We start from the raw sequence: 207,320 nt of genomic DNA, 5'->3' as shown, positions 1-207,320 counted from the left end.
GATCCCCTGTGTGTGGCACAATATCTGATACAGAGAAAATGCTCAATTTGTATTTGTGGAAGGAGGGAAGGAAGGACAGCATGCAGAAAGGAAAGAAAGGAGTAACTAATATATGACATGTTTATATTTCCAGTTATCCCAAACAATTTCATCAATGCATAACAAAAGGCGGGATTCCTGGATGGCTCAGCTGTTGAGCAGTTGAGTGTCTGCTTTCAGCTCAGGGCATGATCCTGGGGTCTAGGAATGTAGTCCTACATCAGGCTCCCTGAGAGGAGCCGACTTCTTCCTCTGCCTGTCTCTGCCTCTCTCTCTGTGTGTGTCTCTCATGAATAAATACTTTAAAAAAAATCGTTTTAAAAAATGCATAACAAAAGGCAATACAACCAATTATACAATACTGTAAATCTAAAAATACATGATTTCAGGAAATCCCCTATGAAAGGTATAGGCATGACAGACAAGTAACACTGATGGAGCAAGTAAGGTTTAATGATTTAAAGGGGTCAAAAAAAAATTTTTTTAATTAAAGGGGTCAAACTTCTATGTCGTGTGTGATTCCACTCGTATGAAATGCCCGGAATAGGCAAAGCCATGCAGACAAAAAGTAGATTGGTGGTTGCCTAGGGCTTAAAGGAGGGGGATAATGGAGGGCGTATGCTAACCAGTTTATTATTGTAGCGATGAAAATGTTCTTTTCTTTTCTTGTTTTTTAAGCAGGCTCCATGTATAATTTGGGGCTTGAACTCATGATCCTGAGATAAAGAGTCACATGCTCTACTGACTGAAACAATCAGGTGCCCCTCGATGAAAATGTTTTAACATTGATTGTAGTAATGGTGGCACAATTCTGAAGATACTAAAAACCATTGAATTGTATATTTTAAACGGTCAGTTGTAATAGTATGTGAATTTTATCTTAGTAAAGCTGTTATGAAAGTAGGGGCAGCCCGATGTCTGGCAGCTCAGGTTCAGAAGGGGCCACAAGGCCCCGGCCCCAGCCAAGAATCAATTATAAATAACTCCAACCTATGTAAATAGCCAAACTTAAGTAACCTACAACCCTGGCCAATATGGAGTGGTATTGTTTTAATTTGGGGTCTACTAATAAAATTACTATAACCCTAGAAAAATATCAAAATAAACACAGAGTAATGAAAAGATTAAATCTAAAAAAAAAAGAAAAGATTAAATCTATGGTTTTAATATATTTTTAAAGATTTTATTTATTTATTTATTTATTTATTTATTTATTTATTTATTTATTTAAGAGACAGAAAGTATGAGTAGGGTGAGGGGCAGAGGGAGAAGTAGACTCCCCACTGAGCAGGGAGCCCAATGCCAAGCTCAATCCTGGGACTCCAGGATCATAACCTGAGCCAAAGGCAGACGCTTAACCGACTGAGCCAGCTAGGTGTCCCTATGGTTTCAATATTTTAAAATTAGGGACAGCTGGGTGACTCAGCGGTTGAGCATCTGCCTTTGGCTCAGGGTGGGATCCCAGGGTCCAGGATTGAGTCCTACATCAGGCTCCCTGCATGGAGCCTGTTTCTCCCTCTGCCTGTGTCTCTGCCTCTCTCTCTCTCTGTCTCTCATGAATAAATAAATAAAATTAAAATATGTATATTTTAAAATTAGATTTAAACGTAGTTCTAGCCTTTGTGATTATTTTACTTTGTGTTTTCTTTTTTTTTTTTCAAGATTTTATTTAAAGGTAGACGCTCAATCACTAAGCCACCCAGGCATCCCTACTTTTGTGTTTCTGTCTGCCATTTGGTGTGTTAGGATGTTTGAAACGTTCAAAGAATTGATCTTACTAGGTTATGAATATAATTTGGGTTGTTTAAGGGAGTTTAATTAAGTTTATGTAGTGATCATTAAGATGGACTCCCGAACCCTCATTCACTCTGGGATAATTAGTAAAAGCCAAATGGCAGTCCCATTCTCCTTGCCAGTGATTGGTCTAGGAATAGGCAGGTGGCACAACTCTGACCAAGATGTAAGTAAAAGTCCACCGTGGGACTTCTGGGAGAGGTTTCCATGGTCTTGTCTCCCCACCTCCCCAAAAAGGAAATAAAAGTCCCACTTCCTTCTCTGAAATGTTGTGTCTGGATATGATAATGTCATTGCAGTAGCCACGTTGTGACAAGCCTAGGAGTGCTGCCAATACATGGACAAGGGCGGAACCAAGGGAATCCCAACAAAGCGGAGCTCGAGCCCAGATGTACTGCATCCACAGCCCACTTCAGGCTTCATCTTTTGTGAGATAATACATTTCCTTGTTATTTAAGCCACTCCAAGTTAGGGTTTTCTGTTATTGTCACCCCGAAGAAATAAAAGTTGTAATCAGGATTTTTTTTTAAGATTTTATTCATTTATTCATGAGAGACATAGAGAGAGACAGAGACAGGCAGAGGGAGAAGCAGGCTCCATGCAGGGAGCCGGACGTGGGACTCGATCCCAGGTCTCCAGGATCACGCCCTGGGCTGAAGGCAGTGCTAAACCCCTGAGCCACCCGGGCTGCCCTATAATCAGGATTTAAATGTAAAAATGTAGTTGAAGAAAGTTTTGTCTTCTAAATTTTATTAGGCATGTAAATTTGATAAATCGAGCATCAGTTGTCTTGATACTGGAAGTTGCAGAGAGTATTACTCTGCACACACAGGAGCCCCTTGGACTTTAAAGTGCCAACAGACAAATTTCAAAGACGGATTCATTCCTTTGATCCTCCTACGGAAACTTACTGTAGCATGACACATGTCTTCAACTGTGGCATTAAATAGAGACTCAGAGGAGTGGGTGGGTGGCTTGGTGGTTGAACATCTGCCTTTAGCTCAGGTCATGATCCTGGGGTCTTGGAATGGAGTCCCATACCAGGCTTCCCGTGGGGAGCCTGCTTCTCCCTCTGCTTAGGTTTCTGCCTCTCTGTGTGTCTCATGAATAAATATATAAAATATTTTTAAAAATATATATATATATTTTTTTAATAGATACTTAAAGAAGACATATCTGCAGGGATCACAAATACTGACTTCTGGTATCATTTCTGGTGGAGAAAGAGAAGTTAGAGAACCCAAAGGAACAGAATACAAGTAGTCATGCTCTCCATCAATGACCAAAGGAGACTACACAGACCAAGAGTCACAACCCAAATGCTTTCAGGGTTCAGGTGATTTCTGTGACTGACGTTGAGTGGAAGTGAGGCAGGAGGAAATGGTGGTCCCACCTAGAGGGAGCACCTCCACCCAGACGCAGATAATGTTACAACAAGGAAAAGCTACAGATTCGATGTTGCCAGATCTTCCAGTTTTCAGGAAAAGCCGGAAACCCGGATCATGTGAATTTTTAGATAAAGGCAACCAATTCAACTTCATTTTTTTGAAGGTTTTATTTATTTATTCATGAGAGACACACACATAGAGAGAGGCAGAGACACAGGCAGAGGGAGGAGCAGGCTCCATGCAGGGAGCCTGATGCAGGACTCGATCCTGAGTCTCCAGGATCACACCCTGGGCTGAAGGCGGCGCTAAACGGCTGAGCCACCTGGGCTGCCCAACCAATTCAACTTCAAAAACAAAAACAAGGGGATCCCTGGGTGGCTCAGTCATTTAGCGCCCGCCTTTGGCCCAGGGCGCAGTCCTGGAGTCCTGGGATTGAGTCCCGCATCAGGCTCCCGGCATGGAGCCTGCTTCTCCCTCCTCCTGTGTCTCTGCCTCTCTCTCTCTCTATGTCTATCATGAATAAATGAATAAATAAATCTTAAAAAAAAAAAAACAATAAATTGTGTGGCCAAACAAAACACATCTATAGCCTGTCCACAGGCTGCCAGTTTGTAATGTTGCCGCAGAGGTTTACAGCATGCCCATAGAGTAGAATGTGAAAATTGAGACATCTGCCCTGTGCTGCAAACCAGGGCCAACATTTTATTTATTTATTTATTTATTTATTTATTTATTTATTTATTTATTTATTTATGATAGTCACAGAGAGAGAGAGAGAGAGAGAGAGAAGAGAGGCAGAGACATAGGCAGAGGGAGAAGCAGGCTCCATGCACCGGGATGCCCAATGTGGGATTCGATCCCAGGTCTCCAGGATCGCGCCCTGGGCCAAAGGCAGGCGCTAAACCGCTGCGCCACCCAGGGATCCAGGGCCAACATTTCTATCCCACAGGTGCTTCTTCGACACTTAGATTCAGGGCTACCTAGCTGGAAAGATATGATTCATATCAATAGTCCAGCCAGAAGGATTAGCTGCAAAATGCACCTGCAAAGCCGAGTGAATGATCTGTCACATGGGGCTGTTTAAATGTTTTCCTCTGCTTCTATGCTGAAGACTGACACACAGGTTGCATTTCAATCCTTGCCAGACCCCAGTTGCATAACAGTGATTAGCCACCAATGTGATCAGTCCTGCTGAACTCGTTTGCTGTGTTCCTAGGCTTTCTAAATTAGGATCAACCATTCACTCACAGATGAAAAAAATTAGAAAGAGAGAGAGAGAGAGAGAGAGACTGCTCATCACTGGAGTCTCATCACACATCCCTGGAGCTTCCCAGCATAGCCCAGCACAGTCCGCAGTCTGCAGGGGTCACATGACAAATATTCCCTGGTTTCTCGAAGATAAGAGTAGACCCAAGGCCTGTGAATGCCTCTGACTCATAGAAAAATTTGCTCATTTTCATGGTCTAGTGTGTTATTTTAAAATATGTGTGATATGACACATTGTAACAGGAGGAACTTAGGTTAGATATTGAGGACAATTTCCTGACTAAAAGATTGTGAAACATTAGAGCAGGTTATGAATGAGGAAGTAGAGGCTTCATCTATGCAGGACTTTTCCGCTAGGGTAAACGCCTGATTCTGTTGGTCAGATGCTATCACTGAAGTCCGTGGTGTTTGTATGAGACATCTCCTCCAGCCTGCTCTTCACTCTTAATAAGAGCTGCCATTTATAAAGGGTCAACATGGGCAGCCCAGGTGGCTCAGCGGGTTTAGCGCCACCTCCAGCCCAGGGCGTGATCCCGGAGACCCGGGATCGAGTCCCACATCGGGCTCCCTGCATGGAGCCTGTTTCTCCCTCTGCCTGTGTCTCTGCCTCTCTCTCTGTGTGTGTCTCAATAAATAAATAAAACGTTTAAAAAAAAATAAAGGGTCAACATGCTCACTTTTGTAGGTCCTTATCAAGTCCTCATAGAAACCCAGTCAGACAAATTATCCCCATTTTTGCGGACAAGGAAGCTGAACCTCAGGGAGATTAAATAAATTGCCGAAGGTCACCCCAGCAGGCTAAGATTAGAACCCATCTCTGTGTGGTTTCCAAGTCCAGGCCCTTTCTATAAGGCCTTGTGGCTGCAATTCCCTTGGCAGAGTACCCGTGACTACCTGGGGGAATAGAGACCAAAGGGCAGTTCAGACAAGGAAAATATTATCCAAAACAGTTGGGAGAGCCCTGCTGAGACCCAAAAAGGAAATTAGTGTCAGGAAGAGAGATAAGATGCCAACCAGGGAGGATACAGAGACACAAAGGAGAGGCAAGGTCAGAACCTGGAAGCCAAGGGATATCCTTCTAGAAAGAGTTTGCGCTGACTTAGACGGTCCAGGAAGTTGAAGATAGTGAACAAGGAGTTCCTTTTAAGCAACACTCAGCTTGTGCTGCTGAGCCTGCCAAGCACCAGGCTGGATGTTGCTGACCCGCCCAACTCAGATTTTCCTTTGGTGACTCCTGACTTGCTAACGGTGCCCTTGGACAATTCCCGTTCCCCAGTCCCACCCACCAGCCATTGTCTTTGATGTACAGGAGCTGAAACTCTTTCCAACAATAACTCTGCAATGTGGTCCAGTGTTGATGCTTATGTTCAGAATACCTGTAACAGTGTAACTTTCCTTCTCTGCAATATGGTTCCTTTTGTTTCTGCCCTGCTAGGGTTCCTGGAATAGCATCATTGCTACAACATAAGAGAGGGCAGGTTGCAAACTAGTTAGTCCCTACAGCCCCAATATATTATACGTTAAGCTACACCGACTTTCCTATTTAACACTTGCTGCTGAGAAGAGTTAGAGCCTATAATGTAAACTCAGCAAAGGAGCAGCTCCAAGACAACTCTGGAGAGGGTGGCCACCCATACCTTATTTCAAGAGGTCATCTGGGTCACACTTTTGTTTTATTGAAGTATAATTAACATACAGTGTTATAGTAGTTTCAGGTATACAACATAATGATCTGACAACCCCCAAAAAAAAAAAAAAGATCTGACAACCCTATACATTACTTAGTGCTCCCCACAAGTGTAGTCACCATCAGTTAGCAAGCAATGCTATTACAGTCTTAAGTGGCTATATTTCCCTATGCTGTACTTTTAATTTTCCATGACTTATTTATTTTAGAACTGGGAGTTTGTAGCTTCTAAGAGCTTGTTTTCCCAGACTCCAGTTGGCCTTAGAAGCTCCAGACTCTGCTCAAATAGGAAATCTAAGGGGGATCCCTGGGTGGCGCAGCGGTTTGGCGCCTGCCTTTGGCCCTGGGCGCGATCCTGGAGACCCAGGATCGAGTCCCACGTGGGGCTCCCGGTGCATGGAGCCTGCTTCTCCCTCTGCCTGTGTCTCTGCCTCTCTCTCTGTGACTATCATAAATAAATTTAAAAAAAAATTTAAAAAAAAAAAGGAAATCTAAGGAAATGAGCACAACCAAGGAGACACAGGAGAACAGACTCATTGGGCTGAGTTTCTGGCTGTTTGGCTGGAACTGATATCCAGTTCCTTTCCTTAAACTCCAAATTTCCTGGAAGCTCAAGCCTCGAGGATCAGAAGGCAGGCCCAAATCTGTCCTGCTAGTCTGTGCCTTTGGCAAATTTTTTCATTCTATCTGTATTTTCCTGAAGCACATTCCTCTATAATAAGGGTGGAGAGAGAAAAATAAAGCAGAAATTAAATACATAAATCAGGACCTTTTTTTTTTTTCCCCCTGACTAGTCTTAGCTTGGCCAGGTCAATAAATCAATGCAAGGACACATTTGCCTGAAATTACTTATCTCACCCCATTCTCCACTCACTATGAAAAAAAAGCCAGAGCTGACTTATCCGTGACTCCAATGGAAGTTAAAGCTCTCCAAAGCCTGCTGAGAATTTGGCCTAGGGATTAACAGAATTCTGGGGAATTCTTTGGATTTTAGGTTCATTCAGTTATCCCACAATCATTTATTGGGTACCACCTATTTTCTAGGTGCTGAGTTCGGAGTGGTGGAGTGCTCCAGAGATGACAAAAGCATAGATTCTGCTCTCTAGCTGCTCAGGGTGTAGAAGAGAGACAAAGCGTGAATTAGATGACTATAGATAGAAAATACTAAGTGCCATGAGAGAGAGAACCACATAATAATCATCACTTATATTTGAATGGGACTTTCTGAAGTCAGTTTCCTTGCATTATCTCATTTGCTCCTCAGCACACCTGTGGTAGACCTCAGCAGTGATTCTTGTCCAGCATCCTCTCACCATTCTGATAAGTACCCTAACTTCTCACTGGAGAATTTCCATCTACCCATTCATGTCCCATGTGCTGTTGCCAGAGTAACTACACCCCAGCATCTGAGGTAGGACAAGTCTCCTCCTGGCTCCAGGCGATCCAAGCACCCAATTCTCCTAGCCATCATGACCATCTCAAGGACGGGAACATGACCTATTAAGAGCAATGAGAATTAGTTGGGATTTCTGCAGAAGTCCTCAAGCTTGTCTGCTGGAGTCAAAGCAGAAAGACTCGGTTCTGGGACGGCTGACAGACATCTTGTCACTCTTTAAACCTGAGCCTGAAGGCGGCAGTAAAATGCAGAGCTGAAAGGAGTATAAGAGTCCAGATGAGGGATCCCTGGGTGGTGCAGTGGTTTAGCGCCTGCCTTTGGCCCAGGACGCGATCCTGGAGACCCGGGATCGAGTCCCACATCGGGCTCCCGGTGCATGGAGCCTGCTTCTCCCTCTGCCTATGTCTCCGCCTCTCTCTCTCTCTCTCTCTCTCTCTCTCTGTGTGACTATCATAAATAAATAAAAATTAAAAAAAAAAGATTAAAAAAAAAAAAGAGTCCAGATGATATCATTTGAGCTCTGAATTCACCAATGCCTGAAACCGTCTCTGCCCCTAGACTTTTCACCTATGCAAACCAATAAGGGCCCTTTTGTCAGAAGCCGATATAGGTTGGGTTTTCTGTCAGTTGAAACAAAAAGAGTCGTGAAAAAGCTCTAACTCTATGAGATAAGTATTTCCATCTCTATGTTATGAAAGAAAAATAGAAGGTCACATAAGTGAAAAAGGAACAGCTAAGAAGTAGTAGAACCCCATCTCAAACACACAAATCCTGATATAAATTTCTAGGTTCAGTCCTTCATACCACAGCTGCTTCCCTCAGTCACAGAAATCCTGTGGAAGAACAGATAAGTAGGTGGGAAAGATTAGTTCGGCTTCATAGGAGCACCAATTTAGCTGGACTTTGAAAGACAGGTCAAATTCCACCCGAGCTGATGGCAAAAGTACTATGGGTAAAGGGAGCGTCATTTGCAAGGTCTTGGAGATGAGAAACTCAGGGGTAGCTGGACAATAGCAAATACTTCAGTTTGTCAAATGCATTGGGTGTATAAGAGAAGATAACAGAAAGCTGATTTATGATCAGAATGTTTGGGGAACTTGAAATTTATCCTGAAGGTCAGAAATTTCCAAACCACACTTTATTTTTTTTTTTTTTTAATTTTTTTTTTTTAATTTTATTATTTTATGATAGGCACACATGAGAGAGAGAGAGGCAGAGACACAGCAAGGGAAAGCAGGCTCCATCCCGGGAGCCCGACGTGGGAAGTCGATCCCGGGTCCTCCAGATCGCGCCCGGGGCCAAAGGCAGGCGCCAAACCGCTGCGCCACACAGGGACCCCGAAACCACACTTTATTAAAGCTTGGCTTCAAGTGACCAGAACTCAATTTTGGCTAGCTTAGTTGTACAAGATCTTGGGGAGGAGGTCCAGGAAAGAAGATTCAAAAGAAACCCGTGAGGAGAAAGAGTCAACTGCTTGGCTTTGAGTTCCAAAATGGGATCTTGAAACCAGGACAATATGAATGAGATCAAGCAGGACGTGCCTCCTTGAAAGGCCTCCCTTTTTCTGTCAAACAAATAAATAAAATCTGTTAAAAATCAATAAATAAAAACAAAAAAAAATCACAGGTGTTTAGTTACATCAAAAGCTGCCAAAGAGTCAAGAACAATTAGGACAGAGAAATGTCCATTGGATTTAGCAAGCTAGAAATTATGAGTGAATTTGACTTCATAATTTCAGTAGAGGAGTGGAGAACAGAAACCAGGTGTGAGGAGGTTGAAAGCAACACAAGGAAGTAAATTTATATCTCCAAAAACCCCTTTGCTTCAAACACATGGCCTTGACATTTAAAATGGAAAAAATGGAAAAAAAATTAAAAAGAAAAATAATTTTTAAAAAAGACATAGCCGAACTCTCACATATCCCTATGAACCAAAAATGGAATAGAAACACAATGCAATGAGTAAGGTGAAGCGTCAGGCTTAGGAGCTCTGAGTCTAGAAGCTGGACAGTGGAAGCTGGACAAAAGGTCAGCTCCTATGGGGACAAAGTTCTCCCTCAGTGTGGGAGACTGATGCTTGCAGCTCCATATCAGAGGCTGATGGGGCTCCATGACTTATTTAAAAAACAAAACAAAACAAAAACTGAGGGTGCCTGGGTGGCTCGGTTGGTAGAGCATCTGCCTTTGGCTCAGGTCCAGATCCCAGGGTCCTGGGATTGAGCCCTACATCCGGCCTCCTACTCTGCAGGTAGCCTGCTTCTCCCTCTCCCTCTCCCTCTGCCTGCAGCTCCCCCCTACTTGTGCTCTCACTCTCTCAGATAAATAAATAAAATCTTAAAAAAAAAAAAAACCCTGAAGAAAATAGCTGTTAGTCTGTGGGGTTGTATCTTTATTAGAGCCCAGGGTGGTGAGAAATGAAGAGAAATTATCAAGTCACCTGCTGGCCCCATGACTAGACCCATCATATCCCTAATATCCAGGGATGCAGAAGCATGAGCAGAGGCCCTGGCTTTATGCTGACACCCAGAGAGCCAGATGGAAGCATCCTGGCATCCTGGGCAGGGATGAGGGAAAGTAAGAGAGAGAGAGAGAGAGAGAGAGAGAGAAATCAAACAAAAAAACAAAAACAAATACTTTCTCACTCAAAAGCTTATGAACCATAATTCCAAAATATATGAAAGGACCTACTGGTGGGAAAGCTAGGCTTTGATATGAACAATCAGATCAGAAAATTTCTCAAATTTCCTCTGGAAATTTGTAAAACAGTATAAAAAGACCTTAAAAGAGTACATTGAACATGTTCAGAGATGAATGTACACCTTTCATTTCAAAAGGAAAGTGTGAAGCAAAAATAAGCTGAAATGAAACAACATGAACGAGAACCAATTAGAAATCCTTGAAATGAAAAATACCCTAGGGACACCTGGCAGGCTCAGTCAGTAGAGCGTGCAACTCTTGATCTCAGGGTCTTAAGTTCAAGCCTCACGTTGAGGGTAGAGGTTATTTAAAAAAAGAAAAGAAAAATACCCTAACTGAAATCGAAGGGGCTATAAATAGGAGGAATTCTAGAGTAAGCTACTCTCAAATAGTATATTAGAAAACTGGAAGAGGGACAGAGGAATTCACTCAGAACATAGCATGAATAAAAACGAAAAACACAGAGAAAGCAAGAAAGCAAGAAAGAAGGAAGGAAGGAAGGAAGGAAGGAAGGAAGGAAGGAAGGAAGGAAGGAAGGAAGGAAGAAAAGAAAGAAAGAAAGAAAGAAAGAAAGAAAGAAAGAAAGAAAGAAAGAAAGAAAGAAAGAAAGAAAGAAAGAAAGAAGAGAGCAATTAAAAATAGGCAGAACAGGGATCCCTGGGTGGCTCAGCGGTGTGACCCTGGAGACCCGGATCGAATCCCACATCAGGCTCCCTGAATGGAGCCTGCTTCTCCCTCTGCCTGTGTCTCTGCCTCTCTCTCTCTCTGTCTCTCATGAATAAATAAAGTCTTAAAACACACACACACACACACACACACACACACACACAAAACCCCCAAAACTCTTTAAAAAATATGCAGAATAGGGGCGCCTGGGTGGCTCAGCCCACTAAGTGTCTGACTTCTGCTCAAGTCATGATCCCAGGGTGGTGTGGATCCAGCCCTGCATCTCATTGGGCTCCCTGCTCAGTGGGGAGTCTGCTTCTCCCTCTGTCCTCTCCCCACCAGCTTGTGCCCTCTCTCCTCTCAAATAAGTAAATAAATATTTAAAACTTTAAAACATATGCAGAATAGAAGGTAAATATGTATATAGTAAGAGTTCCAGAGAAAGAGAATTGAGAGGAATGACAGAAAAGGCAATATATGAAGAGAAAATTACTGAATTTTTTTCCAGAATTGAAGAAAAAGCCCTAGGAATGAAAGAAATTTATAATCAGCCAAATTATTATTCATGAGTGTTGGGGGAGAGAGGATCTCAGTGTATAAAAACTAAGAAATGTTTGCTACTCACAGGCTCTTAGTAAATGTACTACTGGATTTTGATTCTAACACATGCATCTGTTCATATGTTAGCATCTCCAAAATCATAATGTGTATTACAATCAATCAGCAACTTTTATTCTTAGTTTTATTTTCTCTTAAAAAAATTCTAGGGACTTCTGGGTGGCTCAGTGGTTAAGTGTCTGCCTTTGGCTCGGGGCGTGATCCTGGAGCCCCGGGATTGAGTCCTACGTCGGGCTCCCTGTGTGGAGCCTGCTTCTCCCTCTGCCTGTGTCTCTGCCTCTCTACCCCTCCATGTCTCTTATGAATAAATAAAATCTTTTAAAAATCTTTTATTTGCTTAGTTTTCTTTGTACTTAACCTAATGTGCCATCAAACGTTCCATCAGCTGCGCAAATCTGCTTCCATTAAGCACTCTGTGCCATCTACTTAAGGAGGTGTCCCTGGAGCCCTCTGACTTGCTCCAGAAAGAGCTGTTCTCAAAGCCTGTGGCATCATTGTTACCTTAGCTTTTCTTTTTTAAAGATTTTATTTATTTATTCATGAGAGACATAGAGAGAGAGGCAGAGACACAGGCAGAGGGAGAAGCAGGTTCCCCGCAGGGAGCCTGATGTAAGACTTGATCCCAGGACCCCAAGATCACGCCCTGAGTCAAAGGCAGATGCTCAACCACTGAGCCACCCAGGATTCCCTACTACCTTAGATTTTCTATTCAGCATCATGTTGGTGATTTCCTTCACCTCTGTCTTGTGATGAGGACCTGGTCTCCTGGTTTCTCTTATTCCTCCCCCTTGGTTTGTCCCCTTGTTTTAGTGGAGCAAATTCTCCTATTATGTCCCAACAGTGCACTGGAAGGAACATTTCAGACTTTGCATGTCTGAAAGTATTTTTTTCCTACCCTCAGTCAATAGCTTGGTAGGGTTAAAATTCTAAGTTGGAAATTATTTTTTTCCTCAGTATTTTGTGTTTTTTTTTAAAGATTATTTATTTATTTATCCATGACACACACACACACACATACACACACACAGAGGCAGAGACACAGGCAGAGCGAGAAGCAGGCCCCATGCAGGAAGCTCGATATGGGATTCAATCCTGCTACTCCAGGATCACATTCTGAGACAAAGGCAGACACTTAACCCCTGAGCCACCCAGATGTCCCATGACCCCTTATCTTTTAAAAGAATTGATCCAAAAAAAAAAAAAAAGAATTGATCCAGCTGTTGTATGGAGAATAGACTGCAAGTAGGCAGGTGAGGGAAGAAGCAGGGACACTAGAGTTTATGTTATATTTTGTGGCAAAAGAAACTCCCCCATAACTTAGAGGCTTAAAAAACAAACTCTTAATATTACTCATGGTTCTATGAGTTAGGAATTTGGACCAAGCACAGCCTGGCTAGCAATTTCCGCTGTGCCTGGGATATCCACTATGGCTTCTTTATTCACGTTTGTTCACAAATAGCTGAGGGCCAGCTGCAACAGGAGTGTGGGATAAATGTCTGGCTGTTGCTGTTGATTAGACTTCAATGGTTCACCTCTAGGTTGTCTCATAGCATCCCCCTCTTCATGTGGCATCTCTAGCACAGTAGCCAGACTTTTTACATGGCAGCTCCAAGCTGTGGGGTCTTCTTGGGTTTTTGTTTTATTTTTTAAAGATTTTATTTATTTGAGAGAGAGCATGAGTAAGGGGAAGGGGCAGAAGAAGAGGAAGAGAGAATCTGAAGCAGACTCTGCTGAGTGTGGAGCCTGACGTGGAGCATGAGGTCACGACCCCAAGATCATGATCCAAGTTGAAACCAAGAGTTGGGTGCTTCACTGACTGAGTCACCCAGGAGCCCCAGGGCTATGGGGCCTTCTTAAGGCTTTGGCTCATCACCAGCAAGCATCAATTCTCCACATTCTCTTATTTAAAGCAGAACACAGGCCAGCCTGGATTTGAGGAAATGGGCCCCTCAAGAACATGAATACAGGGATACCTGGGTGGCTCAGTGGTTGAGCATCTGCCTTTGGCTCAGGGCGTGATCCCAGAGTCTGGGATCGAGTCCCACATCAGGCTCCCTGCGGGGAGCCTGCTTCTCCCTCTGCCTGTGTCTCTGCCTCTCTCTGTTTCTCATGAATAAATAAATAAAATCTTAAAAAAAAAACAAAAAACATGAATACAGGAACAACTTTAAAAAAAGAAAAAGAAAAAAGGGGCCCTGGCTGGCTCAGTCAGTAAAGCATGCAACTCTTGATCTCAGGATCATGAGTTCAATTCCCACATTGGGGTAGAACCTAGTTTAAAAAAGAAGAAGAAGAAAAAGAAAAAAGAACATAAATACAGGAGCTTTAGTTTATCGGGTGGGCAACCAATGACATGGCACAACAGCAATAGTTCAACCCCACTACGTTGAAAGCTAATAATTAAGGCAAAACTTGATTCTAGTGTGGACCAAGGTGGTAGCAATGGAGATGGTGAGAACTCACTAGTTTCTGGGTATGTTTTGAAGGCAGGGTTGAGGGGATTTCCTGACAGCATTGACACAAGGAAGGGTCAAGGGTACTCTGAGGTTTTCAGATTGAGCACATGGAAGAATGCCGTTTACTGAGAAGCAGAAGACTGAGTGAGAGGCAGGTTTGGGGGAATATCAGGAGTTTGGATTTGAAACTTTAAGTGTGAAGTTTCTATTGGACATATACATGGAGGTATCAAGGAACAGCTGACTACGCAGGTTCAGAGAGGTCAGGTGTGGATATATAATCTACCAGTTGTCATTGTAGATAGTATTTAAAGCCATCGACAGGACAATATCACCAAAGCAGCTTGGGAGCGAAAAAAGGAAGCCCCGGGATCGAGTCCCACATTGGGCTCCCTGCATGGAGCCTGCTTCCCCCTCTGCCTGTGTCTCTGCCTCTCTCTCTCTCTATCATGAAAAAATAAATAAAAGCTTAAAAAAAAAAAGATAAGGGGTCATATCTTATCACGTCCCTGCTCAGAGTACTCCAATGCTTCTCATCTCAGAGTAAAACCAAAATCTTTACAACAACCTACAAGATCCCAAGGACTGGCCAACTATGGCCAGTTTGCCGAATCTTTGTACTACTGGGATTTTGTTTTGTTTGTTTGTTTGTTTGTTTTAATTTTTATTTATTTATGCTAGTCACACACACACAGAGAGAGAGAGAGGCAGAGACACAGGCAGAGGGAGAAGCAGGCTCCATGCACCGGGAGCCTGACGTGGGATTCGATCCCGGGTCTCCAGGATCGCGCCCTGGGCCAAAGGCAGGCGTGAAACCGCTGCGCCACCCAGGGATCCCTTGTTTTGTTTTGTTTTTAAGGGGCTGTTAAAAAATTAAAAATGAGAAAAAGAATACGTGACAGAGATCATATGTGGCCTGTACAGCTTAAAATATTTACTATCTGGCATTTTACAAAAAACTTTTGCCAATCTCTCCCTTGCACAGCTGGACCCTTGGTGACTCTGCGTGCATCTTCTCCTCTTGCTCACCAAGCCCTCTGCTCATCCAGCCCCAAGCAAACTGGCCGCCTGGTCATTCCTTGCATTTTCTTACAGTTGCTCCAACTAGCCAGGTATGCCCAAGCCCTGAGGTCTTGACTCCTGCTATCTTCTCTTCATGGAACATTCTTCCCCAGTTTGTTATCCAAAGTCCTTTTCTCTCAGGTCTTTACCCAGATGCACTTTCTCAATGAGGCCTTATCTGTCCACCTTATTGAAAATTACGTGTCCCTGCATCTCTAACTCTCTCTGCCTTATTTTTCTCCATATCACATGTCACTAACACATATTTTTTGCCTTTTGTTGTCATTGCTTATCTTCTATATTCTCCTACTAGAATGTAAATGTGTGGACAGGAATCTTTGTCTGCTTTCTTCACTGATGCAGTCTCAGTGTCTAGGGCTCCTGCTGCATGGTGGGCACTCCGTGTGCATTTCCTGGATGTTTTTATGGGTCATGAGAACCATTACATCTCTCTGTTTGCTGCATAGCACTTGTCAGCAGCTGCAAATGCCATATTTAGTGGTCTGTCCACAAACTCCACTAAAGCGGGAACTGCAGAGCTGTGCTCGACAAATATCAAGTATCCAATGTAATATTTATTCCATAAATAAATACACATCCCACACGTCTTTTAAAAGAATGAATGGGAAGTGAGGCAGTAGAAACACAGTAAGTCGACACTTTTTCAAGAATTTTGCCGTGGACAGGAGCAGATAAATGGAATGGTGGCCGGAAAAGGATACATGGTCAAGGGAGGGTTACAAATGGTGATACAAGGAATAATCCAGATTGACACGTATGTTAATAGCATAGGAAAAAGGAGAAATTAGAGAAGCAGAGTTATTGGAGAGGGGAAAACAATAGGGTGCAGAGCCCAGGAGGAAAGGTTGACTGTGATGGACACAGTTCTAGTCTTTCCTTGAAGAGGAGGAAAGAACAACCTCCAGCAGTTAAAGCCTCATTAATGGCAAGATGAGGAAGTTCCCTTCTGGCTTCTAGTCCCTCACTAAAGTGTGGAAGGTGAGATTACCTGCTGAAATTAGGGGGTGGGTGGGAGATTGGAGATTTGAGAAGAGGGGACAAAAGAGTGTGGAGATAGAGACTGTCCTAGGGAAATGTGAAGGGACAGCCAGGTGGTTACCAAGGGCTCATTTGGGGTCAATGGTCACGAATTTCAACGAAAGCAATCACCCCATTTAGTAATTTCTCTTGAGCAGCATCCAGCTCCTGGGTTCCAGGTACAGAGAACACAGAGTTGAGTTTAGTCAGGGTGGTTGTAGCAAAACTGGGATTCTCAGTGCATGGTCTCCAGACCAGCAACATCAGACTCATTGAAAGCTGGTAAAAAATGCTAATTTTCAGGCCTCATTCCAGATTCTTGAATCAGAAACTCTGTAAGAGGGCCTAGCAATCTGTGCTGTAACAAGCTTTTCAGATGATTCAGGTTCAGCATGGCTCAATTGGGTCCTCTGTTCAGAGTCTCAGAAAGGCTATGAAATAAAATGTGGGGTTGCACTCTTCTCTGGAGATTCTGAGGATAAAACTTCTTCCAAGTTCATTCAGGTTGTTGACGGGATTCAGTTCCTTATAGTTGTAGGGCTCAGGTGCCCATTTCCTGGTTGGCTGTGAGCTAGAAGCCTTTGTCAGCTTCTTAAAACTGCCTGCATTCTCTGTCACATTGCCCCTTCTATTTTCCAGCCAGCAAGTTGGTGATCAGAACAGCACTTTAAGACAGTGGTCTTTAAACTGGGGTTTTAAGGGGTATGCAGGCATGGAATATTTGAGAGCACCTGTTCAGGGGGATCTTTGACTTCTGTATGTACATTGGCTGAAAAATGACCTTCACGGTATACCATTATGCTTCTTGTCCTTTCCCACCACGCTGTTTGCATCACTCTTCTATTTATGAAAGATTTGTCTCTCACCCATCCTAAATCTTATATTGTAAATTGACCCAGGATATAGAAAATTCATCTCTTTAAACAGGAAACCTATAACAGGCTTTGTGTCTTCCCTGGTCCTATACATATTTCTGTGAAGTTTGAAGCACCACATTGGAAACGGGGTAACTTAAAAAAAAAAAAGGAAACGGGGTAACTTGGCACATGTTGAAAGTGTTTCAATTTAGATATATGGTCGAATGGGTCCAAGGAATAATAAAATAATATATAATAATACTACTACTACTAATAATAATATTACTTCTTTCCTCCCCAGACAGCTGTGAAAGAAGGTATTGCTTCAGAGACAGAATCCTGTGAGGGCAAAGCACAGGGAAGTTCGATAGGAAAAACTGAGAATGGCAGCATCTTATATCATCTGGGCACAAACTCTGGGCAAGACTCTCTTGCTGTCTCTAGCCAGGAAATTTAGAACTGGAATCCAGGTGAAATGTGTTTGACAGAAACACAAAATCTTTATTGAAATAAAAAAATAAAGCCTGATTGGCTGATTGAATTGATAATACACTGGTTTTGCCAATTTTTCTTAATGGCAGACATTTTTCTAAAATTGAATGAGTCACATATGCAGCTCCAAGGTTTTGATAAATTATATGTAAAGCCTATAATAAGATAGAAGCATTTTATTTTTAAAAATTATATTGGCAAAGCATATTAAAATTAATATTTGTATGTTCCCAATTCCTTCAGAGTATATTGGGTTAAATAAAGTGCCTCTATATGAAACAATAAAAGATACAAGTAATATTAACTTGTTAAGTCTTGGTGAAACCTTTCTTGGTATGTTTCCCAGAAACTGAAAAGTGAAGGAGTCTAATTGAGTCACAGATTCTTTTTTTTTTTTTTAAAGATTTTATTTATTTATTCATGATAGTCACACAGAGAGAGAGAGAGAGAGGCAGAGACACAGGCAGAGAGAGAAGCAGGCTCCATGCACCAGGAGCCCGACATGGGACTCGATCCCGGGTCTACCAGGATCACACAAAGGCAGGCGCCAAACCGCTGCGCCACCCAGGGATCCCAGAGTCACAGATTCTTTTGAAAGTCAGGTGGTGGGGCTGCCTGGGTGGCTCAGTGGTTCAGTGTCTGCCTTTGGCTCAGGGCGTGATCCCAGGTCCCAGGATCGAGTCCCACATTGGGCTCCCTGCGGGGAGCCTGCTTCTCCCTCTGCCTTGTGTCTCTGCCTCTCTCTGTGTCTCTCATGAATAAATAAATAAAATCTTAAAAAAAAAAAAAAAAAAAGAAAGTCAGGTGGTTTCCAATTCCTTTGCTTTCAACAAAACTGAATATTGAGTTACCAGCCTATTGATTATTAAGAGTAATCCTCGATAATGATTGCTATGTGATTTTTGGCACATAACTCAGAAGGGACTCAAATAATTGAAAAAGATTGCAATAACAAAACTTCCATTATCATTTACTTATTTATGTAAACAAGGTAATATTTAACCATGAATACATGGACTAATAAAAACACAGGCCCAAAAGAGACATTTTCACTAAAATTTTGTTTTGATTTTTAAAAATTATTTATAGTTTATAATATATCTGTATTGTTTTGACCAATTGCATACTAATTATCATTGTAATGCTATTCAGTCCAGAAGAAATTGAGCACCTATAAACCTAATGATCATAGGGAATTTTTTTTTTAAGATTTTATTTATTTATTCATGAGAAACACACAGAGAAAGAGAGGCAGAGACATAGGTGGAGGGAGAAGCAGGCCCCATGCTGGGAACCCGATGTGGGACTTGATCCCAGGACTCTGGGATCACGCCCTGAGCCAAAGGCAGATGCTCAACTGCTGAGCCACCCAGGCATCCCCATCATAGGAAATTTTTAAAATTTCAATCCTTATATATTTTGTTATTACAGAAAAGAATAATCACGTAATCAATAAAAGACTTTCAAGGATAAGAATATGTTATATCAGCATAAAATATTGTGGAGAAAAGGACAATGGATTTTACAAGTTCGAGAAGAAATGGCACATGATAAAATTCCAACTTTAAGGAAGATTTTTTCTATTTAAAAAAAAATGGATAATGGTGAGCATTGAGCTGCCAAGATATTTAGATCCTTTTTTTTTTTTTTTCTTCTCTCTCTTTCTCTCTCTCTCTAAGTAGGCTCCACATCCAACGTGGGGTCCAATTCATGACCCTGAGATCAAGAGTCACATGTTCTACCAACTAAGCCAGCGAGGCATCTCTACTCTGGCATCTAGAATCTCTTAGACACATTTTTCTAAAAGGTGTTCTAACGGTTTTGTTTTGTTTTGTTTTTAAAGATTTATTATTTTATTTATTTATGATAGAGAGAGAGAGAGAGAGAGAGGCAGAGACACAGGAGGAGGGAGAAGCAGGCTCCATGCCGGGAGCCTGACGTGGGATCCTGGGACTCCAGGATCATGCCTTGAGCCAAAGGCAGGCACTAAACCACTAAGCCACCCAGGGATCCCCGTTCTAATGGTTTTAAATGCCAATATAGGGAGCCTGGGTGACTCAGCAGTGGAGCGTCTGCCTTCTGCTCAGGTTGTGATCCGTGATCCTGGGCCATCCCACATTAGGCTCCCTGTGAGGAGCCTGCTTCTCCCTATGTCTCTGCCTCTCTCTCTCTGTGTCTCTCATGAATAAATAAAATCTTTTAATAATAAATAAATAAATAAGTAAATAAATAAATAAATAAATGCCAATGTATATAATGAGCCAGAAATATTATGTCCTTTGAAATTATGAAGCTTATAATACAAACTCTGAAACGTTTCAGAGAACACAGAAACTGGAAAGTTCAAAGACTGCTGGCTAAGGACAATAGCTGGGAACAGGTGGTCTGTGTCTCTGCTGTGTGTCTCTGCTGAATTCAATTAGCAGCTAACATTAAGACAGGAGGCAGGGAAGTCAGTAGAGATTGTTGCCATAGTCCATTCACTCTTAATATTTATTGATGGACTGGCCACCATCTGCTGGGAGCTACTGTGCTCTGGAGATCCCATAAGAACCACGGCCTTGCCCTCATGGAGTTCACAGGCCTGGAGAAAAAGAATAAGGGCTAAATCAAGGCAGGACCAGCAAGGGTAGAGGTGAGGGGACAGAGGTCAGCAATACTGACACTCCCAGGCTTATCTGCACATCTGTGTTTTTATCCTTATTTTCCTTTTTAGAAAAGAAAACTAATTTGCAGAAAGTGTAGTTTTACTACTGAGGACTCCAGGGCAGGGCCTCCTTGAAATCAAGTGATCTTGTTACACAGGCCTCATCTACCATCAATTTTTGGGTTTTTTAAAAAAAGATGTTATTTATTTACTCATGAGAGATACACAGAGAGAGGCAGAGACATAGGCACAGGGAGAAGCAGGCTCCCTTCCGGGAACCTGAAGTGGGACTTGATCCCAGGACCCCAGGATCACAACCTGAGCCAAAGGCAGCCGCTTAACTACTGAGCCATTCAGATGCCCCTATCATCAGTTTTTTAAATAACAAAAATAACTCCTAAAAATAAATAAATAAATAAATAACTCCTGCTCATCTCAAGAATTCAAATAGCACCAAAGTATAAGAAGTGAAGGGCTTGCTGTGTCCCATACCATCTTATTTCTGCAACCACAGGTACAAAATGGGATGATTTTTATACCATACCCCCGAGTGGGAAAGGATGTGGATTAAATTATGCACACATTCACACACTCAGGGTAGGTAAGGATAAAATGGCCACACCCTTTGTGTGTCCAGGGAACTTTGTGCATAACCCCTGCAGCAGGTTCTTTTCCTGGGGTACTGCTAACCTTGTTCCAATTAATCTGTCTCCTTTCAGAAACCTGCACGTTCAAGAACCCTGCTGGTTAACCCAGATGAATCTCTAATTGGTCTAATTGGTAGGTCTTCCCAGCAGCTTGTCCACGGGCCAACATGTCCTGTGCCAGGACTTGACTGGCTTCAGACAGTTCACAGGAGGTGAGGGAGGGAAAGGAAGGCTCTCAGCCTACACTGCTGCCCTACATAGCTGTTTGGGAAGCTTTGAAGCTCTCTGATCCCATATTTGCTGCCCTCCTAGGCAGCAAAGAGCAAGCCGTTTTGGCCAGAGGAGCACCAGTCAATTCACTTCACTCTTCTCTTACCTTCCTTACTTCTGAGATGTTTGGCAGCTCATGCAACAAAAGGAGATGATGAAGTGTACCCGTAGAGTGGAAACGTGTGCAGGCAGTATAAACACTAATTATGAAGACAGTAAATTGTTTATGGCATGCTAAGGAAAAGTAGTAAACTATAAGAATAGTGGTTTTTTTTTTTTATTTTATTTACTTAACTTGACAGAGAAGGAGCATGAGATGGGGGAGCAGCAGAGGGAGAGGGAGAAGCAGGCTCCGAGCTGAGCAGGGAGCTCGATGTAGGGCTCGATCCCAGGACTCTGGCATCATGACCTGAACCCAAGGCAGATGCTTTACTGACTGAGCCACCCAGGTGCCCCTAAAGTTTCTCTTTTTAAGTAACCTCTATATCCAACAGGGTACTCGAACTCAGAACCCTGAAAGCAAGATGTGGGGCATCTGCTGGCCACACCCTTCCGCCACTGAGCCAGCCAGATGCCCCAAGAACAGTTCTTAATATATAATTACAGTACTGCTATAATCACATAATCCTATGTGTACACATGGGAGAGCTGATATAAAAAAAACAAAATTACTTATTGTTGTTAGGCCTATTAGTAGAATTATGGATGGTTTTGTCTTTTTTTTTTTCCTCACACACACACACACAAATCTTGCATTCTTTTTTCCTTAAAAGGAACATGTTTTAACTCCGTGGTCACATTGGCTGAGGAAAATCCCAGCCCAGTGAAGTCAGCACCTAAGTTCCCCCAGAGACTCCCTTGCATGCAGGGAGGGGTCCTGGCCAGGCTTGTGCCGAGGGCTGTCCCTGAGGCTGAGACCAAGTGTAAATGAGGCATCGGGCATTTGCATGACTAACCCAGGGAAAAAACCCACCAGAGAGTTATTTCTATTTAAGCTCAGAGAAATGCAGAAGTAAATCTGCTTGAACCTAACTTGACTTTAAAAGGAAACCAAACTTGCCACTCAAGTTTTTGTGAGGTGGGGGGTGGGAGAACCTTCTGCCAGGAGGGAGAGTAAGTTCCAGGCTCCACAGACCCTCACCAGAGAACCAAACTCTTCCACCTTCCACCGGAGTCCAGATTCGTGGCCCTCAGGCCCCTGGGGTTAGTGCAAAGGGTTCTGAGTCCCTAAACCCACTGAACCTTGACTTTAGACCAGCCCTGCTTACCCACAGGAAGATTGTGAACTCTGGTAATCATGAAAGCCAAAGAACGTCTTCCAGAAAAATGCACATCAGCCCCCAAATCTGAAACAATTTCAGGGTCTTCATGGACCCCCCTCCCAAATCCTGGACAATCCTACTTGTCCCCCAGATTAAGAACCCCTGTTGGGCCAGCATACATACAATATTTTGCAGACAAGTATGCAACATGAAGGCTATTTTCCAAGCTTGTTGATAGGACTGTGATTGATGAATAAATACAAAGAAATGTTAGAATAAATAAAATGAATGAATAAATAAAAAGAAATACTAGACTCGGAGACTTCTTGTTGTGTATGTTTTCCAGGGAGACAGTTAAATCCCTGAGCAGGTCCAGGAGCATGAGGACGTCGGCCTCCTGTCCCAGGCGTCCCTCATCCCAGCAGCCAGGCCGCCTCGGGCTGGTCGGTCCCGCGTCCCAGGACCCAGGCGCTGGGGGGCGCAGGGCTCCCGATCGCGACCTTGGAGAATCCGCTGAAGCGGACCCCGGCTTTTCGGGGGCTTTTTTCACGGAAATATTGCAGCCGCTGGTTGGTTCACATGTATTTAAGTTGTATTCTCCAATGATGGCCGGGTTTTCCGGACGCGGACCGTCGGCCGCGTCCAAAGAGTCGCCGGCGCGGGCCCGAGCGCGAGGGGAGGCGGCTGGGGTCGCCGCGGGGGAGCGCCCCGGGGAGCCGCCGGGGGCCCGGGCGTGGGCGGCGTGTCGGGCCCGCGAGCTCCCTCCCCCGGCGCGCAGGGCGCCGGGCCCCGACCCGCGGAGCGCTCCGCCTTCCCGCCCGAGGCGCGCCCGGGACTCCGGCCCCCGACCCCCGACCCGCCGCGACCTTGCGCTGGACGGCGGCGCCCGGCCGAGCCCTGCGCCCCTGGGTCTCCCGCATCTCCGCGGCGGGCGGATTAATGGGAAGAGGGCGAGGAGGACGGTGCGGAGCGCAGTCCCTTCCCCATGGCTGCCAGCTCCGGGACATCGCCCCTCCCGGCTCTGCTCTCATTTCCGGAGATGCCCAAAGTCCGGATTTCAGCTTTGGCCCCAAACCCGGTTGGTTCCAGGCTCCCGGGGCGGGCTCGGGCGGGACTCCGCTGACAACAGTACCTGGCACACGCTAGGCATGTGTGCATTGGTGAATAAATCGAGTATTTTATTTTTCACGTTTGGGTTCAAACGTGTCTGCTTGAACACTTCCAACAGCGAAGCCCCTGTTAAAGAGTGGGTACAGGGCAGCCCGGGTGACTCAGCGGTTTAGCGCCTCCTTCGGCCCAGGGCGTGATCCTGGAGACCCGGGATCGAGTCCCACGTCGGGCTCCCGGTGCATGGAGCCTGCTTCTCCCTCTGCCTGTGTCTCTGCCTCTGTGTGTGTGTGTGTGTGTGTCTCTCATGAATAAATAAAATCTTAAAAAAAAAAAAGAGTGGGTACAATCAGTAATATGAGAAAAATGGGGTCCACTGGGGAAGTGGAAGGAAACGAGCGGGCCCAGAGAGCAGCTTCTCTGTGCGCAGGGAAGTCAGTGTCCAGGACGTGTCGGAGCGCTGCGCCCCGCGGCCAGATGGGGGGAAAGAAGAGAGCCCCGAGGCGACAGTCCTCACTCGACGGCAGGGTACAGATCCGGCTCTACTGGGCACTAGGGTCGGGGAAGCTCAAGGCCTCAGGAGTCGTGGACAGAGGGGGCCCCAAGTCCTCCTGCAGGGGGCAGAGCGACACCTCTCCCGGGCTCGGAGGGCAGATACCAGATTTGCTGAGCGCCCTTGCGGCCTTGTCTCAGCCTTCCCTGGTCTTGGGGAACAACCGCCGCCTGCAGGGGGCGAAAATGCTCTTCTGATTCTTCTCCTGGGCTGAGATCTGAGCTAAATATAGAAGCTGAGATCAACGGAAAGGAATGAGACTGAATAAACATAATGTGTATATGCATAATCCTGAGGGGACACGGAGTAAAGTACCATTCCCAAACACGGCAGTAAGGAAGGGTTACTTAGGAATGAAAATTTGGAGGGGAAAAAAAAATCTAAGTTCCACATTATACATCAAAATAAACTCTGAGAGGATCAAAATGCTATATATTTAGAGACATTATACTAAGTAGGATGAAACAGTTCTGTTTGTGGCTGAATGTCAGCATTCTAGTGGCTTTGAAACAATAGAAGAAAGTGGAAAAGAAGGCTAAAATTTAAAAATTTAGGGGTACTTGGGTGACTCAGTTAAGCGTGGAACTCTTAATTTCCCCTCAGGTCATAATCTCAGGATCCTGAGATGGAGCAGGGGCTCTGAGCTGGGCTTGGAGCCTGCTTAAAATTTTCTCTCCCTTTGCTCCTTCCCTGCTTCCCTCTCTCTCTCTCTCTCAAAAAAAAAAAAAAAAAAAAAAAAAAAAAAAAAAACAAACCTGGATTTAAAAAGAACACATTTTAAAAATTTACTTATTTGAGTGAGAGAGAGAGCACTAGCGGGGGAGAGCCCGACTAGGGGAAGAGTATGTATGAGTCAGGAGAGAGGCAGATTCCCCGCTGAGCAGGAAGCCTGACCTGAGGCTTGATCCCATGACCTCAAGATCATGGCCTGAGCCACCCAGGCGCCCTTAAACTGGATCTTAAAAAGACAAAAGCTTGAGAAAAAAATGTTTGCACCAAATAAGAATCAGAAAATGCCAAAAATGTATAAAAGCTTATTTAAATATGTAAAAACAATCAAGATAAACAACCAAATTGACAAAGAAGGTAGTAAACAATGTAATTCACGAAGAAAAATAAAATTAGTATACAAATGCATGGGGAATTGTTTGTTGTTCGCCTTTGGCTCAGGGTGTGATCCCAGAGTCCCAGGATCAAGTCCCGCAATGGGCTTCCTGCACGGAGACTGCCTCTCCCTCTTCCTCTATTTCTGCCTCTCTCTGTGTCTGTCATGAATAAATAAATAAAATCTTTAAAAAAATTTTTTTAACTTAACCTTGATGTAGTACCTTACATCTACTAAAGTAGCAAAAACGTTGTAAGATTGTAATGCATAATGTTAGCAAAGTGGTAAAATAATGAAGTCAGGGACACCTGGGTGACTCAGCAGTTAAGTGTCTACCTTTGGCTCAGTGCATGATCCTGGGGTCTTGGGATTGAATCCCACATCAGGCTCCCTGCATGGAGCCTGCTTCTCCCTCTACCCCGTTTCTGCCTCTCTCATGAATAAATAAATAAAATATTTAAAAAAAAAATAAATAATGAAGTCACCATAGCTTCATAGAGTTCTTTTGACCAGCAATACGATAATCTACATTCATTCAACAAATAGCTGTTGAGGAGTTCATTGTAATGGAAGAGAACAGACAAGAAATAGATGTGCACCTCAGGAGCTAGTGATCACTTTAAGGAGAGAAATAGAACAGCTAATGATGGAATGTGCTATTTGAATCTGGCTAGGGTAGGCTTCTCTGATAACATCTGAACAGAGAGACATGAACAAAGCAAGGGAACAAATATTGTTCATATTTATGGGAAGAATGCTCCAGGTTAGAGTGAACAGAAAGTACAATGACCCTGAGGCAAGAGCATGTGACTAATAGAGCACCATTTGATTCTTTTTTAATCATGTAGTAATCCTTGGAATATTTTAGGAGGGGGGATGGGTATTGGGGGATGAGCATTAAGAAGGGCACTTGATGTATTGAGTGCTGGATATTATATACAACTGATGAATCACTAAACTCTAAACTCTACCTCTGAAACTAAACAACAACAAATTGGAATATTTTACAAATTGGTTTACTTTATATACCTATTATGACAATGATGAATTAATTGAGCTGAAATAATATAGTGTTGTCAGATATTTGTTATTTTATCTTCACTAAACTAGCAAAACCTTAGTCTCCAGGGAAGGTGACATTACAAAAAGATTGCTTCACTCCCATCCTCTTCCATAAAATGCTACTTAATCATTTCCAGTACACTCGGCCTTTCTCTAAATGAAGTATCAAAAGATAAGAGTTAAAGTATGGCCACAGTTCAGAGAAAGGGCCTTCTTTTTTTTTTTATTTTTATTTATTTAAGATAGTCACACAGGGAGAGAGAGAGAGAGGCAGAGACACAGGCAGAGGGAGAAGCAGGCTCCATGCACTGGGAGCCCGACGTGGGATTTGATCCCGGGTCTCCAGGATCGCGCCCTGGGCCAAAGGCAGGTGCCAAACCGCTGCGCCACCCAGGGATCCCCCCCCCCCTTTTTTTTTTTAATTTTTGAGAAAGGGTCTTAAAAACAAAACGAGTGGTAAGTTTATCCAGTTTTGTGGATAAAACTATCCTAATGATTCTCAAACAGATCCCTAACCTGATCCTCAGTCCTGGACTCCATCTACATTCAAACATCCATCTATCCACTTGACCTCTCCAAATGGATGTCAGACTTAAATGTCCAAAAGTGACCACCTGTTCTCCATCCCCCATCACACATACCCTCCTAACGCATGCCACAAAGACTCTAACAGTCTTCATCTCAGAGTGTACATATATATATATATATACTTTAAAGATTTTCTTTATTTATTATTATAGACACACAGAGAGAAGCAGAGACATAGTCAAGGGAGAAGCAGGCTCCTCGTGATGTGGGACTCGATCCCCAGACCTGGGATCACACCCTGAGCCGAAGGCAGACACTCAACCGCTGAGCCACCCAGGCGTCCCAGTCTTCATCTCAATCAATAGCAAGTCAGCTCCTTCATTTGCTCAAACCAAAAGCATGCAGTTATCCTTGACTCTCTTTCCTTTAAAATTAAGTCAGGCCAAAAAAAAAAAAAAAAAATTAAGTCAGGCCATGTCAGTCTTCTATTGAAACCTGTTGTTGAAAAAAAAAAAAAAAAAAAAAAAAAAAAGAAACCTGTTGTTGTCTCCCCACCCATCAGATGTAAAAGCTGAAGTGCTCACTATGGCCTAGAGGCCCAGCCTTTTTGACCTTTTCACTTACTACTCTGGCCTTTCCACCACTCCTGTCAGACCAGCCCCCTCGATATTCCTCAAACACACCAAACACATGCCTCCTTCAAGGCCCTTGGACTTGTTCCTTCTACCAGGAATGCTTTTTCTTTCCAGAATCTCATGTGATCAATGCCTCACTTCCTTCAGATCTTTATTCAAAAGCCAAAGCCACTTTTTCAGTGAGGCAAGCATACAAAAAACTCCCTGCTTTGGGGCACTTGCGGGGCTTAATCGCTTCAGTGTTGGATTGGTTTCAGCTCACGTCATGATCTCAGGGTTGTGAGATTGAGCCTCAAGTTGAACTCAGTGCTCAGTGTATGGAGTCTGCTTGAGGTTCTTTCCTTCTCCCTTTCTCCCTCCCCTCTGTTTCTCCCCCGACTTGCTCTCTCTCAAACAAACAAACAAACAAACAAACAAACAAATAAATACAATCTTTAAAAGAAAAAGCCCCTGCTCTGGGTTTTCCACTTTATCTGAACCTAAATATCTATCTATCTATCTATCTATCTATCTATCTATCTATCTATCTATCTATATCTATTTTGTTCACTGAAGTACCCCCCAGTGCCCAGAACAGTGCCTGCCACATGGTAGGCACTCATAAGTATTCACTGAATGAATGAGAGAGGGAAGGAAAAGCAGATAATATGGTAAAGATAAGAGACGAGGAGAAACATTAACAGAAGAGTGACTTTGGGAGGTTGCTAAGAATACAGGTTAATAGTGCAGAAGATTCTGCAAAATGTAAATAAGTGTCAGGTCACCAAGATAGAGGCTGGAGGCCAGATACTCTCTGACAAAGACTGGCTCCCTCCCTGGCTCATAGTTTATTTACATCCAGCTCCATCTTCAGAATCACATCCTCTGAGGGGTAAGAACACCAGAATCCACAACCATGCCCTGCCCCACAGACACATGTTGGCCTTAAAATGTGAAGCGGCAGGATGATGGGACAAACCGATGCCTAAGATATGTAAGAGAAAACTCAACTCAAAGCAGTTTAAATACTAAAAGGCCTTTATTGTCTCAAAAGCAATGAGAGCTTGACTAATGGTTTGGTTCAGAAGTTCCCAACATCATCAGCGTCTTGGACTCTTTCAAGACTCCTTCAACTCTGCCCTCCTCTGTGTGTTAGCCTTGTCCTTACTTTGTTTCTCCTTATGGGTGCAGAAATGGCTGCAGTTTTTTCAGATTGTGTATCCTTACACCGCATCATCCATACAGATTATTGGGCTTTGATCGGTTTGGGCCAATGTCTGTCATGTGACCACCCCTAAGCAAACCCTACGGGCAGAGAAAAGGCGACATGCAGAGGAGGGCAGACCTGGCTTAGGTCCCTCTCTGAACCAGTCACTGGGCCAGGAGGATAGGGTTGAGGACACCCCACTGGGGCTGGAGGTAAAGTCACTCCTACCATGGCCCTTCTGTAGAGAGGAAAGGGTGGCATGGATGAGGGATCTGCCCTGTGGATCCTGGATCCACAACAAAGGCATATCCACTCAGGGTCAAAGACGCTGAAGACCACTGTCTATTCCTTATTCAGGTCTAATGACCCATCCCTTCATCAGTCCCAGGCCCTGCAGAGGTTCCCAAATAATGTCACCAAATTCCTGTTTGGAACCTGGTACAGATCCCTAAACAGCACAGGATAGAGGCCATTTCAATCATGGTCTCCTTTGGCTCCTGGTCAATCAGTCCCATGGTGCTCCTTTCCTCCCTGTCATCCCAGGCTAACTGTCCAAATGCAAGTGAGTCCAGGAACCTGACGACTTCTCCTGCACTCTTGGGCTGATGCTGCTCTCTGCCCTGCCTGCCACTATACCCAGACTCCTGAGCTTATCACCCAGAAACTTTGTTCACCATAAAGAGAAGCTCTCTCCATTTTCTGTTTAACTAAAATTTTGCTGAGGACACGGCTTCCCTTGCTGCCCCTGCTCTGGGTTTTCCACTTTATCTGAACCTAGATATCTATCTATCTATCTATCTATCTATCTATCTATCTATCTATCTATCATTTATCTATCTCTATCTATCTTGAGTGATGCTAACTCATTCTCATAGCCCAGTTAATAGGGGACAAGGAGGAGAGTGGTCGACATCCTTTCATCCCTCACTTCCTCTCTTGGACCATCACCTTTCCTTTGAGAATTCCTTCCTTGGCACTGTATCTACCTACCTTTCAACATTCACCAGGACTTGGACCCCTGGTTCTCAGGGTACTCAGGGGAAAGATCGCCATCATCTTAGATGATTTACTGTTTCTGTGGATGACACATTCTACATCTTTTTTTTTTTTTAAAGATTTTTATTTATTTATTTATTCATGAGAGACACAGAGAGAGAGAGAGAGAAGCAGAGACACAGGCAGAGGGAGAAGCAGGCTCCATGCAGGGAGCCTGACATGGGACTCGATCCCAGGTCTCCAGGATCACACCCTGGGCTGAAGGCGATGCTAAACCGCTGAGTCACCAGGGCTGCCCCACATTCTACATCTTAATTTTATTTTTTAAACTGATTTTTAGAAAAGATTTTATTTACTTATTCATGAGAGACACACAGAGAGAGAGAGGCAGAGACACAGGCAGAGGGAGAAGCAGTCTCCACGCAGGGAGCCTGACGTGGGACTCAATCCCAGGTCTCCAGGATCAGACCCTGGGCTGAAGGCAGCACTAAACCGCTGAGCCACCCGGGCTGCCCTACATCTTAATTTTAAAGTCTCTGACTCCCTCATCTTCAATCACCCTTCTTTCCACTTGGGCCACCTATCCCCTTGGCCACACTCTGAGCCTTGTCATCATTTAGAAATGCTACCCTCTGACAAAATCCCATCCTCCAAATGTAGCAGTTGACTCAAGTCATGGAGTATGCAACAAAGTCTAGGTAAGCAGGTGCAGTGCATTGGTCTGCATGTCCAAAAATGAGTTTTGCTTTATTTTTTTTTTAAAGATTTTATTTATTTATTCATGAGAGGGACACACAGAGAGAGAGAGAGAGAGGCAGAGACACAGGCAGAGGGAGAAGCAGGCTCCATGCAGGGAGCCTGATGTGGGACTCGATCCCGGGTCTCCAGGATCACACCCAGGGCTGAAGGTGGCGCTAAACCTCTGAGCCACTGGGGCTGCCCTGAGTTTTGCTTTATAGCAGATACTAAGCTTTCTTTTTTTTAAATATTTATTTATTTATTTATTTATTTATTTATTTATTTATTATGGACAAAGAGAGAGAGAGAGAGAGAGGCAGAGACACAGGAGGAGGGAGAAGCAGGCTTCATGCCAGGAGCCTGACACGGGACTCGATCCCGGGACTCCTGGGCCAAAGGCGGGGCTCTACCACTGAGCCACCCAGGGATCCCCGATACTAAGCTTTCTATAAGAGACCTGGGCCAAAGGCGGGGCTCTACCACTGAGCCACCCAGGGATCCCCGATACTAAGCTTTCTATAAGAGACTGGGTCATATATAAAGTAAAAAAATATGGTTACTCCAGGAAAGTGCCTAGGTTTTTGGGTTTTATAACCTCTCCTGAACTGTGGGGCTGTCAGTGTCAGGGACCAGCTCTTACAATAAGTTACCTAGAAAGGCAAATGCCCACTCTGGTAATGGAGCATTCCGAAAATGGTTGGGGGCAAAACAATCTCTGTTGGTACAGTTTCTCTGATGGTAATCTAGTAATCTAAGGTCTAAGGATGAGCAAAATTTTATCTTTTTTTAAGATTTTTATTTATTTATTCAAGAGGAGAGAGAGTGTGTGCACTAGCTGGGGCAGGGGGCAGTAGGGGGAGAGGGAGAAGCAGACTCTTCACTGAGCACAGAACCCAACATACATGGGGCTCAATCCCAGGACCCTGAGATCATGAGAGCCAAAGGCAGAGAGACACTTAACTGACTGAGCCACACAGGCAAAGTTTTAGATAACATTAATTTAATCTATTTAGTTTGTCATCTGTCTGAGAATTCTAGGTGCGTGATGCAAGAAACTAAGAGGGAACCAATTGCTTTAAGAAGAAAAATAGGGAATGGGGCTTATTGGAAGGAAAATTGAGTATTTCAAGTATCAACAAAACTAGAGGATGGGGAGGAAAACCTGAGTTTGACCTTAGTCAGATATAGCTAGACTTGAAGATTCAACGTCTGGTTCTCTTCACATGCTGGCATCAACTTTCTTTGCTACAGACTGGACTTCTTGGTGTGCTGAGGGCCTATAGCACCCTGGCTTCTCTTACATCCCACCTGTCCCCACCGGAGAGGGATGAGCCTTTTCCCTCTTGGCTCTGAGGAGGGTTTCTGGCCTGGCCTGGGTTGGAGGCTGACTCCCATACCATCAATGGTTGGGCTGTGAAGAGATCTTCCTAGCCCTCAGGATGCCAGTGTCTGCCACTGGGCCAATCAGCTGCACCATGGGGATAGAGTCACGTGATACAGACCTGGCTGTTAGGCACCTACCTGAGGTAACAAGGACACTTTCCAGAGTAGAAGTAAGTATGAGAATATTAGAAATAAAATATTGGAAATGGAATGCAGGCAGCCACCCCTAGGAGGGATTACTACATCGTTGCTAAATAAGTGTTTCTTAATCCTTCCACAAACAGTCAAATAGCCCTAAGGGTGTTGCCCATTCTAAGTTCAGGCGCCAAAGCACAGGGGGACAGGGCTGAGCCCTCTCCTTGCTCTGACCTCCCTCTTAGGCGCCTGGGCCACCCTCCCTCCACTGTGCCTCTAAGGCATCAGCCCATGGTCTGTCTCCCAAACTGTCCAATCATCGACTGCCCTTGCTGCCTTGTCTTTCCCTCTCTGCTCACCAGCGGCCTCTGAGTTGCTCTCTTTATTATGCCCAAAGGGAGAACCTTGAAATCTTCCTGAGAAGGAAAAATGCATACAGATATAAATCTGCGCGTGCTCCTGTTTCACGTAAGTGGCCTGGTGGTTGAGGAAGGATTTCCTTCCAAGACCAGGCGCAGAAGAGAAAAGAATAGAGTACCAATGTTGCAGATCCCCCCAGATGGGTCTGGGTCTCACCCTGCGTGAAACCACGGTATTGCCGGCCCCCTTTCCCCCCCATGTGAACCAATGTGTGTGAGCAAGTGTGTGAACCAGTATGATATATTAACTGTACATGGCTGACAACCTAAGAAAGAGCAGATGGGGACTGTGCCAACCTCCTCTCACTTACTCTGGATCCGTGCCAGGATCTGAGCCTTCTGCCTGCGGCTAGCAATTGAATTTGGTTTTTTGCATGGGCTCTCGTTGCCCCCGGAGATTTTAGCTCTTATTCACCTCCAGGCCACTTTGGTTTGGATCTGTCTCTCTCATTTCAGCCTTTACACAGAAACCCTCAGCCCAGCCGCCTTGGCAAGCACTCCAGCGAAGCTCACAAAAGCACCAGCAGATACACTGTCCTGAGATGGGGGAGGCAGCTGGATTTTGGGTTCTTTCTGGGCACTGAGGGATAAGAAAGGAGAGGCAGCTGCCCCAACCAAAGGGGAAGGGAAGAGACTCAGCTCCAAAGTCCAGCCCTGCCCTCCACCACCAGCCAGTCCTACCTCTGCTGGGGCTGCTGGGCAATCAGAGGTCAGGAATGGGAAGGGGCATGGCAGTGGCAACAGCCAAGGCTCAATCAAGCACAAGGGGCCCGAGAAACCGGGAAGACAGCACCAGGATACTGGGGGTAGGGGCGACAGGGCCCAGAGTTGGCCTGCTGAAGGAGCAGACAGTGGGGCTGAGGTTGCGAAGGAACCAGAGTCTCTGGGCCCAGCCCAGGGTTTGGAAGAGGCCAAAGTTGCCATGGTGATAGAAGCTCTTCTCTCCTCTTCTTCTTAGAACTGTAATGACTCATATTCCTTGAATGCAAAGCCTAGGGCCTTTTACATACATTTCTTTCATTTGCTCCATGCATCATTATTTTCGACTCTTCTCTGGACAAGAGACAGAAATCCATATTTCTTAGCAGTTTATCACAGAACTGACACCTAGAATTGGAAAGTATGAACCTGGCAAAATGAAATTGGGTTCCCAGTATCACTATGCAAAACTAGCTTACTTCTCCAACATACCCGACGTGCCCTCACCATCCTCATAACCCATTTCACTCTTTGTGCCTTGTTCATGCTAATTCCTCTACCAAGGGAATCCTTCTACTTTTTCCACTTTACAAATTCTTACTTGTCTTTTAAGACCTAGAGGAACGGTTACCTCTCCTGGGAACAGCAGTACCCACCCCTTTGTCCACTGGATTAATTGCTTTTCATTTGGTCCCCAAAGTGACCTAGGTGAACCCTAAAAGAGCACCTATTTTACTGTATATAATTGGTTGTGTCTGCCTAATACCTCCATGTAATGGAGAGGGTGGGGATTATCTTGTGGCATTTGTATCTTAGTGCCTGGCAGGAGCTGCTAATCCCTAATATAGTACGAGTTTTTAAAATATTTTTATTGGATTGAAGAATGAGCCAAAGAATGCAATCAACAAAGCAAATATGGGTGCAGCTCCACTCTACATTTCAATCCATTCAATACTGGAGCCAAGAATCTGCTTGGGAAGCTCATGGTAGAACTAAGTCCTCCACCTTTCCACTACTCCCTCCGCTCCTCAGAATGAAGAGGCTTAGAATACTATATTTTTCAAATTCAAGACTCAAGATTCTACCGGCTTTTATCTCCAGCTTCCTTCTTTAAGAATAGCATCTTTGATAGAGCAGTAGTACGTGGCAGACAGGCAGACAAACTGCACATTATAATTATTGTCCAAACCACCTGGCTGAATAAGTGCCTTTAGCTGTTGATGAATCATGTGATGTCTCATCCTGTTCAGCAGAGGTCAAGTTCTACCGCAGAATTCTTTCTGGAACTGTGGTAATGGTGTTTTGTACAAAGTAGTCATTAGAAAATGTATATTCTCACCGTATGTAGCCAGGAAGATGAGGCAAGGCAGGAGGAGATGCTGGGGAGTCCATCACCACCACATGCCAGTCTTGACACAGCAGGAGCCTCAACAAAGGGATTTAATCCAGGAACCCTAGGATTGTTGGCAGACATTTCTCAGTCATGCAACATCTAGAATATTTATGGCTGCCAGTTTAGAGAAATATGTTGCACCAAACTGTTAATTGCAAGCAACACCTCAAACTCGCCTCAAAATAGCTTACTATTTTACAAAATTGCAAACTCACCTCAAAATAGCTTAGGCCAAAAAGAGGAATATAGAATGTTATGGAACCACACCAAGGTTAGCTTCAGATACTGATATACTCTCAGATCTTGCTTTCCTCTTTTCTCAATTGTGCTTCTGTGTTGGCTCACTCTCTTCTCCTACAGATAAGCCTCTTCCAAGTAGTGGAAAGTTGGGCCAACATAGCAATTGGAGCATCTACAAGGTTCTGGGAAAAACTACATTGGCCCAGGCCAGATCACATATGTGCCCCTGTAAGTAAGGAAGCCGTCTCCATTACCAGAAATTTGGGGGAGTACAGGCATGATCACTGGACAAATCTTTGCTAGCTAGGTGACTTGAAAATCTGTATTGACTGCATGTTAATAATGTCATATATATATATATATATATATATATATATATATATATATATATAGTTTGTTTTGTTTTGTTTTAAGATTTTATTTACTTTATTTGAGAGAGAGAGAGAGAGAGAAAGCAGGCATGGGCATATGGGTATGCTGGTGGGGGAAGGGGGAAAGAGAGGAATGGAGAGGGAAGCAACTCTGTCCCTAGCCCAGAGCCCACGTGGGGCTCCATCCTAGGACCCTGAAATCATGACCTGAGCTGAAACCAAGAGTCAGATGCTTAACAGACTGAGCCACTCAGGTGCCCCTCGTTGTTTAAAATATAGAAAGTTCAGGGAATACCTGGCTGGCTCAGTAAGAAGAGCACATGACTCTTGATCTCAGGATTGTGAGTTCAATCAAGCCTCATGTTGGGTGTAGAGATTAAAAATAAATCAAATCTTAAAAAATAATAAAAAATGAAATAAAATACAGAAAGTTTGGAAAGGAAAAAGGAGTGGGAAATATCCCATAATTCCATCACTCAAATGGCAGCCATTGTTAGCCTTCTGTTGTTTTGTTTAATGCTTTAAAAAAGAATCCTTATATAAGTAATTTTGCTTCCTGATTTTTAACATAACACATGCATTTCCCCATGTCATAAAAACTCCTTAAAACATTGCTTTAAGTAGCTATATAGTATGCTCTGAAAATTTAATCACCTCCTTCAGAAGGAAAGGCAGTGGGATGAGTCAGCATTCCTCCCATACATGTGCTCTGTCCTCAGGCATTTTAGTTCATGGGACTCAATTCCAGCCTCAAAAAGGGGGCCATCCTACTGGCATTCCCCTCCCCCACTTCCTGCATTCTTTTAAACACTTTCAAACTTGTCTAATCCACACTCTTCCTTCCTCTGCTCCAGGCTTAGAGGATTTGCTATGAATCTGGCTAGTGGTGTTAACACTTTAGGTTTAAATCCTGATACTTTGTAGTGATATAATCAGGTAAATTCCTTTTAACCTCTGGAGAGATCATATGCATAATGGGGATTTTGTCAGAGAGCTCTTACAAGGGTTAAATTATATTATGTATTTAAAACACTTAGCACATAATAGGTGATCAATAAGGGGTAGTGAAAACAGCAAAACCCAGATACCCCTCTAGCTATAGCCCTCTTCTCCCTTGCCCTTCTCTTTCAGCCACCACGTTTCTTGAAAATGATTTATACATGCTCTTTTCACTCATCTCCCATTTATACCCCAACTCACTGTAATCTGGCTTTTTTTTTTTTTTTTTTTGTATTCTGGCTTTTGTTCCCCGCACCCCCACTCTTCCCACCAGAACTGCTCACCAAAGATCTCCACTCCAGATGTCTTCACAGAGCTTTGAGTAACTTAATCTTTTCTGTATAGTCATTCTTAATTTCTCCTTCAAACTTCTCAGTTTCCATGACAGTAGTCTTCCCAATCTTCCTAATATTCAGACTGTCCCTTCTTACTCTACTTTATTGCTTGCACTCTTTCCCTTAATTACTATTTGTCCACAACTCTCACATGTCTGCAAAAAGGATTCTTTCCCATAACATCTGAATTGGAATTTTGGCTTTCCTACTTACCAAAGTGAGTTCCTAAGGTATATAACTTACCTCAACCTCTATAGTCTCATCTGCGAAAAGGTGACCCCTCTCTCGATAATCATTCTAAATGGAGTCGTTGTACACTGAACCTGCACTTCCCATTGGCATAATGGATCGGTAGGCATAAATTGGAATTCCAGGCTTGGTACCCATTTCAAATCATAAGAATGTCAAAACTCAAAACAAGTAAGATGTTCTTTAAAATATTTATTAACCATATAAAACTATACAATATGAACTATCATATAAATGTTCCTTGAGGTATTTTTCTTCATGGGCTGGACTGGCCGAGGTTTCTTAGACTCTTAGTTTAATGAAGTTTGGACAGAACATACCATCTTTTCCTGGTAAATCTTCCTAGAGCATACATAGATATTTTTCCTTATTCCAGAGACCTTTGAACTGCATTGAAAATTAGGGTCATCTGCCACAAAGAAAAAAAAAGTTCAATGATGTTCAGATGAATGCTTCTCAAAGGTTTTAAAAGCTAAGTGTTGGGAAAGGGGCAGTTTCAATGATGTCTTACTCCTCTTTTCTTACAAAAATCTACCTGGCTGAGCTGCTGAGAAATTTCTAACAAAACAACCAAGTTTGTAGGAAAAACTTCAAGATCCACTCACTCTGCAATGTCAAATCAGTTGCAGTAATGCTTTTTACAGTTATACAAATGCCTCAAAATACTGAATGAGTAAGTTTCTTCCAAATTCCCAGTTCCTAGGATGCCTGGGTGGCTCGGCGGTTGAGCGCCTGCCTTCAGCTCATGGGATCGAGTCTCGCATTGGGCTCCCAGCGTGAAGTCTGCTTCTCCTCCCTCTGTCTATGTCTCTGCCTCTCTGTGTCTCTCATGAATAAATAAAAATCTTAAAAAAAAATTCCTAGTTTCAGGCTTAAGATTTTTCAATATCCAAAACACATCCAAAATTCCTTTTTGATCCATCCTCCTTGTTGATTTTTTTTTTTTAAGATTTTATGTATTTATTCATGAGAGACACACAGAGAGGCAGAGGGAGAAGAGAGAGAAGCAGGCTCCATGCAGGGAGTCTGATGTGGGACTTGATCCCAGGTCTCCAGGATAACACCCTGGGCCTGAAGGCAGTGGCGCTAAACTGCTGAGCCACTCGGGCTGCCCGATTGCTTTTAATTTTTGCCTTTAAAATTTTTACTTTTTATAAAAAAGTTTAAAAATACTTTAGGGATGCAACCATTTATTTGATCTGTTGGCTAAAGTCAGGGAGATGCTTTGTGATGAATTTGGGTGGAAGAAAACTAATCAGGATGCTTGCTACTTTAAGAATTGGGAGACAGCTGAAAGCATTACCCAAATCCAGCTGTTAGCAATATTTTAAATGCCATTATTTCTTGACCTCTGGAACAGAGTGAAAACGAAAGCTTCAGAAGTGGCTCTTCAAAAGACATTAGCTCCTAGCTAAAGGAGGCTGTTTTGGATTCCTGCCAAGTTAAAGATAAGGCAGCAATTTCATTTGCGGTCACATGCAATGCGATTCCTCCTACCTGCCTGCGTAGTCCGTATTTAAAATTTTTCTCCCTTACTAAAGTCTGCTTTCCAAAACTTTATAGTTGTATCAGTGTTAGATGTCTCAAACAAGAATAGGCCCCTGGATCTTAGTTAACTTTCCTGGAAAATTCTTCAATGCTTCCGTATTAGCATTTGTAGCTTCCTCCTGATGTTATGCTAACAAGTTTTCATTCTATCATATAAAAACAATAACTGTTCAGTGTGCAGTGCTCCTATCTAATGAAATCCCTATTCTATAGTGTCCATGCACAGGGGTCCTGGCTCAGGCCTTCTTTCCTCTTACCCTGTCAGTACAATGGCTTTGAAACCAGTCTAAATGTAATTCCCTGGATCTACTTACTGCTCTACCACCAGCATCTCCCCAAGCTATGTAACTGTCCTTTGAGCTATCACTCTTCTTGTAGAATCCCTTCAACATAGCACTTATCACATTTTATTGTCATTTTTAGGTTTACATGGGTCTCATCTATTTTATCCTGAAACTAAGGGGCAAAGACTGTTTATTACAGATCTTGGTTCTACCAGTTAGCACATAGAAGTCACTCAACCTAAGTATCCTGTGAATATGAGCCCAACCCTCCTATCAGCTTTTAGATGGCTTAAAAATTCCTTCTTAGAAGACCAGATTTTTTTCCTAATCTAATATTTAAAAAAAATTTTTTTTTAAATCTAATATTCTTAAATATGTGAAAAATCTACTGCCAAGTATCAACTTGAAAAACACTCGTTTTTCTTTGAAGCTAGAGCACTAGAAAAATGCACCTTAATGACTTTGAATGACCTTAACGTACACCAATTATACTTTTTATAATTTTGTCTAGTGACTACTGAAATGTGTTACCTACTCCAGCCTCTGCAGCTTTTTTTCTCTCACCCATACCTATCACCTTTTTCTTTTTCTATCACCTTTTTTATCTAATTTACCTGTCTGCACTAATTCCTCTCACACCTCTAAAATGTGCTTTTTAACATGCCATAGGCTTAAAAGCTAAAGTAATTAAGCTTATTAGGAATGTTTATAGTTGGAAGAAATAGACCCTAATCAACAGAAATTAAGTACCCATGATCAAAAAGCACAAGAATCTTGCGAAATCCTTTTTCTTTTCGTGGGGAAGGAGGGGAACATCCATTTTTAAAGTTCTACGGCCTTTGCATCTTATTCTGGATCTAATCTACATCAGGAAAAGATGTCACATAGAATTAGCACTGTTTATCACTTAAATTTGGACTCTCAATTCTTAAAAAAATCAAGCCTAGTTGAGTTACAACTTTAAAGCTTTTGTGTGACTCAGCTCAAATTAGAAAGTTGAGTCATTATACCACCTCATAATCTAAAGCTATTTTATTTATTTATTTATTTTTAATTTATTTATGATAGTCACAGAGAGAGAGAGGCAGAGACACAGGCAGAGGGAGAAGCAGGCTCCATGTACCGGGAGCCTGACGTGGGATTCGATCCCGGGTCTCCAGGATCGTGCCCTGGGCCAAAGGCAGGCGCTAAACCGCTGCGCCACCCAGGGATCCCTAAAGCTATTTTAAATTGCATTACACTACTTTTCTAGCAGGTCAAATGCATAATATGCAATGTAATGTACAAATATTAAATACTTATAGTCAAAAAACATTTGATGGACAAATTTTTCTCCAATAACAAAATATAACTGATGTAGACTAAAACTTATCATTAAATAATGTTTCATATTCTGTGGAAAAATGTGCCCTTTTTCAGTACTTTATATATATTATACTCTAAGTGTTAAAGTGTAGTGATACTAGAGATAAAATAGTAGAATACAGGCATTACAAAGATTTAGACAATTAAGGTAAGCTCAGAGTGACTTTTAATATGCCAATCAATGTTAATAAAACACAAGTCAAACAGACAAGTGCAAACGTGTTTTAAACCAAAATTAATAGGAAAACAAACAATAGACAAATTCTACTGTTGTTTTTTGCAATGTCTGGTTAGCCAGTATTATTAATCAAATGGCTTATCACTGAATAAACATATTTTGTGAAAAGCTTGGAATAGTCAGAAGTCATTCTGGCATTTCAAACAGCTATGTACACTATCACCAAGATTAGTTTATATACACAAATATCGAAGAGAATCCGGGCAAAACATTTAAAAACAGACTAACAATACAATCAAGTACAAAACTTGGGTAGGAGGAGAGAACATTTTTAAAAAAAGAGTCAGGGAAGGGCATTATCAGGAGAAATTACAAAACCAGTAATAATTATACTACATTAATACAGCAATCCAAAAGGGAAAAAAAGGTGCATTACTCCAATGCACTAGCTTCAAAGTTCAAAGGAAAAAAAAAGGCAAATAGCTGCTTGTCATCAAGAGCAGCTATATATTTCACATAATTGTTTTCCAAAAAGCCTATTAACAACAATGATTGTTTAATGCTACAATTTTACAGCAAAGACAAAACTAAAATAGCAGCAAATTCACAAGGCAATACTTCCACAGAATTATTATTCCATGGTTCATGCAATGCCTACAAAGTGCTCCCAGTTGGATATACAAGTATAATTCACAATTAAAAAAAAAAAGAAATATAAGATTGACACACAGGTACATTGAAGGCTGAGTAGTAGAGTCTCTTAGCATTTCCCTTTTCAAAGGGAGAATATGTTTGTAATAAAGCCCTTGAGTCCCTTTACAGGTCACTACAGGGAAAGACACCCTTTATTACAATGCAACAGCAAACTATAAGCAGCACACCACCACAGTGGTTAACCCTGGAAAGGCTGGTGTAACATCCAAACAGTGACTGACATCCTACAAACGACAGACTGTTAAGACTAGATGAAAGCCTGATATAGCACTGGTCAAAATACAGCTTTCAACTGTAATTCACAAATAAAGTCCTAAAAGGTATTCAGTTAAACTACTGACACCGATTGAGAAAGTAATTGCAAACTGGATTCTAGCAGTGATTTCAACCTAGCTTCCTCTTGTCACAGTTTTTTGGGGGAGGTGGGAAATGAGTAGTTCAGTATATGGTAAGGCTGACAGAACGGTTCATTTTCTTTCCAATAAGTCGAGATGTTCTATTACTCTGGGTGGTGGACCTAGTGGTCATCCGATCAGTGAAGAGTGCTCTTTCCTCAGCTGCAGCTTTTGCCATCTGGGCTTTCTTGAGTTCTCTAAGAACATAAAAATAGGAAACAAGACTTTTCACCTATTGTATTAATCCTAGGAAGGGATCCTAAGAGGCCAAACACAAACTGTATTGTCAACTTGGGAGATCTTAGCAGGCCATCGTTATTCAAAGACACAATCGAGGAAAAAAATTACAGTATGAAACTTTAGCTTGTGCTCAAACAACTTAAATTTATAAAATGATTTTATTTTGTGCTCTCAGAATTAAAATATCATATATACTTGGATATAAGTAATAAGGATGCTAGTAATGACTTTGAATTATAATAAATAATTTCAAACAGAACTCTAATTTGTACTGTGAAAATATTTACATGACAGAGATGAAAGGAAAGTTCTACTTTCTATTTCTATGAACACTGGTGGCTAGCAAACTCATGGCAAATAAATCTTATATTGCAAGTCAGTTCTGATTAGGTTACAATCAGCAATAAAGCAAATGAATTAGAATTATTCCAAACATTTTTCTGAAAATATCAAAGGTCATTCAGATAAAATAGGAGACTCATCTACTAAGTTAATTGATGTTAATTTTCATCCTTCCAGGCAGTCCTGGTGGCTCAGCGGTTTAGTGCTGCCTTTGGCCCAGGGCGTGATCCTGGGGCCCCGGGATTGAGTCCCACATCAGGCTCCCTTGCAATGGAGCCTGCTTCTCCCTCTGCCTGTCTCTGCCTCTCTCTCTCTGTGTCTTTCATGATTAAATAAATAAAAATATTTTAAAAAGTTTTTTTCATCCATAAAAATAAATAGAAAGAATGAAGGAAAATGTAAAATTTTTTTTTTTTTTTTTTTTTTTTGGAAAATGTAAAATTTATGGTGAGAGTTTAGGGGGGAAAAACCTTATACAGGCTCACTCTGCTTTTGCTACAATTTAGGGATTGAGGATTAATAACACTTGCAAATACATGCTAATCTTTTTTTTTTCTTCTTAAAGATTTCATTTATTTATTCATAGAGACAGAGACACAGGCAGAGACACAGGCAGAGGGAGAAGCAGGCATCATACAGAGAGCCTAATGTGGGACTCAATCCAGGGTCTCCAGGATCACTCCACTCCCTGGGCTGCAGGCGGCGCCAAACCGCTACGCCACCGAGGCTGCCCAAATACATGCTAGTCTTAAAAAATTTTAAGTCCATAATTTCGAAGTTTAGGAACAACACAAATTAATAGGTCACACATACTAACTTAAGGCAGAAATCCCCAAATTTTAACTGTACAATATAGCAAACCACTACTGCCTTCACTGACAGAAAACCTAAATCTCTAAAATTTGAGAATGAAAATGAGAAAGTTAAAAAACATTCCAAAAAACCCTCACTTACTTCTGCAAAAGTGAATTTTTGAATTTTTCAGCGTTCAATTCTATTCGTAATTGTTCTGCACTTTTTCTAGAAGCAGACAGCAATACCGAATGCTTTACCAGTGCCATTGCTGATGGTCTTCTCTCTGGATCTGGATGAATCATAACCTTAGAAAGAGAAGTAAAATTAAGGTAAAGACATATAATTTAATAACATATAAAACCATGTGAATAAAAAGTGCTTCATATACAAACAATGCTCACTTTTAGCAACTCTGTAAATTCTTGGGAAAGCACTTGGGGAATTCGAGGTAATCTACCCTGTCTGATTTCATGCCATTGGTCTCCATTTCTCGGAAGAGGTTCAGCACCAGCAGCACACACCACTGTGAGGGCAAGGGCAAAAATATCCGCTTTTGGCAGATGAGTATAGTTCTGTAAAAATTAAAAAAAAAAATTTTAAGGTAATATAAAAATGGCCAAAATAAAATAAAATTACACTTTAGTGATGACTGGTGAGAAATAAGACTAAATTAAAACATCCAATGCCACATTTAACTCTTAAGACCTATTCAGATAGTAAATTAAATTTGAGGAGCTTTTTAAAACCACAAATACATACATACTCTGGGAGTGGTAAATACATTTCTAAAAATAAATACCTTCTCCTTTTCACTAGTCCAATTCAACTCTTAGAAAAAACTCCTATTCTTTTGGGAGTATTCCTATGAATACAGGAAACATACGTTGACAAATTACAAATACATGTACACATATAAAAAGAACAATGGGATCATGCAATTTATTTGTTCTACTTATTCTACTTCCATTCAAAACTTTTATCAAGGGATCCCTGGGTGGCGCAGCGGTTTAGCGCCTGCCTTTGGCCCAGGGCGCGATCCTGGGAGACCCGGGATCAAATCCCACGTCGGGCTCCCTGCATGGAGCCTGCTTCTCCCTCTGCCTATGTCTCTGCCTCTCTCTCTCTCTGTGTGACTATCATAAATAAATAAAATTAAAAATAAAACAAAACAAAACTTTTATCAAGAGATATTATTCTGTCACATTTTTTTGGTCACACTTTTTCAAACAGTACTATTAACTATACGCTGTAATTTATTTAATCGTTCCTTTATTGCTGGACACTTATGTACATCGTTCTCTATATTTGTATATGAACATTCTGTGGGAGAAACTCCTACATAAATGGAAATTCTGGGTCAAAGGTTTAGCATTTTAAAATGCTGATACAAATACTTTGATCTCCTAAGAGGCTATGCCAATTTACAGTTCCACCAGTAGTGTATAAGAACTTCTTTTATAACTCCACTATTGTTGAATACTGTAAATCCTTGCCTTGACTGAATTTTGCTAGATTAAATATCCCCAGCTCATGGGTTAGGCTTTCTTTACCAGTTTACTAGTTATTAGCTTAAAATTTTAATATGTCTGCATTGTTACCTTATTAACAAAATAAATAAAGCAAACAGCATTATTATTAAAGGAAAAAACTACCTCCTGTAAAACTTCATTTGCAAGAAAACGGCTATCACCCTCTTCAACTTGTGGACTAGAGATTCTTGTTACATGTCCAAGATCACCTACAAATATTGGAAAAAAAAAATAGAGTCAAGAGTTAAACAGCCTCTTATACTTTAGTTTAAGGCAATAATCTGGTTATCTTTCTTTCTTACCTATTTTAAACATAACTTTGTTGGATGCCCAGTCATCTTCATCTCCTTCTTCAGAGGCAGCATTTGGGATTGAGGTTCGAGATATGAAAATATTACCTGTCAAACAGTTATTTATGTAAGCTGCACTAACAATTAATAGTGTAACCAAAATTCATAAACAAGGTCATACATCAGAATCATCCCAAAAGCTGTCAAACATAGATTCTCATATATTCTACTTCAAAACCCAATGAGAATAAGAATCTCAGGGGATAGGAAATGGTATTGTATTTTCTAAGGAACATATGTTCTGGCCTAGTGCTGATCTTTGAACACTTGGAAACTACTTCATTAGACCCTTGTCATCCACACATTGATCTTTGGTTTTAACTACATAGAAATAATACAAAAGGTAGTAACATAGTAATTAGTCTGTGATGCTTCCAAAACATGAATTTTAACCTAATGCTACAGGATGGTATGAAAAATACAAGTAATTGAACTTTTGAGTTTGGCTGACCATACAGAATTTACATCCCAATGTGGCTTTGTGGTTCACATCTCTGCTGTACACACACTTTTCTTCTTCAAATTCAGGTAAGTTCATGATTAATGTGAGTCTCAGCAACTGATTTCATTTTAATAGTTTTACCAATGTAATACTGAGTTTATAAATGTTACATTCATCTTTCCAGTAACACTTTATTGGGGATCCCTGGGTGGCTCAGTGGTTTGGCACCTGCCTTCGGCCCAGGGCGTGATCCTGGAGTCCTGAGATCGAGTCCCACATCAGTTTCCCTGCATGGAGCCTGCTTCTCCCTCTGCCTATGTCTCTGCCTCTCTCTTTTTCTCTCTCTCTGTGTATCTCATGAATAAATAAATCTTTAAAAAAAATTTATTAATAAGGACACTTTATTTTAGGATGGTATTTGTAAATTTGAAATTTTAAAACTTCACATGCCTTAATATTTCAACTTTTGTACTTCTAAGGGTCTACTATTATGTTTGTCTTATACTTAATACAAGATATGAGGGAGTATAGGCAAACTTTACTAATTCCTATTTATTGCCATCAGTCCAAATATTATTTTTCCCCTTTGACTATAAAAATTTCAGTGAGTTATTGACATACAGAGAAGAAATTCTTCATATAACTTAGAGGATTAAAATAAGTTGTATGAAATGAATATGAATTAAAATTCTCATGAATCACATTTTCATAGACCAAAAAAAAAAAAACCAAAACACACACACACAAAAAAAACACAAAAACCCTTCATTAAATTCAACTTAAAACCCCTAGCCTAAAATTCATACTTGAATTCATCAATCTATTAGTCTTAACTTCCAGTCTTTGGGAAACTAGGGGGAGGAAAAGGAATAAGATAAATGATGCAAGGGAGCAATCAGTCAAATCCAGAAGAAAGGACATCTTATAAAACAAAGTTTAGGGAAAAAAAAAACAAAAACAAAGTTTAGGGCAGTCCGGGGGCGGGGGGGCTCAGCGGTTTAGCACCGCCTTCAGCCCAGGATATGATCCTGGAGACCCCGGGATCAAGTCCCATGCCGGACTCCCTGCATGGAGCCTGCTTCCCCCTCTGCCTGTGTCTCTGCCTCTCTGTCTCTCATGAATAAATGAATGAAATCTTTAAACAACAACAAAAACAACAAAGTCTATACTAGTATATTTTTTTAGGGATCCCTGGGTGGCGCAGCGGTTTAGCGCCTGCCTTTGACCCAGGGCGCCATCCTGGAGACCCGGGATTGAATTCCACGTCGGGCTCCCGGTGCATGGAGCCTGCTTCTCCCTCTGCCTGTGTCTCTGCCTCTCTGTGTGTGTGTGACTATCATAAATAAATAAAAATTAAAAAAAAAAAGATTAAAAAAAATAAAAAAATAAAGTAGGGGAAGGGTAGAATCTTAAAAAAGAAAAAAAAAGGATAGAGGGAGATGGGATGCACGGTTCTGAAATGGAACTAGTTTGGACAAGTCAACCATTAAGGACTTGGGTCACCTGGGAAAAATTTTAATATGATCTGGGTATTAGAAGAGATGAAAATTTACTAAAATAAAAAGGTAAAGTTGATTTATAACAAGTTTTTTTTTTAATTTTTAAAAGATTTTATTTATTTATTCATGAGAGACACAGAGAGAGAGGCAGAGACACAGGCACAGAAAGAAGCAGGCTCCATGCAGGGAGCCCGATGTAGGACATGATCCCGGGTCTCCAGGATCACGCCCTGGGCTGAAGGCAGACGCTCAACCACTGAGCCACCCAGGCATCCCACAAGTTTTAAAATAGTGTACTTAGGGGCACCTGGGTGGCTCAGTAGTTGAGTCACTGCCTTTGGCTCAGGTTGTGATCCTGGGGTCCTGGGATCGAGTCCCACATCAGGTTCCCTGCAGGGAGCCTGCCTCTCCTCCTGTCTAGGTCTCTGCCTCTCATGAATAAATAAATAAAATCTTTATGAATGAATGAATGAATGTGTATATGATGAGGTTATTTTTTTTTAATTTTGTTTATTTATTCATAGAGACACAGAGAGAGCGAGAGAGGCAGAGACACAGGCAGAGGGAGAAGCAGGCTCCCTACAGGAAGCCCGACGTGGGACTTGATCCTGGGGCTCCAGGATCACACCCCAGGCTGCAGGCGGCGCCAAACCGCTGTGCCACCGGGGCTGCCCTGATGAGGTTATTTTAATAAAATGAGAGGAATTTACATGAAGATGTTACTGCAGCATTTACTTGCACCCGTTTTTTAAATGCAAGATAATACACTGCATGTGCTGTTTTCTGAATAATACGGTAACACTTTCATGGTATATAAGCTAGAAATTCCATGTCTGCATAGCACTTAAACTTCCAAAAATGTTTTCACATATCTCATTTTATTCTAACAACCCTGTTAGCAGCACGAGCAATATTTTGTTGTTATGGTTCTATAGCCTAGCAAAAGAGAAGGGCTTTAAACAACAGGTTCTTAGTCTCTCCATCAGAGTCTCGCTTTGTGACTATGTGGTTCCCATAAAATGCAGCAGATTTTTCCAACTTTTAATAAAAATGAGTTGGTTGTCTCAACTATTTTGGAGAGAAGAAATAAACAGAAATAATAAACCAATATCAATATCTGGCTCAAAGGTCTTTTAAAACTAACAATGATAAAAGTAGGATGTATGTTTTCCTATTGTTTTAATAAAATCATTTTATTCTCTATTAACACTAAAGAACACAGATCAGAGAATTTTTAATACTTACTAGGCTTTATATCCATATGAACCAAAGACATTGAATGGATATACCTCAAGCCCCGGCCAACTTGCAAAAGGAGATCCTTCAACTCTGCTTCTGTAAAGTAACTCATGCTTCTATAGTTTTCACTTATGGCATCCGCTAAACTTCCACCTAACAAACATGGGAAAAATTAGCAATTTCTTCTTCCTAAGATCTTATTTCTCTTCCATCTTTACTCAATGGCCACAAACTCAACAAAGAAAGTAACATTTTATACGACCTACTCTGTTCTTCATGCTTATGAAATCAAAATTTTATTTATTCTTTCAATAGGTAATATACTCATATGGATACAAAATATAGTGTAAAGTCTCTGCTTCATCCACACACCCCAGCACACTACCTGGTTCTTTTTCCCAGAATAATCCAACCTTATTGGTTTCTTATATATTCTTTTCAACTCCTTTTTATACAAATGATAGCATATTTTCATTATCTCGAAGATCATTCTTTACTAATATACATAGACTGCCTTGTTCTCTTGTGTCTCTACAGAATTCCATTTATAATTGAATGGTGATACATTAACCAATCTCTTAATTGATGAGCATTTTAAAATAATTTCTTTTTTTTTTTGAGTTAAAATAATTTCTAAGCCTTTGCTACAACATACTATAATACAAGGAATAACTGTACACTGGTCATTTCACACATATTTAACATGTATCTCATAAAAACAATTGCTGGTTTAAAGGGCATATACAGGTGTGCCTGGGTGGTACTTGGTTGAGTGTCTGACTCTTGGTTTCACTCAGGTCATGATCTTGGGGTCGTGGGATCTAGCCCTTCTTCCTCAGGCCATGCTCAGTGCACAGTCTGCTTGTCCCTCTCCCTCTGGTTCCTCTCCACAACCCCTCCTCTCTCATGTTCATGCACGCAAATAAATAAAATCTTATTTTTTTAAAAAATAAAGGATATGTACAGTTATAAAACAATACTAATATGTGGCTCAAATATATGTGTGAAATACTATCTCATATATAGAATATATTTTTATAGCTGAGAGGGGGATTTCTCTATTCTACAAAATAGCTTAGGATTGGTATTCACACCATCAGTGCTAAAACTTCATTGCCTGTGAAAATTCACATAAAAGAAGTAACAGTGTATCCAGTTTCTGATTTCAAAATGGCTGGTACTTAAACTCTACTAGCACTCGCCTTATGTGAATATGAAGCTTTGGAAGACAAATCTGGGGCAATTTTACTTACATTTACACACACACACCCTGAGATAAGGCTGTACCAATTTATACTCCCATCATTAATGTATGAGAGTAACTGTTTTCTCACATCTTGGCAACAGTGTATGAATTTTACAGATAAAAGCCAGTATCTTAGTATAGTTTTAACTTACACTACTTTTAGTAAGAGAATAAAACCTGCTTTTATAGGATCAAACCAACAAACTCTTTTGTTTATACTTTAAAAAATGAGTTTATACTTTATAAGTTTTATTAAAAACATTATAAATTTATAACTTATCTCAGAGGAAAAGAGGAGTTATGTAAAACAAAACAAAACAAAAATCAAAAACTAAAATAAACCACTTCTGTTTAAAGCTTAGTTAGGGATAATGAAATCAGAGCCAGAGTAATAAAATCAGGAAGGTATACTGATACATACATATCAGGAAAGGAGGTACTACAATTTGAACAAGACTAAGGTAGCAAAATGTCCAACGTGTTTTAAAAATAAAAATAAATCACACACCTTGATATTTTAGGCTTAAATATGTTCTCCACACTTAACTTGTACAAATCTTGAACTGCAGGAAAAGAGAGGGCTCTAGAAGGGAGGTCAATAAACGGGCTTCAAGTCCTAGACCAAGTTTAATAAGATAGAATTCGGCTGCATTTTAGCGGGTCTACCAACTATAGCTAGGCCAGTTCCTTCTATTTCACTGCTGAAAGGAAAAGAGAGGTGAGAAGAGCAAGATCTGATATTTCAGGTTCTCTTCCATTATCCATCAAGATTTTCACACACTTGTTTACCAGGGGTAAAAATTTCAAGTCTATCACCAAACCAAGACAAAAGGCTTAAAATGCAAATGACTGTTTAAGATAATAAGGAAACTCAGTCACAATAAAGGATATCAGTTAATCACCATGTACAAATGAAATGTTAATAGAATCATTTCCCTGTGAAACTGTGGAAAAGAATCTGAAGATCAGGCCTATTGCTAGGACATTAAAAAATTTATGTGGAGAGAAGAATGGCAGCAAAAAGAAATAGAAGAGTTCACAAATCTATCTAGATAGACTCATTTCCTTTCATCCAAACAAAATAGACAACTAAGAGGTTCACACAGATTTTTTTTAAAGATCTGTAGATTCTTTAAATGTTCTATACCGTTCCAAAATAATAAACTGTTTAAAAATATAATTTTATAATCTAGCTTTATGACAAGACAAAGTTTTGTTTTGTTAGGACAAGGTCTTTATTAATCTGAGAGGGCAGCAAGTCAACTCACTCTTCCTTATCCCTCCAGGCCCAAGAATTTTCTCAAAATCATCTAAATTACACAACCACATATTTATTTGGTGGATTTTTAGAAATGTGTGATCCCTGGAGTGCTACTGAAATACTTAAGACCAGCTACATCAACCTCTCCCTAGGTGAGAGGGAGAAAGAAACTGAAATATGGCATCTAGCACATATGGAGTGGAAAAGACATGGTCAAATTGTCCTATATTAAGAGTAGTAAATGAAAAATGAAGGTTAAGAAACAGATTAGTCCACAGGGTCATGAGAGACAACTACATAAATATTCTGATGATATGAATAGAAACATTTCGAGAGACGTGTGAAACAAATTAGTAGCAACGCTATATGCTGAGCATCTTTCAAATACAGAGAATACAATAACTCAACAAAAAGGTGAGAACTGGATCTTTTACTTGTTTTGTTCAATGTTTTTAAATGCTGAAAACCTGAATCCACTACCTACACTACTTATTAATTCACAAGCTATGAGAAGGCTAGTCTTGTTGAAGGAAAAAATAATGAGAATCAAAAAACAAACAAACAAAACAAAACAAAACAAAAAAAGTAACACAAATCTTTGCTATCACTTCTCAACTGCCCACTAAATTCCAAATTCTCTAATATTCGTAGAAGATATACAGAAATGGAAATCCAGCATATATAAAGATTTACCTATTTAAGAACAGGTATTTACAAGAATCAGAATTGAGACTAGGGTTTTGATAAAGGTTTAATGAAAAAGAGGGGGAACCAAGCTCGTCCTTGAAGGACTTGTTGAAAGGTAAAGCTCTACAGAGGTCCAAAGTTGAACCTCCATGGATGCTTGTTTTGTTGGTTTTGGGGGGGAAGTGCGGGAGAGAGGCACAGCTAGAAAACTAAAAGCATAACTTAGTAGACAAGTCAGAGTAGATTCTGGTGGTAAACAAGGTTGGAAAAATGGGAATGAAAGCAGATTATAGAATACTTTGTAAACAAAAGGCTGAAGTTAGAACAATGGAGAGCCACTGTCACTATGAGTAACCAGTATCAGTTTTAACAGCACATAAAATGAAATGGAAAGGAAGGCTAGATGCACTGAACCTACCTTATTAACTGCTATACCCCAATACAGTGTGCTACATGCTAGAGATATCAAAATATACAAGGCAAGGCCATGATCCTTTCAAGATCAGTTTGACTAACAGGTACACAACTACTGTGCACAAGGGAGTAGGTTTTCAATCTTTACTTAGTATCCAAGTAGGGGATGCCTGCCTGAGTGGCTCAGTGGTTCAGCATCTGCCTTTGGCTCAGGTTGTGTTCCCAGGTCCTGGGATTGAGTCCAACATCAGGCTCCCTGTGGGGAGCCTGCTTCTCCCTCTGCCTCCGTCTCTGCCTCAATGTCTCTTATGAATAAATAAATATAATCTGGGCAGCCCTGGTGGCCCAGCGGTTTAGCGCCGCCTTCAGCCCGGGGTGTGATCCCAGAGACCCGGGATCAAGTCCCATGTTGGGCTCCCTGCACGGAGCCTGCTTCTCCCTCTGCCTGTCTCTCTCTCTCTCTCTCTGTCATAAATAAGTAAATAAAATCTTAAAAAACCAAATAAACAAACATCCAGGTAGGCAATGAACTTGAAACTCATGTTAGGCTTCTTGATCTTTGAATTTTTAAGAGATAAAAGAAAAAAAAAAAAAGAGATAAGAGACATAGAATTACAGCAGGATTTCAGATAAAAACTATTTCCTCAGTGTTCATTTTTTTAATTTCACAAGTTTATAAGAGAACCAACATATTACTCACCATTACAATATTCATTCTGTATAAGCATATGATCATCTTCTGCCCATGCAGAGAAATATCGAACTACGTGAGAATGCTGTCCAAGCACTGCATGGGCATATACTTCCCTCAAAGCGTTCTGCCTAGGAGAAATTTGACATTGATAGAATGGTAAACCATTTTTATTCAATCCTAAACTGAACTAATTTATCTGAAACTTCATAAGAGAAACTTGTCTTCTGTTATTTATTATTATGCTGAAGGATAACTTGCTTAAGAGAGAGGGGATTAAGACTCTACTAGATTTTTCTAAAAGTTTCCATTAAAGAACAATGTTAATTACAAAGAAGGAACTTTGCTAGTCCTAGGACTCAGGAAACTCCATTTTACTATGAATTCTTGGATGCTACCAGAAAAAAAGAAATTTAAGTCAGGCTCCAAAATCAGACTATTCATATAATTTTACCAAGTTCAGTAAGAATTAATGGCCCAAAATGAAAAGGATCTGATTAAATTATTATAGTTTCTCAAAAATGAGAAATTTCAGTGCTTGATTATGTGAAACATTGTTTGCAACACCATATGGAATAAAAGAGCAAAAGATAAAATTTTTAATACATACTCATCGACAGAGCCGGCCAATGGCTTTTTTGATCGCTTAATGGCATAAATGCATCCATCCAGCCTCTTCACACACTTAAACACAGAACCAAACTCTCCAGAGCCAATTTTCTCTAGCTCATGAAATTCTGTTGTATACCGTGACTTCATATTGCTTTCAGTAATTGTAATTCTCTGCAATAAAGTGTATCCATATACATAATACAAAGACATGAAGATGATTTTTTTGCCGATGATAGCACTATGTGTGAAATTTAAAAATCTTATATCTTAATGCATATTTAACATGTATATATGGTAACTTGTTAAGAAATAGAAAATGAAATTCAGAAACAATAAAGAGAAAATAATAAGCTAGTTACTTTAGCAGGTCTTGTTTCATCTTCTAACTCATAATCACTGGCTTCCATGTCTTCACCACAAGAACTGAAAAATATTATGTATGTTTCTATTAACAGATCTGATAGACACATCAACTAGCGATCCAAAACTTTATCTGATATACAGTGAAATTGTATTTTAATAAATAAAAACAGAAAAAATAAATAAGTAAAACGAATAAAAACAGACAAGCAAGCACATAATTTTATAATCATAAGATATAGCTCAGCTGATGGAAATGCTGTCCCTGCTGAAATAGGCTCATTAACAAGCCAACACAATCACACGTATCAAAATTAAAGTTTTTCTAAATCAACTCTGCCTGCCTTGTTTTTGACACCAGCAGATTTTCTACAAACTACTTAGGCTTTTTATTCCTTCCTTTTTCATACCGTTACTTTTCCATAGCTGATTACTTTCCACCCACCTTTCCTGGGAAGAGGGTGCTAGTTAACAAAAAAAAAAAAAAAAAAAAAAAAAATTCAAAGCATAAACTTCCAAGTCATTCAGATAAAATTAAAGTTTGATAAGTACCACAAACCAATCTTGGGTGACTGGGGACCAAACTGTGGAATACTAAATAACTTACTCATTCCAGTGTGTTCGTTTTCTTCTACGACACTGTCCTGAGGAATGAAGTAACACAGAATCTGGGGTAAAAGGATTAATATTCACTTGAGGCGTCTGTCGCATGTCAAATTCCCTTTTTCCTGATTTTTCTGTATCCATGAATAAAGAACCACCTCGGAGTTTAACAGAGCTGGAATCGATTCCTCGAGCTTTGGAGAGTAAACTCTAGGTCAGGAAAAATAAAATTTTTAGTCTCTAAATCCTGTAGACAGCCTTCTCAACCCAACCTTCAACAAGCCTTTCACATGTCTGATAGTGTGGATTAAAGCAACACACAAGCTTCTGTCACATCTGAAGCAAAATAAACCCTGGTTAACTTCAGCAGTCTGAAAGGTGGATACTAACAACTTTTCCTGAAAAAGACTGCCACATAAAATAAGTCTCCGACCCTAAAAAAGAGTAGGAATGCAGACTAAAATTAAGTTTATTCTGCAGTCTAAAAGTTAACAAAACCTCTCATTCCATCTAAAAATAGAAAGCAGTCAAGGATCCCAATAAAAGCTCCCTTCCCCCCTTCCAAATAGGGCTTTGAAAACCACCTCCGCCGGACTCCTCCCCTCACATTCAGAGGGATCATGCCTTGGGCAAGTCCCTGATAAACAGTAACGCTCAAAAACTACTTCTTCCTGAGGTTTACGACCAAAGGCACTGCAAGGGACTCAGAAAAGTACATTTTCCATATTAGTCTTATAAACGCGATACTGGTCTCAATGTCGTTGAAGGGTCCGTTTTAAAATCTGCTGTTACTTCCAATGTTCCAGAGGCAGTAATCTGCATATTCACTCGCTACTCAACAAACAAGTGCTGAACACCTTCATCATCACGATAGGTTATCAGCGATATGAAACCACAAGGGTCCAAGCAACCCCACCAATGCTGGCTTTTAACGGATGTCCCTAATCGCTACACTTAGGCTGGCCACACATAGGCACTGCAAACCGGTGTAAACAAACGCTTACCCAATAATAAATAGCATGTGCGGATAGAAGCTTAAACGCTACCCTGAATTAAGGAGTCTTTAGGACTGGAAATGCTTGGAAAGCCAGCCTTTTCTCCCAAGTCGAAGCGCACTCTCCCTCCATACCTCAAACTTAACCCCTTAAGGCCACATGACACGAAGCGATAAGCGCATGAAATTTCTTTTAACCCAACTCCTGCTTGCGCCGCCCAAATTACAGGGCCCATCACGGCGTTTAAAAGGCACCATATGGCTGCGGCGCTCGGGAGTGTCAGGTGGCCGGGCCAGCACCACTCCGACATCCTTCCAAACCACGTTATCAGGGCCACACTCCGGGCTGACACGGTCGGGAAGGCCCCGACTCGAGGGGCGTGAAATCATCAGCCACCTGGACGGCGCCGATCAGCCCCTTTGAAAGATGAAGAAGTTCCAGAAGAGGCCCATTGTTCAGTTACATAATCTTAACGGACAACTTCTGGGCAGGGCCAAAAAGAGGGGCTGCCAACTTTTTGTTGCGGCTCAGGGGAGCGAGTAGGGGTGCGGCAGGGCGGTTATGTAACCGAACCCGAGCAGCGGCGCGCTCGGCTCCCGGCGCCGCGGCCTTTTTAAATGGCTGGGCGGGCGCGGGCTCGCGGTGCCCCGGCCCCGCGTCCTCTCACCTTGGGCGTGTGCGGCGTGTCGAAGAGCCGCAGCTTGCGGAAGGTCTTGTGCGGCGGGGTGCCGGGGTGGTCCGGCAGCGGCGAGCAGGGGCCCTCGCTGGCCCTGCGCGCCCCGCAGCCGCGCGGGGACGCGTCCCCCGCGCCGCCGCAGCGCACCGGCGAGAACGAGCTGCCCAGAAAGTAGGCGGCTGCCGGCGACTTGACCGGCGACGAGGAGCCGAAGCCCTCCTCCTCCCACGAGTCGCCCTCGGCCCCGCCGCCCGGCGCGTCGGCGCCGGGACAGGCGCCCCGCAGCAACATGTCCTCCTCCAGCTCCCCGGGGCTGCCGGGGGCCGGGCCCGGCGAGCGGCGGCGCTCGGGCCCGGGCTCTGTGGGGCTACGCGCGGGCGGCAGCGGCGAGTCGGGCTCTTGGAAGGCCGAGTCCTCCCCCGTGCTGTGGCCGCTGCCCTCCTCCTCTTCCTCCTCCTCCTCCTCCTCACAGTCGCTGCAGGGCGAGAAGATCAGCTTCTGCCTCAAAGTGCAGGAAGCCCCGGGACGGCGGCGGGGCGGCGGCGGCTGTTGCCGGCTCAGGAAGCTCATCGCGCCCCTGGGGCCGGGGCCGAGGACCGGAGAGCCGGAGCCCGCGGAGTCCAGGACGCGGACGGCCCAGGGGGCGGGTCCGCCACGTGCGACTGGGCGCGCCGGGTCGCCGCGGCGGCGGACCTGCGCGGTGACGGGGTGCGGCTCCGGAGCGCTCGGGGCTGCGGGCGGCGGCGGCGGCGGCGGCGGCGGTGGCGGCAGCGGCGCGGCCTGTCCAGCAGAGGCGGGGCGGCCTGGGCACCGAGGCTGGGGTCTCCGCAGGTCCAGCCGCAGGTCCGGGCTCCGCAGGTTCGGGCTCCGCGGCTTCCCGCGACCGTTAACCACGTGAGGGCCTGACCCACCAATCCACGCCCAGCCTCGGGTTTGAAAAAAAAGGAGGGCGCGACGTAGGCCGCGGGGGAGGGATCAACTACGCGATTTTGGCGCGAACCCGCTGGCTCCGCCCCCCCCCCCCCCCTCGGCCGTTCGGGCGGGCGCGGCGCGGCGCCGCGGGCCTATGAGGGAGCCGGACTTCTGGGAGCCTAGCCCGGCGCCGCCCGGTCGGGGCCGGGCGGGGGAGCCGAGGCGGCCCTCTGGGAGGGGCGAAAGGTCCCGGGCTCGGCTAGGCCCAGCCGCACCCCGCCTGGAGGTGGCCCGCTCGCGGTCCCTCAGCGCTCCGGGGCCTGAGGTGGGACCTGGGAACTCCCGCGGCTCTCGCGCTCGGCCCCGGGAGTGCGGCCTGCGGCCGCCGCGTCCCCGTGGTGCGGGCGGCCGGGGCGTTGTGGGCGTGGCTGTGGGCAGTCTCGTTCCCCCGTAGAGGTTGGAGCCGGAAGTGGTGACTCGGGCCTCAGGAACTTTGCGAGCTGAGCCCGGGGCTTAGAGGCGACGCCGAGGTCAGCAAGGAGGCCGGCCCGGGAGGGCTCGAGGCGGGGACGGCGGCCGTGGGGAAGGCCTCCGGAGCCTCGGTTTCCCCCCAGGGTAGCTGCAGGGTCGGGTAGGCCCCCAGCGAGGCGAGCTTGCTTCCCCCAGGCCGTGGCCCCCTCGGCAGCCCACCCGAGACTCGTCCACCCGAGTAAACAGCAGCGGCCCCAGCGCGAAGCCCGAAGCCCGGGCCCTCCACGCCGCCGCGGTGTTTATATTTGTTTGCCAGCACGTGGGCAAGTGTTGGCAAAGGAGATTGGCCCACCTCACTGCAAACTTAAACGCAAGTTGAGAAAAAATACCTCCAGTACTTCGTCAAATTGTGATTTCGTCTGCCCTTTATCGTCGCACACACAAGTTTCTTGGAATTTTTCAGTTGTAAATAACCCCATCGCAAAAATTCTAACTTCTCGTGTGGTTGGTTTTTTTTTTTTTTTTTGGGGGGGGGGGTCTCTGTTGTTTGAGGACTGGGGGGGATTGATTTTTTTTTTTTTTTTAAGATAGACTCATAGAAGTGAGAATGATTGGGTCAAAGGATAGGAACTGCCAAACCGACCTCCAGAGAAAAACAATTTAAACTCTCATTAGCAGTGGTTTGGAGTACACTGCTCATGAATTCGGGACATAAGTGAATATTTAATGTTGGTTAATGTAATTTTGTTGTTTTGATATATGCAGTTTTCATGTGCCAGTGGCCACTTATTTTTCTAATTGTTTTTCTTATTGTAGCACTTTATGAGTATTAACACTTTGCCGTGTATCGTTGTCCAAACACTTTTCAAAGGCAAACCTCAAGCTGGATTTTTAATAATGGAAACACATTTTAATACTTATCGCATGGGAAATTCCCTGAGATCACGGAACTAAAGATGCAGTGAAGGGTAAACAACTGTATTTTTCAGACATTTGCTAACTGATCTATGTGTCTTTTCTGCGTGTTAATCCAAATTCAATGTTAAGCTCTTGCAAGAAGGAACTCTACCTTTTTGTGTTTTCAAGGAGAGGCGTTCACTGTTCCCCGGGTGGTCAAAGCCAAGGAATGGTTTTTAGCACTCTCCCTCCAACACCTACCTCCTCACCTTCACTCCTGATGGCGAATATAATTCTTTGATATGAATAGTTGACCATATTGAGTTGATTTTCTCAATTTCATGTGTGTGTAAGTATAGATAACTTTAGAAAACTACTACTCTCTATTGATCTTCAACATGAGTCGTATGTAAAAATAGTGTTTCCTAAGTAAACTTTAAAGCCCTGTAGATAACCTCTCCCCAACTAGACTGTTGTCGTAAGCCTCTCCTTATAAAGGAATTCTGTATCCCTCTTGCTGTCCTTGCAAGCTCACATCCCCTCCCCCTTCACTCTTTCACAACACCCTGCTTTATTTCCCTAACAGGCTTATATCTATCTCAAAGTGGGTTGATTGTTTACTACGATCCCCTTCTAGAAAATGAGTTCCCTGAGTGTAGGGACCTTTTCTATTTACTTCAGTGTTCTAACGTGGCTTAGGCCCTCAGTATCTTCTGTGTGATAATAGAGCCCTTATTTAAATATTTGACTGGTTTATTTTTCTCTCTCAATATAAATTCAAATGGTACAGAGATCTTCTGGTTACCCCTTGTATATCCTCTTCTTGGATGTAAACCCTCTTTTGACTTTTTTTTTTTTCCCAACTATGCCACCTGTCTGCTTCCCTAAACTGGGAGGTCCTTGAAGTAGGCTGGAGCAAAAGGGCCTGGCTTCTGAACGGGAATGGAAGAGTTCTTGGTACCCAGCCCCAGTACTTTGAATTCTTTGGCACCCATGTCTGCCCACAGAATGAGAGAGGTAAATTACTGTTGAATGTATAGTATGACTGGAGGAAAGAAGCAATTTCTTTAAGAGTTGGAAACAAGACTCAGTGGGAGAACCATTTCTTCTATAAAGCCTTTCCTTAACTTTCTCCACTTCTAGGTAAAAGAGACACTCTGTGCACCAGGTTTTCCACCACACCTGTAATGGACTATATAAACAGTCTTTGTTTACTTGTCTGGCTTCCCTTTCACCCAGGGCTGAGATCAAGTTTTATTTGTCTTTAGAGCTCCAGCAACCAGCAATGTGCCTTGGCCCCTGAGAAGGTACTTAATGTTTCTGGAATAAAAATCTAGTTTATTTAAAGCAAAAGTATAAAAATGAGTAAGAAAAAAAAAATTAAAAAAAAAAAAATAAATAAAAAAAAAAAAAAAAAAAAAAAAAAATAAAAATGAGTAAGAAACCCGGGCCCTCCCTCCTCCAGTGAGAACATGGCGCGGTGTTATGGTTTAACTACAGCAGTGTCCTAACTGAAATTCTAAATGATTGTTCTGATTTTTTAAATTTCATGCTCCTCCAAATACAGGACTCACTGTACTGGAGGGATGGGTCTACGCCCACCTGCCGCAGGGCATATCTAATTCAAATTTCCTGTTCGTTCTCCACCCAGTGTTGTTCTTAACTGTAATGTTGCTAGGCAACTTTTGCAGAATCCACAAGTTTGTGGTAATGTTGTAATAACTGAGTAAAAATCTTGCCTCTGGGTGTTGGGAGAACAAACTTACCCAGTTTATTCCCTTTAGACAGATGACTTAGCAAGTATAAGGCTTTAATACAACTATTGTTGGTGCATTCACCTTCCTTAGCAGCAAAATAAGCAAGATTCCTGCCCTGAAGATTTATAGTTAAGATTCTTAAATCACGTTCTCAAATACTTTTAATACATACAAGCACACAAATACATATACATATTCTTATTAACATATGCCTTGTACTTTTGAAAGATCCTTTAGAATGAGTAATTTTTCAGTCTGTAGGAGTGTTTCATAAGAATAGCTAGGGTTTACCCAAAGCTGAATCTTTTCTAGTTTATGCTTTTGATTCTGGAGAAATAATAACTCTCTCTAAACAAGAGGCTTCTTTGATAGATTTCTAATTTTTTAAAAGATTTTATTTATTTATTTTAGAGAGAGTGAAAGCATGCAGGAGTTGGAGGAGAGAGAAAATCTCAAGCAGACTCCAAGTACTGGGGGTGAGGAGGTAAGGACGAACCTGGGACTCAATCTCACAAATATGAGATCATGACCTGAACCAAAACTGAGAGATGCTTAACTAACTGAACCACTCAGGTGCCCCTAGATTTCTAATTTTTTTTAAAAAAATGAAGTCAGGGACGCCTGAGTGGCTCAGTTGGTTAAGCATATGCCTTCTGCTCAGATCATGATCTCGGGGGTCCTGGTACTGAGCCCTGTGTCAGATTCCCTGCTCAGCAGGGAGTCTGTTTCTGCTTCTCCCTCCTCCTCTGCCCCTACCACCCACCCAACCCCCAAGCTTGTGCAGGCACTCTCTCTGTCTCAAATAAATTTAAAAAAAATTTTAAGCTTTAAATATGAGACTAATGTCCTTTTTTTTTTTTTTTAAAGATTTTATTTATTCATTCATGAGACACACACACACACACACACACACACAGAGGCAGAGACACAGGCAGAGGGAGAAGCAGGCTCCATGCAGGGAGCCTGACGTGGGGCTTGATCCCAGGTCTCCAGGATCAGGCCCTGGGCCAAAGGCAGATGCTAAACCGCTGAGCCACCCAGGGATCCCCGAGACTAATGTCCTTTACAAATAGTATTCAATAAATGTTATGTGTTGCTATTAATTATAGCAATGTTGTTTGAGAATAAGCCATACTTGTCAATGTATGTTAGTACATGTAACTCCTGATCTCTCCAAAATAAGCAAATAAGTTTGCTTAATATGGATAGACAGTTGAGATTGTGTATAACCAGTGAGGATAATCAAATCAGGACAGAAATAGTACAGTTGACCCTTGAACAACATGGGAGTTAGGGGTGCTGACCCCTCACAGTTGAAAATCATCATATAACTTTTGACTCCCCAAAGCTTAATATAATAGTCTACTGTTTACTAGAAGCCTTACTGATAACATAAACAGTCGATTAACATATTTTGCATGCTATCTGTATTATATATCATATTCTTACAATAAAGTAAGCTAGAATAAAGAAAGTGTTAAGAAAATTGTAAGGGAGGGGCGTCTGGATGTCTCAGTAGGTTGAGTGTCCAACTCCTGATTTCAGCTCAGGTCATGATTTCAGGGTCCTGGGATCAAGCCCAGCTTTGGGCTCTGTGCTGGGCATGGAGTCTACTTGTCCCTCTACATCTGCTCCTCCCCCAACTAATGCTCACTATTAATCTCCAAAATAAATAAATATTTTTAATTGAAAGGGAAAATACATTTCCAGTACTGTACTGTATTAATAAAAAAAAAAACAAATATTAGTGGATCTGCACAATTCAATGTGGTTCAAGGGTCAACTGTATTGATATAACAAGAACTTGAGAAGTATAGTTCAGGAAAAGTGGCCAATTGAAAGCTTGTCTTTTAATGAAATAAACATTATTTGTTATGCCCACTTAGTCTTTAAAGACTACTAACATACTATTTCTATTTATCCGTTTAACGTTTATATCTGATAGATCAAGAGCACATTTATTATTTTTTTTAATGTTATTTATTTACTTGAGAGAGAGAGCACAGAGGTAGAGGGAGAAGCAGACGCCCCGCTGAGGAGGAAGCCCTATGCAGGACTCGATCCCAGGACCTTGGGATCATGACCTGAGCTGAAAGCAAATGCTTAATCGACTGAGCCACCCAGGGCACATTTCATTACATCCTTTAGATATGGATTATATCAATAATGTGGACTGCATACAAAAAGTTTGAGGACCTAAGATTCTCACTGAGTTTTTGCTTTAGGGCTTCAGGTATGAGAGACCATTCTGAGGGTACTCAAAAGTTGTATCTGCACTTACACAAAACCTTGGCTATAACCAGCCTTATTTGTGAAAGAAGCCTTCAGGCCTGCTCCCAGTTATCTTAGCCCTTACACAGGCCTCTGAATCTTGAAAGACTTGATAGTCCATGGCAATCAGTCAGGCCTGTGGCAATGATACTAACTTCAAGACTTTTCCCAAGAGAAAATACTGACCACTGACCCTATCATTCCTAGATAAGAAAGGAGTTCTCAGTTAACATATTTAAAACTATAGCTCTGTAAAGCAGTTAGCCAAAACATCACACTTCCTCTTTGATATTTTAAAAATCCTTTCTACTAGGATGGAACTGAGTAGCCCCATTTTCTCCAATAACACTTTTTTTTTCTTTGCAGAGACACAAAGAGTGGCTTTTCTCTATATTCTCAGTGCGTTTCAATAACTGAAAAGGTCACTTCACAAAAATGTTATAAACAGGAGGAATCATGAGTGCACAACAGAATGCTGGTGCTCAATACACATTTGAGTAATTGATTAATTGCCTCTCCTCTCGGGTTAGTGACATACTCAGGAAGTGACCTGGATGATCACAAGGACTGCTGTTGTTTGCTGACCACACTGTGATTATTTAAGCCAGCTTTGTTCTTATTACTGCAGCACAAAAGATGTGATGACTATTCTTCAGTGAGTCAAGGGGTTCAGTCCCATTGGGAGAGAGAAAGGAGATAAGATAGACATCCCCATGCTGCTCTTTTGTGTAGCAACAGGAGTGTGTTTGGGTATTGCTGTTTTGATGACTCAGTAGTGAGTCAGTTTTAAAGTTCTGTAAAAGGCCTTGTTCAGCTCAGACAGGATTAAAATGAGCTCATTTGGTAGCTCATTGGGTAGAGAGGACTGGGTGGTGTGTGATTCGATCAGCTGATTGGTGGTGTAAATATGTACATGGAAAAAACATATCGGCAAGGATGAAACTGGTTCCTGATTGCAGAAATCAACTGTCCTTGGCAGTCATCGACTGAGTGCCTACTCTGTTCAAGCACCATCCATGTCCTACCCATGTCTCATTACCTTTAAAGAGGTCAGAATATGAGAAATGTGTTAAGTGCTACAAAGATCTGGGGTCTTGAAGGAGCTGGGAAAGGGCGGTGTACTGCCAGCTATATGGTAGGCACTGAGCCAGATGCTTACATGTTTATCTTATTTAATCTTTATTTTTATTTATTTAAAAATTTTTTTATGAATGAGGCAATTTATTAACCCAGCATTTGTTCTAATGCTTCTTGTTGGCAGCTGCCACCTGTCCTGTGATTCAGTCCAGATCTCTCCCTGAGGTGTCAGTTTGTGGCCCCCATCTCAGTCCTTCACCACCATTTTCAGCACCTCTAGGGCTTGGAAGATCCTGCAAGCCATGCTCTTGAAGCTTCTACTGAAGGGCTGGGCATGACCTGGTTTCTCTGACATCCCTCGTAGATTTTGGTCATGAAGCCCACCCCAGTGCTGCCTGGGGGGGTACAGATGCCATACTGTGGAAGCAGCTCGGGTATAGAACCAGTTCTTATCATAGGGAGCAAGCTCTTTAAGCTTGGCTAACTTGACAGTGTCTACCCATTCAGGGACTTTCAGCCCTCCAGGCTCTTTGAGGAAGGCTGCCAGAGCTATGACTAACTCCTGCTGGTTCACATCTTTTATAGTAACTCTAGGCATCATGTGGCCTCCGTGCTGCCAGCCAGGGGGAAAAAAAAAGACTTGGTTAATCTTTGAAGGAACCCTCTGAGAGAGGTATTTTATTCACATTTTACAGAAAAAAATGAAACACAGGTTCAATGCCTATACAGTCATAGGGCTAATACTATTGAGACTATTACTCCTGGCTTAAGGACTAGCTCTTTCTATACCAGCAAGAGTGGGGTAAGGTGAGGGTGAGAACTAATTGGAAGACTTGGTGAAATCAGGGTCGCTGGACCCAGCCAGTGTGTCGGTTATTCAATGTGATGCTAGAGTCTGAACAGGAGAGCACACATCTTGTCTGGTGTGAATGAGGGAAGTGGGATTCAGAGAAAGTTAGACTTGCACCTTTACTTTTTTGTTTTGTTTTGTTTTACCGTAAAACCCACATGTATTTCAAATTCTAAAATCAGGAGGAAATATTACAAAGATTGATATTATCTTATGTTGTGGAGGGTATAGGGAAATGCATTCTTGTCTACTGTGGGAGGTGGGTGTAAATTGGCACCATTTTTAAAACACTGTTTTGGGGGTACCTGGGTAGCTCAGTTAGTTAAGCACACCTACTCTTGATTTCAGCTCAGGTCATGGCCTCAGGGTCATGAGATGGAGCCCCGCCTTGGGTTCCACACTGCAGAGAGACTGAGATTTTCTCTCTCTCTCTCCCTCTTCATCTGCCCCTCCCCACACTTTTTCCTCAAATAATCAATCTTTTTAAAAAGATTTTTTTGATGATTTCTGTTATAATTTAAGTATTTATACTCTTTGATGTAGCAGCTCTACTGAAATGTTTATATAGATTTGCAAAAAATATGTCAAAGAATGTTTATTACTATGTTAGTTCATTCAGTGGAATCTCATAGGATTCTCCTATGAGTTTAGTATACCCCTGGTCACTGGGAGCCGTGAAACAAAACAAAATCCTCACTTTCATGAAACTTTTGAGGCCTTTTCTGAAAATAAACAAGGCATAAGTAAACAAATGTATAAAAAATATCAAGTAGTGACAAGTGCTATCAAAAAGAGGAGTAGGGATCCCTGGGTGGCGCAGCGGTTTGGCGCCTGCCTTTGGCCCAGGGCGCGATCCTGGAGACCCGGGATCGAATCCCACGTCGGGCTCCCGGTGCATGGAGCCTGCTTCTCCCTCTGCCTGTGTCTCTGCCTCTCTCTCTCTCTCTCTCTGTGACTATCATAAATAAATAAAAACTTAAAAAAAAAAAAAAAGAGGAGTAATGGATTAAGAAGTGGGAGGGGGGCAGCCCCCGTGGCCCAGCGGTTTAGTGCCTGCTTTTGGCCCAGGGTGTGATCCGGAGGCCCCAGGATCAAGTCCCACATCGGACTCCCTGCATGGAGCCTGCTTCTCCCTCTGCCTGTGTCTCTGCCTCTCTCTCTCTGTGTCTTTCATGAATAAATAAATAAAATCTTAAAAAAAAAAAAAGTGGTAGGGGGTTGGAGGGAAATGCTATTTTAGATAGTGCGATCTAGGAAGGCCCTTCTGAGGAGGCAGCATTTGAGTAGGAACCTGAATGAAGTGAGGGAGTCAGCTAAATGGCATCTGGAGGAAGTATTTTCTATCTTTTTTTTTAAATAAGATTTATTTATTTATTTATTCATGATAGACATAGAGAGAGAGGCAGAGACATAGGAAGAGGGAGAAGCAGGCTCCATGCTGGGAGCCCAACGCGGGACTCGATCCCAGGACTCTAGGATCGTGCCCTGGGCCAAAGGCAGGCACCAAACTGCTGAGCTACCCAGGGATCCCATTTTCTATCTTTTTAAAAAGATTTTTATTATTTATTCATGAGAGACACAGGGAGAGACAGAGACATAGGCAGAGGGAGAAGCAGGTTCCTCTCGGGGAGCCCGATGTAGTACTCAGTCCTGGGACTTGGGGATCACACCCTGAGCCAAAGACAACCGCTCAACCACTGAGCCCCCCAGGTGTCCCTGGAGGAAGTATTTTCTAGTCTTTGTTTATAATACCAAAAATTGGAGGCCACCCAAAAGTCTGTTAAATACTAAGTAACCACAGTCTGCAAAATAATGAGAGCTATCTGTACAGAATGAATAGATATCTAAGATAAAATGAAGATAGTATTGCAAAACCTGTATAATGATTCCATTTTCTAAAAAGTATCCTAAGCAAATATATTTATCACAGGGAAGATATCTAGAAATACACAAAAGTGTCAAAAAAAAAAAAAAAAAAACACCTTGTTAAGAGCAGCCCGGGTGGCTCAGTGGTTTAGGGCTGCTTTCAGCCCAGGGCGTGATCCTAGAGACCCAGGATTGAGTCCCACATCAGGCTCCCTGCATGGAGCCTGCTTCTCTCTCTGCCTGTGTCTCTGCCTCTCTTCTCTCTCACTTTCTCTCTCTCTCTCTCTCTCTCTCGATGTGTGTCTCATGAATAAATAAATTAAAAAAAAAAAAACCTGTTAAGAGTTGTTATGGACTGAATGAGAGAACAAATCAAAGTGCCTGGATGCCAACTAAGGAGAGAGCCTAACTAAAGAGTAAGGAAAGCCTTACTGTGTCTCTAAAACAGGATGAGGCAGACAGAATTTTGACACAAGTCCTAAAGGCTTATACCTTTGTCTTTTAAATATTTATTTATTTATTTATTTATTTATTTATTTATTTATTTTTAAGATTATTTATTCATGAGAGAGAGAGAGGCAGAGACAGAGGCAGAGGCAGAGGCAGAAGCAGGCTCCATGCAGGGAGCCGGATGTGGGACCATCCCTGGGACTCCAGGATCACCCACCAGGCTGAAGGCGGTGCTAAACTGCTGAGCCACCTGGGCTCCCCTCTTTTTTTCTTTAAATCAGGGGAGACCGTGAATGCAGTCCCCCACTATCACAAATTCTGCAGTCCAGTTTCCCACATTTGGGGAAATCACAGGGGTCTGCACAAACAGAGTGTAATAGATAACCCTCTATTACCCTGGGAATACCACCTTCATGATTATGGTATTTCCCCTGTCAGGTAAGTATATCCTTACCTTTTCTGATATATTGGAGCTTTCCTCTCAGGTCACTGATGTCTGAGCGCTCCTTTCCTTTCCTCACTTCCCCTCATCCCTATCCCCCTCTTCTACTCTTGAAAAAGGAGCCTGTGCTTCTGTTTTCTTAGCCTACTTACTCCATCTGGACTAGCCTTCCTTCCCCTCTTATACAGGCAACTCTGTGCTCTGGCCGCAATGTGTGGTGAGGTGCTGATAAGGAAGAGGGCTTCCAGGACCCCCCTGATTTATTACAGGCTCACTTCTAAGTGCAGAATAAAAAGGCTTCATCCATGGTTACCAGCTTCAGAAAACTAACTGAGCCAGGAGCTTGGTTTGGGGGATGGGGTTGCTCACACACATTCCTGCCAGCATTGACCAAACCACCTGCATTGCCATCAAGATTTTTGAAGTGGTTAAGCCTTAAGCATTTGATGTCCACCCCACTCCCATCTACTACTACCAAACTCCGCTGACTTCCTGGGCCCTGAGTATCCGTATGTTTGTCAACTAATTGTTAGAAACAACACAAGAAAAAAAAAAGAAAAGGAAAGAAAGAAAGAAAGAAAGAAAGAAAGAAAGAAAGAAAGAAAGAACACAAGAGCACAGAAAAATGGCCAGTATACAATAAATATTCAAATGGTCTTTATACAGTTTCTAACAATTTTTTTTCAGTTGGTTATTTTGGATTTCTAGATAGACAATCATATAATTGATAATAATTCTCTTCTAGTATTTATGACTTACTTTGTTTTATTGTCTGATTGTATTAACTAGCACTTCCAGAACAACATTAAATAATAGGAGAAGTGTTCAATAGCCAGTTAGCTCAGTTGGTTAGAGCATGGTGCTAATAATAGGAGAGGTGGCGAGGAACCCTGTCTTGCTCTTGACTTTATTTTTTTTTTCTCTTTTAAATATTTTATTTGTTTATTCATGAGAGACACACAGAGAGAGGCAGATACATAGGCAGAGGGAGAAGCAGGCTCCCTTGGGGAGCCTGATGCGGAACTCGATCCCAGAACCCCGGGATCATGACCTGAGCCAAAGGCAGACGCTCAACCACTGAGCTACCCAGACATCCCTTGCTCTTGACTTTAATGGGACTATTAAGAATAATACTGTTGGGGGTGCTTGGCTAACTCAGTTGGTAGAGCATGCAACCCTTAATCACAGAGCTGTGAGTTCAAGTCCCATGGTAGGCATAGAGCTTACTTAAAGTAAATACCAAAAAAAGTAATACTGGTTGATTAATGTATACACCTGTGTGGGTACATATGCACAGGGTTTCTACCTGTATTATGTTTAAAAAGTATTATTTTCCTTTTATCAGGATATTTGTGAGGAGTGAATATTAAATGATACCAAATTTTTAGCATTTCTCTTAATCTGCTTTTTCCTCTTTTGATTTATCTAAATGGTGAATTGGATTAATGTATTTCCTTATACCAATCTATGCTTCCTGAAATAAATATGTTTACAAAATTATGTTCATAATATATTTCATTTAGGCATTTTGCCTCTGTATTTATAAATACAACTGGTCCCTAGTTTTTCTGTTATACAATCTTTCTAAGATTTTGGCTTCATGAAATACTGGGCTGTCTACTTCTTTCTCTATGTTTTGGAACAGCTTTAATAGAATGATTGATTTCTTGAAAGTTTTGAAAGAAGTTGCTTGCAAACATATTCAGATTTTTTTTTTTTTTGCGGTGTATGGCTTTTGACAGATCATGATTATTTATGTTTTGATTTTCTCCTATCTTTGAGTCCCTATTGGTAGATAATTTATATTTCCTGAGTATTACCCATTTCATTCAGATTTTAAATTTCATTAGCATAGGACTGGGCAAATGCTGACTGAATCCTCTCCCTTGTATTTTTCATTGTTTCTTCCGTACCCATCTGTAAACCTTTTCTCATTCCTAATTTATACATTTATGCTTTGTCTTTCATTTTTATTATGTTAGCTGGTGGCTTATCAGTTTTGTTTTTTTGCTTCTTCCCAACCCAAAGAACTAGATTTTCAATTTATTCATCAGTTATATTGTTTTTCTGGTTTTGAAATCATTCACTCATGTCTTTGCTAACTCCTTTCACTTTCTTTGTATTTTGCTTTGTGCTGTGGCTTTTTTTCCCCCTTCTAATTTCCTGTGTTGTCTGCTCTCTTACTGAACTTTTCTTTTTTCTTATTCAGCAATAAAAGTGTTTAAGGCCATACATTTTCTTGTGAATACAACTTTGGCTGCATTCCATAAATAGTGTTTCATTGAGTTATATTTAAAATAGTCTCAGGGGATCCCTGGGTGGTTCAGCAGTTAAGTGCCTGCCTTCAGCCCAGGGCGTGATCCTGGAGTTCCGGAATCGAGTCTCATGCCTGCTTCTCTCTGTGCCTGTGTCTCTGCCTCTCTCTCTCTCTCTCTCTCTCTCCCCTCCCCCTCCCCTTGTCTCTCATGAATAAATAAAATCTTTAAAAAATAAATAAATAAAATAGTCTGTAACTCAGTTTTTTAAGTTTTGTATTGAAGTATAATACACATACAGAAAGGCAAACATACCAAAATATGTACAGTTAATTCAACACCCAGATTAAGAAACATAATATTACCAATACCCAGGACTGCTCCATAATTTATAGGGCCTGGTGAGAAATGGAAATGTAATGTTCAAATTTATTAAGAACTGTAAGATGTGTGACAGCAGAACATTAAACCCATTGTGGGACCTTTCTAAGTGTACACCATCATGAAGCTGGCCTGCCAGCTTGCCTTTGGGCTCTCTTCCTGTCCTTAACCTACCTCCCCACCAAGGGTGCCCACTGTCCTGACTTCAAAGAGCAAGAATAGTTTTGCCCGTACTCTTGTGTCTAGCTCCTATTACTCAGCATTATATTTGTGAGGATCATCCATACTTTTACATATAATTGAAGTTCATACATTTTCATTGCCATATGGTTAAAACTAGTCTGTAATTCAGTTTTGGTTTGTCACTGATTTAAGACTTTTTTAAGAGAACTTGAAAACTTTTCCTAGTTTGAGTACATTAGGCTAAGGACCAACTGCTCAGTTTTAGGCTCTTTCCTCTGAATGAGTAGGTCCTTACTCATAGAACACACTGTATGAGTAAGAGGGAGTGGGCACCTGGGTGGCTCAGTTGGTTGAGCATCTGACTCTTGATTTCGTGATCAAGAGTTGTGAGATCAAGCCCCACATTAGGCTCAGCTTGGAGTCTACTGGACATTCTCTCCCTCTCCCTATGTCCCTGTCCCCACATGCATGTACTCTCTCCCTCTCTCTCTAAAAATAAATACACTAATTAAAAAATATATAGTATGAGTAAGAAACAGTAAGTTTTATACCTTCCTCATGTTCTTCTGATACACAATGGAAGAAAGAAGAAGTTAGCCAAAGTTAAAGGCAACCGCTTTTTAACCTCTCTAGGAGGTTTTTTTGGTGTTTTTTTTTTTTTTTCTTAATTTCTCCATAGTAGTAGTGCATACAGTTTGTAGACAAAGGGGCTGAGGTTGTGTTGTCAGCCTGTGAGTTGCCAAGGAAACTGGAAAGAAACTGGGTCTTTCTCTGTCAGGTCAGGGAAAGCACAGCCCTTCTATCATGGATCCGAACAGAGCAAAGTCCTCTGTATGTCCATTGACTCAGGTTGTCCTAGAAAAGTGATCAGTGAGGTTATGGGGGCAACTGGCTCCAGTCTTGACCTGACATTGAGACTGGCTGAGACTAGATAAGTAGCCCACTGGTCCTTAAAAGATGTATCATTAGGGACATCTGGGTGGCACAGTTGAGCATCTGACTCTTAGTTTCAGCTCAGGTCATGATCTCAAGGTTGTGAGGTGGCGCCCTGAGTTGGGCTGTGTGCTGAGTGGGGAGTCTGCTAGAGCCCCTCCCCGCCCCCGAGTGCTCTCTCTGAAATAAGTAAATAAATCTTAAAAAAAAAAAAAAAAAAAGGTGTATTGCTAAAAGCCAGTCACACTTTTACATTTCAAACCTAATGTTGAAGCCTAAATTCAAACTGTTTTACTATAATCAATTTGCACCAGACAACCTTATTCTTACTGAAGGCCTATAGCTCAAATTTGGTGACCAAACATAGACAAATCTTTTCAATAAAGTGCTACAGGTAGCACTATCATTGAGATTTTTTTTCTAAAATAATTTTATTTATTTTTAGATAATAAAAAGGTCAAAATACATAATTCAAAAGGCACAAAAAGGGGGCAGCCCGGGTGGCTCAGCGGTTTAGCGCCGCCTTCAGCCTTCAGCCCAGGGCGTGATCCTGGAGACCCGGGATCGAGACCCACATGGGGCTCCCCGCGTGGAGCCTGCTTCTCCCTCTGCCTGTGTCTCTGCCTCTCTCTCTCTCTGTGCCTCTCATGAATAAATAAATAAAATTAAAAAAAAACAAAAAAACAAAACAAAACAAAAAAAACAAAAGGCACAAAAAGGTATTTTATGGTCAAAGGTGAGCCTATGTTTCACCCCAAGTTTCTACCCTGTTCTTCAGAGCCAACCATCATTATTGTTTTCTTGTACATCCTTTCAGAAATGGTCTATGCAAATATATGTAATCTTTTAAATATTTGTATAAGTGCTTGTAGTATGTTATTCATACTGTTCTGTACCTTGCTTTTTCACTTACTGTTTCTTGAATGTTGCTTCATGTTAATGCATATAGGACTAGTCCACTCATTCTTTTTATTTTTTTAAAAGTTTATTATTATTATTTTTAGTAACCTCTACACCCCACATGGGGCTCGAACTCATGACTCTGAGATCAAGAGTCACATGTTCCACCAACTGAGCCAGCCGGGTGCTCCCTTTTCATTCTTTTTTTTTTTTTTAATATTTTATTTATTTATCTATTCATAGAGACCCAGAGAGAGAGAGAGAGAGAGAGAAGCAGAGACACATGCAGAGGGAGAAGCAGGCTCCATGCAGGGAGCCGGATGTGGGACTCGACCCTGGGTCTCCAGGATCACACCCTGGACTGCAGGCAGCGCTAAACCGCTGCGCCACCGGGGCTGCCCCTTTTCATTCTTTTTAATGGCTGCATAGTATTCCATCATCTAGATGAACCATAATTTTTTTGAAAAGTTTTTTTTTTTTTTAAGATCTATTTATTTACTTATGATAGACACACAGAGAGAGAGAGAGAGAGAGGCAGAGCCGGGAGCCCAACGTGGGACTCGATCCCGGGACTCCAGGATCGTACCCTGGGTCAAAGGCAGGCGTCAAACCGCTGTGCCACCCAGGGATCCCATTGAGAAGGCTTTTTTAAACAGCTTTATTGAAGTAAATTTACATACCATAACATTCACCTATTGAAAGTATAAAATTCAATGATTTTTTAGTGAATTATTACAGAGTTATGTAACCCTCAGGACAATCCAGTTTTAGAACATTTCTGTTATTCCCAGAAAGTTTTTTTTTTTTTAATTTTTATGATAGTCATACAGAGAGAGGCAGAGACATAGGCAGAGTGAGAAGTAGACTCCATGCACTGGGAGCCCGACGTGGGATTCGATCCCGGGTCTATCAGGATCGCGCCCTGGGCCAAAGGCAGGCGCTAAACCACTGCGCCACACAGGGATCCCCCCAGAAAGTTTCCTTATGCCTATAATTTATCTTTTAGTCATTTAATTAAACTGTGTTTTTCCTTTCCAGTAATTCTTTTTAACATTTACTGAGGTCATGATCTTTTGTTTTACAACACTGAGGAGGATTTGGAATGGTGAAGATGTGTTAGGAGAGCATTTCAAACCTTATATAGTATTACTCCTCTCTTTAAAAGAGTAGCTTAAAAAAAATAAAAAGAGTAGCTATTCTCCTTTTCTTTCAAGTCTACTGTGAATTTATTTATTTATTTAAATTTTTTTATTTATGATAGTCACACACAGAGAGAGAGAGACAGGCAGAGGGAGAAGCAGGCTCCATGCACCGGGATCCTGGGTCTCCAGGATCGCGCCCTGAGCCAAAGGCAGGTGCTAAACCGCTGTGCCACCCAGGGATCCCCGGCTACTATGAATTTAGAGAGTGAGACATAGGAGATCCTGAAAATTTTGCCAGTGAGCTGCTTGCTTTCCCTCTTTCTTTCTCTCTTCACCAAAATGAGTAGTTTCTAAATTAATTGACTTTTAAAAATATATTTTATTTATTTATTCGCAAGAGACACCGAGAGAGGCAGAGACATAGGCAAAGAGAGAAGCAGGCTCCATGCAGGGAGCCCGATGTGGGACTCAATCCGGGGACCCTAGGATCACGCCCTGAGCTAAAGGCAGATGCTCAACCACTGAGCCACCCAGGCACCCCTTAATTTGCTTTTAAGTCACCTCTACACCTAACATGGGGCTCGAATTCATAACCTTGAGATCAAGAGTTGTAAGCTCTTCCAACTGAGCCAGCCAGGTGCCCCAAAATGACTAGTCACAAGAACAATAGATGAGTCGGAGACAACAGGCACTCCCTCCAGAAGGTGGCTGGTCATGAATACCAGTAGCTAAGTTAGTGCTGCAGACCGCCCTGAGAGGAGTGCACGTTACAAGGGAGGTGGCCTCCCCATATTTACTAACACACGATCTTGGACAGGTACCCTTCATTTAGCTGCTTGCCAGCTGGGCTGATCAGAGAGTGTGTGTGTCTTGTTCTACTCATAGGCCATGGTGAGCATACATACCTGTAATGGACAGCAGGAGGATACATCCCTGTAAGAGAAGAGACGGTGAAAAAAAAAAAAGAGAAGAGACGGTAGCACCGTCATCACGTGGTCCAGGGTATGGAAATATCAGACAGTCCATGGCTGTGGTTTTGCCTCTTTCCTCCATTCTGCTCAGTACCCTCTTGCCTTGGATGTAAGGCTACTTGTAAGGCTCACACTCTACAATGGGAACTATCACACTGAAATATGCAGTGCAAATAAAACTTTTATTTTCTAATCCGGCTCTTCCAAAATTAGAGCATTTTTGTTTTTCTCTGTCCATTTTTTCCTCCTTGGTTTTAAAATTAGAGTTATGTACCTTTCTGTTCCTATTAATATACAGCCTCATTTATATTTTTATTTTCAAAATCAATAATTCTCCAGTCAGAAACTAAGTAGGTGGATCCCATTCTCTTAATCTCTAACAGGGGAAGAGAGCACAGCAGATATGCAACATGATCAAAATAGAGCCCTAGTGGAGGACTGAGGAAGGCTTTGTGCTTTTCCCACTGTGCTGGCTCCTACCAGGGAATCAGCACTTCTGGACTGTCAAGGGGAAAAGTGCATCTGCAGGAGGAAGTCAGCAGCTGGCCGTCCTCAGAGTCCCCCTGAGAGGGTGCCCTCCCTCCTGCCAGAAAGGACTCTTGTGACTCAACTTGCAAGTAGAGGAAGACCACCAAGCCAGAGCATCTGTGTGCTTCAGAAATCCAAACTCAGGGGCCAGAAAGAATAGGAGTCTTAGGAAATCTTTGTAGAAGGTGCAAATGCCAATGGGCCACTTGATACAGTTGCTCTTGTGAGAGCTGCCAGTGTGGGTGGAGGCCTTTCCATGCTTTTTCATGAACTAATCCCTGAGTAGAAGGTCCTTGTTGCTGTTTCCTCACGGCCTGGACACCTGTGGTTTGACTTCTCTCTTAACTCCCTTGGTCCTGAAGGAGCTCCAACTCCAATGCCAATGAATGGATGGAGGCACAGAGAACCAGCCCAGGGATGGGGTTTCACCTTCAGTGGGCACTTCCCTTAGAAGCTTTCCTGATCCCTTGGGTAGATGGGCTAGACCAGCAGCTCTGAGCTATCAAAGCGAAAATACCGTATGTATTAGTATCTTGTTGCTTTGTTGCTGTTGTAACAAATAACCACAAACTTCTGATTTAAAATGACACATAAAAAAAAAGACACAAATTAATTCTATTACATTTCTGGAGGTCAGAAGTAAAAAAATTAGTTTCCTGGGTTAAAGTCAAGGTCCAGGGGAATCCCTGGGTGGCTCAGCGGTTTGGCGCCTGCCTTTGGCCCAGGGCGCAATCCTGGAGTCCCAGGATCGAGTCCCACTGTCGGGCTCCTGGCATGGGGCCTGTTTCTCCCTCCTCCTGTGTCTCTGCCTCTCATAAATAAATAAATCTTTAAAAAAATAAAATAAATAAAGTCAAGGTCCATTAATACTGGTTTCTTTTGGAAGGATAGAAAAATCCATTTCCTTTCCCTTCTGAGCTCCTAGTAGCCAGCTGTATTCCTTGGCTTATGGCCCCTTTATCCATCTTTGAGGCTTGTCACTCCAGTCTCTGCTTCTGTCACCGCAGGACCTTCTCCTTTGACTATCACTTTCTACGTCCCTCTTATAAGGACCACATCAGGTTCATCCAGATAATCCAGGATTGCCTCTCCATCTAAATATTCTTTTTTTTTAATTTTTTTATTTTTTTATTTATTCATGATAGTCACACAGAGAGAGAGAGAGAGAGAGAGAGAGAGAGGCAGAGACATAGGCAGAGGGAGAAGCAGGCTCCATGCACTGGGAGCCCGACGTGGGATTCGATCCCGGGTCTCCAGGATCGTGCCCTGGGCCAAAGGCAGGCGCCAAACCGCTGCGCCACCCAGGGACCCTCCATCTAAATATTCTTAATTTAATCACATCTGCAAATTCCCTTTAGTCATAAAAAATAACACAGATTCTGAGAATAAAGACATGGATATATTTGGGGGCTGTTATTTAGCCTACTGATACCTGTGACCAGTCCACCCCAGAACCTTTTGCTCAGAAGCATCCCACTCAATGCTGAGGCTTGGAGGACCTGATAGAGCAAGACTCTCCCATGACTTATTTAAGTGGTCCTCCAGTAAGATGTTTTCAAACTTCTCCTATTATGAACAATGTTGCTTTGAGTATTCTTGACATCACTTCTCCAAGTGTGAGTGTATCCTTAGGATACATTATTAGGAGTAGAGTTGTTGGTCAAAGGATATGGGCACTTTATTTTATTTTAAATATTTTATGTATATATTCATGAGAGACACACAGAGAGAGGCAGAGACATAGGCAGAGGGAGAAGCAGGCTTCTTGAGGGGAGCTCGATGTGGGACTCAATCCTGGGACTCCAGGACCATGCCCTGAACAGAAGGCAGACGTTCAACCGCTGAGCCACTCAGGCATCCCAAGGATATGGGCACTTAAAATGTATTTCCCTATATCCTGGCTGACAACAGATCAACTTTTTAATATATATATTTACCAATTTGATAGGTGAAAAGTGGGGTCTCAGTTTAGCTTTTTCTTTTTAACTTTTGAAATAATTTGGGCATAGTTTTACATTGGGTTTCATTCAATAGCAGGAAGGGTCCCTTGGAGTTCTGCTAGGATAACCATAGCCACAGTTTAGCAATTCAGGGGACCAGGAGAAGTGACTAAAGCAGAGTCAATCCTCAGGAACAAGGTCAGAGCCCACTTACTAGACTCAGACCTAAGTGCAGGGCAGCAAAGGACATTTATCCTCATAGTTGCTGCCTAAGAACATGGACTAGGAGCTACCGGCATCCTGTTGCCTCCAGTCATGGTAGACTCTGGGGCGTTGGGCTGCGGCCTGTCTTTGGTGAGCAAGTGACTCCCTGTGGAGATGGGCGGACAGCCCTATCGGCCTTCCCCTGAGACTGTAATGTGATGCTAAATGCCAAATACTGCCAGCAACCTGCCCATCCATTAGGACAGGGCTTAGTACTGCTGCATGTTGCTAGGAATAAGTGACTAGGGCTTGGGACTCCTCAGACCTGGCAGATATTTGCCCTGTCAGTGCATGTGTGAGTGAGATATTCAGTCCTCGGCACGTCCAAATCACAAAAATTGCCACTGGCATCTCAGGACTAAGTCTGAGATGCCCTCAGAAATATCTCTTTGGGGCAGCCCGGTGGCGCAGAGGTTTAGCGCCGCCTGCAGCCCAGAGCGTGATCCTGGAGACCCTGGATCGTGTCCCACGTCAGGCTCTCTGTATGATGCCTGCTTCTCCCTCTGCCTGTGTCTCTGCCTCTCTCCCTCTCTGTCTCTATGAATAAATAAATAAAATATTATTTTAAAAAAGAAATATCTCTTTGGTCAATATGATTATAAAGCCAAAAGTGGCTGACAGATTGGGCAGGGAGACAAAACTAGTCTTCCAGGTCTGATGTGGGCATGTCCTCCTTGGTATCATCCCAGCAACCAGAAAAGGCAAGGTCCTTCTCTTCCCATCACTCAACCAGCATGAAGTAACTTCCTTTCAGGTAGAGAAAAGACTACCTCCTCTCACCCTCCTCTGGCCCAGGCACGGCTGTTTGATTTGTTCTAGAAGGAGGTGGTGCAGCAAAATGCATATGGTTGTGGATTGATTCCTGAACCTACATAGCACCTCCTGCTGGTGACTGATCCCAAGGCTTACTGTAGTGCCTTCCATTCATTAACTAGTTCCTTTTTTTTTCATTTTTTATTTTATTTAAATCAATTAATTAACATGTAACGTATTATTGGTTTCAGAGGCAGAGGTCAGTGATGCATCAGTCTTAAATTACACCCAGTGCTCATTACATCACATGCCCTCCTTAATGTCTACCTCCCCCAACCACCCACTAGTTCTTTTCTTTTTGACTTTGAAGTTTCAGAAACTTCTCTATAGTTAAGGTCACTTTTGCAGAAAAAATGGTCCAGTTTTCTACTGTTCCTAATTTTCTGTTGAAAAGAACATCAAGCAATTTCAGGATATTAGGAATTCCCCAAGACTGTGGAGAAGCTGCTTGCCTGATGGATTTTATCTGGGTAAAAGATCTGGTGAGTGTTAAGAGCTGCTCCCAGGGTCCTCTTCGGCTCAAAAGCCCTGTCATTGGCTTGGAGAAAAACGTTCCCATTTTAAAAGATAAGACAACCCCCTTGAGGCAGATTTTACCTCTTTGCTTTTTCCATAGAAATTGCAGAATTTGTCTGGAGGCCACTGGGACTGAGTCTGTAACCCAGATTAGAACTGTTTTCCACAACCTTTTCTTGGGAGCGGGGCAGATTAGTGAGGGTGGCCAGCCTTGTGGAGAGCTCTTGGATGTCTCCAGTGGGCCCAGGAAACCCTGTGGAGTTGAGACAAACCAGGGAGACGTTTGGGATTGACGTTAGAGCAGGAATCCCATTTTCCTTCACCTGAATGCAGAAAAGTAAAAAGAAAAAGCTTTTGCTGGATAGTTTTCATTTTAACTGTTTATGTAATTTTTGCTCTCAGTGTGACCTTCTGCCCTTCAGTTTTAGACGTGCTTGGGAAGCAAAATGAAACCCCTGCATCAGGACTGGAGGATTCTCTGTACCTCTCAAGTTAGGTGAGTTTAGAGCTGGACAGAGCAGCTCGAGGTGACCCGTTGCTCTGCAAGGCCTCCAGGAGTTATGGGGAAGCTGAAGTTACCAATTATATTAAGGGAGCCCATACTCTACAGGGAGAGGCAGATGATATATTTCCAAGACACAAGTGATACCTCTTGTAGGACACTGAATCTTTTCACTGAAGGGCTGACGGAAGAGCTTTCTTCAGCCGGGCAGGCTACATGATATTTGGGACTCAGTGCAAAAAGAAAATGTGAGCCTTTTGGTCAAAAAGCAGGAAAAAGTTTTGTTAACGGTACATATAAAGCCAGACACAAAAGGACAAATAGTGATTTCACTTATATGACGTCCATCCTGAGAGGAGTCAAATTTATAGAAAGTGAAAGTAGAAGAGTGGTTGCCAGGGGCTGGGAGGATGGGGGATGGGAACCAGCGTATCATGGATAGAGTTTCAGTTTGAGGAGTTGGAAAGTTCTGGAGGTGGATGGTTGGGAATGTTTGCACATTGCTGTGAGTGTGCTTAATGACACTGAACTATACACTAAAAAATTATTAAAGTGGTAAATTTTATGTTATATATATTTTACACTCCCCCATACACACACAGGAATACATGAGTTTTTCCTTCTTTTGAAGCCTCTCTCTTGACTTGTCGTGGTGTTTTTTTATTTGCTATCTAATATCATTCTAAGAAAAATCTCAAATTTTTAGCATGAATTTTACCCTTCATTTTTATATTATTCAATGCTTGTTTTATTTTATTTTAAATATTTTATTTATTTATTCCTTAGAGACACAGAGAGGCAGAGACATAGGCAGAGGGAGAAGCAGGCTCCCTGCAAGGAGCCTGATGTGGGACTCGATCCCAGAATCCCAGGATCATGACCTGAGCCAAAGGCAGAGGCTTAACCACTGAGCCACCCAGGTGCCCCAACAATGCTAGTTTTAAATATCATAGTATTTAACTCGTGTTTGAAATCACTGGAGGGCCCCTGCGTGGCTGAATGGGTTAAGCATCTGCCTTCAGCTCAGGTCATGATCTCAGGGTCCTGGGATTGAGCCCCGATATGGGGCTCTCTGCTCAGTGGAGAGTTGGCTTCTTCCTCTGTCCCTCACCCCCCTCATGCTCTCTTTCTCTCAACTAAATAAAATCTTTAAAAAAATGAAATCACTGGAATCATGCAATTCGAATTCCATGACTCATCCCAGAGGGTCCTTGGAGCTGGCTAGAAGAACAAACAGAAGCCGGGCTCAGGAAAGGGGGAAGGAGAAAGCCAGGATCGCCCAGGCACAGAGCCTGTAGACAGCGTCCACCCGGACACAGGACTTCACAGGTTCCTGAGGCGGGTACGTCTTGGTCTCACAGCTGCCAGGCCCCCCTTCCCACGGGCCTGCCCTCCAGCCCACAACAAACAGGCTACTTCCAGGTATCTTCACAGTTCAAAACTGGGAAGCGCTCAGTACAGGGGTGAGCAAGAGGCTCGCCCCTCTCAAGACTTGGCTAATGTTAGCTGTTCACCTGGAGCCCTGGAATGCCGCCATGTGGGGGGGGGGAGGCTGGCCCCCTCTGTGCAGACTCCACAGGGTGCCTGTGCCCCACACCCTCCTGCCAAAAGCAGAGGGCATGGCAGCAGTAGCAGGATGAGGGAGAGAACAGGAAGTTAGGTAGGGGGGTGACAGAGAATCCCCTCCAGGGAGGCTGGCATGGGGTGGGGGGGTGGCACTGGGTCCCACTGCTCCAGGAGACCTCACTTAGAGAACACAAACTCAAAGATAAAACTATTAAGAATTCCAAGACTGTAACCACAAGGCATTAAATCCCAAGTGCAGGGTCTTGTTCGACTGCACTGGTCACACGTCTGTGACTCAGCCGTGTTCCTCAGGTGAAAAAGAAGAGGGATTTGGCTGGAGTATTCTTTGGAAGATCTCATCCTTGAGGAAACCTAAGCATAGAGTACTTCCAGCAGAGGGGGCTGAGCCAGCCTTTCTCCACTTCCCTATGCTCCCTTCCCCAGCTTGGCAACAGACTTCAGCTCTGTCCCTGTCCTTTCTGTCCCCTCACTCTCTGCTCACTATTGGGATCTGCCAACTGTTGACTGGTTTACAGTCTCATCCAAGCTAGGAAATACTGGACTGTGAAGTCCTGGAATCCAGTCCATTTCATGGCTGAGTGCATGGTTTCCCGTTACTTATGAAGTCCCAGGGTTGCTGTGCGTGAAAAGGCAGCACGAGCCCCTCCAAAGCTGCTTTGCCCCTGCAGGCTTGGGGGTGTCGGGAGGGAGGAGACGGAGCCATCTGGCCCTCGGGGCAGCTGCCACCTTTGGAGGATTGAGGAAGCCAAGTCCTTCTCTTACTCTATTTCCTAAATTCTTATGACTACAGACTGTAGGCAATATCCTTTTTCTTTGTAGTGGCCTCAAGCTGTGTCTGGGAGAGTGGGGGTTTTTCTTGGACTAGGTTTTGCCTTGAGCACAGTCTGGATCACATTGCAGAGTTGTGCTCCAACCGGCTCTATTTGTCAGGCGTACTCTTGTTACAGCAAATGTCTTTGGGGAATCTTCAACTTTGGAGGGTTCCTTTCTGCATCTTACACTGAGGAAAAACTGCACCAGCTTTACTATCAACCCTTTGCTCATCAGCTGGAGTCTTCCCTTGGGGGAATGTGCCACCTCCTTAGGCCTCCGAGGTCCATTCCCAGGAAGGCAGGCAGGGGACAAACCAGAGCATTCCTCTGCCCTTTTCCCTGGTGCCAGTAGGAAAGCATTTTCTTTTGAGCTGAAAGAGAATCAGGCGAGCAGAGTCCAGCTCAGCCCTGTCCAGTCTAGCTGGCAAAGGACCTGGAGAGAGGGAGAAAGCCTGGAAGCTGAGCAAAGGCAGCTGTAAGGGGTGCAGGGAGCCTGATAGCTTGGGTTTGGTTCTGGGAAGCACAGCAGGCCTGGGTGAGCCCAGCAGAGGAGCTCCCTGTCAGTGGCCGGACCAGGACTGGAAGGCCAGAGCACCACCCTGTGATTTTGCAGGTCCTCATCTTTATCTCCCAGCCCCTTTGTGAGCCTTAGCAGGCCTCAGCTGGGAGTTCTGTGTGTGCTGAAACGTCTCCATCAAGAGTGAAGACTGGACCTGTGTGTATGACTAAGGCCTTTTCTAATGTTGAATATCTATGAGAGGCTTTGAAGGGAAAGCAACTCGTCCCCTGCCCAACCCTGAAGGGTTTCCCATTTCAGATGACTAAGTCATGACCCTTTTTAGCCAAGACTTCAAAGAACCTCATCAAAGATAACATCTATATTAAATAAAACAGTGCAACATTTCCCCCCTTTTTACTGTAAAGCTTGAAATGAAACACAAGGCGCATTTCAATTTCAGCTCTCTGGCAAACAAAGCACAGTGAACCACGGAAAGGAGTGATTACTGCAGGACGAACCTTCCCTCCCCCGCCCCCCTTTTTTGGGACCTTGGTGGACTAAGCTGAATTTCTGACATTAGACATGGTTTTTCAAGTGCTCAGGTCATGAGGCAATCGGAAAACCCCAGAGTGCCTCCTGATAATCTCTGCGGTGTGGGGAGGTGTGGGGAAGGCACACGGGCATGCAGTTGGAAAGTCTGGGTCTTGCCTCTTTGTCCTGCCTCTTTGTCCTGCCTCTTCACAGCCGGAGGCCCTGGGTGAGACTTTTAACTTCTCTGGAAACTGTTTCCCCTTGTACAAATGGGGATAATAAATCCCATATATCTCACAAAATTGTTTTAAGTACGTAAAAATGTATGAAAAGATAACTTATTCTGTGCTTGATAAATGCGATGTACTCTCAATCTGTGTGTGCAGGGTTATAATCGATGCCATTTGGGGTATTTTCTGCCACAATCTCCCCCACCCCACCCCAATTTAATAAAACAAAGGTAAAGGTAACATTTAAAAAATTGCTGTATTCAAAATTAATAATAAACTTTAGGGTAAATAAGCTTTAAAACAAAAGTACATAAGCAAAAATAAATAATTTACACCAACCCACTAACCTAATTTTCAGAGTAAAGCCATTTTCAATTACAGCACTGTTATCCCGGGCTCCAGCCTGTGGTCAAACTTTGATAGTTCATTATTTTTTAAAAACATTAACAAAAAACTGAACGCTAAGTAAAATCTTTAACAAAACCAAAGCACTGGATTTAACTTTTTAATTTTAAATAACCAAACTTTGTCATTTTATACATAATCCAATGTGATGGATCCAATTCAATTTAATTAGCATTTCCACTTGAAGAGTTGATATTTTAACAGGGATGGAAAACTGTAATGAATGGTCTTCAAACCGTGAGGTACAAATAAAAACATACAAGAATACAGTAGAACAAAAACTGCAGACACCCTCTTAACTTGGGGAAATATTCAAAGGCTTTATATCCGTTATTATCTATGATGGCTTTTGGAATTGATTGTTTAAAGTATAGAACCTTTAACGTTTTAGATACAGCCTTTATTTTTTTCACAGTAAGTTAAAAATCCATTGTAAGGCTCCATTAGACTCCACCAATCTTGCATGTAGACTCTAGGAGTTTGCCAACTGATAAAAGAGTAATATGAAAATTTACTGTATTGCCCTAATTTCATACATCCTTGTACACAATGAATCAGTTTGGGAATCTATTCCAAGAATTATATACACAAAAGTGTCAAGAATAAAATGTTCTCACTCTTGCATAAAATTGTGTACAGTATTTCAGGAATGGAAAAGTTCTAATTTTCCTGGACCCGGGTTCATGGATGTCTGCTGCCTGAAGATGAAAGGCTCCTCCTGCTGTAGTAATGTTCCACTGTTCTGAGGATTAATCATCCAACCCTGGCGTTTCTCCTTGTTGGATCCTAGATGCTATTCTAATGGCTTCTTCCAGAGATGGCTGTTCTCCAAGCTGAAACAGGAACAACCACAAAGCCATAGTCAAGATAATACCAAAGAAACAGTATATGAAGGAAGAGTTCTCTCTGTAGTTCTGACACCTGGACCTATTTAAGATACTATGGCTGATCCCATCATTAAGAGCACGCGCACGCGCGCGCACACACACACACACACACACACACAAAGAAACAAACAAACAAAAAACCCGAAACAAAACAAAACAAAAAAAGAGCACACACACACAGAATTCTTGCAGGAGAATAATGTAGTAGATTTCTTAGGATTTTGATAAACCTTCACTCCTGCAACAGACAAAAGATGCTCATCTCTTCCAATGGAGGCATTTAGAGAGCTTCCGGAGCCTTTAGCTTCTATGCCCATAAACTAACTTAAAACCAATGGTTGGCATTTTCCTGAGCATGTGCTAACTCTTCTCCAACTAAATAAATGAAAAACAACTCTTTCCAAGGAACGATAATCTGCACCTAGCATTCTAGACTCTCTGCTTCAGTCCAGGGACCTGACAATAGTTTTTTCTGCCTTCTGATGTCCCCCCAACATAAACTACAGCTGAGCAGTGACTGATTCTCACCAGGGGACTAACTTAGGGTCTGTGTTTACACTCAGTTTGTCTCCAAGAAGTAGCTCTTCAAGTGCTTTATAGAAGCCTGCCTAATTAGACTTATTTTGAAAGTAAAGATGGCTGGCTAGGGGCACGCCGGAATACCAGAAGCTTTATTTTTCCTCCTGTAAATTACTCTAAAATATACAAAGATAATAGAGAACAAAGTGCTGGTATCTTTGAGTCCTCCTCAAACACAGCAGTTTTCTTCAAGTAGCTCAGTGCCATAGATTATTCTGTGCCTGCTTCCTGAAAAGGTTATGAATAAAGCACAGCGCACAAGGCTGAGAGATATGAAGTAGTCCTGCTGTCGCCGAGGATGGCGGTCACTGCACTCACCTGAACTGCAATCTGGGTGCCGTTGGATGTTGCCACTAAGGTCAGGGGTCTGGTTTCCGTGGTTACTAGGTGATGGCTGTGCTGTTGGTGCCCCATTTCCGATGAGGCAGTGTGGAATGCTGCCAAGTCCTGAGCCACAATCGCAACCTTAAACAAAAAGTACATGGAAGTAAAGCTATGATTAATTAAACTTCATTTATTTGTTTTTTTTTAAAGATTTTATTTATTTATTCATGAGACACACACACACACACACACACAAACACACACACACACAGAGAGAGAGAGAGAGAGGCAGAGACACAGGTAGAGGGAGAAGCAGGCTCCATGCAGGGAGCCCGACGTGGGACTCGATCCTGGGACTCCAGGATCAGGTCTTGGGCCGAAGGCGGTGCTAAACCGCTGAGCCACCCAGGCTGCCCTAATTAAACTTCATTTAATGCGTGGGACTGTCTTTGGATTTGAAAGGAAAAATTCCCTTCTGACCACTGGCTTGTAGAAGCCTAGAGCTGGAAGAGAATTTATATATTGTCTATTCTCGACAGTGCTTCTTCTTTTTTTTTAAATATTTATTTATTAAAAAAAATAAAGATTTATTTATTTTATAGAGAGTAGGGGGAGGGGCAGAGGGAAAGAATCTCCAGCAGATTACCTGCTGAGCGGAGAGCCCCACACAGGGCTCAATCCCATGACCCCAAGGATTGTGACCTGAGCTGAAATCAAGAGTCAGACACTTGAGCCGACTGAGCCACCCACGTGCTCCTGGACTCTTTGTTACTTGAAGTTGAGGCTCAGGGATCCCTGGGTGGCACAGCGGTTTGGCGCCTGCCTTTGGCCCAGGGCGCGATCCTGGAGACCCGGGATTGAATCCCACGTCGGGCTCCCGGTGCATGGAGCCTGCTTCTCCCTCTGCCTGTGTCTCTGCCTCATTCTCTCTCTCTCTCTCTGTGACTATCACAAATAAATAAAAATTAAAAAAAAAAAAAAAAAGAAGTTGAGGCTCAGAAAGACCTTATCTAAGCTTAGTGAACCAGTGACACAACGGGGTAGAGGACACTGGGCAGTGGATCTGCTACACCAGGCTCATTAACCAGGGCAGATGAGACTATGCCTAGGCTCTACTATCTTAAGTGGCTGCTTGGGAAGTTATACATGTGGACGAATTCAGATCTCAAAGGTCTATTTATTCTTGAGTTGGGGTAAGTGGTAGGTAATATACTATTTTCTCCTGTTTACTTGTTTCATTTAAAATTAGATTTCCATTTAAGAAGGAAAACTGAAAGGGGTGGAGATTGAAAGGAAGGGGTCACAAGGGAACTTTCTGGGGTGATGGAAATGTTCTCTATCTTGTTTGGGATGGTGGTTATATGAGAGCACATGTTTAACAACTCATTGAAATGTAAGTTTAAGATCTGTAAGTTTTATGATGTGTAAATTTTACCTCAATTAAGAAAAAACAGATTGTGGGCTGATATGAAAAACCTCATTAGTGCTCAAATGACAATAAAAACAGAATTCAACTTTTGCTTGTGAATTATGCAAGTATAAAAAAAAATCCTCCATACTAGCAGAAAGAGTACAGGGAAACAAGGAAGCTTTTAGGCCCATGGCATAATTGTTAAACTTTTTGGAAAACAATTTCGCAGTATGTAGCAAACAGCTTAAAATATACCATTAATTCAATAATTCCATGTCTAGAATCTGTTCCTATGAATATAAGCAATTTCTGTATGTGGAATGAATAAATCCCATTTGATGAGATTATCTTACAAATGATAAAAATCCTTTTATAAAAACGTTTAAGGGCAGCCCGGGTGGCTCAGTGGTTTAGCTGCCTTCAGCCCAGGGCATGATCCTGGAGACCTGGGATCGAGTCTCACATCTGGCTCCCTGCTTCTCCCTCTGCCTGTGTCTCTGCCTCTCTCTCTCTCTCTCTCTCTCTCTCTCTCTCTGACTCTCTCATGAATAAATAAATAAAATCTTCAAAAAAACAAAACAAAACATTTAATTGGTATGAGAAAGTACTCAGAATGCAGTGTTAGGTGGATGACAAGCACAAAATTATAATCCTAACTCTGTATACACACAAAGCTAAGTAGTCCTAAATGCTGAGACTAGTTATTTTAACATCAAAAGGGTATAGGTTTTTTTTAGATGTTATTTTTAAGTAATCTCTACACCCAATGTGGGGCTTGAACTCACAACCCTGAGATCAAGAGTCACATGCTCCATTGACTGAACCTGCCACAAGTGCCCCACTGATAGCAGATTTTGAGTTTGTCTCTATTTTTAATTCTTTTGGATATATATCTATAAGTGGAATTATAAGATCATATGTAATTCTATGTTTAACGTTTTTAAAGTAAGCTCTGCCCAACGTGGGTCTTGAACTCATGACCCCAAGATCAAGAGTCGCACATTCTATGAACTGAGCCAGCCAGGTGCCCAACTATGTTCAGTATTTTTTTTTTATGTTCAGTATTTTTGTAAAATATTTTACTTATTTATTTTAGAGAGAAGATAGAAAGTGTGAGCAGAGGGGAGGGGCAGAGGGAGAGGAAGAGAGAGACAGAATCCTAAGCAGGTTCCACGCTCAGTGCAGAGCCCCACATAGAGCTCAATCTCACAACCCTGAGATTATGACCTGACCTAAAACCAAGAGTCAGACACTTTACCAACTGAGCCACTTAGATGCCCCTATGTTCAACTTTTCCACAGTACTTGCACCATTTAATATTCCTATGACCAATGCACCGGAGTTCCAATTTTTCTGTATCCTCGGCAACACTTGTTACTGTCTTTTGGATGACAGCCTAACCTAATGGGGGGGAGTGGTATATCAGTGTGGTTTTGATTTTTATTTCCCTGATAACTAATGATGTTGAGCATCTTTTCATGTGGTAATTGGCCATTTCTAAATCTTCTTAGAGAAATGTCTATTCCCCAATGATAGCAGATTTTGAGTTTGCTCTTGTTTAAATTGGGTTTGCTTGCAGGTTTTGTTATTGTTGAGTTATAGGAAGTCTTTATCTATTCCAAATATTCATCCCTATCAGATATATAATTTGCAAATATGTCCTCTCATTATATAGGTTGTCTTTTCACTCTCCTGTTCCTGGCCTCTCATGCATGATGTTTTTAATTTTTTTTTCCATTTTCAAATTTTTATTTAAATTCTAGTTAGTTAAAGTTTTAAATTTTGAACGTGGTAAATTTATCTATTTCTTTCATTGCCTCTGCTTTTGGTATCATACGTAAGAAATGATTCCCTAATCTGACGTCATGAAGATTTTCATCTATGTTTTCTTCTAAGCATTATACAGTTTTAGCTCTTAAATTAGGTCTTTAATACATTTTGAGTTAATTTTTACATGTGGTATAAGGTAATGGTCCAACTTCATTCTCATGTGGATATAGTTTTTCTATCACCATTTGTTTTAATTAATTAATTTATTTATTTATTTATTCATGGAGACATAGACAAAGAAAGGCAGAGACATAGGTAGAGGAAGGAGAAGCAGGCTCCATGCAAGAAGCCCGATGTGGGACTCGATCCTGAGACTCCGGGATCACGCCCTGAGCCAAAGGCATAGACGCTCAATCACTGAGCCACCCAAGAGCCCCATCTATCACCATTTGTTTAAAAGACTATCCTTTCCATTGAATGGTCAAATTTTAATTGTTGAAATTTAATTGACTATATATGTGAGGGTTTATTTCTAGGCTTTCTATTCTTTTTTTTTTTTTAAACCAGCGTTTTACTTTTTTTTTTTTTTTTAAGATTTTATTTTTATTTATTCATGAGAGTACAGAGAGAGAGAGAGAGAGAGAGGCGGAGACACAGGCAGAGGGAGAAACAGGCTCCATGCAGGGAGCCTGGTGTGGGACCCGATCCCGGGACTCCAGGATCGCGCCCTGGTCCGAAGGCAGGCGCCAAACCACTGAGCCACCCAGGGATCCCCTAGGCTTTCTATTCTAATACACTGGGAATATGTATTACTTTTATCATCTCAAATTAAAATAGATGGAGAGCATAGACTCTTCTGTCTATATTTGCTAGGTAGGCTTCTAGAGGCACTGGAATACTGAGTCTAAGAAATGCAATTACCTTAATTAAAAAAAAAAAAAAGGCCAGTGAAGGACCAATTGCTTTCTTCTCATGCATGTACAGAAGTTAGGCAATTTAAGCATTACAGATAATTCACAGGTGGTGTCTGGAACACACCAAGTGGATAATCAACATTTGCCCAATGGCCTATAGTTGCAACAGAAGGAGCAGTGGCAGCATCTGGTCCTCAAATAAAACCCCCACTCTTATTGTGATATCCCTGGTTGCTGGAAGCTGCCTGGCTTCATTCCAGCCCTCAAAGCTGCCTCTCCTGAAAATCTTCTTAGTCTCCAGGCCACAGATAAACTACAAAAGAATGTTTGCTTTAGGGTTACTATCCTTCTAGACCTGCAACTGTAACTGGTACAACTGTATTTACCCAAGCTGTGCTATACATCTAAATAGGAATCCTACATCCATGGAAAGGACTGGGACCATTCCGAAAGACAGCCTGAAAGCTAGTGGTTGGGTTTCACTTTTTTAAAAGATTTTATCCATTTATTCATGAGAGACACAGAGAGAGAGAGATGCAGAGACACAGGCAGAGGGAGAAGCAGGATCCTGCAGGGAGCCTGATGTGGGACTCGATCCCGGGTCTCCAGGATCACACCCTGGGCTGAAGGCGGCACTAAACCGCTGAGCCACCCAGGCTGCCCTGGATTTCACTTTTGTTTCTGTTTTTGCATAGGGCATAATTAGCAAACAATAAAAATGCATAAATCGTTAGGTGTTCTGTTGAGTTTTGACAGTTAGATACATCTGTGGAACCACCAGCCTAAAACAAAATAGAGAAGAGTTCCTTTCATATTCTATCCCATCAATTTCTTTCCCCCAGTCAAGCAGCATTTTCTGATTTCTATCACCATAGATTTGTTTTGTCTGTTCTTGGATTCCATATAAGTGACATCATACAATATGTATTCTAGTGGAATTGCTGGGTCATGGGTCTAAGAAACCACCAAACAGTTCTTCAAACCAGTTGTATTTTACACTCCCCCGAGCATGTACGAATGTCCTAGTTGCTTCACATCTTTACCAAATGTTAGTCTTTTCTGTTTAGTCATTTTCCTGTGTCTGAAATGGTGATATATTATTGTGATTTTATTTTTATTTATTTATTTTTTAAAGGTTTTATTTATTTATTCATGAGAGACAGAGAGAGAGGTGCAGAGACACAGGCAGAGGGAGAAGCAGGCCCCATGCAGGGAGCCCAACATGGGACTGGATCCCGGGTCTCCAGGATCAGGCCCTGGGCTGAAGGCGGCGTTAAACCGCTGAGCCACGGGGGCCCTGCCCCTCTTATTGTGATTTTAATTTGCATTTCTTTGATAACTAAAGACTTGAGCATTTTTTTTATGTTATTGGCCATTCTTGTACCTTCTTTTGTAAGAGGTCTGTTCAAATGAGCAAATGATTTGCTCATTTAAAAAAAAATTTTATTGGGATGCCTAGGTGGCTCAGCAGTTGAGCGTCTGCCTTCAGCTCCTGGCGTGATCCCAGAATCTGGGACCGAGGAGCCTGCTTCTCGCTCCACTTCTCTCTCTGTGTGTCTCTCATGAATAAATAAATAAAATCTTTTAAAAAATTTTTATCTATTTTGCTCATTTTTATTGAGTTGTAGAAATTTGTTATATATTTTCCATACAAATCCAGTGTCAGATATATATATATATATAGTGTGAAGATATTTTTCCCAGTCTGAGGCTCATCTAATCTTTTTCTTAATGTTGTCTTTTGGTGAGCAGAATTAATTTTGATGAAGTCCAATATATTGGCTTTTTAAAATTGATATGCATTTTTTCATCCTATGAAATCTTTACCCTAAGGTTACAAAAATATTCACTTTTCTTCCAGAAGCTTTAAAATTCTGAGTTTTGTATTTCAAGGTATAGAAGACTTTCAACTTTGTTCGTTTTTTCAAGAGTGTTTTATCATAGATCATTTCCATTTCATGTAAATTTTAAAATGAAATTATTTAATATCTTCAAAAAAGTCTGCTGGAATTTTGATTGTGATGGTATTGAACTTATAAATTAATTTATGAAGAATGAGAGCTACTAATTTTGACACTTTTTCATTGAACATGGTAAAGGCAGCTGCAGTGAATCTCAACATTGCTTTCAGCATAGTACAAGAACCATTGTAAAATGTATTAATATCATGTCTTTATGGGAACTGAAAAATTAAAACTACAAAGAAATATATTAGATTGGCAAAAATTCAAAAGTTTGATACCATTGTGTTGATTATACAGAAAAGAAAGAGGCAGTCTCGAATGCTGATGGTGGTAATGTGGATTAGTACAACCTCTTCACAAGAAGGGAAGTTTGGCACCACTTATCACAATTACAAATGCACATTATCGGGATGCCTGGGTGGCTCAGCGGTTGGGCATCTGCCTTAGGCTCGGGGTGTGATCCTGCAGTCCCAGAATCAAGTCCCACATCGGGCTCCCTGCATGGAGCCTGCTTCTCCCTCTGCCTATGTCTCTGCCTATTTATTTCTGTGTCTCTCATAAATAAATAAACCTTAAAAAACAAAACAAAAAACAAAAAACAAATGCACATTATCTTTTCACCCAGCAATTGCACTCTAGGATTTACCTAGCAGACATACTCACACACATGTAAAATCACATGAGCACAAAGTTACATGTTGTTTGAAACAGCACAAGACTTTAATTATGGTGTTCATAATAGTGAAATACGATATAGTTTTAAAAAATAAGGAAGCTCTCTGTATAATGAAATAGAAATATTTTCTAGATGTTTGGTTAAGTTTAAAAAAAAAAAAATAAGGTGAAGAACAGTATAGTTTACTACCATAAGAAAAAAAGGAAGGTGGGGGGATGACTTTCTATTTGTATGTGCTTCATGAATTGTTGGAAGACTACACAAAAAACTAGTAACAGTGGATTATCTCCGCAAGGGCAAGGACTGGGTTGATGGAGGTAGGGATGGAAGGAAGATTTTTATATACTTTTTGATTTCTGAACTATGTGAATATATTACATATTCAAAATATTAAATAAAATAAATTTTGCAAATGAATTTTTCCTAAATATCTGAGGATGATGATAGGAGGAGCTAGCTACCACTAATGAACACTTAAGATACACCTGGGCTTTATATAAAGCATTTTATTTATTTATTTATTTATTTATTTATTTATTTATTTAATTATTTAATGAAGTATTTTATACGCATTATCTCATTCAATCCTTATGGCAACTTTCTGGTGTGGATGCAACAATCACTCCTATTTTACACAGGAGGAAAAACTGAGACTCAGAGGCTTATATGGCTAATAAGCTGTAAAGCTGGGATTCAATCCAAAGTTTGTGTGCTTAACCACCATATCGCACTGCATATCTATGTAACAGTTATGATATTGATCTATGTACTATATTGATTCATATAAAAGAAAATAGCGATTACCTGCTGCCCTTCTGTGCCCTCCGCAGTAACCATAGCAACAGAGTGTGTTCCTGCTGAAGAGATGACTGCATCATGAGCCGGGACTGTGATGGGTGTGCCATCCTGCGTTACCATTGTGATAGTATTGCCAATGGCTTGCATGTCAGCTTGAGATATGTTGACCTGCAATAAAAATGTGTTTTACAAGTCAGTTTCTTGTCATATTTGCCAAAAAAAACCCCAAAAAAGACAAAAAACCCCACAACTTTTAAGTAAGTTCTACACCCAATGAGGGGCTCGAACTCATGACCCTGAGGATCAAGAGTTGCATGTTCTACTGACTGAGTCACCCAGGCACACCCAATATTTGGTAATCTTTATTAAGGACTAGGTCTAATCCTTGCCTAAGTCTACTCTAGGGGAGCAAATAAGAATTCTATAATGGAATAAACTCTTTTAGAAAAAAATCAGAAAAACTATTTATTTTCTTTTTTGAGGATTTTATTTTCAAGAAATCTCCACACTAAACGTATAGTTTGAAGTCAACCCCGAGCTCAAGGGTCATGTGTTCCACATACTGAGCCAGCTACGCATTCTAAAACCGACTCTTTCCTTCTTTCTTTCTTTTCTTTTTTTTTTTTTTAAAGATTTTATTTATTTATTCATGAGAGATACAGAGAGAGTCAGAGACACAGGCAGAGGGAGAAGCAGGCTCCATGCAGGGAGCCCGATGTGGGACTAGATCCTGGGTCTCCAGGATCAGGCCCTGGGCTGAAGGCAGTGCTAAACTGCTGAGCCACTGGGGCTGCCCCCCAAAACTGACTATTTCTTAGATACATTTTCTCCTCTCCATCTCTACGGCCAATTTAGGTCCTTATTTTCCTCTCATCTGACTTCTGGTAACCATACAACTTCTTTCTAGGTATCCAGTCTAACCCTTACCTAAACCATCCTCTACTTAGGCACCTTTCTAAGAAAACAAATTTTATTATGCTCCCTGCTTAAATCACCAGTGACCCCCCCGCCCCCCATCATTAGAGTTCAGACTTCTTACATGGCATTCATGACCTTTCACAATGTGGCTTCTCCAGACTCATCTTCCACTACATCCAAACCAGCATCTGGTACTCCTAGCCACAACTAATTGTTCACTGTCCCAGAGTATCGTATTGTTATATCTTTGTGACTTCTCCCTTTCCTTCACTCTGCCTGCCAGACTCATGAAAATTCTTCAAGATCCAACTAAATGGCCACTCTCCATAATGGCTTCCAAGATTCCTTCAGGAAGAATCATTTACTACTTCCTCCAGACTGCTGCTGTACTTTACACATCCCTCAATTATATACCCATCATTATAAGAAGTTATTGTTTGCTTAGGAATATCTCTCTCCTACTAGACTATGATACCCACCCCCACTTTCTGTACTCCCCACACTCAGCCTACCAAAATATCTGGCATTGGGTAGAATTCAATAGCTGCTATTTAATTTTATAAAGGAATGGAAGAGAAATTTAATCCTTGAAGGAAATGGGAAGGTTACATCTGGAGAAAATACATCAGGATAAGGAAAACAGCTCTTTTGGAACACATGAAGGGGGATAAAGCTCATTTTATCTGGTCAGAGAGGAGCCAGGAGTGGCTGACATAGCAGTAGGTTCCAGTCTGATAAACAATAGAATTATCCAGCAACGGAACAGGCGGCCTCTTATGAAAGAAACTGCCTTATCTGTTTGGGGCGTGGGGGGGGGCGGGGCGGGGCAGGCTGTAGTGAGAAATTATCCTGTGTCAGGAGGGAGGGAGGTGACTTCAAGAGGGCCTCTGTTGTGTTGATCTAATTCAAGAAAGTCTTAGGCTTGATGCTAAACTAAAACTGGGTTAGTAAATATGTTTAATCTTGCATGGCAATCAGTGGACAAAGACTACTGTGAGCATAATTAGTGCTGTCAAAAGTGAGGAGGACGGGCATGAATGAGATGGCATAAGTACTTTCCAAACCTAAATATGTTCTGCCTCCTAGTTAACATCAGCATAGTAATAGTTATCAACGCAGAGGGCAGGTTCATCATGGGAGGTGAGCTCTGAGAGAGGCAGGGAAGGAGAGAGCTCCCTGTGGAAGAGGCAGTTACAAGAGGATAAAGAGCTCCATATGCCTATTTCTACCAGATACTAAGACAATCTCAGTTGGAGCTTAAAAATGAAATCAAGTCTGAATTATTTTAAGCTAGTGGCATCTAGAAAACAATGGTTCAGAGAAAAGCCATTATACTGCTTTCCCTGGGGAAATCAAGATACTTGGTCTATTGATTCTGGGAGGGAAGTTGTGTGAACTTCCATAACTCCAGGTAGGGACGGAACCATACCCTGGAAATTTTACAGTTGTGCCCATTGCTGACTTCCCAGGATCTTTTTTTTTTTTTTATGTCATCTCTATATTCAATGTGGGGCCTGAACTCACAACCACAAGATCAAGAGTTGTATGCTCCACTGACTGAGCCAGCCAGGCACCCCCCCCTCCCAGGATCTTTTTTTTTTTTTTTAAGATTTTATTTATTTATTCATGAGAGATACAGAGAGAGAGGCATAGACACAGGATGAGAGAGAAGCAGGCTCCATGCAGGCAGCCTGATGTGGGACTTGATCCTGGGTCTCTAGGATCACACCCTGGGCCGAAGGCAGGCACCAAACTGCAGAGCCACCCAGGCATCCCCCTCCCAGGATCTTTTAATGATGCCATCACATCCTCATTCCTTCAGCCAAGGCTCTGCCGGTTTCTCAATCTCACCTCCTGGATCTAATCAGCTACTAAATCCTAGCCCTTCTCTGAATTATGTTTTCTCATGGATCCTTTACTTTTCAATCTCTCAATTTCTCTGTGGCTCTGAACTTTTATTACATCACCTCTGAACTCTACCAATAACACCATGTGAACACTGGAGTCACTAGGATCCTCTCTCCCCTAATGTACCTGTATGTAGTCTCTTACAGCAGACTACTGGAAAACCTTCAGCTTTAGCACTGTCTATAAGCTGATATTCAAGGCTTTCCTCAGTTGGGGCCCAACCTGCCTTCCATGCCCAATGTTCAGAGAAATATTATTTATTTGGCTTTTGGTGGATACTCACATGCTGAGTCCCGTCCTGGGATATGAGTGTAACTTGTTGACTCAATCCCGACTGGGTTACTGTGGCTACTTGTGTAGACACAACATCATCCCCTTCCACACCTGTAACATATGTGATCTGGGACCCTTTAAGGACATCTTCACTTTGACCTATTTAAAACAAATGAATCATTTATTTCACCAACCAACCAAGTTGTTTAGAAAACAGGATATTTTTCCCTTTTTAAAAAAATCACTTTGAATATTTTTCCCCAATTTTTAATTGTAATTCCAGTTAGTTAACATACAGTGTCATACTAGTTACAAGTGTACGATATAGTGATTCAATGCTTTCATACAGCACCCAGTGCTCATCACAAATGCCTTCCTTAATCCTCATCACCTATTTAACACATCCACCACCACCTTGCCCCACACCAGTAACCATCAGTTTGCTCAGCATAGTTAAGAATGTTTCTTGGTTTATCCCTCTTTTTTTCCCTTTGCTCATTTTTTTTGTTTCTTAAATTTCACATATGAGTGAAATCACATGGTATTTGTCTTTCACTCACTTATTTCACTTAGCATAATACTCTCTACCTCCATCCATGTCATTGTAAATGGCAGGATTTCATTCCTTTTTATAGCTGACTAATACTCACGGACACAGGCTGCTTCCCTATCTTGGCTATTGTAAATAATGCTGCTGTAAACATAAGAGTGCATGTATCCTTTTGAATTATTCTTTTTTTAAAGATTTTATTTGAGAGAGAGAAAGGAAGCTGGAGTGGGAGGAGGGGCAGAGGGAGAGAATCTCAAGTAGACTCTGTGATGAACATGGAGCTTGGCATGGGGCTCAATCTCACAACCCTGAGATCATGACCTGAGCCAAAATCAAGAGTTGGATTCTCAATGAACTGAGTCACCCAGGCGCCCCTCTTGTTTTTGTATTCTTTAGGTAAATACCCTGTAATATGATAACTGGATCATAGGATAATTCTATTTTTAACTTTCTGAGGAACCTCCATACTGTTTTCCACAGTAGCTATACCAGTTTGCATTCCCAACAACAGTGGATGAGGGTTGTTTTTTTCCATGTCCTGGCCAACACCTATTGTTCCTTATGTTGTTGATTTTAGCCATTCTGCCAGGTGTGAGGTGATACCACAGTGTAGTTTTGATTTGCATTTCGAAAACAGAGCATATTTTAAATATGTCAGAAATACTTGTACAAATTAAAGTGTATACATATTATATTCCAAATCATAAAAATGGCTTCTAGCACCTCCTTCCAGTTCTTCTACCTCCACTGTAGTAAAAAGCCAGACCAAATCAAAGCTGACCAAACTATATCTTTCCACATCAAATTTAAATGTACTAATTTTGAGGCACCTGGATGGCTCAGTTGTTTAAGTGTCTGACTTCTACGTGAGTCATGATCAGTCCTGGGATGGGCCTGAGGTTGGGCTCCATGCTCAGTGGGGAGCCTGTTTCTCCCTCTCTCTCTGCTCCTCCCTCTGCTTGTGCTTGCTCTCTTTCTCAAATAAATAAATAAAATCTTTAAAAAGAAGTTCTAATTTGTGGAGACCTCTTTTATTCTTAATTGGAGTAATTATGTGATACTGTGCATGTATGCTGGGGTAGTGTGGGGGCGGGGGGATATGGGAGGCAGGGGTGGGTACTGTACAGAAAGGCTGCCTGGCAAGTAACCCTTTCAACATGGCAAGAATTCACTAAGTACTTGTGGTCACTTAAGAAGCTGTTAAAAATGATAAGACAATCTTCATAAACATTAACCACAAAACCGGAATGGTGTGTAAACAGAACCTACTAATACTAAATTACTTACTCTTTAACACAAGTGATTGATTGCAAGTCATCAGTACACAATGTGCACATTGTGTAAAGACAATGTAATAGCATATTATTTGCAGTAAGGTTAATCATTTAATAAGGGACAGAACAGGAACCCCCATCCACTTCTTTATTTCATAAAGAACCAGCAAGTAAACAGCAATTTCAACAGTCCATTATTGCTATACTTGGCAACCAGGAGGCCTGCTGATCCCTCTCTTCTATTGCTTTCCACCTCCCATGAAGCCAGAAAGAGGGTAAATATGGTGGTTTTTTTTTCCCCCTTCAAGGAAGGACTTATGCTAATTTAAGAGTACTTCTCAAAGTTAGTGGCTGCCACTGCACTCATATGGCTCTGGTCATGGTGGTGTAATCTCCATGGCAGTCATTACTTCATGTCTGTCTGTTCTGTGTCACAGCTATTTATATACTATTATCCCAATGGGCTACAAAATCTCGAGAATCATAGGAGAGGAAAGGAACACAAACCCATCCCTATTCTTGGAAAAACAATCTTAATTTATTATTTCTTTAACAAAATGTGTATTGTTATTATATTACACTATTTTCTAGAATACAAGAAATTCAGACCATCTGAAAGAGTAACTTTTCAGGAAGAGACTGAAGCTGCTTAAAAAAGAATTTTAAAACCTGAGCTTGTCATCATTAAAACTGGTTTAAAAAAAAAAAAAAAACTGGTTTAAAAAAACAAAGCCTGCCTCCTAACTGCAAGGATCCAGCAGTTGCAGGAATATCTAATCATGCACACTTACAGTGCTAGAAATACAGCATCCAGGGCTGAAAGAGTTGTTACCTTCTATCATGTGGCAAATGTCTAAAAAGACAAATTAGGACTACAGGGAATGACTGCAGCAGGTAGTGAGTGATCTGTTCTTTCCCTTATTCTCCAGCCAACTTCTTTCACTAAAGTGTTTTTCAACATTTTAATATAAGAGTGGGAAAATATGATTTAATTTTCAAATCTACTTCATTTAGAAGGTAATCAGCGAAACAGTAGGATAGCCTATGTTTTGTTTTTTAGAAAACCTTTACCTACTTACCTATGCTATCTAACTGAAATCACAGAATGTAACCCTCTAACATATTTTTTCCCAAGACTTCTTTTTTTTTTTTTAAAGATTTTACTTATTTATTCATGAGAGACACAGAGAAAGAGAGAGGCAGAGACAAAGGCAGAGGGAGAAGCAGGCTCCATGCAGGGAGCCCGACGCGGGACTCGATCCCGGGTATCCAGGATCAGGCCCTGGGCTGAAGGCGGTGCTAAACTGCTGAGCTACCCAGGCTACCCCCAAGATTTTATTCTTTCAAAATGAATGTTTTTGTCTCCTGCCACACTACTGAATAGCACACAAATCACTAAAAATTATCTGGGAGTGCTTTACCACTCTTATGCTTAAGATCAAATCCTCAGTGCACCCAAATAGCCTAGCTGCCCCTACCTTGCTCTCCAGGTTCATTTCACACTGCTTCCCAGGCAGATGTGCCACACTGGCCAGGCTTCTCTTATTCTATCCAATTTATTTGGTTCTCTCCAACCTTAGGGCTTTCTGTATGTGCCATTTGAATGTTCACTTGCCTTTGCTCCTTATTTCCCCTCCCTACCAAATCCCCGCCTCTCCACCTAATCAACCCCTATCCACTCTCTACTTCTCTCGCAGTAGCTATTCCTTTAACCTATTTAAGAAGTGGGTCTAGCTAACTTGTAATACTTTTAAAAAGCCAGAAAGCTCACATTGCTTGTACAAGAGATTTATTGCAACTATTTGCCTTCACATTCTATTATACCTAGAGGTGACATTATTAAGCAGCAAAATAATTCACATCAATCACAGCTCAAATGAAGGCATAGACTGCTGTAGACAACAAACAGGGAGGAGTGGGTAACACAAATGCTTTCAAATCTGTCCTCCTCTGCTCCTACAATTCAGGCCACTGTCACTTGCTTGATCTAAAAGTGGGCAGGTTCCAGGGCTTCTTTAGTGACAATTCCAGCTTTCCTTGCCAAACAGAAGCCACATTCAAGAGGTAAGACCCTCCACCACATATGTAAGTAAAACCAGGTCTGGTACCATAGCCTGGCCATTTCTCAGAAGGAAAACTGCAATTTGAGCTGAGTGTCTTAACTCTACTTTATTCCCATCCTCTGTTTTTTTTTTTTTTTTTTAAGATTTTATTATTTATTTATTCATGAGAGACAGACAGAGAGAGGCAGAGACACAGGCAGAGGGAGAAGCAGGCTCTCTACTGGGAGCCTGATGTAGGACTCTCGATCCCAGGACCCCAGATCACGACCTGAGCCAAAGGCAGATGCTCTACCACTAAGCCACCCAGGCACTCCCCCCAATCCTTCTGTTCAATTAGAGAACTAAACAGGGAAAAAAACAAAATAAAAAAACCAAAACCACAACAAAAACACCTCCCAGACTAGACCAACTTCCCTTCTTAAACATCCCAGAGCACAAAGTCCCTTTCTTTGATAGCACTTTTTTACAGTTATAAATTATAGATCTGTGTGATTTTGTGAATGAAACTGTCATCTGAGAAAATGCTATGAATCATAAATTATGATGGATGTTGAGTCCCCAACACAGAGACAGATCTACTGGAAAGAATGCTCACCTGGAGGAGGCTCAAAGAAGGCCTCCTGCTCTTCCTCAATGGGCTCAGTGTCATTGTGGGCCGTCCGCTTGTGCATGGCCAGCGTGGAGATCTGCTTGTAGGTCTTCCCACAGTGGTTACAGTTGTATGGTTTGGAATGAGTGTGAACAACATGATGTTTGTACAAACTGGAATATTCTGTAAACCTTTTGTCACACCCAGGGACTGTACAAACATATGGCTTTTCACCTAAGGAAAGAACACAGACATACACAAAAAACAACTTTTACATATGAAGGCATATCACTGCATTCCTCCCATGGGGGAAAATAGCCTCTAATGGCAAAAGTGGTAGTTGTCAGATCTCATCCTATACTGCCATGAGGCAGAACACAAGAAAAGACTCCCTAACTATGGTTTCATCTTAGCTCAAAAGGTAGTCCGCATTCTGAGTCTTATCTCATGCCTGAATACCACTTTTCCCTTAATTTTAAGGGATGAGAAAAGGAAATGTTGCCCAGTTTACTGTAAGCTTTGATAAAACTAATTTATTGTTAACTAGACAGCTATTGTATAACTAGACAGCTCGATGTTAATAATCCTATATTAAAAATAACAATAAGTAAAATTATTACTATAACAAATAGAGCTTTCCCTAAGGGTTTTATAAGGACAATAAAAAAAAGATTGTCTACTAGAAAGAGTTTGGACACTTTGGTAAACCTAAAAGGACATTCCATTTCAAAAATGCGCATATGAAAAAAAAATGCGCATATGCATGTGTGCATACACATGCATGTCTTTATTCTTATCTTGTACCTTCCTTGGGTAACTGTATTTTCTTGCATGGCTCTAAATACAGTAAAACCACCCATAAATAGTAAAACCTCACACTAATGTAATCTGTAAAATAAGTCTTCAGCATAAAGTATTTGGAAATTGCTTCCTTCCTCTGCCCAGTCTACACTCTCAAAACAGGGCAGGTTAAAGTTCTTATCTTGGTGAATGATTATGGGAGAGATGCGTTGAGGCCAAGGCCAGGCAGGGAAATGGTAGGCAATTCCAACAGAAAACCTGCCCCGTTGATATTTAGGCTGGAATAGAAACCACCACTAGGTGGCACCAAACCACAGTCAAGATAGAAGTGGATTTGACGAGTTTTGGAGCTGTCTGCTAGCCTTCCATAGCCTCAACTAGGGCATCTATCTAACCAACTCTGCAGGAATGGATTGCATTTTACATGGCTGAATCTTTGCACTTCATTTATAGCATAATGTGGGCATTTACTGTATCTACCTGATGATCATTAGCCAATCTTTTCTGCCAGTCCAGACCAACCTCTTGGGTCAGACCAAAAATTATAACTAGGTACTGCATCTCTCTACTTCAGTGATTCTCAATCATGCACACATATAAAAGACCTGGGTTGGTTGGTGGGTTATTTGATTTGGACTTGGGGTTTTTTAAAAATATATACTAAAGTCTGGGTCTCATCCCATAAAATGATGTCAGAATTGTGCAGACAAAATATGGGGAACAAGTCTATTTTTAAAAAGTGAATCCAATGTGCAGTCACATTTAAGAACACTGCTCTATATAAATGTTCCAAAGATCAGTATGGTAAACTTAATGTAGGCATCCCTTTTACTGGAATGTAATTTGCCCGTTAGACATGTGGAACAGTAAACTTTCAGGTAATGAGTCTATATTCCATTAGCTTTAAGTGGGAGAAATGTTTTCCCAGCCCATCTAAAAATCCCAGCCAATCTCCCCAAATATTATACAAAGGTTCTTAAGAACCTGTGTTATAATCCACCAAGAATGTCTATATAATATGAAGCACTTCAAACACCAATTATCTAATTACTTAACATTCAGTAAAGTCAGCAGTAGGTATACTTTTGTAAACACAATTATACCATATAGTACTAGATAGGAATTTTGTTTTCCTTCACCACAAATGTACTATAACCTAAAAATCAAATATCTTAAAGATATAAAAGGAATGCAAATTATAGTAACAAAATATAACTTTTCTTCTAATCTTCCAGGCCTCTTAGATTTTCACAGGCTTTTCCAGTTTCTTAGAGAAGACTAATAATGTAGGGAACATGATGGCAATAATGCACATTACACAACGTAAGCATAAAATAGGACACTATATCGGAAAGAGGACTTCAGGACTATTTTCTCTTACTTAGACTCACGTGCGACTTAAAATTTTTTCCTTTCATATAAAAATGGATGCACACGTAGACTTGTTATAGTGGGTTTTAAGTTTGGATAATAAATTTTGCGTAAAAATTTTGCAAAGCATGAAGGCAGTTATACAGTTGGTAAAAGTTCAAGGGGGAGGGATATCCAGAGATCTATAGATTCCAAACCGACAGCATTCTCTTCCCTTTGACACTTACTCTCCCCGTCTCACCAATAGCATCTAACCTATTACATAAGCTAGATTGATAGGTTCTTCTTATGCCTCGTTTGAGTAACTGAGTCACCAAGTCCCTTGCTGATACCTCTTCAATGTCTTTCATTTCTCTAGCTCACTTACTTTGAATATTCTAACAGCCCTCATTTTCTTCGCAATTGGTCTCATTTCCCTTTAACTTCTTTCTCTAATATGGACTGAGTGATTTTTTTTTTCTAAAAAAACCAAATGGGGGGCAGCCCCGGTGGCGCAGCGGTTTAGCGCCACCTGAAGCCCGGGGTGTGATCCTGGAGATCCGGGATCGAGTCCCACGTCAGGCTTCCTGCATGGAGCCTGCTTCTCCCTCTGCCTGTGTCTCTGCCTCTCTCTCGCTCTCTCTGAATAAATAAATAAATAAATCTTAAAACAAAACAAAACAAAAAAAACTCAAATGGTCTTTAAATCCTCTTAAAGCTTCTTCTCTGCCCATACAGATATTAAAATTTGTTAATGTACTCTCTCCAAAGGGAAGGGATTATTGTAGATCCCTGAAAAGATTTCCAGAGATACCCAGGGATCCAGGGAATGCAGCCAGGGAAACACTGCAACTAAAGTTCCATTCTGTAAAAATGTCTTTTAATTTTAAATGATTGCAAACTTACTCTTAATACTAGTAATCAAGACAATGCATTAAACAACTTCTTGAAAAACGAATGCACATCCTGCCTTAGCCTCCCATTGGCCTTTCCCTTCCCAACCATTAAAAACAGATTCTCAGAGTGCAGCATTGAAATTAAAAACCTTTGTACTGAAAATGATACCATCAAGGATGTGAAAAGACAACCCACAAAAAAGGAAAAAAAATCTGTAAATCAAATATCTGATAAGGGATTTGTATCCAGAATATAATAAAGTATTCCTACAACTCTAAAAAGAACGAAATTTGAAAAATGGGCAAAGGATGTGAGTAGACATTTCTCCGAAGACCTACAAATGGTCAGGAAGCACTGAAAAGGAAGCTCAACATCTTTAGCACATCAGGAAAATGCAAATCAAAAGGACAGTGAGACAGATCCCATTTCACACTTGTTAGGATGGCTATAATCAAAACGACAGATAATGTTAGCTGCGCTGTGGAGAAACCGGAACCCTCACACTTTGCTGGAGAGACTGTAAAATGATGCAGCCACTGTGAAAAACAGTTTGGAAGTTCCTCAAAATGTTAAACACAGTTACCATATGAGCCAGCAATTCCACTCTTAAGTATATACCCAAGAGAAATGAAAACATAATTCACGCAAAAACTAGTACGTGAATACTCATAGCAGCCTTATTCCTAACAGCCAAAGTGAAAGCCACTGTTGAATGAATAAATAAAATGTGATACATTCATATAATTACTATTATTATATATAATATATATTATATATTACTATTATTACTATTCAGTAATTAAAAGTAAAGAAGTACTGATATAAGCTGTGACATGGCTGAACCTCAAAACATTATGCCAAGTGAAAGATGACCTATGAATAACACCACGTTACGTGATTCTATCTGTAGCAAATGTCCAGAAATGGGCAAATCCATAAGTACAGAATGATGATTGCTTATGGCTGGGGGATGCAGGTGAGAGAAGACTGCTAATAAGTATGAAGTTTCTTTTAGATGGAATGAGAATGCTCTAAAATTGGACTGTGGTGACGGTTGTACAACCCTGTGAATATACTAAATAACAGTGAATCATATACTTTGATTAATGAATTTATTTATTCATTTTTACTGAAGTATAGTTCATCTCTCCCCAGTTCAACTGCCCTTGACAATGTCTTCTCGGTCTCTGTGTCTTGGATGCCTGGCAGGGAAACACACAACAGGTGTTCAGTTAACTGTCTGCTGAATAAATGAATGCATAAATGCTAATGTGAAGTTGTATTTTTTTTAAGTTGTGTGATTACCCCTCCACTATGCCAGGTGGTAGAAGGAGGAGGGAAGGAGTTACTGGAAAATGGTTTATAGAAGAAAGACAGAAGACAAAGAAATCAGAGACTGTTACCTGTGTGTATTCTCACGTGATTTTTATAATTGGTTGCACTGGCAAATGCCCGCCCACATCCTGGTTCTGTGCAGTAATAAGGTCTTTCTCCTGTGTGTGTCCTAATATGCACTTTTCTGATATTTGATGTTGTAAAAGACCGACCACAGCCTTCAAAGGGACATTTAAAGGGCCTTTCTCCTGCAATTACAAAAAGAAGTAAGTTAAATGGTATAAAAATACACAGAAAAGCGAAATGTCTTATCCTCCAATTCTGCCTACGAGCATGCTCAAGACTCTAGGTTTCCTGTACTGGGCTTCCCTTTCAGGGTTTTTTTTTCCTTTTTCTCCCCTGTAAGTAGCATCTTCTACTCCAAATTTAAATTTCTGTAGGGAGGGCAGCCAGGGTGGCTCAGCGGATTAGCACCTGCCTGCAGCCTGGAAGTGATCCTGGAGTTCGGGATCCTCCCTCTGCCTGTGTCTCTGCCTCTCTCTCTCTCTGTGTCTCTCATGAATGAATGAATGAATGAATGAGTGAATGAATTAATAAAAAAATAAATTTCTTTTTTTTTTTTTTTTAGAAATAAATTTCTGTAGGGAAAGTTGAATATTGTTCAAAACTCATCACTGACTGCATGACTTTCCAAGATGGAGTCATTCAGGTGGGCATATTAAAAAATGATCTGAGAAAAGCAGAGAAAAAAAATCATAAAGAAATACAAAAGAAAAAGTCAAGAATTACATTTGAATAAAAAAATAAAAATAAAAAATTTGATAAACTGGAAAAAAATTATATTTGCACAACCCTAGAATCCCCACAAAAGCTTATCTCCTAACTTTATTTATTCTGTAATACCTTGAAAAAACTTTTGTTTTTTAAAAAATCTGGCGTCTAGCACATAACACATATTACATATACTTGCTGAATATATTACTATTCTCATAATCTAAGCTTAGGAAAAAGTCTGTTCTGCCAGTTATTTTCTTTTTCTTTTTTTTTTTTTTATTTTCTTTTTTCTTCATACTTGCTTTACACAAACTCAGAACCCAAAGGGCCTTTAGTGCATGGGTGGTTCAGTGGTAGAATTCTCGCCTGCCAAAGGGCCTTTAGCTTTTAACTGTCAGGCAGAAAATGTAGCCTTTGGTTTTGATTCCCATATGTACTTTTCAGACTGAGCTCAAATTAAGCAAGCAACTTTTGTGGTTAAAAAAAAAAATCTCTGTACGTGTGTAAATAAATAGATATAAAAGTTTGTTATTTTTCTTTTGGTTAAGTAAAATTATGCTCTGCTTGCTGGTAAAAACCATTCCAAAATATTTCTTCCCTCAAGTATGAAATCATTTATAAAGAAGCAGGAACTGGGATGCCTGGGTGGCTCAGTAGTCCAGCGTATGCCTTCAGCTCAAGGTATGAACCCAGGTCCTGGGATAGATTCCTGCATTGCCCTCCCCATTGGGGAGCCTGCTTCACCCTCTGCCTGTGTGTCTCTGCCTCTCTCTCCCGCTGTGTCTCTCATGAATAAATTAAAAAGACTCCTAATTCTGGGAAACAAACTAGGGGTGGTGGAAGGGGAGGAGGGCGGGAGGTGGGGGTGAATGGATGACGGGCACTGAGGGGGGCACTTGACGGGATGAGCACTGGGTGTTATTCTGTATGTTGGCAAATTGAACACCAATAAAAAATAAATTTATTATAAAAAAATGAATAAATTTAAAAAAAGGCATGAACCTCTGATCCTTTAGAGAAAGGTTTTTTTTTCAATGTGTTAACCTAAGGAAAACAGGTTGTCTTAGCTAAGTCCCTTCTCCTCTCTGAATCCTGATGCCCTTAACGTTTTCCCAGCTCTAACATGCTGTGATAAGGAATCCAGCATTCTAACAATCCCCATGGTGTCATACAGACTACCCTAGCTCTGAAATCACTTGTGTTTGTAACAAACACTCCTGAAGCCCCCTTACTCAATCCAACATTTTTACCAATGAAAATATTCATGATTTAATAATTGATGCATGAATATGTGGTTTGCTAAATGAATACGACAAAGAGATTCCAATTCGAATGTTTTGACCAAGTATTAATGGAACTAGATTATGTTTTTATGTAACTTTTATGTAACAGATTGGCATTATATAGCAAATCCAAATAGAATTTGCAGGAATTTGGAAACATTTGCCCCTGAGAACAATGGATAAAAATAAGTACATGGATGAAATAGAAGCAGAGATTAAGTCTTTGTTCCTAAACATTGTAAAGCAAAGCCTATGTGGGATCATATTTGAACTAAAAGCTAAACTTTGATGGATAAGTCCTCAGTGGAAATTTGCTAAACTATTTCAGAATACTTAGAAGTATCTGGGGATTGGGGCACCTGGGTGGGTGGTTCAGTCAGTTAAGTGTCAGCCTTCAGATCAGGTCATTATCCTGGAGTCCCAGGATGGAGCTCTGCATTGACCTCCACATCGGACTCCCCACTCAGGGGGGAGTCTGCTTCTCCCTCTGAATCTCTCCCTTCTCATGCTCCTCTCTCTCAAATAAATAAAATCTTAAACAAAAAAAAAAGTATCTGGGGATAAAGTTATACTATGTTTAAAACATTAGTAGGGGGGCAGCCCAGGTGGCTCAGTGGTTTAGCGCCACCTTCAGTAGGGTCTGATCCTGCAGACAGACCCAGGATGGGAGTCCCACATGAGGCTCCCTGCATGAAGCCTGCTTCTCCCTCTGCCTGTGTCTTTGCCCCTCTCTCTCTCTCTCTCTCTCTCTCTCTCTCTCTGTCTCTCATGAATAAATAAATAAAATCTTTAAAAAAAAATAAAAATAAAACATTTGTAGGGGATCCCTGGGTGGCTCAGGGGTTTAGCGCCTGCCTTCGGCTCAGGGTGTGATCCTGGAGTCCTGGGATCAGGTCCCATATTGGGCTCCCTGCATGGAGCCTGCTTCTCCCTCTGCCTGTGTCTCTGCCTCTCTCTCTGTGTCTCTCATGAATAAATAAAATCTTTAAATAAAATAAAATAAAATAAAACAAAACATTTGTAGTAAAATTTCAAACTAAATTATTAAGCTATAGATAAGCTTAGTCAACAGGTTATTACAGCATCTTTTATCAACAGTTTCTGAAATTCTTCCAACTCTCATCCAAAGCAAATAATTACCTTTATAATTGGTATTCTGATTCTACAAATAATCAAGTACAAGAAAGGGAGTGGAGGTGAGATAAAAACAAAGTACCCTTTAGGAAAATAAGAGAAGAAAATCTAAAGGGGATGAGAGAAGATTGTGAAGAAGTAAGAAGCCTTTCTGTGGGGCTCTTAGGAGTACATTTCTTTTTTTTTTTTTTTTTTAGGAGTACATTTTCTTTAGTAGCAGCTAATACAGAAGAAGAAATGCTTAACTGAGAAGGAATTGAATAACACCTACAAGCTGAGAGGGCTGGTAATCTATGACTATTGTTCATCTTTCTGGGACATGGACCCCTTTGAAAATCCTTTTTTATTCTTTTTTAAGATTTTAATTATTTATTTTGAGAGAGAGAGAGAGAGAGAGAGAGAGAGAGGAGAGCATGAGCAGGAGGAAGGGCAGAGGGAGAGAGAGAATCTCAAGCAGACTCCATGCTGACCATGGAGCTTGACTTGGGGCTCTATCCCATAACCCTGAGCTGAAATCAAGAGTCAGATACTTGGGGATCCCTGGGTGGCTCAGTGGTTTAGCGCCTGCCTTCGGCACAGGGTGCGATCCTGGAGTCCCAGGATCGAGTCCCACTGTCGGGCTCCCGGCATGGAGCCTGCTTCTCCCTCTGCCTGTGTCTCTACCTCTCTCTCTCTCTATGTCTATCATGAATAAATAAATAAAATCTTTAAAAAAAAAAAGAGTCAGATACTTAACCAACTAAGCCACCCAGGTGCTCCGCCACTCCTTTGAGAATCTAATCAGATTATGGGCCCTCATTCTGGAAAGGAGTATACACATGCACAAATGGTAAGGTGCACGGAATTTTAAGAGTTTAAGAGAAACCCTTGAAGCTAACTCTGAAAATTCCAGAGACTCCTTCCCCAAGTCCTTTCCCTGCAGGTTAAGAATTCCTAAATTCAGGGTGCCTGGGTGACTCAGAGTTAAGTTGCTGACTTCGGTTTCGGTCATGATCTCAGGGTCCTGGGATCAAGCTCCACATGGGTCTCTGCACTCATGGCTTATCGAGGAGTCCGTCCTTTGCCCTCTCCCTCTGCCACCTCCCCCCTCATGAGCACACACGCATGCTGATAAATAAAATTAAAAAACAAAACAAAACAAAATTCCTGGCTTTCAATCAATCCTGGCCTAGATACGGTATTTGTTCACACTAGTACCTGTATGAGTTCTGATATGTTTCTGTAGATCTCCTGAAGTTTTGAAAGACTTAGTACAATTATCTTCTGAACATCGGTATGGCTTTTCTCCTGTATGAGTTCTGACATGACTTTTTAGTCCATAACCTTTAAGAAAAATTTAAAAGGAATTTAATGACATGAGACCCCTCTACGTATGCACTGTTTAGTAGTTTAGATTAAACTACTGAAAAATACAGTAAACACCACGGATATAATACTAGGCAAACGCAACAAAACAACTATTAATAATGTACAAGAGTATGACAGCTAAGGACTGTCATGTTGGAAATTCAATAGTTCATCTCTGTCTAGAAGAGGTTATATGTGTTTCCTTTTTTAAAGTGCCCCAATCTTACTAGATGTTCACAACTCATACTCCAAAAGCCTGAAGTAGAATTGAGACATTAAATGAGGAATAGGGTGGAAGTCAGGAGGCCTGGTACCAGTCCTGGCCCTGCTGGATATAACCCAGGAAAGCCCCAAGCCCTGCAAAGTGCCAGTTGCTCATGGTTCCCCCAAGTCTATCCTAACATTAAATTCTGTGTCAGCTTCTAATGCTCAGCTTTTACTTTTCTGCTAAAAGAAAGTAGAATGTGGAGTGAAACACCAAACATAGTAGGCAGAAATAGGCCTGAGGAGAAAAATGGAAAGAGAGAGAACAGAGAGAGAGAATAGAGCAAGCAGGACAAGAGAAAGTTAAGGGAGAGACTGAAAAACTGGTCATTGTGCATCCACTAATTCAGACCAAGGCAAGGGGTCAGTTCCTGCCCCTGGCCAGTCTCTGCTTGCTCCCTAAATGGAACCATGGAATAAAGAAAAGTCATATCTTTACCTGTTGCAAATGCTTTCCCACAGCCTAGATGCTCACACTGATAGGGCCGGTCTCCCGTGTGTGATCTCTCATGGACCTGTCATTAAAATGCAGGCATGATTCTATTTCCTGTAGGCATTCCTCATGTAGATGGTCTCAAGAGAGACCTATTTTTTTCCCTCTGCTGAATTACAGTTGACCTCTGAACAACCTCTCATGCAGTCAAAAACCAGCGTATAACTTCCTTAATCATTTCTCACAACCACTCTGTGAGGGAGGTGCTTTTATCATAAGGAAAATGAGACACTAAGACACCAAGTAACATGTCAAGGTTACATACCAGTAAGTAATGGGGGTGGGCTCTAGGGCTGCTACTCCAAACATGCTAAATGCCCACCTCCTGACCCTCTGTAAGTTATTCAGTATAAGTGTTAGCTACTGTGCCGTGGAATGTTGTGTTTAGCTGCAATCAAAATACTTGGCTGTATATTTGAAAGAAAGGGCAAATTAACACCAACTTCTGCTAGATTTCACCAGATCACTATTAACAGAATGATTACACACACATCTCTCATAAAACTTTATAAATTTCACATCTGACAAAAAAATATATTCAAATATATAGAGTACCTACCATCTGCCAGGAAGTATGGCAGACATTAGGAAGACAGAGATGAAGAACACATAGTCCAAGCTCTCAAAGAATTGACAGTTTCTAAAATCTGCATAGGGTTTTGCGTGGCCCATATATAAGTGTGTGTGTCTATATCTTGATAAGTGAGGAAAAATAATGGCACTGGCATTATTTTGGCATTTAATATCCTAGGTATTGTCATTAACTAAATACAGCATTTCCTTTATATATACCTTAAGATGATGAGCTGTTGTATATAATTTTCCACATCCATCATATTCACATCGAAATGCCTTTTCTCCACTCTGCTGGGACTTAGCAGTTACTCTTGTTGCATGTCCTTGTAAGACAATCTAGATGAAACAGAAAGTTATTTAAATTATTCATACAGAAATAAAGTAGATGAAATTACTGTTTTCAGAAATCACCATTATCATAAAAAAGATAAAACCGTAATATGGGTTTCCAGATTCAGGTTATCATTTTACAAAGATTCTGTCATGTTGAGCTAATTAGGTTATTTCTGTTCCATAGCTGAAGTCAAAAGGAGATCCACAAGGGGGCATAGCTAGAGCTCCCAGATATCTATTCTCATTCTAGAAAAATCAACCCAAGTAGCAGTAGCATTGCCATTATATGCAAGTATTTCATGACATGCTTAAGGGAAGGATATGGATATATATATATATATATATAATATCCATGACATCTGTTCTAAAAACAATATAAAGAACATTTTCTTTGTCAAAAGCATTTCAAAGCAATGAAAAAGAAAGGTTTATGTCCTTGGGGTCACCTGTGGGAGACATTATGACCCATATGATCCTAGTCTGTACTCATATTCAGTAGAATCATTTTTCTGGGACTCAACACCATAAAACTTCAAACAACTGTCCTGATTTTGGAAGCTTTTAAAGATGATCACCTATTTTAGAAATTAAGATACCATAAAAATAGAAAAATGACTTTCTACTCTGCGGGCCCTGGGATGAACAGAGCTGCAGGTTAGGGTGACTTGTTTGGAAGTGAAATTTGAGGCTGAAAATGAGGAGTGAGGTGAGCAGTCCAGACAGAAGGAAGAGTATGATGAAAAGTATGGGAGTGTGCCTGGGAGAACTGGAAATTTAATGTAAGAGTATTATGTCAATACGACAAGAGTGAATAACAAGAAGAAAGAGAAGCTGAGGACCACATTTGGGAAGAGCTTTAGATGCCATTCTGAAGAGTAAACCTAGACAACGAAAGCAAAGCGAGGCATTAACCTTTTTCTTTAAGTTTATTTATTTATTTAAGTAATTTCTACACCCAATGTGGGTCTTGAACTCACAACTCAGAGATCAAGAGTCACATGATCTTCCAGCGCCCCAACATTTTTAAAGGGACTGACCAAGATCAGCTCTGTATTTTATTTTTTTAAAGATTTTATTTTTTTATTCATGAGAAACACAGAAAGAGAGAGACAGAGACATAGGCAAAAGGAGAAGCAGGCTCCATGCAGGGAGCCTGATGTGGGACTCGATCCCAGGACTCTAGGATCACACTCTGAGCAGAAGGCAGATGCTCAACCGCTGAGCCAACCAGGCATCCGGAGCTCTTTATTTTAGAAAGAGAACTCTGGGAGCACCTGGTGGCTCAGTGGTTGAGCGTCTGTCTTCAACTCAGGTCCTGGTCCTGGATTGAGTCCCACAATCAGGCTCCCCATAGGGAGCCTACTTCTCCCTCTGCCTATGTCTCTGCCTCTCTCTGTGTGTCTGTCATGAATAAATAAAATCTTAAAAAAAAAAAAAAAAGAGAGAGAGAGAGAACTCTGGTAATGGTGTGAAACAGTGAAAGAAAAAAGAAAAGAGGCAAGGACACTAAAAGAAGTCTGTGTAATAATGAATATGGAAGGAAGAAGTGGTAAAACCTAGCCTGGGCCAATGACCATGGAATAGAAAGCAGCAGATTATTCTGCAGATATTTTAAGGATGAGGATGGACAGAATCCAAATTTTATTTTATTTTATTTATTTATTTTTTTTTTCAGAATCCAAATTTTAAAAGCTAAATGAACAGGCTAAAGCTATAACAGGTATCTCAGGGCTGTATCAGTTATTTCAGTATAGGACATACTAGTCTTTGTCAAAAGAAAAACCTGTATACTATCACAAAGGAAATGTCTCAAGGGCAAAAGAGACGCTAATCAGTGAAATACCAATCAGCTTCTAAAACCATCTACAGAAAATGACTTCATTACTATTTTGCTTAATGTATGTTCTGGGAATTAAGGGAGAACCTTAGCTCTGCCGTAAATTCACTGCGTGACCTTGTGCAAGTCAGTGGGCTTGTTTGCTTGTCAGTATAAAGAACATATTATATTAAATCAGTGATGATTTTTTCTTCTTACAGCTTTTTTTAAGGAGTTAAATTCTTTTCCCAGATGAAATCTTACACAGCATTCTACTGTGCAAAACAGATAAAAGCATTCCTGCTTCTGCTGGCTCAGGCAGGTGTGGGTGGCTCAGAGCTCTGCTAGTCCCCAGGGAACTCAAAGAAACCCTAGGACCACCTGCCCCCAAAAATCAGCGTTTGAAAACCATCATACAAGATGATAATGCTAAGTCCCTTCTAGCTTTAACATTCTAGGGTTCTGAGAAGGTGCAAATCCCACTGGTAAATAAGGGCTAAGCCTAAGATTGAATCCCAAAGTTACTTCAATAATAAAGAGGTTAACACCATTTACGGAGAAGGTGCACTTATATGATGCTTTGTGGTAGGTGCTTTGCAAGTGCTGTTATTGGTTCTCCATGACTATCCAATGAATTGAACATTTCCTATGATTTGTAAATAAGAAAAATAAGGCTCAGGGTAGTTAAGTAATATAGTTTGCCCAAGGTCAAAGGCTGGGAAGTAGGACTTGAAGCAGATGAGCTCTACAGCTCATGCTATTAACCCACCAGACTTCAGGGTGCAGCAGCTCAGCAGTAACTAACTGGCAAAGCTTCTGTAGTTGCAGAGTGAAAGACCTGGCAGGGTTGAGGGAAACTGGATATTTTACTGCCTAGTTCAGTACTTAAAATTCCATTTGCTGTAAAAGTCTGATGCACACGACAGATAGAACTTTTGTTATCTGACGTGTGTAAACTTGTACATTAGGATGTAAATAATTTATACTCTTGGGGACAGATAAAATGAAAGCAACTTTAGGCATTTTTATTTTTTTATTTTTTTGAGGAATTCTTAAAAGTATGTTCTCTTTCTTTCCTTTTTTAAAAAGATTTTATTTGAGAATTCCTGGGTGGCTCAGTGGTTTGGTGCCTGCCTTTGGCCCAGGGTGTGATCCTGGAGTCCCGGGATCAAGTCCCACATCGGGCTCCCTGCATGGAGCCTGCTTCTCCCCTGCCTGTGTCTCTGTCTCTCTCTCTCTCCTCTGTGTCTTTCATGAATGAATGAATGAATGAATGAATGAATGAATGAATAAATAAATTAATGAATGAATAAATAAACAAATAAAATAAAATAAAAGATTTTATTTGAGAGAGAGAGAGAGAGAGAGACGCAGACTCCCCGCTAAGCAGGGAACCCTCCCAGGGCCTTGGGATCATGACCTGAGCTGAAGGCAGATGCTTAACCAACTGAGCCACCCAGGTGCCCCAAATGTATGTTCTCTTTCAAGAGAGGAATTAATCAAAGAAGTCTGGCAACAGAGTGACCTTTAAGGAACCATGGGACATATCAGAATTGCCAGGATATTTAAAAAACAAAGGGGCACCTGGCTGGCTCAGTCATAGAGCATGCAACTCTTGATCTCTCAGGATCATGAGTTTGAGTCTCACATTGGGCAGGGGCCTACTTAAACAAACAAACAAACAAAAAAACCAAATGAACAAAAAACCTCCACAGATATTCTAACAATAATTATTACTGGGTAGTGGTCCTTCACTTTTTATTTTTACCTGTCTATACCATTTGGATTTTTTTAACGTGTACAATTAGATAAGTTTTTTTAATCTAATTTTTTTACATGAGTATAACTGATGCACAATGTTATATTAGTTTTAGGTATATAGCATGGTGAGTCAACATCTCTGTGTGTTATGCTACCTCTCACCATAGTGTAGCCTCCACCTGTCACTCTGTGATACTATTACAGTACCACTGACTATATTCCCTGTGCTGTGTGCCTTTTATTCCCTCAATGAATTTATTCCATAATTGGAAGCTTATATCTCCCCCTCCCCTTCACCTATCTTATCCATCCCCCTACGCCCTTTCTCCTCTGACAATCATCAGTTTGTTCTCTGCATTTATAAATCTGATTCTGTTTTTTTATTAATTTATTTGTTTTGTTTTTTAGATTCCACATATAAGTGAAACCATATGGTGTCTTTCTCTGACTTATTTGACTTGTCATACCCCCCCACCTCAGGTCTATTCAAGTTGTCACAAATGGCAAGATCTCATTTTCTTATGGCTACAAAATATTCCATTATATATATACCACAATTTATTTATTCATCTATCAATAGACACTTGGGCTGCTTTCATATCTTGGCTATTGTATATAATGCTGTAATAAAAATAGGAGTGCATCTATCTTTTCAAATTAGTATTTTCAGGCCTTCTTCTTATTTTAATCCAAATATTTGTTTTTCTGGTGTTGAGTTGTGTAAGCTTTTTAAGTATTTTGGATATTAACCCCTTATTAGATATATCATTTACAAATATCTTCTCCTATTCAGTATGTTGTTTTGCTTCATTGATGGTTTTCTTTGCTGTGCAAAAGCTTTTTATATTAATATAGTCCCAACAGGGATCCCTGGGTGGCGCAGCGGTTTGGCGCCTGCCTTTGGCCCAGGGCGCGATCCTGGAAACCCGGGATCGAATCCCACATCGGGCTCCCGGTGCATGGAGCCTGCTTCTCCCTCTGCCTGTGTCTCTGCCTCTCTCTCTCTCTCTGTGACTATCATGAATAAATAAATAAAATCTTAAAAAAAAAATAATATAGTCCCAACAATTTATTTTTGCTTTTGTTTCCCTTGCCTTAGGAGACATGTCTACAAAAAATGTTATTGTAGCAATATCAGAGAAATTACTGTCTTTGTTCCTCTATGAGTTTTATGGCTTCAGGTCTCACATTTAGCTCTTTAATCCATTTTGAGTTTATTTCTGTATACAGTGTAAGAAAGTGGTACAGCCACAGCAGTCAAATGAGCAAAGAAATAAAAGGCATCCATATTAGAAGTTGGGCAGCCCAGGTGGCTCAGTGGTTTAGCACCGCCTTTGGCCCAGGGCCTGATCCTGGAGACCTGGGATCGAGTCCCATGTCACGCTCCCTGCATGGAGCCTGCTTCTCCCTCTGCCTGTCTCTCTCTGTGTCTCTCATGAATAAATAAATAAAATCTTTACAAAAAAAATTATTAGAAGAAGTTAAACTATTACTACTTGCAGATGACATGATACTACACATAAAAAACCCTAAATAGGGATCTCTGGGTGGCGCCACGGTTTGGCGCCTGCCTTTGGCCCAGGGCGTGATCCTGGAGACCTGGGATCGAGTCCCACGTCGGGCTCCCGGTGCATGGAGCCTGCTTCTCCCTCTGCCTGTGTCTCTGCCTCTCTCTTTCTCTGTGACTATCATAAGTAAATAAAAAATTAAAAAAAAAACAACCCTAAATATTCCACCAAAAAACTACCAGAATAAGTGAATTCAATAAAGTAGCAGGGTACAAAATTAATACACAGAAATTTATTGTGTTTCTGTACACTAATAATGAAATAGCAGAAAGAGAAATAAGAAAACAGGTACATTATAATTGTATCAAAAAGAATAAAATACCGAGGAATAAACTTAACCAAGTTTGAAAGACCTGTGCTCTGAAAATTACAAAACACTGATGAAAGAAACTGAAGAGAAGACAAATGGATTTTCTTTTTTTTTTTTTTTAATTTTTTTTATTTATGATAGTCACACAGAGAGAGAGAGACAGAGGCAGAGACACAGGCAGAGGGAGAAGCAGGCTCCATGCACCGGGAGCCCGACGTGGGATTCGATCCCGGTTCTCCAGGATCGCACCCCGGGCCAAAGGCAGGCGCCAAACCACTGCGCCACCCAGGGATCCCGACAAATGGATTTTCTAAAAGTAAACAGGATTATCTTTTTAAAAAAAGTATGCAGTAGCTATCTATATAGTAAGATATTTGGGGCCTTTTCATTGTTTCTTTGAATTAAAAAAAAAACTAAAAATATTTTTTGAAAAAATCATGGGTTTGATCTCAGACTTACTGATCAAATCACTGGAAACTGACCTTAGTTATGGGTTTTTGTTTTAAGATTTACTCATTTATTTGAGAGAAAGAGAGAAAGTGTGAACAGGGGGAGGGACAGAGGGAGAGAGGATAGTGAAACAGACTCCCCACTGAGTGTAGAGCCCAATGAAGGGCTAGATCCCATGACCCTGAGATCATGAGCTGAGCCAAAACCAAGACTTGGAAGCTTAATTGACTGAGACACACAGGTGCCCTAGTCATGGGTTATTTTTCAAAAAGCTCTGTAGCTCAATCTCATGTTTGTCCCTGATTAATAACCACTGATCAAATACTTTTTTTTTTAATACCTTTGTTTTAAAGATGAAGAGGCTTAGAAAAGCAAGGTTTGTTTGCTCAAGACCACATAGCTAGATAAAAATATAGAAAATACACATGAGGGCATCCCCAGTGGCCCAGTGGTTTAGTGCTGCCTTCAGCCCGGGGTGTGATCCTGGAGACCCAGGATCAAGTTCCACATCGGACTCCCTGCATGGAGCCTGCTTCTCCCTCTGCCTGTGTCTCTGCCTCTCTCTCTCTGTGTGTCTGTCATGAATAAATAAATAAAATCTTAAAAAAAAAAAAAAAAAAAAAAGAAAATACACATGAAATACGATCCACATTCAAACTGCCTATATATACAGACAAGTTTGAGGGTAATCATCCAACTCATGTTCTGGAAGAATCTGCCTCACCAACCATAGACCCTGATAAGATGGCATATATAGGGCTGGCCAGTAATCTATGCCTTATGTGGCTCAGTTTAAAAATCAAGCAAAGTCCACAAACTTTCCTTCTCTGGAATTTGACCCAAGAAATAAAGGAAAATCTTGAGTTGGCTGTGGGTGTAAGCCTTAGAAAGCATAGCTGTGATGAGCTATATGCAAATTCAATGAAGACAAAGAGGAAGCTGTCTGCAGAGAGGAGAGCGGAGAAGCACAAAAGAGGGGAGGAGGTAGAAAAAGGAGTGAGATTAACCTCCAGTCCTGATTTCTTGCAATTCTGGTTCCTGTGAGGCCTGGCTGTCCAGCAGTTTCTGTTCTTGGCTTCTTATAAACTCTGCTGCATCCTTACAATATATCTCTTTTTTCCTAAGCTGGTTTGACTGGCTTTCTGTGTTTTCCAACTATTAGAGTTCTTTTTTTTTTTTTTTAAGATTTTATGTATTTATTTATGAGAGAGACAGAGAGAGGCAGAGACATAGGTAGAGGGAGAAGTAGGCTCCTTGCTGGGAGCCTGATGGGAGACTTGATCTCAGGACTCCGGAACACAATCTGAGCCAAAGGCACTCAACCACTGAGCCACCCAGGGGCCCCCGCCTATTAAGAGTTCTGAATAAAAGTACCAAGCAAAGAACTCTGATCTCCAATGTAAATAAAATTAGTTTCAAATGAAGTTAAAATGAACTAATGGCAACCATGGAAAAAAGTATTCTAAGAGAACATTTACAGCATGAATAATGTTGTATAATACTTACATAGTTACAAATTATGTCTTTGTATTACCTAAAATATAAATCAAGTGAAAATCTAATTTGGTTTTCATAACCTCACGATATGGGTAAGGCAAGATTACTGTTATTCTCATTGAGCAGATAAGAAATCTCAGATCCAGAGACATCAAGTAATTTGCTCAGTCACACATGCTCCCTGCATGGAGACTGCTTCTCTCTGCCTGTGTCTCTGCCTCCTTCTCTCTCTCTCTCTCTTTCTCTGTGTGTGTGTCTCTCATGAATAAATAAATAAAATCTTAAAAAAAAAATGTTCTAGGGTCACTTGCATGGCTCAGTTGGTTAAGCATCCTACTCTCAATCTCAGCTCAGGTCTTGATCTCAGAATTGTGAGTTCAAGCTCCACACTGGTAGCCACATTATAAAGTAATAAGAAACAGGTGAAATTAATTTTAGTAATTCTTTTATTTAACCTAATATATCCCCCCCAAATATTTTTTAAGATTTATTTTATTCACGAGAGACAGAGAGAGAGGCAAGAGACATAGGCAGAAGGAAAAGCAGGCTCCCCACAGGGACCCCAATGCGGGACTCGATCCTGTGATTCTGGGATCATGCCCTGAGCCAGAGGCAGAGGCTCAAACTGCTGAGCCCCCAGGCATCCCAATATATTAAAAATATTATCATTTCAACATGTAATCAATAGGAGAAATTATTGAGATATCTTACATTCTTTTTTTCATACTAAGTCTTCAAAAACCTATATGTATTTTATGCTCACTGCACATCCCAATTCTGAGTGGCCACATTTCAAGTGCTCAATAGCCACATGTGGCTACCATTTAGGATAGTGGAGATCTAGCCTATAAAAGAGAGGTACAAAAGGCAAAGGAGAAAAAGCTACAGTTACAATAAAAATCCTATTCAACTTCCTTCTGTTTCTTTGTCTATTGGCACCAACATCAAAAGGTTATACATCTGTAGTAATAGGGCTTTTTATGACATTTTGCTTTAGCAGTACTAAATTCCTAGTTATGTTTCTGGGTTTAGAAATTAATTATTGATTTTAATATACAGACTTGTATGATAATAGTATATTATAACATTATACAGCCCAGTGCTAAATTCACTCATTTTTTGTTAAGATCCATTCCATATTAGTTTATTACAAGTGTAGCCACAGTTTCTTTTTAAAAATATTCCGTTATTTAAAAACTTAATTGTTAGTCACTAATAAGAGACAGACTCCAAGGCACTGACCTACATCTCTTGAGTACATTTATACTACATTTGCATTTTAGTAGAGCTTGACTAGGTAGATTTGACATACTGTGGTACAAAGAAATATTTCTCATTTTATGAATTCACAGACTTGAAAATTTTGCCAAGAATCACATAGTTTCAAAGGTGATGGGCTTGGTGAATTGCAAACTGTGTTTATACTACTGCCACTTCGTGATACCACTTCAGAGAGTAAACAGAAATACCAGCTATTCAGCAATGTTCAGAAGTATCAAATTTCTACCAATGATTTCAGTGATTCCTGTTATTTTATCATTTACTATTATTACAAATGTAAAATCTTGATAACCCCTAATACTATTACTCTGTGTTATTAAGTGGTGATGCTAATGCTCAAGTTAAAATTGTGGCCCTGAAGCAACAATTTTTTTTTTTTGAAGCAATAATTTTAGAATAGGAGTGAGGTATGATAAAAACTCTCAAAGAATGAGAACAACTGCTACGAGGGAGCAATCAGCAAACTATTAGAGATAACTGCTGAGAAAATAAAGAGCAGCATTAAAGCAAGAATAGGTTACAATGATTATATAACTCCTAAACACACATCCTCTATACAAACACATAATTCAAAACAGAATCTTGAATTATGCAAGTTTCAGATTTTTGATTTGTATATCTCCCAGAAAGCATCTGCAACTACTTTGCACTTACTATAAAACTTTTTAGAGGCACTGCTGCTTTGGGTTGTTGTTTGGGTAATGGATGGCCAATGACCAGACCCAGAGTGAGCATCTGGATCAAGGACAGCCAGCCTGTGGCCATGTGCAGCCCAGGAAGCACTGTGGCACAAAAAGCATAGACAACTTTGCCTAGTAGGAACAATGATGATTAGCCGGCTGGACCTTCTCTACAGAAGTTGAAAAGGAAAGTATGTAGGCAATCACATGGAAGCAGAAGAAACAAATAGACATAAAGAGGAAAGTAGCGAGGGTGAGTTTATGATAATAGTATAAGTAATAGTGGAGCCCCAGAGAAAGGATCCACAGACTGCCATGGGTGGAGGCAGTCAGAAGATCATCTAGTCTCCAAAAATGCCTAGGATTCCAGAACACAAACTTCATTTGGATTTCTTGGATATTTTTATTTCTCTAATGCCACTTTGCATCTATAAAGAATCCTGAGGCCAGAGGTAGTTCGAGAAAGCTACTGCCTAATATGTATACTCTTTCTCTGAAGAGATTTTCCTACAGAGGTAGTATTGCTGCTTTCATTCACTGAAGGGCCTTGAAATGTTTTTTTTTTTTTTGGGGGGGGGGGGGCTTGAAATGTTAAGAGAAAGGGATTCTTATGTAAAAAAGTAGCTTTAAAAAAAAAAAAAAAAAAAAAAAAAAAAGTAGCTTTACATACCTGCATTTTTTTCTCTTGTTCATTTTCTATCATTCCAGTACCTGTTACACTTTCACTTCCATCAATGGATACCTACAGAAATAAAATAAAGCTTAAAAAAGTTTTACATTTTGGCATTTGTTTAGGTGTTATGTACACAGGGATTCATTATCATTTATTTTTGTGTTTGTTTGAAATTTTCTACTATAAAAAGTGAGGAATAGAAATCTTTTAAAATTATATGAAAGAGGGCAGCCCCCATGGCAGTGGTTTAGCGCTGCCTGCAGCCTGGGGCATGGTCTTGGAGACCTGGGATCGAGTCCCGCATCAGGTTCCCTGCATGGAGCCTGCTTATGTTTCTCTTTGTCTGTGTCTCTGCGCCTCTCTCTCTCTCTCTCTCTGTGTGTGTGTCTCTATGAATAAATAAATAAAATCTTTAAAAAAAAATTATATGAAAGATATATGTTCATTACAGGGGAAAACCCAGCCCTTTTGATATAAAACTTAATTGAGACTTTCCTTCACTTTTTCTCTAATCTCTAATTTCTGCTTCTTAATTTGTAAGCTGATCCATCTATACTTTATTATTTATTTGATGGCACTCATCCTTGGATATATCTTCTTATGACTTCTCTGCCACCATTTCTACTCTATGAGCTCTTCTCTATTCCTGTTATCTTTATTCAAATGGTTCTTTTTACACTTCACTCCTTTTAAGATAAACACTGATCTCCTTAAGGCTGTCTGATTTTGACTTTGAATTGCTAGTTTCTTATTGGATAAAGTATACTTTCTTGTTTTACTTTAATGAAAAATAAGCTGTATCGGGGACATTCTTGAAATTGTAAAATGCTGTACCTTTGCTGCATACTGTTCCAAAGCACTGATGGTGTCAGGGTCAATCGTGGCATCCCCAGTGTGCAGACCTGCCACTGTCCCATCAGCCTGAATTGCCAAGATGGTATCAGACTGCGGGACTTGTACTGCATGGTGGATGTATGCTGTGGTGCCGTCTTCCAGCTGAACTGCCTGTAATGCGCTCTGGTCATAACTATCTGGGGGAGTGGAAGAGAATGGCATTAAATTAAAGGTAGTCTGATAGAGTTACTTATTTAAAGGAAGAAGGGAATGAACTTTTACTGAATAGTTCTGTGAGCACTGGTCTATGTGCCTTACACTGTGTGATTTCATTGAATCCTCACAACGATTCTGTGAGGTGGGTGTATTTACCACCCTCCTCCTACAAAACAGAAATTAAGGTTTGGGGAAATAAACTCACTTTCCTTAGGAACCAGGAAATTTAGAAAACTAACAATTAACAGTCAAAATCAGTATGTAGAGGAACCAGGATCTACACTCATGTCAGTATGACTCCCAAATTCATGGGCTTTTTTCCCTTCTATATGTACAGCATTGTGAAATAATAAATCTAGACAATTACAATGAACCTGTGATTAAGTCCCACTGTTAAAGAGACAAATTCAGAGTTTACTTTTTCCCAACTTTACTTACAAATTTACATATTCTAAATTTTAAAAAATTTCCCCCTTTGGTTGCACAACTTACATCTTTCTAAAACATGTTATGTCATTCTATAAAATATTCTATAAGGTATAGTAGCTAACATTTATTGAGCCTTTACTCTGTGACAAATATTGTGCTTTACATACATATGTTTGCACATTTTGTCCTCACAACTACCCAATGAGGTAGATATTTATTATGATACTCGTTTTACAGAGGATGAAACTGAAGCACGGGGAGGTTAAAAAATTTGAACGAGGTCACATAGCTAAAAGATAGCAGACCTAGATTTGAACCCAGATAGCCGGGCTGCAGAGATATGCATGCTCATTATTCCTATGCATTCCACCTCAAACCCATGGTCCTCCTTACTCAAAGTTAATAAGCATTAACATTTTTGGCATATTTGCTTCAAATAAATTTAAAATTTTTATTTCATATTAAAAGATAACACAATAGGCAAAGGTTCTTGCTTAAAAAATTATATGTAAATTTGAAAGAAAAAAATTATATGTAAGAGGAAAAGAAATCAACAATTTGACTTTTAAATGTTTAATTTCATGTTCAAAAAGTAGCCTCTATTTGAAGTCTACCAGGGACCAGGTGTTTGCTATTCCAACCTGTTACCGGACAGCTCAAATTATCAGAAAGTTTTTCTTTAGCCTCTACCCAAATGTGCCAATTTATATTTCAGAGAACAAGCACAAATCCCCTTTTACATGACAACATTTCAGCAAATATAGGCAGGTCTCATTTTCCCTACACCCCACTTCTCCCTTATTCCTATTTCCAAAGTTATTTTACCTTTAGAGGTATGATGAATAAATGCCGTAGTTCCATCTTCTAGCTGCACTGCTTGGCCATCCTCTAAACGCAAACTGTCCCCTGCTCAAGAGCAATGCTTACATTTAGATCTCATGTTTTCTAATGTTCTGATAACTCAGCAATAAGAGTCAATAAACCACTAAGCACATTTTAAAAACCTACACGTGCTTTTGAGCCCTTGAACATTAAAGTATTTTCAGTAAAGCTGCTCTAAGTAAGTGCTGAGTAAAAACATATTAGAATACTTGTTTTAGGAATGCATACGTGGAAATAAGGAGAGCTGAAAGAACGGGAAAAAAAGGAAGAAAATGAGAGACATGCAGGAGTTAGCTCAAGTAATAGAAATATTCACGTAAAACTGTTGTCCATTTATCGCTAGAGTGTAGTCCAGTAACTTCTTTTCCATTATCTTTGAGACAAAGTCTCAATGAAGTCTAAACAGTCTATTTAGATTCTCTGATACCTACTGATCTTCCCTTTCAAAAGGAGGTCTAGAGACCTGAACTAACTCTACACAGTAAGAGGTAGCTGGAGGCAGCAAATACTGAAGTTGGAGAATCAGCAGGGTCAGTTAGTATAAATACTTACTACTTTTAGGTATGGGTACATGCTGAACATAGGCAGCAGAACCATCCTCCAACTGAATGACCTGGCCGTCTATGAGTTTTCCATCTGGAACAAAAGATTTAAGCCAAAAAATTAGCACAAGCAAAAATTTTAAACTTTATACAATTTCAAAATGGTATCAACTATAAAAACATACACTACTTAAGATCATGTTCATCTTGATTCTTCCCTCAATGTTCTGAGGCAATTCAAAAACACATCCAGTGATCCTATAGAAAGCAGAAAATCCTCCCTCAGCCATTCTTCCTCCCCTCCAATTTTTAATTAAATAAGTTCAAGAGGAAGAGTGGCTCATCACAGCAAGCTATGTGAGCTGAATTTATTCATCTGTCAGAGCCTCTTAGGAATGGTGACCCTGACTATAGGGAAGCTGAAACTGAGAAGAGTGACAGATATGGCATTGTATATGAGACCAGTTGTCATTGTCATTCCTAGGTGCTAGAAGTCCCTTCACTATATATACATGTGCTCAGTAGGTTCCCATAAAAACAAGGAGTTTGAGAACTGAGCAAAGTAAACACTGATTCACAATGTTATATAAGCAACACCAAACATCTATACTTTGATGCATGTCTTGCAAAAACATTAAATCATAACTTGGAAGTAAAAAAAGCAAGAAGGGTCTTCCTAGAAAGAGGTTGGGGACAGTCCCCCTTTCCCCCCTAATTTTTGATACCCCAGAGCATATTCCAAATATCCCAAAGGGTGTCCCCAAATATTGAAACAAATTTAAGTTAACCTGAAACTATGTAAAATTACCATATGCAATACAGCATCTTTAGGATGGGTTGGGAAGGGATGTAGTTGCTAGGTGCTCCAACTCTGAGGTTATGAATTTCTGGTGTTAACCAAAGGGCTGTATATGTGGCACATACCTTTAGAATTGTGTTGTATATAAGCGGTAGAACCATCTGCAAGTGTTACTGCTTGCAAGCTTACACCTTCCATATTTTCTAAATTGTCACCATCTATTATAAAAAAATAGTTATTTTCTTTAGGTAACTATCATATGTACGTGCTGTTTAAAATTTTTAAATGAAAATTAGGCATAAGGCAGATTGCTTAAGACTCAAATGGGATTTCTGGCATTTACAAAACATATTTCCCTGCCCTACTGCACCCAGTGTCCACAGCAAGGTAACCCACATGGTCCCTTCAAACAAAACCACTCACCTGCCACTGTTACTGCCTCTGTCAGGCACAGGGTAACATGTTGAGCCTCCATTCCTCCTCCAGGAAACTCTGTCATTCCCTGAGAATCTCGATTTATTTGGGCTAACAACATTTTCAACCTTAAAGAAAAGTATAGGCACTTGAGAACAAAGGACAATGCATATAAAATAAAAGCTAAAAAGAATATTTATGAACCACATAAATTTGCTACAGAAATAAACAGTGTATGAAATAAGCTGAAAGTTCATTTAATACGCAGGGTAAGAGTATTAACCCAAAGTCCAAAGCACGCTTTTCATAATTCATCAGTAAACTCTTAAGCACACTAACAACTCTCGCCTATTGGTTTTGTCCCACGTCTAAAGTTTCCATAATTAGAGTTCTCTGGGATTAACAAAGATTCCACAATCCTGTTGACTCAATCTTCAGATAGCTATCCTGAATCAGGCTGCTTCTCACTTCGCCATTACCGCCCTGACTCAAGCCACTACCACCTCTTGCCCACATGACCACAACAGTATCCTAACTGGTCTCCTTGCTTCCACTGGGACCTCTCCACAGTCTCCTCTCAACACAGTAGAGTACCCTCTAGAAAGGAAAGTTAGATCATGTCCCTTTTCTGCTCAAAACCTTCTGATAACTTATCAGCGTAAAGCCAAAAGTCCTTACCCTGACCTATGAGGCTGATGATCCTGACCCTCACTTCCTACTATTCTCCATCTCATTCATTTCATTTCAGCCATATTGGTGTCCCTCCTTTTGCTCAAACACACTGGGTAATGTTGCCGCAGGACCTTTACATCTAATGTTCCTTCTGCCTGAAACACGCTTTGCAGTATCTTCATTGTTATTCCCATTTTCTTCAAGTTGTTGTTTAATGGTACCCCAATGAGACCTTCCTTGTTCACCTCATTTCAAACTGCACCTCCTACCTCTCAACCATGATATACCCTATCCCTCTTCCCTCCTTTATTACATTTATGCATAGCACTTATTATTTAATATATTGTATGTATTTACTTAGTTTTTGTTTTAGAGGGAGGGGAGGAGGGGCAGGGAAGGGCAGAGGGAGAAGAGAGAGGATCTTAAACAGGTTCCACACCGAGCGAGGAGGCCAATATAGGGCTTGATCTAACAACCCTGAGATCATGACCTGAGCCAAAATCAAGAGCTGATGCTAAACCGAGTCACACAGGTGCCCTTATTTAGTTTGTTTCTTCTCTATTTTCCCCTCCACTAGAATTCACTGGGATCTTCATCTGCTTGCTCACTGCTGACTCACATGTCTAAAAGGTACTTGACCCTAGTAGACATACCATAGGGGCTGAATAAATGGTTGAATGAATGGCTCTTTTACCAGTCACCACCTTGAGGTGCCTCAAACAGGAGCTGGGATAACTTAGCTACCTTGAGCCAAGGAATTGGACCAGAGGATCTCTTGAGGACTTTTCATGTCTAAAGATCTGATTTTAGTGTCAATATTTAAAAGAACCATGTACAGATAGTAATAATTTGCAATGATATTTATGATTACTTGATTTTTGTTTTAGAAACACTATAAACTGTATCCTCTTTGGAATAAAGCCAGGAACTGTAGTTTAGGCTCATAGCAAAGTATCAGTGATACAAGTCAATTAAGGGCTGACTTTTCAGGGAGTCCTGAAAGATTCAGCCCTTGATCTACAACTGCTCAAAGAGCAGACTGAACCTTCAACACTTCTTGCTGCCCCTAAGGGATAATAGAGAAGGCTCAAAGTAACATTAGTATTCTGCATTAAGACCTCTGAAGAGGGATGCCTGGGTGGCTCAGCAGTTGAGCATCTGCCTTTGGCTCAGGGCATGATTCCGGGGTCCTGGGATTAAGTCCCACATCAGGCTCCCCGCAGGGAATAAAATACTTATGAGAAAAAGAAATGAGAGCAGAGACAAGAATTTAGAAATGAACATCTAGGTCTAGTCATCAGGAATGTCAATTTTGGTGATGGTTTAATATTAAGTGAGCCATTGATATAAAAAAGAACTTTAGGGCAGCCCGAGTGGCTCAGCAGTTTAGCGCTGCCTTCAGCCCAGGGCCTGATCCTGGAGACCCGGGATCAAGTTCTGCATCGGGCTCCCTGCATGGAGCCTGCCTCTCCCTCTACCTGTGTCTCTGCCTCTCTCTGTGTGTGTCTCTCATGAATAAAATCCTTAAAAAAAAAAAAAAAAAAAAAAAAAAAGAACTTTAAAAAATTTTCTCTCAAACCTCAATAGAGTAGCCACTAACAACATGCCTTTATAATGGCCTACCTCCAGACAGCAGGTTGCTAAGGATGCCCTGGTTTGCTTTCACTGAGATCAGGGAGTTTCAGGAATAGAAGCAGCAGGAGAAAGAGAAATTCTGGCACATTCAAAAGCCACTTTTCACACTGTTCCATTAAAAAGGCATAAAGTCGGGAACACCTGGGTGGCAGTTAAGCGTCCAATTCTTGATTTTGGCTCAGGTCATGATCTCAGGATTGTGAGATCAAGCTTTATTTATGCTGGGCTCCATGTTAGGTGTAGAGCCTGCTTAAGATTCTCTCTCTTATCCCTCTGCCCCTCTTCTCTCTTTTTCCCCATCTCTTAAAAAAATAAAGAAAACAGGGGATACCTGGGTGGCTCAGTGGTTTAGTGTCTGCCTTCGGCCCAGGGTGTGATCCTGGAGTCCTGGGATTGAGTCCCACATTGGGCTCCCTGCATGGAGTCTGTTTCTCGCTCTGCCTGTGCCTCTGCCTCTCTCTCCCTCTCATGAATAAATAAATAAAATGTTTAAAAAAAAAAAAGAAAACAAAAACATAAAGTCAGGGTGCCTGAGTGGCTCAGTCAGTTAAGTGTCCGATTTTTGATTTCAGCTCTTGTCTTGATCTCAAGGTTGTGAGTTCAAGCCCTAAAATCTAAAAAAAACCCAACAACAACAAACAAACAACAACGAAACGAAAACGAAAAGAAAAATAAATTGAACAGTTCTTCAGGACCAGAAAAGCTCCTGAGCTCTTCCACTCTCCTCTGAACCCTCAAAGCTGTCCAGCACACTTATGTTTGTTTCTTCATAACTGTTTAAAATATTTTTTCTTAATATTTTTTATTTTTAAGAAATCTCTACCTCAATGTGAGGCTTGAACTCATAGCTCCAAGATCAAGAGTCACATGCTCTACCAACTGAGCCGGCCAGGCCCTCCTAAAATATTTTCCATTTGCCTCAAACCCATCGACCCCCACTTCCTTTCCTGCTCTCCCTACTCCTTAACTCCACCACCTCATTTTCACCAAACTGATCATCTCCCAACTTCACAGAAAATACAGAAGTCATCAGAGAGGAATTCTTTGCCAATAAACCTATCACTTGACTGCATTTCCACACATTTCTTCCTTCTCTCCTACCAGATTAACCTTCCTACATAGAAAGACTAATCCCTCCAACCTGCATTCATTGTCTTTCCTCCTTGGGGACCTCAGGGACCTCTTCAGCAAATAACCCCCCCTTCCACTAGTTCCTTCCCATCAAGGATTTTAAAAACACAAAAATAAAATCAAATAAACAAAATCTCACCTTTGACTTAGCTACTTATCTAGACTAGATTATTTTAGCTAGACTTCCTTAACAGTTGTTACTAATAATACTTCCTGATTTCCCACTCCCATCTATCTGGTTTCTGCCCCTAACTCTATGGAAGCTGCACTGGCTGGTCATTATTAATCTCCAATTTAACATAAAGTTCAATGGCCATACCTAGGTATTTATTTACCCAATAAAAATATATGTCCGCAAAAAGACTTGTACAAGAATTGTCCATAGTAGTTTTAGTCATAGTATTCCAAACTGAAAAGAACTTAAGCATCCACTAATTAAAGAATAGATATGGGCAACCCGGGTGGCTCAGCGGTTTAGCGCCGCCTTCAGCCCAGAGCGTGATCCTGGAGACCCCAGATGGAGTTCCACATGGGCTCCATGCATGGAGCCTGCTTTTCCCTCTGCCTTTGTCTCTGCCTCTCTCTCTCTCTGTCTGTCTCTCATGAATAAATTTTTAAAAAATCTTAAAAAAGAATGGATAAAGATGTGATAAATGTATACGATGCAATATTACTTAATAGAAAGGAACAAGAACTATACATATGATAACAGTGATGGGAGTTCAAAATTATGTTGGGGGAAACAAACCATATACAAAACAATACATACTGGGGCAGCCCTGGTGGCTCAGTGGTTTAGCGCCGCCTTCAGCCCAGGGTGTGATCCTGGAGACCCAGGATGGAGTCCCACATCAGGCTCCCGGCATGGAACCTGCTTCTCCCTCTGCCTGTGTCTCTGCTTCTCTCTCTCCTCTCTGTGTATTCTCATGAATAAATAAATAAAATCTTTAAAAAAATACTGTATAATTCCATAATATAACTTCCAAAAACAGGCAAAATTAATCTACAGTGGTAGAAATCAAACTATGGTTAAAAGTTGGGGGATTTTTTTTTGAGTGATGATCATCTGGGTGGATACAACTGCCAAAACTCATCAAACGGAACACTAAAGACTATACCTTAGATTTTTAGAAGTTTTAAAAAGGACCTATGTGACAGTAATTAAACATTTAAAAAAATTGTACTGGAGATTATTCAGTTCTATTATTTTTAATTTAATACCACTGACCTTTTATCTACTTGGAACACTCTCTTGCCTTAGCTCTGTGGTATTCACATACTCCTGTTTATTTCCAACTTCCTAGCTAATCCTTTTCAGTTTCTCCTGTGGGTTTCTAAATACTGAGGATCCTCAAGTTTCTGTCCTAGTTTGTTCTTTCATTTTATATACTTTTCTTCTTGAGCAATCACATCCATTACTACAGCTTCAAAGATCTCTGGAATTTATAAGTTCTGTAAAATCTATCTAGTCCTTCTTAAGAGTTACTGATCTAGTTACTTCCTGATCTCAATGACTTCCATGGCCCACAGTCACCCCAATTCAACAGATTCCCGTGAAATCTGTTGCATTTTCTACCTCAGTGACAAATGCAAAGGCAATCACCAACCCAGTAACTGAAATCTCCCTTATTCTCCAGCCAGTCCCTAATAACTACCACTCTACTTCCTAAATACCTGTCAAATTCATTCACTTCTATTAGACTGCCTTAATTGAGGCTACCATCATCCACTTATTCTATCAGCCTCCTAAAGTCCATTCCTATCTTCCTCCAATATAATCTCCTTAGCACAGTCCAAGTGCTTTCAAATCCAATCATAGCAGTTCTTGGTCACAAAACCTTTAGTACTCTCCCATTTCCCCAGAGTCCAAATATCATGATCTGGATTCTAATAACTTCTCTAGTAGGTTGGACAACCATTCTAATTTGCCCAAGACTAAGGAGGTTCCTGGAATATGAGGCTTTCCATTTTGTTTTAAGGGGGAGGGGACGACCTGGTTTTAAAACTGGGATAGTCTTTGACTAGCGAAGACAAGTCAGTCACTCTATCCTCCAGTCTTGTTCTAGTCACAACCTCCTTACATTCTACAGCCACCCAGTATTGATTAGAATTCTAGTAGTTAATGATACTATCACTTAATAGTACTAATAAAAATGTTAATAATACAGGGGCGTCTGGGTGGCTCAGTTAGTTAGGTGTCTGCCTTTGGCTCAGGTCACGATCTTAGGGTACTGGGATGGAGCCCTGCATTGTGTTCCCTGCTCAGTGGGGAATCTGTTTTTCCCTATGCCCCTCCCCTCTGCTTGTGCAGCAAATCATTTGCTGTTTATTTATTTATTTATTTTTTAAATCATTTGCTGTTTAAATCTTTATCATTTAAACAGCAAATGATAAAGATAATAACCAACCCTTTCATAATACTTACTGTATGCCAGGAAGTACTACTAATTCATTTAAGCCTTCTAGCAGTCCTATAAATAAAATACCATTTTATCCCAATTTTGCAGATGAAGAAAATTAAGCTAAGAAAGGTTAAATTGTATCCTTAACTTCACAAAATGGCAAAGTCTAACTTCTAACCATTTGGCTCAACAACTTTTTTTTTTAAAAGGCTAATTTATTTATTTGACAGAGAACACATGTAGGCAGAGCTGCAGGCAGAGGGAGAGAGGGAGAAGCAGGCTCCCCACTTAGCAAATTGCCCAATGAGGGGCTCGATCCCAGAATCCTGGGATCACCACCTGAGCCAAAGGCAGACGCTTAACCGACTGAGCCACCCAGGCACTTCTGGCTCAACAGCTCCTACATGAGCTACTGGATTATTTGCCACTCCCTGAAAAGCCCAACACATCTCTTGCATCTAGGCCTCTATACATTATTCACACCATCTAGAACTCTTCCTCCTGTCTTAGCTAAATTCTTCCAGTCAGATTCTACCAGAAAATTTTATCTGAACCTCCTAAATTGGGTCAGAATGCCTTAGATGTATTTCCCACAATACTGTCTATATATAACACTTATTACAGTATACTTTAATTACCTGTTCTTCTCTAGAGTGGAAGTAGTGTTATCTACAGTAACAAACTACTAGAACAAAATCTCTAAGGAGGATGCCCCTGAAAGTAAGATAAGAAAGTGTGGGTCATACCTAGGAAGGAATGCATATAAGAGGTAATATAACATACTTAAGAATGAGGACTCTGGATCCAGACAACCGCTTCAAAATCTCACCGTACCACATATTATCTATGTGATCAGAGGCAAGTTACTTAACAGCTCTGTGCCACGGTTTCCCTATCTGTAAATGGAGGGTACTTAACAGAGCTGTTAGATTGCTCAGAACGATAAATTGCTTAGAACAACACCTGGCATTACTACTAATTAGTAGTTTTAAGCTAAATGAAAATAGATTTATAGCTCTATATCTCTATCTATTGACTGTTTCCTCCTGTTGCTGTAAAAAGGGTACTGCAGAGAAGAAAGCAAGTAAAAATAGGCTTTGGAGATAATTATTTCTTTACGTTAAATCTTTACTGAGGGGGGCCTGGCTAGTGCAGTTGGTTGGGTGTCCGCCTCACGTCATGATCTCAGTGTTGTGAGATAGAGCTCTCCCCTGTCAGGCTCTATGCTCAGTGTAGGGTTTGCTTGGGCTTCTCTCTCCTGCTCCCTCTGCCCCTGCCCCCAGTACTCTCTCTTCTCTAAAATAAATAAATAAATAAATAAATAATAAATAAATAAATAAATAAATAAATAAATTTTTAAAAATGTCTTTACTGACACATAATCCACAAACCACAATATTTACCCATTTAAGGTCTACAATTCAATGGCTCTAGTATATTCAAAGTTGTACAAACCACCACCACCTTCATTCAGAATATTTTTATCATCTTCTGAAAGAAAATTTTCTCTCTCCCCTCCCAAAGTCCTAAGCAACCACTAAGCAACCTTCTATCTCTACAGATCTTTTTCTGCATTTCATATAAATGGAATTGTACAGTATGTGGTCTTTTGTGACTGGCTTTATTCACTTAAAGTATTTTCAAGCTTCATCCATGTTGCAGTCTTTATCAGTATTTCATTCCTTTTTATTGCTGAATAACAGTCCATTATATGAATGTACCACATTATTTATCCAATCATCTGAGTTGTCTGTATCTAGATATTTGAGCCATTTTCCGCTTTTTGGCCATCATGAATAATATACTACAAACAATAGTGTTCAAGTTTTTGTGTGGACATGTGTTTCACTTCTCTTGGGGATATGTATTTATACATGTAATTCCTGGGTCATATAGTAACTCTGTGCTTAAATTTTGAGGAACTGTCAAATTTTTCCAAAGCAACTGCACCATCTTACATTCCCAGTAGTAATGTATGAGGTTCCAACTTCTCAATTTCTAGTCTTAGCTAACAGTTTATCAGTCTTTGATAATAGCTGTTCTTCTGGGTATGAAGTGATATCTCATTGTGGTTTTTATTTGCATTTCCCTGATGGCTAATAATATTGACCATATTTTCATGTGCTTACTGACCTTTGTTATATCCTCTCTGGAGAAATATCTACTCAGATCCTTTGTCTATTTTTGTTGTTGTTAAAAATTTTTTTAATTTAAAAAAAATTTTAAATAGGCTCCATGCCCAATGTGGAGCTTGAACTCAAGATCTCAAGATGAAGAGTTGCATGCTCTACCAATTGAGCCAGCAGGTACCCCTCCTTTGTCTATTTTTTAAAATGGGTTGTCTTTTGGGGCGCCTGTGTGGCTCAGTCTGTCAAGCATCTGCCTTCTGCTCAGGCCATGATCCCAGGGTCCTGGGATCAAGTCCCACATCAGGCTCCCTGCTCACGGAGAGTCTGCTTCTCCCTCTACCTCTGCCCCTTCTTGTGCTCTCATTCTCTCTCTGTCAAATAAATAAATAAAATCTTTTAAAAAAATAAAATAAAAATAAAATAAAATAAAATAAAATAAAATAAAATGGGTTGTCTTTTTATTGTTGAATTGTAAGAGTTCTCTATATATTCCAGATATTAATCCTTTATCAGATACAGGATTTGCCAATAAATAAATAAATAAATAAATAAATAAATAAAGGATTTGCAAATATTTTCTCCCATTCTATGGGTTGTCCTCCTATTTAGCCTCAAGGAATATAGTTTCAACAAGGTTATAAAATAAGAGATGCCCACCTTGAATCTTCAGATTTTCAGGGTTTTTTTTTCTTTAAAGATTTTATTTATTTATTCATGAGAGATAGAGAGAGAGGGGGCGGGGGGAGAGGCACAGGCACAGGCAGAGGGAGAAACAGGCCCCATTCCATGCAGGGAGCCTGATGTGGGACTCGATCCCGGGTCTCCAGGACCACACCCTGGGCCGAAGGCGGCACCAAACCGCTGAGCCACTCAGGCTGCCCCGGATTTTTAGTTTTAAGGGATACCCCTACTCTTGGTATACTTCATTTTCAAACCACCTTTTCAATCTGGAAAACAAACTCTATTTTAAATTCAATGCATATTATGGAAGCTTTTAAATATTAGTAATTAGTGTCCTTTTATCAAACTAAATATACCTTGAATCCAAATATAACAGCTAAAAGTGGTATTTTATTAAAAATGCATTTAAAAAAAAAAGATTTTTATTTATTTGCCAGAGAGGAACGGAGTATGAGCCAAGGGGAGAGGCAGAGGGAGAAGCAGACTCCCACTGAGCAAAGAGCCCGATACGGGGCTCAATTCAGGAACCCCGTAATCACGACCGGAGCCAAAGGTGGATGTTCAAGGGACTGAGCCACCCAGGCACCCCTATAAATGCATTTTTAAGTGCAACCCTTAGTTTTATTCACTCAGTGAGAATAAGACTGCTTTAACTAAAAATTTCAATCTAAGTAATAGAGGCCAATAGCAGGTTTATGTACCCAATATACTGAATAACCAAAAGAAATAGAAAGACAATCATGATTCACACAAGATTAGTTCAGAGGATAACCAGGTTTTTAAAAATACTTGTAGTATGCTTCAGTTAAATAGCTCTATCAGCACTAAAGAACAGTATAATATGTTTCAAGTTGAATCACTAGCTGTAAAAGAGGGAACTTACAGTATAGGTGCACTATGTACACCCTTTCTGCCAAAAACAACTCTATTTCCATTGAACACAGAAGTAGAAAGGTAAGAAAATTTTATATTTTTTTAGATTAGTCTCATATTATCTATTAAAACCTGGGAGTGGAAAACTGAGCACAATTCTCAGTACACTAGGGCTGAGGAAAAATAGCCTATCAGTTGTAGCCTACTGGAGCTGCTTAGATATACTATACATCTATTTTAGGGGACACCTGATGATTCAGTCAGTCAAGCATCTGCCTTCAGCTCAGGTGATGATCCCAGGATCCTGGAATGGAGCTCTGTGTTGGGCTCCCTGCTCAGCAGGGGTCCTGTTTCTTCTCCCTTCTTGTGCTCTCTCCCTATCTCTGTTGCTATCTCTGTCTCTCTCAAATAAATAAAATCTTTAAAAAATCTATTTTAGAACTCTTCCATTTGCTTCTGTAAAAAATAAAATGCCAACTTAAGGAAACTACATATTTGTTCTCACAAAATAATTATGTTCTATTTCAATCTCTTTTGTTTAAAAGTAATTTAAAGCAAATCAGCAGGGGATCCCTGGGTGGCTCAGAGGTTTGGCGCCCGCCTTTGGCCCAGGGCGCAATCCTGGAGTCCCGAGACTGAGTCGCGGGTTGGGCTCCTGGCATGGAGCCTGCTTCTCCCTCTGCCTGTGTCTCTGCCTCTGCCTCTCTCTCTCTCTCTCTCTCTCTCTCTCTCTCTCTCGGTGTGTCTATCATAAATCAATCAATCAATCAATCTTAAAAAAAAAAAAAAGGCAAATCAGCAGCAACCACCACCACTGTTGACTTATGTTAAAAAAGTAGAAATATGGGGATCCCTGGGTGGCTCAGTGGTTTAGCGCCTGCCTTCAGCCCAGGGCATGATCCTGGAGTCCCGGGATCGAGTCCCACATCAGGCTCCTTGCATGGAGCCTGCTTCTCCCTCTGCCTGTGTCTCTCATGAATAAATAAAGTCTTAAAAATATATATATATAGAAATATAAGTACATCTTGTAAGTAAGGATTGGTCTTTTTTTTTTTTTTTAAGATTTTGTTTAACAGAGAGAGAAAGAGAGCGATCAAGCACACAAGCACAAGCAGGGGGAGGGAGGGAGACAGGCAGGATCCATGATGCACGGAGCCCAATGCGGGCTTGGATCATGACCTGAGCCGAAATCAAAAGTCAGACATTTAACCGACTGAGCCACCCAGGTACCCCTTAACTCATTCTTAAATTCACAACATGGCAATTGCCAACTCTATGACTTTTATACTTCAAAACCTTTCTTTTCCATCTCATTAACTATTGCAATAACCTCTTTACCACTCTCTTTGCTCCAATATCATCTTTCCAGTCTAATAACACTGCCAACTATCTTATATTGTTTTTATACACCATTAAAATTTTCATTGCATACATACTGTAATATAAATTTAAAAGTTAAGAAAAATAATTTCCATAGGTTAACAAATCAAATCTTTTCATTTTTCCTGGTTTTCTATTCTAACTTTGGCTATCCATATATATACATAATTTTTTCAGCATTATAATATAGATAACGTTTTGTATTGTTCTTTCATTCCTATAAAGTATTATGAGTTGCCAAATAATCTTCACAACGATTACTTTTATTTTTTTAAAAGATTTTATTTATTTATTCATGAGAGACACACAGAGAGAGAGAGAGAGAGAGAGAGAGGAACAGACACAGACAGAGGGAGAAGCAGGCTCCATGCAGGGAGCCCGATATGGGACTTGATCCCGGGACTCCAGGATCAGGCCCTGGGCTGAAGGCGGTGCTAAACCGCTGGGCCACTGGGGCTGCCCGCTATCAATATTTTTTTTTTTAATTTTTATTTACTTATGATAGAGAGAGAGAGAGAGAGAGAGAGGCAGAGACACAGGCAGAGGGAGAAGCAGGCTCCATGCACCGGGAGCCCGACGTGGGATTCAATCCCGGGTCCCCAGGATCGCACCCTGGGCCAAAGGCAGGCGCTAAACCACTGTGCCACCCAGGGATCCCCTGCTATCAATATTTTAAACACAAATCTTCAACGAAGTAATTCTTCTTGGGACTTATCACTCTCTTAAGTGTGCAAAGTTCATTGTAGTATTATTTATAACAGCAAAAAATAATCAACAATCTAAAAGTGCACCCAAAAGAACAAATAGATTATAGGACATCCATATATGAAACATGCAGACATGAAAAAGAATGGGATAGATATGAAATGGTAGGAAATATATCCAAGATATATTGCAAGTGGGAGAAAAAGCAAATTGCAGAAGAGTATTTATAACTGTATTCATGTTTTTAAAAATGTATTTAAGGGGATGCCTGGGTGGCTCAGCGGTTAAATGTCTGCAGTAGGCTCAGGGTGTGAACCTGGAGTCCTGGGATGGAGTCCCACATTGGGCTCCCTGCATGGAGCCTGCCTCTCTCTTTCTGTGTCTCTCATGAATAAATAAATAAAATCTCAAAAAAAAAAAAAAAAAAAGGATTTAAGTACCTGCATATGCCAGTATTTACATTTAAAAACTCAAATGGAAAAAAAAAAAAAACCCTCAAATGGTTACCTCCCACAAAGGATTAGGAGATGGGGGTGTAGTGGAGAAAGGACTTTTAATGTTTACTGTATACATTCTATAAAGTTTTTTTTTTTTTTTTCCATGTATGACTTTCATGATTTAAAAAAATAAAACTACTGGGGCGCCTGGGTGGCTCGGTTGGTTGGATCTGCCTTCAGCTCAGGTTGTGATTCTGAGGTCCTGGGATTGAGACCCAGGTCAGGCTCCCTGCAAGCATGGATCTCCCTCCTCCCAGCTCGTGTTCTCTGTCACTCTTTCTCTCAAATAAATAAAATCTTAAAAAAAAAAAACTATAAACAGAAGCATTAACATAGTAAGGAGCACCTAACGTTGCCTCAGGGATGCAAAGATGATGGTATGTAAATTTGGGCATAAAATGATAAGTAAATATTTCCCAGGGGTAGGAGTAGTAGAAAGGGCAGTCCAGCCATAGGGAACAGCTTTTAATTGTCACTGGCTCTTCTGTGGTGACTCTGTTCCTTAGTTGCCAGATCTGTCATCATTTGAATCTTACAGTATTTGCTATTTGGCTTGTAGCTTAGGTCACCATGAATTACTAATCAGATTTTTATCATAGGTTTCATCTGTATATGGCTTAATAATTTGCTGGTATGGTCTGCATTTAAATGCTGTTCAGTTCCTGAGCAATTAACCTGCTGCTGAGCTTCTGTTTTCTCTTTTGGAAAAAAAAAAAAAAGGGGAGAATACCTACCTGATAGGGCCATTGTAAGAAGTGAAATTATGCAATATAAAGCCCTTACCACTCAAGATGTCCTCAAAAACCTGCCAGTTTTCTTTCTATAGGTGTGGAAAGGGAGATTCAGGAACCTTGTTTGTGGCTGAAAGGCTTGATTACTGATATCTACTGCTCTTCTCTCCTCTTACCTCTTTAAATCCCAGGTCCAGTCTGCCCAATTAGACTATGAACCTTCAAGGGTAGGTACTGTGTTCTATGGGTCTTTAAAATTTTGACACCTAAGATTATATACTCAGTAAGTATCTAATGAGTTTGATATAACTCATGTTGCGTGCTTTACAAATGTCCTCCATTGTATACATCCAGCCATGTTGTCCTTCCTGCTTTAGCACATACTATTCCATGTCACTTACCTAAAATATCCGTTCTACCACCATCCCCTATTCTTTACCACAGAACTTTATCTCTTTCAAAGTACTTATCAGAATTTCTAAGTGAACTCTAAGTTCCATCATGGCTGGGCCCCCATCTGTGTTGTTCACCCCTGAATTCTCAGTGCCTACAAGAATGTCTGTCACATGTATACACTAAATACTTGCTGAAAAATGAATATAGTTCATATAAAGACATGGATAATTAACTGCCTAAGAGAGTATTAAAGACTATGTCTTATTTTATTCTAATGCTCTTTTCATCATGCCTCACCTTTTATATGTTACTTGTACTGTGTGTATATAGCATACATAAAGTGTCATTGATTTAAATGATTCCAACTTCTTGTGACCATTACATCTGCACTACAAAAAAAAATTCTCTATTTTTCAACACAAGGCCAAAGCCATTCGTCATTATTTAACAATACACATAAATAACACAATAACATCCCTGCTATGCTGTATTAGGTATAGTACTCAAAATAGTTTATCTTTCTAGGAACTACAGACATATTATATTTTGGTATATAATAGGTAAAGAAGGTAAAGAAGTAGGAATGTGGTATGTTACTGAATAACCGAGGCAAGAGACTAGGCTTGAGCCAAACACTGGGTCAAGTCCTACCTTTGCTGTAAAATAAGTGGATAAGTTACTCCAAACTTCAGTTGACTCACCTGTAAAATAGGGATAACTCTAGTACTTACTTAGGTTCACATCAAATATAATAATTTTATGTATATATGTAAATCACTCAACAAGTCATTTAACTCAGTGCCCAGCTGAAATTAAGTTCTAAGGGGCATTTTAAGTACAAAAAAAAATGTAGTTTGTGGTTAAATGCCTATGTCTACACATTAATGGACAAGTTATTTCCACAGGGTGCAGAGTTCCCACTGCAGCATAGTTTTAATATATTTCATAAGATGATAGTTGATGATGGGATTTTGAAAGTTTATTTATAATCTCCACATCCAATGTGGGGCTCAAACTCACCACCCCAAGGTCAAAAGTCACATGCTCTACTGACTGAGCCAGCCAGGCATTCCTGCAGCATAGTTTTATTTATGTATTTATTACTCTTTAATTTTTTAAAAAGATTTAATTTATTTGTTCATGAGAGGCAGAGACATAGGCAGAGGCAGAAGCAGGCTCCCTGCAGGGAACCGGATGCAGAACTCAAACCCAGGCCCCGATCCCCGGGCCCAGGGATCATGCCCTGAGAGGAAGGCAGATGCTCAATCGCTGAGCGACCCAGGCATCCCTGCAGCAGTTTTTTTTTTTTTTTTTTTTTTTTTAAGGGGAAGAAAGAAAATCCACATTTTATTGAACTATTTTTCTTGTTCGAGGTTTTTTTCTAGACCCTGAATTTCTTCTAAATCAACTACAAATTTGGGAACATTGCGAATGAAGTCCACTCTTTGATGAGAAAGTTCAGTTCCAACTGGGGAAAGTTACCTGAGTCCCAGCCTTTATAGTCTAACATTACACCTCACTTGGAAAAATAAACCAAACATCCAAGTACCCATCTTGGGTCAAATGAAAAACGTTATGCTTTTAGAAAACTGGAGCTACAGAATATAAAATGCCATGAAGTCAGATCGAGCTCCTGCAGCAGTTTTAAATTTGGATTAGATTTATGGGAAAGTGTGGACAAGTGTATCATTGTTTTCAATTTTTTTTTCTATAAGGATTCAGTCTAAATCCATCTTAAAAACAAAATTATTTTGATTGACATACAATAAAGTTTGGGGCGGTGTCTGGGTGGCTCAGCTGAGCATTTACCTTCTGCTCAGGTCATGATCCCAGGGTCCTGGGATCCAGCCACACATCCAGCTCTCTGCTCAGTGGGGAGCCGGCTTCTCCCTTTCCCTCTGCCTGCCACTCTCTCTGCTTATGCTTCCCCCCCCACCCCACCCCCATCTCTCTGTTAAATAAATAAATAAAAATAAGTAAAGTTTAAAACACTCTCCTATAAAGGTCATCCCTTAAAATGAACGCAAACTAAGCACAGAATGAAGTAATGACACAATACAACTCTTTAAGAAATTTATGTCCTGAAATCAAGCCAGGAGCAAAAAGACTCAGAACTAGGTAAAACCTCAGATTTAAAAGAAAAAGAAATCTGGATAAAAACTTGAAAATAAAGTAATCACAAAAACCTCAGGACTCAGAAAGTTCTCCCTACATGATAATAAATGGCATATGCATCATAAATAATAATAACTAAAGTAATGGTGGAGGCATAATTGCCTAATCCAGGTAGGTCATCATCATTCCCTGAAGAACATGATGAATGCTTATTCCACTGCAATACCCAACTTACAACTCAATAATAGACAAACAATCCAATTTCAAAATGGGGGAAAAGATCCAAACAGACATTTCTCCAAAGAAGGTGTACACATGGCCAATAAATACACGAGAAACATGCTTAATTAACACCATTAGCCATTGGGAAATGCAAATCAAAATCACAAGAGATATCACTTTATACCACCTAGGGTGGTAACCATCAGAAAGACTGATAATAACAAGTGTTGCCAAAGATATGAGAACTCTCACACACTGCCGAGAGGAATGCAAAATGGTGCAGCCACTTTGGAAAAGTTCTACAGTTCCTCAAAAGGTTGAGCATAGAGTTATCATAATAACCAAGAAATTCTACTCCTAGGTATATATGTATATATCTCAGAGAAAAGAAAGTATACGCCCACACAAAAACTTGTACACAAATGTTCACAGCATTATGTAAAATAGACAAAAAGTGAAACACCAAATGTCCATCAACAGATGAATGTTTAAATAAAACTTAGGTCCATACAATGAAATATTATCTGGCAATAAAAAGAAATGAGGTACTGACACCAGCTATAATATTAATGAACTTTTAAAATATTACGCTGTGAAAAAAAACCAGTCACAAAAGTTCACATACTGTGTGATTCTGTTTACGTGAAATGTTCAGAATAGGCAAATCCACAGAGTAGTGGTTGGGGAAGGGGGCAGGTTTAAGGCTAAACGGAGAGTAACAACTGGTACAGTTTCTTTTTGGGGTGAACATGTTTTAAAATGGATTGTGGTGATGGAGGCACAATTGAATTTATCAAACAACCTAATTACACACTTCAAATGGCTGAATTGTAAGGTATGTAAATTATATCAATAAAGGTATTACTTTAAAAAAAATAAAAGGGTGTTATGGAAAAAACAGCCACTCAAGTATTTGTAAAATGCCAAATAATTATTTTCTGTAGTCAAAATACACCTGGATAAAATTCGGCACCGTATTATTTAGTGATCTCCTCACTTGTTTTCTTACTAAACACTTTAACAATGAAACTAGGCATTCAGTAAGACCAAATATTAAATACCACACAGATTTTTTTACTCAGCAAGACGTATTTTCTAGTAACTCAGGAAAAAGGCAACCTTGACTGAACCTACAATTTTTCATCACACCCCCTACTTGATTATACCAGCTGATTAGACACTTCCAAAGCAATGGCTGAAGTTGATTTTAAACAAATAATGGGTTTAGCAATGATACACTTCCTATTTTTTGCTTAACTTCGTTAATGCGGGAGGGGGGGCATAAAATGTTTTAAAAATCAACAGGGGAGGGAATAAAATTTGGTTCACGTTCCACAAGAATACAGCACAAAGCAAGTGAAAGATTCGTTAACTTTGGCCAAAACCGAGGGAAAAGGGCAATGATAAAACTGACAATTTCTAATATTTGATGTTAGGCCTCAGCAACCTATAAATAATTAAAAAAAAAAAAAAGTGAAACAAGGAATTCGTGCATGATAATAGGTGGGAGGAAATTCTGGGTGCGATCTGCAGACGGGATGCCGAGCGGGCCCCGGGCCAGTCCTGCCGCCGCCGTCGGGCTGGGGCCTGGTGCGCACCGTGGCCCGGCGTCCCAGCCGGAGGAGCTTTGCCTCGGCGGCGTCAGGGGACTCGCCCCGCGCGGAGGTCAAGCCGAGAAGCGCCGCCAGGCTCCCGAGGGCTCCACCCTCCCCTCCTTCACTCCCTCCCCACCGCGGTCCCCTGAGGGGAACAGGCGGGGCGCAAAGCGCAGAGACAAGGGGGGGGGGGGTGCGTCCTCAGCGAGAAAAGCTCCGCCGCCCCAGAGTGGCGGCCGCGGGTTATTAATAAACTCCGCTTCTGCCCAGGCGCCGCTACCGAGGCCGGCCGTGGGATCGGCAGGGCCTGCGGCGAAGGCTGAGCAGCCGGAGTCAGAGCCCGGGCCCGAGCGGGCCCGCGCCGCCGCGCTGAGGGCGGCGGCCGGGCGGAGAATAATGCACACTGGGTAAAAACACATTTATATACGAACCTCCGAGAAAATTTTCCAACAATTCCTTCGTCCGACCACCATGCACCAGGACAGGAAACAGCCGCCCGGCCCCCAGGCCCCGCAACCCGCATAGCGAGTCTGAGGTCCGCCCCCAGCCTCCATTGGGCGGTCCTTACGCCACTCACGAGACGCTCCTTGCTTGCCATTGGCTCAAATTTAGGCGACGCGAAAGGGGACCGCCTCGTTCACGCCCCCTTTTCGTGACGTTGGCCTCGTCCGGCCTTGCATCCAGCGCCTGAATGGCTTGTGCAAGGTGCGGAATCAAAGCGTCTGTGTCTGACTGGTTGGCAGGACCGCTCGTCCTAGGCTGTTACCGCCTCGCTGACAAGTGATTTATGCCGATTCTGGGGCCCCAGCGGGAGACGCCATTTTGTAGCGAGGGAGGGAGGTTGGTCCTTGTGACTAGCCGGGAGGGAGAAGGGGTGACAGGCGCCATTTTCCCCACAGGGGCTAGGAGGTGGCCTTGGCTCTCCCGGTGGGCTTCCCGGAGCGCGGTCGGGAGACTGGTTGAGCTTTGCCTAGCGATTGATGAGTGTCGCCCCGTTGGAAGGAAGGTGGTAGGGGGCGCTAGGACAGAAAAAAGACGCCTGACGGCTCCCTGGGGGCTCTCGGTTCCGGCTGAGGCCTTTGATTTGGGGAGAGGGCTCTGCCCTCCCAAGAGCTGCTGTATGCTGGTCCCTGGCTGCCAAGCCTGCTCGCGCTTTTCAAGTCGCCGGGGCATCATTTGCTGGGGGGAGTGGGCTCCCGGCTCCTGCCGAAACTCCCGACGGAGCGTGGCGACTGGGTGGTCGTCTTCGACTTGGCTGGGAGACGCTGCGGATACCTCTGCGCTTTCATGTTGCTTAGGCTCTAAGTTTGAAGTCGGCTGTAAGGGTGTCGCTACCTTCGTTTTTACTTTCCCTTTTCTTTGTGTTGCGAATTGAAGGTTAGGAGGGCAGGAAGAGGATTGACTTGGGCTCCCCAGAACTATTAAGAATGGCTACGATTCAGTGGTGAAGTTCAGGTAATAGTTTCTCGTAGCTCTCAGACTTTTTCCAAACTACTGGAAATAACGAGTTTTTTTTGTTAAGTGTTCATTTGCTTTGACAACAAGGCTGAGGAAAGGTGAGATAGTGTGGAGACAGGATTTGTTCGGTCGGGTATTCCAGGTGTAGAATCAGGGAGTTAGGATGAGGTGGCTGGTCGCTTCAGCACGTTGGTGACCTGCTTACGGTAACTGGAGAGCTGGACGTTTGACTTGGTGACTTTTGCATTTCAGGTGATTATGGGATTGCCGGAAGATGAAAGCAAAAGGATGTTCAAGATAGCCAGCCTACTGAGTCTAGTTTGAGATGAAATAGTTACTATTTCTTAGGCCCTTATAAAGATGAAAAAAAATGTGACACAAAGCTGGATTAGGTGACTTGAAGCTTGAGGAATTGGCTTACAAAACAGATATGTACCCAATGGATACATTCTCTTTGTCACAGAGTATTGCTCAGATGAAAAACAAGGTGTTTTATATTTTCAGTACCTTCCAGATGTTCTTTTGCATTTTATAAACAAATGTCATTAATCAAAGTAGTTTTACGTGGGGGTGCCCTGGGTGGATCAGCGGTTTGGTGCCTGCCTTTGGCCCAGAGCATGATCCTGGAGACCTGGGATTGAGTCCCACATCAAGCTTCCTGCATGGAGCCTGCTTCTCCCTCTACCTATGTCTGTCTCTCTCTGTCTCTCATGAATAAATAGATAAAATCTTAAAAAAAAAAGAAATACTTTTACGTACCTCAGCCAGTTATAATGAGTCCCAGGTCTTTAGTCTATTCATTAAGGATTGAGTACAAAATATCAATTTTAAAATCCCTTTGTAGTTATAGGATGCAATTACAAGATATCTTTGTATTCCTAGAATCTTCTGAATGGTTGTAAAAACTGAGTGGTAGTGGATAGGGTGCTATAAGTCTAATGATTCAGAGAGAAACCTTAATTCTGATTTTGTCACGGGTAGCGAAACTTCGTGTTAACAGTATTTACCAGACTGTAGAACGGAGTTCAAGTGTACATAGTTCTTCAGGGCCATTCATAATCTTCAGATTTTCCCCAAATCACTCCCTGTCTCATATCTTAGTACATTTTGTCAAACAAATGGCTTGTTGAAAATCCTTTCAATCAGTGCTAGTCCAGGCTCTTAAATAAAGCTGGCCCATTTCCTCAATTTTCTAAGTAGGCTAAGATTTCTAAACAAATGCTTTAAAAACTGCTCCCATCATATGTTTTTTTTTTTTTAATTTTTATTTATTAATGATAGTCACAGAGAGCGGGGAGGGGGTGCAGAGACACAGGCAGAGGGAGAAGCAGACTCCCTGCACCGGGAGCTGGATGTGGGATTCGATCCTGGGTCTCCAGGATCACGCCCTGGGCCAAAGGCAGGCGCCAAACCGCTGCGCCACCCAGGGATCCCCCATCATATGTTTTTTAACATTCTTTCAGTAACTCAACACTTTGTAGAGAATGGATAATTTTGGCATATTCGTACAATGACACGACCACTATGTGCTAAGGAAAAGGACACAAAATTGTTTCTGGGAGAAGATGTTTTAGGTCACTTAGTTCAGTAATTTGAATGTTTTCATCATGAATTTGTAAATATTTTTTAACACTAAAGAATTAATTATTATTTTTTTTTTTTAGAGTTTACTTATTTACAAGAGACACACACACAGAGAGAGGCAGAGACACAGGCAAAGGGAGAACCAGGTTTCCTACGGGGAGCCCAATGTGGGACCCAATCTCCGGACCCGGGATCATGCCCTGAGCTGAAGGCAGACACTCAACCAAACTAAACAATTTAAAACCAAACTAGTAGCTTGTTCTCCATTAAGTTAAATGTTAGCCTGTCTCTTAATTCTCACTTTAATGGTATACAGCAGTGGTTCTTAAGCACCTTGATAATTCCTTTGAGATTCAGATGAAAACTATGAGAGATGTACTACAGGTTTGAAGTTCTAGAGCACCTAGGTGGTTTAGTTGGTTAAGCTTCCAATCTTGGTTTCAGTTTTGGTCATGATCTCAGGGCCCTGAGATCCAGTCCCACCTTGGGCTCTGTTCAGCAGGGAGTCTGCTCAAGATTCTCTCTCCCAGGCGGCCCCAGTGGCGCAGCGGCGTAGCGCTGCCTGCAGCCTGAGGTGTGATCCTGGAGACCCGGGATCGAGTCCCATGTCGAGCTCCCTGCATGGAGCCTGATTCTCCCTCTGCCTGTGTCTCTGCCTCTCTATCTCTCTGTTTCTATCATGAATAAATAAATAAAATCTTTAAAAAAAAATTCTCCCTCTGCTCTCTCCTCTCATGTTTACACTCTAATAAACATTTTATTATTATTTTTAAAGATTTTATTTATTCATGAGAGAGAGAGAGAGAGAGAGGCAGAGACACAAGCAGAGGGATAAGTACGCTGCAGGGACGCAGGACTCTATTCCAGATTCCAGGAATACACCCTGGGCCGAAGGCAGGCACTAAATTGCTGAGCCACTCAGGGATCCCTAATAAATATTTTAAAAAAGAAAAAGCTTGAAGTTCCATAGAGCTCAGGGACCCAGAGTTAAGTCCTTGTTTGTAATAAACTCTTTAGGTTAACTTCATTCAGCTTCCACACTAATCAAGGTTCAACTAGAACATACTTTAGGCAGTATATGACTAGGCTATTTAAAAATCCCAGTATCAGTTCTTGGTATATATGCTGATGACAGCCTAGGTATCCTACAACTGGTAATATTGTTCATGGCTAATTGTAGGAGTTCCTGTACTTCAAAAACTAAACTTATAATAATGCCAATATGAATGCAGTTTCTCTTTCTTTTTTTACTAACTCTATCCTTCGACCAATTTGTTAACTCCATTTGAATAAAATCACTCAAATAGCTTCAAAGTTTACCTGTTGTGGTTAATTTATGTTTTAGTTGCAAACTAAGAGGAAAATATACTCTCCATGTATAAAATATTATAAATCTTCTAAAGCCCCTTAAAAGAAGGGAGAAATGTGTGGGAAATATCGGAAAGGGAGACAACATAAAGACTCCTAACTCTGGGAAACGAACTAGGGGTGGTGGAAAGGGAGGAGGGGGTGGGTGGGGGTGAATGGGTGACGGGCACTGAAGGGGGCACTTGACGGGATGAGCACTGGGTGTTATTCTGTATGTTGGTAAATTGAACACCAATACAAAATAAATTTATTATAAAAAAAATAAAGCCCCTTAAGATTCCAAGTGTCTCTTGACACTGGCTACCTTGACAACATTCTAGCTATCATTTTGGTTTCTAATTACACTTTAGAGCATTATAGAAGGGAAACCAGTTTCGTTAATATGCATAGTAAATCTGCAGCATTTCAGCAGAGTAAGTAGTGAGTAGTCCAAGAATGGAACCACAGATTTTAACATGATTTTATTTTTCTGGGAAAATAACCTTTTTAAATTTCTTTTTTAAGATTTGATTTTAGAGAGTGAGTGCACACACAAGCAGGGGGAGGGGTGGGGGAGGAATAAGCAGAATTCCATGCAGAACCTGGTTTGAACCTGATTCAGGGCTTGATATTAGGGCCTAAAATCATGACCTGAGTCACAACCAAGAGTCAGATGCTCAACTGACTGAGCCACCTGGCACCCCTGGTAAACAATCTTGAGACAAAATGGCAATTTTTTGTAAGATTTATTATATTTTTTTGTTGTTAAAGACTTTATTTATTCGTGAGAGACAGAGGCAGAGAGAGAGAGAGAGGCAGGCTCCATGCAAGGAGCCTGACGTGGTACTCGATCCCTGGTCTCCAGGATCAGGCCCTGGGCTGAAGGTGGCACTAAACCGCTGAGCCACCCGGGCTTCCCCTAAAGATTTATTTTTGTGAGTGAATGAGCGTGCATACACAAGCCTGAGGGAGGGGTACATGGAGAGGGAGAGAATTCCAAGACAATTCCCCAATGAGTGTGGAGCCTGACAGGAGGCTCAGTCTCAAGAGTTTGAGATCACGACCTGAGCCAAAAGAGTTGGAGAAGCAGGCTCCATACGGAGCCCAACTTGGGACTCGATTCTGGGTCTCCAGGATCAGGCCCTGGGCTGAAGGTGGCGCTAAACTGGTGAGCCACCCGGGCTGCTCAGATTGGTACTATTCTATAGAGAAACACCCAGTGCTGTAATTCTGAGGAAAAAAAAAAAAGTTTGGCTGTCTTAAATTCCTAATACTATGTGTTCTATTAAAAGATACAACAGAGGAGCCACATTTACAGGAAAACAAGAATTTTAAGGACCATCCCCCAAAACTTTGGCACCAACTACAGCTAATAGGGCTGTTTGATAGGGTGATGGATATAAAATATGAACAGGGCATCTGGCCGGCTCCGTGGAGTATGTGAGTCTTGATCTTGGGGTACTGTGTTCAAAACCCATGTTGGGCCTAGAGTTACTTAACAATAAACAAATGAACTAGTAGCAAAACGAAATATGGGGAGATACAATCTCAAACTATTTACTCCCAATCTCTAGACTACTTACAACTAAATAATCATGAATAAAACTTTTTTTATGAATAAAACTTTTAAGTTTAGAAACATTTCATGTTATCTTTAGAGAACTTTAACCAAATTTGAGACTTAACAAAACTGAAAATTGAGATTCATATAAAATTCACCATTTTTGTGTTTACTTTAGTAGCTTTTAGAATATTCAAATGGCTGTACAAACCATCACCAGTATCTAACCTAAAACATCATCCCCAGAAGAAATCCTGTACCACCCATTAGCAGTAATTCTTCATTCCTTCTCCACCCAACACCACCACTTTGTCTCTGAACTTAATTCTAGACATTACGTATGAATAGAAAGTTTTGTCTGACTTCACAATTTCAAGGCTCATTCACTTTTAAGATTTTATTTGTTCATGAGAGACAAAGACATAGGCAGAGGAAGAAGGAGGCTCCACATGGGAAGCACAATGTAGGACTTGATCCCAGGACTCCAGGATCATGACCAAGGGCAAAAGCAGACGCTCAACCACTGAGCCACCCAGGTGCCACAAGGCTCATCCACATTGTAACATTTAACAGTACTTTATTACTTTTTATTGCCTAATATCCAAAGGACTGTATGGCTATACATTTTATCCACCCACCAATTAATGGTTATTTGGGTTGTTTCTTCTACCTTTTGGCTATAATGCTACTATGAACAATTGTGCATGTTTTTGTGCAGATGTTTCATTTCTTTTGGTTATGTGTATCTAGCAGTAGAATTTCTGAATTACACTATTTTCAGTCTTCTAGGAACTGCCAAACTTTTCTATAAGCATTTTCTTTTCTTTTCTTTTTTTTTTATTTTATGATAGTCACAGAGAGAGAGAGAAAGAGAGAGGCAGAGACATAGGCAGAGGGAGAAGCAGGCTCCATGCACCGGGAGCCCGATATGGGATTCGATCCCGGGTCTCCAGGATCGCGCCCTGGGCCAAAGGCAGGCGCCAAACCGCTGCGCCACCCAGGGATCCCAAGCATTTTCATTTTATCAGCAGTTTATGAGGGTTTCAATTTCTCCACATCCTCACCAAACTTGTAATGTTCATCTTAAGACATGTTAGTAGGTGTGAAATATTTCCTTGTGATTTCCCTACTGACTAGTGATGTTCAACACCTTTTCCTGATATTGGCCATCTATCTTTGGAGAAATTTTTTTCCAGTAGGTTCACCCAACATGGATGGGGCTTGAACTCATGACCCAAAAATTGTCACCTGCTCTACTGAGCCAGCCAGGCACCCCGATTCCTTTTTAAATTGGTGTCTTTGTTCTAAGAGTCCTCTATATACTCAGGATTTGCAGATATTTTTTCATAATCTCTGGGTTGTCTTTTCACTTGCTGGTAGTGTCCTTTGAAGCAGTTTAAAGGGACACCTGGATGGCTCGGTGGTTAAGGCTTTTTGGCTCAGGGTGTGATCCTGGGGTTGAGGCTCCTGAGGGGAGCCTGCTTTTACCTCTGCCTATGTCTCTGCTTCCTCTGTGTCTCTCTTGAATAAAAAATTCTTAAAAAAGAAAAATGAAGCAATTTAAAATTTTGAAGTTCAAATCACCTGTTTAATCTTTTGTTGCTTGTGTTTTGGCGTTAGATCCAACAAACTGTTGCCTAATTTATAGTCCAAGATTTATGTCAATAGGGACGCCTGGGTGGCTCAGCGGTTGAGCATTTGCCTTTGGCTCAGGGTGTGATTCTCAAGTCCAGGATCAAGTCCCACATTGGGCTCATTGCAGGGAACCTGCTTCTCCCTCTGCCTAGGTCTCTGCCTCTCATGAATAAAATCCTTAAAAAAATTTTTTTTTTGGAGTTTGAGACTTTCATTTTTTTTAATTCATGAGAGACACACAGAGAAAGGCAGACACAGGCAGAGAGAGAAGCAGGCTCCACATGGGGAGCCTGACGTGGGACTCCATCCCAGGTTTCCTGGATTAGGCTGAAGGTGGCACTAAACTGCTGAGCCAACCAGGCTGCTGCCCTGGAGTTTGAGATCTTCTATCTAAATCTTTGAACCAAAAAAATAAAAAATAATAACAAATCTTTGAACCACTTTGAGTTAATTTTTTGTGTGGTTTGAGTATAGATACCCAGCTGTCTCAGAACCACTGGTTGAAAAGATTATTCTAATACTGAATGGTCTTGGCATTGTTGTCAAAAATCAATTGACCATAAACTTATGGATTTCTGAACTCTCAATTTTATTCCATTAGTCAGCATAAAATGTCTATCCTTACACAGTACCACTGTCATGATTACAAAATCATGTTTGCTTTCAAGCTTGTTTCGGCTAGTTTGAGTCCCTTGCATATGCAAATTGTTTCTCATTTCCTCAAAAAAAAAAAAAAAGTTGTTTTTTGTAGGGATTACACAGAATCTATAGATCAATTTGGAGAGGTCTGCCATCTTTAGGATACTATCTTCTAATTCACGAATGTAGGACAGCTTCCCATTTATTTAGGTCTTGTCTCAATGTTTCCAGTTTTCAACAGTGGGTTTTTCAGTTTTGCTAAATTTTTTTATGGGGATATAAGTGGGATTTAATTTCACTGCTGTTGTATAAAAATACAACTGATTTTTTTAAATATTAATCTTGTGTTTTGCAACCATAATGAAGTCAGTAGGTCTTTTTGTGTAGGGATTCCTATAAGCTTTATACAAGATCATGTATGTCATCTGCAAATAGTTTCCCCTCTTCCTTTCTAATCTGGAAGCCTTTTATTTCTTCTTCCTGCCTAATTGCCCTGGCTACAGCCTTATGTACAATGCTGAATAAAAATGGCAACAAGGAACTTGCTTGTCTGGTTCTTGATTGTAGGGGTAAGATTTTAATTTCTCATCACTATGTCCATTAATTAGCTTTAGGTTTTTGTTCATGCCTTTTTTCAGGTTGAGGAGTTCCTTGTATTTCTAGTTTGAGTTTATTAAAGGATTTTAAAAGAAATCTTAAGACTCAGACAGGAAGCATTTAAATATAGGATCCAAATATTGAGTATAACTGACAAATTTCAACCTATACATGAAAGCAGAATCCAGACACATATGACATATCACTTATGCTTTTAAAAACCTAGAAGGGGAGGGTGTTGCCTCACAAAAAACGTTATAAAAAAGATACTTTCTCCTTGCATATTAATAAAATCCTAGATTTCTAGCTGGCCATCTAGTTTCCCTTTGTAAGAACCACATTCACCAAAGTGCTATAGCAAGAGTGGCCAATCTCATCAAGGGTAAAACAGAATTCAGGAATGCTAAAAAGAAAAAGAAAAAAAAAGTCACAGATAATCTTCACCAAAATTTAAATTATATAAAACAGAACTGACATTTTTGTAATGGATGTTTTAATGTAATTTTAGGTCATTCATTTTACAAACACTTATGGAATGCCTACTATGATTAAGGCATTGTGTTAGATCTTCCCAAAGACATGGTTTAGTCATATTAACACAGTTCCTAATGACTTTTTCTTCATGCTTGCTTCAGGGCCTACATCTAGGGCGAAAAGAAGCATACAATCATGGCTGTGGTTTGGCCACCCCTGCTCTACACTCTGGTCTCTTCCAGGGGTGAGCACAGCAGTCACTATCTTGATAAGGTATGTAGCTTAGTAATTATCATTTTATTACCTGGAGAGAAACAGATTAACTTCCTTTAATAATGATAAATGAATACATTAAAAAAAAATAGATGGCTTAAGTTTACCAAAAAGTGAAGATTCTACACTGTCAGCCATTAGACAAAACAAAAATTGAAACCCAAACAAAATCAGAATTAACTTCTATAAATTAAAAAATAAGTTACAGGTTAGTGAAACTGTGGGAAAGACTTTATGTTAAATAATATCTACACACAACCAATTACAAGTCTGTAAACACTCTTATCCAAAGTCCTACAACCTTATCCAGAAGCACTGACAAATATCAAGGTGCATAATCTATAAAAACTATAATTTGATGTTAAATTTAAGGAAATACTGTAAATAAATGATATATATTTGAAACTTTAGAAACTAACATGAATACTATTTAATATTAAATATAATTTAATTTTAAGGTCTTTAATTTCAATTAAAATCTTTTTTTTTCAATTAAAATCTATAAATGGAGATTAGTTTGGATTGTATGACAGAGGAGACAAAAAAACTTATTCTCAGAGACATACCAATACATTTTCTTGGAATAAAAGCTCAGGAAATGAGAATTTTCATACTGTTCATGGGAATAACTAAAACCTTTATTAGATATGGTTTTCCAATAACAATGTGAAAATTGGAATTATCAATTCAAAGAGTACTGAAGTCTGAAATTTAAAAAAGTAGACTAGATATTAAGGGATAAAAGGTAAAGGAAGACAAAAATGTTTAATACTATTCAATATATCCCCTCTGTACACAATGTTGCATATATACAACTACTCCGTTTTAATTTTATTGATTTTATATAATAGTGAAATCCCCTTAAGCAACCTAGGGTATACAGATGGTGTCCAACTTGGGGGGAAAAAAAGTAGAAACACACTTGATTAACAGTTTTCACCCACACATTTTAGACAGACAATTTTTTTTTGTTTTTTGTTTTTTTGCCAAGATTTTCATAGTAAATTCATAAATATAGGAAATACTTTCACTCCTTCAGTGTTAAAATAGAAAACCAAACAGTGCCAACAGTAGTGGCTTAATTATTGGCATACAAGAAAAACACAACACCAATGGGTTTTCTTCATTATGCATTTTAAATATCAATATGTGCATTTGTTTCATTTTTACAGTTATAAATTTCCTAGTCTGTTATAGACAACAGCATTTAATAGCTTTGAATCCATTGAGATGTTGCTTTCAATTTGAAATATTGTGTGTATACATGTATATAAAAAAATAACCCAATGTATGACTCATCTGACAGATGTTTAAGATCAATAAAGGCTTATTTTTCAACATGCAGTTAGGAGAGAAGGAAGCAAGCCAACCTCTCCACATTGTCTTTGTTGCTGGCTTGTTTTTGCAGTGGTATCAATAGTGGTTTTTGGAGGGAACCGTGTGCCTTCAGCCTAGCTATTTAAGATCAGATACCACAATCAACAAGAGGGGATAGGAAGACGGGGATATGGGCAGGTGTTAAATTTTAAAAGTGTGCATTCTGCACTCTTTCTAGGTACAGGATAAAAACAGGCCAATGAAGAAAAAGTTTTATAATTAGGAAAAAACTGCAATCAAATCAAGACATAATAGCCGAATTAAGTTCTTTTAATAGATTGCATATATAGTTGTTTAGCCATACTCTTTGATCAACTCTTTAAGAGTAGAACTTTATATCCAATTTACATGCTTCAAATATCACCTTTCTTATTTGATACAGTAAGGTCTTGTATCCAAGTCTCCACTTGTACACTGAGAGCTTTAAGAAAACAGGACACAGAGGGAGTTGTCATTTTTTAGCAGCAATGAAATATCACTAACCCCTTTTAACATACCGAATTCAAGTCACTATCAGAGGTGAGTGCACCACAAAGTCACCAGGTACAAAATTGCTAGTTCATTTTTAAATTAATAACTTGAAATTACCCCTGCCCCCCACCCCATTACATCCCTTCTTTTTATAAACAGCAAACATTTTGCTATTTTATACATAGGCTAGCAGGCTTGTTTCAATATGAAAGTGCTAATTCATTTACAGATTTTTTTTAATCAGTTATGTAGTGCTACAATAAATGTCCAATAATCTACATAGGAACAATCTTTGATGAATGAAAATGATGAAGATTGAATAAGGCTATTGATTACCTTATCTTATTTACATATAAAGAATAGATACCCAATGGTGAAGAAGAGACAGAAATCGGACAAATACTCATAGGTGTAAAAATTACATCTACCTTTGAGCTTATACTGTAAATGAGACATTTTAAATAGTCCTGTAGCCCATGCCTATTTTTTCCTCAGAAAAAGAAAAGCTGCCTTCATGACATCCCCTCGTTTCAGATTTCCACAGTGTCACTTGAACTTTCAGTCAGAATCTTACTTTCTTCAAAAAATAAAGAAAATACCACCCCCAAATTACCGCCCTCCCCCCCGAAATCCCTCTGGTTTCTTTTTCAGTGCCAAGTTGCATGATCAGGTCCCACTGCCTGGGTTTTTCTGTCCATCTATTGATCAATTAGTTTAGAGTAGATAACATGAACCAGTTCTGGAACCGCTACTAGGAGGAACACAAGCTCTTCACTACAATCACACAGCAGGAAATAAAGTGATAACTCAATTCATCCCTGGTGCCGGGCCTCCAAAATTGAAAGAACTTGGCACAACCGGAGCACTGAATTTGTATCCTCCATGCTTCTCAATCATTTTGGATTCTAAAAAAACAAGTAAGTGAAAGTTTATTTTTTTAAGTGAAAGTTTAATAGGGTATTTAATCATCTTACTACTTTGAAGAAGAGAAGGAATTGATAGACATTTACAAAAGCTTAACCCACTAGTATTAGCCAAAGTTCCAAAGTTGTCCCCTCCTTCCTTCTCTTGTATAGGAGTAAGAGAGGAAGAGAGGTACATTACAGAGAGAAGATAAACTCTCATGTTGAATGCTGGAGACTTTTGGCCAACTTTCACTTTCTGATGTTAAAATAAAAAATCTTTAAATACACCTAAGTCAAATACTGAATCAGGAGTCAGTCTTCAAAGGGAGTAACAGCTAATAAATCTAGTGCAGGCAAATCCACACCTTAGAGAGCTGTGCTTTTTGTAAGGAGGATACTTCTTTGAAAATTAAATTAGTCTAATAAGACCTATAGAAAATTATTAGGACTACACTTAAAATCAGTCAACTTGGCAAAAAACAATTCATTTCTTCATTTCATTCCTTCTGAATTCCTATCACCTGTAACTGTAGCTTTTATATAATTTTAAAACATTAATATAAAATTTTAAAGCTGTATCAACTCATAAATTGCATTCAAGAGAGGCTGTGGTCCACTGACATACCATGAGCTGCTCTTCTTTGATCAGCCAGAGTTGCTATATCCTGTAACTGTTTTCTTTGTTCTTCATTAAGACCATGAGTCAAAGCCTGATACCACACAGGATTACGATTTTGTATAGCTATCAAAAGAAAACAAGGGAAAAAAGAGTAATAATACAAGAGGCCTTTCTATTGTGTTCCTTCTACTTCACCTCTAGTACTTAAATTCTGATCTATTTTATATTTTCCCAATAATAATTTAGATTAACTTATTTGTGAAAGATATAGGGAGAAAAAATTCTCGCTTAGTTTTATGCTACAAAAACTCTAATCACTCTCATACTTCATATCTCTAGCAAATAAATCAGAGCTGAGGGGTGCCAAGATGGCTCTTTCGGTTAAGTGTCTGCCTTCACCTCAGGCATCTGGCTTCCTGCTCAGTGGGGAATCTGCTTCTCCCTCTCCCTCTGCCCCTCCTCCCACTCATGATATCTCTCCATCACTCTCTCTCAAACAAATAAATACTTAAAAATCAGAGCTGAAAACAGTTCTTATATACTTAAGTAATAAAGTAGGAAAACTTTAAAATGCTCACTTTTTATGTTATAGCCTAAATTAATGGTCAAATCCAATCTGTGATAAATGCAGAACAAATTTTCCCAGTACATGACAAGACCAGGTATTATTTCAGTGTTTTGGGATGCCTGGGTGGCTCAGCAGTTGAGCATCTGCCTTCCGCTCAGGGCGTGATCCCAGAGTCCTGGGATCAGGATCAAGCCCTGCATCGGGCTCCCTATGGGGAGCCTGCTTCTCCCTTTCATGTCTCTGCCTCTCTCTGTGTGTCATGAATAAGTAAAATCTTAAAAAAAAAATAAAATATCAATGTTTTACAAAAACATGCACTAGATAAAATGACAGTTAAGGGTACCAAGTCTGACCACGTATTTCCCTGTTTCAATTAAGTAGCTATTCAAAGGGGTAGGTGTATACTGAGTGAGTTTGAGAGGGAGAAAAAATGCTCTATAAAGACTCCCACAAAATAAGTTTTTAACATAGTAATTCCAAGAATGAAAACCAATTTCTTCATGTATCAGATGCCAGATATTTTGGGGGTGGGGGAAATCGGACAACTAATCACACGATTTTCTATTTCTACTTTATTGCATTTACTATGCACTGGTCCTCAACTATAAACCATCCTTTTGGGATTAACATATATTTAAGTCTATAATTCTTTTTTTAAGATTTTATTTATTTATTCATGAGAGACAAACACACACACCACAGAGAGGCAGACACAAGCAGAGAGAGCAGCAGGCTCATTCAGGGAGCCTGTCGTGGGACTCGATCCCGGGTCTCCAGGATCACACCCTGGGCTGAAGATGGCGCTAAACCACTGAGCTACCTGGGCTGCCCGACTTAAGTCTATAAAATACAAAATCATGGACAAAAACAAGTCTATAATTCTTGGCACCTCATTCAATTCTTGCTGCCCGACATGTAGCTCAAAAACCAATCTGTTGTATTTCTGTAACCTTGCATCATAACTGCTTTGCCATGGGTTTGGAAGACTAATGCCTGGTTATCAGAGAACTCATTCAACATCAAAGTTCTTATAATATACAGGAATGATAGCACTCTGTGGGGGAAAGGGTATTTCAAATATAGTGCCAATTTTAATTTCTTAAGCTGGACAGAACACAGATTTTTTTATAGATTTTATTTATTTATTCATGAGAGAGAAAGGGGTAGAGACACAGGCAGAAGGAGAAGCAGGCCCCATGCAAGGAGCCCAATGTGGGACTCAATCCCAGATCCCGGGAGCATGCCCTAGCCAAAGGCAGACGTCCAACCACTGAGCCACACAAGCACCCCTAGAACACAGATGTTTTATTTGGTGAAGTCCAAGCAATGGATGGTATAGCCACATACAATGTGTTACAGGAAAAAAGAAAAGGGATTCCAAGATAACTGATATTAAAAATGGTCAAATTCGGGATCCCTGGGTGGCGCAGCGGTTTGGCGCCTGCCTTTGGCCCAGGGCGCGATCCTGGAGACCCGGGATCGAATCCCATGTCGGGCTCCCAGTGCATGGAGCCTGCTTCTCCCTCTGCCTGTGTCTCTTCCTCTCTCTCTCTCTCTCTCTGTGACTATCATAAATAAAAAAAATAAAAAATAATAAAATAAATAAATAAAAATGGTCAAATTCTCAGAAAGTTAACTACGGTTTTGGCCAGAGGGAAAAAAGATACAAAAACAAGTAACAGATAATAAAAGTGGGTATTTCTAGAGAAAGCTGAAAGGGCAGAAATCAGAAGTGGGAAAGAGGAACTGTCATTGCATAAATTTTGAAATATAGTATCTTCCTATTACATACACATCTAAATAACAGTAAAATAATAAAATGAGGAAATACTCTGAAACCCTAAGGCAACCGCAGTAACTTCAGATACTAGCTACTAGTCCTTAAACCATAGTCTAGTTTGGGTTTGATATACCTAAAATCCCTTAAGTGACAGACACAAGTAAGAACAGATAGGTTCAGGGAAATGGATCATATAGAGCTGTCTGAATTACATATAACAAGTTGACTTACTTTGAAATATAGCTTTAAATATCTGATACTCATCAACAGGGTTATCTTCATCATCAATGATTGTGGAGTAGCCTTCTAGAGCAGTCTCCTCAGCATCATCTTCTTCCCAATCTTCATCATCTCCATCCTCACCTGCTTGTTTAGCCAAAATCTCCAAATATTCTTGCCCATCTTCATCAATATCATCTTCATCACTCCCCAGTTCCTCTGCCAAGTCATAAATAGGTGCATTTGTTAACACTGAGGTATTCTGTTACTGAACAAACTGACAATGATCACAGTTAGTAAATTACAAATCACAAATGAATAAATTCAAATTCTAAGAATTGGTGTTTAAATACAATATTCAATGGGGCACCTGGTTGGGACAGCTGGTTAAGCATCTGACTCCAGTCCTGTTCTGGGGTCATGAGATCAAACGCCACGTCAGGCTCTGTGCTCAGCACCCAGGCTGCTTGAAATTCTCTCTGCCTCTCCCTCTGCCCTTCTCTCTCTCCCTCTCTCTCTCAAATAAACAAACAAATAAATAAATATTTAAATAAATATTTAGCAATAATCAGAATAAAACATTCTCATAAAAATTCAAGAAACTCAACCACAATTCTTAATACCAGAGGTTTGAAAAAGGATTACATAAGATGAAATTCAGCACTTGGGCTCTGGGCCTTATGGTATATACCGAACCAAACACCAACAGTAAAATAATATAGTTTATGTTATGTCCTTAGAACACCTTTCTGAGTTTTTTTTAAATTTTTTTTTAATTTATTTATGATAGTCACATAGAGAGAGAGGGAGGCAGAGACACAGGCAGAGGGAGAAGCAGGCTCCATGCACCGGGAGCCCGACGTGGGATTCGATCCTGGGTCTCCAGGATCGCGCCCTGGGCCAAAGGCAGGCGCTAAACCGCTGTGCCACCCAGGGATCCCTGAGTTGTTATTTTTTTAAAGGCCAGCTAGGTCAGTAAATGATAAAAGACAAAAACAGCAATAACTATCTTATTCTGAAACTATTATAATAATTTCTCTTAACCAACATTCTATCAATTTATACTCTTGTAGTCTGTAGTGTCCATTTGTATTAGCCACCTAATCAAATTTTATTTTTTTTTTAATAAAACCAATTTATTTATTTTTTTTAAAGAGTATTTATTTATTTATTCATAGAAACACACACAGAGAGAGAGAGGCAGAGACACAGGCAGAGGGAGAAGCAGGCACCATGCACAGAGCCCGATGTGGGACTGGATCCAGGGTCTCCAGGATCATGCCTGGGGCTGCAGGCGGCGCTAAACCGCTGCACCACAGGGGCTGCCCAACCTAATCAAAATTTTATAGTGCAGGTATACTTGGTTTTAGCACTAATAGATAATAGATGTTTGCCAACAGCAGAAACCATAAATACCTAGAATTGCTTTACATGTCAGGAGATCTAGCCAAAGTTCTGGCCTTCGCAGACCTTATACTCCAGCAGGAAGATAAGGTAGTCTTCCTTTCTTTCTTTTTAAAAAGATTTTATTTATTCATGAGACACAGAGAGAAAGAGGCAGAGACACAGGCAGAGGGAGAAGCAGGCTCCATGCAGGAAGCCTGATGTGGGACTCGATCCTGGGTCTCCAGGATCACACCCTGGGCGAAAGGCAGTGCTAAACTGCTGAGCCACCTCGGTTGCCCGATTAGGCAGTCTTTTTATGAATAAATAATGAAAGCATTTGGCCATGATCCCTCATTTTTTCAGAAGGGTTAAAAAAAGTAAGTCTACTGATGTTTCTAACCAGGTAATAAGTGTGGCTTCCTCCACCACAAATCCCTTACCAGTTTCATCATCATCTTCAGCTTCATCATCATCATCACTGTCATTCTCGTGTTCTGCATGGCAGGCATACGCTCTTTTTAATCCATTAAATAAAAGGATAAAAGCTGGCAAAATCTGTCCAGAAACTTGATTTAAAACTTGTGGTATTTGTTCCATATCAATAAGAGCACAAAGGCCCAGAACACACATCTTTCTGTCGTGAAGTCTAAAAAATAAAATAAAGTATATATATTTTTAATAAGTAGAGTATCTCACAAAGTTAAATAAAAAAAGATCCAATATGTCACTTACCCCAAGAAACAATCAACATCATTAAGCCATTGTGTAATAAAATGATTTGTAACTGGTTCAACATTATTAGGGAAGCGAAGATTTTCTAAGGTGTTGAGAAGTAGGTGTGGATTATAGTACAAAGCTGCAATGGCAACTTGCAGGCACATTGTCCGAAGTTCACTTGTCTTCACCTCTCTTGTCAGTCTCTCTAAAGCTGCTTCCACAAATAAGGGAATGCACTATAAAGAAGACAGCAAAATATTCCAAAACCTTAAGTAATAGCAGTCTGACCATAGTAACCTATTGCCTCAACTAATCTCTTTTTCTATTAGATGACCAATAGTTTTTAGTGTTGGCCTAGGCACTCACTGAAAAACCTAACGTTAGAGAAGACAAGTATTCACTAAGCTATTAGATCCTCACCAGGATAGCCAACTGGATTCACAATATTCTTATTGGCTAATCTTACTGTAATAATCACTTCACAACACATATACATCTTTATCAATTCATCTGTTGTACACCTTATGCTTATATGACATTTTATTTTATTTATGTCAATAAAGCTAAGAAAAAAATCCTATTGAAACTGACCACGGGGGGGGGGGGGGGGGGGGAGAAACCACGGAAATTTAACCAAATCCACCTTACTGCAATGTGATAAATGTAGCACACAATACTCTCAGAGCCTACTATAAAAATACTTACCTTGCATGATAACAAACAGCCATAAAACTTGCCAGTTATATTTTCATACATATTAAAGATAGGATCATTATATATCGGTTAAATTTTAAACAAACATTTAAGAAATGTTATCTAGTGTCATAATAAACAATAAAACACAAAATACACAGCAACTGCCCCAAAAGAAGTAAACTGGAGGTAAAGATTCTCTCTACGTAGCCTCAAATAGGAATCATTAATAGTTAACCCCACTGACCTGGTCAATGCCACGCCCTTTGCATTGTAGAATGATGACTTCTAACAATTTTGCTGCATGACACTCTGCATCTTCTCCTGCAACTCCTGTAAGAACCTGATCAACACAAATATAAAACTGTAGTGAGGGTCCTATGCATCCCGGCTGGTGCATGATGGGTGGCATGTCTTGGGCGAATGGGGGCGCGCGTGGGGACACGGGGGGAGACAGTACTGCTGCTGCCAGCCACTTCAGCTTCAGCCCGGAGCCCACACTTGCCCACACTCGAGGACATCCGCCGCCTGCATGCTGAGTTTGCTGCTGAACAAGACTGGGGCCGGCCCCACCCCCGCCTCGGTGGGCCCAGGAGAAGTGGCGGAGCTCTTTCAGTGGAAGCCTGATGAGGAGCCTGGCCAAGCCCAGTCCCCCAGGGAACGGGCAGCCCTTCAAGAGAAGCTTAGTGACGTCCTCATCTACCTGGTAGCATTAGCAGCCCGCTGCCATGTGGACCTGCCCCAAACGGTGCTCTCCAAGATGGACCTCAACTGCTGGTGCTACCCAGCACATCTGTCCCGTGGCTCTGCCCTCAAGTACAGACTTCCCCGTTGGGCCACCTCTGAAGACCAAGCTGTGGGGCCTGCAAACCTTAAGACTGTGAGTCCACAGGCCAGGCCTCAACCTAGAAACCTGGGCAAAGGACCTGCAACTCAGCATGGCATCTGAGAAACAGAAAGTGGCCTGGCTGTGGAACTTTGTTCTAGTCCTTTTCTAACAGATCACAGGTTTAGGGGCCCTACTTCCTAAGGTCTGAGGCCCAAGAACCTCCAGTAGACAGTCTACTGGTATTTTTGTTCTCAATAAAAGTTTTGGTTAGCAAAAACAAAAACAACCAAACCTTTAAATCACAGAATATCTGTACCCTGCCTATAGTCCCTTGAGTTTTTAAGATATTCTAATTAATATAAATGATTACAATATTCATTGTACAGACTATAATCCAAAGCAACTGTCAGAATTTGGAGTTACTGGTTGGTTATATCTCAGCAATCACACATCTTGGTCTACATAATCAAATCACCTCCGCTGTAGGGCCATTCTGGACTACAACATGTTGAAAACCACTGTCTTCTCATACAACCATGGTAGCTAAAGCACTCTACTTTTCTTAGGAAGATATCTAGCTCGTATGTAAAGAAGTACCAAAAAAAAAAAAAAAAAAAAAAAAAAAAAGGCTGAGATTTCTAGGAAAGACCTTTCTCTACACAAGTCTCATAAAATAAGAAAGTCTCATTGAATTGGGAGAGGAGTTAAAAGAGGCAGCTTGTTGATGGCAAATGCTATTCCTAAACAAGAAATAAAAAACATGGAACTGACCTAATTAGACTAAAGAATTCTAAGTGTTAAGGGTAACTTCTGGAAAAGGAAAGTAGATGGTATAGATTATCACTGTTCCCAGAGTAATAACATAAACTATATAATTGACAATAAATAATGAATTCAATGATTATATCCCATATCTCTTGTGTAAGAAAAGCATTATTCAAAAAAAAGTAACATTCTGCATACATTTACTTCTGATTTTCCAAGAAATGGCACAGTACTTTTGACTTTCATTTTAAATAAACTCCTGGTTTTTACAATCTTGCTATTTACTACATAATTTCTGTAGAGCCTCCATAAACTGTATCCTCCAAGAATTTTCTTTATAAAAATCTTTGTTCCTGATCCTTTCAATATCACTCAAATAAGTTCAATCTTTTTTTTTTTTTTTTAAGATTTTATTTATTCACTCATGAGACACAGAGAGAGAGAAAAGCAGAGACACAGGCAGAGGGAGGAGCCAGCTCCATGCAGGGAGCCGGACATGGGAGTCTCCAGGATCACACCCCGGACTGAAGGTGGCGCTAAACCGCTGAGCCACCCAGGCTGCCAGATTCTTCCTTCTTTAGATTCAAAACCTAGTAAAGAACTATGGTAAGGTAAGCTCCAGGCACTCTAAGAAAAATTAAAAACATAACTCCAGTTAACGTCAGGGCACACAGAGGTGCCTGGGTGGCTCAGTGGTTAACCTTCAGCTCAAGTCATGATCTCAGGGTCCTGGGATCGAGCCCTGAGTTGGGCTCCCTGCTCAGTGGGGAGTCTGCTTCTCCCTCTGCCCCTTCCCTGTTTATGCTATCTAAAGTAAATAAAATCCTAAAAAAAAAAAGCCCTTGTTCTGTCAAACCCATATAATATGTTCACCATAATGTATCACGTATCTTCACTCATCACAACTTACTTTTTACAGCACCAGCCTCATGACATATCATTATATTAACTAAAAATGACCTACCTTCTTACACATACTATATATCATTTCAAGATACTTGGTATCAGACAGAAGTGTATCTGTATCAACTGTTACGTAATTATGAAGCAGAGGCATCATATCTGCATTAAAGAAAAGCATAAAAATATTAAAAATGAATTAAACTAATTAAAACAAAAAATTACTAAAAGTTAAAACCTTTACTAATGTAAATGCTGTTTCTGAAATATCTCCTTAGAAAAAGAAAGCAAATATGAATTTGTTTGGTCCCTAGCAGTATATATATGTACATTATACAAAGAGTATTATTATATTGTACAAAAAAGACTGACAGGGACAGGAGGGTAAGAATGTGTTAAAGGAAACAAATCTAGAAGCATAACTAAATCAAAACATATAATGGAAATCAATGTTATCCTGGAGTATTAACTGCAAATGAAAATATCTAAGAAGCATTTACAATGTTCTAAAGTATATGTTCAAGTGATATACTAAAAATGAATCAAAACAGGGAGAAATTCTCAGTATTAATATGCTGACTTTACTTACCTGTAAAGTAATCAAATCCATCTTGTTGAAAAACCTCAAATACCAGAGGTAGCAACTGCCACATTTGCGGAGACACTTGTTGACATGTCAAACTATGTGCTAAAGAGAAGATCTCTTCATAGAATTCTAAGAGACAGTATGGAGTTGTTAGGACAATGTTTGCTGATACAGAAAAGTAGGAAATTTTAAGCACAATCAGGGGTATATACCTAAGACATGTTGTTGTAAAACAGTTCCAATGACCTGTAAACAGATTCCTTCAAGTTGCTGGGTTATCTAAAAGAGAAGAGAAAACTGTATGTAACTGCTGCACACTAGTGAATGAATTAATGAATAATGCATAATCCAACTCACTGCTTATTGAAATATAAAGTCAGCATCATAAATCATTTTAAGTCTTTGTTGTTTTTTAAGTCTTTGTTTGAAAGTAACCCAAATTGTGGGTTAATGTGGAATTGAAACTTAATGTAATACCATTACAACTTAATGAGATACCATTACAATGAAACAAACACAGGGAATCACATGCACAATTTACCTAAGAAAAGTAGAGGAAAAAATAGCATCCAGAGAATATAATTATGAAAATAAAGGAACCACATCATTTTCCAGATAGATTACAAACCTTTTTGTGTTTAAATATTTAAATATAAATCAATTCAACTCAAGTGTAATTGAAAAGTCACTGTCAGTGGCTTACAGAAAAATTATTTGAAAGAAGGCATTATTCTTACCACTCCCACTAATTCCGAATCACCTCTATTTATATAACTGTTAAGATATAGTGAACCATAACACCCAAGACCAAAAATACAAATTCCTCTTGAATTGCCAGTATGATCCTCAATAGACCCCAAGTCCCTGGAAGCCATTAGAATGTTTAATGTGGGGAGGGGAGAGGAGGTAAAATTTACTAACTGGATATAGAACCAGGACATCCATTTCAATTACATATATTTAAAACATTTTTAACTCTTCAAATATAGCAACAACTAATTTATTAACCATAGGCAGCTAGAGAATTCCTCATGGCTTCTATCTCCAATTATATTGCAGAATATAGTTTACTGAAAATCTCCTGTAACAAAAGGCAATTTGCAGATAATCTGAAAACATGATTTATGAATATAAAAATCTGCACTGGAATTATAAACACCAAATTCAGGACACTAGTTACTTCTAACGGAAAGAAATAAAGAAATTGGATTAGGAAGTGGTACCCCAAAGGCTTCAATTACATCTATCTGAATTGGTTTTCTTACTGGAAATAAAGCCAAAAGGATATACTATAAAATGTTAAAATCCAATAAATTCAGGTGGGAGTTAAAGGGTATTGGTTATAGTTTTCTGTTCTTTATCCTTTATCCTTTTCTGAATGTCTTATATTTCATTTTTAAAAATTAACAATTACAATTTTGTTTATGAAAGACAACTATAAAAGAAAACTAGAAATACAATAGTAATGGAAGCATAACAATGTATACTCAACACTACTGAACCGTACACTTGAAAATGGTTAAGGCAGTAAATTTTTTGTTATGTGTAGTTTACCATAATTAAGAGATCGCACCCTGCATCAGGCTCTGTGCTAGGCGTGGAATCTGCATAAGATTCTCTCTCTCCTTCTGCCCTCTCCCTATTTAAAAACAAAAAAAGGAAAGCCAGGAAGGTTTTCCTAGGAATCACCACACTACTGGATCTGGATAGATAATCTAAGGAGCCAAAATCCTGAGACTTGAGGTAAGGATATGGTAATACAAATACTTCCTTCCTTTTCCTTCTAATATTAAACAACCTAAAATATTTATAAGATCCCAACAGTCTCCTACAAAAGGGAACTAGTTAAAAGATAGCAAAATCAAGGTACATGTTAAAAATAAGGATTAGATAAGCCAGAGCCTTCCAAAAAAAGCATTAGAACAGTTGTTGAAGAATGGCTTTAAATTCCCTAAGACCTGGATCATTACCTGGATCAAAACCTTAGAACATTGGATCACTTTACCTCTTTATGATCTTCAACTACACTAAGTAGCGTGTCAATGGTATTCAGGATTCCCATAGCAGTAACTGCTTTGTCATCACTTCCTTCTTCATCTGGTCCAGTCTGGATTACCTGATTAAATGTCATAGCCTAGATTCAAGAGAATATAAAGCTTGCTATTAAAACAATAAAAACACATTTTGGTCTAAAACTTTATTTTTGGAAAAATAAATAAATAAATTAATTAATTAATTAAAAAAACTTTATTTTTGAAATGTTCTCACAGGGACAGCAAAACCAATCAATGTTACCAAACTGATTAATAGTAATTAAGAATCTGGGCTCTATAAGCAAGTGGTACTACTACCACTTACTAGGTGACCTTAAGTTACTCGACCTGTTTCCTGACATATCATTTGAGAACTTTATCATAGAGATACTGTGAGGATTAAATGAGGCAAGGCATAGAAAGTGCTTAATATTATGAATATGTTTAGTAATATTTAAAAATGCCCAAATACAGGTATACTACTCAAGGATTTTTGTTATAAAATTCAATTGTTTTCAAATATCTGAGAACAGAATAATAATCTTATTATAAATGCAATATACATATTTAATGAATGCTGTTACAGTTATTCAAATATCCTTACCTACTTCAAAATCAGTTTTTCACAAAACTCTTTGCTTTTTGCTTAAATCCACAACAAATACCAAGAGCTAGATTCTTATTGCTTATTGCTCGATATTCAGCAAGAATATAAACTGCATCACACAAATCACTATACAGGGACTATGAGTGGTAATTGTTGGGGACATGGGGCAATGTACCATAAACAAAGGACAACTACTGAGTAACTACTATTTACAAATTGCATTAAAAAAAAAAACAAAACAATTAACTAGGGATGTCTGGGTGGCTTGGGGGATAGTGGATGAGCATCTGCCTGTGGCTCAGGGTATGATCCCTGAGTCCTGGGATCAAGTCCTGCATCGGGGTCCCCACAGGGAGGCTTCTCCTTCTACCTGTGTCTCTCATGAATAAATAAATTACTTAAAAAAAAAACACGGGGATCCCTGGGTGGCTCAGCGGTTTGGTGCCTGCCTTTGATCCAGGGTGCGATCCTAGAGTCCCAGGATCGAGTCTCGCATCGGGCTCCTGCCATGGAGCCTGCTTCTCCCTCCTCCTGTATCTCTGCCTCTCTCTCTCATAAATAAATAAATAAACAAATCTTAAAAAAAAAAAACAACAACAAAAACAAACCACAATTATTTAGGGGCACCGAAATGGTTCAGTTAAGCAATAAGAACTCTTAATTTCAGCTCAGGTCATGAGCTCAGGGTCATGCATGCTGGGTGTGGAGCTTGCTTAAGATCCTCTCTCCCTCTCCCTCTGCCCTGCTTATGGTCTCTCTCTCTTTAAAAAAAAAAACAAAAAACAAACAACTATTTAGGGCACCTGGCTGACTCAGTTAGCAGGGCATGTGATTCTTGATCTCAGTGTTCTAAATTCAAGTCTCATGCTGGGTACAGACATTACTTAAAAACAAAGTCTTGGACACCTGGGTGGCTCAGTGGTTGAGCATCTGCCTTTGGTTCAGGACATGATCCCAGAGTTCCGGGACTGAGTTCCACATTGGGCTTCCCGCATGGAGCCTGCTTCTCTTTCTATGTCTCTGCCTCTCTCTCTGTGTCTCTTGTGAATAAATAAAGAAAACCTTTAAAAAAAGAAATCTTAAAAAAAATTTTTTTAAATAAAAAAATTTTATATTTAAAAACCTCTCTATTTGCAAATATTATTTCTACTTCATCTTTTATTTTTCTACTTTTCTATTTTATATCTGGTCCAAAGTATTCATGGAAACCACACAAAGCAGTCATGATCAACACTGATAGTACTTAAGAATGTGTGTGGTGGAGGCATATACTTCAGGTGTGAATCCCAGCTCCATAGTTCACATTTTCTCTCAGTACATGACTATTCTTCATATAGGATTGTGAAAGGCTTTGAACAGTACCTGACATACAGTAAGCTCTGTGAAAATAATTGTTATAAGATAATGAATAAATGATTGGTTCAAATAACATACCAAATGCTGTGTCATTTCTACTGCAATAGGAGTAACTTCTTCACTATACTCGCAGATCATTTTCTGAATTACATTAGTAAGATCATCATTTTCTGTTTCTCTTATAATATGAAGAAGAGCCTGCATTACAGGTCTGATGAATGGTGTAATATATTCTTTAGCTATAAGAGAAAAAAGAAAAAAAAAATCTGGCCAAAACAACTAAAACTCTTTAAAACCTGTTATATATCAAACAATAAAAAATAGATACTTTCACATAAAGGGGAAGACAATGTGTCAAGTTTCTAGGATAATGCCTCATACAGTTGTGTGTAAAAACACTATTTTTGAGATATAAATCCTTTACCTTTTTCTTGATTGCTGATCAATACTTGAAGTGCAATGGCAGCTTCCACTTTCACAGGCATTTCCCTATCATCAATCAGACATCGTCGTGTCAGCTCTAAGGCCGTTTGCAGGTTCTGGTCACTTTTGAACTTTACTTCACAAAAATAGTGAAGGACCCAGCAAGCCTTTTTTAAAAAAAATGCAGTAAATGCAGTTACTATAGGTATCCTAAATTAAATTGTAGCAAGCTACAGTATCTCTATTCCACAAGTTCTGTGTATGGGAATTTGGAGGCTGGTCAGTGGCAGGTTATGTCCAGAGAGACAACACTAGACCAGTACTATGATCCCAACTTACTCTTTGGCTGCATGACATTTGTGTGGATAGCAAGATCTGAATGCAAAACACAGGCAGACACTGCTATCAGACACAGACGAAAACCATGCACACATTACAGCAGCCATATAAATATTTACATGAAACAGAAGTCTAAAATCAAATAAGGCAAATATTAAGGTGAGCATTAAAAAGGTTCCACATAATAGTCCACATAAGCAGTCATTCATTACAAAACATAAACATTTAAATTAATACAGATTTAAAACATACCCTCGCTCTCATATAGCCGAGTTCACTGCTGAAGAGAGGGAATACATGATTCTGCAACATGTATTCCATCTGATCTTTGTAGATCTTTTTCTGTAAATATAAACAACAATTATTTTTGAAAGATTTCCAAATATAATCACCTCAATGCCAAATAAATACAATGTTAAAAATGACTATTTAGGGATCCCTGGGTGGCGCAGCGGTTTGGTGCCTGCCTTTGGCCCAGGGCGCGATCCTGGAGACCCGGGATCGAATCCCACATCGGGCTCCCGGTGCATGGAGCCTGCTTCTCCCTCTGCCTGTGTCTCTGCCTCTCTCTCTCTCTCTCTCTGTGACTATCATAAATAAATAAAAATTAAAAAAAAAAATTAAAAAAAAAAAATGACTATTTATGTCAAAACACACATTTATTCTGATTCTTTGTACTTCAAGATCCATATGAAATTTTCTCATTCTCAAATTTCACCATCAAAAAACACTGAATACCTTTTCTTTAATTTTACCTCATTTTCTTAGAAAGCATTTATACCAAATCTTAACAGTGATCATGACTAGTAATGGAAGTGTGGTTAATTATATTCCTTACCTTATGAAACTATTTTAATAGAAAAAAAAACTATTATAATGAAAAAAGCCTCTCTGGCAAGGTTTTAAATGCATACAACACAGACTGAGAAAAGACCCTGCTTATAAGGTAATAATCTAGGTATCTAAAAAGATATTCCCAGGGCGCCTGGGTGGCTCAGTCAATTGAGTATCTGCTTTTGGCTTAGGTCATGATTTCTGGGTCCTAGAGGGGACCCATGAAGGGCTCCCTCCTCAGCAGGGAGTCCGCTTCTTCCTCTCCCTCTGTCCTTCCTCCCCACTATTAGAGAGAGCTATTTATCTCTAATAAATAAATAAAATCTTTAAAAAAATTTATATGCCACTGTTTAAAAAAAGATATTCTCATGAATCTTAAAATAGGGTCTTTTCTAAGTGTTAACAAGCTTTTAAGCAGTTTCTGGAATTGCATATTACATCAACATTAAAAACTAATAAATGCTTGAAAAACTGCAGACATGGGAACTAAATGCAGTGTGGGATTCTCAACTGGATCACAGACCAGAAAAAAGGGCATCAGTGGGAAATCTTACACAATGTGAAAGGGTCTGTAGGATTACTGAAGATTATGCGATCTATATTAATTTCCTGGTTTTGAGAATTGCAGTATGACTAAGCTGCTAACATGAAGGGAAGATGGGTGAAGAGAACTGTTTTTGCCATTTTTCTGTAAGTCTAAAATTACTTAAAAATAAAAAGTTAAAACAGAAAAACCTGAACCTGTCAAGACAACTCACTCAAGATTCCCAGCCTGCCATACAATAAATAACCACTATCTTTAATTTATAAACTAACAGAAGGATGATGGGTGGACAAGTATAAAAAAAACTAAAGTATGAACAAAATATACCTATAAGTTAATAGTGATATGGAACAAGGTTTCTGAAAGTTAGATAATTCTATGATTAAATACTCACTTACACTTTGGTTGCCATTTATTAACTTTTAAGCAAAAGCAAATTTCAGATCTTATTTATGAAGTCAGATACAATGTGTACAATTAAGTTGAGGTTCTTAAAAATTAATCTAATCCAGGGTCATTCTTAATTAGAAATTTGTCATAAAAGCATGATGTTCCTAGGCTGTGAATGGATAGTCATGTTTATAAATTTCCTTAAAGATTAATTTTTTGCAGGAAAAAGCCCACTATTTTACAGTTATCTTACAACATGAAAATAAAAATGACACATGCAAAAAGTACCTTCAGCACAAGCAGCTAAAGAAAATATAAACTGGACAAAATTTCAGAATTGTATCAAAAATCATACTTCAAAGGACAACATCAAGAAAGTAAAACAATAATCTACAAAATACTTGCAAATCATATACATCAAAAAGGTCTAATATTTAGAATATACAAAGAACTCTTAACAATTCAACAATGAAAGGACAAATAACCCAGTTAAAAAATAGAAAGGATTTGAATAATACATTTCTCAAAAGATCTACAACAGCTAACATACACATGAAAAAGGATTCTGTATTATTAGTCATCAGGGAAATGTTAAGTCAAAACCACAATAAAGTATTGTTTGACACCAACTAGGATGGCTATAATAAAAAGGTAATGATTGTTGGTGAGGCCATAGAAACTAGAACCCTCATACATTGCTGGTAAAAATATAAAATGGTACAGCCACTCTGGAAAAGTCTGGCAGTTGCTCAAAACATAACAGCAACTTGACTCCTACATGTTTATTACCCAAGAGAAGTGAAAATGTCCACACAAAGATGTGTACATAAATGATCAGTGTTCCTAATAGCCAAAAAATGGAAACAACACAAATGTACACCAATTGATGAATGCATAAAAAGTAGTATATGAATACAACAACATTATTTGGCAACAAAAAGGAATGAAGTACTGACACATGCCACAACATGGATGAACTTTGAAATTATTGTGCAAAGTGAAAAAGGCGAATCCTCAAGAAGCTTTATGTTATATAGCATTCCCTTTACATGAAATGTCCAAAATGGATATATCCACAGAGAAGACAAAAAGTAGATTAGGGGTAGCCTAGGCCCAAGAATTTGGAAGGAAATGCAAAGTGACCACTAAATAAGAGTTTCTTTTGGGATTGATGATTGAACAACTCTGACTATAATAAAAACCTCCAAAAAAAAAAAAAAAAAAAAAAAAAACAAACCACCGAATTACTCACTTTAAAGGGCAAATCGTCTGGTATATGAACTGTATCTTAATAAACTGTTATTAAACTACTTGCATACAAAAGAAGAATTACCTTCAAAAGTATTTCAGCTAAAGAACCAATCATATGCAGGGCTCCATCTTTTTTCCGAGGATCAGCATTTGGTTCTGTAAGAATCTGGTAGCAAAATCCCATTGTCTTTTGCAGTACCTAGATTTTTTTAAAAGGAAAGTTAAACTTTATTGGATTTACCAATAATCCTTAACAACAAAAAGACAAAATGACTCACGTGGCTAACATTAAAAGCTGAGTGTGTATCTGAACAAATTTTAAATACTAAAGCTAAAGTTCCCTACCTCTTTCCTTTTGCTACAAGCTGTAAATAAAAGTGTCTGGGCAGCAGTGGTAGGAGAGATGAAATCTTCAAACACATCTAGAGAATAAATTTAAAATTAACATGAAAACCAGCATTTCAATTTCTTCAACAAATATTTTCACATAATTTACAAATGGTGCTCTGTAAAAAGCAAAACCTTAAAATTTTGCTAAACGTTCAATGCAAGGCATAAAAATCAACCCAGGTGGGCGGAGGGTGGGGGTGACTGGGTGATGGGACTGAGGAGGGCACTTGATGGGATGAGCACTGGGTGTTATGCTATATGTTGGCAAACTGAACTCCAATAAAAAATAAAAAATAAAAAAATAAAAATAAACACGAAAAAAATCAACCCAGGTTCCTATATAATTTTGCAATAGCCTAATTTCATGTCTCTTCAGTACAAATTTTAGACCATTAATTTTTCATAACAACTACTTTTCTTTCATAATGTGAGAATTTTCACAACATGGATACAAAAGTATATCTACTACAAATACAACAGATTGTGGTAGGAAGAAGGACTAAAACTCAATGTTAGCCAAATTACAATTCTTTATTTTATGTAAGACTCCTTGTGACTCCAGCTTCTAATATGTGTCTTCTCAATTCCCACACATTTGATGACTCACATGGGATCCAAAAGTATCAACACTTAGTGTAAGGTGTAATCTTAAATTTCTAACAATTTTGGCATGTGCCAGAAGCACATCCAATAATTATAACTTAGTAATACTACTATTTGTGGCTGCTAAAAATGATTATCACTATCAAATGCCATAATTAATGAACAGACCCAAGAAGTCTACAAAATGGATAAACTGCATTAAAACAAAGATTTTTCAGTACCAAAGGTGAGGCCTTAATACTTCCCTATGTATACTATATATAAACTTAGCTACTGATACATTTTGTTTCTAAGAAACTGAAAATTTACCAAACTTCATGCGTATATATTCATAAGGATCTTCTTGCCAAAGTTCTTCATCAGCATCTGTATAGCACATCAGTGGAAAAATAACATCTTGGATAATGCCCTGCAATTTAGAAGAAAGTAACCTTAAGTCAGCCTTCAATTTTTGTTACGTGCTAAAACAAAAGCAACCCTAGAATACGTATTTTAAAGCTTAATATATCAAACTTTAGTAATGATTCTCAGATCAACTATCAAGGTACATACTATTACTCTTGGTGAAACAAGTAATTATAAAATAAGATATAAGTGTATATAGGTTCCAAGTATTCTGAGAAATATGAAATTTTAGTCCATCAATCCTATAGTTCTAAATAAAGCAAATAAACTAATCATACAAATAGTACATGAATATGAATTATCCTCAAAACTAATCTTTGTTTCTTCCAAATTACATGGACTAAAATGTTACAATCATAAGCCAGCACTAAGAATTTAAAGGCAAATTTTAAGTTTTAGATTAAAAGGTAATTTGAATATTCACAAAATAGCTTTTTTAAGTTTATGCCAAGGTATTTTCTCATTTTCCTATTATACTCTCAAAGCTATTAGACTAAGTAATAGAAGTCAACGAAATATGCATTTTTCAACCTTTATGATCATTAATGTTATTTCCATTTCATTTTCCAGAAAAAATATTTCAGATAGAAAAGTATTACTTGTATATGAGGCTTCAGATTCTTCCAGGTGAGGGCATGAGAAACTCCTTGATTAATGTAATTTAATGTCTGTTGTAAAACTCGAGGAGCCATATATTGTTTCTCCTTGTACTGATATAATACCTTCAATAAAACCTTTGAAAAAAATACTTGATCAAAAACCAAGTTAAACAGAAATTTAACTTTATAAGCCAGCAAAAACACCTGACACATTAATACCCAGATCATCATCCTAAAATAACCATATTCTATTAAAAAGAAAGTAATTTTTTAAATTATGTATTAGACAACCATATTTATTCCCAGGTATTCAAAAAAACAAGCTGAATTAATATTATATGTCAAAGGACTAGTTTCTGATTAAGTATAAAAAAAGAAAACCATAGGTTACTTACTGAACATACCAAAATTTACCTCCCAGAAAAACTTTACCCAAACCACTTACCTATTTAATGTCTGCCGAGAGATCTAATTCTACATGGTATTTCAGAAGAGCAGTTGTCAAGACCTGGCCCACAGACCTCCTGGAGGGTCTGTGAGGTCAAAACTATTTTCATAAGGCTAAGATGTTACTTGCCCTTTTTACTATTTTGACGTCTGCATCAATGGTGGCAAAACTTCTCATGCCTAACATGAATCAAGGAGTGGCACCAAACTATACCCGCAGTTATATTATTTACAGCCATATTAACTCCAAAACAACCCTTCCTTAAGAAACACCCTTAACAAATCAGAAATATAAGTATTATTAAATGCGGAGTATACAGGTAGCACTTCTGCTACATACCAAAGTACAATGGTTGGAGGAAAAGCTGAAATAGTAGCTTTTCCCATCAAACGCTATCATATACTTGGAAAGAGTAACTGACAAACTATGGTTATATAGACTTGTGTATATAGCATATTTTTCCTCAAAATTGAATAAAATGAGCCTATCACTTCACGGAAAATAACCAACAGTTTGTTACTGGTATTAAAATTTGAGATTTCATTTTTATAAAAAAGATTTTATTTATTTATTCATGAGAGACAGAAAGAGAGAGAGAGAGAGAGATGCAGAGATACAAGCAGAGGGAAAAGCAGGCTCCACACAGGGAGCCTGACGTGAAACTCGATCCCAGGTCTCCAGGATCACACCCCGGGCTGCAGGCGGCGCTAAACCGCTGCGCCACCGGGGCTGCCCAAAATTTGAGATTTCAAACAAAAATTAGAATTCTCAAAATCTTAGATGTAAAGACTTAGCTCCACTTAACTTTCCAATATTTAAAGATATTTCTAATAACATCAGTGGTATATTAGTAAATGTGATTTCCTTTTTAAATTACATAATGAGGGGCACCTGGGTGGCTCAACTTAAAGCCTTCAACTCTTGATTTCTGCTCAGGTCATGATCTCAGGATTATGAGAATGAGCCCCAAGGTGGGTTCCACACCCAGTAAGGAATCTGCTTCCCTCCTCCCTCTCCCTCTGCTTGTGTTCTCTCTCTCTCTCTCTCTCTCAAATAAACAAATACACCTTTAAAAAAAATATTGCACAATTAAATGCATTAACATTTGGAAAATCTTCATTACTTAATTTCCAAATGACTAGCTATTACAAAATCATGTATGGATAAAAGATCCATTCAAAGTGCAATACAGGGATGCCTGAGTGGCTCAGTGGTTGAGCATCTGCCTCTGGCTCAGGGCATGATCCCAGGGGTCTGGGATCAAGTCCCGCATGGGGCTCCCTGCATGGAGCCTGCTTCTCCCTCTGCCAATGTCTCTGCCTCTCTCTCTGTCTCTCATAAATAAATAAAATCTTTTTTTAAAAAAAAAGTGCAATACAGATCAACAGTTTTAACAATAAAAAAATGCTTGTTACAAACTCTACACTGCAATTAACCTTTAAGAAACTACCACTACTGAATGTCTCAGATAGTACAACATGCAACTTGACTCTTGGGGTCATGAGTTCAAGCTCCATGGTTGGGTAGAGAATTTACTTAAAAAAAAAAAAAAAAAAAGAAAGAAAGAAAAGAAAAGAAAAGAAACTATCATCACATTTGATATGGTATCAAAGAATTTCCACAATTATGTGAAAAATATATTAAAACAGCCTCTGGGGGGAAAAAACAGGCTCTGATTTTCCAACTTCTCTGAGGCTACATGGTGTGTATTTATATTCACCAAAATAAATTAAAACTGACTGAATACATAAGTAGATGAATATAACTGCCTTTATTAAGCCATACAAAATATTAATAAGAAAGTTTTAACAATGCCACTCCCTTTTGTTAAAAACTTTTCATTTTCGGAAGCAGTTATTTAAAAAAAATTTTTTTGTGTGTTAATATATAATAGGTTGGAAGCTTGCTGGGGTTCTCAAAAATTTAAGAGAATAAGGAAGACGTAAGACCAAAAATGGAAATGCTACAAGGTTCAAAATGTTAAAGAATGATACATGCAATCGTTGGGTACCAATGAACCAGAAAAAAAAGAGAAATTAACCTAATAATGCCATTTTTCAATTTAGAATAATTCTTAGACTTACTTGCTGGACACCAACAGCAAATGCCTTCAGAAATACTTCAGCAAATTCATTATACTCCTTGGAAACATTGCCAGGGCTTCCATATCTAAAAGAACATTAAAAAGCCCACTGTTTCTTTATAATGCTTTATATATCGACACTTACAAAACAATTTGAAAAAAATAAATTTAAATCATCTTATACTGGGAGAAGCTTACCTTTCAAAAAGCCTTGCTAAGATATGTAAAGCCCACTTTTTACATTTCCACCATGGTAACTCTGGTCTGTCATCTTCTTCAACCTGAAGTGTTTCCTTTAAAGAGATATTTATTTAATGATAGGAAGAGATTATATAATCTAAGAGGAACAGCAGGAGGTGAGAAGAGTCTCACAAAAAGTGTTCCCCCAATGTTGGCCTTTTGTAATAAAGGCTAGATTTGGAAAAATACTAACTCTTATTTAAACGTAGGAGGCACTTTCACCTGCTTCACTACTTGGTTACAAAGGATATGCCTTTTTTTTTTTTTTTTTTTGGATATGCTTTTAAAATTGCTTGCTCTTATAGAGCAAGCTCAAACAAACATTTTAGTCAAAAATCCAAATAACGAAAAGTCAAGGTCATGGAAAGTAGATGAATCAAAAAGAGCATAGTTCAAATCAAAAGAGCATGAGAAACACCATTTCAGAAATCTAGTTTTAGAAATATTAGTATAAACACACAAGAATAGACAGATGAGAACATTTATTTAAAAACCATAGTAAAAAACTACCAAGAACCTAAATGTTCACTAATAAGGAGATGCTTAATTATGGAACATCTATAAAAGACTACTATAGATCACTAAAAGAACAGATTGGACCCTTACATACTCACCTATGATATCCCAACATATTTTTAATTTACAACAAGAAACTTAAGACTGTGGAGCAACCACAAACTAAAACTAAATGTGAGAGCAATGGTACAACCACTTTGGAAATCACTTTAGAAGTTATTTATAAAGTTAAACATATACATATACTTTGACCCACTCCTGCTCTTTGGTGTTTACTCAAGAAAAATGAAAATAAGTGATCACAAAAAGATTTGTGAAAGAACATTCATAGCAGCTTGATTTGTACTACTAAAAGCCTGGAACTACCCAGCTTTCTATCAGCTTATGAATGGATAAATAAATTATAGCATAGCCGCATAAGAAAATACTACTTGGTAATAAAAACTACAACACAACATGAGGAGAGCACTGGTATATAACGAACAGTCTAGTATATCAAAACATGAATAATATATCTCACAAATATATCACGCAAAAGAAGGTAGATACAAAAAATTACTTTTATATTAAGATCTGCAACAGGCAAAACTGTTGCGCCACCCAGGGATCCCTTATATAACCCTTCTATATCTGTATTTAAAATAGGGGATCCCGGGATCCCTGGGTGGTGCAGCGGTTTGGCGCCTGCCTTTGGCCCAGGGCGCGATCCTGGAGACCCGGGATCGAATCCCACATCAGGCTCCCGGTGCATGGAGCCTGCTTCTCCCTCTGCCTATGTCTCTGTGCCTCTCTCTCTCTCTCTCTGTGACTATCATAAATAAATAAAAATTTAAAATAAAATAAAATAAAATAAAATAAAATAAAATAAATAAAATAAAATAGGGGATCCCTGGGTGGCGCAGCGGTTTGGCGCCTGCCTTTGGCCCAGGGCGCGATCCTGGAGACCCAGGATCGAATCCCACATCGGGCTCCCGGTGCATGGAGCCTGCTTCTCCCTCTGCCTGTGTCTCTGCCTCTCTCGCTTTCTCTCTCTGTGACTATCATAAATAAATAAATTAATTAATTAATTAAAAAATTTTTTAAATAAATTCAGAGGGGACGGGGGGAATGAAAAAAATTAAAAAATGAATTCAGTGCCTTCTAGAAAACTAGATTATCAAGAAAAATTGCAGTTACTTTAAAAATTGAGACTAAATTAAAAAAACACAGCTGGACGATTCTGCATGTACTAAAACCCACTTTGAAAAGGTGAATTTTTAGGACATATGGTTTATCTCTCTAATAAAAGTGTTACTTAAAGGCAGCCCGGGTGGCTTAGCGGTTTAGCGCCGCCTTCAGCCCAGGGCATGACCCTGGAGACCCAGGATTGAGTCCCACGTCAGGCTCCCTGCATGTAGCCTGCTTCTCCCTCTGCCTGTGTCTCTGCTTCTCTCTCTCTCTGTCTCTCATAAATAAATAAATAAAATCTTTTTTTTTTAAGTGTTATTTAAAAAAACAAGTAATGCAACTAACCACAAAGTCTTCTGACAAATTATTAGGCTAAAATCTAGCTCCGAGTGCTTTTTATTTTTTATTATTATTATTTTTATTTTTAAGATTATTTATTTTTTAGAGACACACACACACACACACACACACACACACACACACACACACACACAGATAGAGGCAGAGTCCCGACCCAGGACTCGATCCCCAGTCTCCAAGATCACACCCTGGGCTGAAGACAGTGCTAAACCCGAGCCACCCTGGATGCCCTTTGAGTCCTTTTTTTAAAAATACATAAATAATACATAACATTGTATCCATTTCAGATGTATAACGTAATGATTTGATATACATATACAATGTGAAATAATTACCACAGTAAATTTAAGAAGGCAGTCAAAACCAGTTATATATCAGTTCTGTAGATAAAATGTTCAGCATAGTGACTGTAGTTAACAATACTGTACCATATACTTGAAGGTTGCTAACAGAGTAGATCTTAAAAATTCTCATCATGGAGCACCTAGGTGACTCAGTCGTTAAGCCTCCGACTATTCATTTTGACTCAGGTCATGATCTCAGGGTCCTTGGGATTGAGCCTCACATGGGCATCCACACTGAGTGGACAGTCTGTTTGAAGATTCTATCTTCCTCTCCCTCTACCCCTTCCCCTGCTCACACACCCACACTCTTTCTCTAAACTAAATAAAGCTTAAAAAAAAATCCTCATCATAAGAAGAAAAGAATTTTGAGGTGATATATGTTACCAACTCTTAATTAAGAACTGAGGGGTAGGGACGCCTGGGTGGCTCAGTGGTTGAGCATCTGCCTTTAGCTCAGGTAGTGATCCCAGGGTCTTGGGATCGAGTCCCATATCAGGTTCCCGGCAGGGAGACTGCTTCCCCCTTTGCCTCTCTCTGTGTGTCTCTCATGAATGAATAAATAAAATCCTTAAAAATAATAAAAATAAAAATAAGTTTATAAAAAATAATGATAAAATAATAAAATAAATAAAAACTGAGGGGCAGCCTGGGTGGCTCAGCGGTTTAGCGCCACCTTTAGCCCAGGGTGTAATCCTGGAGACCCGGGATCGAGTCCCACGTCAGGCTCCCTGCATGGAGCCTGCTTCTCCCTCTGCCTGTGTCTGTGCCTCTCTCTCTCTCTCTGTGTATGTCTCTCATGAATAAATAAATAAAATCTTAAAAAAAAAAAACAAAAACCAACAAAACAAGAAATTCCTACCCTAACAAACTGAAACATAAATGTAAAAAGTTTAAAAACAAAAAATTAAAAACTGAGAAGATAAGATGTGGTGCCTGGCTGGCTGGCTCAGGTGGAAAAGTATGCGACTCCTGATCTCAGGGTCATGAGTTTGAGCCCCATGTTGGGGGTAGAGATTACTTAAATAAATAAAACTTAAAAGAAATTTTTATTTTTTTAATTAAATTTTTTCCTTCTTTTTAAAGATTTATTTATTTATTCATGATAGACACACACACAGAGAGAGAGGCAGAGACACAGGAGAAGGAAGAAGCAGGCTCCATGCCGGAAGCCCGATGTGGGACTCAATCCCGGGACTCCAGGATGGTGCCCTGGGCCAAAGGCAGGCACCAAACCACTGAACCACCCAGGGATCCCCTAAAAGAATTTTTTAAATAATATATGTTCATTATACTGGGTGGCGCAGTCAGTTGAGCAACTGCCTTCGCTCAATTCATGATCTCAGGACCAGCTTCTGGCTCTCTGCTCAGTGGGGAGTCTGCTTTTCCCACTCCCTCCTGCTCATGTGCTCTCTCTCTCAAATAAATAAAATCTTTATACTAATTGAGAAGTTAAGAAACAGAAGCATTAAGATAAAGACAGATAAAAGTACCTAAACAATAGTATATGAATAAGCCTTCACAATTTTTTACTTAGTATTGCATATATGTAAACAAATGTTTTATCTAGAATAATTTGCATCATAAATTACAGAAACTCATTAATCAGTTAAAATTCTCAAAAGATAATTAGATATTCTAGTAATATAAGAACACACATAGACTTACATTAGGCACATCTCTGTTCACAACAGTCTTTAAAATTTCTATCCATTCTGTCAGGTTCTGTTGGTTTATCAGCTCCAGTGGTAGTGTATACTAAATGAAAATCAAAAATTGATACTTTAAAATCCTTACAAATGAAAATCCCACTTCCTTTAATTCTTCAGAGAACCTACAATAAGTATTTCATTCAATCCACATTTCCTATTTTTGGCACATAAGCAAATTTCTTATCTGGCTGATTTGGTCAGTTACCTACAATGGAGAACTATAGCACTGACAGTGGACTTCCTTGTCTTATTCCTGAATTATCAGGAATATGTCTTATATTTACCCTACAAGTGATACTATGGATTTCTAGTGAATGTCTTATCAAATGAAGAAAATCTCTAGTTCAAGACTCTGTTTTTAAATGGGAATGGTTACTAAATTTTATCAAATGCTTTATCTGGCATCTTTAAAAATGATTACAGGGTTGTTTTTTTTTTCCATTTAAGAGTTAAATCACAGGAACTGATCTCTTACCATTGATTCACTCTTACATTCTTTGGATAAATCCTCTCTTAATGGGCTCATAAAATCAATATTCTATTTAGGATTTCAGGATATCTATTTTCAAAAGTGACTGTATTTGGTATCAGGGAACGCTAGTGTCAAATAACTTATTAACCTAAAAGTTATCTTACCAATTTGAAAACAAATGAGAACAATATAGATCTTGTATACCCAAATCAGTTTTAAAAATTCTGTAAGAAGCCAATGGAATGGCATTAAAATGCCCTTTGGTTAACACTGGGAGAGAATTGTCCTTCCTGATCCAGCAAAGACATGCAAAATCCAACCAAACAACAGAGTGAGTCAGTTACAATCTTAGTAGAAGTAAAGGCACAGGTAGGTTGTTTGTTTATTTATTTATTATTATTATTTTGGGGGGCGGGCCTACAGGTCTATTTAAATGAGAAAGGGTTTGAACTGAACCAAAGGTTCCAGTAGATGAGATGAATCCTTCTGTGGCTACTGGCACAAAAAGAACTAGAATTTTAAACCTGATCAAAAACTGTTTCATATAAGTAATTACATCCCACTGAGAATATATATACAACCATTTCCTTAGTGGATATCTTTTATCCCAGGAAGATTTACAATATGTAAAAATGAAGAACCCAGTCAAATGTGCCAATCAAGCCCATAGAATTAGTATTTTTGTGCTAAACTTAGAAACAGGTTTTGTAATTATCGGGACAATCTATATATATTTAACACATCAGGTTCATGCTAGATATAAATTATAATTTCAGTAACTGGTTTTCAAACTTGTGAATCCTTAAGGTGAAAGACAAAAATTTTTTAGTAATTTTGTAAATGGTGTCGGATGGTTTAAGAGAACTGGCCAATTATAATTTAAGATTTACTGGAATTGTTCGTGTTTAGGGAAGTGTGCTTGGTTAGACCTTTAATGTACTTATAATTTTGGCAATTTATATTTGACTAGCAAATCATCCATTTAATCTAGATTTTCAAATGAAATTATTATTACGACACAGGACTCCTTTGTGATAGACTTATATTTAAAAACTACTTTATAAAAATTACCTGAACAAGAGCATAGAAGATCTTGAAAATCTGTTTCTGAATGAGGACAGACTGATCAGATTGATCAGAAAGAAGCTGGATAAAACGGTCCTTTAGAACTGGCAGGAAATGCTGCATGGCTGCTACCAATGGACTCCGTTCCTCTGGTTTCTTGTACCTTTGGGTAGGAATACAAACTAATTCTGTGAGAATTTATTTCACAATTTTATTTGTATGTGTGAGATACAAAATTAAACTGTATGTTCACACAAATATAAGCAAGTATTTCCTAAGCAACTTTAGAGTCCTAGAACAGAAAAAGCTTATATGAAACCAAATCACAAGCAAAAGCAAATTAAGAAAAACCTCAACTAATAATAAAATACTTAAAATTTTCTGAGCACCTTGAAGGCTCCATTAGTATCCTTACTTCCACAGTTTGAGGAAACTGAAAAACAGAGGAATATCTTTCCCAGCATACTCATCTAGGTATGAACCTCAGTCTAGATCCAAGGTCTGCTCTCTTTAACCACTTCACTACACAGTCACTAATTGTAAATACTGATACAACTGAGGAGCTACAGTGACTTGGCTTTTAAATATAAGTAGTTGATGGATATAAAATTGATTATATATTACCATCCTTAAGTTATTTACATACCAAAAGAATTAAGGCAGAAGTTGCACCTATAAAGCAGAAAATATTCTACTTCTAAAAGCACTATAGACAGGAAGCTCTTTTGTAACCTATATGGCAACAAAACCTGACTTTAACAAGCTATTTATGGTCTTCATTTATACCATATAGAATGGATATTCACATATTTTGTAGCAGATATGTGTCTGACTACTGGGTGCTGGTTCACTTATATGAACCTTGTTGTCTTTCTAAAATCCAAAAAATCCAAAAAAAAAAAAAAAAAAAAAAAATCCCAAAAAAAAAAAAAACACAAACCAAAACCAAAACCAAAACCAACCCAAAAAATCCTGAATTCTGAAATCACATTTACTTCAAGGATGTTGGTAAAGAACTGCTGACCTAAGTAAGAAATTTCTGCTTATAGATTTCTTAGCATTTTAACAGTATTGTTTATTTTAACAGTCTATTGGCTTATTTATTTATTTTTAAAATTAAACTGTACTTCAGGGATGCCTGGGTGGCTCAGCGGTTGAGTGTCTACCTTTGACTCAGGGCATGATCCCAGTCCAGGGATCGAGTCCCATATCAGGCTCCCTGGGAGGAGCCTGCCTCTCCCTCTGCCTGTCTCTCATGAATAAATAAATAAAATCTTAAAAAACAAAAACAAAAACAAAACAACAACAACAAAAAAACTGTACTTCAATTAAAAAAACACTGTGTCCGGTGCCTGGGTGGCTCAGTCAGTTGAGCATCTGCCTTTGGCTGGGGTCTTGGGCTCCCTGCTCAGTGGGGAGTCTGCTTCTCTACCCCCCAACCCCCACTCATGCTCTCTCTCTCTCAAATAAAGAAATAAAATATTTTTAAAAAATAAAAAACACGGGATCCCTGGGTGGCACAGCGGTTTAGCGCCTGCCTTTGGCCCAGGGTGCGATCCTGGAGACCCGGGATCGAATCCCACGTCGGGTTCCCGGTGCATGGAGCCTGCTTCTCCCTCTGCCTATGTCTCTGCCTCTCTCTCTCTCTCTGTGACTATCATAAATAAAAAATAAATAAAAAATAAAAAATAAAAAACACTGCTTCAACTATGCTTAAGTGAAAAAAATTTTAAACAACTGAATTAACAGATTAGAACTATAGGAAAGATACCACAGCTTCCGTTATTAAGGAGTCAATAAGCAGAATAGCTTTGCAGAATACAGAGTAATGGTTAAATCATTATTCTAAAAAACACAATTTATCTTTTTAGATATTAATCTAAACTGCTTTTTAATTGGTTTTTCCTACCAGACTCCAGTTTTATCTACTGGTAACCTTCCTGAAGGAGGAAAATGTGTTTAAGAATGGAGTATCTGGGACAATCCTCCTGGGTCCCCTCCTTCTTCAGGAGCTTTGTACTCTATATAATTCAATACATTTTATTATTGCTCAATAAACTGCTTTGCTGCCCACAAAAAAAAAAAAAAAAAAAGAATTATCTGAACGCATTTTTAAAAGGTAAAGATAAGAGGTGCCTGGCTGGCTTAATTGGTTAAGCATCTGACTCTTGATTTCAGCTCACTCATGTTCTCAGGGTCCTAATATATGGAGCCCCAAGTCTGGCTCCACATTCAGCAAGGTGTCTGAGATTCTCTCCCTCCCCCTCTACCCCTCCTGTTCTCTCTCTCTCTCTCTCTCTCTCTCACACACACACACACACACACACACTCTCTCTCTCTCTCAAATAAATAAAATATTTTTTTTTTTAAGGGTAAAGGCAGAAAAGCTAGATTCTTTTTCCTTACTAGATGAAATTAGAACCAAAGTAAATTGCCAAGAATAAAAAACACCAAGATAAATGTTTTCACTAATAATGAGTAAGACTATTAAACAAGTAACTGACATTATTTTAAATTGTTTTAATGTGCTGAGAAATCACACCTAGCATATATTTTAAGACACCTGTACAGTTCTGAGTCAATAAAATAACAATTTATAAAAGGAAATCATTTTGAGCCTCCAATCTGATTATACAAACTATAGTAATTATAGACAATGTTTCACTTTAACAATAAAGGTAGAACTATTTATGTGCTTCTCTCCATTTATCAAACCCAGATGATCATCAACATTAAGAGGGTACCCATTCCATTTTATACACTCTTCTTTCCTACCTCCTTCTCTACATTGAGGAGAGGACTAGAAATTAGGTGGTACTAGTTGCTTATCTAAGCTAATTGGTAAATAAAAGTAATTATAGTAGGAAACAAATTACTATCCCACAAGACCTGAAAGTTCTGAAAGCATGAAAATGTGACACTAATAAAAGCAGACCACCACAAGGCTACAATGTGCCAATCTGGTGAGTCATGCACATAGGAAATCCTAAGTACTAGCCCATCACTTTTCTGTTAAAAAAACCAAAAAAATCTTCAATGATATATTAGTGTCTAAAAGGTTAAATCCAAATTCTCCATCACAGCATTCAAAACCCTCTTTACCATAGTCCCAATTTACCAGCCTAAATTTATCCCCCACCTCTAAACAGAAATTATCCATACCATTTAGTGTTCTCCTCACTACCCACTAAAGACAGTATCTCATTTCCACCTCTGTACCTTTCCTTCTTTGTTCATACTACTCCGTATGATGTGACATTCCTTCCTCTTCAAATGCTCCTTCTGTGCTCCTTCAACTGACAAGCATTTCCTGAGGATCTATGCTCCTGAAGACCACCATAACTTCCAATTTCTCCATGAATTTTCTTAGAACTGCTTCAGTCCACACAGATCCCTTGTGAATGCCTTGTGCTCCACAATCGAACACTGGCTGAAAATGAACTGGAATTCCAATATTGTAGCAGCCTCCTATGTCTCCCATTTAAAAAAATCTCTGTCACACTCTCTCCTGCTAAGATTATAGGACAGGAGAGACTTAACCTCCTCAACAACAATAACAGCTTATTTTTGTTATTCTCTCTCATTTCAGTCACTCACTTACCAGAACTACAACAACTGGCACTCTGACAGAGGTTGGAGCAACAGCTGGAACATTCCTTAGCAGGAAGATGGGTAGCTGGTGGGAACACAAGAAAACACCAGTACCAATGCTGTAAATGGTATATTTCTCTCCTGCTCAGAAGAAAAGCAGCAGTTCATCAGCTACTTTGAGTTGGGACCCAAAAAGGGTATCGGAGGCTAACTACAAGCCCCAGAATTAGAGGGCTCACAATGGCATCTGTGCAGCTGTCAGGACTGGAAACAAAGCCACCATCATGGTGTGTTCCTCATGCCTTCCTAATAATTTTCAGATATCAAAACTTTCAAGTGCCTACAAATTTCATTACTTTCACTACACACTTGAGATAATCCCTTCAACATATGGCTTACCACTTTTAGTGCTATACCTCAACTTCCAAGGTTAGATTTTTTTTTCTCATCCCTAACCCAGATCTAAAATGATCCCTTGGCCTAAAATCTTTCTTACTGATACTAATTACTTATATGAACTATAATTTGCTCAAATATGCAAACACTGAAACAGGTGACTGTGAATACCTCAAAACACTGATTAAAAGTGATCATATGAAATTCCAACATACCCTTCTTAAAGAATTACAAGTAGGTTCTTGAAACTTATCAAGACCCCAAACTAAGATAAAAAATTCACAGAAAGTCAGAAGTTAAATAAAGAGCTCTAATGCTCAAAGTACTCTGATACTCTTCACATTTTAAAGAAGCTTATGTTTAGGCCTTTATCAGCAAAATTTAAGAAGACCATAGTCAGGAATTGGATAATAGGGAAACAGATAATAATAAGAAAGGGCACAAGGAGTTTCTTAGTTGAATCAACAGAAGCGACTGTAGAAAATAAGAATGCTATTTCAAAAAGAAAATACTTAATTAAAATCAACATATAATTCACTTATTTCCATATGCCAAATGTTAAAACACCTTAAAATTTCCAAACTTTTCCTACTTCTCCAATCTCTGTAGGAATTGACACTTACTCATAATTTTTCACAAGCTGATAAAGGCAAAGAAGAATTCCTAGCCAACAAGCACTGTTATCAGACTGAAGATAAAAGCCAATTTTGTCCACAATGGCAGTCCAGCGGCTTGGATAATCATGTTTGATGATATGGTGAATGCATGTAGTAAGCTGTACCCTGAAAGTCAAAAATAAACAATAAGGAGGAAGAAATGTTACCTAGATAAAGTTCTACTCATACAAGAAAATGGCTGCTTACACAAAAAGTCACTGAGAAAAAACTACCTGTTCCTACTGATTTAAAAGAAAACTGACAAATGTTACAAGTGATTTTATTTTTTCTTATCTTTCATCCCTATCATCAACTGATGAGTTTCATTTAGAGTATAGCTATTTTCATTAAAAATACTGCAAATTCAGGGATGCGTAGGTGGCTCAGTCAGTTGAACATCCAACTCAATTTTGGGTCATGTTGTGATCTTGGGGTGGTGATACTGAGCCCTGCATCAGGGCTCATGTTCAACAGGCTCACATTGAGCGTAGATAGGAGTCTGCTTGTCCCTCTTCTTCCCCCTCTGCCTCTCCGCTCTCTTATCTAAAAATAAATACAATCTCCTAAAAAGAAATCCTGTAAAATCATATAAAAATAAGAGCTTTTAAATAGCAAGACCATATAATATAAAGTATTATGACAGCATTCTACAGTTTTCTTTATCCCATTTCACCTGATCACACTATGTTTCACAAATTTTACATAAATTTATAAGTTTCTGATTTTTATAAATGTGAAAACTGCAGTAAAAAAAAAAAAAAAGGATTTTGTAACAGTATTTCTTAAATTTACTGACAGGTTTAAGTGTTCTGAAAAGACCCACTTCACTGTTCCCTCACAAACTACAAATTATGTATCTGCTACAATGGATAAGTTTTAAAATATACATATACCTGATGAGCTCAGGAGAGTGGATAATAGCTTCTACTATATTTTCTCGAATACAATGTCGATCTTCTTCTGGAATTGTGTAAGGGGATATATCCCCTGGTGCTGTTTCCCGATCAGGCCAATACTGTGTTATCATATTTTTCAAATAGATAACACCTAAAATGTAGTCAAAATATAAGAGTATTTACTGTGAAAGCACTGTGAATACCCCTTTTTTAAGTGTTCACACTACCATTTATTTCTTTCAGACCAATCGTTAGTGAAGATACCCTTTTTAAAAATAAAATACTGCATTCTATTTAAGTTGATAATTAAAATTCAAGTTTAATTCCTAAGTAATCAATCACCCCTGAAGTTATTATTAAACATAGAGCCTAAGAAACTCTACAAATGCACTATACAAACAAAACTATTAAGACTTTTTACATCACATTTATACTTTTATCCTCCTTTCTATAGGAAAGCTATTTGGCTTAATTTTAAATTTTCTAAGTGAAATCTCTAAAGACAAAATCACATACACAAACCAATACTGCTTCCACAATTAATAACACTACTATAGACCGAATATTTGTGGCCCCTTCAAATTTGTATTTAAATCCTAAACCCCAGTTTGATGGTATTAGGGGTGAGGCCTTTCTTAGTGATTAATGTCTTTATAGTAGTGACCCTAGAGAGGTTCCTCCCCTTCCAACATGTTGGGTTCTAAGAGCCAGAAAGTGGGTCCTCATCAGACACCAAATCTGCTTGGCTCCTTGATTCTGGACTTCTCAGCCTCCAGAACTGTTGAGGAATATACTTCTATCATTCAGTCTATAGTAATTGTTACAGGAGCCCAAAATGACTAAGACATACAAGGCTGTTATTTTTAATCAGAGAAAAATTACAGCATAAAAATTTTTAGTCTATAAATTTAAGCATTTCATTAATATACCACCTCAAATTCATGTTATTTTATGGGAGAATGTGCTGTGTTCAAAAAGTACATTATTACTATTTTCCGTTAGCTATCACACTGCTATCTTGAACTCTACTAGTTAACACAATATGAACTAGATTTTTTTTTTTGAACTAAATTGTTAACCATGCTTTTTATCCAGTCCTCTCCCTGCAAATGAGAGAGAGAACCCTCAATCACAAATGTACATAATGTACAGGAAACATAAATCATTCAAAATTAATCAATCAGTAAACTCTAATCAGCTCTTCTCTGATTAGTAATTAACTCTTACCTGGAGTATTACACCTATCTGAGTAAGAATAACTGATATACCTATGATTTTTATATTCTACTTTGCTCTATCTTGGGAATTAAAATAATACTCCACATACAGTATTTCAAAAAGATTGACTACACATTAAATTACCTTTCAACAAGTTTTAAGACAAACTACACTTATAGTAAAGAACACTGACTCCGTATATGTAACATATTTTAGATTAGTAATATTTCCAGAGTTTTGATTCTTTAGCTACAAAACATAACAAAGATTAAAATTAAGACTTGATATAGCCCTAGGTCTTCTATAGAGCCCCTGAGTACTTCTTTCATAATACATAAAAGAATGGGGCATATATGTTTATTTGTATAATTATGATTTCATATTTTAAGTTGTTTGGTTTATAAAACACATAAACAAGTGAGAATTGCACTGTAAGAATACCAAGATTCAGTCTATTTCATCCAGGATGCTTGGACTCTGCTACAAAGACAGAATGAATGTGTATCTCTCAGGCCTAGCAGATGAAATCACCATTTACACTAGAATATCATTCAATTATTATAAGAATGTAATTTTTAAAGTAATGATTATATTTAAATTTTTTCGACTAATTCCACAATTTGGCTGCTTCTGGTTGTGCACATACTAACTATACAACTTTCTGGCACAATTTAATTTTGCCAATGTACATAATCAAATCTCAAAATGTTACGGTCCCTCCTAAATGCCACTTTCAACATCTTAGTAAAAACTTGAGATTTAAAGGCCCAAGATTCTTTTTTTTAAAGTAGTTTCAGAGGCACAATTTAGTGACTCATCAGTTGCATATAACACCCAGTGTGCATTACATCAAGTGCCCTCCTTAATGCCCATCACCCAATTATCCCTTCCCCCCACCCACCTCCAACAACCCCATTTGTTTCTAGAGTTGAACATCTCTTATGGTTTGCCTCCCTCTCAATTTTCATCGAATTTTTCCTTCCTTTCCCCAATGTTCATCTGTTTTATTTTTCAAATTCCACATACGAGTGAAATCGTATGGTATTTGTCTCTCTAAGGCAAAGATGCTTACCTACAAAATAACCAAATGGGTAAACTGCCAACTTCTTTAGTAAAAGAGAAATGACAGTTAAAATAATCAAAGCAAAGTTTTTCTATTTAATTAGAAATTAAAAAAAAAAAAAAAAAGATTTACTGCTCACCAGGGTCCAGTGAAATTATTTATTTTACAGGCCCCCAAAATGTTCCATCATTGTGCTGCTACTTATATACCAATATTTAAAAAATAAATTTAGATGCATTATTTATTTACTGGGTACATTTGGTGTGTCAGGCAATACTTTAGGTACTGTGAATACAACTGTTAATAAATCTAAGATTAAATGCTAACAACTGAGAAATGGTTCACTGCATATGGCACATTATGGTAAATTAGTCACTGAAATAAATTTTAAGACTAATATTATGTAAAGAAAAGGGAAGTGCTTACTGTACATTAAGTGAAGCAAAAAAAAATTTTAACAACATTGATGTAGGGAAAAAGAACACCAAAAAATAATACTAGAACATAACTGGTTTTTCTAGAATAGAGGAATTATTAGTACTTTGTATTTCCTATGACAAAATTAATACACCAGCAAATAAAGAACAGGACACTAAAGATATGAATTCCATTATTTTGCAAACCAATGGATAATATGAGAAGTAGCACATCACATTTTCACAGATTTGGTACTGAGAGAATTGCTCAATATCTTGTTGACACTGGAACTAAGAAATAGTCATCTTCCCTTATGCACAGTTTCACTTTCTGTGGTTTCAGTTATCCTTCATCACCCATAATCAAGAAGCAGATGATCTTTTCTGACATATTAGCAGAAGGTCAACAATAGCCTAGCACCATGTCAAAATGCCTACATCATTTACCTTCCCTTATTTCATTACACAGGCATTTGATCTTTTCACATCATCACAAGGGTGAGAACAGTAAAATAAGATATTTTAAGAGACCACATTCACATACCTCTTATTATAGTATATTGTTATAATTGTTCTAATTTATTATTAGTTGTGGCTAATCTCTTGCGTAATTACAAATTAAATTTTACCAAAAGTATGTATGTGTAGGCAAGAATGTAGTATATATAGCATTGGTACCATGCAGTTTCAGGCATCCACTGAGGGTTTTAAAATGTAATCAGTCATGGATTGGGGCAGGAGGACTACTTTAGTACTTTTTAAATGATTAAAACAGTAAATGCAAAAGCTGTAAAGAGCAACTGCATAAACAAAGAGGTTTGTTATCTTAGAATCATCCACTGGGTAGGGAAACAGAGAATACACAGAATCTTTTAATAAACCCTATCAATTTCTCTTTTCAATAAACCCTATCAATTTCTCTTTTCAGCTTCTCTTTTAATTCAACGAAAAAACACATTCTTTTAACTCTGCCACCGATACCAAGGCACTAGCTGTTTGTAGTAAGCACATGAGGGAAAACTGATTTTCAGGGAAGAAAATCACTGAAGGGCCAACCCAACACACCTCTGCTATTCAATTATGAACCTTTGAAAGAATTGATTTACATAAAACCAAGAAAATAATTCAGCAACTTGCCTGCCTGTCTCACAGGTAAATCCAGTTGTTCCGACATAGTAATCTGAAGCAGTGTTGAAACAAAATTCAGAGACTTGTGTGCCTACAAAACAAAAAATAAAAAAAATAAAAAAAAGTTTTAAATTTCTGCAAATATTCTCAGTACTCTATTCCACTGTTTGACTGGCACAAAAGGCTACCCACCTGCAAGTTGGTCCCAGCTTTACTTCCCCCATCACTCACCAACAATGAATAAAAAAAAAAATTAATAACCTAACTCCTAAAATATTTTAGATGTTTACATTTGCCTGCATACTGCTCTACTTCCCACTTATCCTAACTAGCATTCTTAACTTACACTGAACAGCAACAGCTCAAAAACAATATCCTCTGTAATACCTATTTCCCCAATTCAGTAATAATTTCTCCAAAGAGATGTTTTGAGTGACTAGACTAAATCAGTAAAAATTAATAGCCTGGGAAGTGGTTTCCAAGGTGCTAATAATGTCTTATTTTTGAATATGGCTATTTTACCTCAGTGTCTTCCGTTTGTGAAAATTAATCAACTGTACCCTTACAATGACTATTCTGTATGTATGCTATATTTAAACAGAAAATTTTAAAATCAATTTTTTTTAAGATTTTATTTATTTGACACAGAGTGAGAGTGAACAAGCACGAGGAGGAGGAACAGGAGAGAAAGAAGAAGGTTCCCCACAGAGGAGGGAGCCCAACATGGGGCTCAATCCCAGGATCTTGAGATCATGACCTGAGCAGAAGGCAGATGCTTAACCAACTGAGCCACTCAGGCGTTCTAAAATCAAAGTTTTGAATATACAATAAAAGTAGGATACAACAACAACAACAACAACAAAAGTAGGATACAAACTATATGATAATAATAAATACATTTATATGAAATTCCAACACAACATATATAGAAAATAAGGAAATATACCCAAAATGTTAATATAGTTTATCTCTCGTGTGGTGGGATTATAAAGGAGCTATTCTTTACATGTTTTCTATTTTGCAGTTTATACTACAGACCCTGGTAACGTTCATTAACAGTATAAAAAAGTTACTTAATGATTCCTAAACTGTCATATTTGCTTCTGGTTTTTAGAAAAAGAACTGAACATTCAAGCTATATCCCTTCTTGAATGTTTTCAGAGTAGCATTCCCTCTCCTCAAATATAACTACCACCTATGTCATCTCTTCATTTCAGCCCAAGTTTTAGCATGTTTTCTTAACATATACACGTGAACAATTGTAACTTTTATTTTAGTTTCTTCTTTACAGACTCCTCCCCCCCCAATATTCCACAAAAACATTCTTAGAAACAGAAAAATTTCCCTCTGGATATAAAAAATTTCTTCTACATTAGAACCTGGAATTCTGTCACTCCAAAAATTGTTTATTCAGGCGTTCCTGGTGTATGACACCACACCAGGAGCTAAGTATACAAGGGTTGAAACAAAACAATAAGGCTCTGTGACCCCATGGAAACTTAAGAGTTTAATGTGAAGGATAGTAAAAACAAGTAATTATAATAAAGTACAGTAGAAGGGGTAGAGACACTATTAAAGAATCAAAAGGAGAATCTTCTAACCTCAGAAAAAAACGCTTAAATTTAAGACATGAATGGGAGTAGTTAAATGGATGAAGGGCAGTTATCTGCCCTTTCCAGTACTCCAACCACCATTAACCACTATAACTTTCTTGAAACATCCTTCCACCTAAGCAATTCATAGACCACTTTTCCTGGTCTTTTCCTTCTCAAATTACTTTGGTTTCTTATGCTATTTAAACTATAACTGCTCAAGTCATGGGCCATCTTTTACACTCCCCAGCTGATTTCATCCAACCAGGTCTTTAAATATTATCTACTTGTCAAATACATGATTTCCAGTCCAGGTCACTCTTAAGAGATCTATTTAATATCTCTACCTTCACAGGCCTCTCAAATTTATACTGTTCAAAGCATCTTCTCCCCTAAAAGCTGTGTTTCTACTTTCTTGTACTACTTCTCCCCATTTTTTCATCACTATCCTCAGTCACTTAGGTCAAATACTGAATGACCTCTTTAATACTTCCCTCTTTTTTACCCCAATTAAATGCATCAGGACCTGTCAATTCTTTATACAAAATACTCATATACCCACTTTCTCCATTCCCACTAATATCAACCTAGTCCAAATGACTATCATCTTTCTTAACTATTCGCCACCCTCCTGCTCATTCTCCACTTAGCAGCAAAGGTCTTTAAAATTGTAAACCAATCTTATTTATTTATTTATTTATTTTTTATTTTTATTTTTTTACCAATCCCCTTTAAAAAAAAAATTTTTTTTTTTTTAAATAGCTTTCTACTCGACTTCCCAAAGCCTATTTAATATTTAAGGGCCTGCATTATCTTGCCCCGGTCTATTTCTTCAGTCTCATTTAGAGAAACTTTCTTACTTCCCACCTTAGCAGCCTTCTTTAGGTTCTTTCAACAAACATAATTACTACATTTCTGAGTCCTGTACATGCTATAGCTTTCTATCTATAACACTCTTCTCTCCAGTGTTCCACCAGGGTTAACTGGTTCACAGCTTCATTCTTTGAGTCTCCTCCTAAACATTTAGAGAAGGCTTTGATTGATCTGATTGATCATTCAAGCTAAAGTAGGGCTCCCTATTATTAGTCTCATAATCTCGGGGGGGTTTTCCTCCATACCATTTATTACGTATTTGTAATCATTATATATATAGACTGGTTTATGTCTGCCTCTGCTGTTAATTAGATTTTAAGCTTCACTGATAGGAACTATACTATTTGTAAACCAAGGTCCTCATGACTCTTGGCATTTAAGGTATTTAACAAATTTATTAAATGAAGAACTAAAATGAAACAACTATAAAAATGCCTTGGAAGCAGCTGTGATCACCTAGGGGCAGTGCAGTGTAAAAAAGTGTTTATATTAAAGAGATAAATGAGCCCACAAAGGACACTACTATCCACACTACTAGTAGGGAACTTTTTAGGCTACTTATAGTATATATCTTATCTCCTGCATCAAATTATGAATTCCTGGAATGGACAGCTAGAATCAGACAGTCTGATTACAAATACAGGTGATGCTACTTCCAACATTTTTAACTCTTGAGCAAGTTGATTCAGTAAATCTAAGACTTAATTACAAAATTAATGTACCAAATTTGCTTCACAAGATGATTATAAGGAATAAGTAAAATATGTGAAAGTATTACAGTAAATGTCAAGATGTAACAAATTTCTGTTGCTTTTATCTACATTGACAATAGAATCTCATCTACCTCAGAGTATGTTCTAAAGTCAGTAGGGCATAAACTGAAAATTGCCAAATGGTCCTTTATAAATCACCTATATGGCAGCCCCGGTGGCGCAGTGGTTTAGCGCCGCCTACAGCCCAGGGTGTGATCCTGGAGACCCTGGATCGAGTCCCACGTCAGGCTCTCTGTATGATGCCTGCTTCTCCCTCTGCCTGGGTCTCTGCCTCTCTCTCTCTCTCTCTCTGTTTCTATGAATAAATAAAATCTTTTATAAATAAATAAATAAATAAATAAATAAATAATAAATAGCCTATAAAATACAATATATGGGGTTTTGTAAATAAGTTCTCTTGAGGTCCCAATACTACATTTTTTCCTTGTGAGTTGAAAACGACTGCTTTCTACGATTGGAACCCCAAATAAAGTTGTTGGATTATGTTCAGGGGTCATGTTAAAATAACAAAAACCACCACAACTACCACTGTTTTTGTTGGCTCCCCACATATACAGCCACCTGTGAGTTAAAAGTGAGCCATGTGCCACTAACTATATCTTCCTACAAGCACAATAGGTACTCCACAAATGTTACACTAACAAAAGAATTTTATCAACTTCTAACTTAAGGTTTAAATATAAAAAATAAAATCCCAGGGGAACCTTTTGAACCAGTTGGTTAAACATCTGCCTTTGGTTCAGGTCATGATTTCCAGATCCTGGGAGTGAGCCCTGCTCAGTGAGAGTACTTCTCTCTCATCTCTCTCTCTCAAATACAATCTTTAAAAAATAAAATAAAACCCCAAGGTAAATATTTTTATCATCTTGGTGGAAAAAAAGCTAATCATGACACCAAAAGACATGACACCAAAAAGCTAATCATGAGCTATAAAAATAGTTTTCATATCAAGTAAATAAAAAAGTAAGATTTTTATATGCTCCACTCTCTCATCAGTATAAACAGTGTTTAAAAAAGCGGAGGGGGTGGGGGGATATCTGCAACATCTGAGGAAGAGTTAAAATCACTCCAAAACAAAAATTAGCAAATATATGCAGGCAATTTACAAAAAAATCAGTACAAGTGGACACTCCTACCTGAAAACAATGTATGCAAAGCATCATAGTGCTAGTGAGAATGTGAAAAAAAATGGAACTCATACACAATGCTGGTAGATTGTGCATAAAATGGTACAATCATACTGGAAAACTGGCAGTTTCACACATGCACCTACTTTACAACCTAGCAATTTTAGTTTTATATACCCAAGAAAATAAGTGCTTATGTCCACAATAATACCTGTGCACTGATAAGTGAATGTATAAACAAACTATGGTACAATTCATACAATGAAATACTATACAGTAACTTAAAAAAAAGCCTAACTACGCAATCAAGCAATAATATGGACCTCAAAAAAACATGTTAAGAAGCTAGACTACTTAGGTACATACCATGTGATTTTATTTATATGAAGTTCAAAGATAGGCAAGTCTAATTTATAACTAACAGAAGTCAGAATAATGGTAACCTGAAGGAGGAAAGGTATCAACTGGGAAAGTCTCAAGGGAAAGTTCTAAGCCAATAGGGATGTTTTATAAATTTTGATCTGAATAGTGGTACCTAGGTAAAAATGGAATGGGCTATACATATTTGAGCTTAATATTACATGTGAATTATCCCTCAATTTAAAAAAATTAACTAGACTTTTATCTGAACAGTTACAGCAGCATTATTAATTAATAATAGCCCAAAAGTAGAAACAACCCACAAGTACACCAACTGAAGGGATAAGCAAAATAAGGCATATCCATACATGTGATGAAATATTATTTCGTAGTGAAAAGAATGAAGCACTGATATATGCTACAACATATGTGAACCTTAAAAATACATTTTGTGAAAGACACCAGTACCTTAGGAAGGGGGGTTTGCAGGGGGCAGAGAGGGGGACCACTAACAGTTTGGAGTTTCTTTTTGGGGTGATGAAAATGTTCTAAAGTTTGTGGATGGGACGCCTGGATGGCTGAGCAGTTAAGCATCTGCCTCCGGGTCAGGGCGTGATCCTGGAGTCCTGGGATGGAGTCCCACATCGGGCTCCCTGCATGGAGCCTGCTGCTTCTCCACCTCTCTTTGTATGTGTCTTTCGTGAATAAATAAATAAAATCTTAAAAAAAAAAAAAAAAAGTTTGTGGTGATGGTTGCATAACTGAATATACTAAAAGCCACTGAACTGGTGGCTCAGTCTTTTAAGCATTCCACTTACGCTCAGGTAATGATCTCAGGGTCCTAGGATGGAGAAGAGCATCAGGCTCCCTGTTCAGGGTGGAGTCTGCTTTTGCCTCTCTGTCTGCCCCTGCCCCCCTACCCCCAGCCCCTAGCTCATACACTCATGTTCTAATAAATAAATAAAATCTTAACAACAAAGTGGAAACTTTAAGTAGTTGACTTCAATAAAGTTGTAATAAAAAATCAACAAAACTGAACTATTAAAATAAGTATTTATTTTATTACTCTTTTAAGTCACTTTGCCTTCAAAAACACACAAGTACAAGTCTAAAAGGTGCAACAGGTAATGTGTTACTTTCAGACAGCTGAGCTAGACCAAGGGGTAAGAAAGATGTTTCTGGCAGCAGAAGTAACAAGCAAATTCAACCTGGATGGATATCTACCTACCTGCCCCATACAAATTTCCATCCAGCTGAAATCTCTAATGCCTTATAGTCTCCCAAAGAAAGTTAACAAATAGACATAAAGTAATACTATCAGACATGAAATTCTCAAGAAAATTCTGAGGGAAAGTAGATTAGCAATCACCTAGGCCTGGGATATGAGATTGAACTGAAAGGAGATTGGGATACGAGATTGAACTGGAAGGAGGGATCTTACTGGGTTAATGAAAAGTTTCCAAAACTAGACTGTGGTGATAGTTATACAACGTGCTAAATCTACTAAAAATCACTGAGTTTAACTTAAGACAGATATATTTTATGAGGGGGACCCCCCTTTCAAAGAAAGAAATATTTTGAAGGATGTAAAATTATACCTCAACTAAGTTTTAAAATGAAAAAAAAAAAAAAAAAAAGTAAAAGACCACAAATCAGTACAATTATAAAAGAGTAAACAGATATAGATTAACTGTTCAAATAGGAAAACTTACCCTTTTAAGCACTAGGTTATCTCTAATAACTTTCTGGCATTCTTGGGGACAGCAAACTAACATATTTGAAAGAATTTCTATCATATTTATTATAATTATCATATATTAAAAAAAACCTTCACATTTTATAGTAAACTTAAAACATAAATTTAAGTAAAAATATCACTACCATCAATCTTTATTACAAAGACTCTAAAATCTGAGTAATTATGGTATTCTCAACAAGTAAACATTGATACAGGCCTCAAGATGCTACAATAAATGTTTTAGAGTACAAGTTAGGGTATAAATGTAAACTGTTGGCATTAGTTAATAAAGGCCCTTCTTTGGGACGCCTGGGTGGCTCAGTGGTTGAGCACCTGCCTTCAGCCCAGGGCCTGATCCTGGAGTCCCAGGATCGAGTTCCACATAGAGCTCCCTGCATGGAACCTGCTTCTCCCTCTGCCTATGTCTCTGCCTCTCTCTCTCTGGGTCTCTCATGAATAAATAAATAAAATCTTAAAAAAAAAAAAGGCCCTTCTTCAAGCTCCTGGTTTCCAGCAATCAGAGAACCAGGAAAACTGAAGCAACAAATGGGTCATTTATACATGATTAGGTAGAACTAAAACTGCCAATACTCAAGTTTAAAAGGTAACACAAAGCTACCTTTCTATATAACTTCTTACCTTCTCATTATTTGTCATTAACCCAGATAATTTGACATTCACCTTTAATTCATTTCATCAAAATTCCTCAACAGCCACAACTCCATCTCCTTTTCCTTTACCTCTATTCTATCTATTGGTACTTACAATGTGTCAGACACTACAGAGATGAAAGATCACTATAAGATAGGTTGGGGTATTAATAATTCTACCTGGACTAACAGGTAAAATTTTGCATTAAAAGGATTTAAACCCATAGAGATGGGGAGACAAGATTTTTAAAAGGAAAAGTTTAAGGTTTAAGAGATTTATATTAAGGGACGCCTGGGTGGCTCAGTGGTTAAGCGTCTGCCTTTGGCTCAGGACCTGATCCTGAGGTCCACGGATTGAGTCCCACATCAGGCTCCCTGCATGGAGCCTGCTTCTCCCTCTGCCTGTGTCTCTGCCTCTCTCTCTCGCTGTCTCTCATGAATAAATAAATTTTTTAAAAAAGAGATTTTTTATTAAGAGAATGAAAAACAACAATGAAAAACAAAAATGAATAGGTAAAGGATGCCTGGGTAGCTCTGCGGTTGAGAGTATGCCTCCAGCTCAGGGTGATTCCAGTCCCAGGATCAAGTCCCACATTGGGATCCCTATGAGGAGCCTGCTTCTCCCTCTGCCTATGTCTCTGCCTCTCCCTCTGTATGTCTCATGAATAAATAAATAAAATCTTAAAAAAAATGAATAGGTAAATTGTGACCAAATCGAGACCTATATTAAGTGTGAACTTTTTTTTTTTAATTTTTACACAATCAGATAAAGATAGGGTCTTTTTTTTTTTTTAAAGATTTTATTTATTAAAAAAAAAAAAAAGATTTTATTTATTTATTCATGAGAGACAGAGAAGCAGAGAGAGAAGCAGGCTCCCTATAGGGAGCCCCATTCAGGACTCAATTCCATGACCCCCGAATCATGCCGAGTGGAAAGCAGATGTTCAACTACTAACCCAGGCGTCCCGGATGACACAGTCTTAAAGCAGTACCAAGGATGTAATTCTAGAATAGATGACTATAAAACATCATAAGTGGAAAGCTATTATTACTAGGTATTAATAGGCCTAAAAAACTTCTACTCCATGGGCAGCTTCCCCTATTCTCCAAAGTAAGTATAACTTTACAAAAGAAAAAAATACACATACTCACATAAACAAATTTCCCCAGACCCTACTAACCCTTTAACCTACAGTCTTCTCCCCATCCTCTTACTAGCATTCTACTAACTTTATCAGAAAATTGCTTTCTCCGAGGTTACCAATATTTTAAAAGCTTTTCCCTCCAAAGTCTTCATTCTGCTTTAATTTCTCTCATTTAGAAATGTCAACCTTTTGTTTCCTAATAGCTTTTTACTTATTACATAAGTAATTCGTGTTCACTGGTAGAAAATCTATGAAATTCATTTAAGTAAAAAGGAAACTAAGTTCCTACAACCAACCTTCTTACTTAAAATTCCTTTTCCTGGCTTCCTCCTACTTTTACGCACAATTCTCCAGTCTCCTTTTTCCTGTTTCTTAAAGTTCCAAAAAACGGGCATGGCCAACAATGAAGCCATCCAGTTCACCCCACACCTCTAGTTCATATTCCTTTCCTCACAATTTACCCAGAAAAATAAGTTTTCTACTGTTGCTTTCTCTCATAACCTTCAATTCCACATTCCCAATTGCCTGCTATACATTTTTTTAAAGATTTTATTTATTCATTTATGAGAGAGAGAGAGAGAGAGAGAGAGAGAGGCAGAGACACAGGCAGAGGGAGAAGCAGGCTCTATGCAGGGAGCCCAACATGGGACTCGATCCTGGGACTCCAGGATCACGCCCTGGGCTGAAGGCAGGCACTAAACCTCTGAGCCACCCAGGATCCCCCTGCTATACATTTTCTATCTGATGTTTACCACATCCTCAAACCTGACTTAAAACTTAAGTTGTTTTCTTCAGTATCAATTGCCCCTTTAGACCTACATTTTCCAATAGAATTACCTGATGTCAAAAAAAAAAAAAAAAAAAGAATTACCTGATGTCAGTATCTTTTATAGTAACCCTTTAAGAGGTAATTTTTTATTATTTCCCTTCTTTGCAATGCAACCAAAGAGAGCTTCAATTAGCTACTGTACTTTACACTATTTTTAAGGAAAAAGACAAGCATGAGGGCACTATGACATCAAAATATAGGCATGAAAATAACCAGATAATTTTAAGAGCGAAGGGATTTCTTCTTTTTTTCAAAAAAAAGATTGTATTTATTTATTCAGCAAAGGGATTTTTTTTTTTAAAGATTGTAATTTATTCACTCATGAGAGACAGAGAGAGGGAGGCAGAGACATAAGCAGAGGAAAAAGCAGGCTCTCTGCAGGAGCCAGATGTGGGACTGGATCCTGAACCCTGGGATCAGGCTCTGAGTCAAGGCAGACGCTCAACCACTGAGCCACCCAAGTGTCCCAAGAGCAAAGGGATTTCTAACTTTTCTGCTTTAAATTTTTATTTATTTATTTTTTTTTATTTATGATAGTCACAGAGATAGAGAGAGAGAGAGAGAGGCAGAGACACAGGCAGAGGGAGAAGCAGGCTCCATGCACCGGGAGCCCGTTGTGGGATTCGATCCCGGGTCTCCAGGATCACGCCCTGGGCCAAAGGCAGGTGCCAAACCGCTGCGCCACCCAGGGATCCCTAACTTTTCTGCTTTACTAAAAAATTTGACAGACGGGGCGTCTCAGTGGCACAGTCCATTAAGCATCTGACTCTTGGTTTCTGCTCAGGTCATGATCTCAGGGTCATGATATGGGGCTGCTACAGTCTGCTTAAGACTCTCTCCTCCCTGTCTCCCCCAACCTCCCATGCTCTCTCTCAAATCAATCAATCTTAAAAGAAGAATTTGACAAAGACAAATACTCTATTTACACGAAATATTAGGCAGAGAGAGGTTAAGTCATCATAGTGGTAGAATTAGGACCAGGTTGAGACTCTTCATTATGTCTTTCAGTTTTTCATTAAATAGTGGTAATACTTAAATGCTTTTCAAGAAAATAAGTAAATAAAAATTAAAAAATGCTTTTCAACCAAGGAGTTTAAAAAAAACTTAATTACAAATTACCTTAACCAAATTAACCAAAAGAAAAAAACCCCACTTTAAATCAAACTCATCATTAATGTGCCACTGATAGAAGCAAATAATAAGTTAAATACTATGTGCATCTATATCTAAAAGAGAAATTTACTTATGAATATTAATGCCAGTGATATCTTTCTTTCAGATCTTTAACATGCTGTCACTGAATAATTTCCTGTGTAACAGCCAAAGTATACAGGGACTTTCCCTCTCCTAAATTCAAAACAGCATCTACTTAGAGATATTCCTAATTAAGGAATGTTACTGGGCAGCCCGGGTGGCTCAGCGGTTTAGGTAGGGCTGCCTTCAACCCGGAGCATGATTCTGGAGACCCGGGATGGGGTCCCGCATCGGGCTCCCTGCCTGCAGCCTGCTTCTCCCTCTGCCTGTGTCTCTGCCTCTCTCTGTGTGTCTCTTGTGGATAAATAAATAAAATCTTAAAAAAAAAAAAAAAAAAGGAATGTTACCAGACTATTCTGTCTTCCAAAAATATACATTATATTCCCATAAATATTTTGCTGAATTTCTAGACATGCCAAATTGTACTACAAACATGCCATCATTTTGAACTTTTCCAGACCTAATATTTTCATTACTTGAACATTTCATAAGTCCTTTAATAAAACAAAATCAAACTCACCACTTATGAATAAAATATATCACTTATAGGGATCCCTGGGTGGCGCAGCGGTTTAGCGCCTGCCTTTGGCCCAGGGCGCGATCCTGGAGACCCGGGATCGAATCCCATGTCGGGCTCCCGGTGCATGGAGCCTGCTTCTCCCTCTGCCTCTCTCTCTCTCTCTCTCTCTCTCTCTGTGACTATCATAAATAAATTTAAAAAAAAATTAAAAAAAATATATATCACTTATAGTAGTAACTGTAATCATTTGTGAAAATCCTAGAAGTGACTCAGGTAGTCTATGAATTTAAAGGGTAAACACAAAGAAGTATTAAGAAACTTATCAAAGCCATGTTCACTTACTTTTTCACATAAAGTATGTGAGAAAGCAGCATTTCTATCTACATAAACACGTTACAGCACATTAAGTTTAGGAACTGAAAGTTTAAAAGGCTCCTAGGTAAGCCTTCTAATTCTACTTAAGGCATTTTTCTTGCTGCAAGTATAAGAGGGAAAGAATACTCATGCTAAGATCATATCTGCCTTAAGCAAAGTCAGATTTAATAGTTTTCTTATCCAAAACTTACACATAGCTCTATTATAAGTCTCAACCGCATGCATTGTGAGGGCCGTGTTGACTATGAAACTCCAGAAAGGCAGGAATCACAAATTTCTTTATCAACCACTTAGCTCAGTGCCTATCAAAAGACATTTGCTATTAAATGAATCAAAGGAGCCTGACTCTTGGTTTCAGCTCAGGTTATCTCAGGGTCATTAAGATCAAACCCGTGTAGGGCTCTGCACTGAGCACGGTTGGCTTAAGATTCTCTCTCCCTCTCCCTCTGCCCCTCCCCTGCTCTCTCTCTCAAATTAAAAAAAGAAAAAGAACCAGATTGGGAACTGTTATTCGGAATAAACATTTCAAAAAAAATTTTCCTGACATTACACTTAAAATTTCAGTTCAAATCTAAGCTTCATTTGAGGACTTGTGTAGGACTCTGTCTTGTGTACAGTATTGTATCCCCAGCATGAAGATAGAATTTGCCACATGATAAGCACTCAAATATTTTTTCAAGTATTTTTAAAATATTTGAAAACAATCAGAAATAATGAGTTGTTGAATAGTCCATTCTCAGCTAATCTCACAAGACTAAAAAAAACACCATCTACAGATTTTATTGCCACTGGAGAGAAGTTCAAAGTCAATGAACTTTTAGAGTAGGAGACAGGGCAGCCCGGGTGGCTCAGCGGTTTAGTGCCGCCTTCAGCCCAGGGCATGATCCTGGAGACCCGGGATCGGATCCCACATCGGGCTCCCTGCATGAAGCCTGCTTCTCCCTCTGCCTGTGTCTCTGCCTCCCTCTCTCTCTCTCTGTGTTTCTCATGAATAAATAAAATAAAAAAAAAAAAAAAAGAGAGAAGTGACAACAATCATCTAGTTCAAATAAAATTAAAATAGTTAAAATTTAAGGACAAATATATATAACTAGGTGTTAAAAAGGAGTTTTCAATTTACAAAGTACCAAAGAAGGTCTGAGTAGGAAAAGATGGCATTTAAGATGGGATTAATAAGATCTGTGAACAAGAAAACTTATTTTTAGGTGGAAAGAGCTTAACAGGAGGGGTGGGCGCACAAGCAAAGGTTTGTATAGAAAGGTTTCCACTGAAGAACACTGACAGCAAAATCAGGAAGAATGCAGAAAGACTATTGTCTACTATAATAATTTGCCAAAACCTTCAGAGATATCTTAACTTTATCTTATAAATGAAGAAACAAGTATTTCTAAGTGAATGAGAGGGAGAGTAGGAAGTAGCAAACAGTCTCTGGAAACATAATATACGATGAATGTTGAATGAATACCAAATGTCACGTGTATTTAAAAAAAAATTTTTTTTAAACTCTACCTATAGATATACAGAAGTCAATTAATCTCAAGGTATATAATTTAAATGATAAATGACAGATTCCTGTACACAAATCTACTTTTCTAAAGATTTTATTTGTTATTCATGAGAGACACAGAGAGAGAGAGGCAGAGATATAGGCAGAGAGAGAAGCAGGCTTCCTACAGGAAGCCTGATGTGGGGACTCCATTCTGAGACTAAGGGATCATGTCCTGAGCTGAAGGCAGACGTTCAACCACTGAGCCACCCAGGCATCCCACAAATCTACTTTAAAGACTGAAAGACATTTCTATTACTCAAGTTCTTATTTCTCTTTGCATACAAGTAATTGCTGAGAGTCCATAGTGTGCCAGGCACTGTGTTTATAATTGTGCTAATTTTCGTGTTACAGTAATGCTACTAATGATCTTACTGTTCAGACACCTGTGTTCCTTCTCCATTAGTGCTGATCATTTTCCACTGAAATATACAACTACTACAGTTAGACTGAGACAGGAAATAAAACGCATGGCACAGTAGATGGGTTAATCAGTTGGCACTTATGCAGTAGTTCAAATAACCTGGAAAGAACTTATTAGGTGCCAAATACTTTCCTGAAGTTTTTACATGCCTCATCTCACTCAACCCACATGACACTATGACATACATACTATTACTACTTTTATCTTACACATAAAGGAAAATGGTGCTTAGAAGTTAAATAAATTTCCTAACATCCCTCAGCTAGTATAGAACACTTCATAGTTAAAAAAAACAAAAAAACAAAAAACCCAGTAACTAAGTGGGTTCTCAATCATATTTCCAAGAATTCTTGTACTTTTTATCGGTTTTCTCCAGTCTTTGAGCCAAAGCTTGTTACATGATGATATTTCAAATTGGGACATGACAACGTGGTCCAACACTGTAAGAGCAATTGAGAGGGGAAAAAAAAAAATCAAAATTCATGCCATGCCACAGAGTTAAGTCAGTAAGGAGTATTAAATATATCTTGAAATTTCTGCCGAAAAGTGTCTTTACTGTGGTCTCTAGTAGTTTAACGGAACTTTCTTAATTTTATCTATATGTAACATAAAAATATATAAATGGTTTAAATACCCTTAATTTGAGGGTGGTTTAACAGAGCTAAAGCCCATATTATTATCTACCCTAATGAAGTAAAGCCTAACACTGACAAATCAAAGAACTGCTGTAACAAAAGACAAATCCTCACCTTGTAAAACTTAAAATTATACTAGTGAAACTAAATAAAATATGTATGATAAACCAGGGCTATGGAGAAAAATAAATGAAGGGAGATGTAGAGTGTCTGGAATGTTGTATTCAGGGGAAGTCCTCGGTGATAACGGAGACAGCTGAACAATGATAGAAGAGATCAAGTCTGGGAGATTACTGAAATAAAACAGTTCCAAGAAGATGGAACAGTTAAGTGCAATCACTGTAAGGCAAGAGAACTCTGTTTTTAACTATCTGCATTATAATACTTTGATAACATTTACAATTTTTATACTTAGTGATATCACTTCAATTAGCTTAAGCGATTCACTCAAATGTCAATCATCTTTTTCTTTTAACTAAATGAACCAAAGTATAATTCCAATTGAATAAAAGCAGTATGGAATGATTGCTTCCTGTCTTATCCAAAGCAAGAAGAGCCTGACAGAAATAAACTGTTACTTCCTCATTCTTACTACAGTTAACCTTCTTCAAGACTTATCTGGGATCTGTTTCCTAAATCAAGGTTCTGCCACAAAAAAAAAAGTCAAAGCAAGTAAGCATTCAAATGGAAGCACTTGATTAAAATTGAATGAAGACTAAAGATAAGAATTTTCTAATTAAAAGAAAAGTTATCTTAGGAAAAATTACTAAAAAATCAAGATGAAATAATGGAAAGAAATTTCAGAATGTAAACAGCTAAGAATCACAGAAATAAAGGCTAGACCACAAATTTTGTCAGAAAAGCACTGTTCAATATTCCAGAGTACTCCAAAATCTTAACAGAAGCTTAACAGTTTAAAATGCTATACTATTTTGATTATTCATCTTCTAAAAATCAGCCTATGAAATATTTATCCCAGGTCTCAAGTATAAGATGTCAGTGTATATTACTAGACATTCAATATCTGCTTGAGGAATGGATGAATTTCAAATTTTTCTATAAGGGAACCAATTCTTTTTTTTCAAATAATTTTTAAAATTAACAATTACAAACAGCATGTTTAGTCAGAATAATAAAATCATGGTAGAAATCACTGACTAAATTTTTGGGGCACCTAAACTTACCTATGCATTAATACTTCATAGACAAAATAATGTTCATCTTAACCTGTATCTCTCACAAAACAAAACAAAGTGATCTAGAACTCCCTCCATAGTTTCATAATGGTTCAAAATGGGAATGTATTTCAGTGAATTATTTTATACCCAAAAGAAATCTAAGCTCCTCCCAAGGTGACTTTGAGCCTAACAATTTGGAGGGGTGGGGGGTGGGATAGGGACTGGTTCATTGGGTAAAGCAGGGGACTCTGGATCTTGAGGTTGTGGGTTGGGTGCAGGGATTAATCACAAAATCTTTTTTAAAAAATTAGCATCACTCTTGGTATGATCTAATGACAGTTGCACTTACATATGTAAGATTTAACTTTTTTATTTTGTTTTACTTTATTTTATTTTTTAAAGATTTTATTTATTTATTCATGAGAGACAGAGACACAGGCAGAGGGAGAAGCAAGCTCCATGCAGGGAGCAGGATGCAGGACTGGATCCCGGGACCCCAGGATCACGCCCTGAGCCAAAGGCAGATTCTTAACCTCTGAGCCACCCAGGCGTCCCTAACTTTTTTATTTAAAAATAATTTTACACTTAATTTGCGTAAACTTTCTGGGTAGGCTTCTTATAAAAATATAAGTTTCTTGAGGGCAGAGATCTCTAAAAACAGCCTATACACTGAAGATGTCCAATTAGGAATACTCCTGTGGCTTCTGAAAAGTCAACATAAATGTTTTTTACTTGAGTTTCCTACCAGCTAAGAGGAGCATAAAATAACTGAATTTCTACTTTAAAGAGGGACTTCTTTTTCCGTTTAAAAATAAATGTACACTGAACTTCACTAAAGCTTGCAGACTCAGTAGGATACCAAAAGACCAATTATTAACTGGCACAGGAAATTACAGGAGTCCTTTTAAGAAGCCTTTAAAATACTAAAATATAGAAAGTTGCAGAAATTTAGAAACAAATAATAAAACTGAAGATAGTAATCTGCCCACATATTAAGGCTGTTTTACCAAAGTGTGGTTCCCCCGAAAATAAAGGGGGAAAAAAGGAACCAATCCTCAGCGAGTTGATAACAAGCTTGGCACGTTTCAAGGCACCCTGCCTTACACTGTTCTCACTTGACCGTCACAGCAACCCTGTAGCCTAATTTTATGAATGGGAGAAACTCAGCAGCAAAAGGTTAAGCGACTTGCCCAAGGTCAGTCAAGAAAATCAGTGGTTCAGCTCTACCTGGAAGGGTGCACTTCACCCGACACTTTCTACTACAGAGCCCTGCCTCCCACTGTGGCATTAGCAGCGTAGAACAGGGAATCAGACTAATACAGATATAGGTAGCCCGCACTACCCTCGCCCTTCCAGAGAGGCGGGGGGCTTGCCTCTGAAAGCTTTCCCTAGCCGCCCAGTCGCAGGCAGGAAAGTTGTGCAGATCACCGATCAGCCCCGTGAAATGACAAGCTGACAGGCGCAGCCCCCAAAGGACCAGCTCTACATTCCCTGGAGCCCCTCCGAACCCGGCGCCAGCGAGACGGCTCCCGGAAACGTCTGAAAAACCTCCCAGTGAGTTTCGCCCCCTCCTGGGCGCGAGGAACGAGCTGGAAATGAGCCAGAGGGCGGCTGGCCACCCGAGCCTGCCATGTGTCCAGCCCGTCACGCCCGCCTCGCCTCAGCCGGCTCCTCATGCCTTGACCGCAGCCAGAGGCCCAGCTCAGGATCCGACGCAAAGGCTGCCTTGGAGGCCGCCACCACCGCAGCAGCCCGTGGCGCCCTGGCGTGGCACTCGCAGTCAGGTCCCCGCCCCACCTCTCCTGATGGGCCCCTGAGAGACGCCGTCCGCGCCTCTGGCCAGGCCCAGAGGGTTCGGCCTGCCACAGTCAGCCGCCCGCCCGGCGTCCTTACTTCATTGAGCTGGCGCTCCGCGGCCTCACGCAGCGCTGGGTCCATGGTGCCCCGCAGGGCCTCGATAATGGTGTTGGGGTCCATCGCAGCGCGGACTCGGTCAAACCCGGGGTTCGGGTGCTACTGGGCCAGGAATAGCGCCGCTCACAGCGCACATGGACCCGCCGCGCTCCGCAGCGGCAACCGGCGCGAAAGGAAAGAGAAGCGCCAAGGCCCCGGATAGAACCTCTTCGCCTCGGCGTGGAGGCGGGAGATGCTCCAGCCACTTCCTGTCGGCGCGCGCGCGAGGCACCTTGGGAGATGTAGTCCGCGTGAGCTTTACGCAGCCCACGTGGCTTTGAACTGTAGCTGCTACAGGCAGGTCTTGCTTTTCAAAAAGGAAAAATGTTCAGGCAGCACGTAAAAAAAAATTAAAACAACCACACGCAAAGGTTTCCCATAATAATATACCTGTGCGACCGTGAGGCGGATGTGATGCGAGATGTGGTGCCATCCATTGCTAGTAATTGAAAAAAATTTTTTGAAATGTAATTTCAGATGGTTTCTAAATGCCATAAAAATGTTCATAATCTTTACCCCAAGAATTCCCATTCATGAGACTTTATACTAAGAAAATGACACAAAAGATTAAATAAACTTTATGTGTGAAAGGTATTAAACGTTACATATCTATGATTACCAATTAGTAAAAATAGGATTTTTATTGAGTCTCCAAATTTTGGTAGGAACTTTATATAAATCACCTGTAAACACAGAATAAGAACATAATCTCTATTAGATTATTTATTTATTTATTTATTTATTTATTCATTTATTTATTTATTTACACTCACCTTTTAAAAAAGTTAAACAGTTTCAGAAAGGTTAAATAACTTGCCCAAGTTCACTTAGTAAGAAGTTCACCTAGGATTTCAAACAGGATATTTCTGCTTTGAAAGTTTTCATTCTCAAAAAAAAAAAAAAAAGAAAGTTTTCATTCTTCACTAAAACACTGCTTTTTAAGAGAAATGTCAATATGAGAACTGTTAAGCAAATTAAAATAATTCAATTAAATATTTCACAGCCATTAAAATGACAAATATTACATATAGTAACAACACAAAAACAGTTATATGAGGCTATGGCTTTGAAACATGGGCAAAGACTGGAAAACAAAGCTGGCAAATGAAATAAATTGATTTTCTAGGGTGTTGAGATTTTGAGAAATTTCTTTTCATATTTGTCATCGCTATAATAAAATTATATAAACATATTTACTTATAATGAATCATAAACCTTCAAATGCAACTTGTTAAAAGATCACTTATTGTTTTTAGTTTGCAAAAAAAGAGGAATGGGGGTACAAAAATCTTTCCCTGAAACAGTGGACTTTGCAATATTAATATCTCTTACATGCCAACTTCTGTGCCTGGAAGGAA

At 39.8% G+C, this 207,320-nt stretch overlaps 3 protein-coding genes, 2 long non-coding RNA genes, 2 other non-coding genes and 2 pseudogenes across 21 annotated transcripts; 3 read left to right on the top strand and 6 right to left on the bottom strand.

Annotated features, from left to right (window-relative positions):
- Positions 1-36,591: 36,591 nt before the first annotated feature.
- WEE1 (WEE1 G2 checkpoint kinase) lies at positions 36,592-55,678 on the bottom strand. Of its 5 annotated transcripts, XR_007404507.1 has the most exons (13): positions 54,871-55,678; positions 53,213-53,418; positions 52,605-52,668; positions 52,244-52,416; positions 51,643-51,764; positions 47,341-47,487; positions 44,107-44,202; positions 43,928-44,013; positions 42,677-42,847; positions 42,435-42,580; positions 41,007-41,095; positions 37,718-37,848; positions 36,592-36,823 (listed from the first exon to the last, which is right to left on the bottom strand). XR_007404507.1 is itself a non-coding variant. In XM_025459449.3 (12 exons), the coding sequence occupies exons 1-12, from the start codon at positions 55,447-55,449 to the stop codon at positions 36,705-36,707; spliced, it is 1,998 nt and encodes a 665-aa protein (XP_025315234.1). In that variant the 5' UTR covers positions 55,450-55,678; the 3' UTR covers positions 36,592-36,704. The 5 variants fall into 5 exon arrangements, 4 of the variants coding, with proteins under 4 accessions (XP_025315234.1, XP_048954727.1, XP_025315236.1 ...); XM_025459449.3 differs by lacking the exon at positions 37,718-37,848; XM_025459451.3 differs by lacking the exon at positions 36,592-36,823 and having other exon boundaries at positions 37,342-37,848.
- On the top strand, positions 55,663-90,779 carry LOC112667610 (uncharacterized). Of its 7 annotated transcripts, none has more exons than XR_007404508.1 (7): positions 56,641-56,770; positions 57,079-57,230; positions 57,349-58,466; positions 59,328-59,400; positions 72,552-76,664; positions 77,121-77,194; positions 90,620-90,779. It is a non-coding gene; the product is annotated as an uncharacterized LOC112667610 (long non-coding RNA). The 7 variants fall into 7 exon arrangements; XR_007404514.1 differs by having other exon boundaries at positions 57,079-57,508; positions 58,056-58,466; XR_007404509.1 differs by having other exon boundaries at positions 57,079-58,176; positions 58,303-58,466.
- On the bottom strand, positions 62,071-62,862 carry LOC112667612 (40S ribosomal protein S19-like; annotated as a pseudogene).
- Positions 65,709-65,876, bottom strand: LOC112668007 (U1 spliceosomal RNA). The gene has a single exon (XR_003141388.1). It is a non-coding gene; the product is annotated as a U1 spliceosomal RNA (small nuclear RNA).
- On the bottom strand, positions 81,097-140,627 carry ZNF143 (zinc finger protein 143). Of its 5 annotated transcripts, none has more exons than XM_025459444.3 (17): positions 140,497-140,583; positions 136,785-136,834; positions 122,911-123,029; positions 122,613-122,705; positions 121,699-121,782; positions 121,090-121,173; positions 119,620-119,816; positions 118,783-118,854; positions 108,633-108,752; positions 107,787-107,862; positions 106,934-107,059; positions 102,614-102,793; positions 98,169-98,396; positions 93,697-93,845; positions 90,594-90,755; positions 83,049-83,195; positions 81,097-82,097 (listed from the first exon to the last, which is right to left on the bottom strand). In XM_025459444.3, the coding sequence occupies exons 1-17, from the start codon at positions 140,536-140,538 to the stop codon at positions 82,014-82,016; spliced, it is 2,013 nt and encodes a 670-aa protein (XP_025315229.1). In that variant the 5' UTR covers positions 140,539-140,583; the 3' UTR covers positions 81,097-82,013. The 5 variants fall into 5 exon arrangements, with proteins under 5 accessions (XP_025315229.1, XP_025315230.1, XP_025315231.1 ...); XM_025459445.3 differs by having other exon boundaries at positions 121,090-121,170; XM_025459446.3 differs by lacking the exon at positions 136,785-136,834 and having other exon boundaries at positions 140,497-140,627.
- An 8,883-nt stretch (positions 140,628-149,510) lies between these two features.
- On the top strand, positions 149,511-183,546 carry LOC112667609 (uncharacterized). The gene is made up of 2 exons (XR_003141185.3): positions 149,511-149,633; positions 183,216-183,546. It is a non-coding gene; the product is annotated as an uncharacterized LOC112667609 (long non-coding RNA).
- IPO7 (importin 7) lies at positions 150,250-206,161 on the bottom strand. Its single transcript, XM_025459443.3, has 25 exons — positions 205,903-206,161; positions 189,000-189,081; positions 185,163-185,316; positions 184,237-184,395; positions 179,633-179,789; positions 178,046-178,135; positions 173,952-174,046; positions 173,755-173,839; positions 171,223-171,357; positions 170,528-170,627; positions 169,571-169,647; positions 169,308-169,424; positions 166,459-166,548; positions 165,869-166,034; positions 165,523-165,683; positions 163,454-163,582; positions 161,661-161,727; positions 161,452-161,577; positions 160,927-161,024; positions 158,616-158,711; positions 157,691-157,911; positions 157,399-157,604; positions 155,585-155,791; positions 153,012-153,128; positions 150,250-152,386 (listed from the first exon to the last, which is right to left on the bottom strand). Exons 1-25 carry the CDS (start codon positions 205,984-205,986, stop codon positions 152,289-152,291), a joined length of 3,117 nt encoding a protein of 1,038 aa, XP_025315228.1. The 5' UTR covers positions 205,987-206,161; the 3' UTR covers positions 150,250-152,288.
- On the top strand, positions 158,711-161,027 carry LOC112667608 (dCTP pyrophosphatase 1-like; annotated as a pseudogene).
- On the bottom strand, positions 166,123-166,307 carry LOC112668016 (small nucleolar RNA SNORA23). The gene has a single exon (XR_003141394.3). It is a non-coding gene; the product is annotated as a small nucleolar RNA SNORA23 (small nucleolar RNA).
- Positions 206,162-207,320: the final 1,159 nt, after the last annotated feature.

This window comes from Canis lupus, chromosome 21, assembly GCF_003254725.2.
Source record: "Canis lupus dingo isolate Sandy chromosome 21, ASM325472v2, whole genome shotgun sequence".
NCBI lineage: Eukaryota > Metazoa > Chordata > Mammalia > Carnivora > Canidae > Canis > Canis lupus.
Note: the sequence above shows the minus strand (reverse complement) of the source record. Positions and strands in the feature narration are given on the sequence as shown.

Bases quoted from the DNA above. Each gene is read 5' to 3' on its own strand.
- WEE1 (XM_025459449.3), bottom strand. From the start codon at position 55,449: ATGAGCTTCCTGAGCCGGCAACAGCCGCCGCCGCCCCGCCGCCGTCCC. The intron at 53,419-54,870 runs GTGAGAGGACGC...TTCCTGACCTAG, and splicing joins ACACGCCGCACACGCCCAAG to AGTTTACTCTCCAAAGCTCG. The intron at 51,765-52,243 runs GTATGTATTAAA...AATTTCTCCTAG, and splicing joins TTGGCCGGCTCTGTCGATGA to GCAGAACGCTTTGAGGGAAG.
- ZNF143 (XM_025459446.3), bottom strand. From the start codon at position 140,588: ATGCGGGTTGCGGGGCCTGGGGGCCGGGCGGCTGTTTCCTGTCCTGGT. The intron at 98,397-102,613 runs GTAACAGTCTCT...TTCTTTCCTTAG, and splicing joins TCACGTGAGAATACACACAG to GTGAAAAGCCATATGTTTGT. The intron at 83,196-90,593 runs GTAATCGCTATT...TTTTTGTTTAAG, and splicing joins AGGGCACAGAAGGGCAGCAG to GTTGCGATTGTGGCTCAGGA.
- IPO7 (XM_025459443.3), bottom strand. From the start codon at position 205,986: ATGGACCCCAACACCATTATCGAGGCCCTGCGGGGCACCATGGACCCA. The intron at 171,358-173,754 runs GTAAGTCTAAGA...TTTTTTTCAAAG, and splicing joins TTGCTGTTGGTGTCCAGCAA to GTTTTATTGAAGGTATTATA. The intron at 158,712-160,926 runs GTAGGTCATTTT...TGTGTTGATCAG, and splicing joins TATATAGTATGTGTAAGAAG to GTTCTTACAGGAGTTGCAGG.